Source organism: Anolis carolinensis, chromosome 3 (assembly GCF_035594765.1).
Source record: "Anolis carolinensis isolate JA03-04 chromosome 3, rAnoCar3.1.pri, whole genome shotgun sequence".
NCBI lineage: Eukaryota > Metazoa > Chordata > Lepidosauria > Squamata > Dactyloidae > Anolis > Anolis carolinensis.
The window spans coordinates 238,439,814-238,643,523 of record NC_085843.1 but is presented as its reverse complement, the minus strand read 5'-3'; the positions used below and the strand labels follow the sequence as shown (position 1 = coordinate 238,643,523).

At 39.4% G+C, this 203,710-nt stretch overlaps 4 protein-coding genes and 1 long non-coding RNA gene across 9 annotated transcripts; 2 read left to right on the top strand and 3 right to left on the bottom strand.

Moving 5' to 3' along the window:
• Positions 1-1,301: 1,301 nt before the first annotated feature.
• nme9 (NME/NM23 family member 9) lies at positions 1,302-21,339 on the bottom strand. Of its 3 annotated transcripts, none has more exons than XM_008106420.3 (8): positions 21,277-21,339; positions 16,189-16,225; positions 11,189-11,246; positions 9,990-10,093; positions 8,392-8,463; positions 3,943-4,059; positions 2,300-2,393; positions 1,302-1,823 (listed from the first exon to the last, which is right to left on the bottom strand). In XM_008106420.3, exons 2-8 carry the CDS (start codon positions 16,219-16,221, stop codon positions 1,819-1,821), a joined length of 483 nt encoding a protein of 160 aa, XP_008104627.1. In that variant the 5' UTR covers positions 16,222-16,225; positions 21,277-21,339; the 3' UTR covers positions 1,302-1,818. The 3 variants fall into 3 exon arrangements, with proteins under 3 accessions (XP_008104627.1, XP_062832532.1, XP_016847619.1); XM_062976462.1 differs by lacking the exon at positions 21,277-21,339 and adding an exon at positions 21,174-21,269; XM_016992130.2 differs by lacking the exon at positions 16,189-16,225 and having other exon boundaries at positions 21,277-21,307.
• Positions 2,309-20,488, top strand: LOC134297813 (uncharacterized). The gene is made up of 3 exons (XR_010004689.1): positions 2,309-2,445; positions 2,703-2,936; positions 20,245-20,488. It is a non-coding gene; the product is annotated as an uncharacterized LOC134297813 (long non-coding RNA).
• A 4,082-nt stretch (positions 21,340-25,421) lies between the features above and the next one.
• Positions 25,422-29,972, bottom strand: slc35g2 (solute carrier family 35 member G2). Its single transcript, XM_003218376.4, has 2 exons — positions 29,632-29,972; positions 25,422-27,798 (listed from the first exon to the last, which is right to left on the bottom strand). The coding sequence occupies exon 2, from the start codon at positions 27,778-27,780 to the stop codon at positions 26,548-26,550; it is 1,233 nt and encodes a 410-aa protein (XP_003218424.1). The 5' UTR covers positions 27,781-27,798; positions 29,632-29,972; the 3' UTR covers positions 25,422-26,547.
• Positions 29,973-33,013: 3,041 nt separating this feature from the next.
• Positions 33,014-55,655, top strand: pccb (propionyl-CoA carboxylase subunit beta). Its single transcript, XM_003218427.4, has 15 exons — positions 33,014-33,215; positions 36,508-36,627; positions 37,755-37,823; positions 38,671-38,727; positions 41,538-41,651; positions 43,147-43,257; positions 45,812-45,920; positions 46,716-46,836; positions 47,446-47,527; positions 48,679-48,802; positions 50,705-50,812; positions 52,126-52,226; positions 53,791-53,889; positions 54,041-54,134; positions 55,309-55,655. Exons 1-15 carry the CDS (start codon positions 33,042-33,044, stop codon positions 55,428-55,430), a joined length of 1,605 nt encoding a protein of 534 aa, XP_003218475.3. The 5' UTR covers positions 33,014-33,041; the 3' UTR covers positions 55,431-55,655.
• A 5,567-nt stretch (positions 55,656-61,222) lies between these two features.
• Positions 61,223-196,520, bottom strand: stag1 (STAG1 cohesin complex component). 3 transcript variants are annotated; one of them, XM_008106421.3, is made up of 34 exons: positions 196,355-196,520; positions 151,593-151,726; positions 122,257-122,359; positions 103,066-103,230; positions 101,370-101,466; positions 95,922-95,998; positions 94,506-94,710; positions 92,599-92,750; positions 89,907-89,980; positions 89,141-89,264; positions 87,796-87,894; positions 83,852-83,931; positions 81,725-81,832; positions 79,410-79,524; positions 79,006-79,123; positions 78,488-78,591; positions 78,067-78,159; positions 77,869-77,958; positions 77,494-77,697; positions 75,936-76,006; positions 75,454-75,541; positions 74,388-74,468; positions 73,830-73,922; positions 73,197-73,371; positions 71,705-71,844; positions 69,781-69,882; positions 69,496-69,644; positions 68,482-68,610; positions 67,600-67,805; positions 66,019-66,190; positions 64,998-65,108; positions 64,462-64,576; positions 63,540-63,620; positions 61,223-63,451 (listed from the first exon to the last, which is right to left on the bottom strand). In XM_008106421.3, the coding sequence occupies exons 2-34, from the start codon at positions 151,619-151,621 to the stop codon at positions 63,428-63,430; spliced, it is 3,774 nt and encodes a 1,257-aa protein (XP_008104628.2). In that variant the 5' UTR covers positions 151,622-151,726; positions 196,355-196,520; the 3' UTR covers positions 61,223-63,427. The 3 variants fall into 3 exon arrangements, with proteins under 3 accessions (XP_008104628.2, XP_062832529.1, XP_062832530.1); XM_062976459.1 differs by lacking the exon at positions 196,355-196,520 and adding an exon at positions 194,831-195,163; XM_062976460.1 differs by lacking the exons at positions 122,257-122,359; positions 196,355-196,520.
• Between the last annotated feature and the right edge of the window lie 7,190 nt (positions 196,521-203,710).

The following is a 203,710-nucleotide window of genomic DNA, read 5'->3' as shown; positions in this document are numbered from 1 at the left end:
TGTGCTGTGGGTCAGACACGCTACCAAGACACGCTGGTAGATTCCAACAGATTTTTATTGTACCAAATGCCAGAACCTTTTCTTTGGCCCACATATATAGGGGCTCCCACATACCAGAGGGTTATTGAGGTTTTATGGCCGGCCTGTTTTATGGCTGGCATCTGTTCCTTGTCAGCCGACCAGAGATGTCAAGGACTGGAGATCATTGACATCAAGTGCTGCAAATTCTTGGAAGTGCAAATTGGGATGGGAGTAGACCCTGTGTCTATATCAAGTTGACAAAGGTAAAAAGTGCAAACCAATACAAAAATGGTCACGGATACAGGATTGTTATGGGGATGAGCAATCTTTATCCAAAGGCCTGAGTGAACAGCCAGGTTTTCAATGAGAGATGTATTGAAAAACTATTGCAAAATATGCTCCTGCAGGATATTCCTCCAGCAAAGACAAAGTTTGAGTAGTTTAATAAACTTTTTCCATGTTTTTATGAGAGAACCAATTAAGAATTGACATTTATAACCCAGGAACAAGAATCGTATATACGGTACAATGCCGGCTCTTTGGCTTAGAAATGGAGATGAGCACCAACCAACCCCTAGAGTCAGACGCGATTGGACTTCATGTCAGGGGAAAACTTTTACCTTTACTTTACCCATCTCTAAGGGATCAACATTATGTACATAAATGTAAATACAGGTATTCCAAAACACCTCTGGATGCAGCATTTTGTATAAGAGATACTCGGCTTGTATCTAAACTAGCAAATGTATGCCGAATATAAATTATGATGATGATGATGACAATAATAACAATAACAAAAATGATAAATGATTAATGTCTTGATTTCTAACAATAACAAGTGCTGATACAATAATTAAAACATCAATCCACCTTTTTGGACTTCATTGGGGCAGGCCTTTGTGCAATTTGCACATCAGTTAGTTGTACTTTTCTTTTCAAGACCACTTCTTTAAGTTGGGAGCAACCTTGTTTTATGCTGCTCCAAAGAGTAAAACACAGAGCAACAGATTAAAAGACTATGACAGAGAGCAACAGATTCAAAAGTGATTCCACCTAAACATCAGGAAAAACAGGCAGAGATGTTCAATGGTGGAATATGCTGCCTTGGAGTGTGGCGGAGCCTCCTGTTTTGGAGGTTTTCAAACAGAGGCTATCTGTCAGGAGTGCTTATCGTGTTTCTCCGAAAATAAGACAGTGTCTTATATTAATTTTTGCTCCCAAAGATGCGCTAGGTCTTATTTTCAGAGGATGACTTATTTTTCCATGAAGAAGAATTCACATTTATTATTGAACAAAAAATGAACATTTATTATATACTGTACAGTAGTTGTCATCACAAACCAGCATAACCAGACAAACTGAATCCTATCAAGAATGTCTTGTTACTACCATTATTTCCATGGACAACAATCTATGGTACATACATTTATTGATCCTGCATGCTCTGGTATTATGTTTGGTGGGCGTGCTTCCAAACACAAACTTTGCTATGTCTTACTTTCGGGGGAGGCCTTATATTTAGCAATTCAGCAAAACCTATACTAGGTCTTATTTTTCGGGGATGACTTATTTTCAGGGAAACAGGGTAGATTGTGTTCTGGCATGGCTGGGGATTGCATTGAATAGCCCTGGTGGTTTCTTCCTACTCTTTAACTTTGATTCTTTATGAAAACTTCTGTTCCTTGTGGTACAGTGTTAGCTATGAGGAACATGTTATAGAAACTTCTTCTTTGTACTATTCTGTCATATTCCTCATCATCTCCAAAAGGCAGCTGGAAAGCCAGTCCCAGAAAGTGATTACTCTAGGAAGGAAAAAACAGGAGGGGAAATTAGCACAATAAGAAAGCAGCATATTTTGAAAACAACATCAAATGAACAATATTTGCTTGATAATTAGACTGAGAAAATTCTGTCTTAGCCCTTTGAATCACATCAGGCAGTCAAATAAAGAACTCTTTCCATTTCTGTGCATAAATTTGTACCCTGTGAGTGTCCTGATGTCAAGGCTCCAATTATAATAAGAGCTGCTTAAGCATATTGAAAAGGGGGAAATGAGTTTATTTTAGTAGTGGAGCCTTGCACTTTATAACCTACTCCTTTGCAGGCAAATTACTACAAAACTATCTAACACAGCAAGTCTCCGTTACCTGGATAATAAATGCAAGATGCTCTGTCTGGGATGAGTCATACAGTTCCAAATAGGAAAAATGCCTCCAAATCTTCTGCACCTGGGATTGCTGATCTCCTCAAGATAGAACCAATGAACAGAATTACAAACCTGTCTCATCTTCCTCACCATCTTCTTCCTCCTCCTCTTCCTCTTCTTCAACAGTAGCGCTTTCTTCTCCTTTAGGAAGGCCTTCGTCTTGAATCTGGCATCACAACATAAGAAAATGCTCCTAAGAGTTGCTTTAAGCAACACTGGTATATTTGTTTTTAGTAATAGTTTGGGAGTTTTTTGGGGGGGGGGGGAATAGGTATATAAGGAAAACATGAAGTTGCCTTACACTGAGTCAGACAGTATGTTTAGTTCAACATGGTCTGTATTCACTCTCAGGGTTTCAGAGAGGAATCTTTCCCAAGCTTATCCAGAAATACTGGAGACTGAATTGAAGACATTTGTATTCAAAGGATGTATTCTTGCCACTGAATTCTAATCCGTCTTCATTTTTATCTAACAGATTTCACTGCACTGAGCAGGCAGTACAACGAGGTCAATAACAATGCTTCTAAAGCAGGAGTGTCAAACTCCTTTTCACCGAGGACCACATCAGCCTTGTATGTGCTTTCAAAGGGCTGTTTGTAACTATAAGACTGTGTAAATGTAACTATGTTGCCCTGGCATTGAAAGCCTCGCGAGCCATATCAAATGACATGGCGGGATGGATTCAGCCTGCGGGCCTTGTGCTCTAAAGGTATTTGGAAGGAGAGGGGACTGGGGAGGTTTTTCCTTATTTACTTATTAATTTGTTCATTTTATTCATCTATATTACCTCTTTTCTCCCAATAATAACATTCAAGGCAGCTTTTTTGTGTGTGTCAGGAGCAACCGGAGTTGCTTCTGGAGTGAGAGAATTGGCCGTCTGCAAGGACGTTGCCCAGGAGGCGCCTGGATGTTTTGATGTTTTACCATCCTTGTGGGAGGCTTCTCTCATGTCCCCACATGGAGCTGATAGAGGGAGCTCATCCGCGCTCTCCCCGGGTGGGATTTGAACCTGGCAGCCTTCAGGTCAGCAACCCAACCTTCAAGTCACAAGGCTTTTATCCCCTAGGCCACCGGAGGCTCCTATTCAAGGCAGCTAACCACGTATTTTATTTTAAAACAATATTAAGTTAAAACTATATACAGCTATTAATAAAAGTATAAATTTAAAAGTTACTTTAATTGTGATTAAACCATTTATAAAGAAAAAAATAATGAAAAACCATATATAAATCTTATGAATTGCACCCCATAGAATTCAGTTAGTTTTTTAAAGCCTGACAGCATAAAATGTTTTCACTTCCTAACGGTAAGGCTGGATCTACACTGTCATAAAATGCAGTTTCAGAATGCAGATTAACTGCATGGAACTGGATTACATGGTAGTGTAGACTTCAATGCAGTTAACCTGCATTCTGAAACTAGGTTATATGGCAGTGTGGATCCAGTCAAAGTGAACATGAATTGAGCCATTTTGGCCTTCTTTAGGTTAGAATTCCAATGTGCCAGAGACCAGCACAATATTTGTGACCATTGCCTACAACTGTTTCTTTCTTTGCTGAAGGATCACTGTGGACTGGCAGCTAATAGCTTATGTAGTGGTACCAGTCTATGGATCAGCACTTTGAGTAGCATTGTCCTAATAAAACCGCTTCCAACTTTTATTCTACTGAATGACACTTAAAAAGGAGGGCAAAGGTGGCAAGAGATAAAATTACCACCACTCTGTCTGCTCCATGCTCCAAGACCTTTCTTTCTGCTTGCAGCTGCTCCACAATGGTTTTCTGTAACAATGGTGCATTAGCTCCCCTTACCACTGCTACTAACTCACCTCCCTGAAAGAAAATAGACATTCATAACTCATTTATTTTACAAACGTGATTTGCATTAATTAATACTCAAGATACATACATTAGTATTACTATGCCAGGGTCTGGAATTGAATATCTAATCAGCCCTCCACACTTGCAGGAGTTAGGGGCACAGGATCCCATGAAAGTGAAAAACGACAAATAAAGAACACACCTCTAGGAATTTCCAAGGCCCATTCTACACTGCCATATAAAATCTACATTATCTGCTTTGAACTGAATTATATGGCAGTGTAGAAGGGGCCCAAGTCTTCTAGTATGACTTTATAGTCAACGTTTGGAAGTTCTTTCTATAAGTACCTAGGTCCTACAGCATCACTAGAGGAAATTTATCATATAGTTATACTGGAGAACCAGAGAACATTTTGAATTAAATCCATGAATAATCAAATCTGCAAAAAGTCTACATTGCAAATGTGGAAGGACAACTGTATTGTGAACTGGCAAGATTAAATTATAAAGATAACCTACAATAGGTCATGTCTAATAGACTGTTTGCTATACAGGTCCTGTGTTGTATTTAGCTGACAACAGAGAAGAACAGAACTGGGCGGTCAAAGGGGTGGGGACACAGACAGCCTCACAGTATGGAGTGTGAAGTTGCTTAAATTGTCAATTAAAATAGCTTAATGAATTAAAGTGGCGTATTTAAGCAAGCATATTTTATTATGTATACATCTTAAAACAAGTACTTGTAAAAACTACAGATGGCATCAAAAGAGGTATCTCTCTCTTGTCATATCAGAGCAAGTATCTTTGAGAGGATGCCTGCTATGTCCCATGTGTAAGATCAAAAAACATGTGTACATGATAGCAAATTTAATTCATACATTAATTGACTATCTAAAAATTGTCATTGAAGCAGGGTGCAATTTATTATACAGGCAATTTATTATAGCTCTTTCACATGGATTAGTTATTTGCTTTTCATACTGCTCTGTGTTGTTATCTGTTCAGTAAGAAATGAAATCGTGACCATGTTGCCTTGAATTCCCTTAAACTACATAGACTGTATTTTTATCTTAGACTAGGTCAGAATTTTGAGCTCAAACTGTGGTAGATATAGTAGTGTATACATAATGGAAAGGAGATGATTCCCAGACTATTCCCATTAAATTAAATACCTAGTCTAAGATAAAAATACAAGCTCTGAAGTAACAAAATTGTATTAAATGTTTGTTCTTAAGAATGAAGACAAAAGGAATACAACATGCTTTCAATAGTAATAGAGTAATCTCAGAGTAAATTGCAAAGCTAAAATAGAGCTAGCATAGTGCTGTGGTTTGAGCACCGCTGAAACCAGGGTTTGAATCCCCGTTGAACCAAGAAAATTGAATGTGTGACCTTAAGCAAGTCACTTTCAAAGAGGGGCAAAGGCAACCCCTCTCTGAAAAAATCTTGCCAAAAAAGTATGATAGGTTTGCATTACAGTCGCAGTAAATTGGAAGCAACTTGAGGGCAGAATACAACAAAAATAATGTATATGATTCGCTCTGCTGGGCGCACATGAAAAGACTTCTAATCAATTAACAACATCACGTACTGCTTCTATAGCACTTATCAACTATTAAACAACAATTATTTAAAAAATGATTACAAAGACCTGTTCCAAAGGTTTAAGGTCTAACAGAAATTAAATATTAAAGCAGGGGTGGGCACACTTTGGACTTCTCAAATCTCGTTTGTTCTTTGATTGGAATCCCCTCCATAAATATGCCAACAAGAACGAAGTGCAAAACACTGGCTCAGAAGCATGGGTATATATAATAGTTGAAGAGCAAAATGCCTTCAAGCACATTCTTAGCTCAAGAATTAGTTTTCAGTACTGCAACTGGAGCTTGAATTCAGATTTTTTCATACATACATATACATCCACTTCTGTTTCCCCTCAGGCTTTCCTGTTTTAGCAGCACAACGTGGGAGGATGAAAGAAATTTTAAAATGTTTGCTATAGTTAAATAATCAGGAGACAGGAATCCTTACTAGAAAACCTTTACTAAAGGTAAAGCTTTTCCCCTGACATTAAGTCTAGTCGTGTCCGACTCTGGGGATTGGTGCTCATCATCTCCATTTCTAAGCTGAAGAGCCGGCGTTGTCCATAGACACCTCCAAGGTAATGTGGCTAGCATGACTGTATGGAGCGCCGTTACCTTCCTGCCAGAGCGGTACCTATTAATCTATTCATATTTGCATGTTTTTGAACTGCTAGGTTGGCAGAAGCTGGGGCTAACAGTGAGAGATCACCCTGCTGCCTGGATTCGAATCGCCAACCTTTTGGTCAGCAAGAAAAGCAGGTCAGCGGTTTAACCCTGAGCTGTGCCATCAAATTAGTTTTCAATACCACAACTGAAGCTTGAATTCAGATTCTTTCATACATACATACATCCACTTCTGTTTCCCCTCAGGCTTTCCTGTTTTAGCAGCACAACGTGGGAGGATGAAAGGCCTTTTAAAATGTTTGCTATAGTAAAATCATCAGGAGACAGGAATCCTTACTAGTCTAGTGCAAATCATCCAAAAATTCGTCAGTTGATTTCCCATCCCCCATTTAACTCCTGCCAGGCCTTACAGTACTTTTAAAAGAGTAATATTGACAGATATTAAGGAAGTGAAATATCTTGAAAAAGGGGAGGGAAGAACATAAATTATTTTCCAGGCATTTGTAAAAGGGAGGAAGGAAAGGTTCCAAACAGAGGATAGATATGAGTTTGGAGTGGAAGGCTCAGCAAGATAAACTGGACAATGACCGATGGATAAAAAAAGGAACTGGCATATTGGCTTCCCATATATAACCAGACAGCAGAGCTGCTGAACTCCAGATGGTCAAAAACTAAACAAAGGAAAATGTTAGAAAATAAAATAAAAGACATTGCATGATTATAGGAATCAACTACAGTAGATAATTGCCCGGAGCCAAGATGATTAAATTCAAGAAGCTATGCATGAAATGAGTTATTACTAGGATTCACATTGTGTTCTTGTATACATCTGGCAATGATAATCTTATAATAAGTATTTGCATACTATCCCTGTTGATGACTATTTAATGTGTGCTTGCATGCCTCTGCTTATTGATAGCCACATAACTCATATAATCTCTCTGTGTTATTAAGAATTGTAGTTTGACACATCTTGGTCTATATTCTTGTCTACAGTACATTTATATTGTATTAGTGTTTTCCTTTTTTGTTATTTGAGTTTACTGTATACAATTATGTGGGCTGTGCATATTAATTTCCCAAGCTTTTGAAGTCAGATTTGATTCTTATTTGCTAAAACCAATTTCTACCTTTATTTTTCTGTGCTATTGGTCTAAAACCATAATGCTAAAGTGCATGCTTTTTAAAAGTATATCCTTCTTGTACTTTAGGATTAGAGTTTTATTAACATTGACAACAACAATTGTGTCTTGATTCTATTGTGAGACACCCCGAGTCCTTGTGGAGAGGGGGCGGGATATAAATAAAATGTATTATTATTATTGTTGTTAATTCTCTGTTTACAAATAACGAGATTAGGAGTAAAAGAGGGGGAAGAGAGTTCAAAAACTGAGTTGGGAAGGAGAGGATACTTTTCCCCTCTACTGTTAGTCTAATATTATACTGCTAATATGCCTGACTTCTTATAAAATGCACGTGTCTTCTGCTAGATATGTTGTAATCCTTAATTTCCCAATAGGGAGTTTAAAACAAAAGGAGGGAAAGAAGAAATGGGGAAGGAGAGAGAAAATGATTTGGCAGAGTGCATCCTGTACTGTCAAAAACTGATACAATTAGAAGGCATTTGAAGACTGTAAATGGATGTAATCTGTAAATAATGGAAATTAAAAGTGGCATAATACTGTTGCAACTATGTAGTGCACATAGATCTTTAATAGGTTTTTTAAAAATTAAACCCTAGGGGTCTAGGTCAGTTAACAGTGTAAACAAACACCAGATGGCATGGCTAGAAATCAAGTATTTAGAGAGTAATTTAGCAACGCATCACACATTCAGAGTTTTCTTCCTACCCCCTACGCATTAGCCATATTATTCTACGCACATGCACACTTGCAAGCAGAATAAGGAAGATTCACAAGGCAATTTCATCACACAGAAGTAGAATTTATTTTACTCCAGTCTGGTTCTCTGATATTCCACTCTCAAACCAGCTGGAAGCATTTGGACCTAACCTCAAGGCTCTTGCACTATGTGGCACCCAGTGTTGATATGGTACTGAAGCACAGAGAACAGCTTTTTAACTGAAAGAACTTTCCTGTTTCTATAAAAAAATTAAAAAGCTTTGAAACCAACTTACAGCATAAAAGAGAAATGTAGGCTCACATTTACCACGGTATTTCTCTAGGGCATCAATTGAATCCACTTCAGCCTACACAAAAAAGTAAATAATTTACTAAAAACAAATATTCACAATTACATCGAGCAGGGTGGGGAAGACCTGTGATTTCATATCATTTCTTAAACAAGGCTCAGTAGTCCTTCCTTTTGAAGTGAAGATTGCAGCAGGGTTTTGGGCAACAGTTTAAGAGCTAGGTGAACAGCAATCTCACAGCTTGGGTCACTCTTGAGTCACCAGATCATAATGATCATTTCTGCCCTCCCTTCCCCACATGGAGAGTGCAGCTGGGGAGATTAAAAGCAAATCCTAGTTAGAGAGGTCCATCAACTCCAACACATCTATCTCCTACCTCATTTACCTCCAGAAGATTAGGGCTCTGAGGAAAGGTAAATGGGAAACTGCCACAACCCAGGTCCCTTCCACACAGCTGAATAAAATCCCACATTATCTGCTTTGAACTGGAATATATGGCAATGTGGACTCAGATAACCCAGTTCAAAGCAGATATTGTGGGATTTTCTGCCAAATAATCTTGGGTTATATGGCTGTGTGGAAGGGCCCTCAGATTGAGCTGGAACAGTCCTGTGGAGTCTCTTGCACTTACTTTAATAAATTGTGGAAAACCTGAATACTGTATATACTTAGCCCCTGTCAACACTGCCAACAAGATGGGTTTTCAGTAAATTTCTCTTCCCAATAACTTAAAGAAATTCAAATTCTATGTCTGATGGACATATATATATACTGTCAAGATTCTTTATGCTACTGTATTTTTTTTGGGGGGGGGGGGAGTCAAATTAAGTTATATACCAGCTTTTGCTTCTTCCCCAAAATACCAGTTTCGGTTATTTGGAAGCCGATGTATTCATTTCCACTCATATAATCTAGCAATGAAAATTCTTTTGGTTTTTCAAAGACTCAAGATAAATTAGTCTAGCTTTACCCAATCTGCTCAACACCTTATGCCTTAGACCAGGGCTTCTTAAACTTTTCCACTTGCGACCTTTTTGGTCACAGAGATTTTTATGTGACCTCAGGTATATCGGTGTAAAAATTAAATGTTTACTGATAATAAATCAGCATTTGCAAGGCTTATTAAACAGGGTGATTATCCTTTTTATGAAGTATCTTCTGCAGAGTCCACTGTAAAAACAGCCACTAGGTGACGTTCAGAAAACGTTTACTGTTGCCAAATTTTTAGAGACCCCAACATTGAGCTAAGGGACCCATTTGGAGTCAGTGCCCACAGTTTCAGAAGCGGTGTCTAAGGCCCCTTCTATACTGTCACATAAAATCCAGATTATTTGTTTTGAATTGTCTAATATGGCAGTGTAGACTCAGATAATCCAGTTCAAAGCAAATAAAGTGGATTATATGCTTTGATAATCTAAATTTTATGGCAGCGTAAGGGGCCTAAGACTACAGGTCCCACCATACGGGTATTTTGTACTACTGTTTCTATCAACACTCCATCATTGGCCATGGTGCCTGCAATTGATGGAGGTCAGTTATATCTGTACATTTGTACTATATTTGTATACTTGATACTATCTTACCACAGCAAAATGCAGGAGGTCATCACCAAGTTCGTTTCTTATTTTCCGGAAGAGGCTTACGACTGTTTTACATGGTCCACACCAGGCTTGGTAAACATCTACCACTGCAAGGAAGGCAAAAAGTTTCAGTAGAATTCCAGCATTTTTGGGAATTATACACAGATAATCCAGCACATAAAATTGTATAAGTTAATTAGTACTATTTCCTAATGTAACTAACAATTGCTCTACAAATCCAATTTGCTGTTAGTAGTCTGTGCTAGATACTGTGATGATCTGGAGGGGTATAGCATGAGATGCTACAAGTGAACCCCTTTCCTACCTTCCTATCATCCAGTATCATACAGGTACAAGAATATGTGGCACTGACACAGAGAAACAGTGGATCCATGTACATAAATCTGGCTCCAGGCTTTGAAGAACCAGTGGGTGCTTTCCTTCCATGAATGATTCATCTTCTTTGTCACTGTTCCCAATGCCCTTTTATTTATCCTTACCTGAACTCAACTGAGTCGGATTGAGAGCCATTAAAAATAGCTCAGCTCGTTGTTCACCTAAGTAACCCAAAGGATAGTTGCATCTATCGAATAGGAAAATGTAGGTACCGCTTATGCGGGGAGGCTAATTTAACTAATTTACAACACCATAAAAATCATCCAGCAACGTGCAAGAAAGGAATGAGGAAGTAATCCATCGAGGACTCGGTGTCACAGTGGATGATGCATCAGCAGCTCCCCCTGTGGCCGGAATCGAGCATGAAGCCTGGAAGCTGGAAAATGTTCAACTGCCTCTGTGTCTTCGTCTCTCTGTCTCTGTCTGTATGTCACATGGCATTGAATGTTTGCCATGTATATGTACATTGTGATCTGCCCTGAGTCCCCTTTGGGGTGAGAAGGGCGGAATATAAATACTGTAAACAAGTTAATTTGGATGGTTGGGGTGGGGGGGGGAGGACAACATGAATGTAAGCAGTGAGACCCTTGCTGGAATACAGGTCAGCAAATCTGTACGTAAATTAAAGAGAAATACATTGAACAGCACTAAAGTAATTCTCTTATAATTAACATTATCAAAATAAAAAATAAACAGATAAATAAATAGATAGAGATATTGCCCCACAAACGTTTGTCAGGATAAGTTGTATTTCTGATCAGCAACAGAAGTTATGGCCTGTTTTGTACTTGCAACAGAAGTCCTACCTATCAGTCCTTTGGAACTCAGCATTTCTTCCCAAAGTTCCTGATTGCTTATAAGCATCTGTATGCAAATTAAACATAAAACAATATTACCAACAAACTTTTAAATAAAGCAGAATAGCCTTTTTGAATGCAGTTGCTATCAGACAGATTTTGAGTTTATCTTAACTGAAGAATTAGTGCAATTTGACACTGCTTTTAACTGTCATGGTTCAGTGCTATGGAATCATAGGAGTTGTAGCTTTACAAAGTTTATAGCTGTTGCAGCCTGGTCAGATTCTGAGTGCTCGGAAGATGAGGAAGGGGGTGCTGGGATATATTCAGAGGTCCCAGAGGAGGATAGAAGTGGCCTGGAGAGAGTTGTTTTGGAATCTCCTGGAAGTTCTCATGAGATTGGAGAAATCGATATCAGTTCTCATGAGAATCCACCAGAAGTGCAGGCTGAGAGAAATGTGGGAGACGAATGTTTGTCCAGGTCAAGACGCTTGGAACTTTGGAGGCAGAGCGCATAACAAATACATACTCACTTTTCCTAGAGGCTTAGAGATAAGGTGAGAAAAAGCAGGTGTGTGAGGAATGATGTCATGGGAGGGACTGAGATCTTTTAAAGTTTCTGCTGGTACAATACTTTGTGAGAGAAACATTGTATTCAGGTGAACAGCTCTCGGTTCTTGGTCTTATGTTTTTGGAATTTGTGTATTCACGTTTCTAAGTTTGTTCCTGTTTCTAGTTCATGTGTGGCAGAGATTATCTGCCTTGGAATCATGCTATCATGTTTATGGATATATCAGTGACTCTTGAGACTATATTTTAAAGGATTTTGGACTCTTGGCTATCTTAGAAATAACTTTTGGAACTTTGATTCTCTTTTTATAGATTTGCCTATTTTTATATTCTCTTCTCAAAAAAAATGTTGGACCCTTCCACACAGCCACATAATCCAGAATATCAAGGCAGAAAATCCCACAATATCTGCTTTGAGCTAGATTATCTGAATCCCCACTGCCATATTGTTAGATTTTAAATTGTTAGATTTTAGCCTGTTTTTGTAAGCCGCCCCGAGTCCTAGGGGAGTGGCGGCATATAAATAAATATATTCCAGTTCAAAGTAGATATTGTGGGATTTTCTGTCTTGATATCCTGGGTTATATGGCTGTGTGTAAGGGCCCTTTTACATACTGGATTATCTGCACAGCGTGTGGTTTGTGGTGAAAAGTTGTTTCAGGGCTCTAGTGCAACAGTAACTTCCTCTGCAAAATACAGTAGAGTCTCACTTATCCAACATAAACGGGCCAGCAGAATGTTGGATAAGCGAATATGTTGGATAATAAGGAGACATTAAGGAAAAGCCTATTAAACATCAAATTAGGTTATGATTTTACAAATGAAGCACCAAAACATCATGTTAGACAACAAATTTGGCAGAAAAAGTAGTTCAATACGCAGTAATGCTATGTAGTAATTACTGTATTTAAGAATTTAGCACCAAAATATCATGATATATTGAAAACATTGACTACAAAAATGCGTTGGATAATCCAGAACGTTGGATAAGCGAGTGTTGGATAAGTGAGACTCTACTGTAGTACTGGGGCCTCCCCAAACTATAAATCCCAGGATCCCACAGCATTGATCCATGGCAGTTTGAGGGGTGTCAAACTGCATTAATTGTACAGTGTAGATGCACCTTTGGTTAGTCAGTAAAGGGACAACTCGGTTTTTTTGCATTAAAAGAACTACCAGTATGTCAAACTCATGATAGTTAAAGGTAAAGGTTTTCCCCTGACATTAAGTCTAGTCCTGTCCGACTCTGGGGGTTGGTGCTCATCTCAATTTCTGAGGCAAAGAGCCGGCATTGTCCGTAGACACCTCCAAGGTCATGTGGCCGGCATGACTGCATGGAGCACCGTTATCTTGCTGCCGGAGTGATACCTATTGATCTACTTACATTTGCATGTTTTCAAACTGCTAGGTTGGCAGAAACTGGGGCTAACAGCAGGAACACACCCTGTTCCTCAGATTCAAACCAACCTTTCAGTCAGCAAGTTCAGCAGCTCAGCAGTTTAACCCACTGTGCCACTGGGATACATAAAAAAACCAGCAAACAAATTCATTGTGCAGAGGCTTTCTTCTTATTCCGTTTCACTCTAGTTTTAGGAAAACGAAAACAGAGGGTACAAATTCTATGTTCAGCTCCTGTTTCAATTGATTAAAAATAGAGATACAAAGCCCCAGTGCAGGAGGGTAACTGTGACATCTATGACATTACAGACTCAATTACAATACCATTGTATTCTTTGCACATTGGCAAATGTTCAGAAATCAACAATTTGGCACATAGTGACTACTTTTACTTATAGGGCTACTATACTACTTTTACCTATCCAGGCCTTAGAAGGCGCAGTCCTCCTCAAACCTACCTGAGAAAAGATATTAAAAAGAGCTTTATAGACTACAGTTTTCAGAGTCTCACAGCCAGCATGGCCAATTGCTTTATTCAAGAGCTATTGTTCTGGATCATATTGCAGAGAATAGCTCTTGAGTGACAACCCCCAGAGTGTTGCACAAGAATACTATGCTTTATTTATAGTAAATAACTGAGGATCACACAATAGTCATTTCAATAAATCCAATAGGTCTACTCTGGTGTAAATAGCTGGCAGTGTTGAAATAATAATACTTCTTCTTCTGGCCACTTGATGGCAGGATTTATAGAGATTATATCCTTATGGAATCATTCTTACATAAAGAAATCACAGAAACATTCCCATGAGATTTTTATTTAAAGGTTTCTATTTGTGACGCTATGTTAATTTTTCCCAGAAAGAATATCAGACAAGTGGCCTCTTAAAAACCAGCAAATGTATTTTAGCATAAAATAGCGTAGGCTACAATTGCATGTTATGAAGTGGATTGTGAATTGATAAAGTCGATGAAGTGGGTGCCAACTTTGGTGAAAGTCTTTTACGGTTTAAAAATGCCTATTTAATCATGCCTTGTTAACTGAATATGGAGTTTCTGAAGATCAATGTCAGAAATCCATAATACAACTAAATTCAAAGTGCCTTTAAGATTGTATATGTTGTTCCTTAGATACCAGATTGCTATAGCATACTACTCTGCTTCCATTCTCTTTGCTCCATATTGGTGGATTTGACCTCTGTGAATTTCATTATTCACAGATTTCATATTGTGGATTATCTGCTTTGATATTCTGGGTTACATGGTGGCCCTGTGCTCCTAATCCCAGAGAATGGGAGGGTGGACTATAGTGTGAATCCATAGCCCTACAAAATGCAAAAAATGTAAAATTCTTGCTACCAGCAAAAAAGTGGAAAGTGATGATCACTCAAAAGAAACTCTTTGAGGCAACCCTGGCTGGATCTACACTGACCTATATCCCAGGATCTGATCCTACGAACTGGATTATATGAGATTCTTTGAACTGGATTATATGAGTCTACACTGTCAGATAATCTGGAATAAGCAGATAATCTGGGATCAGATCCTGGGATATAAAGCAATGTAGATCCAGCCCACATCTCCTTAAAACAAAACTTTCCAAACTATGTGTCATGACACATTCATTTGTTGTATGCAGTGTGAGAGTTTGTCACGTGAACTTAACAAGAAACTTCTGAGTTTATGTAAAATAAGCAAAAAAATCATTTATATTTTAAAATATAAATGAAAGGTTTTCATGAGATACATTGTATCCCCACACATTTTATTATTACTATTTATGCACAGTATGTGTCCGTATCTCTTACTAGGTAATAAAACTGAATCACTGTGTTGTGAAATGACACACCAAAAAGTGTGTCACCAACATAAATTTTTAGGAAAGCCCTGTCTTAAAATATAAGCATAAAGCATACAATTTTTGCTCATGAAGACCTAAAGTGAAAGCACGACAATTCCTAGACAATTTGAGATCTGAGATTGAACTGTGTTATATGATCCGTGCAGACCAGGCATTGGGCAAACTTTGACCCTCCAGTTGTTTTGGACTTCAACTCCCACAATTCCTAACAGCCTGTAGGCTGTTAGGAATTGTGGGATTTGAAGTCCAAAACACCTGGAGGACTGAAGTTTGCCCATGCCTGGTGTAGACTCATATAATGTAGTTTAACTGCACAGAAGTGCATTATCTGACCATATAATGCAGTTCAATCTGCATAATAATGCCAGTGTAGATGGGGCCTGAGAGCAGGAAAATACAAAGACATAAAGTACATAACAATATGGCAAACAAGGCTAGTCAATTTACTATTTTGGCACTCAGTGCAGAAAATTCCACTCATATTTCCCTTGGCAGTAAAAACACAACATTAAAGTAAACAACTAACAATGTGCTGTTTTTTGTGAAAATAAAAGTCACCTGCTTGAGATGAGCACCTCATTCCGGCGATGGAAGTGGTTGGACCAAAATGAAAGCTCACATATATTGGAACCAATATCAGTTATTGCCAGATAACAGAACTGTTGGAAAATAACATCCCAAACCAATCTAGAAGGACTGCTTTTCCCAGTCATCATATATTTTAATGGGTAGAAAGAGACTGGAATTTTTATTTAAAATGTAATGGTTAAATCTGTCTCAATTAAGCTTCCCCTTTTAGAAGCATATTTCACATTTATTTGGGGTGGGGAAAAGCCAGTTCTTATTATTATCCAGCGGAACAGTCAGCCTTTGATTCTAATTCTATATTATTCTGCCAAATAAAATACGCTGCACAGACAATTTCTTCCCAGAAGGCTGCACTGCAGAGATAATTTAAATCTGCTCTTCTATTTCATTTCTGATTCATCCAGATGAGGGGCGAAATGAATTACTGGCTGTTGCCTTGGGAGACTGGTAAATCCACTTAGAACTCCATTGCTTTTGGTTTTAGACCGACTGTCAAAATGCAACACAGTCTTGCGTCAAACCCACCTCCTCCACACAAGCAGGAAATGACAAACTCGCAGTTACATTTACAGTATTAACCTTTTATACTGACCTGCAAAGCTAATTCCTTCTTCCTGCTGGCCATTGTGCTGCCAAAAGCAAACAAAAGCCTAAAACACCATGTCATTTATATAAAACTGACACCAAATCTGTACAAATAAGTTATGTATCTTGCTACATACAGTACTAGCAATGGAAACTGCAACACAATCCCATACAGTGGTAGAGACTACCACATGAAAATCAATTAAGATACTAATTTAACTAGAAATTTGTCAAGAAAATGTAACAACTTAAATAATAAAATTTAAAAATAAATGTGAGAATTTCAGTAATAATGTCTCTCCAGAATTACTGCTTAATCAAATGAACCACAATTCTAAACAGATATTAGATTTTACTTTACCCAATTGGTTCTTTACTCAAAACCTAGTTCTCTTGGGGCCCTTCCACACAGCCAAATAATCCAGAATATCAAGTCAGATAATCTGCAGTATCTGCTTTGAATGGGATTATCTGAATCCACACTGCCATATAATCCAATTCAATATGGATTTTATAAAACTGTGGAAGAGGCCTTGGATGTTCGGTTATATGGGGTTCATCTGCAATGTAGAATTAATGCAGTTTGACACCACTATGGCCCCTTCTGCACAGCTGAATAAAATTCCACATTTTCTGCTTTGAACTGGAATATATGGCAGTGTGGACTCCGATAACCCAATTCAAAGCAAGTATTGTGGGATTTTCTGCCTTTAGATTCTGGGTTATATGACTGTATGGAAGGGCCCTTTGACTACCATGGATCAACACTCTATAATTCTGGGAATTGCAGTTTGGTGGTTGGACTGGATGGCCCATGAGGTCTCTTCCAACTCTACTATTCTATGATTCTATGATTAACAGTGAAGGCTAAAAGCCTTGTAACACTACAACTCACATGATTCCATAGCTTTAGGCCATAGCAGTTAAAGTGTTGTCAAAATGCATTAATTCTGCAGTGTAGATGCACTGATGGGGTAAAGGAATGGTAATGCTCAAGTCACAAATAGTGACGGTTATCCAGAAAGTACATTGAGGGCTCTTCCAAATAGGCCCTATATCCCAGGATCTGATCCCAGGTTTTCTGTTTATCCCAGATTATCTGGCAATGGGGACTCATATAATCCAGTTTAAAGCAGAAAACCTGGGATCATATCCTGTGATATAGGGCCTGTCGGGGGGTCATTCCACACAGCCATGTTTTTATTGTTTATTCATTCAGTCGCTTCCGACTCTTCGTGACCTCATGGACCAGCTTTGTTACAGTCATATAACCCAGCCATATAACCCAGAATAGCAAGGCAGAAAATCCCACAGTATCTGCTTTAAACTGGGATATCTAGTCCACACTGCCATATATTCCAGTTCAAAGCAGATAATGTGGGATTTTATTCAGATATGTGGAAGGGGCCTAGAAGGGCCCTGAGATGGCATTCTTGTGTTTTGTGCTGAGTATAGCCTGCAGGCATCTGCCCCAGAAAAAGGAATTGTGAACCTCTTAACACTCTCTTGCTTTGATCCACCAGGGAATCTGTAAACTAAAGGCAGTTTGTGGATAAGGACATAAGGCTATTAAAAAGGAACAAAGGGAAACTAGAAGAAGGGTTGCCAGTGGGATGAGAGAGAGATCGGATTTTCAAAGTTGATGCAGCTATTTCCTGCTTCCCAATGCTCAGAATGGAGGGGTGGAATAAAATAATACATAGGATTTTTCACCTGTAAGGTTTTTGGGGCATTTTCAAAAAGGTAAATTTAAATGTCCTCATTTCAATGTTTTTCAATCAAATTGGAAGTTTAGTTTATAATCTGTTCCAACTAAGGGCCCTTCCACACAGCCATATAACCCAAAATATCAAGGCAGAATAACCCACAATATCTGCTTTGAATTGAAATATCTGAGTCCACACGGACATATGTTCCAGTTCAAAGCAGATAATGTGGGGTTTTATTCAGCTGTGTGGAAGGGGCCTAACTTTCTCATCTCTGATTCTATGCTTATTTGCTTGGAGATAAATGTCACCATATTCTGCAGGAATTACTCTTTTATAAATGTGTTTGGAATCATAGAATCATAGAATCATAGAATAGTAGAGTTGGAAGAGACCTCATGGGCCATCCAGTCCAACCCCCTGCTAAGAAGCAGGAAATCGCATTCAAAGCACCCCCGACAGATGGCCATCCAGCCTCTGCTTAAAAGCCTCCAAAGAAGGAGCCTCCACCACGGCCCCGGGGAGAGAGTTCCACTGTCGAACAGCTCTCACAGTGAGGAAGTTCTTCCTGATGTTCAGGTGGAATCTCCTTTCCTGTAGTTTGAAGCCATTGTTCCGTGTCCTAGTCTGCAGGGCAGCAGAAAACAAGCTTGCTCCCTCTTCCCTATGACTTCCCTTCACGTATTTGTACATGGCTATCATGTCTCCTCTCAGCCTTCTCTTCTGCAGGCTAAACATGCCCAGCTCTTTAAGCCGCTCCTCATAGGGCTTGTTCTCCAGACCCTTAATCATTTTAGTCGCCCTCCTCTGGACGCTTTCCAGCTTGTCAACGTCTCCCTTCAACTGTGGTGCCCAAAATTGGACACAGTATTCCAGGTGTGGTCTGACCAAGGCAGAATAGAGGGGGAGCATAACTTCCCTGGATCTAGACGCTATTCCCCTATTGATGCAGGCCAGAATCCCATTGGCTTTTTTAGCAGCCGCATCACATTGTTGGCTCATGTTTTACTTGTTGTCCACAAGAACTCCAAGGTCTTTTTCGCACACACTGCTGTCAAGCCAGGCGTCCCCCATTCTGTATCTTTGATTTCCATTTTTTCTGCCGAAGTGAAGTATCTTGCATTTGTCCCTGTTGAACTTCATTTTGTTAGTTTTGGCCCATCTCTCTAGTCTGTCAAGATCGTTTTGAATTCTGCTCCTGTCTTCTGGAGTGTTAGCTATCCCTCCCAGTTTTGTGTCGTCTGCAAACTTGATGATCGTGCCTTCTAACCCTTCGTCTAAGTCGTTAATAAAGATGTTGAACAGAACCGGGCCCAGGACGGAGCCCTGCGGCACTCCACTTGTCACTTCTTTCCATGATGAAGACGACGCATTGGTGAGCACCCTTTGGGTTCGTTCGCTTAGCCAATTACAGATCCACCTAACCGTAGTTTTGTCTAGCCCACATTTTACTAGTTTGTTTGCCAGAAGGTCGTGGGGGACTTTGTCGAAGGCCTTACTGAAATCCAGGTACGCTACATCCACAGCATTCCCTGTATCGACCCAACTCGTAACTCTATCGAAAAAAGAGATCAGATTAGTCTGGCATGACTTGTTTTTGGTAAATCCGTGTTGACTATTAGCAATGACCGCATTTGTTTCTAAGTGTTCGCAGACCACTTCCTTAATGATCTTTTCCAGAATTTTGCCTGGTATTGATGTGAGGCTGACCGGACGGTAATTGTTTGGGTCGTTCTTTTTTCCCTTCTTGAAGATAGGGACCACATTCGCCCTCCTCCAATCTGCTGGGACTTCTCCCGTTCTCCAAGAACTCTTGAAGAATCAACAGCTTTAATTATAATTGCAGCAGCGGCTGCCTGTCATATAATGTTACGCAACAAGAGCTGCTACTTTCACAACTTTAACTTTTCTACTTTGAAAGCTGAATCTCTTGAAATATAATGGAGTTTACTCTGATGGGATAATCCATCAACTTATTTTTAAAATGATTTTTTATTGAGTCTTTTATGAACAACATAATAAGATAAAATAAAAAATATGGATTGGGAAGTGGGATAAGGGAGGGGCTAACGCTACAAAAAAAGACATCTATACATAACCCGATTATCTAAGAGGGTTTGGAAGTTAAGGATAGGGTATTCAGTAGGAGGTTTAGACTTCCAATCTTCTCCATTGTGGTTTTCTTCTTTCTTTTAGTTTCTCTTTCTCTACTGTCCCCTTATCTTTTTTTTTTTTTAAGTTACCATATAGATATTTTCCTGTTTCTTATTTTGGTTTTATTATCAACTCCATCTTTTCTTGTCTCAAGTAGCTACATAATGGTGACCAGTCCATACTTTTCCTTCCTTGTCCCCTAGTGGGCCCGGGCTGTGGAGCAGGCGGGAGAGCAAGCCAGCTGCAATTAACTGCAATGAATCACTCTGACCAGGAGGTCAGGAGTTCGAGACCCGCTCGGAGCCTATGTTTGTTTGTCTTTGTTCTATGTTAAAAAGCATTGAATGTTTGCCTATATGTGTAATGTGATCCGCCCTGAGTCCCTTTCGGGGTGAGAAGGGCGGAATATAAATGCTGTAAATAAATAAATAGAATGTTTGGATAATAGACGGGATAGTTTATCCATGCTCATAATGTCTATTAATTTGGATATCCATTCTTCTAAAGTAGGGGGTTTCTTTCATTCTCCATTTCCTCACATACACAATTCTGGCTGCTGTCATCAAGTAGCAGAATAGTTTATTTCTATCTGTATTTCTATAATTCCTAGAAGAAAGTACTCTGGTTTTAGTTCTAGTTTCATGTTGAATATTTTCTGTATTTTTTCACACCGCAGAAATTAGCTAAATACCATCCAAAGACGCAGGACAAGTGCTAGAAATGCAGAGAACTAGTGAGAACATTCCACCACATGTGGTGGAATTGTAAACATGCTGAAACATGCTGAGGGATGTCTGAGGAAAAAAAAATCCATTTACTTATTTAAAGCATTTCTGTATCACTTCCCAACTTAAGGCGATACAAAACAATAAAATATATTATTTAATACAAAGATTAAATAATAAAAAAACAAAAAAACACACATTAAATATTATTTTAAAATCTTAAATTAGTCTAAAGAGTGCATTAACAATGTAGAACAAGCATAAGCCAACTTGGCTTAAGCGGCTGAGGGGGAAAAGGAAAGGGCCTGAGGCTGTTAGGAATGATGGGAGTTGAAGTCCAAAACACCTGGAGGGAGGGCCCAAGTTGGCCCATGCCTGCTATAGAATCATGGGATTTGTAGTTTTACCTTCTTCTGTCAAAGAATGCCGATGCCTCACTAAAACCACAGCTCCTATGAGTAAAAAGTGGTGTCAAATTGCATGAGTTCTACAGTGTTGCAAAGGGGGTACCTGTTTTCCCGCGCAGAATCCCAGCAGCCGCGTCTACGGTTTCCACGGCAACGCGCCGTCCAATGGAAGGCGAGGGCTCCGTTTAGTTACGCGCGCTCTGCTCCGTGACTGATTGGATCTCAGGGCGCCTCCCTGCCTGCATTGCCAGATGGAGGAAGCAAAGAAGCAGAGAGGAAGAGCAGATTTGGCAGGCCAGCTATCAGCCCTGGGGCGAAGACCAGGTTAATATGAAACGTGCAAAGCCAATAAAAGGGGGACATTAAATATATGCTTCCAATCTTCCCCTCCTCCCCAAAAAATATTTAATCACATTTAATAGAATTAAAACCTTAGATGAGAGATGGAGGCTCCCTTTATAGCAGGCATGACCAAACTTTGGCCCTCCAAGTGTTTTGGACTTCAACTCCCACCATTCCTAACAGCCTATAGGCTGTTAGGAATGGTGGGAGTTAAAAGTCCAAAATACCTGGAGGGCCCAAGTTTGCCCATGCCTGATCTACATTGTAAAACTACAACGCCTATAATAATTCCATAGCAGTTAAAGTGGTGTCACACTGCATTAAATTTTGCAGTGTAGGCGCACCCACTGACTTACCTATCATGGGGTTTTCTTAGCAAGGTTTGTTCAGAGGAGGTTGCTTTTTGCTTCCCTCTGAAACAGAGCCCTTCCACACAGCCATATAACCCAGAATATCAAGGCAGAATGACCCACAATATCTGCTTTGAACTGAAATATCTGAGTCCACACTGCCATATATCCCAATTCAAAGCAGATAATGTGGGATTTTATTCAGCTGTATGGAAGGGGCCTGAGATAGTGTGACTTACCCATGCCACCCAGTGGGTTTCTGTGGCTGAACAGGGATTTGAACCTTGGTCTCTAGAGCCCCGGTGGCGAAGTGCGTTAAAGCACTGAGCTGGAGACCAAAAGGTCCCAGGTTCAAACCCCGTGAGCGGCGTGAGCGGCCGCTGTTAGCTCCAGCTCCTGCCAACCTAGCAGTTCGAAAACTTGCCTATGTGAGTAGATCAATAGGTACCGCTCCAGCGGGAAGGTAACGGCGCTCCATGCAATCATGTCTACGGACAACGCCAGCTCTTCAGCTTAGAAATGGTGATGAGCACCAACCCCCAGAGTCAGACATGACTGGACTTAACGTCAGGGGAAACCTTTACCTTTACTTCTAGAGCCCTACCCCAACACTGAAATCGCTAGTTCATTCCTGACTTGAAGCTCACTAGTGTAGTGTATTGCATATGGAGAGAAAAAATACACATTGCACACTAGAATAAATGTGCTATTTATGGGCCAGTAGGGAATGAGAGCCCGCTGAGCTACTGAACCTGCTGACTGAAAGGTTGCTGGTTCGAATCCAGGGAATGAGGTGAGCTCCCGTTGTTAGCCCCAGCTTATGCCAATCTGGCAGTTCGAAAACATGCAAATGTGAGTAGATCAATAGGTACCACTCCAGCAGGAAGGTAATGGCGCTCCATGCAGTCATGCCAGCCACATGACTTTGGAGGTGTCTACGGACAATGCCAGCTCTTCAGCTTAGAAATGGAGATGAGCACCAACCTCCAGAGTCGGACTTGTCTAGACTTAATGTCGGATTAAAACCTTTACCTTTACCTAGGGAATGAGAATCCAAAAGCTTTCAATAATCTACCCAGGGCTCCGTTTAAGGTATCAGTTTGTTGTGACATCCAGTGAATGGAAATTAATTTTAAAAGTTTCATCCTCAGAGTTCAGACCAAACTGCTGATAGAAAACAATTGTTTGTATCTAGTTTGACTTTGAATCTACTATGTCACAATGAATATCTAAAGTGTACGTGCCCTCTTCCAGTCTGTTTTTGTTAATGCCTTGTTATTTACACTAGGGAATATGGTAGTTTACCAAATGACTCATCCTGGCTGCTTCTAGCAAGACTCCAAAACTGAGGATCAGCTCTTTTACTATACATTTCAAGTGGAGGGAAGCTCTGCCTGATCTGAAGAAATTAAGGATAACACCAAAAACAACTCACTACTTATAATTGGGCATTTGTATACCAGTCAAGATATATAATATTATATTTTTGGCTACAATAAACAGTAAAGAAAGATGGTAGACCAGTCATTCCAGGAATTCTTCAGTAGTTTAGTTTCAGTATGGACACTCAGGCCCCTTCTACAATGCCATATAAAATCCATATTATTTGCTTTGAACTGGATTATATGGCATTATAGACTCATATAATCCAGTTAAAACAGATAGTGTGGATTATCTGCTTTGATAATTGGACAATGGTATATGGCAGTGTAGAAGGGACCTTAGTTATATCCCAACATATTGGGGAACTGAGTTCATGTGTTAAAAGAGATTATGTTGGTCCTCCTGGATTTCTTTTAACAGCTTTCTGTACCTTCAGTCCTGTTGATATTGTTTTAGAACAAATTATTAGACAGAGGTTGCTACCATGAGTTGATGGTCCAATCCTACTTTATTAAAAAGTTTTCAAAATGTAGTACCAAAAGACTGTTCCTTTTTCCAGACACACGCCTGTCTTCCTTTGCTGTTTAACACTGATTGCAGGAGCCCCCGGTGGCCAAGGGGATAAAAGCCTCGTAACTTGAAGGTTGGGTTGCTGACCTGAAAGCTGCCAGGTTCGAATCCCACCTGGGGAGAGTGCGGATGAGCTCCCTCTATCAGCTCCAACTCCATGCGGGGACATGAGAGAAGCCTCCCACAAGGATGGTAAAACATCAAAAACATCCGGGCGTCCCCTGGGCAACGTCCTTGCAGACGGCCAATTTTCTCACTCCAGAAGCAACTCCGGTTGCTCCTGACACGGAAAAAAAAAATACTGATTGCAAACTATATCTGGAGGGAGTTTACAGCTTTGGAGTGGTATGCTATGATTATGGGGAGGGCATCCAGATCTAAAATGGTGCAATTTCTTTTGGATTCCTGATTAAGTTCAGCAACAAGTTGCATGACAAGTAGATCAGTTTGTGATTGGTAGTATTAAATCCAGTGCAATGACATAGTGTGTTTTATAGGTAGAACCATGTGTCTCTCTACAAAAATCAGAACTATAGGTGAACTGTGTTATGGGACCATGGACATTGGGGCTATGTTTAGGATAGTATTTTTTAAGCTTTGGTTAATTTGTTAGTGACATGCTTTGCCACCCAATATATTTACTGAACACCATGAGGCGTGTCTCCCATTCAATCTGTTCTAATAAATGTACGGGAATGCTCTTGAAAATTATATAAAAGTATAGTTGCTTCAAAACACGTGCTGCAAGTCACACAATCACCTCAGCAAGTGCGAGTCAATAAGTGGCAGGCTAAAACCCAGAACGTCAACCAATGGCTGAGGCCGGATGAAAAACTCCCTCCTGGGCATACAGAACACTGGGCAACTTGGAAGGTGCGGAACAGACTGTGCTTTGGCACCACGAGATGCAGAGCCAACCTTAAGAAATGGGGCTACAAAGTGGAGTCCATAACATGCGAGTGTGGAAAAGAGCAAACCACAGACCACTTACTATAATGCAGTCTGTGCCCTGACACATGCACAATGGAGGACCTCACAGAGACACCAGAGGCACTCCTAAATGGCCAGCTTCTAGTCAAAGGAAATTAGGTATAATGCAAAGTTTTTGTTTGTGGTTTTCCTATACATTCTGTTCTCAATTTGCTTCTGACACAATAAATACATTCAAAACACATGTAACGTTTGGCATTAAATGTAAGTATCATATAATACCTGTTCCATTATGAGCTGTACCAGTTGACAATTTGTTTTCCAGACATATTGTAAATGTTAGCAAATTTGTTTGAAAAAGGGATTGGCAGATGGTTCTGCCTATAAAAAGCACTACTATTGTTACACTGGCTTGTCTGGAAAACTGGCAACTGGAACAGCTCATACATACATTGTCTGGGCCCATGATACCCACTGGACTAGTATATGTACCATGGGACTGCCATGCATTCGATTCTCCATGTGCATCTTCAAGAAAAACAGCTCTGGAGACCTGAGAAAGTTTCAGCTTTGGTTTTTAGCCTGCATTGAATGTGTATGTAGAGGAGTGAGGAGAGGAACTTTCCAAAGTTCAGCCGGTAAAATGTTAGATCCAATGCCATGCAAAAAAGAATAATGTTGGAAATAATATTTAATATTAAAAATATTTAAAATTTACATTCTTTATAAGTCAGACCACTACCATTTCAAGGGTGCATCTTATCTCTGTAGATGGCACTTCAACAGAATTGATATTGACTTCAGTCCACATAGGTAAGTATAAATACAGGGAGGAATGTACTTTTCAAAGAGGCATGTGGCTATTGTTTGTTTCTACTGCCTTCTGATTAGATTAGGACTTGGAATGTTTGAAAATAACTAGAAACAGCAATCATTAATATATGTATTCCTTCTGAGAGGAAAAGTAGTGAAGGTCTTGAGGTTTAAAAAGTCTGTATCAGAACTGTGCAACAGATATAAAATATGAGTATGCTTATTATTGTAAGTATACACGTTAAAATTCACTCTTATAAACTAACAGGTACTACAAACAAATAGGATGCATGGTTTCCATGAACAATCATTCTTCTCATTTAGAGTTCATGTTAATTTGCAGAGGTCCTTTCTGCAGTTACAAACTTCTACAGAGAGCCTTTAGGAAACCCACAAGTTGATGGGTCAAGTATCCATCTGTCCATTCCACAAAGCTTTGATCACAGGAGGAACTGCTACGTAGATATTCCTGGTGAGATCTGTTGGAGTCATCCATGCACCAAGCACCCTAGATAGTACAACTACAAACTTTGTAGAGACATCTAGGTCAGAGTGGATCCTCTCAGCAAAAAGTTAAAGTACTCTGCTTGTCGTAATTTCCTTCTATAGGCTGCCTTTCCATAAACCCTGCAAAAGACTACTCCAAACAGATGGACAGCAAATCTGATATAGGAACTTTCTTAGGATGATGCCTATTAAAATGCAGTAAGATAGCTCTTACACATAATCGTCTATATTGGGTATTGGCACTTACTGTACACTACATACAAATAAAATATTACTTTCATCGTTTTATATTTTAAAACAATTCTCACATATAGGTTCTAGAACAGATATTTCTGGTGTATTGAGCTGTACTGAGGCAGATTTTACCTCCTATTTTAGAACAAGAAATGGCAGTATTCTATTAACAATACCATACAAAAGACATACCTAAAATTATATTAGTTATATGTGGCAGTAAACAGAACAGAACCATTTTGCATTCATTTAATGGAAGAATCCAGGATCTCCTGATAATCATGCTTTTGCTTCCAGGAGAGTTTATACCATGCAAGGAAGAAGACACTAATGATGATGATAGCTCCTCCAATCAGATCATAAATGCTGGGGAAGATCCGCAACACAAGAAGCTGAAGGATCATGGCTATCACAATCTCCAGATGCTGCACTGTGCTGACCAAGGCTGGATGGAATTTGCTCAAAGCATAATAAACACCCAGAAAAGCCACTGTGGAACATATACAGATACCTAGAAGATAGCTCCAGCTCTCTCCATTCAGTGGAATTATTGGCTCTTGAAGGAAAAACATAGTGGAGACTCCCCATACTGTTCCAGTCCAACCAAAAGTGAAAAGTGCTGTCCACATGCTCACATCATCCTTAATGGACCTGTACACTATCATGGAGAGGGCTGTGGTTAAGCCTGCCATAACTGTCATGGTATAACCAAAGGCCTCCTTCCAAATATTTAAGAGAGAGTTTTCTTCATCAACAATATTGGGGATCATGACCAGACAAACACCAACAATGCTGCCAGCCACAGTAATGACATCGACATAAGCCATTCGTTCATCTACTAGTAAAAATGCCAAAATGGCACTGAAGACTGTAGTGGTAGCTCTCCACATAGTCGTCCCGTTGCTTGGGGGTACTATTGCAAAGGAGGTGTAAGCACAGGTAATTGATATAACATTGCACACTCCATAGAAGAATAGCCGTAGGCGGTGGCCCTTTGGTCCAAAGGGGTCCTCATGGTAGTAGCACACGACTAAGACAGAAAACACTTGTAAAACAGAACGAATGAAGATCAGTTCTAGAGATGGCACTTTGGAACGATCAGAAGCAAGTCTAGTGATTAGGGCCACGCAACCATGAGCCAAAGCAGATCCTAAAAGAATAGCCCAAGTCTTTCTGGACTGAAAAATGCTTCCATCAACAAAAGCCTGGCCTTGTCCACTCTTGTGGCTCTCTGGCTTTTGTTCTGTCTGTGATGGGATGTCAATAGTCCCAAAGAAGGACCTTCCTTTCCGCCGACCATCACTTAGCAGTCTTCTCTTTGGATTATCTTCTACAAAAGTCTCATTTTCTTCGTTAATTTCTTCGTATTCCAGTTCTCCAGGCTGTGGATAGTGAGATGTATATTTCACTGTCACTGTGTTGGGATGAATTTTCACGCGTTTCTTCACGGGGTATTGTTTGGAAGGTGAAGTATCCATTTCTATAGATAACCAGAGCTGATCAGAAAGAAAAAAATATATAAATAATTCAGCAGTGATAAAGATGTTGAGATTATAAATCTGGTCTATCAAAAATATTGGAGTACTGTAATCTTAAACTCAATCTTAATGGGTTGTTTGTATTGCTGGTAAACTGAAATTACTTTGAGAGGAATCCAAATCTGAATATCAATGACAATGACAGAAAATCAGTGGTGGTATATTATTATTCTATGCTAATACATTTGCTATTGTTAGTTATTTTAAAATGCTTGATATTTACCTCTTTTGGAACACTTGTACAGTTCTCCCTATGTTTTAAATTAAATGCAATTAAAGATCACAAAGTGCTCCTCTAATCTAATAGAATATTAAAAGATGCCTTCTTAAACAGAGTGTAACAATTTATGATGTCTACATGCCACAACCAGATTTGTTGTGTCACTGAAGATATTTCAACTAAGAATTTTAGCCCTGGAGATATGCATAAATGTACTTAAGATGGGCACAAAGCAGCATGTCTGAATATTATATAGCTCCCACTGGTGTTGCCTGAGTATGCCACACGTAAGGACATAAGAAGACCTCTTGGGATCTTTCTAAATGCATAAAATTTCATCACATCACATCAAATTTCTATCTAATTCAGTATCTGAATTAGTTATTTAATAACTAACCACATGTTGGTATTAGGTTTAAGATATTTTCCTTGGAAGTCCCACGGCTAGGGCTTGAAGATAACAGCACTTTCTCTCTGCTGTATTTCCGTAACTGTTTTTCATACCGTAATCATTATGCCCTTGATATTACATAGTAGTAACATGCAGTCCACATTGCTAATATTGATAAGTTACACATCTTAAAAGATGTGCTCTAAGAATATTTATTTCCTGTGTCACTGGTATTCTCTAATACTGCGAGTGCTTGTGCCATTGCTAATTTAACTCTATTTGCAGTGGCTGGAAATCTATAGGATTTGACATATACAAATAATTCACAGTTCTGGTTCCTCTCCATCTGTTTCTGTGCCATTAAACAAATGTACTGACAGCAACATATGGTGATTTTGGAATGTGCTGGTAGGTCGGTATGTTATTCTGGATCAATTTGAAATCGTCTTACAATCCTACACATTATGATATTGCAAATGTACAATTGCTAGCATGTTTTTTATCTTCTCCCCCTTCCCAGGCATAGCACTCCATAAGCACAGGCCTAAAATATGCAAGACCAATGACATTTGAAAGACCAATAATTATTTTGTTTTGTTATTGGGAAACATTGTAGCATTGCTTTTAATCAAAATAGTTTAGATGTCAATTTTAATATTGTTTTCTTATGCCAATATAGATTAATCTCAGTTCTTTAGCCTGTTTCTTGACCTTACTTCCACCTCCCAGACTGTACAGTCTATACATGTACGTATGTCATGAAACACATCATTTTATAATTTAAATATAGAAAACATAAAGGTCTTAGAATATAGGACAATGGGAATGCCAAATAAAAGAACACTGAAATATCGAAGAGAGAGATGCTATTGAAAGGTTTAGCATCATGGATCCTCTGCAAAGCAGAGTAAAGAAGTATTATGTCTAATATATATGGCAGACTCTTTGGGTGTACAATTGGCAAATTACTGCAGTGCTATTGAATCTGAGCCACTCAAAGTTGCTCTGTAACGTTTTCCTGGAGAATCCAGGCATGGTTTGAAGATATCACAGCTTGAAAGTCGCATGCCTCCAACAGTGTGATATGTAGCATTTTTGTGAATGGAAGCAGTTTTTGCTCAAATAGACAGTTGTGATGAATTTGTATACGCAAGAAGAAAAACAAATAAATAACACTTACCTCTCCCTTAGAAGATGTCAAATAAGTAACCCCTCAAAAATATACCAAGGCCAGGAGATGTTATAGAGAAGTCTGCTCTTCAGTGTTCAGCACTGTATCCATCCCTGTCGTTCAAATAAAACAGGCAGAAATGAGGATAGCTCCCTATGAACCCAAAGATCCCGGGAAACCAGAAATAGAGAGCAAAGTGTTGTCAGTTTAGGGTAGGTGGAGGAGAAATAACGCAGATTTTCTTTTCCTGTCCTCTTTGCTGTCAGCACATAGAGGCACTAGAGAGGAGAGGGAGGCTACAGCTAAAGCATAAAATGCAGGGAACAGACCAGAAAAATAGGGAGCATGCTCAGTAGAGCTCAAGGGCATTTGACAGCACAGCACCATCAGTACAAACTGTGGAGTGAGATAAATACTGTTCTTGCTACTGTTCCTGATGGTGAGGCATATGTTTTAAATGACACATTACTCCCTAACTGCCTTGGATTTAGCATTTAGCTTCAAGACTTGCAATGATAAAAAGCAAAATAAACAAAATAATTGATGACATGACAAATAATTTGAAAAACATGCACGATCTCAACATTTAACTTTCCCTTCTTTAGCAGTGATATTTAATTTGCTTCCTATAAGAAGAGTGAATCTTTTTATAATAATCATCACCATCACCATATGTACTCAAATTTAATGCCAAATTACATCATGAAATTTAGGCATTCGATTTGGGTAAATACAGTATTATTAAATGTATTTATATTAAATTTTTCTCTCTAAAAGATACTCAAACCAGTGAACAGTGGTAAAAAAATACTACATGCAATTTAAAATCTAAAGACTATAAGCATAAGAATAGAATTAAATCTAGTACTATTTAAAAAAGGAATAATTCGAACTGGGTTGCTGTGAGTTTTTTGGGCTGTATGGCCATGTTCCAGAAGCATTCTCTCCTGACGTTTCACCCACATTTACGGCAGGCATCCTCAGAGGTTGTGAGGTCTATTGGAAACTAGGCAAGTGGGGTTTATATATCTGTGGGTGGGAGAAAGAACTCTTGTCTGTTTGAGGCAATTGTGAATGTTGCAATTGGCTAGCTTGATTAGCATTGAATAGCTTTGCAGCTTCAAAGTCTGGCTGCTTCCTGCCTGGGGAAATCCTTTGTTGGGAGGTGTTAGCTGGCGATGATTGTTTCATGTCTGGGATTCCCCTGTTTTTCGAGTGGTGTTCTTTATTTACTGTCCTGATTTAAATTTTTAAAAAATACTGGTAGCCAGATTTTGTTCACTTTCATGGTTTCCTCCTTTCTGTTGAAATTGTCCACATGCTTGTTGATTTCAATGGCTTTTCTGTGTAGTCTGACATGGTGGTTGTTAGAGTGGTTCAGAATTTCTGTGTTGTCAAAATCTTTTTACCATCTTTTTATCATTATCACCATCATCATCATCACCACCACCACCACCACATTTACTCAAATGTAATGCCAAATTACATCATGAAAATTAGAATGTACACTAGATTCGGGTAAATACAGTATTACAGTAGAGTCTCACTTATCCAAGCTAAACGGGCCGGCAGAAGCTTGGATAAGCGAATATCTTGGATAATAAGGAGGGATTAAGGAAAAGCCTATTAAACATCAAATTAGGTTATGATTTTACAAATTAAGCACCAAAACTTCATGTTATACAACAAATTTGACAGAAAAAGTAGTTCAATACGCAGTAATGTTATGTTGTAATTACTGTATTTACGAATTTAGCACCAAAATATCACGATATATTGAGAACACTGACTACAAAAATGGCTTGGATAATCCAGCGGCTTGAATAAGTGAGGCTTGGATTAGTGAGACTCTACTGTATTACATTTATTTATATTTCACTTTTTTCTCTAAAAGAGATTCAAAGCAGTGAGCAGTAGTAAAAACAATACAACATGCAGTTTAAAATCTAATGACTATAAACATTAGAACAGAATTAAACCTAGTATTATTTAAAAATTAATAATTAGAACCATTTAAATAAGAATATTTTAGGCAATGAGTTAAAATCCCCTCTTTAAGTTGCTTCTTATTTGAAGAGTGAAATCTTTTGTCATATTTTTAGGCCATTAATTAAATGCAACATACTGTACATTACATACATAATATTATACACGGTGAATGCCATAGAACACTTAGCATTCAAAGGGTGATAGCTGAAACAGCCTAAACTATAAATAAATGTGCTGACTAGCTAATTTTGTTACTAAATTTTTGAGTAGTTTCTTTTAATCCAGTCTGCTGGGTGATACAGATCAGGCCATAGTTTCACAGGCTAAAGAAAGACAGGAATGAAGAGGAACAGAAGTGGTGATCAAGACGTTTGGAAGCCAAACCCTATGAGGAATGGCTTAGGTCAGTGCTTTCCATCACTTTAGTTTTCCAGGCGTTTTGGACTCCATCTCCCAGAGTTCTCGGCTGTTAGCCAAGCTGGCTGGGGCTTCTGGGAACTGGAATCCAAAACAGCTGGAGGACCATAGGTTGGGAATTGGTTATGTTTAACTTGGAGCAAAGAAGGCTGAGAATGGATATGATAACCATGTTTAATAATGATAATAATAATAATAATCAGCAGCAGCAGCACATTGGGTGCCATGCCAAAAGATCTCAGCCGGCATTTGGAAACAATAGACATTGACAAAATTACGATCTGTCGACTGCAAAAGGCCACCCTACTGGGATCTGCACACATCATCCGAAAATACATCACACAGTTCTAAATGCTTGGGAAGTGTTCAACTTGTGAGTTTGTGATATGAAATCCAGCATAACTATCTTGTTTGTTGTGTCATACTATGTCATTGTGTCAATAATATAATAATAATAAATCTTTATTTATATCCCACGTCTCTCCCTCACGGGACCCAAAGCGGCTTACAACATAGTAAAATCACATAAACAACAATCAAGAGTACATCAACAATAAATATAAGCATAATAAAATAAATTAAGAAAAATAACGACAATATACATTCAAAATACATTAAACATTTGAAAGGCAGAAGGGGGTTGGACTGGATGGCCCTTGGGGTCCCTTCCAACTCTGAGAAACTATCATTCAAAATGGGAAGACAAAAAGGTAGTTCTTAATTAATAAGCTCAGAAACAGAGAGCCAGTTGATAGTGAGGAGTTAAAACATTTCCGTGGGTGTGGAAAAGCAAATTAAAAGTGGATGCCTCATCACAGTAGAGCAGCGTTTCTCAACCTGGGGGTCAGGACCTCTGGGGGGGGGGTTGCGAAGGGGGTTTCATAGAGGTCACCAAAGATAATCAGAAAACAAAAGAGTGCAGCCCAAACTCTGCCAATGGGCCGTTTAGGGGCGGAACTAGAGGGGGGGGGCGTCTGCGCATGCGTTGCTTCAATCCAGTCAATCAGACCGTCATGGCGTCTATGCGGCTGCTTCTCGCCTCCTGGCGCCCGGTGTCGAGGCTTTGCCGGCCCTTCAGTACCAGCTCCTCGCTCCGCGCCCTCACGGTCCCCGAGCGCATCGAGGAGAAGCGCCGGGCGGCCATGCTGGGCGGGGGAAAGGCCCGCATAGAGGCCCAGCACCGCCGGGTGCGTGAGGGGGCCCTCCTAGGCCCTGAGGGAGGGAGGCAGGGAGGATGAGGCCCTTTGGACACTGCCTGCCTTCCTCACAAGGCAGTGAGGGAGGGCCATGGAATAGCCTTCTGTGCCTCCCACTAAACTGGAGGTTCTAGGATTCCATAACATTACCATGGCAATTAAAGCGGTGTCAAACAGCATATGGTGTGGGCAAACTTCGGCCCACCAGGTGTTTTGGACTTCAACTCCCATAATTCCTAGGCTGATAGGCTGTTAGGAATTGTGGGAGTTGAAGTCCAAAACACCTGGAGGGCCGAAGTTTGCCCATGCCTTACACACATAGCTGGATATTAATTTTATACACTTTTGATTGTGGGGCATTTCAGATTTCCAGATGATGCTCAACCTATGTGTGTGTGTGCACATACAGTAGAGTCTCACTTATCCAACACTCACTTATCCCACGTTCTGGATTATCCAACACATTTTTGTAGTCAATGTTTTCAATACATCATGATATTTTGGTGCTAAATTCGTAAATGCAGTAATTACTACATAGCATTACTGCCGATTGAACTACTTTTTCTGTCAAATTTGTTAAACACGATGTTTTGGTGCTTAGTTTGTAAAATCATAACCTAATTTGATGTGTAATTATCTAACATTCGCTTATCCAACGTTCTGCTGACCCGTTTATGTTGGATAAGTGAGACTCTACTGTACTTACATTCACACATTGCACACTTGGTAGATTCCATGATTGTGTCCAAACCTTTTTCTACACCCATTCCACACAGCTATATAAAATCCACATTGAACTGGGTTATATGGCAGTGTGGCTTCAGATAATCCAGTATCTGCCTTGATATTCCGGGTTATATGGCTGTGTGGAAGGGCCTAGGAAAAATAGCCCCTATAGACAGGTCGGTTATGGGGAAACTATCCAATGGCACAGTGGGTTAAACCACTGAGCTGCTGAACTTGCTGAACGAAAGGTCAGTGGTTTGAATCCAGAGAGCAGGGTGAGCTCCTGCTATTATCTCCAGCTTCTGCCAACCTAGCATTTCGAAAACGTAAAATTTGAGTAGAGTAATAGGTACCGCTTTGGCAGGAAGGTAATGGTACTCTATGCAGTTATGCTGGCCGCATAGCCTTGGAGGTGTCTACGACAATGCCGGCTCTTCAACTTGGAAATGGAGATAAGCACCAACCCCTAGAGTCAGACACAACTAGACTAAGGGCCCTTCCACACAGCCATATAACCCAGAATAGCAAGGCAGAAAATCCCACAATATCTGTTTTGAACTGGATTATCTGAGTCTACACTGCCCTATATTCCAGCTCTAAACAGAAAATGTGGGGTTTTATTCAGCTGCATGGAAGGGTCCTTAATGTCAGGGGAAAACCTTTACCTTTTATATCCTTCATTCTATATATTCACTTTCCCCCGCACTGTTTTGTTTTCCCATAAGTGGATAGTTTTGGGAGTATTTCAGATTTTGGGGGATCCTGGATGGGGGGGGGGTCTTCATCCTGTACTAGAAATGAATATTTTAATGATCTTCATAACCTTTCACAGGAAACCCTTATTAAGCTACTATGACTATATGTGCCTTGAATTAGTTTGTTCAGCAAATCTGCAAAAGTGTAGACATTACAAGATCTAGACTGCAATTTACTGCAATTTCTTATAGAAATTGCATTCTTTATATTGTACCACTGCTTCAGATCCAGAAACCTGGAGTAGATTTGTCCATTGGTACAGTAGAGTCTCACTTATCCAACATAAATGGGCGGGCAGAACGTTGGATAAGCGAATATGTTGGATAATAAGGAGAGATTAAGGAAAAGCCTATTAAACATCAAATTAGATTATGATTTTACAAATTAAGCACCAAAACATCATGTTATACAACAAATCTGGCAGAAAAAGTAGTTCAATACGCAGTAATGTTACATAGTAATTACTGTATTTACGAATTTCGCCCCAAAATATCACAATGTTTTGAAAACGTTGACTACAAAAATGTGTTGGATAATCCAGAACGTTGGATAAGCGAGTGTTGGATAAGTGAGACTCTACTGTACTTGAAATTATCCATGGCATGAATTCTAGTCTGAAAGATAACACTGACCAACAAAAAACAATCTTGGTGTCTTGGTTTTGAGGCCTGTTCCTGGGGTTATTTAGGACACTGATACAGAAAACAGCATTGGATAGAGCACATCAGCTATAGTTTCTTAGATATGATTATAATGATTTTCTATGGGTGAGCAGATGAAGACTGGTATATGGCATCTGTTCTGTATCTTAAAAGCTAGAGCAGATAGCAGGAAACTTGTGCCCTGTTGGAATCAGCAGGTAAAATATACCCAGGAATAGGGGTAGGATTTGAGACACCAAAATGTGTGTTGGCCAGTGTAATCATTATTTTACAAAACCAAGTAATTTAAGGATCAGATGGTAAAGTATTTTCCTTTAAGATTATTCATAAACTTGTAAGTTGGATCTATTAGATGTAGTAAAAATATATTTCTCCTTTCTCGACCTGTCAGAGAAATGTACATGAATAAACTGAGTTTTTATTGTGGATAATCTACTTGCAACTAGATTGCTGAATATGTATTATGTCCAATTGATTACAATAGGAAGATCTGAATTCCAGTCTCAACTGAGCTATGAAATTCACTGATCATGGACCTGTTACTAAGCAACCTTAGGTCAGTCTCTCAAGGCTACTGAGAGAATAAAGTGGAGAGATGAAGAGTTATGTAAACCCTCTTTGACTCTCAAGTACAAAGAAAGGATGTAAATGTAACTACTAGATTAATACATCAATCAGTTGCCGGTGCAATTAGAAATATATTCATATTACAGTGGAGATAATCCTTTCCCCCTTGATAGTCCCCTCTTCAACTAGACTTCTTTATGTGTCCGTTATTTTGCTTTTCCACATACACAGTCCTACATCTTTGAAATGAGAAATATAAAAAGAAAAAGCAATCTCAAAAAACATGATGATGACATAAGAGAACAATGTATACAATAGAAGGGCAATATAGTAAGGAAATAACAGAAATAGGGAGCAAATTAGTGGCTGTGCATACAATTTTCAATTGGAATTATTTTCAATATAGACAATTTCTAAGATTATATTATTTTGTGTTGGTAATGAAATTAGTGAGCATCTTACAATTGATGGCGCCTTAGAATCAAAGAAATACAGTATTTCTAACAATACTTAATTCTGATTCATTATAAAGAACTCAAATTTACCTTCTTAATTCTATTCATTCTTATCAGGGTAAGCTCACAGCCAGGGAGCGCGTTCTTCTCTTACTGGATCCTGACAGTTTTGTAGAGTATGACATGTTTGTGGAACACAGATGTTCAGATTTTGGGATGGAGGATGACAAAAACAAGGTACCTGATTCATTTTTATTTTACTTATAGTTTTGTGCCCTTATATTATTGAGAAACATGTTGCTGTTTCAGCTACAGAGTCTGGGATGACCACTAGTCTGCTCTAACAGAATGGACTGTTCCTGTTTTTCCATATGCATGAGCCTGTGTTACAGATAAAATTGTCAAGTTTAAGAATATATTTAATTAAACTGAGGCTCTATATCATGAGTTGAAATGATTAATTGGAAAAGATAATAATGCTTGGTAAAGGAGAAAACAGTAATAAAAAGGAAGGCAATATATATTATTGAGTGATTTATTTAGTAAAAAAAAGCTGGGTTTTCAAGACCTAAGCAGGACTGTTAATAGTGTGGTCTCTTGGACGTTTCTCACTCACTGGGTCATCATAAATTGAAGCTAACGTGATGGCAAGCAAGAGTGGCAACCACCACTTTTTTTGTCCCAGGTTATTTTTTACATAGTAAACAGAACTGAAGAAGGCTCTTGGGGAGGATATGTTTTCCTTGTTCTCTGGATGATCATATTTCTTCCTGATTTGAAAATTTCATAAGTGTATATAAAGAATTGTTGAAGGATTTAATTGGAAATGTAAAGACCTAGAGTTTTGGATTAGTAAATACAGGCAGTTCCCACGTTACGAACAAGATAGGTTCTGTAGGTTTGTTCTTAAGTTGAATTTGTATATATTGTATATATTTTAAGTGTATTTCTAGCCAAATACATATACTTTTTTTTAGTTTTGATAGCATAGGGAAGGGTTAACACCCCTGTGGTGTTTGTTCTGCTGTCTGTGCTCCTGTTTAGAAGATTTCATCTCACTTTCTGTCCCTGTGATAATTGGATTTTGAAAAATGTGGCTAGTTGTAGAAACAAGGATTGGTTATAAAGCTTTAGTGGGGACACCTTTTCCCCATGATAACTCTTTCAGAAGTGAATTTTCTTTCTGAGGGGTAAATTTCTCGCACTTCCTGTTGACTCACCACCATTCTTAACTATGAATCATTTGTAAGTTGGATGTTTGTAACTTGGGGACTGCCTGTACTTCATTGGTTTATTCTGAAAGTGATTTCATAATGTTAAAATTTTGGTATTCTTAATTGTGCATTCTTTGTTTTCTGTTGCAGTACCCTGGAGACAGTGTGGTAACTGGTCAGGGTAGAATTAATGGTAGGCTGGCATATGTCTTCAGTCAGGTATTGCTTTTTATTTATTAAATTTTCCTTCCTTATTAACACTTTCATACTTTTAATTTTTTTTGTTTTTGTTTCAGTGTGCATGCATTGTACCTGTTAATCAAGTTCTTATTTCAGTAAAATGATAATTGTCTAGCTTGTTTGCATATGTTATATTGCGTGTTGTTTCTTGGACAAAGGAATTGCGTAGGAATAGCAGTCCTTATGATATTAAATGCTTTGTGGCATTTTTCTCAGAAATAATCCTGCTATTGTACTTGCTTATAATTTAATAATGTGTATGAAAAGGTACTCAATTTTACAAAGATGCATACATTTGTTCATATCTTGACAGCTTCTTTAGATATTTTTAATGCAAGTGTGAAAAGGATCCTGTGTTGCTTATGCTTGAGAAACTTGCATTGCTGGATAAGGATGCAGATGGTGTTCCAAAGTTGTTCATGGAAGTCATGGACTGTTGAGTTGTAGTATATCTGCCTGTTTGTTTGTATGACCAGATAAAAAAGAAGAGTATTTCAGGAGATTTATCCTGTTATGCAAGTTGAAATTCCTTCTTTTGCCCAGCTACAAATGGAGGACAGGTCTCTGAGCTTTATTTCCGTCCCCATCCACATGGATAACTCTGCTCTGTAATATCCTAGTATTACTGCATAGCTGGTTTTTATTTTCTAGCCTGAAGACTTTTTAAGAATATTTAATGAATTGAGGATCACAGTATCTGTTTAATATGATCTTTTAAGATTTTTTTTCCTGTTAAGGTTAGAGTTGGTGTCTGAGCTAATGCTGAACCCAATATGTACATTTGGTGTTTTGAGTTATATCTGTCTTCAACATTACATTTTTTTAGGATTTCACTGTCTTTGGGGGCAGTTTATCTGGTGCGCATGCTCAAAAGATCTGCAAGGTGAGCCTTTTTTCCATTTGGGTACCCCGTAGAATGCAAAGACTAAGCATTTTGTCATATAGTTTAAAGTATATTTTGCTTCACAAAGATCTTTGCTGTGTGGAAATTCTCTGCATCCCATCATCTAAATACAATGTGGCTATATTTTCAAAATGATTTCATTCTATATTCCTAAATCTCGAAAAATCTCATCTTACTCAGTTCATGGGATTACTTTTTAGCTAATCAATATAGCTAGCTAATCAATGATAGGATTTTTGGTTCTGTAAATCTTAATCCTATTGTTTATCTAACTTCATTGCCACCGAATTCCCTCTTTCCAAACACACACATTTCATAATGATTTTATGTCTGTCTTGGCAGTAGCCAAGAAGTTGATACAATGAAGTACTTGCATTCATCATTACACTTTAGGTCCCAAAAGTACAGAACATATACTGGTATTATTTGGCTTTAAAGGCCCATCTACCTGGGCAACATATACTACTGCTTTTCCTGGATTTGGGAGTTCTGTATCAATACTGTGGGAGTCTGCATGGCCAGCTGTCGAGCTGTCTTGGTGACTGGAATCACTCCTTTCCCCCTCTCTTCTTTGATTGCTGTGCACTGGTCAACATCATTGGATCTGATGAGCAACATCCACTGGCTGTTTCACACTTGTTAGTTGCTGCTAAGCCGAGGAAAAGTGGGTGCCATGCTCTGTACCTGGGCTGCTTGAGCCCACAGAAAGTGGGATGCCCATTTGAACAGCTGCAGCCATTTCCAAGTAGGAAAAGTCCCAACTGTTTGCACCACTACAAAGTGTGGGTGAGCTCCAGAGTTTTGTCAAGTGTTCTTGGCAGGCTTTAGGGTGAATTTGTTTTAATGATTTTAACTGGGTTTTTTTTAATACTGTCTATATTTAATCCTGTTTTAATGTTTGTGTATTTGTATATTTTAAATGGTTATGATGGTGTGTTTATGTTCAGCTGCTTTGAGTCCCTTTCGGGAAAGATAAAGCCGGGTATAAATATAATAATTATTTTGGTAATCCTCTCCAATGAGGGGCGTTCTTCACTAATTGCTAATACCAGATGCCAGATTGGGCCCACATGGTGTCCAGATAGGGACTTCCTCAAACACAGGAGGGAGCCCTGACTACTCAGCTGCACCAAACATCGTTCACCACGGCTTGGCAGCCAACCTAAGGGTTCCCGTCGCCCATCGTCCCCAGCCACTACATGCCACCTACCTGGTCTTTGGCATTCTGACTGATGTCAGTCAGAGTGCCACCTCACAAGGAAGCTGTCCCCCCTCCTTCTTCCCGTTGGTGTGGGTGCTAGGGCTTGAATCAGCCAGAGCGCCCAAGAGAAGATAGGTGGGTGTTCTGGCTGGGACAACAGGGGGCTGCTGTTCTATGTCTCTGGCCCGCCTGAGCTAGGAGAATGTGGGATAGCAGTCAAGATAGTTGTGGCCTGTTCCAATTAGAAACCGGCCCAGCTGCCTTCACAGCCCTAAAGTTGGGATACAGCCTGAATCCTGGCTCTTGGGATTTGGGCTCTCACCTGACCTAGGTTAACCCAAAGCAAGGCTGCATTAAGGTGGCTTTGCCCAAGGTTAAAACTGTATCAGATCCATATGGCATTTAGCTTCTGCGGGGCTAATTTGAGTAAATACGGACCTAAGTGGTCAGTATAGATGAGTCTAGAATCATGTTATCATTAAATACTATTATTGCTTCTGTTGTGAAATAATGTCCCCAGGAAGTTTTACTTGTTATTTACGTTATTGTCCTTTCAGTACCAGGTAGTTCCAAAGTTTTTAACAAGATGGGTTCTGTAGGTTTATTCTTAAGTTGAATTTGTAAGTCTGAACAGATACATTTTATCAGTGTAGCTCCAGCCAAATTATGTGTGCGTGTGTGCGTGTGTGTGTGTCAAAGCTTTGGATAGCATAGGGAGGGGTTAACACCCCTGTGGTGTTTGTTTTGCTGTCTGAGCCCCTGCTCAGAAGATTTTCCCTCACTTTCTGTCCCTGTGATCACCGGATTTTGAAAAATTTGGCTTGATGTGGAAACAAGGATTAGAGATACAGCCTCAGTTCCCCATGATAACTCTTTCAGAAGTGAATTTCCCTTCCAAGAGGTAGATTTCACCCACTTCCTGTTGTCCCAACCCCCATTCTTAATTATAAGTCATTTGTAAGTCAGATATCTGTAACTCGGGGACTGCCTGTAGTTGAGTTTGATTATTTTATGTTGCTGTTGTGATTTTTGATATTCTAATTATTCTTGCTTGTGTATTTGTTTTTAAATGCCCCAAAATATAAAAATAGTATAAAAATATTCATAGTAGATAAATAAATTGGGACAAATACGACAAAGATAATGTGGTCACCTGCGTCATAGCGACTTAGCCCTCATAATGTATTGTTCACAGGGCTTTCCTTAAAAAATCCTTCTAGATTTCACTTGTTTCAAAATATGCTGACCAAATTATTCTTATTTATAAACTGCCCTGAAAGTATTATGGAATGGAAGTATAAAAGTACTTCTATAATAGTAAGTAAATAATATGGTTTACCGTTGGTTACAGGTGTGTTTCCATTTGTTACACTATACAGTTTCTGAGCAGTTTAAGACACTCAGAAGCTAATGAAAAGAGCATTAAAGAGCAGAGTTAATCAAATATGCAGGTGGAATAATAGTACTGCTGCCACATGGGACACAGTGATGGACAAGCCAATAATTTATTTGTAAAGACTGTAATAGGAAGTAGAATTCTATCTTGAAACCATTGTGACTGGGAGTAATAATAGTTTTTGTTCTTCAGATCATGGATCAGGCAGCAATGGTTGGTGCTCCTGTGATTGGACTGAATGATTCAGGAGGAGCCCGCATCCAAGAAGGAGTAGAGTCACTGGCAGGTTATGCTGATATTTTTTTGGTAATGATTCTTTCCATTAAGAAATGTAATTAAAATCAACCTAGGAGCCAGTGCAGAAATTCCGAAAAGCTAGTGACAGTGTGAGCAACTTAAGATTTCTTTTCTTGCTTTTTCCAAGTCTTAGGCCAATTACAGTTGAGAGAACAGCTGTTTTGATGTAGGAAAAACGTATCTCTGATCTCTCTTTTCACCCTTCTACACATTATGTTTTAGATACTTTTGCTGTAAATAACAGAGGGGAAACAGTCCCGAAATAAATCAGTATTTTCAGAAGCTATTTATTTTTCAAGGGTTGCCGCTTTGACACAATGATACCTACTGAAATCTCCATTCTTCTCGTGTGTAGATCTGTAGCACCAGATTAATCTGCTATGTATACTGGTATTGCATGTTAATTATCTTGTTTTAGATCTCCTTGTCCTGCAGAGAGCTTATTATTACTATATATACCTCAGCCCCAGAAAGGGGGAGTAGTTTTATGGAACCTTTTATAACAGTGGTTCTTAGCCTTTGGACATCCAGGTGGTTTGGTTTTTGGCTTTTAGAATTGTGCCATTGTCATGGAGCCAGATCCCAGGGCTGAATTTCCAAGCCCTGAATCTGACTTCATAACATAAAACAACCCTGCAAGCACCTGGCGGGAGGAGATAAAATGAGCCTGGGAACTCAGAGTTGAAAGTATAAACAATTATAATTGCTGTAGTGTGTGGGAATAGAAATCATGGTAGAAATGTGATCCCGAAGGTGGGGTTTGATGATGATATTTGCGTGTGATATTACGTTGCATCAGAAGTGATAAAATTAGATGTATGTAAACATTAGGTCATTCTCGACTTTTCCAAAGTCATGTATTCTTCAATAAAGATTGAATTTGAGAGCAGCTATCTTTGATCTGCGTTCAGACTGGTCCTTTGAAGTGAGCCTGACACCATTGGCCAGATTGTCCAGGACTTCTAGGATTTGAAGTCCAAAACATCTGGAAGATATATGGTCTTTTTTTTAAGGGTGGGTGGACAGAAGGATTTCAGTGCAAGAAGGAAGTTTGAATAAAACAATGTTTGTTTATATTAGAACTGCCAGCTGTTAATGGGCATATTAGTGCATGAGGTTTTATTTAGAGGTTGCTGCATGAATTGGATCTTCATTTTGAATATTTAATTATTGGAAAAGAATCTGTGTTGTGTCCTTATGCTTCCTTTTCTTTTTCTGTGTTTTTGGTGCACAGATTGTGAAGGTATCTGATATGACCAAAAAAAAAAAACATGCTGGGAATTTGGGATCCAGCTTACTAGCTTAGCCAAAATCATGTGCCAGATCTGTTTTTCTTTTTGTAGGAATCTACCTTTTAATATTATATTATTTTATAGGTAATTGTTGTAAAACTTAACACAGGATTTGGAAGGTGGAAAGTTTTAGAAAGATAATGGTAGTGGAAAATTGCTAGATGACGTTACAAAATGGGTCTATAAAGACTGATGTTTCTTTCCTTCTGCAGAGAAATGTTTTGTGTTCTGGAGTAGTGCCACAAATCTCTCTTATCATGGGCCCCTGTGCAGGAGGTGCTGTCTATTCTCCTGCGTTGACAGATTTCACATTTATGGTTAAGGTAAGGATATAGTATAATGCTTTGACTGCAATCCTAAATGTGTACACCTCATTGAATGTAGTAAAATCACTGTGACTCACCTTGTTTGAGATTATGTTGCTAAGATTTAAAGTAAAACCATTACTTGTATGTTTAATAGGAGAGCAATGATCAGGAGGCAGGGAAGGGTCTCTCCTTATTCTCTCTTCCTCTCCCTTCACCTGCTTATGTCATGCTAAATATTTAATTCTCATTCTTCATCATGCAAAAGTGATCTATTTTTCTGGTTGTGATCTTTTAAGCTTTTTTTCCCACTCTTTTCGTTGTGCTTTACTCTGAGATAAGTAAATATACTTTTTATTTCAGGGTGAGTTGTACTGGGGATGCTTGTTTCAGGATGTTTTTCACCTACAGTGGTCAATTTGAGAAGCAGTTATATTTCTGTTGCTTGAAAGCAAGCATGTGCAAACCACATCACAGCCCCTCCAAGCTGTGGACTGCCCTGCAATTATTGGGAAGGGGGGAATTAGTAAAAAAATGTTATAAAATGACTGCAAACGCTTCCAGATTGCCTTCAAACATGGCAGTGTAGCCTTTAATACCTTTCTAACCCCAACTGCCCCACCTGCCTCAAATTGACAAAGTGCAAATCAGGAGTGTTTTTAAAAATTCTTTCTAGTCTTATTTTTTGACTGATTTCAGCCCCAAATTAAGTGGTACACCTGTGGCAGGAGTGAAAATGGCCCCCCTACTGGAGTTCTCTGCTCTTGCTTTAAAGCAAGTGTATGGCACCTTTTGCTGCATGAAGGTTGCATTCAATCATGGTTGACCTGAAGGTTGCTGGTTTGAATCCAACTCGGGGAGATCGCGGATGAGCTCCCTCTATCAGCTCCGGCTTCCCATGCGGGGACATGAGAGAAACCTCCCACAAGGATGGTAAAAACATCCAGGCGTCCCCTGGGCAATGTCCTTGCAGACTGTCAGGACCCAGGCTACGGAGCACCAATAACCATGCGCAGAGGCCAGATTCTATTTAATATCTTTATTAAAGGAATATATAAAGTCAATAAAAACAAGTGAAGAATGAAGTTCAGAAGTAGACCTTTCAGGAAAGGTCAAATATAGTCCAGAAAAGCAATGTCCAATATGTGATATTAGAGTCCAAAGTTATAATCCAATAACCGAAACACACACTTTGCCAAGCAAAGTGTGGGGAAATGACAAGGTCCTTTAGTCCAATGGAGCTTGACAACAAGGCTGGAAAACAAACTAGATTCTTGGCAAACAAGACTTGATACGAGGCAACAAGAAGCAAGAAGCAAGAACAAGGTCCGTGGCGAGGTCCGAAGAACAAGGCAGGCTTGGAACTAGAACAAGGTCCTGGAAACAAGGAACTGGAGTTGCGTAGTCCACACACGATCTTACTCCCGAAGCTGACGAATTGACTCCGCAAGGATCTCCTTGCGGTAAAACAGCTATATAGGATCTTGTTTTCCCGCCAAGGAACACTTTCCCTGGGGAACAAGAAGTGAAACCCAAGCTGTGTCCAGATGCATGACTCCTTAAGATTTCCCAAGGGAAACAGGCTTAATCAGCTAATTGTCTGGCAGCGATTCTGGCGCTTCGGCGATTTGCCTCCCTAGCGCCTCTATCTCGATTATAATTATCCCGGCGAGAGAACGGGGGAGAATTCTGCCCAAGGCTTGTTTGGCTGACTTCTTGAGGGCAAACATCCTGCAGGTGCAGGGGCTCCAATTCTGGCTGAATCGGTGGGAAACCAAAGTTTTCCTCTTCGTCTGCCACAATAGTACTAGGAACGGGACTACATGGCCCATGAGACATCACACAGACGGCCAATTCTCTCACACCAGAAACAACTTTCAGTTTCTCAAATCGCTCCTGACACAAAAAAAAAAAAAAACCCTCTGTCAAGCAGATATTTGCTAGCAGGGTAAAAATGAAGTTAGTCTCACTGACAGACACCTGTATATACACTATTCATATTAATCTGCACATAAATACATATATGAGGTAGTTGATGGAGTATATTTAGTTTGAGGATGAGATGAGGGAGAGGCGATATAATAGCCAGGTTCAAATATCTTAAGGGCTATCATATAGAAAATGGAACAGTGTTCATTTCTGTTTCTCTACAGGATAATCCTAAAACAATGGGTTAAAATTATGTAAATGTTTTAAAGTAATTTTAGTAAACATTTCCTGATACTAGGAGATGCTTGAAAGTGGAACAGACTGCCTTGCATGTTGTTGAGTTCTCTTTATTGAAAGGCATTAAACAGAGGTTGGGTGGTTGTGTTTCAGAAGTACTTTAGCTGCCTTGTCAGACATAAAGAGATAACAATTCCAAGTGATTTTACAACAAAATGTGTGTCAGTGGGGGTGAATACCTATGCATGGTGATTTTAGTTAAATACATTGATGGTTTAAGTCAAAATGAGTTAGAAATAGAGCTCTATACTTTTCAAATTGCTATTTTGCAAACTCCTAAGGGGTGGGATATACAATATTGGAACGTTGGATCTTATACCTCATGCTTTCATTTCCCCCCCTCTAGGATACATCTTATCTGTTTATTACAGGCCCTGATGTTGTCAAATCAGTTACCAATGAAGATGTTACTCAGGAGCAACTTGGTGGTGCAAAAACACACAGTGCAGTATCAGGTGGGAAATTGCTAAAGTATATCCTTTATTGTTTCATTCTTTTTAGGAAAGCAACATGAATCAGATTGTAGTCTGTTGTCGTGTGCCTTCAATTTGTTTCCAAGTTATGGCAACCCCAGGATTTTCCTGGCAAGATTTGTTCAGATGGTAGGTTGCCTTTGCTTTCCTCTCAGTCTTAGGATGTGTGACTTGCCCAATGTCACCCAGTGAGTTTCAGTGGCCGAGTAGGGATTCGAACTTTGCTCTCTAGAGCCATAATCATATGTAGCCTGGTCATGTTAAATCAATATGATTTTTCAAGGATTGTCATTTCTGATTGGACCAAAGATTCATTTAAACGAGGAATTCTAACTCCAACAGCAGTCAGCTTGATACTCCTGGGAAAGTTATAAAGGTCACTGTGAAGGCAATGGTTCATTCCCATTGCCTTTTAAAAATACATATTTAGAGTTTAATTATCTCTGTGTATGGATAGTCCACTTATGTCTTATAGCTAATATATATTGAAAGGGAGATATTCTGTTGCTACATGTAGTGATAACCATTCCATAAATAAATACATAATTTATAAATAAATAAATAATATTCACTTACATTATATGCTGGCTGTATTATATGATAATCCAGGATTCTTGGTAAATCTTGCAAACCTTCAGTGCCATGAACAAGATGGCACTGAAGGTTTTGGTATCACTCACTTGTCAGATGCCTGTGGGCTTTCTTGGGGGTGGGGTCCTCTTAGAATTTTTAATGTACTCCTTGCAATTTATGTTTGTTTCTGGTGTTTCCTCATAGGGGTTGCACACAATGCTTTTGAGAATGATGTAGATGCTTTGCTCAATCTCCGAGAGTTTTTTAATTACTTACCTCTTAGTAATAAAGACCCAGCTCCTGTCAGAGAATGCCATGACCCTAGGTAAGTAGTGATTTTTCTTTTTTAAAACAAATTATAAATCCTCAGAGAATCAAAGTGAGTTTTGTAGTTCATCCCTTTGCAGAGTTAAGGTTTCTTAGAATTCTATCCCTGAAGAGGTCAGTCTTTTCAAATGAAAATTTCTAATCAGCTTAGTTATTCCTAGTTTGACTCAAGTTTTTTAGGGTGTTCTTTCTGATATTATAGGTACTGCAGATCTGAAGAATAAAAAATCAAAATTGTTCCTTTATAGTTGTGGAATTGTGTCATGTAGTTGGCATTCAGTTAATGGATCACAACGTTCTATTTCTCCAGCATGGTCAACTGTGAAATATGCACATATGGTATCCCTGAGCCTGTGCAGACAGCATACAGAATCTTCCAGAGCTATTAGATACATTTTGGCGGTAGCCCCGCCCATATTTTTATATTTCCTTCGTGTGTGAGAAAATGAAAGCAGCTGGCTAAAAAGAAATTGAAACTGAAAATTTGGAATATTAAACCTTAAAAAATAAAAGTAGTTCCTTCAGCTCTCCTGTAGACTGAATCCACATTAAGTTCATGCCTTACAGGAGTATTTTTTTATTTCTTTTGATTCTATTTTTTTTAAAGCAACCGCTTGGTACCTGAGTTGGATACTATTGTCCCAATGGAATCAACCAAAGCTTATGATATGGTGGATATTATACATGCGGTAAGCTTTCTGCACCAATGCATAATATATAGTACCTATACATTAACACTGACTTGTTAATATTGGCAAGACTCCTGTATGGAATTTATGTATACACAAGCACAGTTAATAAATTGCTAGGCAGTGAATCCCAGACCAACTTTCCTTATCCCAACTTCTTGAGAAGCAGCTGCTGCAATTGACGGGTCTGCTCACTTGTCATTTGGGAAGCAGTCTAGTGTGGTGGAAGAACTGTTAGGCATTCAAGGAAACCTGCAAGGGTGAGATGTGTATAAGTTCTTGCTCTTCATTATTTTTATGTTTTATTTACATAAAGTAACTTAAATATTATACACTATGTGTACGGTATATGAGTCTCTGATTGGAATTCAGCTATCATAGGCAAAATGCTGAATGGTAGGCAAGATAACTTTCTGCTCAATTGCTGCAGAATCTTGCTGGTGTGATAGCAAAAAACAGTGGTTTCTTAAAGAGAAAATGTACATTATGTGTACAGACCTTGTTTTAGAGCAGAACTGGAGCCATGGGGGTATAGTTCTGCCTCAAAATAGTGTATACTCTCTGTGGACCTTGTTCCTTTTTTGATGCACCTGCATCTATGAAATTCAGTGCAGTGAGTTTGTGGATTGGTGCCAGAGAATGAGCAGAGTTATGTGGCTTATGTTGTGCCCTTTCCTTGACTGACTAAATATAAGCCAAACATTCCTCTCTCCAATCATTTTTATGTCCAAAAATTGTCACAGCTTTGACCCAGTAACCTCACAGTATAGCATGCAGTGCTCTGCTCATGTTTCTTCCTGCCCTGATTTGCCATGTTGTCAGAGATTAAAAGAAAAGCAAATGTAGGTTGTCTTATCAAGCTGTGTATAAAATGTTCCTGAAACTAATAAAGTAGATTAAGAATAGAGCTGGAGCCTTTCTCGTAAAATGTTGAGTCTTGAAATCTATGTGGAGAGGAATGCAAGAATTGTTATAACCACCACCATGTAACCATCCTCTGCCAATGAGATTTGAGAGCAGTATATCGAAAAGGATTTTTAAACCCCGTATTTGCTGTCTTCTAATCTGAGTTGTCTAATGGAGCTGTCTCCATTGGCAGGACTACGTTTCGTCACATGCTGCATTAAAATGTTTCTGTCCAATTTGTGCAGATTGTTGATGAGAGAGAATTCTTTGAGATTATGCCTTCCTATGCCAGAAACATTGTAATTGGGTTTGCCAGAATGAATGGAAGAACCGTTGGAATAGTCGGCAATCAGCCCAAAGTAGCCTCAGGTGAGAGGGTTGTTGCAGCAGCTTGAGAACCTTTATGTCCGAGAACGGAGGTTGAAGCATTTCTTTTTCCGTTTATGAATGTGTTTTAAGATCACTGTTCAAGTAGATAAATATTTGTTTTTAAAGATTTGTTACTCTCTGAAGACTGATCTTGGATAGCCAAATATAAAGCCGAAGCAAAATAAGCCTTTAGGAGTGGAGTTGGCATTCAATACATGATGTAAATTGGGTGCAGAGATGTGGCCCTAAGGGTGCTTTATTCTTGTGCATGTTTATGAGAACTTTGACCAGGAAATTGTTTATTCCATGACAAAATAATTAGGTAAAGGTAAAGGTTTCCCCCTGACATTAAGTCCAGTCGTGACCGACTCTGGGGGTTGGTGCTCATCTCCATTTCTAAGCCGAAGAGCCGGCGTTGTTCGTAGACACCTTCAAGGTCATGTGGCCGGCATGACTGCATAGAGTGCCGTTACCTTCCCGTCGGAGCGGTACCTATTTATCTACTCACGTTTGCATGTTTTTGAACTGCTAGGTTGGCAGGAGCTGAGGCTAACAGTGGGCGCTCATTCTGCTCCCGGGATTTGAACCTGGGGCCTTTCGGTCTGCAAGTTCAGCAGCTCAGCACTTTAACACACTGTGCCACCACCAGGGGCCCAGACAAAATAATTAGTGCCTTTAAATGTAAGCATAGGCAGATGGCACAGCTTTTATATTTTGCATCCCTCAATCTCCCCATGCGATGCCTTAATGCCAGCTTCTTCCTTCCTCTCCTGTTAGTCATGCCAGACCACTTTACATTGGTAGCAATGTATTTGATTTTTTAGGCAATGTTTTATGTTGATTACAATGGCTACTTGAAGGTGCTATATTATTATATATTAAGGCTAGGGGTTGGCACATTCTTTCTCATGTTTCTTAATAGCCATGATATCAACATAAACCATTTTTTTCTAACGTGATTTACATTTTAAGTGGTGTCTCTGACAACACACAGTTGAAATTTTCTGTTCATGGCAGAAGGTAAAATTCAAGGAAAATAAATGGTTAATCATCATCGGAGTATCATCACTCTTTATTGGTTAAGTGGGATAAGATTGATGAGAATTTCAGTCCAGAAAACCCAAGGGAGCCAGATGCTCTCCATCTCTTTCTTACTTGACATAAAGCCAGAGAAGGGAAACCTGCAGTCCCAGTATTTAGAAGTCCCTGCCCTGAGCTCCAAGCACTTTTTGCAGTTGAAAGATTGGAATTCCCAGGGTATCTACCTTTCCATTTACATATTTCCCTTTACAGTACTTGTTGCTTTTTCAAATGGGACAGAATGAAACCTACTCATATGGCATATGCAGATCAGATGAGGCTTCACTTGCAGTGGGCCTTGGCACCTGGTGGAGTTTGGTTTCAGGATGCCCTGTGGATACCAAAATTTGTGGATGCTCAAGTTCTATTATATGCAGTGGCATGGTAAAATGATGTCCCTTTTATAAAACCAGAAAGTAAAGGTTTTCTTTTGGGATTTAAAATATGTATTTTCAAGTCGTGAATGGTTGAATCTGTAGGTATGGAGGGCCAACTGTTACATATCATCCTTAACTGGGAAAGGAAGAGTTGATGATGGTATCCAGAACAAGATCATTTTCCATAATGTCATAAGACTCCCCCTCACCCTGCATTCTCCAGTAAAGACTTTCGCTACCTCTGTACAAAGTGTATACGATTTAAAAGATTAAAAGTTTATTTTTAAATCAGTTTCCACAAGGCATTTTAATACATTTTAACTGTTGTTGGTGTGGTGTACTAATGTTGGAGAGAAGTGGCATATTGACTTTAAATGAAATGTTTGAGCATCATGAACAATATTGTAACAGCATTGCCTACCTTTTTGTTTTTAAAACAAATTAGGTTGTTTGGATATAAACTCTTCTGTGAAAGGAGCCCGTTTTGTTCGCTTCTGTGATGCTTTCAACATACCTCTGATAACATTTGTAGATGTGCCTGGATTCTTACCAGGTATGTTCTTTGCCATTCTCTTTTTTTTGGCAGTGATGGAAGTTAATTGAGGAGAGGATATTTAATTTGTCCTCTCCACTCTGGAATTGAAAGTTGACTAAAAGAACCACAGTTATAGGTAAGCATAAATTCCACGTGAGAAGGAGCCGTTTCTTTGCAGAGCATCCTTTCTGTTGTACTTGTAGAACATGTCACAGTACTTCCTTCTCTGATAATGTGGTTGAGCATTCATATAAAGTTCATTTCATTCTTCTTGCTCCTTAAGTAATTGTTTAGAAACTGCTTAAAACGCTGAGAGAGAGGATTAAACATTTGCCTTCCAACTTAATTACCATAGCTTACATTTTGTAATCATACAATTAATTTGCATATATGATAAATGGGGAAGTATTTTTTTTAATTGCACATGTCTGTGGAGGCTGGGCATGGAATTCTGTTTCTCCTTTATAGCCTTAGCCTCCAAGTGTGACTGAGCACCATGTTCTGATCTTTAATTCCATTAATTACAAAATAGAAGCTGTGTCTCTTCTAGTGGTGAACATCATGATCTCAATTCTATTAGCCAGTTTAACTAGGAAGAGACAATGTGACCATTGGAGACGTAATGATGACTGAGGCAGAGAGAGATTAAAATCATCTCTGACTGGAGAGGAAATTAACTTTCCTGCTATAATGCAATGAAAGAGCTAATAGGTCAGCTTCCTTTTCTTACAGAAATGACTTTTGTTGTCATGCATTCCCTCCAACTACCACAACTCACAGGAGTGACTACTTATAATGATGTAACGGGCAGATACAACAGTGAGCATCAACATTCAAAAGCAGTGATGTCTCCTTTCCCATTATGGCAGGTGTGGCCATTTGTGATCCTGCAAATGCTAGGTTACATTTTCCACCTATTCTAACCAGCATTGCTGCTGGTAAAGGGTGATGGGAATTGTACTTTTAACACATGGAGTGCCAGAAGTAGACCGTACCTTTGTTAGGCAATTGTCTACAGTGATCAATGAGTGCTCTATTTTGCAGAGCAGATTTATTGTGACATATAATTAAAATCGTAGGTGGATAGATTTTTACCATAATTTTTTTACCAAACCAAGAATTAACACATAGATGTTAATATTACAGCCTAGCTGCAGTTGGTTGACCTACATGTTGTATTTTGATGCAATCATGCAGTCCACCTGTCTTCTTGTTACTGTAATGACATCTGAGGCCTCCAACTGTGATCGTAATTAGCACTGGGGTATGGTTTCTCTTATCATGAAGATAATTACCAGAGGCACTAAAATTCTTGTTTTATTGATTTCCAGGGACAGCTCAAGAATACGGTGGGATTATACGTCACGGTGCAAAACTGCTCTTTGCTTTTGCAGAAGCCACAGTGCCAAAAATTACTATTATTACAAGGAAGGTGAAGTAAACTGTTTTTCATAGCTACTAGCTCTCCTGCATTATTGATAATGTGTAAAAGAAACATGCCCTATTTTTAACCCAACTGCCTAATCAGCACAAGTGTTTCCAAGCTTTCTGTTCTTGATTTTTCTGTCTTTGCATAATTACTCTGGGGCTCTTATTATATTCTCTGCTTCATTGCAGCTATTTGATTATCTAGATACCTCATGGGCAAAGCCTGCTCTTTAAAAATGCTGTCTTCAGTCACTAGACTTTTAAGTTTAATCTGTGTCTAAATCTCCATCTAAATCGACATTTAACAAATTGCAGACTTTGTATTATATATTTCTATTTAGAATTCTAGGAAGCAGACCAAGCCTTTTTAAAAAAATCCACATATTTAAATGTGTAACTTGTGAATGGGGGAACACAGCTCTGTAGGCCCCGAAAACTTTAGGGATCAACTGTTCTAGCTATATTTATATTATTAATGGCAATTCTTAATGTATGATACAGAAAATAGATATATTTTAAAAAGGGAGGATAGGATTTGTGAGCCAGGGGAAAATGTTTTATGATTGTGGCTTATATGGGGAGCAGTATAAGGGTTCTAGCAAGATTTAGCTTTTTGTTTAATAACTGGTTTTGCTGCTTGCCCTTAAGGAAGGATCAAACTCGGAGCAAATGTTATGTGCACATAAGAATATAACACATACACGGGAATCTTGGTTTATGGTGTGAAACAGCAATCTATATAAGGGGTCTTCTTATGTACATGAATATATTGTTTAAGGAAACTGTAGTGAGATAAAAGGCACTGTGTAAGTGTTCATCATAAGTATATTTGGAGTTTGGCAAACTCACATTATCAATATTGAATAACTTCCCAAAGAGGCTAAAGGAGAATAGTCTTCTTTCATACTATACATTATTTATGATAGAAATGCAGAGGTTGGGTACTCTAGAGCAGTGGTTCTCTCCCTTGGGGTTCTGCAAAGCATACTGTGGAGCTCCATGGTTCCCTCTTCTTCTCCCTCCTAGCTTTCCCTCCTTTCCTGCTCCTCCCCCTCCCCCCTTCCTTGTCCCCCAAAGCCTTTTTCCATGGTCTCCCTCATCTATTATTGTTCCTCCTATTAGTATTATTATTACAAAGGCTGGGTGGTCATCTGTTGGGGGTACTTTGATTGTGCTTTTACTGCATGGCAGAATAGGGTTGGGCTGGATAGCCTCTGAGGTCTTCCACTGAAATACTGTTACATTTATGTTGATTAAAATTGTTCATTTTAAATATTGTATTCTTTCTTGCCTTTTTTTGCACTACAAACAAGATATGTGCAGTCTGCATACATTTGTTCATTTTACACTCTCCATCTATCTACCACTGACGTGACCAATCTGGCAATTTTTGAAACACAATGCATCAAAAAGCTTGTCAATGTCTCATATATATACATATGTAATGTATATATAATTTAATATATAAACATTTCTTGGAGTTCCACAATAAACTTTGCTTCAAAAAGGGCTCTGTGGCTGAAAAAGTTTGAGAACCCCTTCTCCAGTTACTGTATTTCTTGTTCTAGGCTTACGGTGGAGCATATGATGTGATGAGTTCTAAGCATCTGAGAGGAGATGCAAATTATGCCTGGCCAACAGCGGAAGTAGCTGTGATGGGAGCCAAGGTAATTAGAGGCAGCATGTGCTTTGGTTCTCTGACAATCACCATTACATTGGTTGTTTTTTAATTTTGTTTCCCCTTTCACTCTTTTTGTAAGCATTTAAAACCACAGAAAGATGAATTTTAGTAAATCCACTCTTTTGTGCTCTTCCTAGGGAGCTGTTCAGATAATTTTCAGAGGAAAAGGGGCACATGCAGAGGCAGAGTATGTGGAAAAGTTTGCAAACCCTTTCCCTGCAGCAACCAGAGGTATGGTGTTTTTGAGAATTTATGCTACTGAAACCTTTTCTAATGCAATTACAGGCAGTATTAGAGTTTTTGGGAAATCCTGACTAACAGTCTTTTGAATAGTCATATTTTCTCTCTTCCTTCATCCCACTCGACACTTTTTCCATCTGTCCTTATCCACTGATGCTCACCACCTGCCATGCATTTTGGCTCAGTTCACTTTTCCCTGTTGGGTGTGAAAATATAACCATAATGGAATGATTTCCTCTATGGCAAGACAGATGTCAACAAAGGATTTCCCCCCTTCTTTTAAAGTTTGTTATTTCCCTCATTTCTGGAACACAAGGTAGTTTGTTCAATTCTTTTATCCAGGATACTTTGCTCATTTCCCTTTCAGTGTTATTTTATTTATATATTAACTTTCCCTCAGTATAGGATCCAAGGCATCTTCATTTCAAAACACCTAATTTTTAGTTTCCTGAAATGTATCTGCCAAAATTCTTCTTGTTGCTTTTTTTCTCCACTTTCCCTTTCATCATAACATCTTTTTGTTCACTTTAAGCTTTGCTGCTTATCAGTGTATTGCCTCCTCCCTTCTGTCCACTGTGCTTTCAAGAAGCATCCAGCAATATGCCCTTTCCCATTCCTGCAATATTTATGTTGTTGGGACTTCAAACTCTCTCAGCCAGCAGTCAATGGCAGGCATGCTGGGAATTGTAGCCCAGTAACATATGGGGGACCAAGTGGCTTTGTTCACTCCTGCACTATTGGCTGCCCTTGCTACATTTTACCCATTTTTCCACATGAGGCCCCCAAAGATGTACTTGAGGGAAAGGATGTTCTGGAACTGTCTTATAAAAAGCATATTCATTGCTACCCCTAGTTTTTAAGGATTTCATTTACTTTTATTCATTGACTACCCCTTCAGTGAATTTGGGATGCTGTCATGACAATTTCAGGAAGAAAATCTATCTCACTTTAGGTTTAAGCTATATAAAATATATGACTTTGTAGCACCCAATCCATGGCATCTCCTGTAACTTTTCATTTCCTTTGTGGAAACTGTCCATCAACCCTTTTACACTCATCAGCTCCTTTGAAAAGCTAATATAGGTAAGTTAGAGTTGATTCTTAGCATGGATGATGTTGCACAACAGTGAAAATAAATTACTGTGTTTCAAAATCCATTCAACAGGGTTCGTTGATGACATTATTCAACCTTCTTCTACTCGACTTCGTATTTGCCGTGATTTAGAAGTTTTAGCCAGTAAAAAACAGTCCAACCCCTGGAAGAAGCATGCCAATATTCCACTTTGAATTTGAAATTACTTTAATGAAAAGGATGAACGAAATACATCGGAAATTAAAGGACTCCAGGTGTGCCTATTGATTCAAATTGTTTGAAACACATTGAAATTTAGGTGGAGTCCAATGAGACTACAGCCCTTTGAGAGAAATCAATGCCATGTTTATATATAAATTGTAAATTGTCAAATCTTGTGAATAACTATTGAATAAACAAAATAATTCAGAAATGGAAAACCTGCATACCGTGACAGAAACCAGACCACATGGAAATAATTTACATTTCTTTCAATAAAATATATGTATGTGGGGAAGTTGTTTTTGCATGACAGGATCATGCAAACAAAAGGAGATGGACATCCTCAATATTGTTTTCATCAGAAAAAAAGCATCACAGGTGTTTAAAATCAAGGTAGACCATTCATTACAAGCCTGACTACATCAATATGGATTAGTATGTGGCTGACTACTAAAAACAGGTTGCTTACCTTTAACTATTTCTTTGAGTGATCTGTGAAATTTGCACATATAGGTCTTCTGCACACAACGTGCAGCTTTTTGAAACCTAGATCTTAGATAAGATACATTTTGGTGGTATCCCTGCCCACTCTCCCCATAGAAGATAAATGCTCTTGGGCGGAGACTGACCCTCAGTTCCCCAGTCAGTGACAGCAGCTAGGAACTAGAGGCATTGCCATAGAGGGGAGGATGAATGGGGGTGTCTGAATTTCACAGATCATCACTCGAAGAAAACTACAGGTAAGCAACCTGTTCATCATTTCTGAAATCGCAAATATGGGTGACTAGCAAGTTACTGACCTTTGGAGGTGGGGTCATGCCACACCGGAGAAAAGAACAGCTCTGCCAAATGCACTGTCCTTCTGCATCAGTGTCCAACTTGTAGTGGGAAGCAAAGGTGATTGGCGTGGACCAGTATCACCTATAGGGTTAAAGGGCATTTAGTCTGTGGGCAGGTCCTCAAAGAGGGTGGACGTGGAGTCAGGCTCCAGCGAACAAGAGGAGGTACTGGAAACTGCTTACTTTGAAACAAACTGGAACAGCAACTGCATTGTTGTCCTTGGCAGGAAGGCTTAAAATACCGCTTTTGGCAGTCAGCCTTTTACCTCCACCATGGTATTGGTTCTTGAACGGCAGCAGTGGCTTCCTATTGGTCTGTGCTGGGGGCTGTGAGCGCTGCTTCCCTCTGTAGGATGGTGAGCTGTAATGTCTAAGGGTACTGGGAGTAGCTCTGCCATCTTGGCCTCCAATGATGAACTGAGTAGGCAAGAAAGCCTACCCAGCTTTGCCTCTTCCATTGTGTGTGCTCCAGTTGGGAGTTGGTTTCAGGGTTGAAGAGGCCCAACTCATCTATAGGAAGGTCCTCGATCATCATATGGGTCGAAGTAGATTGGCCTGAGGCACAGAGCCAGGCATAACGACACAAGGCAACTGCTGCAGCTAGAAGCTTGTCAGAGGTGTCAAGTGTGCTTTGTTGACTCCTTTTGCAGACTTGCTATAAGACTTCCAGCTTGAACGCATATGCCAGGTGTTGCTCCTCTGGGGGAAGGTCAAAGTTGGGAGAGATTTCCCCCCCATAAATGGTTTTCATAAGCTCCCATATATGCCCAATAGTGCACCATGCGAGCAGAGATGAGAAAATAAGGAAAAGGGGTGGGCAAGCTGAACAAGACCTTGTAAAGAGCTTCTTTGTCAAAGGCTTTGTTAATTGAATGATGCATGTATTTTTCTAGAAGAATGACTAGTTTACCAGGCTTTTAGAAACATGCTTGTCTCAACCACATCTTGCTTTAAAAATGATTACTCATTCAATGTAATGGTAAAGACGACATTTTACACATCTTAGCTTGGATCTTGTTTAAAGTTATTATATTTTTGCCCCACTTTATTTTTCCTGCAGGAGATTCAAAGCAGCTTAACATAAAAGCATCAGCATACATTTTAAAATATACAAATATGCAAATATTAAAATTGGGTTAAATATAAACCATATTTTAAAAATCCCAGTTAAAAACCATCAGAGTTAAAAACCACAGCATCCCCTGATTGATCTTTAAAACCTTCTTTAAAAGTCTGTCTAAATAAAAAGGTTTTAGCCTGCTGCCAGGAGGACAGCAGGGAGGGGGGCATTCTGGCTTTCCTGGGTAAGGAGTTCGAGTTGAGGGGCAGCCACAAGAAGGAAGGCCTGCTTTCTTCCCATCAATTAAGCTTGAGATGGAGATGGGACCAAGAGAAGGGCCTTTCCTGAAGATTTCAGGACCCAGGCAGATTCGTATAAGGGGATGCAGTCCACCAAAGAGCCTGGACCTGAATCATCTGGGGTTTTAAAGGTCATGATCAGCATTTTGAATTGTGCCCAGAAACAGACTGGCAGGAAGTGGAGCTGCTGCAACAGGAGGGTTGTAGCCAACCCCAATTGGCAACCTGACTAGCTTTTTGGACCAGCTGAAGTTTCTGAGCACTTCAGAGTCACACCCATGTAGAGTGTGTTACAGTAATCCAGATGAGTTGTAACTTAAGGCATGAACCACCACGGCCAGATCTGGTTTCTCAAGGAATGGGCACAGTTGGCGCACAAGTTTTAATTGTGCAAAGGCCCTCCTGGCTACCTCTGACACCTGGGCCTCCAGGTTCAACGCTGAGTCCAGGAAGACCCCCAAACAATAAACCAGTGTCTTCAAGGGGAGTGTGAACCCATCCAGCACAGGCTGTATCCCTATTCCCTGATCTGGCTTCTGACTGACCAGGTGCACTTCTGTCTTATCTGGATTAAGTTTCAATTTGCCCTCATCCATTCCATTACTGATGGCAGACACTGGTTTAGAGTCAGGACAGCTTCCTTGGCATTAGGTGGAAAGTAGTAAAATTGGGTGTCATCTAAATATAGGTGGCAGTGTACTCCAAAACTCTGGATGACCTCTCCCAGTGGTTTCAGTTATCTGTGATAGTATTCAGAATATACCATGTAGAGAATCATCTTATTTTGTGCAGAGGTTTTTAATTCAATTGGGGTCTCCACTGCAGGAAACTTACCAATAGTATTTAGAGATTTAAGAGAAACTGTAAGATACAGTACCAACAACTGTACTGAGCTGAAGTATAAAAAAGCATATCCATATAGACTGTTTGAAAATATAATGGGACCCAGAAATATAAACAAAATAGTTTGATTTAGACTGGAAATGTAGTCTAGCCAGATGTGGCTAGACTACAATTCCCAACATGCCTAGGCAGCATAGCCAGTTGTGAAGAATGCAGAGAGCGCAGTGTGATTTTAGACATTCATTCTTGTACCAGGTCAGCTAAAATCAATGGCATTTAAGTTCATTATGTTTCATGGATTTCACTGGATCTACTGCAAGTACGACTAGGCATGAATTCTATTTTGTACATACAAGTAAACAGAGAAACAAAGACTGAGCCAAATGTTTCAAAGACTTCCACAAAAAGTATATGCTTTTGGCTTTGCCAGCAGTAGATAAACCTAGAGTGGCAATATATCTGGGCATGGAGTCACATGAACTCATTCAAAAAAATGATAAAGAAATAACCAGTTAACACACATAAAACAAATGCCATAAAATATAAATTGGAAAAAATCATCATGATTTATTATACCAGAGAAACCTGTTTCAAGATTCTTCTGTACTTATTAGTAAAACTACAATAAATTTCCAGTACAAACAAGAGCTATACAAACGGGTACTTATATAGGCCCAAGTATTTACAAATCCCAGGTTAGTCCATTTGCTATTGTAGCTGAGAAAATTTAGGGAGCAGCTGATTCACATTTACATGTGTGTTGGTAAAGGAACACACTAAACAGAAAAATAGGGTCAAATATGATGAGATGACACAAGAGCATGGACACATGATCACATATGGTTGAGGTCAGAAACACAATATCCAAAGGTCTGACTTAATTATTATTCCTGCATTACATATCTGCAGAGAACCATACTCATAATCTCCTTCTGCTAATTAAAATAATAGTAAATACTATTTGCTAGGAGAAACATCAAAATAATTACTTTGGACAAGATCACCTATCAACATGTATTAAATATGTGAGCAAGATATTGAGGGAAATAAGTCTGACTGATGCAGCCTAATACTATCACACCTTGTTCTAAATGGCATCTCCTAGTCAAGTAAGCACCTTGCATTCAACATATAGCCAAGCAAGAAGTTCCAAATGTCAGAAAACCATGAACTCTATTAAGATTTGACTTTTGTGTGACAAATTTATTTTATGAAACCTTATCTGTCGGTCCTTTTGGAAAGAGATTGCTTCAATGTAGGACTCAATATCCCTAATTCTAAAACCTCCTATTAAATGCTAACAGTACTGACATTTAAACTTTCTTTCAAATATTGAAAAGGAACTGAATACCTCTGGCATTCTAATGACTCATTTCATTACTCAAGTACCAAAATTTAGTCAAGTTTTTTAAAAAAAAAAATCAAATTGATGCTGTCATTGATTCTTCTTCCACTTGGGCATATGTTCATACCCAAATGAAGTTTCTGCATCCTTTTGAAAAGACTTCCGCTTGGATAGGATGAACAGAAATGAACCAAACAGAGGTTTAAAAAGCAGTTTATGTAGAACCATTGAATCAATTCGGCTTTATACACCAACATTTCCAATGAGTGTTGCACTGCTCCAAGAACCTACTAGCAAGTATAAAATATCCAATGAAACTAAAATACACAAGATATTACCAACCAGCAAAAATTCCCAACACCCAATATATGGGACCTACAAGAACTGAAGCTATTCTAAGAGAAGATAAAGGCAACATGACTGGAGAAATGGAGAAGGCAGTTTGTCTACTAAATTCATCAAAGCCAGTACTGCAATCTAGTAATATGGCAGTATGGCAAACTTTCAACCCTAAAATATGCTCTTTCTTGTACGACTGGTAAACTAGGTTGTTGGAAGACTTCCAGATGATCAGTTTGGGCAAAGCAAGGATGAACTGGAAGCCCGAGTAAAGTTTTTAGCCATTTTTCACCAAGAACATCTCTAAAATCTGTACTTTTTCTTACATTGCCAGGCAAATATATCAGTACATCACTACTTCAAGACAAAATTATGATTTTTAGTCTACCTATCAGTGTTCCAATCCTTTATTTAATGTTTAATGCTCTATCCTGAATTTTGATACTTGTGGTTTTGTAAAATTTGGATGTTTCTTTGGCAAAAATGAAGCAACAACAAAACACTAACCCCAAAGGAAAATCTCTAAAATTGAACAAGACAGTAATAAGCACTGGGCAATAGAAGTGTATCAACAAGGGAAATGAGCATCTACTGAGGCATGGAAGATTTCTGAAGACACATGTTACCAACATGAAGGCTAAGAAAAAAGCTGAATTGTATCCTGTATCCATTATCAGATTCTGTAGATAAATTTATAAATATTGTAGGCCACAGTAATAGTCCTCATATGAACTCCATACCCCCCTCTGAACTGGTACTGCTTGCATATTCCAGATGGAGAACAACAACGATGGAGAATGCTTGAAAAACATTCATGGTTAAAAAAGGAACTGAAACATTTGTTTTTATTGCACAACAAAAAATCTGCAGAGAAAGCAACAGCAAAAACCTCAATAACTGCTCCAGCCCAGAATGTTGGGCAAACAGCAATATAAGCAGGCATTATGACTAAAACCGGAGTTTTTGAGCTTCACTGCAAGAAAATATTTTAGTGGAAGACAAACAAAAAAGAAAGCACTCTTTTACAAATGCTTTTGTGGAAAAGACTCCACTGCACATGTGATTTTGAGGAGTTTATTAAAGGAAAAGTGAAGCATCAGTTTTAAATTGTACAAAAGGAAAAAACCTCATATTGTAAATGTACAATTTACAGAATTACTAGCAAAACCAATCAAGGAGACACATTAAAAAAACCTACTGGTTGCAAACTGAACTTGAAACCCATTGGAGGTAACTTGCTTGTAAACAGTTTTTGTTTTACAGAATTCTGTTATGATAAATGAAAACTCCATTTTCCATCGGAGGGGCTTTGGAGCACAAGGCTTATCTGAGGTGGACCTAAGCCAGCAGTAGTTATGCCACTCTGTCCACAAGACTAAATAAATGGCTATGGTGCCCTTTCCTGACCACTTTTTTCATGAGAACTTGTCCCGAAGCAACGACCCAGTGATTCAGCAACTCTAAAATTCCCAACAGCTACCTTGAAGGAATGACTGGATCAGTGATAAAATGCATTTGGCAATCAACAATTTGAGAACTGTACACTTTAAGAGAAAAAGTCCAAACTGGCAAATAAAAGAAACATGATCTGTTTGGGTTTTGTCTTTGTCTCCCCAAAAGGTAAGCAAGCATCATGTCCACCTTGTATTCATTAGAGGATCTTTGCAGAAAGAGACAACATTACAGTTACCTTGCAGCTGCTAAAGACACATCTCTGAAGTGGATGCACTGCATTTGAACCAATTTAGATTTGCTTTCAAGTACACTAACATTCAAACTCCCAAAAGATTATTATGGCCTTATTTTCACAGACGCTCTTATTAGCAGGAGCTGCACTCAACACCAAGAGGGAAAATCAGTCCTTCAACTACATTAGCAGCTACCTGAAAGAATCGTAACAGTGAAGCAGAAGAAAAGTCCAGATCACTGAAGACAATAAAAATCTCTTAGAACAATGAGTTAGCTTATTACTTTTTGGATTGTTCTGCCTTTTTTTTAAAAAAAGAAGAAAAAAATCATTCAATAATTACTCTTAATAATGCACAGTTAACACTGAGAATGTAGCTGTATTCCATTGTAAGCTTAAGAACGTCACCATCTAAGCACAAATTTTTATGCAGCACATACAGTAAATCTAACTGGCAAAATTAATTTACAAAAATAGCACAAAAGGGTATTTACGGCATGAAAAGTTAGACATTTCTCTATGGTACAGTCAAAACTGCTCTGAAAATGCAAGTGACTACTGTTACCGCCCCGCCCCGCCCCCTCCCTCTTCCCACCCCAAAATGTATGTATGCTTCATAGGAAAAGTTGCTGCTTTTGTACCTCAGATCTGGCAGGGCATGAAATAGGTAGTAGAAACAGCAGATAGATTACTGTAGAACCACTGGTTTATTTTACTGAGAATATTTTATTTGCTGGTATAAGTTGCTAAAAACGCACAGAACAAGTACCAATAGAAAATGTGCTGTTTGTGTGTTCCCCTAGTGCTATATAAAATGAATGTTACACAGCATCTGTTGGAAAAGTGGCTTCATGGACATCTCTCATTTTATGCCCTAATATAAATAAAAATAAATCTTCTCAGAAGTATAAAATCTGGGGTTTTTTTCTCTTCAGAATCTGACTTTTTGGCAGATATGCGCACATCTGACTTCCAACCTGTTTTGCAAGAGTGTTCCGCTCTCAAATGGTCAGAGAACATCTAGAAGCGTACCATACTGCTAGTCACAACCAGTGTGTTTAACAACACTTCTCCAGCCAGGATGGCCTGTGGATAGATAGCCTCGCTGCTGGTCAATGGCTGACAGGCATAAATTTAATAAAAATGGCTAGCTTCTAAAACATAAAAAGGCAAATGTTAAAACATTTTGAAGTTGTACAGCAGAAAAATAAAGTTAAAAAGTTTTGTTTTCAATCAATGTTTTCTGAAAACATGTGTAGAACAGTGTTTTTAAACTGTTTTAATTTAAAATCTTCTTCCCCATCCAGGAAAAGAACCTGCAATAGGACTGTCAAGGACAGGGAAACAAATGATTTGTAGGTCAGCCTTTCTGAGGTGATTGATTGACCCATATTCCTTTGTTTTCATTAAGAAGCTCCTCTTCTCTGTCATTACAAAAAGGAAATGACCTTAATCATTTGGTTAAAAAATCAAACCAAATCACATCAAAAATGTGGTTTTCATATAAGCTATCACAGTATATAGGCCTTGAGCTCTAAAGAACAGAGTTCCATGTTTGTATAATGTCTTCACCAGACTTCAGAACATCGGCATTCCAAATCCCTGAAAAGAGGATATAGGGGGGAAAGATTAACCATCAAAGAAGCATTCACTGCTCAGTGTGGCAAAAAAAATTCAAGTGAAATCTCACCGAATCATCCTCAATAATAGCCGCAGAGTCAAAGAAGTCTGGCCTCAACTCTGCTCGTTCTCGTCGGTTTCTTGAAGGTGGCTGGAAAGGAAAATGTGGCTCTCAGTAAGGAATATTTAAGCTTTATTATCAAGAAAAAAGATTTTATTCTAACCTCATCTAACAAGGATGCTTACATAACAAACTAGGAAAGTACAACAGTTTCTAATGTTCAAATCACACAAGTACTAACAGAAAAACATGTAGCTATTGAAATGCATCTTGACACAAGGTATCCATTTCAAAGCTTGGAAAGGTAACACCTCAAAATATTTATTCCAACAGTTATTTTGAGTGAATGTCCCATGAGAGCAAGTGAAAATGATGTGGCGCTCCAGATGTTACTGCAGCTTCCAGCATTTCCCAACACTGGCTAGAGCTACTGAAAATTGTAATTCAGTTATATGTGCGAGACTAAACAATTCCCACCCTTGCATTATAGCCAAACATTTTTTTCAAAACTAGCCTACTGCAGAAGTTAAACAATTACAAGAAAAGCAATCAACAATTCAGAACAGGCCAAACAGTTATTACCGGATGCAGCATACCAAAATTACAGTTTGTGACGGCATTGGCCAGTCGGTTATGTAGTACTTCTAAAGACCAGTTTTTGTTTAAAGTTGATACTCATTGCCCAGGAACGCTGATCCAATGCAAATTGAAACTCTATCACACTGTCTGCAACCTCCAGTTGCAGCCTCCTACTTAGCTTTTTAACATAAAAACACTGTGGCAAACATTAGGTAGCCAAAAGAAATTAGGGATGGGATTGTTAGGCATGGACATTATGCCAACTAAATTGCACTAAAATTATTCTTAGTTGCCTAATATCCTCAACAATCACCATTTTTATGTCAAAGCTGCATTTGTAAGATTTACTAACCAGATCAATGACCATGGTATCCTCAAACTCTTCATTCATGTCCTCTAATTGACCTCGTGAGGACATCATTACATCTTCAAAGATGGGCTCAGCATCATCCTCCATTAGACCCCGCCTTGTTGGGAAGGAGAAAAAAAAAACTAACTATAAGGTCAACAGCTTCACTCTCACTCATTTTATAATACTGGGTCAGAATCGTTGGAATGGTTCTCGATTTCTGGCAGGGAGGGTTCAGAAAATTATTTGAGAATCTGAAAAATTTTACCATATTAAATGTTCTTCAGACAGACTAACTAGGAACAAAAAAATTACAATGCAACATGAAAACATTGTTTTTCAGGGATTCCTTGAATCCTATCTATGGACTTCCTAGGAGCCACTGGGTCCCATGGTTTCAAGTCAAGGAAGTTCTTGAAAGCCAAAGACACTAAATATATTGGCTACTGTAGCCAAGTAAATTCTGTTCATTTTCTGCTGAATTATGAGTTACCAAGTATAACCCTGGCTCTTGTCAACACTGAAATCTGAACACTTACACTGCATGCCTTACACCACTTCTTCCTTTCATGTAATTCATCGCCGTCCTATCCTTTCGACTTAAGTCTTCTAATTTCTGCTGTCCCAACCAAGATATTTGCATCTGAGGACTTAAGAGTGATATCAGACATGAGATTAATAACTGTCATACTATGTTGGAGTTTCAAATTAGGTCCAAAACCCACAATTCATCTTCTTAAACATGAGTCTCCCACCCTTCCATTTCCCAGCTGGGCCAACATGGCTCCTCCTGCCCCCACAGAGGTGAAGCAGCAGGCAGGTGGCACTGCTAATAGCAGGAGACACAAGCAAGTCCTCGGGATCCCCATCAGTCTTCCTGAGTGGACCCCACTGTGGTGCAGGTGGCTTTTCTGGGTATGTGGCATGGATGCCATAGGTAAAGGGGAGGAGAATGGGAGGGGGAAGCCAGGATGAGCCTCTACGTAGGCTGCATTCCTTGTTCCCTGTTCACCTTGCCAAGGTTGGATCTGTGTGTGGAGGGAATCGTCTTTGCCAGCAAAGGGGAACGAACTAGTCAGGGAAAGGCTATGGGGCAGGTAAGGTGCCTGTTTTAACTGCCAGAGCTTAATTCTATGGTATTATGGGGGGGGGGGGGGGAGTTAGTTTGGTGAGGCTCTTTGTCTTATAAGACTAAAAACTTTATTAAATTTTGACTGACTTTATTAAATCTTAACTGGAATCAGTGAGTGGCAGCCTCTTCAGGCTGCCCAAAATCCTGCTGTATGTTGTGCAGGTTTGATCTAAATTATCCAGAAGACAGTGGGTGGGCGGTGGGGGAAAGTTATGAAGCTAGACTTAAATAATATGGAAGGGCCTTAACTGTATATTTCTGTGTGGCAGAAGTTGGATCAGACAGTTATTGGAATACCTTTGTAATATTATACTACACATCTTGGCATTTCCTTAAACATACTTTGAGAAGTCCAAGTGCATGTTGTCAGAATTTTCAATTTGGTAGTATTTTCAACACAAATCTCTTGTCAGTACATTTGTACATACTTGTGTAAAAAATCTTGTTCAGACCCAGGTTCTGACTCATGCTCCTGAATTTGCTCGCCAATTTGCCGAGTGTTCTCTCTCAACACTGTGGATGTGAGCTGTGGGGTCTGTAAAGCACTTGGAGTCTGGATGCTGTCATTTCTATTTAGCCAGGAACCTTCAAGATTCTCATCTGATATAAGGTAATAAACAATTACAATGATGTAAGTGACCGTATAATGCATTGTTCTACTGAAATAAATAAAAGCTTTAAAAACAAGGAGTCATAGTCCAACTATGTACAGTGAAACATGTTGGGAAATGTTGCTGTGGGTCATAAGCAAAAACAGTGCCTTTGAACATCACATACATATTGCTTTCATGTAGTATTGTGCTCAAGTGTATTAATTAAGTTGAACAGAGTAAGACATTTACTAAGCAAAATGCATTGCTGGATCTATGAGTATTCAGTATATTTATCTTTCTAAATATTTTACACAGCCTGCAAAATGTTGTGAAGCATAACAGAAATTATGTACAAAGTTCACTTGCCACTTTCCCACCTATTCAAACCACATGCCAGAGTGATATGGGGTGTGTATGTGAGGTTGGGGGGGGGGGGGGGGAAGGACAGTGGTAATAAAGTAATGTCTAAGTAAGACTCCTTTGGCTTGAGGTGAAGGAGGCAAATCATAGTGGATAGATCCTCAACGGAGTAGTATTGATTTTCTCTAAATATATAATTTGGAATCAAAAAGTAAAAATACCGTTTTGACTTTCAACTGTAACTGTTTTAAACCTTTGAGTTCAAGACAGGTTCTTAAGTCGCAAAGAAACCTGTGTAATTTAAAGGAAGAATGCGTCTGAGCATCTACAAGATGACTGAAAGCAAACTCAAAGTGGACAGCATAGTTGGCAGGTCTCATTCATTTCTGGAGAAAGTTCATGCCGATTCAGAAAGTACTTTAATAGCCAGTTCATGCAAGTTGTTTTTGAAACAGTAAAGAGGAGCTTACTGCAAAAGTCTATCTGTCCCTATTAAATATGGCCACCAAAATCTCTCTGCAGAGAAGCTTATGCAAGAAGCCCTTATTAAAATGGCCTTCACTGCTCTGCTGTACCTCAAGCACCTACATGGTGATGAATGCCACTTGGGCTGAAAAAGGTGAATAAGGAGGGAGGGCTGCTTTTCTTTCTCCGATTTGGGTGAGAAGGTAATGTGGTGGGAGTGTTTTTGGCTCTGGCTCTTGTCACTGCCTTCATGCTGGGTCCCTATTCTAGAATGACCTGGTGGTGGGTTTGGGGGGCTGTCATTTTGTTACAGATGAATACCCACCAGATGACTTCATTGAACAGATGGAAAGAAACCCCACAACAAAATCAATGTCATGTTTTCTCACAAGGCCATGTGAAGTTTTTAACTTTCTTCATTTCCGCTTAAATAGTAACATAATGAAATGTTAATATTTAACTGTTACTGAAGTTATTTGCTAACAAATATCAGTTCAATAAAATTTATTTAAATACTGTAGTAAAGTCACAGAAACTGCCTAGTTTTATGCTAATTCAAGTCTGGTCTACATTCCTCAAAACCATACTTACCCTCAACTCTTTTCTTGTGCAGCGGAGGCCGGCCTTTCTTATTTCTTACTGAAGATGTTTTGCTGCTGCTGCTTCCACTATTCACAGACATCCTATCATCCTCACCACCGGTAACTAATGAATTTCTATAGGAGATCAATGGCAGCCATACATCTTCTCTCCTTTCCATCATCTGTTCTGTTAGGAATTTTTCTAAGTAGGTGTGACTAGGAGAGGGGGTGAAGAGGAAGGACAAAACCATGAATAAAACAGCTTTGACCATTATATAACTTCTGACACCATCATCTATCTGGTACACATCTGGATCTATTTCAAAAGGTGCAAATATGAAGTTTTATCCATTATATAATACATCTAGCCTTTGCTGTCATTTGATGGTAGAATGTAACTATGAATGTTGAGATATGTGTGTGATATGGTAAGGAATAAAGTGATGTGGGATCAAATATATGATTTGGAATTTGAGGCTCAGATCCACCTTTGCCTTGTATTCAGTACTGAGGCAAGATGGTTGTTTTTTCAAGCTTCACTAAATGGCTTTTTGGGAAATGGGTACTTGGGACATGCCATGTTCGTATTTAGAGCAGGGATCGCATATCCTTCCAGCTGCTGATGGATTGCAATTCCTAGTAGCTCTATAGTTAGCAACGGCAGTAATGAGGAATGCGGGGGCCTGCAGCCTAACATCTGGGAAACTACATAATTACTGCCTATATTTTGGAGGATGAAACAGGGTGCTGTGGTAACACAACGAAAAACTTGGAATGCCACAATTACCTTGAGAGAGAAATCTATTTATAAAAATTATCATGACAAGTGATTGTAAAACATACAACCACTTTAGCTAAAATGCATCCTGACAACTAATGAAATATTACTTACACTGTCTTTTTGTCCTGTCGCAGGAGTTTAGAAGAAAATTCACTAAGCACTTCCAAGAAAGCCAGATTAGGAGGTGGATATTCCTGTCCTTTCTGATTTTGATATTTAAAGGCAAATTCTATGCCATCTCTGAAATAAAATGAAAAGGACACAGTCATTTACAGCCACAGAGTTACATTTGTATTTCTTAGGAGAGTATTTTTAAAATTGTGTTTCAGCTGAACTCCCCAAATGCAGAAACAAAACGTAAGGTGAACATTTTTGAAGACGCAATGCAGGAACTGGTTGTTATAACCATTGCTGACATATCAGAGTGAATATTTCCTATTTGTATTGTGATAAGCCTCAAGACTATGAGCATCCAGTCTTTGGAAGCTGAACAGGTTAGGTCTGGTTAGCATTTGGATGGGGGATTGCCAAGGAATACATTTCAGAGGAAGGCAATGGCATAATCCTTCTGAGTATTCCTTGCCTAAGAAAACCCTATGAAAGTCACTATGAAAGGTGACTTGAAAGTATTTATATATACACAACTATCTTGGTTCAACATAGAAAACATCTCATACCAAGTCAAACCAAGTCTATTAGCCTGAAAACTGGCTATTTTGGTGGCAGTTTTCAAAGGTCCTTCCAACACTTACTGAAATCCTAGAGACTGAACTGGAATTGTCTACATGAAAATCATGACTATGAGCTCTTCTAAACTAGATGGGTCTTTAATAGATGGGAATATGTATCCACAAGCAAGACATAATTTATTGCATGAGACTAATGCCCCCCGCTACTCCACAGGATCACTCTTTGCATTTAATAGCTTCTAGGTGACATATAATTCCGGAAATACAGTGATCTCTGTTATTTGCAGTTATTTCTAGTACTTATTTGCATTTTCTCACCTCATTCAACAGTACAATTTCAAGAAATACTGCAATTTTGATTTGAAAAGCTATTGTGATTCCCAATTTTAAAATGATCATATGAATAGACTGTTTTAATATATTCTTGGCTACTCACTTGTGTAAGGTGGCCACTGCCTCTCTTGTCTTGATCTGATCCAAGCCAAAAGTAAGAGCAAATCTTCGGGCCAACTCCTTAATACCACTGACATGCGCAGATGTCCTGTCCAAGTTAGGGCCTTGCTCTTGAACAAGCTCATTAAACAACTGGAGAAATAATCAAAACACAGTTGAACTGTGAACTCAGTAACCAAAACAGAACCGAATCTTTTATGATGTATTTCAGTTGCTATATATTCAGAATATAATCATTTATGTAAAATTTATCATTTAGTTTGATTACCTGCTGTAAGCTGAGAATGAGTGTTTTTGCACATTGAATTTTATCAATCTGTCTTGTTTTACTCAATGTCTCCTTAATGATATCCCCATAATCATTGTAGTACTAAAGGAAAAAGAAATACATTCATTTAGTGGTACAACCAAACCTTTAATCATGACAAATATTTTTAAAAATGTACCCCTCATTTGTAATTATTATAGTCTTTTCCTATTGGAATCATTACTAGAAAGGTTGCTGAATTTAAGAACATGACAACAATCCAGTCAGAATCTGTTGTGAATGAGTCTTCTGAGGCTGTTAGTACTAATGGTGGGATCAGGAGGGGAAGAAAGACGCCTCGGGAGGAAGGCTCATTGGAAGATTTACACAGGAAAAGGATCAGGGAAATACTTGAGGAATCCTCAGATGAGGATTCATTCGGGGATCTGGAAGGGGATCCTGAGGTGGGAATGACTGTTGAGGACCCGGTGGTGGTGGAAGAGGTTGGCATGGACTGGACATGGGCTCTGGAGGATCTTGGGGAGGAAACTGGGTCCATGGATGCTGAGGACGCAGGAGAAGTCTGGGCTCCTTCAGAAGCAGACCCCACATGGTCTGCCTGGAGGAATGAGGGTAATTCCACAGGTGTGGAAAGGGTTGGGTGTGGGCAGGGCGATTCTGGCTCTGATGAGGAACTTGGAATGCCTGATCCTAGGGCGTTGGCTGTTTGGAGCTCGGATTCTGATGAGGAGTTTGGGACACCTGATCCTAAGGCGTTGGTTTTTTGGACGCCCAAGGAAACCTAAATAAATTAGGGGCTTTTGGCCATTGTTCTTGCGTGTGGCAAGGTGTTGTTGGGCACCATTGGGTTTCTTGTACGTGACTCCGAAGACTGGCTTGGGACTTTGCAACTGATATAAGTTAATCCAGGTTATTCTACGATGGAGGGCTGGAACTGTGTGGGTTTTCTCTTGGACTGCATTGTTATTACTATTTTGCATTAGCTGCTGCTCGCCTCCGTCGTTTTGGCTCTTTGTGTTATCCCACGACGTGGACCTTGCTGTGACGACTTCACCCTTTGGACCTTGGACCGGAACTTGACTTGGCATATCTCTTCGCTCTTAAACTCGGCTTGGCATCATTCCCGTGTTCGTGGCTGAGTTCCGTTGCTGACCGCTGGCTTCACCTTCGACTCCGTGACTGTTCTCCAATCCTGACTCCGGACCGGTTTGACTTTGCTACGACGTTTCGTAGCCTTGACATCAGGCTTGGCTTTCGACTCCGCAGCGGCTTGTCGCTATTGCCTCAGCGTTTTCCAACTTTGTTTGCCTGCGCCGCTTTTGGCGAAGAACTTTAGCCCGGTTTGGGCTTTCTCTTTAGTTTTGGGCTTTTTGCTGTACTTTTGGGTTTTGGGGAGGTTTTGAGCCTTTGGGATTTCTTGCCCTTGTTTGTTTTGCCGTTTTGACTCTGCCTTGCAATTTTGAGCTGTTTTCAAGCACTTTGGTTTTAATCCGGATTATATCTCCGGATAATCCGGATTATATTCTGGTTTGCGTTTTTGAGGTTTCTTTGCTCTGAACTGTTTAATCACACTGAAGTTAAATTGTTGTGAGCTCTCTGGACTTTGTGCTGAGCTTTTTTGAGTTATTTTTGAATAAACTATATTTATCTAACTGGCTGGCATCTGACCTTTGACAGAATCATACGTGTACGTTTGTGTGAGGAAACAATGTTGTAGGATTGTACTCAATGGCAGCCTTTGTTTTAGCAAAAATATTTCTTGTAATACATGCTGTAACACATTACTTTTGTTGATTTCATACCCCCCTCTATCTCCCCCCAATATCTATAACATACTTAGATTCTCCAGCCACTAGCTATATAGGGGGTATATAGCTAAATAGGGAGTATATACCAGTAGAAAAGAGAAATTGTGGAACCCCACCTTCATATAATGTTTGAAGATATCCGCTGCTGCATGCATGTCTACAATATCATAAATTATAAGCTTGCTAAAGGCAGCCAAAAGATTCCTCCTCTTGTGCAAAGCTTCAATTTTATTAGCTTCGTCTTCTTCATCTCCTTCTAAATAGCAAAGAAAATAAAAGACTTGTTGTCTTTCAAGTAGATGCTGAATGGTCTTATTGCATGCACACCATACAAATGAGTAAAGCATGGGTAGACGTTTCAAAAAGTACAGTAGAGTCTCACTTATCCAACATAAATGGGCCGGCAGAACGTTGGATAAGCGAATATGTTGGTTAATAAGGAGAGATTATTACACATCAAATTTGGTTATGATTTTACAAATTAAGCACCAAAACATCATGTTATACAACAAATTTGACAGAAAAAGTAGTTCAATATGTAGTAATGCTATGTAGTAATTACTGTATTTACGAATTTAGCACCAAAATATCACAATATATTGAAAACATTGACTACAAAAATATTGACTGCTGCATTGGATAATCCAGAACGCTGGAAAAGCAAATGTTGGATAAGTGAGACTCTACTGTAATTTTATTCAGACTGCACCAGGTGGAAACTGCAAGAAAATGTTGCATCATTAAGTGCTCCTGGCTGATTGGAACCCTGCCCCATTCTGGAATAGTCCAATTTCTCTTTCTCCTCCCCCTCAGTTTTGTATTCATTTCCCTTCCTGTTCAAATCAGCCAGCATTTCGTGACCACTGCATACTGTATATTTAATTCCTGTTAGTTCTTTGGGGCTCCCCACTCCATGTTTTTTGCCTGAACTTTTATATTTCTACAAAACTCAACAGAGATCTCAACAGTTTTGTGTAAATGGTTCTCTGTTTGCCATACGGTATAAAGATTGAATTTTTGAAAATTAAGTTTGTTCTTAATACATATGATTCAGTTGTAATTTCCACTGGCATAGCCATTTATAAGTACCTTTAAGAATTTAAACACTACAAGTTGTGCTTTTATTGCAACTATATAATGAACACACAAATTCAACCTTCTGATTGAGCCAATGTTTAAAAAAGAACTACACCTCAAATGATGATCAGTTCACAGTTTTACAAACATGCTATTATCAGCCCAAGAGAAACATCTGTCCTCATACTACTTTTAACACTCAAGTATATTACAAGGACTACCACTTTGTCTTGAAACTACACTTACAAAACAGTGTTGTGCATTACTGTGTTTTGGAGAAAAAACAGTCATTTCTACAAGTCTACTGTACTCTCTCCAAAACAGATGAATTACTCCTATTACATTTTCCACACATCCACAAAGTAACCTAGAAATGGAATGTAGAATATAAGAAAACTGCTGAAGAAAAATATGGGGAAATTACATAGGTTGAAGAATTAATTGGGTAATTTGTGTTACAAAACACTTGTACATTTTCCCTACTATTTTTGGAATTATCTCTGAATACTTATCAGGGTAATGGATACATACCCATGCTCTGATTCTCATCATCTTGGTCAATGAAGACGTGGTCCATTACAAAGCTAAGGAGTTCAGACTGCAGGCCTGAATCTGGGTTAAAGACCAAAGGCTGAAGACCTTCCCGGCCTCCACTCATCAGCTGATGGCTAAAAATCATCAAAAGATCACAGAGCAGCATGAAAGCCTACAATACAAAATCACTGCAGTCAGTCATTGCACACACTTCTTTCTAGAAAAGCATCAGAACACAGATTCAAAATGAACCTCAAGGAAACCAGAAATTTAAATACAAATGTGGACTCAGCTATGTACAATTTACATGGTTACATTTTTGACAGAAAACAGGAGGGGAATACAGAAAATATAATCTTCAGATAGCCTTATAAGGACAAACTTTTCAAATTAAGACTTTCAATTTAGAATTAAATCAGTATTCATATTTGCAATCAACTGAATCCATATTCACTATGTGGCTATTTACATTTATTCTTCAAGAAAACCTCCGAAAATGAACATACATGTCATTAGAAGGAAAAATGACATGAATATAAAACAGGTTTTTGAAATGATTATAAACATTAATAAAAAAGCAAAGTCAGCATTCCATTTTTTAGTAAAAGAGGTATGAAAAATTTCTTTTACCTGTTCTTTGACTGGTGTGTTGACGTTCAAGAGACACTGTTGGCAGACAGCCAGAAATGATTTAACCGTTTTCCTCAACACTAACAAATCGTCCTGCAGGAAACATTATGCGTGTGTGTTTACATATTAGTCAAAATCTGATGTTAAGCAATAACAAATGTGTAATAGTAGGATTATGCATTTGCGCATGAAAGTCATAATGAGCGAAGGGATATGGGATGGTCATATGCATTTTTAATTTGATTCCAACCACTTTTGTAGAAAGACTAACCACTACTTGCCGCTCCTCTCATGCTTTCAAAGCTTTTTCATCCCTGCTTTAAAGTGGTGTCTTCCCAACTAAAATCAATCCTGTTTTTTGGATTAGTGTACACAATCTTCTTTAGCTTCAACAGAAGCAAGCAGTGTTAGATGAAACCTACCTCTACCATGTCGAGAGCATAAAACACAACTAAGCATGCATGTACATATAGACACACAAGGTCCAACACTGCAAAAAAGTATGAAAATTAAATGCATGATTCTGACTGAAAGACTTAAATCTGAAATACCCCTTACTTTTGAAGGGGATCCTTCCGTAATTTTCACTAGCTGCCATAGAATAGAATAATGGGAACACTGAAGAGCTTGAACCACTATCTGAAACAGAAAGCACATAAATAAGATACTAAAAACTAGGTTTATACAATTCTGCATATTTAAAAATTATTTTCAAAGAAAAACAGCAGCCTGCATAATATTCAAAATTTACTACTTTGCTATACTTTTGTATAAAAGCTTGTATTTTGAAGGAGAAACAGGAAAAGCTGGAGAGGGGGGCAGATTGTGGTGCTTTGCCTTTCAAAGTTGTTTAAAGGAACATTTACACTTTAAACAGAAAACAAACATACTCTAAAGTGGAACTTATCTGGCTTGTTAACCTGAACAAAGATTGCTCGGGCACATTATTATCATCATCCCAAGCAACCTCAAGGAGGCATCACAGAATTATAAGAATGCATAAGCTAGCTAGAAACACACTGATTGATTCTTTATTACAGATGTAGACAAACCAGCCTATCATAAAATCAAATAGCATCAAATAGGCAAATCAGCAAATAGCTCATATGTAGAGAAATGCCAGGAGATTGCTGTCTTCTCAAGGTACACTGGCAAAAATTATGGAAACCGCACTGGGTGAATGGAAGGGCTTTTTTGCTCAGACAAGAAATTATTTCATCTAAGTTATTTTTCAGTTTTTTACAGCCACATATTTTTAAATGAAAAATAATTTAGTAATAAATGGCTCAAAAATAGATCTTGTAACAGTACAATTTCTAGCTCTCAAATGAGGAAACATGACATAATCAAAATACAAACAAGATGATGAAAATCCACATTTGCTACACTAATTGAGTAAAAAATAAAATCTATTTTGAGATTTATTTTACTTTCTGTTTAAATATTGTAACTCAATTGACCTTATGTTTCTTTTTCTAACTGGGAAAACTGAAATTATTAAAGTTGTAATTCTATATGCACTTAGTATGAATGATGCCAATTCAATTCTGTCAAATATATATCTAAGTAAACAAGCATGAGATTGCACTGTAGTAAAATTCTAGACATAAACTGTTATTATTACCTGTTCTGGCATAGCTCCATGTTCAATCCCAGTCCTCAATAATCTGTAGCAGTTACTAAACAAATCCCATTTTGTAAGATCATGAGCACTGAAAAGCAAATTTTTAAAAAACCATTGGTGTACTAAATAAAAATGTGTTCGTTATAATAAAGCCGCTGCTATGATGAAATGGATTAATGTTTCAGTTGCATGACATCCCTTAACAATGACTTATATCACAAAAGACATGCTTCAGAGCATCTGCTTAAACTTTGTATACTTAGTTAAACATTTCCAATATATTCATTGAGCCCTAACAAAATCTCAAAACTCCTGAAACTACTCAATGTATAGTTCAGTACTTGTTAATTTATTCATACACGTGAATAGCAACAGTCCTCTGGGCAGTGTACAAAAATGTGAAATAAAAGACAGTACATAATACAACCCATTGTACAATAACATCATCTGATATGGCTAAAAAAATATGTAAATCCACATACTTGTGAAAAGATGTTAACCTCTTTAAAGTAGAAAGAACATTATATATATCATCATCATCAGCTTCTTCTCCCTGAAACCAGAAGACAGCGATAAAGGATTCAGTATTTTATACTTTAGTTAACCTGGTTAAGAAGTAACTGAGTATTCATGCATAGACACCTGAATAAAGTGAAAAATGTTTCTTTCAATAACCAATCTCCCTTGTTTTAAAGCCTCTTAATTCTCCAAAGTTCAGAACCAGCTGGTAAAAAGGGCTATATTTGTGTGATGCAAGCCCAATTTGACAAAGTTGCTCCTTCTCATTTCCAGTCAAATCTATTACTAGTACAGTAATAGATGAATCCTAGATGGAAAATTCCAAGGCACTTATATTAAATTCCATAAATCCTGACAGTAGATGCCAGAATCCATGGGAACTGCTGCTGGTTGTTTGAAAGCCTGTAGCAAGATTTTGATGCAAAGCAATATGAAATTCATCCACAAACTGAAATAAAGGATGAGCTCTAACTTGACAGTAGTTTGCAACATAAACTTTTATTTTAAGCTTCAAAATTCCTAGATGAACAATGTCTTCTTTTAAACAAAAACAGACCGCTAAATGTTGAATAGCCTCAGACTGAGCAATTACTTACAAGACCAGAGGAAAGACCAAAGAAAAGATATAAAACTTTTATGGATAATACTAAGGGTATTATCCATAAAATGAGTGACATAAATTTGTGACACAGTATGAGTGACATAAAATTTGTTCATTTAACACATATCTGATCTAAACCAGGAGCCACGTTCAGTCTCATGGCTCTTGTGAATACTGTTTATATCCTATTTTTTAAGGATAAACATAAAAATGATTGGACATAACGAAGTTTGTTGTTATCTGGCTTCAAGAAAATTCTGACTTAGCACAACCCTTTCATGGGGCTTTCTTGGCAAGATTTGTTCAGAGGAAGTTTGCCATTGCCTTCCTGAGTCTGATTTGCCAAAGGTCATCCAATGGGCTTCCCCAGCAGAACTGGGCTTCAAACCCTGGCCTTCTACAGTCCTAGTCCAGCACTCAAACCACTATACTGTAATCACTCTCAATAACAGTATTGCTTTCTATTTATCTCTTTTAAAAAAAGATCAAGAAATAACATTGTAACAGTTACATAAAAACACACTGCCTTTTACAGAAGGCAATTGTCTTTTTAAAAATTATTTCACTATACCCTCTATGGTTACCGAATTAAACTATATATGCAAAAGTCACACCAAAAATCCATTCAAATTTAATTTATTGTTCAATTTCTTTGCATCATATCACTCCACAACCCAGTGCTAACCAAACCCTAAATCATGAAAACAGAAATTGATTTTTCTCTCTTGTATTAATCTTCATGGGGTTTTTTTCTCATATTGTAACATGTTTCTATGCTTTCTTGTCTTATGATTCTACTATACAATAATACTGGAATATGAACAATCAATCAATCAGATTATGAAAGTTCTGGCACTAATGTGGGGGGGGGGGGAGAGAGAGAGAGAGAGAGAGAGAGAGAGAGAAGAGAAGATTCAAACCTCATTTAATAGATCCTCTACAGAATGGTTGAATCGATCCACAAATTCATCAATAAGCTGGCTGTGAGCGATGTCGACTCTATTTTGAATGGTATATTCTTCACTGCATAGAATGCTGTAGGTTTTACTGCAAGCTTCAAGAACATCTGTTTCTACATGCTTTTCTACAACAAATTTTATCTGTTTCAACAGTGCATCCAAATGCTGTGAAACAGAGAGGAAAATTTGTCATTTCTGAACCTAAACATTAGAGCATCACTGAAGATAAACATGAGGCAGCAATGAAACAAAAAACCAACACCAATACTTCAATGTAATTCAGTATCATTTGGGTTATTGGAGGTTAAGCAAATCAGTAATTTTAGTTTACTATACCTTCTCCATTCTTCCTGTACTGTAAATTTCCAAGTCAAAATATTGAGGGATTTGAAGAAGGTTTGCAACCTTCTCTGCATCAGCAGAATACTGGCAACAGAAACAGAAGATGAAAAAAAAATAAGAAAAACAAACATACACGATTCAAAAAAGGAATGATATAATCAGTATTAGGAAATAACATTTTTGTTGATATACCTTTGACAATAGTATGGGAAGTGCAATAATGAAGTGTTCCGTTAGTTTGTTTCGGTCATCTATCTGGGTTTTCCTTTCTTTTGCTGTTAAAACCTGTAAAAGTTAGGAGTGTATTACATCATGAAGAGTCATAGTGTCAACGCCTAATTAGTACAGCAATAGCAAATAAATAAATTTTTAAAAAATTCAGTGTGCTCTTTTCAGTAAATTTTGTATGTTTTTTTCATTATGTTCCACTATAATTCCATATCGGAACTGCAATTGTACAGCTTGGAATGTTTAACTGTAAATTACGTAATTACAAAATTATACATGAATCTGTCAAGACCTTACACTTAAAAGACTTTGCTGGTTCAAGAATAAAATAAAATATAAACATTAGTGATAAAGTTCTATGTGAAAAATAATTTTGAAAACGTACCCTTTTCCCAGTTCCCCTGCCCACTGGAGGATGTGCTTCTGCAGCTTGTCGAATTGTACATACCATCAGTTCTATAAGTGCACTTTCCTGCCGATCAGACATTGCTATAACAAGATATAGCAAGAAAAAAAACAAAGGGAATAAGAGGTATTATGTCTAAACTGTTAATACTTTAAGTACTGTACATTTAAATACTGGAATTTTAAAGATTTTTTAAGGAATTAAAGACTTTATTGGATCAAAAGGTTGGTTTCTATTAAAAAAATATCTTTCCTGACCGAAAATGACTAAAAAGGACCAAAAAAAGTGGCAAAACAAAAAAAGTGGAAAACACAGTGGAAAACATTGACTTGTTAAAAAAAAATGGTGCAATGCCCCAATGTGGCCACAAGTCCCTGACAACTGCTGACTCCTGTCTCAAAACGCAGCAGTTTAAGTGATTGTCATCTGAGCATTCTATGTATTCCTAAAATGGAAGGACCAGTCTATATAATACTGACAATATAACTGATAAGTACCTTCTTCGCCTTGAACAGGCTCTTCTAGCAGCAATTCTGTCATGCATTCCCAGTCTTTTAACAATTCTTGAGAGCTCTCCCATAAACTGTCCACCAGGTAAGCTGCATGTTCATGTAACTAGAAATAACAGAATCATTTAATATTAGGTACTGCACATAGGCATATTACTTCATATTTGCTTTTTGTCATTGTTGTGTGCCTTCAAGTCACTTCTGAAAGTGATAATTACGGGGTTTTCTCAGTAAAACACTTCAGAGGGGGTTGGCCTTTGCGTTTCTGAAACTGAGTGTGACTTGCCTAACGTAATCCAGTGAAAGACGGGCAGCACAAGATATACTATCAATAGAAAAAAAAGTTGCTAAAATTTAAGAACTTATACAAGAATTGAAAAACACAATTTTACCTCACTTTCTAGAAAGAAAAGAACAAGCATCCTAATAAGATTTCCGTTTGGACTATTCCGCCCTCTCCTCTTGGCCAGAGCTTCTTCTGCTTGAGGGTCGTGACGACTAAACAATCTACAAGAAAGAATACAGTACCTTTCAATTTAACAAGTTTTCTGGCTGAGCTTTCTAGGAGCAAATTTATTATCCCATCAGATATGATGAAACCAAAGCAAACATTTACTGGCAAGTATAGGTTCTTCTGTAGGAACCTTGCCAAAACTAGGGCTTTCTTATTTCTATTAAGCTATCTATCATCTGTGGAAGAGCATATATGAAGGAGGTTCTTTCCAGCAGGTAATTGCTAACACCACCACTACAAAAATAAGACAAGCGATAACAATGAAGGCCAGAAATAAGTATTTGGGAAATAGTGTAATAGGTCAGTATCAAGAACTGATTCAAAACACTGATGCAGAGTGGCTGTGATATTTTAATGCATATATGCTACTGTTCGTAATCTGTAGAAGAGCGTTATTAATGTCTTGGATACATTGCTATCCATTAAGGTTTGGTGCTGGACCCCTCGTGGACACCAACATCTGCTCAAGTCCCATTATATACAATGGTAAATAGTATATAACGTGACAAAATCACAAAGTTTGCTTTTTTGAATGTTTGGGGGAGAAGATTTTCAAGCAGTGGATGGTGAAATGCATTGATACAGATTCTGTGGATATGAAGGGCCGGCTGTATATTCTGCCTTTCCTCCAATGGACTCAAGGTGGCATACATAGTTCTCCTCCATATTTTATTCTGACCATAATGTTGAGGTAGGTCAGACTAGACCAATGCCATCCAACAAGTTTCATGGCTCAGCAGAAACTAGAAACTGAATCTCTCAAGTGTAGGATCTCCCACCTAACACTTTAATTGGCCTGAGACTTGGGACTGAGCTCCATATGAGTTGCTGTTTATAAAACTAAGTGTAATTACTCATGAATCTATTTACGGTACAGTAAAATTATTCCATTGTTTCCCTTTCATTCTTTTTATCCTGTTTTCAATGTACCTACTTCAGGTAGCATTAAATATGTATTTGTATGAAGTCATATCTCTATCACAACTATATCATCTGCATCATGTGGATCATTAATATCAAGCTGAGGAGAGGCATAATTTTCTATTTCAGAATCATGTGATACTCTCTTAATTTAAAAGGGTATTCATTATCTTATATCACGAAGACCTTTTCTTTGTATTTTAGAAGTTATGCAAATAAAAGAAGAAATATCATGATACAGATATAGATGATATACAGTAAGATAATCTAAATATTGGTAATCTTAAAATGTTCCATACTGGAGATGGCTTTTATGGATATTCTAATAAGATACATGCATGGAAAATTAAATCAATATTTGGTTGTGCAACCATTGGTTTATTTGACAAAGATCCAAAACAATTCTTTAGTAAATTGCTATTAAGTGAAAGGGTAATCAATATTTTGTAGGTAACTACATATTATATACACAGTTTTATAGTACAACTAGTAAAAGTACTTGCGACAATTCTTATCCACAACCACAAGCACTCTGTGAAGCAGACAATTTTTCAGATTGGGTACACAGACTGAGATAGCAATTTGCAACATCTTTGTTCCTTTATGCTAAAGCCTAAAAATCCGAAGGAACATCTGGGATATGAATATAGAATTAGTTGTATTAATTCACAAGTAAACATTAGTATAATAAGGAAGCCTAATACAGTGAATGACAGCTAAGCTAAGGCCACAATGATTGAAAATGCTTCAGAAGTTACATGGCAGATGTTTTTAGATTTATATTCCACCTTTCTCCCAAAAATGAGAGTTAAGGTAGCTCATGTTAACACTGAATAATCTGAATAAAAAAATCCAAACATGCACACAAATAAAATATTAACAAATTAAATTAAATAGGAAATTTAAAACATACGACTAGGAGCTAATTTGATGTAGACTCTAACATTTGATAGAGAGAAGAAGACTTAAGTATTCATCCATGCAACTGGGCACATAAATATTTCATTTAACTCAAAACATGCTATGGGAATCTGATGCAACCTTTTGATGATATCAGTCATATTATTAAATTATTTTTCCATCATAGCATCAAACAAAAATGCAGTTAAAGCGTTAATATTATAACTATCATTTTTAGAGGACCTTTCTTTTCAAATAATGGCTTACAAAACTGAAATGCTACGTTATCAATTTATCCACCATGCCTCTAACAATTGCCTTCTAACTTCGTCAATATTTATCTTTAAAGATATATATAGAGGATAGGCTTACTTTTTGTGAAGAAACTCTCCTGCTGCTACTGCAACAGGTCGATGTGCAGAATACACCAAATGATAAACATTCTCGCAGTCTTCATTGGACAAAGCTTCTTCACTTCCACTGAAAAAGTTTCAAAAATCCACTTGAATTGAGGCACTCAGTTTCAGTTTTACCATGAGCAGGAATAATATACCATAACTGATTGGACGTATCAATATGGATTCTTCTCTCTGATAGACTGCAAGAGGCTAGGCTTGACTGGGAGTGTCCATGGGGCAAATTAAGCATGCAGAACGAAGTTTTCCAAACCCTCATTTAGCAGAATAAACTTACATAAGTGTATCCGAGTCTTATTCAAAATTACATTACAACAATTTTTCCTACAAACATTAGATGCTGAAATATACAGAAATAACTTTCAAAAATGTCAAGAAAAAACCCTTACTATTTCATAGTATATACTCGAAAGTTCAAAATTTGGGAGGATATAAAGACTATCTGTGTATCCATGTAGACCAATAAGTTACAGAACAATCCCCATACTTGTGGGACAAAAACCTACAAAACGTTTATTATAACCTGGTAGGACTCTATTATAATTTTCATTTTTAGAATTCCATTTCACAAACATAAGGAAGCACAATCTCCAGATATTCTGGTTTTAAAAGACATTCATGCCCAATGAAGGTTTGTGGACTTCAAATATAAAGGACTAGATTCTGCTTCCTAGTTTTGCAAGGAGCCATTATTTCTGTAAGGGATTATCAGGCCTATTCTGATATGAAAAGCAGATCCACTTTCTATTAAACCCTTCTGCCATCAAACCTGCAAGTATTCAAAAGACCTAAAATGCATTCCATCACACTGGCACTGCAAGTTTCTCTGATGATGATGATGATGATAATAATAATACTTTATTTTTCTATCCTGCCACCATCTCCCCGAAGGGACTCGGGGCAGCTAACATGGGGCCAAGCCCAAAACAGAAACAAAATGTGACAAGTTAAAAACAATATAAAAAACTAAAAAACAGTATCAACACAACATTCAGATATAATAAACAATTAAAACATAAAATACAATATAATACCATAGATAAGGAACAGGTCATAAAACAAACAACACCATCAACTGATTAAATGGGGGCGTTCAAGTCAAAAAGTGTATGGTTTCAAGACCATTAATAAAGTGCCTGGACAAGTGTCGAAGCATTTCCTGAGATAGTTTGGGGTAGGGTAGGTAGGAAGGAAAATAAAGAACGAGGAAACAGTGTATCAAAGAGAGGGGTCTATCATGTCATTGGTTGTTCGAAAGCACACCTGACAAACCATGTTTTTATTTGTTTAATAAAGGCAGACAGGTTGTTGATGTTTCCTTTACATGGTAGAAATCACAGAATATAATCCATCCCCAATCTGTCAGCCATATGCAAAAAATCCTGCAGAAGAGAAAAAGTGGAGAACACAAAAATCTTCCTCCATCCTGTAATTTGCTTTTATGATTTATATTCTGCCCTGCAGATACTTTTCCTGAGTAACTAAAATAATATAATAAACCAATAATTCAACAATAAAATAAAAATAAAACCTTAACAGACTAATGCAGCAATGAAGATAATAAAAGCTATAAAGCACTACTGGATATTAAATTATAGCTTCAAAAGCTAACAAAACCTGTGCTTGCTCTTCGGTGCCTGGCAAGCTTCTGTGGGAAGACTAAACCATAAATGGAACAATACAGCCAGTCACATTTAACTTTAATTAGGACAGTACGTGTAATAGTTTGAAATAGGTTTTATGTCCTGATTTTACAAGGACAACTGTGGTTGTCAGTAGACCCAGCACTACTCCACAGTTAAACGAAATTATGGGAATGGCTGTGGAGAGGTGATAAGTTTGCATTACACAGAATCATACATATTCCATTTTGTAACCAAGTATTATTACCTTTGGGAAGAGTTAACACAAGGGTATATGATCAATATAAATAGAATTTGAAAGCCAAAAAGATACAAAGTCAGCTATAATGGAGCATTATGTGAATTAAGCATTGAGTTATCTTTCATTACATAGAAGAATTATATTGCTAGTAAAAATATTTCTGGCAAATTGAAATTGTACTACCTTAAAATATACTCACTGAAGTATTAGAGTAACTAATCGGATGGCTTCTACAGCAACATCATATTCCTTATCAAGTGTCATTGATACAATGCGATCCTGGAAAAAAAACCCCCACAGATATTTACTGATCATGGTGCCTCCCCTATGAAGTAAGTATGAAAAAACAGGTATTTCCAAAAAGAGAAAGTTGAGTCATAAAAGCAAGCTCTTTTATTACCCATAACAATGAATGACTAACAGGCAAGCATTTAAAAACAACCCCTCAGTTTTACACAATGGGGTGAACTATTTGCAGCCACCGGTTTAAAGACATTATGGTCTTGACTCCCCCCCCCCGCCCCGTCCCCCCCAAAAAAAGGCCTCTGAAAGTGATCCCTTTACTTCCCAGTTGGACAGGAAGAGAGAAGTGATTATGAGAAACACAGACATAGGCACGGAAGGAGGAGGCATGGAAACTGGAGAAAGGAACAGCAATATACACCACATTATTTGCAGGAAAACGCAAACACTTGGAACAACTTGAGATGAAAGATGAATGCAAAGGCAGGGTTTCTGCTGAACACTAAGATGACAAAAATAATGATTACAAAGGGCTTATATATATTTAAAGTGGGCAATGGAGACACTGAGGTAGTTAAAGACTTCTTATAGCTTGGCTTAGGTTTTAACTCATATGGATTTTGTAGTAAAAGATTTAAACCATAATTTGAAAAGGCAGCCATGAAGGAGCTTGATACGACTTTCAAGTACAAAGACATATAATTAAATACCAAGTTCAAAATAAACCAGACCATAATATTTCCACTTTCTGTGTATGATTGTGAATCCTTAATAATGAAGAAAACTGACAGGATGAAATTAAATTAGAGTCTATGAGTACCATGAACAGTCAAAAAGACAACGAGTAGGGTCTTAAGAGTTTCAACTCTCAGAAGAAAAGAAGATGATTAAACTAAGGCTCTTTTTACGTTGGACATGTGAGATAACATGACTCATTGGAAAAGGCTGTAAGAAAGAAGGATGGGATTTCAGATGAATTGAATCAGTTAAGAAAGGCGCAGTCATGAATATCTAAGACCTGAGCAAGGTGGCTGATAAACAGGGATCTTGGAGGTCTCTCATTCATAGGTGAACTGACTTGACAGCAAATAAGCATGAAACCCTCAACAAGAAGGCAGTTCTTGACAGGTAAAAAAATTCCCAACCTTTTTATATAGCATGAAAAGAATAGGAATTAGTCACAGGGTATATTTACTTCACCTGAGCTGTATTACGCTTTCACTTTTTCCACACACCCTTTTAAAAAAAATGCATAATGTGTCTTGGAGTGAAGAGAAGCTTAGACGTAGTAACATCCATAAAACACAGTAATACAGTACCATGACTATATGCATAATTTGTAACAACCAGTTTCCAATTTGGATGGAGTAACGACCAGCAATTTGTTTGAACTAGGAAGTCAATATTCCCAGTTATTTCCTTACAGCAGTCCTTGAAAAAAGATCACATACCTGAGACTCAAACATATTTATTCAAACAATGGCATACAATGCCAAATGTAGCTTCTTAGGGTTTGCATACTCTCTTTTCACTATTATTTGTTCTAATCAGTTTGTTAAGTTATCTAAATTACATGAACACTTTCCTGCATTTGTATCTGGATGTTAACAAATGTGGAATAGACTATATTGATTAATTAAATGTATTGCTACTCGTCATGAAGAGTCTTTCTGCAGAAATGCCAAAGAGAAATCTACAATTATGTGGAGTTAACTCTTGCATGCTGGACCAGCCATGTGATCCTCTTGTGCGTTGCCCACATATTGTAGTATGCTTCTAATTTGCAAGCCAACACACAGGGGAGGGGGATTGATCCTCTATACTTCTGCAGAATGACTCCTCATGCTTAATTCCGACAGGTGCAGTGAAGCAACCCTTAATCACGATTTCTAGCAAAGTGGAATAAGTTCTTGTTGAATGACAGAACAGAAATAGCAAAATCCTTCTTAATGATGTTATTGCTACTCAGAAGGTAACTCTTTCAATGGTGTAAGCTGTAAAGATGTTTCCCACAGAAGCCCAAAAGATGAGGCCTTAAGAACATATAACACTAGCTTTTAGATTTGATGTCAAGAAAATATAAAATCTTTGATGGATGTTAAAGTTTTGCCTATACATAAATCTTTTATATGCAGATGAGATAGAAATACCTGTCATTTTACTGTTGCCAAAATCACCACCTGTCTACTGTCTTGGGAATTCCATTATGATTGCCCATAAAGAAGAATAAATTTGATGCATTCAATTCCCTGAACCTTTGAAATTCAAGTTTCAAAGACTAAAGCAGTTCTCTGACCTAAATGATTTTAATGGTTTGTATAAAAATATACTGTAGAACTTGATAGATATGTCTGAGAAATCAGCCAACTAAGTTGAGCACATAATTCAGGAGTTAGAAATGAGAAAGAGTTTATGTCTCAGTTCTTGAGACAATAAACTGTAACACATGGTTAAACGTTTTATTTCTAAGTACTGTAATATGTTCTTAAAAGAAGGCCTATTTTACGTGTCCCTAGAATCTGACTTGAACTTCAGAGCAGAATATTCCCCACAAAAGCTCAAATGATTCTAAAGATTAAATAATGTGTTGACAACTATGAGTTCAAAAGAATATGAATTCAAGTCTTTAAAAAAAAAGAATACAAATCTTTCTCTTTAATGAACCAAAATTCTATTTCAATAGCAATAGGGCCATGAAGAGCAAAAATTTATTCAGAAAAAAAGATGTTGGGTAAATAGAAAATGTCCAAACACATATGCTAGCATGTTTACAGTAGGGGTGGGCAGCATGCAGGCTGCAAGACAATTTTATAATCCCCAAATGTGACTCCCAACTATTACAAAAAAAGTTTTTCAATGTCATTTTTTTTCTCTTTAAAAGAAAAGTTTCCAGTCCTTGTAAACCTTTTAATAAGCAGGTTCATATTCTTTTAAGCCACCTTGAAGCACAAATCTGCTTGTAAACAAAATGTGCAGCAGTCTTTTTTTAAAGGAAATAATGGCAGTCGTGAGGGCAAGAAAATATTTTTCATTACTTTTTTCATGATAGCATTCAAGGTATGTGTGGACAGTTGCTGGGTTTGGGAGAGTGAAAATAAGGTTGCAAGCTCCATACACTGTGGTTTACAGTTATTAGGGGATTATGTTCTGAAGAAAGTTATTAAATGTACATCTATTCTATTGTATTTTAATCTTTGTACTATGTATTTTAATATATGTATTTCATGGTGATATTTTAAATGTGCTGTGGCCTGCCTTGAACCGTGAAGAGAAACGAGTAACAAATAATTTTGATAACAACATACAGAAAGTCACAAGAGATGGGGCATAAAGGAAAAGTAAATTGCAAGAAAAGAGATATGTATTCAAAACATGAAAAATAAAAAAGAAACACAAAATCCTACTATGCTGCTAAGACAAAACAGCAGACACAGATCAATAAAGCTATTTATATAGCCTACAGTGCAGGTTAAGATATTTTTCCCCAAGTCTGAAATTTATAATATCAAAAGGAGTTGCATCACAAAACCCAACTGTAATTCACACATCATAGCACATTATGTCACACAAATTCCAAAAAAGGTTTTTAGAAAACTTTTTCAGCTAATTGAATTATAACGCTCAAAGCAACAAATCTAAAAACCCAAATTTATCCTACATATGTGAATGTCAAGACACCTTTATTGTAATAATACAAATAGCTTTAAGAAAGGTTAACTTTTATGCAGTTGTTAACATTATAAACTTAGGGTTGTTGTATGTCTTTCGGGCTGTGTGGCTATGTTCCAGAAGTATTCTCTCCTGACGTTACTTCTGGAACATGGCCACACAGCCCGAAAGACATACAACAACCCTGTGATCCCGGCCATGAAAGCCTTCAACAACACATTATAAACTTACCTTAAATCTATTTGTAAATAGCTCCAATTTGGGGAACAACTCTCTGTTGGTATACAAACTCTGCAAAGCTTTCAGACACTTCAATCTCACTTCACCTTGCTGAATAAAGAAAACTAGAATTAACTGAAACAGAACTAAATAAGCAAATCAAACAAAAACTTATTAAATATTCCTTTTAATCTAACAATAATATTTCTTAAGACTGATTATTCAACTGTTGGACTGTGACTGAATTCAAAGAGTACTTGTCTTATCACTTGTAATGGCTTTTATACTTTTAGAAAAAAAAGATACCCCATTTTCATGAGATTAAACTGCAGTACTGTCGTCTGTAGAAATCTGACAGGTGACACCAAGCAGAATGCTTTTGTTACAAGTATGACTCTTAATGTCACACTTGAGCCTTGATTCACCTTGCTCTAGCACACAAACTCCACAGCAGGTTTGAGTCTTTTTAGTTTATTAAAGATAGATAGTAAAATTTTCTTCAAAAAGCAAAAGTAAAGCACCAAAAGTCAGTTACAAATATAGTCTTGAGATATAAGTCCAGAGCTTACAAAGAATAAACAACATCCAAGGAGAGCATGACAAATTCCAAGAAACATGGATACATGGGCTGCAATATAATCCAAAGCACAGCAGGAAAACTGGAGCTTGCTTCTCCTGTAGCGAGAAAGTTGCTTTGACAACAGCTTTTCTCCGAACGCACCCCTTTTAACACTCTTTGCAAAACATGAAAGCATTTCTCTGCCCTCTCACCTCCCAGCGCCTGTTTGAAATTCTTACACTACGCCGTACCCTCAATTCCAAACGCTCAGCTCTATCTAAGGAGCCCATCCCATCAAGGTCAGCTTGCTTGTTATTTCGCTGAGACTCATTATTAAGCTGGGAACCTTCTATCCCCCCTTCCTCCGTTCCCATGTCAGTGTGCACATGGCTGGCTTCAGTAGTTTCAGGGTCATCAGCTCCAACCCTCCCTGTGGGAAACTGAACCTGCACTTTCTGTTCCTCATCTTCCAAAGCTACAGGCCTTTTGGGGAGATTCTGAACCTGAATCCCTCTTTCCTCATCAGAGTCAATCCTAGATTCAAGCTGAGTCACAACACTTAAGGGGTATTAAAGAAATTGCTAAATGATTTGGGGTAAGAAAAGTGAAGAGACAGAGCATATGAATAATGGTTTCTATAAATGAACCAAACAGAACCAATGTAATTAAACTGAATGGTCAAAACCAACATAGTTTGAAAATATCTGAGGAAACAACGTTTTCTTTTTAAATCAAAAGAGAACAAAACATAAGATTATGTTTCATCAAGATACTTAGACTACAGCATGTAACACTTACTCTGTCATGAAGTGTCCAACCAACATATTTTAAGTAACTATCATTCAGGAAGGCATCACTGTACATTTTCATCCATACTCCAATTTCTTCAATACAAACAGCTCTAATTTCAGCAATAGCATCACTGTGAAAACAGGGAGAAATAGTTTGCCCACTTTATTTTATGTGAGTGTAAAGGCGGTTCTCTAATATTCTGTAAAATGCTATATTTCTGTTTTTAACCATCTGAACATTCAACTATTCTTCTCCTTCAAAATAAACAATTCTTTCTCTCTTGCTACATCTATGTATAGAACCCCAAAAGAGCACTGCTCCTGCTTTCTAAAACCAATCTTTCCATAAATCCTTTTGCATAATTCTTTAGACCACATATCCCACCTGTATAATTGAAAACAATATCTTTTTTTTCTGCTTTCATTTCTCTTCCACTATTATCTCCTCATCCCCCACTTTATAAGCTTATTTGATCAAAGGTCTATTCTCTTAATCTTGTCCATTAATTGGTTTTACATACAAACTCAGGCATATATACCGGTAAAATAAAAATAGTTGGGTTTTTTTTTTTAATAAAAAGCAATTCAAGCTTATCATGGTTTCTTTAGTAAAATCTGGATATCTATACATTAATGAGCTTCAAAAAGTTTAAGATTTCTGCAGTATATGGATTTTCTAAATGTTTTTTCTAGGTATTCATAACTTTAGAGCCATCAGAAAATCTGTTAGCCACTTTGTTACTTAGAAAATAATGCCCTTTCTGCTCACTTACCGATATCGATGAACGAAAATACCCTTGAAAATTGAATTCATCATATTTTCAATTTCATCCTGATTTTCTTGCAGCTAAAACACAAATTATTTTTAAAATTCAAATATTTATATATCTGCATTTTTGTCCAAGTCTGCTAAGTTAAAAATTACCAATAGTCCAGAAAAACAATATGATATATTTTGATATTAAACTCTTCTCTTCTTGCATTGCTAGGCTGAGGGCACACTTAGCCATCTGCGGGCATGGCTCTATTGAAAGAGTCTACTCCAAAAGCGTTATGTATCCAGAGGCATTCCAAAACTCGTGGGAATTTTTGATCCTGGTCAGTCTTTATAATAATTTCCTAGCTGATCGGTATGCTATGTAGATGAGCCTCTGTCTATGTCATGTCTGTCTTTGTTATTAATTGTGATTGCATTGAATGTTTGTCTTGTATGTATTCTGTAATTCGCTCTAAGCCCCTTTGGGGAGATAGAGAAGAATATAAAGAAGAAGAAGAAGATGATGATGATGATTATCCTAGTTACTGAGGTTCTTGCTCTCAGATACCCTCTCCAAAACTAACTACAATGCATTTTTTTTGCACCAGAGTTAAGTGTTAACAATTCTGGATGGGGTTGCACTCCTTTTGAAGCCAAATCTTCACAGACCCTAGATGTCTGCATGACACTAGAGATGAGGACTGTCAGAACCTATTATAATATCATCTTGTTTGTATGGATCTCTGCCCACGAATCGGTGGAAATAAATCAACATCTGATAGTCCTGACTCAATTTGGCTCAGACAGTTGGTGAACGATATTGGAATGAACTTTGCAATAAACCAGAATCTTCAGAAATATTAAGCTTTGTGTCTCTTTGCAATCGCTTGAAATAAATAACCATTCTCCTTTTCTGAAATGAACATTTCCAAATGTCCACTTTATTGTGCAAAGATAGCATTCTTAAACTATAGATTTTCACACTGGTTCTTGTTAAATGCTCCAGAATTGTTTGAGAAGGGGCAGTCTATTTCAAAATAATATACCGTATATACTCAAATATAAGCCGAATTTTTCAGGCCCCTTTTCAGGCTGAAAAAAATCCCCCTCGGCTTATACTCGAGTGAGAGTTGTGAGAGTTGTAGTTCCAAACCTCTGGAGTGCTCAAGTTTGCCCATACATGCTCTAACCTGGATGTAGTTGTGTGAGTTAAAGTCCAAGAACCCTAGAGCACCCAAATTTCTCTTTGTGCGAGAAGGCGAGAGGCACGCGCATGGCGAGAACAGGAAGCCAGTGCAGTTGGCGCACTCGCCTCGCCCTTCTCGCGCAAAGAGAAGAGGGAGGTGAGAGCCGCGAATGCGGCAATACCAGAAAGCTAGCGCCGCTGCTGCATGCGCACCCGCAGCCTTCCCATTATTGGAGAGTGGCAGGCAGGGTTTGTGAAGGCAACAGCGCTACTCCTTTGGTTCCCTCTGGCTGGAAGAGGGAGGCGCGTGGCAAAAAGAAGAGGAGGATACTGCTGACGTGTGCGTCTTTGCCAATTCCATGGATTATTTACACCAGCGCCATAGTGCAGGCCTGGGCAAACTTGGGCCCTCCAAGGTTCTTGGACTTCAATTCACACAACTACACCCAGGAAAGAGCAGGTCTGGGCAAACTTGGGCCCTCTTTGTGTTTTGCATTCCAACTCCCACAACTCCCTTCAGGAAAGAGCAGGCATGGGTAAACTTGAGCCCTCCAGGGGCTTTGAACTTCAAATCTCACAATTACTAGCAGGCTGTTATGTCCCATCTATATATCTGACATGGTTCCATCCAGCAGAATCTCAATATCTATAGTTTGGTTACAGGCTACAGCTTTCAAGTACAGAATATACCCACAAACTTTAAATCCTCAGATTCCATAGGACAGAACCTGCTAATATTATGCAATAAGAGAAAGATTTTAAACATGTTAATTTTTGTTTGATAACTTCAGATGATGCTTTAGACATCATTTTTCAGAATTGCTCCTTTTCCCCATTACTTCCCATTTGCCTCTATATTATATAAATACTATAAATAAATAAATAATATATATCTTATGCTCAATTGTGATATGGTTAGTTTTGTTATCACTAGTAGCTGCTGCATTTCCTACCCTCGGCTTATACTCGAGTCAATAATTTTTCCCAGATTTTGTCGTAAAATTAAGTACCTCGGCTTATATTCGGGTTGGCTTATACACAAATATATACGGTAAATAATAAAGGAGCCCTGAGAGGATGCCTACAAGATCCTACTTCTCAGAGAAGAACTTTATACAGTATAATAAATACTTTTTTCAACTACAGTAGAGTCTCACTTATCCAACATAAACGGGCCGACAGAACGTTGGATAAGCGAATATGCTGGATAATAATAAGAGATTAAGGAGAAGCCTATTAAACATCAAATTAGGTTATGATTTTACAAATTAAGCAACAAAACATCATGTTATACAACAAATCTGGCAGAAAAAGTAGTTCAATACGCAGCAATGCTATGTAGTAATTACTGTATTTACGAATTTAAAACCAAAATATCATGATATATTGAAAACATTGACTACAAAAATGCGTTGGATAATCCAGAACATTGGATAAGCGAGTGTTGGATAAGTGAGACTCTACTTTACTTTCAGGAAGTAAACAATAACAGTACAAGAAATTCTACATCTCTTAGATTTACCTCTTTCCTTTTCTGGAGGAGGAGCTCCAACCGTTCATTGGCTCTTTTACCAATCATCTTATTTCTCTCAGCTTCATACTGCCTCTGTGTATTATCCTGATGAATACTCAGGTTTAAGGCAACATTCACAAGAGCAGTCATAAGCTTCATAGCTGAGGAAAATACACAATTAACGGTTGAGGAATTTTAATACTTGAATTCAAGTGAAATTCAAGTTGGTATTTGTTTTCCATGCCAAAATATAATAAAAGTAAAAATGTGTTTGTATGTATCGGTTTGCATGCAATTTCCTAGATGGCTCTCTCATCCAGAGAACCCTGTGAGTCTTGTCAACAACAGATCTGAACCAAATTTGACACACAGACCTCTCATTACCAACTTTGACAGGTGGGTTTTGGGAGGCAGTGACAGTGGAAAATGGGAGCTATAGTTAATTCAAGTGCAAAAAGCACTGTGAACTCCAATGATGGATCTGGACTAAACTCGACACACATACCCATCATGACCAACTTTAACTGCTGGCAGGGTTTTGGAGGGGACTGATGGGGGATGATGGGCATTGCAGTTCACCCACACACATGCAAAGTGCACTGTGAATCCCACCTATGAAAGAGCTGGACAAAACTTGGCAGAAATATACAAAATGACCAACTTTAAGTATTGGTGGGGGTTTTTTTGGGGGGGGGGATGACAAAGGAAGATGGGAGTTCACCAGTATGCAAATACCACATTCTCACCATGACCAACTTTAATTGCTGATGGAGGTTTTTGTTTTGTTTTTTTTGTTTTTTTGAGGGGGGGGGAGGGACAGACCTGGAATTGTGGAAATTATAGTTCACCCATATACAAAGAGCACTGTGAACCCCACCAATGAGGGAGCTGGACCAAACATGGCACACATGCCCACCATGACCAACTTTAACTGTTGGTGGGATTTTGGAGGGGACTGATTGGGGATGATGGGAGTTGCAGTTCATCCACATCCAAAGTGCACTGTGAATCCCAGCAAGTATGGATCTGGACCAAACGTAGCACACATACCCACCATGATCAACTTAAAGTACTGGTGAGATTTGGGGGCCAATGAGAATGGATGATGGGAGTTGAGGTTCACCCATATGTGAAAACTTCACACCCATCAGGACCTACTTTTACTGCTGACACAGTTTAGGGCAATGACAGATGATGAGTGAGCTGTAGTTTAACCACATCCTTATGCATTTTCAAATAGAACCATTCATAAAATAAAATAAAAATACCAATGACTACTTCTAATATTTATCCTTACACAATACCAAAACCGGCCATTGACAAGTACCTAAGCTAAAAAATAAAAACAAGTAATGAAATATTTAGCTTTTTCCGAATTCAGTTTAACTTGAGTACAGTTTTAATCTTGTGTTTAAAGAAAGGCGGGATATAAATAAAAATACTTTCAATATATTATCAAAAAAGCAATGGAGCCACCATGACCTGATGTATGCATCACGTCTTTCACTAGCATTTTGAAAGCAAACTAATACGCAGTGTGGATTTGTATGCTCCTTCCTTCCCTCCCCTCATGGGGGAGGAACCATTCAAAACTTTTATGTCTATATAGCAGCATAATATAGTTGGTTGTTATATACAAATGTAGCAAGCTGATTGGCTGCAACTAAAATTTGCCACAAATTAGGACATAAAAGGAGAATCAAATCATGGTTTGAGCACATCTGCTTGCCATTCCAGGACAAAATCAAACTATAGTCTGCTTTTAACGTAATATGAGAATTTCTAATTCTGTCCACTAAGAGCATATAGAAAGAGACGGAATAGGTGTGTGGGTCTGAAGTTTATGTTCAACAGGTATTTAAAAACTCAGTCTGAATCTCATTGAAAACCTCCAGTACTTTAGAAAATGAACCTACCAGCGAGTGTACTGGTATGCCTGAAAGCTCGGACCTGTGAATCAGACAAGCCAGTCAGGAGTGAGATCACTGTGTCCATCATATACTCATCATAAATGATGCTATATTGACACTGTCGTATTAAAACGCCTATAAATTCACAAAAATTCGACCGGAACTTTTTCCATTGAGGCCCAGGCATGGTAAGTGGGTAATCACCACTGTCCTGAGGGAAGACAAAATACACATACTACATTTAATGCATGTTTGGCTTTTAGCCATATTTTAGTTAGGTGCTTCTATGCTTTAAACTGCTATAGCAAGGAAAGAACTGATGTCGAAGATTTGTCCTCCTCGGAGTTTGGAATTCTACAATTCCCACACTGCCAATTTATGCTTATTGTCTGTTTAAGCAACACTAATGGATAGCTCTAAATGAAGTTTCGGATTCAGTATTTAGGCTCTCTAGCATTTGGTATTATTGGCTTATGTTCTAACGGTTTGGGCCCAGACTATCTGATAAACTGCATCTCCGTATATAAACCAGCCCAGGTGCTGCGGTCAGCGGCCTTCTCCGTGATCACCCTCCGTCTCTGGAACTCCCTCCCTAATGAATTAAAAACGGCCCCTTCCCTCCTCTCCTTTAAAAAAACTACTTAAAACATATCTTTTTATTATATATTACAATATTATTATTATTATTATTACTACTACTACTACTACTACTGTTATTACAACAGTAAGGTAACTATTTAGTATGGCAGAGATTCCCCTGCTTTTACTTCTAGTTATGGTAATTGAATTTAGATAGATGGGAAGAGGAACAAAGAAGAAGAATTTGCACCAATTCAACAAAAGTGTATCTGAGAAAAATCAAGCAGTGATAATAATTCAATATATTCACACTTTACACACTACATTTTAAAGAGAATTAAAAGTTTCAAATAATTTCTACAATGAACTGGTTTGCTGAATGATCAACAAATGTCAGACTAATCAAATAAAAAATGTTGCAAGCATTAGGATGCAAATCACTGTTTATCTAACAAATAATTAACTGCAGAATTCTTGATGTGTTCTTTAACTGCAAAAAATTCTCCCTGCATCCAAAAATAAGGCTTGAGAATCTCTTCTCCACCTTTAAATTTCTTTCTACTACTAAGGCAGAACTTCATCGGAGGATTGTATACATGTTAAATATCTGCCACTGAAAGAACTGGGACCCAGATCTTACTACTTGCGTAGTAATTCTGCATTAGGCTACCTGATTCTCACATCTTCAAGATCCCTTTCTTTCCTACAACTGTAAATTATTTAGCCAACCAGTGTAACTTCTTAGGTCACTAGACCATTCAACCTTAGAATGAAGACTTCTGGAGGATCTTCTTAACAATTTCCCCCAAAGCTGAAAACAGTACTGAATCTTTAACATCATACCTCATCAAATTCTTCAGTCATTTTCCTGATGATTTCTGCATTTTGCATGTTCCTAAACATTTCAATGCGTACAGTGCCTGTAATTAAATAAGTAAGCATAACTGAGTGTTTTACTGTATTTGAAAATGTTTTAACACACCTTGAAAATTCTGGAACACATATTAAAGGATATGATAGCAAATGAAAAGCATATCTGATTATTTTCCTCAAGTTACATTCAGCATTCTATATATTGTTAATACTCTAGAATAGATGGTTGGAGATTTTTACAAAGTGGACATTCCTGTGTATCTCTGGAAACTGTTTTAATGAACTGTGGCAAGACAGATCAAATCTGTATTCTATGCAACTCTCTAGAAAGGTTTGTTTTGTTTCTGTCTCCTCTTTAAAGGTAAAGTAACCTGTGTTGCAACAGAAGAAAAGGAAATGTTCTGCACCACCAATAAGGGAGTATTGTTTTATGAATATCATCATTTATTATTTCCATGCAGAATCCATATCTGAAATCTCCTCACTTTCCTTTAGCATCATTTTGAAATACCAAAAAGAAAACAAAGAACAATGCAAAGTACAATAAGAGAGATATTCTTCCTGACCATATAACCAGAAGCTGAGAACTAAAGAAAATGTATCTCAGCTAATGGATGACCCTATGATGCAAGCAATTCAGTATCAAGGCCTTTGAAACTACATGCATAAACATACTTTTGTATAGGAATACATATCCAAGTAATGTTGTTCCAGTAAAAATTTCTAAGAGGTGTTCATGCAAAACGATTTACTTATGTTTCCTAAGAGGAGTCTGGAAGGAGGAGCCATAACTTTTCATATATCAAAAGATAAGCACCACAGTATCCAATAACTTAATACACATTTGCTTCTCCCTTTGTTGCTCTAAAAAAAAAAACATAAAACATAAAAAATACTTCTATTAAGTCAAGTTACATCCCACACTGTAAACACACAAGGAAGAATGTAAAGATCAATTTCACAACTCAGGCATTGAGGTCTGCATTGTACTTTATATTTTAATCTTGTAAACAATCTCAATCTGTCCCAGTGTGTTTACATGGACATATATAGAGAGCACTGACTGGATTAACTTCAATATACCGGTAGTACAGATTTAATTAGCAGCAATAAAGTTGATGAATGGTCCTGAGAATTCTGCTTTATCGTATGAAAGCAAAACAACTAATATGTATATTGCGCTGCAAGTTTTTTGACAGACTTTTACACCTCTGCATGCTTAGAAAGCTTTGGCCACCAGAAAGTTGTGGGAATGTCTGATTTTCTACATATCTTTCTTTTACACTTCAGGGCCATAAATTGTCATAATGAACATCAGAAACAACCCACACACTAAAAAAGTCTGGTACCCACCTTTTCATAACTTGCTCATTTAATTAGCCTTCAATCAGGCACATTTCTTGGCACCTTAAATCTGTCTAATCCTCCACTGCACTGCTATATTCCCCTCTGACTAGGTGATTGCTATTTATAGCCTGGCAATCTGCCCAGTATTTTACTTTTATCCACAGCAAGACAGGTGGCTTAGAGCCAAAATAGCTATTCATACACATCAAGAAATTCTAGTTACCTTACTACATCTGGTGGAACTAAGGCGGATAAATATGAGGAACAGAACTAGAGGCAGTTTTATTGAAATGAATATACAAAAGAGTTTCACTTATCCAACATAAAAAGGCCGCCAGAATGTTGGATAAGCGAAAATGTTGGATAATAAGGAGTGATTAAGGGAAAGCTTATTAAACGTCAAATTATGATATGATTTTATAAATTCAGCACCAAAATATTATTATTATTTTATTATTTTATTTTTGTATCCAGCCTCCATCTCCCCGAGGTTCACATAGATACAAGCCCAACAACACAAGTTAAAACACAGAACACCAAAACATCATGTTTTACAACAAGTCTGCCACTTGTTTGGGAGCGTGGCTGCAATTGTGTTGTTGCTGGGCATGTTGGCCCGCTGTGTGTTGCTGCCTAGAGAGACAGCTGTGAATCCGGGTGGGAAGCAGACTGCGTTGAATACAGAATGTTGGATAAGTGAAGGTTGGATAAGTGAGACTCTACTGTAACACATATTCTTTGAGGGTCACTTCCATTATAGCTTCAAGACATGAATCAATATTTACAAGTCACTCCAGTTTTCCAAGCCCATGACATTGGGGTTCTCAAGCTCCTAAGAGCATGTGCAAGCATTTATGAATTTTTATTTACAAATTCATAATATTTTTGTTTGAGGTACATTAAAGGTACATATTTGTGTAATATAGTGTATATTATCATTTATTGTATTGTTCAATGTGTTATGATTTGTTGTTCTATTTATATTATGTTATACTGTATTGTTCTGGGCATGGCCCCATGTAAACCGCCCCGAGTCCCCGTTGGGGAGATGGTGGCGGGGTATAAATAAAGTTGATTATTATTATTATTATTATTATTATTATTATTATTATTATTATTATTATTATTATTATTATTAAAGCATTTGAGGTATCATTTATTTCCAGAACCTTACTTTCGGTTCATGTTTTATGCAAATTTTCTAATTGCTGACAAATAAAATTTGACAAATAAAGTTTCTTCTTTAATTTTATTGCCTTTTTCAAAAGTGAAAGTTCACATATGCATGCTTTTCTTATTACTACTCTTACCCCATCTAGCAATGATCTGCAAATATTGTGTGATTTCTTTCTTGATTTTATCTATTTGAAGAGCATTTTGCAAGAGGAACTGATTTAACCTTCAGGCATAGTTTGTTTGTTTTTAGTTTTGCAATTTATGTTACAGAAAGTTTAATGAGTGATCTGAAATTGTTTTGGGGTATATATAATGGTTTTTTCTACTACAGAAGCCAAAACTAATGAAATAAATGAATTTATACACACAATTGATGTCTGGCTAAATAATATGCATATCCTCTTGTCCTTGGACTGGTGAGTCTCCAGGAGTCCATCAGTTTGAACTATGAGAAAGTCCTGAAGAGGTGGCAGTTATTTTTTTGGGAATGTCTACACTGACCACTTAAGTTAAATGGACTTGGATCAGTTCCGTAGTCAAATGCCACACAGAGCTGATCCTGGGTAACATGAGGCAAGGCTACCTTAGTTTGATCCTGCTTCGCATTAACCACAGTAAGGGGATAATGCAAATTATGACCCAGAATCTGAAATATCCCCAAACTTTGAGCCCACTTGAACAGTTGGGCAGTTTCTTGAAAGGCAAATGTAAAGAAAGAAAGAAAGAAAGGATGAAAGAAAGAAAGAAAAAGTTGGGTAGATTCTTGAATGGAACCAGTTGCAATTGTTCTCACTCTAACCCCATGTTTACTCATGAATTTTAACTGGTTAACCAAATCCCCATGAGTGTCCTATGAAGTTTATCTGTCTTGAGTGTTCACTGAAGTTTATTGATGGAGCCTGATTTCTAAATTATTTTGAGTTATGGAACTACTCTTCATGATTCGCTAAAAAAAGGTTTCTAAACCCCCCCCTTCCATTTTTTTTTCTGGCTATGGCTCTGTGAGGCTGATCTAGTGTACATCACGCTGGAGCGGCCCAGTATAGTAGACCAGGGTAGATCTGCCCTTTATTTCTAAAGCATTACTTATCAAGCTTTAAATCTTAACCACAAATTATTACTATCCATTTCTGGAATTGCTGCAGCATACTTAATGTTATATCTATAAATGCATGCTAGTTTTTATTGGGAGAACAAATAAATGCAAACATATATATTGTCTTCTTTAACATTCTTCTAATGAAAACAATTCTATTACTTAAGCCTGATAAAAAATGTTTTGTTACTATTGGCACCAATGGTGGAATGAGAATCGCACACTTCTTTGGATTTTGAGGTCCCAGGAGCTAAGAATTGTTGCCTAATATATCTGTGTTTCAAAAGAGCTCTGTTTTTAAATTCACAATGAGCTTCTTAAATGAAAATTATATCAGTCATGTTACTACTAATAAAGTCTGAAGTAGGGTTGGGCTTGAATCCTGTTTCATCTGTTTCATTCATGGTTTTGTACCATTTTGTCCATTCGGACTGCATGGAATGGTACAACCCCACGGGAACAAATGAAACAGTGAAGCGAATGGCAGAGGGGAATGGTAGCCATTCCCCTCTGCTGATTTTCGTCGCTTGGCTGTAGGCCCTGGCTTGTAGGGCCTTCAGCTAAGCGCCAGACGTTTGATGCTTGTAGGCCCTACGAGCATTGAGCGCTCAATGTCTATGAGCATCAAGTGCTCGATGGCTTGTAGGCCTTGGCTGCTGGACCTACCGTCAAGTGCTCAACCATTGACCCGGCAGCCAGGGGCTACGAGTGTCAAGTGTTCAATTGCAGGCCCTGGCTGCCGGGCCTACCGTCAAGCGCTCGACGGTAGGCCCGGCTCGCAGGGCCTGGTGCTTGGCCACCAAGGACTGAATTTTTGTTTTTGTTTTTAACCTTGGATGGAAAAGCCCATTCATATAGGTGCTCATTTCTGTCAGTGGCGGACGGAAACAGAAATGGGGCCATACAAATGGAACAAACAGAAACAGTAAGCTATTTTATACAAATGCACAACCCTAGTCTGCACTTCATCTTCTTTTCACTGTTGTACCCAGTCCTCTGACATTAAATTAGCAACATTCCAAATCACCTAAACCCTTTAATTCAGATAGTAGCACCCTACCCAAGGGCTACATTTCCATCACAATTTGCTAGCTTTCCAAGCTCTTTGAGACTGTATGTAAAGACAAATTGGCCACTAAGTAGTTTTACAACAACCCTAATCTCCCTAAATAAAGCAATGTTTTCATTTCTGTATGACTTTAGCCTTAAGTGGTGATATACATTCTTATAATCCATAATCTTTATCCTCTATTATCTGAATCTATTATATGGCATAGCTCCAACTTTCCCTGTAATATCGATTTGTACTTTCTGCAGGCGCTTCTTCAAAAATTCTGTACATAAGGCCTGCAAACCATGAATAATGGAAAATTGTTCCACCACAGGCAAGTCCACCATGAGCAGTCAACCACAGGATATCTCCAAGCAATTTTTCCCCTCCATCTGAATCAAACTTCCTTCTCAAAAGGGCCAGAGGTTCTCCTTTACTACACCAGAAAGTACCATGACTATACCGGCGACACAATTTATATTTATGATGAAAGTTTCCTAACTACATGTAAAGAAAAACAACACTAATTTCCAGAAAAGTCCTTATATTAACTAAGAAACCTGTTCTGCATAACAAACCTACAAATTAAATCTTTCAAATCTTGTTTCTCGACTAGTTACTTTAATTTTCTTTGAAAAACTTTTAAGGAAATGCGTGAATATAAAATATACAATTTAATATTGTACATTCTCCCCTATAAAAAACACTGGATGGAAAGAAGTTATATAACACTCTTATTCATCTGTACCTCGGCATCCTGAACACTGGATGAAGAAATTGATTAAATCCAGAAGTGCTATGTCCCTGTCTTGTTTATACGATTCAATCCAGTCATCTACCACACACTGTAAATTAAAGAGAAATATATTAAAATACGTATTTCAGAATGTTTATAAAATGTTGGGAAGTAATATCACTTTCTAGAATGGCAGATAAATTTAGAACACTGTTTATAATTATAATGCTTTATAAACAGTACTTCTTATTCTCCATATAGCCTCATATGCATATAATGCTAAATGATGGTGTATAATAACTTACATAAGAAAAGCAGACTAGCCTCCCCATACAAGAGAGGAGGAGATGAGAGGGAATTCCTTTTTGTTTTTGAAACAAAAAAATGACTGGCACACACATAATAGTGCAAAAATACTACGTTGGCCAGTCAATTGTTGAAATGCTATTCCAGATAAACCTCAATAATAAAATTAACATTTATGTATGTATGAATCATAGAATCATAGAATAGTAGAGTTGGAAGAGACCTCATGGGCCATCCAGTCCAACCCCCCGCTAAGAAGCAGGAAATCGCATTCAAAGCACCCCCGACAGATGGCCATCCAGCCTCTGCTTAAAAGCCTCCAAAGAAGGAGCCTCCACCACAGCCCGGGGGAGAGAGTTCCACTGTCGAACAGCTCTCACAGTGAGGAAGTTCTTCCTGATGTTCAGGTGGAATCTCCTTTCCTGTAGTTTGAAGCCATTGTTCCGTGTCCTAGTCTGCAGGGCAGCAGAAAACAAGCTTGCTCCCTCCTCCTTATGACTTCCCTTCACGTATTTGTACATGGCTATCATGTCTCCTCTCAGCCTTCTCTTCTGCAGGCTAAACATGCCCAGTTCTTTAAGCCTCTCCTCATAGGGCTTGTTCTCCAGACCTTTGATCATTTTAGTTGCCCTCCTCTGGACACTTTCCAGTTTGTCAGCATCTTCCTTCAACTGCGGTGCCCAAAATTGGACACAGTATTCCAGATGTGGTCTGACCAAGGCAGAATAGAGGGGGAGCATGACTTCCCTGGATCTAGACGCTATACCCCTATTTATGCAGGCCAGAATCCCGTTGGCTTTTTCAGCAGCTGCATCATATTGTTGGCTCATGTTTAACTTGTTGTCCACGAGGACTCCAAGGTCATTTTCGCACACACTGCTGTCAAGCCAGGCGTCCCCCATTCTGTATCTTTGATTTCCATTTTTTTCTGCCAAAGTGAAGTATCTTGCATGAATACCAAAGGTGAAACTTTAGTTAACTTCAGTTTGTCATGCCATGTTTTTTGAAGCAACAATATTATCAACACTATGTTTAACCTCAAATAAAGCAATTTAAACCTTAGATTATTAAAACTTTTTAAAACTTATGTTGAGCACAAAGGAGACATAAAATAGTAGTTAATAAAAGGAGAAAGACGGCTTTCTGATCACCTCTTTTAAGCCACACATTAGGCCTAGCTATCAGATTACTTTCCTAGAAAGACTTATTACTACATATCACAGTACTGTTTCTCACCTCACAAATGTAATCCTGTATCCTGCATTTTACATCTCATTTGAGACTTAAGCAGTCTATTAAATGCTCAAAGAGATATTCCTTTTATGTAATTTCACATTAAAGAGCTAGAATGTTAACATTCAGTTAACTTAATGAAACATACAACAATCATCCATAAATTTACCTGCATAGCACTCTTGCCCATTTTCACCACTTCAAACAAAGTTACAGGGTCCCCTTCTCCATTCTGCTGTGGGTGGCCATTAGCTCTTCCTCGGCCTGTCCCTCTATTTCCAGTTTCAGAACGAAATTTTTCTGCTGGAGTCTTTCGAGGCTTCTTATTGGCAGACTGAGAAACAGAAGAGTGGGTGGAAAACTTTGATGCTTTTATATCACATTCATTATTTTTGTGCTTATACTTCTTTAATTACTGAATAAAGACCTACGAAGAATCATACATGCCAAAGAGTAAGTAAGCAAAAGAGCCAGCACATTACTAAAACTCATCTTAAAGTAGCAAAATGTAAAATACGGACTCGTTTATATATAAATGTGGTTCTGGTATATATTAATTCATAGAAATGGGGATTTGTGTCTTCACTGAGCCCTATTCATAACCTTCTAGAATAGAATAGCTTTTCGGCAACAACCTTGCTTGCCCCTTCTACTGCACACATTCCCATGAATCAAATTATTCTGCTGAGTTCTAACAGAAAAGGAACATCTGGCAAGACATGAGTAGAGTGGATGTAGGTGGTTTGCACATGTTCACAGATGACCATTCCAACTATCAAGGTTACAAGTAAGCAATCTGTTGTCTTTCCTTGTGGTTTCTGTGATTTACACAAATGGAAAACTATCCAGCAGATGGATTAGAGGTGGGATATGTCATGCCAGCAATGACGAAAGAAAGAATGACCAAAGGAAACACCAGCGAAAGCTTTAAAATTCGGCCACCACACAAGTGTAAAACTCAGGCCTATGGGTCGAATTTAGACTGCCATGTCATTTTATGTACCCCTCCAGGTGCTGGACTACAACTCCTGTATTCTTCATCATTAGACATCATGACTAAAGCTGATGGGGGGTGGGATTAAGTAATATCACTAAAAATGAGTCTGCCATCCCTGTCTACGTCTACATCTGGAAGACAGTAATACCCAGCCACAAATGGTCACCCAAACATATAAAAGTGATATAAAAGTGGAGGGCAGCATGGCATAAGTCAGGCATTAATACTCCTGCAATGAAAACAGTTGTTGTAGCTGTTCTTTCATAAAATGAGCCCCAAGAAACTGATGGAAAAAGAACCTTATCAATTCAAATGACAAAAAAGAATATGTGTAAAATCAATCTTAGAAAGGCACTGGCATCTCTTTCTTAGTGCCATCATAAGACAGAAAATACCTAGTTTTTCTGATGTGCTTGGTTCATGTGACATAAAACCCATAATATTTATGAATAAAGAGATTATTCCTTAGTATTTCTAGATTTGCCCATGGGAATTGGAAGAATGACTGACAGGCTTGGAGTCTGCAAAGCTTAAGATCAGGCATGGGCAACCTTTTTAGCTTGGGGGCCAGGGGATTGGTGTCGGGAGGGGGGGTGTTACACACGGCAGTGTGCCTGGTTCATGGCCGAACCCAGGAAGTTATGCTCATCAGCACCAGCTCCAGGCCTTCTCTGTGACCATCATATTGACTTGCCATGTTTTTGTGTTTTAAGGCTTTGCATAAGAAGAAACATGGAGGAGATTAGGGAAGTCACACATGGCTGCAGCCCCAGTCCCAGGCAGAGCCTCTTCCTGGCCTGCACCTTGGCCTCCACTGCCACTGGAATCAGTTGCTCCTCACCAGCACACTCCCCTTCTTCTGGGCCTCTGCCCTCAGTGACAAGGAGGGCAGCTGATCCTCCTCTTTCTCCTCCTCCACTGCCACCACATGGGCATGCAGGTGCCTAGGGCTCTCCTTCCCTTCCCTCCTGTTGTTCTTCTTTTCAAGAGGGAACTTGCCCTTGAGGAAGGTGGAGGTGGCAGAGAAGAAGGAAGAGGAGGTGGAAGAGGAGCCACTCTCCTCTTTACTAGGGGCGTAGTCCTGGAAGAAGGAGAACACATTGGCTCCACGTGCACCAATGAGGAGCAGCTTAATCACGTGGAAGTGGAGGCCAAGGTTCAGGCCAGGAAGAGCCTCTGTCTCTGGCTGGTGCCTCGACTTTATGTGTCTTTCCTGGTCCCCTCTCAGCAAGAAGATGTGTTGGGACAGCCATGTCCTCATGCTTATAGGAAGGTGAAAGATAGGAGGGCCTGAGAAAAGAGCCCAAAAGTCCACATCCAGGGCCCGGGCCTGGGTTTACCCATATCTGCTTTAGATGGATCTGTGAAATCATCTTAGATATTCTGGTTGTAGTATAATTTTGTCCTTATGAAAAGCCTTAGAACACAAAAACATGGCACGTTAATGTGATGGCCACAAAGGAAGCTTGAAAGATAACAGCCACAGGTCATAGATGGAGAGAGCCTCAAAATGAAAGCTAGAGGAGTCTGTAGTTGTTGTGTCCGCTGGCTGTGGACTGTGAAATAGGATCCCTCGGCATACATTGTTGACATGGGTCCATCAAGCCAGGGTTCGGAGTACCAGTCTCAGGATCATCAGGAAGTGAGAGTTGTGGTGCCAGATTGGGTTGAAGTGATCAATGAACCATCTCTGTAGGGGTCACAGACGGAGTCAAACAGTGTGATGCTACCATTGATGCCATGTAGTAAGTTTGCCGGATGATATTGAAGGACAGGAACCTCCGATGTGCTGGGCGCACACTGATGTGGAGGTATGCATCACAGAAATCAATGGTGGTGAACAAATCTCCCTCTTCTAGCAGGGGCAGGATGGTTGATACTGTCACCATTCAGAACCTGTTTGGGACCAAAAAGGTGTTTAGATCTCGTAGGTCCAGGATTGGACAAAAGCCTCCATCTTTTTGGGGGGTGGTAAAATATTTGGAGAAGGCTCTTGCATCTTCCTCTGAAGAAACTGGTTGGATGGTTCCCTTGCACAAAAGAAAGTGCATCTCATCAATTATGGCCTGAGAAGTCTGAGTGTTGTGGACGTTTTCTGTTGGGCGAAATTCTTTGAATTCTAAGGCGTAGCCTCTTTGGACAATATCCAAAACCCATGCATCTGAGGTGATGTTCACTCAGGCATCAGTGTAGTGTGCGAGGCGGTCGGCAAATAGATGCATCTCGAGATTGATGGGAGCTGTCGGACATGAGATGCTCGGTGGATTGTGGATGGGTAGCAGGTCGGGTGTTTTGATGGCAGTGGTAGGCAATGAGGAATTGGCACTATCAAATGCGGCATTTGGACTGGTTGTTGGCCAGATTCATTGCCTCTGGTTGTGATGGGGCTGGCATGGAGGTTGTACCGCCAGGGCCAGGGGCGTCTTCTGCTGTTGCCAGTACCAAGGCTGGTTAAAACATCTGTAACAGGGCTGGTGCCATCAGGTTCTTTGGTGGTGTTGAGGCTGCGATTGCATACTGCCATTTGCTGCAAATAACTTGAGGTCTTGGTTTGACTTTGTCATCAGTACCGGCATTGAAGAGACCTATGGCATCAAGGGGTAAGTCTTCGATAACTTGTTGGAAGGTCGTCGAAAAGCAAAAGACCAGGACCATGCGTGTGAACTAGGCTTGCTCAAATAATTCGATTTCCCCGTTACCCGTTATTAATTCGTTACTTTCGTTAGTTTTGAAGCAATATACGGCCTTGATTGTCCACACGTCTGGATATCGCGGTTTCGAATCGCGAGAGGCCGTTTTTTGTTATGTCGTCGTTTTTTTCGTTAGGAAAAAAAAGCTTTTGCAAATCACCCAAACTCCCACCATTCAGGCCCTTTCCTTTTGCCCCTCAGCAAAAGGGGCGTCACGGGCTCAGCCAATGGGAGGGGGCGAGGGGGAAGGAGGCCGAGGAGGAGGAAGACGGAGGGGGGAAATGGCTGCCGCCGCCTCGCCTCAGCTCAGGCCTGGTGTCTCTCTGTGAGGCGAGAAGGCGGCGGATGGAGCCGGGAATGGAGAGACCGAGAGAGACAGAGACACACAGAGATGGAGGCTGGCGCGGGGCCCGGCGGTGAGGAGGAAGAGGCCCAGGATGCGAGGGGGTGTGGGCCAGGCCCGTCCTCGGCTGCTCCCAGGGAGGGAGGGAGGGAGGACTACGACTCCCAGGGGCCCAGATTCGCACCCTCCCTCCCCCCAATACAGGTCTCCATACGACGCTACATGAACTTGAATGGATACTGTGGTTGTGTTGTCGAAAGCTTTCATGGCCGGGATCACACTGTTGTGGTATGTATTCCGGGCTCTATGGCCATGTGCCAGAAGCATTCTCTCCTGACGTTTCACCCACATCTGTGGCAGACATACTCAGAGGTTTTGACGTCTGTGCGAAGCTAGGCAAGTGGGGTTTATATATCTGTGGAAGGTCCAGGGTGGGAGAAAGAACTCTTGTCTGTGGGAGGCAAGTGTGAATGTTGCAATTGGTCACCTTGATTAGCATTGAATAGCCTTGCAGCTTCAAAGCCTGGCTGCTTCCTACCTGGGGGAATCCTTTGTTGGGAGGTATTAGCTGGCCCTGATTGTTTCCTGTCTGGAATTCCCATTTTCTGGGTGTTGTTCTTTTACTGTCCTGATTTTAGCTTTTCTGTAGCTAAAAATGCATATAAAATTGATTCTATAGGGAGGATAAATGATTGGATTTCAACTCCTACAGCTTAGCTTTCTCTGCCAATAATGGTACCATACCAAACTAAACCTCCCAAGATTCTGTAGCAGTGAGCCATCTTGGATATTGTAAGGGATTTTTTATTATTATTATTATTATTATTATTATTATTATTATTATTATTATTATTATTAGACCTTGCTCCCAGGAAGGTGCCTTCGCTGTGGCTCCCAACTTATCTATCTACCTTTCCACATATTCTCCACATTGTGTGTATGTGTATGTATATTATATATACATGAGCCCCGATGGCGAAGTGTGTTAAAGCACTGAGCTGCTGAACTTGCAGACTGAAAGGTCCCAGGTTCAAATCCCAGGAGCAGAGTGAGTGCCCGCTGTTAGCTCCAGCTTCTGCCAACCTAGCAGCTTGAAAACATGCCAATGTGAGTAGATCAATAGGTACCGCTCTGGCGGGAAGGTAATGGCACTCCATGTAGTCATGCCGGCCACATGACCTTGGAGGTGTCTGTGGACAACACTGGCTCTTGGGCTTAGAAATGGAGATGAGCACCAACCCCCAGAGTCAGACATGACTAAACTTAACGTCAAGGGATACCTTTACCTTTACCTATATATACACACACATATGCAGGGACTATATATATATACACAGTATATATCACACACACACCAATTTAACAAAGTTTCAGCCACAAAAACAAAGTTTCTGAAGTAGAACAATGACTTTCACAGTAAAGACAACCCAATTTAACAAGAAATAAGACTTTCAAACCAGGAACAGATTTCTGCAATTATTAAAAAATGGTTTATTATAAAAGCTATGAAAATTCGCCAAAAATCAGAGGATAAGGGAAACGTTCCAAATTTTGGTGAGCTATCAGTGTTAAATGTGTTCTACCACTGTACCAAGTTTGAAGAAGATCACTCAAAAAATGAGGGTGGGAGAGTCCTGTAAAGTCCTCTCCCTCTGTGCTGTTTTTGGGAATTGCGCATGCGCGTCCGCCATTAACGAATTAATTTAGAAAATAACGAATTTTCGTTAATTTCGAATTTTTTGGGGGGCAAAATTCGGAAATGACATCAGAAACGAAACGCTGGCGCCTCCTGCTTTTGAAACGAGTTTAGAATCAATTTTTTCATGGATCGCTCAAGCCTAGTGTGAACACACTGCAATAGTGTGAGCGATCATCTTGCCTGTAGTGTCATTGCTGTGTTTCGTCATCTGGATCTGGTGATGTGCTAGGGATGTGGCTTCTTGCTGGAGTGTAGCAAGTACTGCTTGGTCCTCCTCCAAGAGTTTGACGTGGAAGGGTTACAATATTTCTCAGAGCAGTTGCTGGTATGTGCCCATGAAAAAATCAGTTTGAAATTCTTGTGAGCATGGAAGCTCCAGAATAGTTTACGACTGACAGTCAACCCTCTTTCCTTCCCCGCCAGTTGACATCCAGGTTTGTTCGCCTAAAGATTACAAGGCCTTCACCACTACCAAGTTAGGGTCAGGGTGGTGTTTTAGCCAGTCATAGTGTTGTGACACAGACGCCTTAAAGAGCCACGCACACTATTTAGTCCAACAAAGGTTTATTACAAAAACAAATAGAAGCTCAGAGACACTTAGCTTCAGTGTCTCTGGCCAAAACTCAAAGAATTTACCCAAGCTGGGCTCCAAAAAGCAAACGGAAAATAATCCGGGTTAAACAGGAGGAAAAACTGGATTAAAAAGCAGTCAAAGTAACCAGCAAACAAGCAGCACTGTACACAAAGAGTTCCAACAAACAGTGCTGCACCCAAAGAGTTAACTGCAAGGAGGAGTTGCCAAAGCCAGCTGAAGTCCAAGAGTCGTCGCCGAAGAAGCTCAAAGAAACGTCGTTTCCAAGTCTGTCAAACAGAGTGGTCATCAAGTCAGTCCGCAATCCAGGAAGGGAGAAAGCCACACTCACGAGAAATCAGTTCAAGTCAAAGATCCACAGGTGACATGAACTCCAGGCTGCAGAACCTGGACCCTAAAACCCAACACGAGAACAGCGACAAATACACACGATACAATAACGTAACCGACACTTTGCCTTCTGCAAAAGTTCCTCATTTCAGAGCCTACTTTTATCTTACACATAATCATCCGATGATGAGCTGGCCTCCACCCCATCATCATCTCTTACAGCTGTCCTTGTCTTCACACTTGAATCCCTGTTTCCATCCCTCCAGTTCCTTCATCTCTTGTCAAGACTTAGACTTCCCCATGATTCAGATGTATCTCCCGTTTGCCAATCCTCATGTCCCGAAAATCCCACAAACGTGTCACTAGAGGTTGGCTCTGCACATACATCCCTTACCTCTTGTACCTTAGTCCAATCCACTGTGTCCTCCCCATCCTCATCACTCCCAGACCCATCATTCCCAGAGAAATCCATAAACGTATCATCATCTGTGGGAGCAGTAAGTATATCCTGGATCTTCTTCCCCTCCCGTTCTTCATCTGACTCCTGCTCTCAAGTAACCCTCTTTGTGTCTCTATTCCCATCCACCACATATCCTTCCTCCCTCATTCACTCCCCACCACTAGAAAACCCTTCGAATGTGTCTTTATCAGTAGGTGTCATATCCTGGATCCTTTTCCTTTGCTGTTCTTCATCTGACTCCTGCTCGCGAGTAGCCCTTTCCCCCCTTCTGGTACTCATACTACTGCTTGCAACATTATTTACAGGCTCTACTACAACACTATCTCCCCCCCCCCCCCGCAAAACCCCCCACCAGCAAAGCCACAGATTGGGATAGTTCAGTAACTACAGCAGGACGGTTTTTTGATGTTGCCAGATTCAACAGAGATCGATGAAACACAGGATGCACTTTGAGAGACGGAGGCAAGTGCAAACGGAATGCCACAGGCGAGATCTTCTTTATAATTGGATATGGCCCTAGGAAACGAGCTGTGAACTTACTGCCAGATGGACGTAAGTTTTTAGAAGACAACCAAACAAAATTTCCCTCATTTAAATCTTCCCCAGTCTGTCGTAACCTATCCGCCTGTTTCTTTTGAGAGGCCTTGGCCTCCAACAACATCTTTCTGGTCACATCATGTAAGGCTTGAAATTCAGTAGCACGATAAGTGACTTCAGATGACACTACATCTTGCGACGTAGTAAGGCTGGCCTCCTTGTAGGCACAACTGGTACCTCCGAGGCCCTAGAGAGCAATGCAGTCATCAGGACCTGCTTTGATGCCCAGGCTTGGGCTGCTCTGGCCAGGCAAGAAGCCTGGCAACCCTTTTCTGGTGTTGCCTCCGGTACTGGAAAGAATTCTTACCGGGCCTGAGCTGGAGGAGTCGGGGCTGACTGAGGCAGAACCCGCACCCACAGGATTGTGCAGGTCAATTGAGACAGAAAATAGCACTAACTAATACTATATCCATAGAATACCATACTATAAATTCTGCATTGACTTGATATTAATATTAAAACACAGTAATTAAAAGCATATTAAGACAAATAAAAATAATTTAATGTAATAGTTTTACTGTTTTGCTATATTATAAAAACAGCTTTTAAAAATTAAAATATTATTTCTTCAATTTTTTACCAGTTGCCTGAACTTCCAGTTAACTGAGAGTCTACTGCAGTTTAATAACCATCTTCAAAGTTTTAGAGAAAACTGAATCTATGATTAAAAAATTAGGCCATGCTTTGAAAAGGCCCAACCTAAGGTATTTGAAACTTTACATAATTTTGTATCTGAGAACAAACTACAGTTCTCTCAGAAAAGAAGAGAGAAAAATAATGAAAATATCTTTCAAGAAGCACTTCCCAAAACCTGGAAAAGAGAACAACAGAATTCAAATCCTTTTGAAAAATACTTCTGAGTTGACAGATTAGCAATCAGAAAGAAATAGGGGTTGATCAAATTTTCAATAGCCGAAAAGTTTGATTATCAAGGATTTTAGTAATACGTTTTCTCTAGGAATCTTTAGGTCCTCCAGCATATTATGGCAAATTTTGCTGTGAGCAAAATTTAGATTTCTCTTCTGGTACAATTCTATGGTCATCTTCTGCCAGATGTTAACCATACAATTATACTCTCAGATGAAAATTTGTTTTTTATTCATGGTTTTTCCACTTTTGAAGGAGTCCTGTGCCCCTAATCTTAGAGAGATGACTGTACTTTAAAAGTTTAATCAAGGAAAGAACCCTTAATACCTTTTGGGCAGACATCAGCAAAGAATACAAACAACTTTCTGACAAGGTACTAAAGTTTCTGTTGTCATTAACAAATATGGATTTGGTAGAGAGGTCTTTCTCTTCTTAAAAATTAAAAACGTAAATGTTGTAGTAAGTTGATTGTAGTTCCACATTGAAGATTGTACTTTTGCATCAGCTGAATCTGATTTTATAAAAGCATGTGACTCAAAATAAGCTCAAGGATCATGCTAAACATTTGTTTTGTATACAATATTTCTAGTGTGTTTTATAAATATTATTCCAAAATATATTACAGCTTTTCCATTATTAAAAAGCGGAAGTAGCAAACATAATGTATTAATGTAATACAGTTTTTATGTAATCTGTGATGAATATTTAACCCCATTTTGAGTTATTTATTAATAGTTACAACATACACATTTGAAATAGTAATTATATGAATTATAAACATTTTAATAATATTAAAGAGTATAATTTAAGGGAATTGGCTCTTAAGGGGTATACAAGTGAAAAACGATTGGAACCACTACTCAATTTAATTATTGAGCAATATTCTGTGTGCATGTGAATATGTGCATGCACCCATGCACACACAGTTGAAGGATTATCCTAATTCACAATAAAAGTCGTAAGACTGGAGGAGGGGGCCCTGGTCTGAACATGAATGTAGGTTACTAGTCCTTACTCCAAAACTAAAATTTATCATATTATTTTAACACCAGGAATTATTTCTACATTTGCAGCTATACAAAAAATTAGCATAGAATTTTAATATAAGTATATGAGTCCATCACTAGCCTTTTATTATCAAACATTTCACTATGCCTATCATCCCTTATGCTTTTGGAACAGTTTAGATTCCAAGATCAAAATACGTTACCTTTTAAATAAAAAGAATAATATATTTTAAATTTTCAGTTGGAGTATCAATTTTGACATATTTTCACTCTCTTTTTTATGCCTTTATACTTTATCCAACTCCCTCATGTCAAACCCAGAAAAGGATATTCTCCTTGAATATCATTTATCTGATGAAAGCCTCTCACAGAGTGGTGGCAGTAGAGTGTTTAGTCTACATATCTGATAGCACTTATGACTACAAACATATCCATGTGGTCTGAACGGAGTGCAATTCATTCTGTATTTTGGTATAACAAAACAAGGTAAGTTTTAAAACTATGTTCCACACATATATTTTCTTTCTTGTAATCGATCACAAAATGATTTTAATGGTACATTTAGAGAATTCATGTAAGAGCAGGTTTAAATTGCTTGTCAATTTCTAACTTTATGTGACACACACACTGGTTTTCAGCTAGTCCTACTAACAGCTAACAATAACCCCTTAAGCCCTCCTAGAATTTCTTAATATTTCCAAATATCTCTCTACCCCTCATTTCTTTGTACTCATGACTCATTCCATCTACTAGAGTTCCCTTATTGCCATTCTTTCAAAGCATTTCCCAAAGTCTTATACTTTGCTCTGTGACTTGATATTTCACTTTCAGCAGCCATATTAAAAGCTGCTGAATTCAATAAAGCATATCTGGCATTTTATGCTGTGGCCCATTCCACATTTCTCAAGAAGTTTCTGATTATTATCACTTCAGATAAGATTTGATGCAAAAAAGTTGATATCAAATTTGTTAATGATTCAGATTAAACAACCAAATATATTATTTTTTCCTTTTCAGTAACTCTGAGAAAGGAACGTTTGCACTGTAGATATGCTTATTTCAAGATAACTTACAAAGATGCTGCATTTTCTATTAGTGACTGAAAAGGAAACTTTCAGCATATAAAGCCTATTATTTCACAGCAGCTTTCAATGCTGTGTTAGATTATTCTGACTCGATGTGCACTCCAATTAAATGATTCTATCTCATAACAACTGCACAACTGTGAGGTATGGTTGTGAGGTATTCCATACCTCACAACCTCTGAGGATGCCTGCCATAGATGTGGGCGAAACGTCAGGAGAGAATACTTCTGGAACATGGCCACACAGCCCGAAAGACATACAACAACCCTGTGAACCCGGCCATGAAAGCCTTTGACAACACACTGTTATGGATTACTTCCCTTGTCAACTCTCATGCCATATTCATTAACAAAATGTTCCAGGTTCATGTTACTTAATTATTACTATAGCCAAAAGCACTATTGGCTTCCTGATGTACAAATGCACTCCTCATTAATCTATGAATTCTCCTAAAGGACAGCTGCTGAGACCTCTAAACTATATATCAAATGCCTGGCCCCTGCTTCTGGCATCCATGATTCACAAAGACACACACACACACACACACCCAGAATGAAGCTTTATATTCTGTCACTCCCAGCTGTTCACTAAACAACAGAAGTAAAGCATATCAAAACAGAATTGGGAAGAACTCCTTTCATAAAATGACAGCCAATATGAAATGGAAACTCTACTTCATAACCCAGTTGTAGGTCAGTGTTGTTTTTTTTAGAATCATAGAGTTGGAAGAGACCTTGTGGGCCATCAAGTCCAACCCCTGCCAAGAAGCAGGAAAATCACATTCAAATATGTTGAGATTTCACTGATATCTTGAAAGATATCTACTGAGGTTTGGTTCCAGACCCCTCATGGATACCAAAATCCATGGATGCTCAAGTCCCACGATATACAATGGCATATTCAAATGGCAGCCCTTTATTTGTTTAATGGTTTTAGTTTGGTTGTTTATTGGTTGTTGTTCGTCTTTCGAATTGAATGTTTACCATTTTTCCGTTGGAAACCGTCTTGAGTCGGGGAGCTAGGACGGGTTACAAAAAAAGTATTATCATCATCATCATCATCATTTTTATAAAATGACAAACTATGGATTTTTAATTGATATTTTATTGGTATGAATTATTGTAATGTGTTTTATTTTAGTGTTATGTCTATGTCTTTTAATAGTTTTATGTTTTAACTATGTTGTACCCCACCTTGTGGAGAATCGGCTAAGAAATAACAATGACAAAGATGATAATATGGGGCATGCCAATGCATAGTCGATTGAATTTGCGAATTGGTTAAATCAGGCATGGGCAAACCTTTTTGCCTTGGGGCCACATTGTGGGCTGGGCCAGTAGAGCTGGTCTGAAAGGTAGGGCGGCTGGGCATATGCTGGGTGGGACAGGCCTGGGAGGGGGGGGACTTGGGAAAGGGCAGGGCCAGGAGGGGCAGGAGAGGCCCCGGGTCACACTCAATTCGTCTTCCTGGCATTAGGACAGAGCTGCTTGCCCCATACTTATGCCAGAGCAAAATGAGACATGTGGCGACTACCCCAATCCTCCTTCCCAATCCTCCTCACTCAATCTTTGGGAAGTCCTTTCAGCATTATGCTGGAAGGACAAGACAGGCGATGGCTGAGAGCCTTCCAGAGGGAACGCTCTTGGCCACTACGTGCCTTCCCTTGGGCCATCCTCTTGGCATAAGGACGGGGACACTTGCACCGTCCTTATGGAGAGTGAGACATGTGATGGCTGAGTGCGCCTCAGATGTCTCTCAGCTACTACTGCATAAGGAGACAGGCTATTGCATCCTTATGCTGAGAGGACAGGGAAATTGAGGAGGCCTGTGGTAAACAGCCCCCGGGCCTTAGTTTGCTCATGTCTGGGTTAAATTCACAAATCCAGAGCCTGTGGATCCAGAGAACCCAATACAGAAGATAGATTTCTACTGTTTATGCTAGATCTAAACCCACAGACCCTGTCTGGGTGTTTGGCCCTTACTCGCAGCAATATTAAAATTTTTGAAATAAGGTCAGAAAAACTAGAGAATAAAAAATACTTTAAAAGCTATTAAAATAGTTAGATTGAATTTTACTTTGGAACAATAAAATACATGAATGGTACTGGGAACTGTATAAATGTGGGTTGAGGGATGCATAGAGATGGCAGGTGATGGAAACTGCAGAAGAAGGGCAACTTAATGGCTGACAGTATATTTTGGAACTCTCCCCAAAGAGACTAGGATGGTTCTATCCTTGCTCTCCTTCCATTAGCAGGCCAAACTATTTATGTGCTTTCTAATTCTTTTATAAACTAGTATTAGCCTTTTAACGCTGTGTGGCACTGTTTTTAAGGTTTGTATATATGGAACAAATGCTTTTTTTTAGTATATAATGTTTTAACTTTATAAACTGTTTAATATAAACTGTTTTAATTCTCACATTCATACATTTTAAATGTTCCCATATAGTGTTATGGTTGAGCCTTCTGGCTCCGGTACTGGGAGACGAGGTCGTAAGACTCCTCGAGAGTCAGACTCTTTTGAGGAGCGTGAAAGGAAACGGCTCCGGGACTTATTTGCAGAACCAACAGATGAAGACTCATTTGAGGGTTTTACCGAGGGAATGGAGGAAGAGATGGTTAGCTCAGAGGAGGATGACATGGAGTGGACTCGTGTGAGGGAGGATTTGGGTGTCACCGGCACTGATAGCATGGGAGGCGATTGCCGGGTTGCAGGATCAGACCCATGGACGGGCTGGAGGGATGGAGCGGGATCCGCAGCTGGGGATTCTGTGGGGCGTAGTCAAAGGTGTTTTAGCTCTGATGAGGATGATGATGATGAGGCACCTGGAATTAGGATAGCAGCTGACAGCGATGAGGAGTTATGAACTGGGATAAAATGGGGTTTAGGATCAATGGCTAATTGCGTTGGGCAAGGTAATCTGGACGAACGCTTGGGCTCTTGTTGGGGAACTTCCTGAAGACGGGTGTGATTCGTTGCTGGATACGTAAGTTACCAAGGACACTGGGCATAGACGGCGGGAGGAACTGTGTGGGGTTTTTCTGTGCAACTTGTGTTTAATCTTGATAGCTTGGACCTCCGTCGTCTTTTTGACGGACATTAATTACCTACTCTGGATTGACGTTGGACTGACTGACTGACTACGACCTTGGACTATCCCTTCTGTGGCTATCGGTGGAACTCGTGGAACTTTAGACGCTCGCACTTGGCTTTCGACCTCGGACCGGACTGGGACCCTGCTGACCGCCGTGATCCTGATTGATGTGCCTGGACCCGGATTTCGCTCATTGCACGGAGGAGTAACAGCCTGAGTTACTCATCTGTAGCTTTTTGGTAGCAGAGAGGAATCTGCTGCCAGCTTTTGATATTCATTTTGACCTTTGTTTACCAACTTTTGTTTGTTTAAACTGCCAGGCTGAAGTAAGCACTTTTGAGTTAATCCGGATTAAACTCCTGTTTAATCCGGTTTATTCCTTCGAACCGTTTTAATTCAAACGGAGCTGTTTCTGTTACTTTTCACACTGAAGACAAGTGTTTGCCTAGTCCTTTGTTTTCTACGGGCATTTTTGTGTTCTGTAACTTTAATAAACTGTGTTGTACTCTATCTGGTGGCGTTCTGTCTATGACATATAGTTTCTGTCTGTATTAAACAGATTCATCACTGACATCAATTATTGGGGGAAAGGTGGAATATAAATACAGTAGAGTCTCACTTATCCAACATGAACGGCCGGCAGAACAATGGATAAGTGAATATGTTGGATAATAAGGAGAGATTAAGGAGAAGCCTATTAAACATCAAATTAGGTTATGATTTTACAAATTAAGCACCAAAACATCATGTTATACAACAAATTTGACAGAAAAAGTAGTTCAATAGGCAAGAATGCTACGTAGTAATTACTGTATTTACAAATTGAGCGCCAAAATATCATGATGTATTGAAAACATTGACTACAAAAATGCGTTGGATAATCCAGAACATTGGATAAGCGAATGTTGGATAAGTGAGACTCTACTGTAAATAAAATAATAACACCATCATCACATAGTCTTATTCCAGATGAATACACAGCATTTTTTCAATGCAGAATTGTATGAACTAATGGAGAACACTGTAGTTTCATTTATAGTTTGGTAAACCTAAATAATATATTTTTCCTTACTGTTCATCTCAATAATTTGTTATAGATTACATTAATTAAAGCACTCCACCCATCATAAATAAGATCTACTAATGTCAATTTTATATTTATGCATCACTGAAATAGTTAAATTGACTTTAATATATTGACTACTGATACTGGATTGAAAGAAACAAGGCTATATAATGAATTACAATGCATTTCTTCCAATTATAGTACATTTAGTAGTAGTATACCACAGAATTTCTTTTTTTAAAATAAATTTTATTACATTACTATTCATTTTGTTACAAAGAAAAGAAAATCTTTACAATTCATATAATTAAACCTTTTTCTTCCCCCAGTGTTCTACCCATTATGCTCCCCATCACCAGAGTCCATTTCTTTAGAATCCAACCAGAACCTCATTTCTTCTGGTTTTGTAAAAAGATTAATTGGGGGGGGGGGGGGGGGGGGGAGCACTGCGAATGCAAAAAACAAAAAAAAAATGTAGGGAGCTGCATGTAGCTAATGGTGTAGAAAATAACATATCCACATTTTCCTAACAGGCCTATTTCTGAAGCAACTTCCTTTCCTCAAAAAATGTGGGGTCATAATAAAATAATATGGAACAGTGTGCAGACGTAGACACCTTTCTTTCTGGGTTGGAATTTAAGCCAGTGCTGAGACTTCTAACTACAGTGTTCCCTCCCTACTTCACAGTTCACTTTTCGCTCCCTCGCTGTTTTGCTGGGGTTTTTGTGGTCAAAGGCACTCTCAGAATGCCTTGGACCTTAATGCTATCCAATCAAAAGTGGTATCTATCTATCAAACTAACCAATTAAACAACATAAAGCAACTCACAGAAGACTAGGCTGAGGCAGCGCCTGCCTTTCGCACATGCACTCCTACCCCGCCCCCTCTTCCGGGAAGGCTTGACTTCACTGCAGGTTTACAGCCTTCTCTGCCAAATTTCTGCCCGCCTCACCAAGCTACAGTGCAAAATGGGCTTGGGAAGGAGAGAAAGGCCACCTAACTACTAAATATAAGCTATAAATATTAAAATAAATATAGTGTCCCTATTTTGGGGATTTTCACTTATTGCGGGTGGTACTGGAACGTAACCCTTGCGATAAGTGAGGGAACACTGTAATTTTATAGTTGGGCTCAGTCTAAGTTACACAAAGTTACTTACTTCTGGCCATGGCCAAAAGGCATTCACAGTTTATTAAATAACTATTACTAAAATACTCTTACTATTTCTGCTCAGAATGGACATAAAATAAATTTTTCATAAAAGCAATTTTTTCTAAAATTGCCGGTTAGCAAGCAGCTAATAATTCCAACAACTGCAGCTCATTTTTTTCTCACTGACTCAGAGACTAATTAGAAGAGAACCTAAGGAATCTATAATAGATTCTCCTAACATTAAGACATGAGGCATAAATCAACTTGGGAACACCACCAAGACAGGGGTTTTAAATCCAATTTCCCTCTGCATTTTTTCCTAACCATGGATGAGGGCAGAGATGGCAGAACTATTTGCATAAGAAAACAGGAAACAGAATACAACCTTGCAATAGAAACGCATGAATGAACTCCACCCCCCCCCCCACACACACTTTGGGGGGGGGGTTAAGCACATCTGGCAGGGATTTGAGTAAGTACTTTCTTAGATAAAAATCTGTACTTGCCCCAAACAAACAGGTGAGTGTAGGTACTGTGTATCTTATCGAACTTAGGACGTTCACACTGCTCACAAAACAGCTAGGATACGGCCCACGTATAATTAGCTCCACTCTCTGTGTGCTCAATCAAGGATTTGAAAGAACATGCTACATGCATACAGGTCTACATGTACGGTATTTTCAATGTGACAGTATTTCAATGAACACCCTACATACATAGACACGTAAATAGGTATTCCAAAAACCATCCTCTTCCTACATCCACTGTATGAAAGCATGCATAAACAAACAAGGCTCACAGAGAAGAATCTCCAAGTCAGAAAATGGACAGACACCATTCCTTTCTCAATTGATCCACTGGCTACCACTAATTTTCCAGTAGCCAAATAAATAAATAAATAAAATGATGGGGTACATGCATAATCTGTATTCATCATAGGAGATAAAAATTATTTTTCCTTTGGATCACTCAACCATAAATATTTCCTGAAAGATAGCATTACGAGTGCTCAGTCACTGACTGAATAATGCTTTGTTCTATCTTCAAAGTTTACTATCAAATCTGAGTACCATTTAGAAAGAGACAACAGAATGCTATGTCTTTCAGGTCAAATGGGATTGAAGCACCAAATTACAAATAACTGCATTTAGTTAAAATGGTTAAAAAAGTATTTGATGCCATGCTGTCTTAAAGTTTTATACTGAACCTCTGAGAATGTCACATTGCATTATTTTCTCTAAAAGTATAGTCAAACTATGTCAACTAATTAAAAGAAATAGCTTTCAGACTAGTGGATTTTTTCTAATATGAGTTTAGCTTCTATTTCTAAATTAGAGCAACAGGGTTGCTGGTGTTCATAGTGAATTGTGTGTTACAGAATAGACAGATGCAAGAGTTATGTTTACCTGTCTTAAACTATATTTACTTATCCAGGAACACAACCAGGCTGTCAAAATCTGTCATGGAACCCTGATGACTTTTGAGCTACTGCTAACCTAAACATCTTTTAAAGGAATATCTTTTTGCTGCTCACAAGATGATATTATTTCCTGTTTAACAAGGAGAAAGTATTGTGAGTCAGGTTTTTATAATTCAGGTTCATTACTGCAATTCACTGAGAAAACAATAGAGACTGAGTTTAGTACTGAGCACACACTGAAAATCTATGGACACAAAAGTACTTCCATCTGATTGAGTTAATGACTAAAATCGAAGAAAATGAATAGAACCCCAAAGGTACAAAGTGTAGTTGCCTGATCCATCAAGGAACACTTCAATAAATTATCCCAACTCTTGCTAAGAAATCTGAATGCCAATTTTCAAATATTCCAAATTCAATAGAAAGTGATACCCCAAAGCAATATTCATGACCTGAACTAGTGATGGGGAACAAAGGCACTGATGACAACATAGATCGACAATTAAAACAAATGAATGCAAAATATTTTGCTAGATTACCTTATTCATGTTTATTATTTCAACATCAGCATCAATTAATTCAACTAGGCTTACTACCAAGATAACCAGCATTGGTGGATTGCTCCTTGTACCATCCCAAGAACAGAATAGTTAATCACTATTTGAAACATAAAGGGCTGGCTGGCATCATACTGAAGGAAGTTCACCCTTACAGATAACTGTCATAAACCAACAATTAAGCTATTTTTTTATCATGTTTAACAAATGCCTTTAATTATGCTGGTGCTAGGAACTACTTATACAATTTACATTTTAATATAATTGTCAAATATTCCATGAAGATAGGCAGGTTTTAAAGAGAATGCTCCCATTATTTGACAGCCAAGGCTCTCCCATCCTACCATAACCCTCACCTACTGTCATATCATACTTGCTATCAACATCATGGCAACTTTGTTTTATACATATCCCACTCTTCCCCAAAGAGGCCAAGATTTACTAACAATAAAACAGAAAAAACTACACATAAGTAAAAGCATTATAGGTAAAAGGTAAAAGTAATCTACTCACAGAATTAAAAACAATCTGAAGCATATACAGAAGGCGAGAAAGAGAAACAAGACAACACACTATTGAAATCACTTTCCTTCTTAATAGTCTATTCCCAAAAGTATGTCAGAATTTTATTTACAAAGTCTTTACTTGCTAGCAGGGGGACAACCAAGAAGGAAGCAGCTTAGCCTGCATATGAAGGCACGGCACCATTGAGGTATATTTCACCTGTATAGAAACTGACACAGAAATTTCAAGCCTTTTCCCATTTGGGTAGCAAATACCCTGCCCAGCCCCATATGAAGAAAACTACCATAAAGTCATGGAGAAATAAACAATACTGAAGAAGGAAACAATGAAAACAGAATAAATAAAAGAGGTAACAGAGCAGCAGGAATGAAATTAGTAACAGGCTAGCATCTATGATACTACAAGACTAATTGACTAACTGTAAATGTGATTTATTAGAACTCTAAGAATGCTTTACTTAGCACTTCAGGGTAACAGAAAAACCAGGTCTTCCATAACAGGTTAATTAAAATAATGAAGTGAATAAAATGTTTAAACACTAATAATTCAACAATTAATAAGGCCAAAGCAAAGATGTTTTACATTGCTTACGTCTTCAGTTCACACTGAAGTAATAAGATTATATTATGCAAGTATGTACACTTACATGGTAGCAAGACAGCTCAAATGATTAGATTAGTGATACTATGAGGCAGTACTCTCAAAAATGGAAATATAAAAGCGAATCCATCTTATAAGCTATAATTTACTGCCTGCATACCAATTGCATTATATACATTACAAGCCTTAATAAAGGTTAAGAGAGAAATAATTCTTAAGATAATGAAATAGGACAGTCCTTAAACACATATTCAAAGAAAAAAGTAAGTGGCATACTGGAGGTCTGCCAGGACGACCACGTTTTCTTTTCCCCTTCAGTTCAGTTTCTTCCAGCTCACTACCAGCATCAGAATGTGCAGTAGTTTCATTTGTAGAGTCCCTGAAGAAAAATGCCAGTTAAAATAAATTAGTAACAAAATTGAGTAAACGAAAGACTGAATTAACATTTGGTAGCAACACAAACTACATTTTAAACAAACTAAGGGAACACTCCATTTATTCTTTTGTGCATGCTCTCATGTAAAGCTTCTCACTCATAAGCAGTCTACAGCGAGACAGGATAAGTAGTAAACCTGAAACACAGAAAGGAACACTAACACATTTTAATCACCCACTCCTCTTATTAAAAATGGGGTGGGGGTATCTTGCTCAATAGCTTTACAGGATGTTCATCAGAAACAAAGGAAATGTACAAATTAAAAAATTACTAGTTTTACATATCTTCCATCTTATTTTCTAACATACTGTTTCCTAGTTTTATTATGAAAATACACTGTGTCTTCATCACTTTCTCCCATATAGTCTTCAGTTTCAATAATATTAGTAGCCATTTAACTTACAAGCCTCCTAAAGTGTTATAATTGTATCGATTCAGAAGACAAGCAGGAGAAAAAAACACACAATCTTATTCAAGTGGTGTAGAACCTTCCAAATGCAGTCAGCAGCTTCAATGCAACAAAAGTGAAAATAGTGAAAGTTCTATTGTGCTGACATTGCTGTGCCAGTGCAATATTTAAGATTAGCCAGCAGAGTGGACATGCACACATACCTTTCCTCAATTTGCTTGCAAATTCAGTTTTGACAGGTCTGTTCATAGTCAACTATGCCCAATTAACCATGAATAAAATGCATTTAAACCCAGACCAAAAGGTGATTGACATTTTGCCTTATACAAATAAAAAACAGTGAACTAATAGAGGATTTGGATATTCTTCTTGTTTTCTGTGTGATTGGATTAGAAAAAGTTCTTCAAACATGCCACTACTCACCAAAACTGATCTAGATTTACAAATAGTTCAGATTTGTCCCCTAATCCACAAAAGACTTCACCAGTAGCACTTCTCTATAAGATCCTTTTCAGTATGTGCTATGTTGGTTTTGAAAAATGTATCATAATTCCCATGCTCAATCAGAAGATATACTGTAGTCCCAAAATAACACAACCAATAATATTGCCAAGTGAGATGCTATCGAAGCGGATACTGTTGTATGAAGCTAGTCTACTGTAAGATGCCATTAGAGCAGGGCTCCTCAAACTTTTAAAGCAGAGGGCCGGTCCACAATCCTTCAGACTGTTGAGGGGCTGAATTATGATTTGAAAAAACATACAAACAAATTCCTATGCACACTGCATATGTCTTATTTGTAGTGCAAAACAACAACAACAATGAAAGAACAATACAATATTTAAAAAGGAAAACAATTTTAACCAACATAAACCTATCAGGATTTCAATGGAAAGTGTGAGCCTGCTACTGGCCAATGAGATAGTCAAGTTAATTAGGATTGTTGTTGTTGTGTGCCTTCAAGTCATTTCAGACTTTGGGTGAGCCTAAGTCTAAAATTATTTATTTATTTATTTACTACATTTATATTCCACCCTTCTCACCCCGAAGGGGACTCAGAGCAGCTGTATATACATACAATATATTATATTATTAGTATAGCACAATATTAGCATTATATATTACTACTAGCTGTGCCTGGCCACACGTTACTGTGACGAAGCATGGTGGTATAGGAAATAAAATATTTAGGATTTGTTGGTAGTTAAGGAAAAGGTTTTCCCCTGACACTAAGTCTTGTCGTGTCTGACTCTGAGGGTTGGTGCTTATCTCCATTTCTAAGCCAAAGAGCCAGCATTGTCCGTACACTCCTCCAAGGTCATGTGGCATGACTGTATGGAATGGCGTTACTTTCCCGCCGGAGCAGTACCTATTGATCTACTCACATTTGCATGTTTTCGAACTTCTGGGTTTGCAGAAGCTGGGGCTAACAGTGGGGGCTCACTCCGCTCCCCCAATTCAAACCTGTGACCTTTCGGTCCAGAAGTTCAGCAGCTCAGCGCTTTAACACGGTGTGCTATCAGGGAATATTATTTCCTAAAGCTTGTGAATATGCAATATTTCTGATCTTTTTTTTGTCTGTTGGAGGCAAGTATGAATGCTGCAATTAGGCGAAATGATTAGCATGTAATGGCCTTGCAGCTTTAAAGCCTGTCTGCTTCCTCCCTGAGGGAATTTTTTGTTGGGATGTGTTAGCTGGCCCTGATTGTTTCCTGTCTGGAATTCCCTTGTTTTCAGAGTGCTGTTCTTTATTTAGTGTTCTAATTTTAGAGATTGTATTGTTCTGGTTTATTATACCACAGTAATTTTTATATATTCTGATTTTAGTGTTTTATTATTTTTAATTTAATTTTTTAATTTTACAATATTTATATCCCGCCCTTCTCACCCAACAGGGGACTCAGGGCGGCTTACAATAAAGCGCACATATAAAAACTGTACAATACACTATAAATCAGTTAAAAAATTAACTTACATAAGACATTCATAAAACGCATTATAAAATACAGATAGGCGTGTTCAAGTTTAAAAGACTGGGTCTGTCAATTGAGTTCCAGCGTACATCACAGTAATTAATGCTACTGATTATTATTCGAAAGCCTGGCCCCACAACCAAGTTTTAACCTTCCTATGGAAGGATAGGAGGGAGGGAGCCTGCCTGACTTCAATGGGGAGGGCGTTCCTTAGGCGGGGAGCCACTACTGAAAAGGCCCTGTCTGTCATCCCTGCTAGCCGCACCTGTGAGGCTGACGGAACCGCGAGCAGGGCCTCATCTGATGATCTTAAGCTTCGAGGTGGGTCGTAGCGGGAGACACGTTCGGACAGATAAGTTGGGCCGGAACAGTTTAGAGCTTTATAGGCTAAAGCCAGCACCTTGAATTGTGCTCGGTAGCAAATCGGCAGCTAGTGGAACTGGCGTAACAGAGGAGTAGTACGCTCCCTGTACGCCGCCCCAGTTATTAACCTGGCAGCATCCCGTTGGACTAATTGAAGCTTCCGAACAGTCTTCAAAGGCAGCCCCACGTAGACTGTGTTGCAGTAGTCTAAATGGGATGTAATGAGAGCATGGACCACCATGGCCAAGTCCGGCTTCCCAAGGTACGGTCACAGCTGGCGCACAAGTTTTAACTGTGCGAAGGCTCCCCTAGCCACCGCTGAGACCTGGGGCTCCAGGTTCAACGATGAGTCTAAGATCACCCCCAGACTGCGAACCTGCGCCTTCAGGGGGAGTGTGACCCCATCCAGCACTGGCTGTAACCCTATACCCTGTTCAGCCTTCCGACTGACCAGGAGGACCTCTGTCTTGTCTGGATTCAATTTCAATTTGTTGGCCCTCATCCAGTCCGACACAGCGGCCAAGCACCGGTTCAGGACCTGAACAGCCTCCTTAGTAACAGGTGGGAAGGAGTGACAAAGCTGGACATCATCTGCGTACAGATGACTCCGGAACCGCGAAACTCCTGATGATCTCTCCCAGCGGCTTCATGTAGATGTTAAACAACATGGGAGACAACACAGAGCACTGCGGGACCCCACAAGTCAATGGTTGTGGGGCCAAGCAGGCGTCCCCCAATTACACCATCTGGGACCGACCCTCCAGGAATGAGTGGTGCCACTGCAGAACAGTACTTCCAAGTCCCATTCCCGCGAGGCGTCCCAGAAGGATACCGTGATCGACGGTATCGAAGGCCGCTGAGAGGTCCAGCAGAACCAGCAGGGACACACTCCCCCTGTCCAGCTCCCGGCGAAGATCATCGACTAAGGTGACCAAGGCTGTCTCTGTACCATGCCCCGGCCTGAAGCCAGACTGTGCTGGATCTAGAAAATCAGTGTCAACCAAGAATCCCTGGCGCTGCGAAGCAACCACATGTTCCAAGACCTTGCCCAAATAGGGGAGATTGGAAATAGGCCGAAAGTTTCCGAATTGAGTGGGATCCAATGATGGCTTTTTCAACAGCGGCTTGATCACAGCCATTTTTAGGCTCGCTGGAAACTTGCCCTCCCAAAGGGAGGCATTCACCACCACCTTCACCCACTCGGCCAAACCCCCTCTGGCTTGGATGGGCAGGGGTCCAGGATGCATGTGGTCGGTCTCGCCTCTCCAAGAATCTTGTCCACATCCTCGAGCTCAACCAACTGAAACGAATCCAACAAAACTGGACAAGCAGGTGCACTTGTTACATCCTCAGAGACTGCCGTTAATATGGTGTCAAAGTCGGAACGGATCAGAGCGACTTTGTCCGCAAAGAACCGAGCAAATGCTTCACAGCGGGCTGCCGAGTTATCAGGGCTCCCACCTTGATTGGTGGGAGTTAACAACCCTCTGATGACACAGAACAGTGCTGCCGGACGGTTCGGTGCGAACGCAATGTTGGCCGCAAGGTGGACTCTCCTGGCAGCTTTGATTGCCGCGGCATATGCCCTAAGATAGGAGCCTAGCCGTGTTCGGTCTGACTCGTTTTACTCTGATCGCCACACGCACTCTAGTTCCCTCTTCTTTTGCTTCATCGCTGCCAGCTCCTCAGTGAACCAAGGAGCTGGTTTAGCTCGGTTACTTGAGAGGGGACGCTCCAGAGCGATCGTGTTTATTGCCCTAGTCATCTCTCCATTCCAGAGAGAGACCAGAGCATCAACAGGATCACCTGCCGAGGAGGCGGGAAATTCCCCAAGAGCCATCAGGAATCCATTCGGATCCATAAGCCTCCTGGGGCAGACCATTTTAGGTCCACCACCCCTGCAGAGGTTGGGGGGCGCAGTAAGTCTAAACCTGATCAGGTAATGGTCAGTCCATGGCAACGGAGCGATGGTAAGCTCCTCCACACCGCCACCTTCCTCCCATCCCTGACAGAAGACCAAGTCCAGTGTGTGTCCCGCACTGTGGGTGGGGCCTGTTACTAATTGGGACAGCCCCATGGTTGCCATGGCGGCCATGAAGTCCTGAGCCGCACCTGAGAGGTTGGTTTCGGCATGGACATTGAAGTCCCCCAGCACTATGAGCTGCTGGGACTCCAACGCCAGGCCCGAGACCACCTCAGCTAGCTCAGGCAAGGAGACTATAGTGCAGCCGGGTGGTCGGTACACTAGCAGAATCCCTAATCTGTCCTGGTCTCCCACCCTCAGATATTGGTACTGATAAAATGGAAGAGTACTCAATATTGACCATTACTGTACTTGAGTCCAACTTTAGAAAAGTAGACACTTCAACAAGGATGGAGATTAGAAAATACAACTGCCACAAGGAGGCTGACAGTGCTTGACTGGCAGTAAAAACCCAGGAGGTAGTAATTAAGTTGACCAAACTATCAACAGACAAGTCATATGAGAACTGAATCCTGGTGTAAGAACCCAAAACTTTCAAAGCATCCTTCCACAAGAGCTCCTGTAAGGAACAATTGTGGCAATTCTGTTATACATAAGATGAAGAATACACAATTTAGTGTCTAGGTTTACTGAGGAAGTGCAGGCAAACATATCTGCTCTGGAAAGGCACTGTCGAAGGATCCACATCCATTGTCATTAATAAGAGGGTAAAATTTGTGAAAAAATCAAAATGTGTGCACTTTATGAGCTTGTTCCTAACTGAAATTATTTATAGCATGTTGCCAAATACACAAGCATACAACATTCCTATGTTTGGAACCCAAAGATTACTTGTGTATCTGAAATGCAATTATTTCAGTTTAGCAGCACTTTAAACAGCCAGGACATCATCTTTATGACTCTCGAGAGGTATAATTAAGTGAAAAACTATGCTATAGAGTTCTAATAATGCACCACTGAATGACAACACCCTGGTTAAACCCACAATCCCTGTTCACAGGACTTGAGGAAGGTCTACAAGTCCCAGAATTTCTTAGAATGGAGTCACAACCCTTAAAGTTGGATTTCCATCTTTTCAGAGGATCCATTTCATAAGAGCCTGTCTTGTGACTCTCTTCAGACCAAAACTTTTCTTCCATTAACCAAATTCTAAATTCAATATCAGCACCATGCTGCATTTGTCATACCTGCTGAATTTCAACATGTTTTGTTCAGGTCCTACTAGGATTAATGATATTCACTACTGCAGTAATTCTTTCTTGTGCAACTTAGGATGTAACTTCAACAATTATAGACAGGACGATTGGGCAGACCTTCTTCCGTTTGCTGAGATGGCTTTTAACGGGGCCGTACATTCGGCCACAGGTCGTGCCCCATTCGAAATAGTATACGGACAGGAGGTGGCACCTTTCCCCAGGCTACCCGAGTGGAAGGAAGGAGAGGGCCAGACCGACAAGGAATGGCCGGCCAAAATTAAGCAAGGGTGGCAGACCGTGGTGGAGGCATTGAGGGAAACACAAAAGAAGTACAAGCTCTTTGCAGATCGTAGGCGCCGAGAGGGGGACAAATTGGGCGAAGGAGATCTGGTTTGGCTGAGCACAAAAAACCTGAAATTGGGGTTCCCATCTAAGAAATTGGCTCCACGCTATATAGGGCCGTTCAGGGTAGCGAAAAGAATAAACGAAGTGACCTATGAGCTGAGGCTACCCAAGGACCTAGGAAAGGTACACCCGGTATTCCATTGCAGCCTGTTAAAAAAGTATAAAGGAACTCTGGACAGCGGAGAACAATAGTTGTGTTTAATCTTTTCCTTCCAGGACGAAGGGGAGGAGGACGCCATGTCAGAACCCTGCTACTAGAGCCTGTATGTGGCTCTGAGTTTCAGGGTCACTGACATTGATAAGACACCTGCGTCTCAGGACTCGGAGAAGAAACGGCTGCTGGACTTGGCGGGGAATTTGCGCGGGGTTTTACTGAGCGGGAAGAGACTTTTCAAATGAGGGGGAGGGTATATAAAGGATGGTTGGCCGGAGTCTCCCATTCTTGGCTTTTCTGATGTTTATGTTTCCTGCAGTAAAGTTTCTGGTGATATCACAGAGAGTCTCGTGTGTTCATTCAGGAGCGGCTGTGGTGAGCTGACAAGTATCTATATTTATTTTTTATTTTTGAAATTTGCCAGTAGCTGCTGCATTTCCCACCCTCGTCTTATACTTGAGTCAATAGGTTTTCAAAGTTCTGTGATAAAATTAGGTGCCTCGGCTTATATTCAGGTCGGCTTATACTCGAGTATATACGGTACATCTACCAGGAAGAAAGCAGTATGGTGTAATGCAAATGGGAGAGTGCTAGTGTTTTCAGTAAACACTAGCACTTTCCCACTGGAGAAATACCCCATATAAATTGGATTGAATCGACATATGATGTTCTTGCCACATATTATATAGGAAGAGAAGGAAAGTGTAACATTATTTGGGTGATGCACTTATTGGATAAATCAAAATTTCATGCTTTTATTCTATTACCACTTATCACAAAGATTATGACCATAATTTAGGATGCTTCAGTAAATTCCATGATAATGAAGGAAGTCTTTGATCACTATTCTCCTCCTGATATCAGAGTGTTGGTGCCTTTTCAGACAGTAAGATAGGTCAATCAGATACCCGCACTTAGAGACTCCATCTCATGACATGGACTGTTGTTGTTGTTAGCGATATTTATATACCACTCTTCTCAACCCCGAAGGTTCAGTGTTGGCAACAATTTAATACTCTCGATTTTTAAAAAAGTATAGAACATCAAAGTTGACCCTCCCATAATAAAACATTAAACATCATTAAACACATCATATAGAATAACATCAGATTTCACACAAAGTCACAGACATTGTCCGTAAACAGTCCTGGGTCATTGCCCTTTCAACTTTCACTTTAAATATTCCTATGATGGGCTGAACACCTGGTTCCACAGCCAGGTCTTTAGCTGTCTCCTAAAGGTCAGGAGGTAGGGGGCTGACCTGATCTCCCTTGGGAGGGAGTTCCACAGCTGTGGGGCCACCACCGAGAAGGCCCTGTCCCTTGTCCCCATCAGCCGCACCTGTGAGGGCACCAGTCACCACTCTCATCAGAAATTATATCAATCACAAGTGTTACCACCTATAACCCAAACTATATGATTAATAAGTCCTTGACTACAAATGAAGATGATGATGATAATGACTGAAGATAAATCATGTACTGGCAGTCCCCAAGTTACAAACAAGATAGGTTCTGTAGGTTTGTTCTTAAGGTGAATTTGTTTGTAAGTTGGAAGACATACATTTTTTCAGTGTAGCTCCAGCCAAAAAAAAATATTTTAAAGCTTTGGATAGGATAGAGAAGGGTCAACACCCCTTTGGTGTTTGTTTTGCAGTGTGTGCCCCTGCTCAGAAGATTTCACCTCACTTTGTGCCCCCGTGACAATTGCATTTTGAAAAATTGGGCTTGTTGTGGAAACAAGGACTGGTGATAAAGCTTCAGTTGAGAAACATTTTCCCAATGATGACTCTATCAGGAGTGAATTTCTCTTCCAAGGGGTAGATTTCTCTCACTTCCTGTTGTTATCACTCCGTTTGCAACTATGAATTATTTGTAAGTTGGGTGTTTGTAACTTGGGGACTGCCTGTACAGCAAAGTGAAATAAATTCTTTTATTCCCTGGGAGGTCATATTTATTTCTCTCTCTAATGTGCAAGGTTTTCTTTTATTTAAAAATGCATATTTAGGTTTATATCAAAAAATCTCCATGGCAAGTTATTTTCTCTCATTTCCCCTTTCCATGAGGTTGTATTTCGTGTGTCCCTCCTCAATTTAAGTCCATCCTGAAATAGTTCTATAATCTATATCTATAAAGGTACCCTTGGGCCCCTTCTTTTAATATTTTTCCACATTGCTGAGTAAGTCTTCATGGCCAATTGTGACCAGAAGTATTTGTCAGCCAAGATAGTGCTTTTAGTAGCAGATATAACATCAAAATATGCAAGAGATGGATGCACTTTGCTGTCATATATTCTTCCTGCAGCTTCAGAAAGATACATTTGTTCTTGTAACAGATGTTTTTCTCAAAGAGAATTTTTACTTTCATCATTTGTAAGACATCATTCTTTGCTCCTTCAATTCTAAAAGAAATTGCTTTGCATTTCTTATATGTTAAAAAGAGTGCTCACTTTTTATCTTTCATACCGTGACCAGACCGTATACCAGATTATCAAATTGGGTGTTTCCATCAGTTTGATTAACATTCTTCTTAACTCCTTTGTACATGTAACTGACTGAGAAAGAAGGGATTTTGTGAAATAGAAAGAAGCTTAACAGTGTGCTCATTTGTTAGTCTGTTCTGAGAAGAATGGTGTGCAAAACCATTAATGCTAGGACTTGTCGTCTTAGAAGAATAACTGAAAAAGCATATCCTGTATTTAACCCTTTTTACATGGTTGATTACAATACTCTGGATAACTATGGATTATCAGATGTATATCAGCATATCACAGATAACAACTTTGGTAAGTGCCTGGGCATTGCTTCTATAATAGGAAATTTAGCATCAGAGGCAGAAATAACAGGGAAAGAAGAGAAAGTGGTTTTTAAATAATAAAAAGATGAGTCGCCCAACTTGTTTCAGCAAACATTTTATCCAAATCTAACAATATGCACAAGCAAAAATGAATAAATCAGGCCAGATAAGCCTAGTATAAGTAAAAAGATGCTGAACTATCTAGAGATCTCTTGGCAGCTTCTTCCAAAATGCTTCCAGAGATTATTTTTTTCACCACAGTTTGATGGCCAAACTGTTTTTTTTTAATGTGCTGGGGGGCAGTTGATACTGCAAGTTTATTTGCTGTCCCCTTTTCTCTATGTTTTTTTTTTCATACAAGCTTAACATAACATTCAGGAAGGGGCTGCTTAGCCTGCTTGTTTGTAAGAATGTATGATCCAGTTAGAATAACATCTCTAGAGTTAAATGTTGCATTGCTGACTGCAAACATGCTGCTGCAACCCTGCACCAAGAGTCTTTCTCCAGCCACCCTTCACCATCCTTCCAGTGCCAATTGAGCTAAAATGTTTTCAGGTAGAGAGAGGATAAGGAGAAAAAATGAGCTAATTTTCAGAGGTTTTTAAAACTGATATATGCCTGCATATGATGTGGATCATTTTCCATGGAAAAATATAGCATCAAATTATTAGGGACAACTTCCACCCCATGTTTTACTTTTGTTCTAGTGTTGTGGCCTACTCAAAACCGCGGGAAAAGTCATACATATGGAATCAGAGTTCCTTCCCAAAACACTTCTCAGCAATTAAAATGTCTGTCTGCCTCTGTATAGGTAGAAGGAAATTTAAAGGTAAAGGTAAAGGTTTCCTCTGACATTAAGTCTAGTCATGTCCAACTCTGGGGGTTGGTGCTCATCTCCATTTCTAAGCCGAAGAGCCGGCATTGTCCAAAGACACCTCCAAGGTCATGTGGCCAACATGCAGCACCGTCAAATTAATATCTTCTATCTATATATATAAAAGAGTGATGGCATCACGGCAATTCACAAAACAACAAAAGTACAGGCCCCCCAACCTCAAAATTTGACAACACAACCCATCATCCACGCCTCAAGGTTGATACAACAAAAAGAAAAGAAAAATAAAGTACTAATTAGAGGGAGAGCAATAATTTTTTTATCCAATTGCTGCCAGTTTAGAGGGCTAATTTCTGCCCACTTGGTTGCCTAGCAACCAAGGGACAGCCAGGTTTCAGTTAGGGGACAGGCAGATTTAGGCCTCACTTAGACTTCTTCCACAGATTATCTAATTTGCACTGGATTATATGGCAGTGTAGACTCAAGGCCCTTCCACACAGCTATATAACCCATTTATAATCTTATATTATCTGCTTTGCACTGGATTATCTTGACTCCACACTGCCATATAATCCACTTCAGTGTGCATTTTATACAGCTGTGAAGAAGGGGCCTCATATAATCCAGTTCTAAGCAGATAATTTAAGATTATCAATATACAGTAGAGTCTCACTTATCCAACGTAAACAGGCCGGCAGGATAAGTGAATATGTTGGATAATAAGAAGGGATTCAGGAAAAGCCAATTAAACATCAAATTAGGTAATCGTTATACAAATTAAGCACCAAAACATCATATTATACAACAAATTTGACAGAAAAAGTAGTTCCATGCGCAGTAATGCTATGTAGTATTTACAGTAGAGTCTCACTTATCCAACATTTGCTTATCCAACGTTCTGGATTATCCAACGCATTTTTGTAGTCAATGCTTTCAATATATCGTGATATTTTGGTGCTAAATTCATAAATACAGTAATTACTATATAGCATTACTGTGTACTGAACTACTTTTCTGACAAATTTGTTGTCTAACATGATGTTTTGGTGCTTAATTTGTAAAATCATAATTTAATTTGATGTTTAATAGGGTTATCCTTAATTCCTCATTATCCAACATATTCGCTTATCCAACGTTCTGCCGGCCCGTTTATGTTGGATAAGTTAGACTCTACTGTACTGTATTTACAAATTTACCACTAAAATATCACAATGAATTTAAAACACTGACTACAAAGACATTGATTATGCAAAGGTAGACTGCGTTGGATAATCCAGAACATTGTATAAGCGAATGTTGGATAAATGAGATTCTTCTTTAATATGAAATAATTACTAGGATAGAATAATGCAGAACAATATAATCTCTAAAACCAGGACAGTAAATAAACAGCGGAATTCCACACAGGAAACAACTCCCAGCTAACAACTCCCAACAAAGTATTCCCATCATCAAAGTCTGTTTTCTCAGGGCCACAGACAGTAGAAGCACATAAAATATCGCAAAGAACACCACTCTGAAAACAAGGGAATTCCAGACAGGAAACAATCAGGGCCAGCTAACACCTCCCAACAAAAAATTCACTCAGGGAGGAAACAGCCAGGCTTTAAAGCTGCAAGGCCATTACATCCTAATCATTTTTCCTAATTGCAGCATTCATACTTGCCTCCAACAAACAAAAAAAAAACAATCAGAAATATTGTATATTCACAACCTTTAGGAAATAATATCCCCTGATGGCGCAGCGTGTTAAAGCGCTGAGCTGCTGAACTTCTGGACCGAAAGGCCACAGGTTTGAATTGGGGGAGCGGAGAGAGCCTCCACTGTTAGCCCCAGCTTCTGCCAACCCAGAAGTTCGAAAACATGCAAATGTGAGTGCATCAATAGGTACTGCTCCGGCGGGAAGGTAACGCCGCTTCATGCAGTCATCCCACATGACCTTGGAGGAGTCTACGGACAACGCCGGCTCTTCGGCTTAGAAACTGAGATGAGCACCAACCCCCAGAGTCGGACACGACTGGACTTAATGTCAGGGGAAAACGTTTACCCTTTACCTTAACTACCACCAATTCCGCAATACTTTATTTCCCATACCACTAGACTTCGCCACAGCAACGCGTGGGCGGGCACAGCTAGTGATTCTATATAATCCCTTGCTTCTTTTCCTAACTTCTACACACCCTGTTCTATATCAGAAATATATTACAAATCTTATTTAAAGTTCTGTTCTGTGCATGTTTTACAGGTTGAGTATCCCTTATCCAGAAATCTAAAATACTAGAACTATCCATGCACGTGAGTCATAGAGGCTACAAAGGAGAATAACACCTTTCACGCAGGGCAGTAAAAAATGTGTACTCTCGGATAAACAGAAGGTAGTTTCTTTCCAGTTTCTATTAAGTTTTAGCTGAGTTTAAATGGGTCATTGTAGAGGCACAAAGAATTCCTGTAATTTTGAGCTCATCTTATTTATATGTACTGTTGTATCTATTCTTATCAGCTGATTCATCTGAATATATGGAAGCTTGCTAAACATGTGTTACTGGTTGTACCCCAGGTAAATTAAGCACCAATGTAAACATGTATCATTTGCAATCTTGGCTTCTTACCATGACTGACTAAAACAAAGTGGGGATGGGGCACAGCTCCTTGAACATGATGAGCCCTAACTATGAATCATCAAAATCGAGAAAAGGCTGTATGCCAGGCAAATTAAACACCAATGTAAATTAAGCAACAGAATAAGGGAATCAGGCCAGTAAACCTCCTTCTCAAGTATACAATACACTTACATATGCTTCACTTAATGTCTTGAATTCCTTAGATACCAAAGTAACGTTCTAGTAGAAGTGACTGAGATAGTTGGAGGAGAATTAATGCTCATACATTTGAATACGAAACACATTTTCTGCTGGAACTGTTACTTATAAATGCTTCAGCACAATCTTTCTCATGGACACAACACTTTTCTACTTTAGAGCTGACATTTAAGCTAGCTAAATAGCTAAAAGCCTTGTTTGATGGAACTGTACAATCATCTTCTGAGGCTCTGAAAATAAAATTATTCAGAAAACAAGAAGATGGCAGATCGAATAGTCTCTTCAAGGGAACACACTTCCTTTCATTACGCAAAGAAAAAAATTGTGCCTTAAGTTCAACAGTTTCTGTTTTTTGTTTTAAAAACCCTGTCTTACCTCCAAGAAATTGTAAGACAGATTAAAACAAAAAATGAAAGCAAACCGGAGCCAGCTGGGGCTTCCCCCTTCACGGAGGTAAGAGAGGGAGAGTCCCAGCCACCTCTAATGTGATGATTAAAGGAAGAAAGACAAGAAACCAATTTTTGGATCCCAAGAGGGGGGTTGTGACAATTTTGCGGCAGGACTTATTACGCAGTGAAATATGTTACGTTTTACAAAGGCTAGAGGTTTCAACTGATGCTGCAACATTGAAAAAGATTTAAAAATAAGATGTCTTCCTCAAGATCAGTCTTCTGGCATCCCTCATATGCTGCACACATACTGTGCACAGGATCCTTCTTTGACAGGAGCATCACCTGCCAAACAAAAATTGGCAATGTATACTATTGGCACTAACACAAAATTGGATCACTGGCTTTTTTGGTTCAATACTAGGCGTATTTTGAGGTAATGGGGAAAGGTTGGCTTATTTATAAAGTAAATTTATTTATAAAGCAATAGGTGCTTCTGCATTACTAATTCAATGCAGTTTTTTGTTTGCTTTTTGTTAATGTGCCTTCAAGTAATTTCTAACCCTAAAGAAAATTTATCACAAGGTTTTCTTGGCGAGAGTTGTTCAGAGGGAGCCTTCCAAACTTTGCTTTTTGGTGACATACTTTTTAGACATGTATCCTTTCGCAACATGGCAATTCAGTTTTACTAGCAAGCTGTAGGTGAGACTTGTTTCATACAATATATGGACAGGCTCTTCACCTGTAACTGTGTTTCTTCGAGTGATCCTCTATGAATTCATACATATGGGTTTACAGCACCTGCGCAGGCTCTAACGGAAAGCTTCTCAAGCTCTGATTTTCAAGTTTTGGCAGTAACCCTGCCCACCCCTTCCCAGGGCATAAAAAAACACCCTGGCCCCGCGCTTCTCCATTCCTGAGTTACCATAGCAGCTAAAAAGGAAGAGGAACAGGCAGGTTTGTATGAATTCAGGGGACCACTTGAAGAAACACAGTTACAGGTGAGCAACCTCTCCTTCTTCGTGGTCTCTGTAAATACACACATATGGAGACTAGTAAATTGAGGTATAGGTAGGCAGGACACATGTCAAGCTGACACCAGATTGTATGTTAACCAAGAGTAAGGTTTATTGGCACATAGCAATAGAAAGAGTGAGATACTGCAGAGCAAAAACACGTTTTGTCGTCAGGTGATGGCAAATAATTAGAGAAGTGCCAAACAAAGAACAATAACTCTTTCTGCGACTGCAGAAGGTACTTTTAGTTAGGAAGGGATATCTTTAAGTACAAACAAGTCATAATGAAACAGTCTGATGACCTAGTGAAACAAGACGCAACATATGGAATCGCGCAGAACATGTGAAGAACTCTGCATTGTTCATGTATAAAAAATATAATAACTGTCAATAAAGGATATGTCAAACACACAGAGAAAAAACTTGCTGATACAATCTGGAAGGGATTTTAACTCGAGTCGGGTATGGTCAGATATGGAGGTCAGGCCAGGCAGGAGGAAATGACCAATCTGCCTAAGGCATTGTCCACATGCGATCTTGAGTTCAGTCTATAATAAGACACAAAAATCAAAGGGTTGTCCCAAATTGCTGCCCTGCAAATTGAGTCTTTCTCTAGTGGAGATGTTGGGGACTGGGAAAAGACTGGGAAGACCATCTCCTGACTAGTGTGGAAGGTTGACATCACCTTCGGGAGGAAGGTAATGTCTGTGTGAAGAACTGCTTGATCCCGGTGAAAGATTAGGTAGGGCTCGTCGACCCTTAGCGCCATCAATTCAGAGGGGCAACGGAGTGACATGATAGCTATGAGGAAAGCTACCTTCCATGAGGTAGTCAAAGGTTGGCTGTTGCGGGCGGTTCAAAAGGCAGGTCAGAGATCTGGGAGAGGATGAGTCTGAGGTTTCATCTCAGTGTCGGGGGCGGACAAGAGGGTGGAGGTTGTTTTAACCTCTGATAAATGTTTTGATGAGGTGGCTGGTGAAGAGGGTTTCCTCTCTGCTGAAAAGACCAGGAAATTGTAGCTAGGTAACCCTTGATTGACAAGAGGGCGAGATCAGTATCCAATATAGGAGAAAGCCAAGTACATCTGGGACCAATGCAGTGGTCAGCGATGAGCCTCGGGATTCAAGGAAGGTGTGGAATTGTGAAATCTTGTATACATAGGCCTTTGAGATAGAGGGATTCTGGATCACTCAAAGTATGTCCTGGAGGCTGTGTGAAAAACAGTCTAGGGTTTGATCCTCCATGCTGTAAGCTGTAAGGAGGTCACATCTGGGTGGAGGATCTGTACATCTTCCATAGAGAGGAGATGCAGGAGCACCAGGAACTGATGGCAGTGGCTGCTGGAGAGACATAGAAGGGTTGGATACTAGACTTACCTCGGCCAGGCTGATGTTATTAGGATGCAGTTTGTGTGGAATGTCATGACGCACTCGCGCTCAAGAGTCTTCAGGATGAGATTGTTGGGCAGATGTAAAAGAATGTTCCCATCCATTGTAGGAGAAATGCATCCCCAAGGCATCGAGCACTGATCTTGCCCCATACTGTGGGAGGTGAGTGTTCACCCTGGAGGAGAAGAGATCTATCTGCAGCAATTCCCAATGGTCAAAGAGGTGGTGCAACTGGTCCATGTAGAGCCTCCACTCGAAGGAGATCTTGGAGGACCTGCTGAGTCTGTTGGAAAGGTCGTTTTGTGTCCCAGGCAGGTGGAGAGCCGTCGGGGAGATCCCATGTTCAATGCAACAGTTTCAAATGCGAAGAGTGAGCTCAAAGAGATTCCTGGATATAGTGCTTCCCTGTTTGTTGATGTAGTACATTGAGGTGGTTTTGTCTGTCAGTATCTGAACCGGTTTCTGCAGGATCGGTTGAGAGAAGGCATGGAGAGCTTTGAAGATCACCAGCAGTTCGAGATAATTGTTATGGTGTCTCTTTTCTTCTGTGGACCAGAAGTCTTGGTCCGTTAGGTCTTTGTAGTGTGCTCCACATCTGTAGGTGGAGGAGTCTGTGTGATGGCATCCACTGGCTGCCAAGGGACCCCTTGGTAAACGTTGTCAAATTGGTTCCACCAGATCAGTCGAACTGGGTCCACCAGATCAGCATTCGAAGTACTAGTTTCGATATGTTCACAAATTGGAAGTTGTGGTGTGAGAGAGGGTTGAAGTGGTTGATATACCATCTCTACAACGGTTGGAAATGGAGACGGGCATAAGGCATGACCACTACCGTTGATGTCATGTGCTCAAGATGGACTTACATGGCTCTGGCTCAACAGTGCCGGCCTCAACAGTGGGCAATCTCATTCTGGAGAGCATCGAACTTCTCTCGAGGAAGGAAGGCCCTTTGACTGACGGAGTCGAACATTGTCGCAATGAATTTTGCTGTCGCTGTCAGGGCGAGGTTTGATTTCCTGGTGCTGAGCAGGAGCCCTAACAATAATAGAAGGAATATGGCGTTTTAGTGATTGCTTATAAAGTATATGTTTATTTTATTGCATGTAAGTTTATGTGGCATCAAACTGTTGCCTACATATGTGAGCAACTCTGAGTCCCCTACGGGGTGAGAAGGGCAGGGTATAAATAGGGTGAAGCTCGTGTGGGATTCCAAAGTAGTTGTGACCAGTTGTCAAGATATGGAAAGAGGACAATGCGAAGCTTTCAAAGATATGCTGCCACCACTACCATGTATTTCATGAAGATACGTGGCCAGCCCAAAGGGGAGAATTGTAAGCTGCTATGTTTGCCAACATACCCTGAATGCTAGGAATTACCGGTGAGCGTGATGCACCGTAATGTGGAAGTATGCATCACGGAGGTCGATGGTTGTGAACCAATCTCCTTCCTCGAGCAGGGACAGGTAAGAGGATATTGTCACAATTCAAAACTTTTTCGATATCAGGAAAGCATTTAGTGCCTGCAGGTCTGTATTTGGCCAGAGGTCGCCATCCTTTCTGGGGATTGTAAAGTACTTGGAAAAAAGATCTTTGAGTTTTCCTCCGATGGCTCCTTTGAATAGTAAGGAGTTCACCTCTTCGAGGATGGCCTGTGAGGTGTGCATGTTGAGAACTTTCCTGTCGGGGAGAGCTCATCAAATTCTAAGACAAAGCCGTTTTTGATAATGTTGAGCACCCATGCATCTGAGATGACACTGGTGATGGTGCAACATGTGAGGCAGTTGGCAATGAGCAGTAGCTGGGGGTCTTTGGGGATTGAAGAATGAGGAGAAAGGAGCACTTGGGTTAGTGTGATGAAGACAACAGTATCTGATCGGCATTGTTGTGCGTACCATCAAATGTGGCACTTGGGTTGGCGAGTGGCTGGGTGGTTTCGTTGCTTCTAGTTCTGGTGACGATGGCAGGGTGGCTGTAACGCCAGGGCAGGAAACACCCTCTACTGGTGGCAGCAGGCGGTTGGTTGAAGTGCCTGTAGCAGTGCTAGTTTCAATGAGTTCTCTGATGCTGGTGGAGGGTTTGAGTCGGTATCCCGAACTTTGTGGCAAGGAGTTTAAAATCTTGGTTGGATTTCAACTTGTCATCAGTGGCTGAATTGAATATTCCTATGGCATCGAATGGAAGATCCTCGATGACTTGATGGGAGGCCATGGAGAGTTTGGAGGAGTGGAGACAGGCATGCAGTGGCATGAGTGATAATTTTTCCCGCTGTGTCTGCAGTGTGTTTTGCCATCTGTATCTGGTGGTGGGCCAAGGAGGTAGCTTCTTGTTGCAGCGTAGAAAGCACTGCTCAGTCTCCTCTGAGAGCTTAGCATGGAAAGGCTGTGCCTTTTTCCAAAGTAATTGCTGATATGTACCCATACAAGCACCATTCTTGTCAGCAGGGAAACTCCCAAGTAGAATTTTTGCCCAACAGTTGAACCTCTTTCCTTCCCTATCTGCCAGGGTCGAATTTTGCTTGCCCGAAGACTGGGAGGCCTTGACTACAATTGAGTTTGGATCGGGGTGGTGGGCTAGTCAACTGTGACCGTCGCTGGTGCAGTACCAGGCCTCGATCTTTTTCATGCCAGAGGTATGGAGGATGGGGTTGTTCAGGACACCTGAATAATTTCCAGTAGATATGGCAGGAAAGGGAGCTTGGATCCTCTTGAATACCGGTTCAAGAATTGGCTACCACCAATTCCTCAATACTTTATTTCCCATACCACCAGATTCCGCCACAGCAACGCGTGGCTGGGCACAGCTAGTATATATATAAATATATTATTTTCATACAATGAAGTCTGTAAAATTTTCCTTTACATTTCTTTAACTACAGTGGAATATTGTGTAGTTTCCTCTATGCCTGCTTCATGTGGTTCAACACATTTTCTTTTCTTAATTAGAAACCTAGACATTTTAGTGGTGATTACTGCAATTGAATCAACAAATTGTGCAAATTATAAAACTTATAACAGTACCTACATTTGAACAGCATCAGTACTCCACTTCTGTAGTGATCTGATTGTGCATTCCTGCCTGGCTGAAGTGAGGTTGGACTAAATGCCATTTGTCTTTCAACTCTAGCAAAGTATCGACTGCTTAGGAATCCAGTGGAGTCTTCTTCTCTGGAGGTTTTTGAATTGAGGCTGGATGGCTGTCTGTTGAGAGGACTTTGACTGTGTCTTCTTACCTGGCTGAAGGGGGTTCAACTGGATGCCCTCTGGGGGTCTCTTTGGACTTGTCCTCACTCTCCCTCCCCTCTCACTGTGGCTGATATTTGGGCATTGCCATGGGGGTGGGGAGTGTCAAGCAGTATTCAGGCCAGGCACCACAGTCAAAGACAACAAGGAGGAGGAGGATGGTGGGGCCTTGGGTTTGGGCTTGGTGCTACTTGAGTAGCCGCTGACATCGTTGCTCCCACTGCTTCCTCCTCCTCCAGGGGCTGCAAAATGCTCTATCTAAGCAGCTGACCAGGCTATTCAAGGGCAGATACTCGACCATTCTGGCTAGGCAGCCTTTGATTGTTAGGAGGGGGTGCATTTTTCACATGACATAGTTTGGAAAGCTCTGCTCTACACTATGCTCACTCCTTGTATTGTATTAGCACATTATGATGCATGCAAGTCTCACAATTCTAAAGATCTGAGATAAAACCAGATTAAAAGCTAGTACAAGAACTCTGTTTTCAGTAAAGATTCTAAAAAAACCAAGACTAAGCAACTGTCTATCACTACACGCTTTATACTGAGGTAGAAGGATACCTTCAATTTTCTACAATTATTAATCATTACATGTTTTTCTATAATCTTAACCTACATGGCTTACAATTAATGAAAGAAAGATAAAACAGCAGTTCAATTCAGTAGCACGTTATGCTTAAAGCAAATAAAAGATTCCAAATCAACCTGATTTTCAGGCAAATAATGCTTTACTACTTTCAAAAATTAATCAGTGTAATGGTCACTGACAATCTTGCTGTGTCACGCCAAAATAACTTGAGATACTTGTTCTTTTTTGTTATTTGCCTGACATTTTAAAATGTTATAGTATGATCCTAATAACTAAAAACTAGTCCCATTCTCCCTGAGGGCTTTGCAGTTGTGTTATTTAAACAGCAGTTCCACATGACAATCCACTCTTGAAACTCCTCAGACCTTACAAATCATTTTGGTAAGGTTCTCTTGTTATTCAAAGAAAAAGACTCAAATCACACTGGCCACATTTTAAGCACTCATGAAAAAGAAAAGCAGCATTTTAATCTAATCTTAGAATAAAAATCTCAATACAGGTATGCAAATACAACAGAAGAAATATATGAGAAGAACTGAGAAACTGTCATGCAAACCTTTGATTATCCACAAACAAGGGAACTTAAAAACTCAGAATGGTTAATAATTTACCATTGTAACACTGATTAAAGAAATAAACGACTATTTTTTCCAATGATTACTTACTAGAATAGAGTAGGATATGGATATTGGATTTTAATTTTAATTTTGATGCTGACATTAGTCGAGCTTTGATTTTACATGCTCCCATGAGGGTATACAAACCCACAACTCATGTTCACCATCACAGTAGGTTACCCTTCCGTGCCACTGAATAATTGGAAGGTTAGTTGTACCTTTCACTGTTGTTCTTCCTACTGTTTCTTGTAGTTCTTTATAGCAAAACAATCCCATTTTCTTCAAACATATTTCTGGGAGACGCCATGGGTTCTAGATTTACATTACATTTCCTCTGAAGGACATTATATAACAGGTGATAGTGATGCCAAATATAGTCACATCTACCTGTCAAATAGGTAACTCTTCCTCCCTATCAAGGTTCCAACGTTAAGTTGTATGGTCCTTATGGTACATCAATTATGTGGATTCACTGAATTATGATGATTCATACAGGTGCGGGTGATTTAAACATACTTAAACATACTTAGCAAATGTAAACGTTCTATACACCATGTCATTATTGCTAAGAACCAGCAGTGTTGCACAGATGTTAGAATATGATATTGCTACACTTTGATTTATTTATACTGCTTTGCTGCTGAAGGGTCCACAGTCTTGATAACAACATTGGGATATTACACTAGTATAAGTGCCTATTGGCATCAGCAGAATTATATGATTATTATATCACCAGTATCTCATTTAACTTGGAACTACAAGCCAAAAAACCTATCATTTTAAACAAAATTTAACCTACTTATAATGCAGCCCAAAATTGCTGATGATATGTCTCCATAAATAGGCTTCCTGGCTAAAATGCAGGAAAATTGAAAGATACCATAGTTTCTTATTTGATATCCCAATTCTGTTCAATAAACTCTGTGCATGTTTTACTGTACATCAGAATCAAATTAACAAAGAACACAACTGAACTCTTGCATAAGGTTTTCTGATGAAGCTTTGTTCCCTTTATAGCAAAGTATACACCTTAGTAATTTAATTTCTTTTTGGTAGAAAAGTAATATGTTTTGTCAAAACACATCTGACATAGCAGCTTATATCCAAGTGCCCAAGGAAAAACAATGAATATTGTATTCCATAAGATGGAACTTCGCATTCAATTCTAGATAAGGTTAGAGGACCAAAGGATAGGAATTGTAAACTTGCAAGATTTAAATACAAGTTTCAATGGAGAAAATGATCATTTTCTTACTTCTTATTAATAAAAAAATTTAGTGATGTAAAATTATCTTTTCTCTGTTGTATACTGACACCAAAATCAAGAGTGCTTGATAAATTGGCTTTAAATCTTCAAGAATTTTTTTTAAAAATTCTAAAACATGAGAAATATGCTTATAATTAATGAAAAATTCCGAAACCAGTAGTACATTAACATTTTAATGAGGTGGCTTATATATATGATATGGCATAAAAGTGACGTCAAAAGCTCCAATATTTCAAATTCCCAAATTCGTCTATGATATTGCATTTCCAAGTGCTGTGAATTTATAGTAGCAACTTTAACACACTTTATTTCACAGACAATAATTTCCATCACTTGTATGTATTTTGGCTCATATACTACATATGGTAAGAAACAGTATCAACAGTGGTAGAGTACATGATTAGCTGTTCTAATTTGAGGAATATGTTTTGATTCAGCAAGTTCCGCTCATTACACTAAAACTCGTTTTAGTGAAGAAAAGTGGCATTGACTCTTCAACATACACATATGCAAATTGACAATAATATGACTTTGGGAGATAACATCCAGGTTAATCAACTACAGGACAGAATACACCCCTTATAATTTTACTCTATAACCTATTTATTTTTATGATATGCTTGTAGTCCAAATGTTGTAGGCACCTGTCTGATCTTGGAAGCTAAGAAAAGCCAGCTCTTTGACAGGAGACTGCCAATGAATACCAGATGCTGTAGGCTATTTTTCAGAGGAAGGAACCGGCAAAAACCACTTCTGAGTGTCCCTTGCCTAAGGAAGCCCTATGAAATTCATGAGGTTGCCACATGTCAATAGCTGATTTGAAGATATATACACACACTCAGTAAATAATAATCATCCAGTTTCAATTTATGTTGGGAAAATTGCAAATAGATGGGAATGTATTTTGATGTAGCATGGTTTTCTGATTTTGGAATTCATACACTTACATGTAAGAGGACACAATGGCTGCTGCACCATAGTTCCACTGCAAAGATGACCATGAAAACACATACTTTGATACATATAACATGAAGTCTTAAAGTATGAAAAGTCAATTTTTCCCAAATCATGAAAAATAGGCAGTCTCATTTGTATTATCCTTTTTTCAGATCTGAAATCAAGCATTGTACATAATAGAAAACCATAATTAAGAGGAACAACCAGACTGCCACTGATCCTAAGGTTGGTCCTATCTAGAGTAGAGTTTATTTCTTTTAGAATGTATATCCAATATTTTAACTGGTGATCTTAAGGTAATTTAAAATAATTTAACAAACTCAGCAAAACAAAACAAAGGGCAAGTAATTTGCCAAAACCACACTACAGTGACTGGGTTTCAAAAGCTTGAGAAGTTTTAATCTAGTACTGAAGTGAAGCCCATGTCAACACCAATCTGACTTGTAAAGGAAGGGAACTCCACTGAAGTTACCACAGCAAGGATCTCCACATTATGGACAGGTTGCTTACCTGTAACCATGTTTCTTCGAGTGTACTCTGTGAATTCACACTAATGGAGAAGCTGTGCCTGCGCAGGTTCCGACAGAAACTCTTCCAAGCTGAAGTTCAAATTTTGGCGGTAACCACGCCCCCCTTCCCAAGGGGCATATAAGGCAGCCCCGGGAGCCCGCTCTCCAGTTCCTACGCCGCCAAGGCAACGAGAAAGGGAGAGGTTTGCCAGAGGGGAAGGAAGGGCGGGTTTGTGTGAATTCACAGAGTACACTCGAAGAAACATGGTTACAGGTAAGCAACCTGTCCTTTTTCTTCGTGTACTCTGTGAATGCACACTAATGGAGACTGACACGCTAAGGTCCCGGATGGTGGGACAAGGCAAACTCGAAAACCAGTGAATGTCCAAACATAAGTTTATTAGGACACATTGAGATAACAGTCCCAAGAGACCAGTGCAATAAGTTGTCCGAAAGGACCAGTGCAATGTCAGCATGAGCATAGTATAAGAAAACGGGACATATTAGGAAATACTGAATAAACGTAATAGAAACACAGAAATTGAGTACAGTGCATATGAATGCTCTCCCAAGGGAAGAGGGGAAAACATCACATAACTTGACACACCCATCAGGGTCAATAAAGTGTTACAGAGCAACTGCCCAACACAATCAGGGAAAAACATGTCCCCAGAGGTATAGGTATGGGGAGAAAAACTGGCCCCATAACTTGAAGGAGAGGTATAGAGAGTCACCTGCGGGTGAGTATAGGGAGAAGAAGGCCGTTTGAGAGTCAGGATAGGCAAGATGAGAGTACTGATCTTGCGAAGGCCGAGTCTTTTAGGGCTTTGTTGTCTAGCCTGTAGTGAGAGACAAACGTAAGTGGGTTCGACCAGATTGCCGCTTTACAAATGGAGTCGAGCGGGATACCCCTGAGGAAGGCGGTCGAAGCCGAGAGGCCCCTCGTTGATCTCGGACGGATGGATGGAAGGGGAGGGCGTTTGGCCAGCTCGTAAGCCAACTCAATGGCCTGAGCAATCCAATGGGACAACCTTTGGGAGGAGATGGGATTACCCAACTTGTCCAGGGCATAGGCGACAAAGAGTCTCTGAGTCTTACGGATGCCCCTGGTACGGTCCTTGTAGAAGAGGAGCGCCCTGCGAACGTCGAGAAGGTGCAGTTTTCGCTTGAGAGGAGAGGAGGGATTAGAGAAGAAAGCTGGTAGAACAATGTCTTGATTGAGGTGGAAAGCTGACACCACCTTAGGGAGAAAGGTAATGTCCGGGCGAAGGACAGCACGGTCGTGGTGGAAACGTAGATATGGCTCATCGACCCTGAGAGCAGCAAGCTCGGATGGCCGTCGTGCCAAAGTGATTGCCACTAGAAAGGCTGGTTTCCACGAAAGCAAGCGGAGATCAGTTGAGGCCAGTGGTTCGAAGGGAGCAGATGTGAGTTGAGAGAGTACAAGTTCGAGGTTCCAGCCCGGCGTAGGCGGTAGCGACGGTGGGCAGATGTTGTTGTAGCCTCGGAGAAATGTTTTGATCAGGTGGTGAGAGAAGAGAGACGGCTGACCATGGCGTTGAAAAGACCAGGAAAGGGCTGCGAGGTAAGCCTTAATAGAAGCGAGAGAGAGTTTTCTCTCGACAAGAGTCATAAGGAAATCGAGGACCACCGATACCGAGATTGGAAAGGAGTCGATATTACGGGATCGAAGGAAGGCGTGAAAGCGAGAAAGTTTGTAGGTATAAGCTTTGGTTGTAGCCGGCTTATGGGCTGCCCGAAGAACATCCTGGAGGTTTTGTGGAAGGGAGGTTAGGTAAGAATCTTCTACGCAGTGAGATGAAGAGAAGGAAGGTCCGGGTGAAGAATTTGACCGTCCTCTTTCGAGAGAAGGTGCGGCGAGGGAGGCAGAGGGCGAAACGCTCCTCTGGAGAGACGAAGAAGGGCTGGATACCACGGCTGGCAGGGCCAGGCCGGAGCTATGAGAATCGCTGTGACCGAGATCGAGAGGAGTCTTTCGAGGACTTTCGGTATGAGGGGAATAGGGGGAAAAAGATAAAGCATCTCCGCTGACCAGTCCAGCAGAAAGGCGTCCCCTAGGCAGCCGGGAAAGGAGTTCGGGGGAAGCCTCGCTCCGTAGCGGGGTAGTTGAGCGTTCTGGGGGGAGGCAAAAAGGTCCAGAGTAGGTCGCCCCCAGTCGAGGAACAGATTGTGGAGGATCTCGGGATCGAGCTTCCACTCGTGGGAGGAGGATGTCATCCTGCTGAGGGCATCTGCCAAGTCGTTTTGGGCACCCGGAAGGTGAATCGCGGAGACCTGGACGTCGTGGGCTATGCACCAAAGCCAGAGGCGGGAGGAGAGGTGCATCAACTTTCTCGAACCTGTACCGCCCTGTTTGTTGATGTAGAATACTGCTACCAGATTGTCCGATTGAATGAGGATGGATTTGTGGCAGATGAGGCGGGAGAAAGCTTTCAGGGCTTTGAGGATGGCGAGAAGCTCGAGAAAGTTTATGTGGTTGGTCTTCTCGGATGGGGACCAAAGATCTTGGACCGTCAGGCCGTTCATGTGGGCTCCCCAAGCGTAGGTGGAGGAGTCCGTGGTTATGGTTATTGAAGGTAGGGTTGGATGAAATGGAAGACCCCTGCATACGTTCCGGTGAGACGTCCACCATGAGAGGGATTGGCGAACGCTTGACGGTATCGACAGGTACTTTGAGTTTTGGTGATAGAGCGGCTTGAAGGTGTCTATAAACCACCTTTGTAGAACCCGGAGACGCAGCCTGGCGAAGGGGGTCGTGAGAACCGTGGAGGCCATGTGGCCTAAGAGGACTTGAACGGCACGGGCTCGGACCCTCCGGGCGGATCGACATAGGGCGATCTGGTGGCGGAGAGCTAGGAATCTGTCGAGCGGTAACGAGACAGTCTGTGTGACGGAGTCGAAGAGAGCTCCGATGAATCGAATTTTGGTCGACGGGGAGAGATTTGACTTCTCGGCATTGAGTTGAAGGCCGAGAGAGTTTAGGAGACGCAGCGTGAAGGAGACGTGGCTTTCGAGAAGTACAGGGTCGGGCCCGACCAGAAGCCAGTCGTCCAGATAAGGAAAGACCGTGATGCCATGCAGCCTGAGGTGGGCCGCTACGGCGGTGACAACTTTGGTAAAGACCCTTGGAGCCGTGACTAGGCCGAAGGGTAAAACGGTAAATTGGTAGGTTTGGTCGAGGACTTTGAAACAGAGGAAACGTCTGTGAGCCTCCCGTATCGCTACGTGGAAGGAAGCGTCTCGTAAGTCTATGGAGGCAAAGTAGTCTCCCAGCTGCAGCATCGGGAGAATAGAGGCAATAGAGACCATTCTGAATTTGGAAGGGCGAATGAAGATATTGAGGGCCCTTAGGTCCCCCTCTTCGGGACCGTAAAGTACCTGGAGAAGAAACTTTGTGGGTCCAGTTCGGGAGGAGAGGGACGGATGGCCCCTTTGGCCAGGAGGGCATCGATTTCGGCCAGTATTTCTGGAGAAGGAGTTGAAGAGAGAATGTGACCTGTAGGTGGGAGCTCTGTGAACTCTAAGGCGTAGCCCTCTTGGACAATGCGAAGAACCCAAGCATCTGAAGTGATGAACTCCCATTGATTGTAAAAGGGGGCCAGGCGGTCGGCGAAGGCACAGGAGCGTCGAGGCAGCGTGGGTTCGACATCGGTAGCGGACGAGGAGCTTTGGCAAAAAGGGATGGCGTCAGGTACGCTGGTGAGCCTGTGGAGGAGCGGGAGTGGTTCGACCCCGTTGCTTTTGCGGATGAGGCCCCCGACGGGGTTGGTGATGGCTTTGATTGCTCGAGCCCGAGGGGCGCTTGAAAGATTGGTGCCGGAAGGATTGCGGCGGGAAGCGACGGAAGCGATGAGGGAACCAGCGGGTACGCTGTGGCTGCGGTTGGTCGCCACATTTGGACGCAAGAATTTTAAAGTCATGATTGGACTTGAGTTTGTCATCGGTACCGGAATTAAATAGTCCAAGTGCATCAAAGGGGAGGTCCTCAATGACCTGTCTGGAGGATGAGGAGAGACCTGACGACCTCAGCCAGGCGTGGCGACGGATGGCGATCGCGTGGGCAATCATCTTGCCCGCCGTGTCCCCGGTATGTTTCGCCATCTGGATTTGGTGGTGGGCGAGCGAGTAAGCCTCCTGTTGGAGGGTGGTAAGAACGGAGCGGTCTTCGTCCGACAGTTTAGCGAAGAAGGGTTGTGCCTTCTCCCAGATAATCTGCTGGTAGGCACCCATGCAGGCTCCATAGTTTGCCATCCGGCAAAGTAAAAGGGCTCCGGAGTAAAGCTTTCGACCCACAGCGTCGAAGCGCTTCCCTTCTCTGTCGGCCGGAGTGTTCGACTGACGACCTGAGGATTGGGAGGCCTTGACGACCAGGGAGTTGGGGTCGGGGTGGTGTTTCAGCCACTCCAAGGTATCGTCGTCGGTACGGTACCAAGTCTCGATCCTCTTCGAGGTCGGGGGTATGGAGGAAGGGGTTTTCCAGGAGGCCTGGATAACGTCCAAGAGATAAGGCAGGAAAGGGAGTAGCGTGGCCAGCGGAGCTTGGGCCTGCACCCTTTTGAAAACTGGATCAGACACTGCTTTGGAAGTCTGCTTGATCTCCAAACCCAGGGCGTCAGCCATTCTGACCATTTGATCAGAGAAAGCACGAATATTGTCAGTAGGAGAAGGCGGGTCCGCCTCATACACATCGTGAGGAGGAGAGAGGTCGAGTCCGAGAGAGACTACCGAAGCCGAGAGGACAGAGTCTGGGCGGTCAATGTCAACATCTTCCTCCTCAGCCCCTTGGGGGGACTGAGGGGGAGAAGAAAGCACAGTCTCGGGGGGAGGCATGGCCTCACGGGAAGAGACGGCCGGGAGCCGAGGGTCTTTAGAGGCTGAGGCCTGGGCTGCTCGAGCCAGGCGAGCCGTTTGTCTGCCACGCTCCGGTGTCGAGGTGGGAGGGAAGAGCTGTTGGCGCGATGAGTGAAGCGGTGCAAGAGGCTCCGGCACTGGCACCCTGACCACCGTTTGGGTAGAGTGGTGGGGTGAGTCCTGCAGCTCCCCGTCAGACAGGGGGTGCAAAGGAGATTGAGAAACATCTCTAGGCCTCTGGGCTGGCACAATCGGAGAAGACCTTCTCGAGGAGGTTGCCGAGGAGGACGGCGGGTCCCTCCTTGAGGAAGCCGAAGAAGAGGAGCGCTGAGGCAGCCGTTTTTTTTGTCGGCGGTTGCTTGGATGCAACCCTCAAGGATTTGCCTGGTGTTGGAGGAACCACAGCTGAGTCAGATTGCGCTCGACGAGACTCCTCGTGAGCCCTCTTAAAGGCTATTTTGATAGCAGAGGAGGACGGAGGGGAGCCGATACGAGAGCGGATCGAGGTCACCGAAGCCAGAGAGCTCGACGTCGAGGAAGGCCCCTCCTTTCCGGAGCGGGTCGACACGGTAGCCGTCGTCACAGTACACGGTGGCTTGACCGGTTTAGCGGCCCTGGAGGTCCTAGACGCCCTGGACGAGACCGAGGAGGCTTTAGCTGTCGGAGCCTTAGCTGTTGGCGCCGACATTGCTCTCAGAGCTGAAGACGACGACGTACCCGACGTCAACGGAGTCGGTTCTGGCGTGAGAGATCTTTCGTAGAGCGCCGCTCTGAGCCTAGCGGCTCTGTTCTTTCTGGCCTGAGCCGTGAGAGCTAGGCAGAAGCGGCAGGTACCGACCACATGAGCCTCGCCAAGACAGAAGAGACACTTGGCGTGGCCGTCGGAATCAGGAATTTTAGCAGCGCACTGCGTGCAGCGTTTGAAACGAGTAGTAGACATGCGAAGAGTCCGAAGTGAACCTTGCGGCGGAAAAAAAGGAACTGGAGAGCGGGCGCCCGGGGCTGCCTTATATGCCCCTTGGGAAGGGGGGCGTGGTTACCGCCAAAATTTGAACTTCAGCTTGGAAGAGTTTCCGTCGGAACCTGCACAGGCGCAGCTTCTCCATTAGTGTGCATTCACAGAGTACACGAAGAAAAAATATTGTTTCCAATGGTGGGATACAGAGGTGGGCTTCCTTAGCAAATCTCCATGGTCAGGCAGTTATATACAGGGAAAGATGGAAATAGTGCAACTAACTTAAATCCTACTTATTTCAATTGGTTTACTGTAGAAAGATCTAACACACAAATTTTTATATTATCCAAAAGAATAGTCTTGCCCTCAAAATAATTTGCTACATTGATTACATATGTGAGGAATAAAAGCACACACAAAATTGTATTTTTAGGAAATTTACTCACTGTAACACCGGTAGTTCTGAAGTAATCATTTTGTAGTCCACTATGAACTGTTAATAGAACCCAAGGAGTATCTTGTAACGGTATCTTTGATAGCCAATGTAGTTATTATTTTCAAAGCAATCTCCAAATCCAACCTACAAATAAAACAAAACCTAGTTAAAATGACAATTCAATAATGAAACAGATCAAATGCAAGAAAAACATTTTAAAAACAATTTTTTTACATCATGTTTTGATGTACAAAAGGAAGTATTTCACAATATCCTAGCCATATTTGTCTAAAGACAAATATGGTTTAAAAACTGTAGTTCACTAGTACAATTCTGATACAGTACCATATTTAGAACTGCCTTTCTCAAATGCTCAGGACACCTTGAGAAGTAAAACATGATATGCATACGTTGTGAGTCAGCACTGACTGTATCAATGAAAAATACATAATCAAGTTGAACCGCCATTACACAGATGTTTTTACACTGAATAAAAAAGCTACATTTTTGTAAAGTTAAAGCTTTCAATATAAAAGAGCATAATTAGACTTGAAATTTAAAATTTAAGTAAAGTTTTGTTCTATTTTTAAAGTAAAGTTATGTTCTTTAAAAAATATCAGGAAATGCTCAGGTGCCAAGGATAATGACTACCCTTCAGTTATTGCTATCTCAAAGTCAAAAATTATAAATGAGGACTTGCAAGCTTAATTTTTACAGCTCTTTATTTTATGTAAATTAAGGTGAATGTTGCCACTTGTTTAGGAAGTGAAGGATCTACAGTTTGGTTCTAATATGGAAGTTACATTTCAGATTACAGATAGTTCGCAAGTTACAAACATGATAGGTTATGTAGGTTTGTTCTTCAGTTAAATTTTTTGTAAGTCTGAACAGGTACATTTTTAGCTGTAGCTCCAGCCACACATACACTCACACACACACTCACACATATTGGATAGCATAAGGAAAGGTTAATATCCCTGTGGTGTTTGTTTTACTGTCTATGCCTGTTCAGAAGATTTCACCCTACTTTCTGTCCCTGTGATAATTGGGCTTTGAAAAATGTGGCTTGTTGTGCAAACAAGGATTTGTGGTAAAGCTTTAGTTGAGACACCTTTTCCCCATGATAACTCTTTCAGGGGTGAATTTCCCTTCTAAAGAGAAGATTTCCCTCACTTCCTGTTATTTCACCCCCATTCTTAACTATGAGTCATTTGGAAGTCGGATGTTTGTAACTCGGGAGATTGCCTGTATTCAAGTCTACTGCCAGGTTAGATTTTTGCAGTGTGGTTAAGTGAATCCCCTAGCAACAAGTAGCTGATATGCTCTGAAACAAAAGGAGTCAAGGAAAGAATGGAAGACACCACATGAGCTTATGGAAGAAAGGTGAAGAAGACCAGCACCAAAGAAGTAAGGAAATGGAAGACAGACTGGAATGAAGGAATAAGAAATATAAAGAAATCTGAAAGAAATAATAACTGGTTCCAAATTTTCATAAAGGGAATACCTAAAACCTTAGCATGATCATAAAAATTAACCATCTCTCACAAACACAGTTGGATATACGATTTTTAAATTTTTTTTGCATATTCTTTGTTCCTCACAAATAGTGTAATAATTAAAGCTTTGCTTATTTGACAATAAATTATTTACCTCCCTCTGTTTTGTGCGTGTGTATGTCAGGAGCAACTGTTTAAAAACATCTTTAAGGCTGAACTAAACATCAGGCTTGCAGTTTCTTATTCACCTGAGGCAAGTAGTGAATCTGAAATATATGTCCAGCTATAATTACCCAGTGACATATATACCTGAGATAACATAGAAACAAGGTGTCAACCTTCAGAGCTGAATGTCTGGGGTGATGAAATCTCTGCTGCTGCCCTCTTATTGTCTTCTAGATGGAACATTAACACAGTGTAAAAGCTTTACACACTTAACTTATTTTAGCTTGTTTAGAATTATATAAGAGAGATAAATCTGAACCCACTATTTATTTTTTGCATTTATATTCCATCTCTTCCTTGATGATGGGTCTCAAAACAATACAGATTAAAAACTATGTAAAAGGTTGCTTAAAAGCGATCTAAACTGTATAAAGTTAAAGCAATTAAAATTCATTGAAGGATGATATACAAACCACAAAACAAGGCAGTATAAAAAAGCTAATCTCTGACAGCTTTTAAAGGTCTGACTGCATAAGAATATTTTGAGCAAGAAATGGGTCATCTAAGCCTTCATATAGAGAGAGTTCCAAAGTCTGGGAGCAGCCACCAAGAAAGCCTTCTCCCTTGTTCCCACCAAACAAGATCCAGAAGCTAGTGAAAAGAGAGAAAGACCTATCCTGAAAATATTAGAACTCTAATGGATTCACAAAAGGATATACAGAGCCAGCATGGTGTAGTGGTTTGAACACTGGACTATGACTCAGGATATCAGGGTTCAAATCTTCACCTAGCTATGGAATTCCATTGAGAGACCTTGGAAAAAGAAACAAAGAGATGGAGTGCTATGCCCAGTGACATGCTTGAGAGCAAAGTTCTTGGTGCCATGTTTAACTCAACTCATCTCCAAGCATATCAGAAAGTTCCAGGACCCTCCAGAATAGGATGAGCTGTTTCATAGTAGGCTGCTGAAAAAGGAGGTGAGATTCTGTTATCCTCAGGTGAAGATATTTTTCCTGAATAAGATCAGAACACAGAGAAAATATTTCTATCTAATATTCAGAGAGCCCTCCATCACTGTCCTGCATTTCATTGTCCAAACCACTCTGGGTAGCATGGGGGGATAATACCTACTGGGCGAATGGATTAGGACCTGTTAGGATCATAACTTAATGGGGATCATAACTAATTGGGCAGCAGCATTTCAGAAGTGTTCCTTTAGTTTATTGAGTAATGGATGATCACTGGGCATATAATATCTTGTTTCTATTCGATGCTTTCAGCAGACAAAGATTCAAGTGGACTTCTTTTAAAATAAAATGGTTTTACTCATAACTTCATTTCTTGTCAGATTAAGCTTTAAAATGTTTCAGTTTGTATCTTTAACTTATAATCTTTAACAGTCTCTTCAAAAACCATATTTCTTTGTACAGCTGTCTTTAATAACAATCTACTTCTAAGGAAACACAAGCCTCAACTGATTTCTAACTTCTAACATTGGCTTCTGTACTCAAACAGACTCAAGCCTCAAATGTCATCCTTTTTAAAACTGAACATTCTAAACAGTCACTGAACCAGTCACATGGTCTGCAACCCCTCCCACTGCTTTAAGTAGAGCTACGGAAACTGAAAACCAAATAAAACATACACTTCAGGAAATTTAACAACACATTACAAACAGACAAACATCAGACAGAGGAGGCTTGAAAAGGTTGCTATCTCCAACAATACTAAGGGGAGGAGGAAAGAACTTTACCTTCCAATAACTCTTTTTCACAAATGCAATATTTAAGATAACCTTTTCCCTCCAACATTCCTCCAATAAATGAAAGTACTTCAAAAATAAAAATTACATTTAAAATAGAATAGTTTTGTACAACCTTATTTTTCTAGAAGGTAAACTGGTGAAAACAGTTATTTTCCCTCTCCTTAAGACAGCAACAACAGCAGGACTGAAACCAACTCCACTTTGATAGCAACTCCACACAAAACCCTAACATGGCAGCTCCAAATGTCACCAATCCTGAGTCCATCATCCTTGCAAGAGTTTGTCAGCCAAAATGAAGAAACATGAGGAGATTCAGCCACTACAGACTATGCTATAGTCATAACCAAATAGAAGATTTTTTTTAAATGTATATCGTCTGTAATGTATTTTACTTCCTCTGTCCTTTCTTGTAGGTATGTGGAGCAAGGTATATACTGGTAATAACACAATTCAGGAACTAATCACTGAGATGCAAACTCATAAAAATGTAGCCAAACTCTTGATACTGATTACCTTGCTATCCTATCATGTGACTTTAAGAGGATTTAACTTGACATAAACAAGAGCAGTTCTTCACACAACTGCAAAGATAAAGATCAAGAATTCTGTAAACAAAGAAAAGCTGAATAAAAATGCAATAGCAATATCCAGAAAGTTAAGGCTTTATTTTTATAGGAAATGTACAGCTTATGAACATCTTGGCAGCCTCCCCATAATTCTACTCTTCATTGATGAGCAACCACATACACTGACCGCAGGACTGTACATAATTGGTTTATCTGCTAGTTATAGTACTGAAAAACAGCTCTTCAGGAAATAATTTCATCAGAAGGTTTGTATTCCTGCCTTAACCTGAACCTTTAACCACAGAAGGAAGAGGAATATGTTTAGTACATTTAAATTTAAAAAACCATTATCTTGTGCACTTTGAAGAAAAAGTACAGTCTATGCATATCTCACAGCTGCCCTTAGTCTAGTTAAGAGGTGGGCAAAACTGCAGGAGGATTAATGCCATTTCTCGCTCCCACACTCTTTCCAGAGGTTGCACCTAGATTCTGGGTTGCAAAAGAAATATGTAACCCTGAATCTAGTTTATACAACAAATAAAACCTATTGTTCCAGGACGAGGTATAACAATGTATACATCAGAACATTATATACATCAAAGTGTTGAACTCTGTACAGTTCTGAATTTAGTGACCCCAAATAATGTGAAAAAAAATGAAATAAACTGTGTGAGATGCCTACTATGCACCAAATCAGAGGACATCAAAGGCAACCAAAACTCTTTGGACAGCTGTTCAAGAATAGTTAATACAAGTAGAGAAGAGTTCTGTTCACAAGAGGATATCTACACTAGGGACTTCAAGTACACTGACAGAAAGCTCTGCAGGCCTAGATCTAGTGATGATTTTGTTTCCTTCATGGTAGATGGTTGATCTGAGGCCACACTTGTCAAGTCAGAATCTGCTGGGTCTAAAGCACCTTTCATCCATCAGACCTATCTTCCATACTAGCCTGGAGCTGACATAAGACATCTCCCAGCCCCCACCTGCAATTGAAAAAGTAGGGGTTGCCCTCCATCCCAGTTGCATGCACAAGCAAGGATTGGAAAATCAAAGGTTAGCCAGCCACTGATTTACTTTCTCTTTCAACCCCACTGAAGATTGAACTAGAAGACTTGTACGAGGTCAGCAAAGAATAGCACTGATTCAAAATTAATCCTAAACAAATTAAGCCAAATAGTAATTAAATCACTAACAGAAAAATTAAACTGATATATACGTAATGCATAGTATATGCCATTTCAAATTCTAATGGGATGGAGGGGATTCTGTATTCATTCTATATTTAAGCATAAATAATTAAATAATTCCACTAAATTATAACTTAGCAGTAATTTGTATCACAATACATGTTCCAAAAGATTCCAGTTCTTTCCTAGCTTCTGTGTTTCTTCCTTCCTCATCAGGCATATTAACGTGCATTAACAGCCAGATCATATATACACAACACTGCCTGTGACCTACTAGCAAGTTGCTATAGCAACCACTGCTTTCTGCAATACATGTTATGCATTTTAAGTACGTACCATCAGAGTGAGTATAACATGCCTGTCATTAGAAAGCATAATTCATAAGAGTTTAAAATGAGAGGTTCACAAAAAGGAAATATCTGGTATGTAGAAATCATCTTGTGGCCTTGACACCTGACATAAATATGAGTATTAAGTTCTAAGCTAAGAATAAAGATAAAACATATTAACTCCAAGATTAGTTTAGATTATAAAGATCCACATTATCAGGAAGAAAAATACAAAAGGAAAGACTCAAGAAATGAGGGGAAAACGGACTGGACTACTCTCTGGAGGTACATATTACCTTGTGTATCAATGTTGAAAGATAATTTGTGATAGCATGAGCAGCATACAAGCACTGACTACCTTCACAAGTGTTATTAATCCATATTTTAGCATTCAGTCATGAGCAGTAATGAGTTTGCACAAAGCTCCAGGGCTTATACATGCCTACATCCTCCTATGAAGTCAGCAGGAGGAATAAATCAAGCTTTCAGCAGATTCCTGGATTGTAATAACATGAGAACTAGGAATTATGGTTTGAAATAAATTTTAGTTTGATAAACAAATTGTAAGTCCCAAGTTTGAAATTGCTTGTTAATAATCAACAACGTACAATATATTTAATTTTCTACTGCAATCCCTATGTTACACTTATTAGCCAGAAAACTCCTGAAATGAAACTGATTTTGCTTTCCTCAGAGGAAAAGCTACAAACAAATAAACAAAGAACAAGTAAATGACTCTATCTTAAGCACAGAAAACTTTCAACTTTATCACAGCACATATGCCACCATTAACATTTACCAAAAACACTGATTGGTAGGCATCTCAACAGCACTTGGAATTCTTGATTTGTTTGTTTATTTACCCTATTTATACCCCGTCTTTCTCTACCCTGAAGGGGTGGCTTACATATGGCAATTATTCAATGCCTTAAACACATACAAACATTAAGCTTAAAATAAATTGAATTAAAATTAATACATATTAAACATTTTAAAACATTACATTCAATATTGAAATCACACCATCCAGAAATCATAGCCTAAGGCCGTTCCATAGTCATTGCACATATTCCAAACATATTACTGCAGTGCGCTATTCTCTGAAAGCCTGATCCCAGAGCCAGATTTTGTTTTCCTTCTGAAGGCTAGGAGGGAGGGGGCTGATCTAATGTCACTAAGGAGGGAGTTCCACAGACGAGGGGCCACCACTGAGAAGGCCGTCTCTCATCTCTACCAGTCACGCCTGCGAAGAAGGCAGGACCGAGAATAGAGCCTCCCCAGATGATCTTAATCTCTGAGGTGGTTCATAAGGGAAAATACATTCAGACAGGTAAGCTAGGCCAGAATCGTTTAGGGTTTTGTAGGCTAAAGTCAGCACTTTCAATTGTGCTCGGTAGCAGACTGGCAGCCAATGGAGCTGGCGCAACAGGGGAGTTGTGTGCTCCCTATATATACCACACTCCGGTGAGCGACCTGGCTGCTCCCCGTTGGACCAACTGAAGCTTCCAAACAGTCTTCAAAGGCTCCCCACATAGAGCGTTTTGCAGTAATCTGTACAGGATGTAACAAGAGCATGGACCACTGTGGCTAAGTCTGACTTCCCAAGATACAGACGCAATTGGCACACAAGTTTTGGTTGTGCAAAAGCTTCCCTGGGGCTCCAGGCTCAGCAATGAGTCCAGGAGAACTCACAAGCTGCGAACCTGCGTCTTCAGGGGGAATGTAACCCCATCCAACACAGGATGTGACCCTTTACCCTATTCGGCCTTGCGGCTGACAAAGAGGACCTCTGTCTTGTCTGGATTCAGTGTTAATTTGATCGCTCTCATCCAGGCCATCACAACTGCCAAACACCAGTTCAGGACCTGAACAGCCTCCTTAGTAGCAGGTGGAAAGAAGTGATATAGTTGAACGTCATCTGCATACAGATAATATCGAACTCCAAAACTCTGAATGATCTCTCCCAGCGGCTTCATGTAGATGTTTAAACAACATGGGAGAAAGTACTGAATCCTGCAGGACCCCACAGGACAATGGCTGTGGGGCCAAATATGTGTCCCAACAACACCTTCTGGGTATGGTTCTCCAGGAAGGACCAGAGCCACTGTAGAACATTACCTCCAAGACCCATTCCCATAAGGCGTCCCAGAAGGATACATATGGAGCCCCATGCTGAGTAGCCTTACAAATTAAATAGACAGAAAAGAGGTACTGAATGCTATCTTGTGTAGAAAAGATAAAGACTATAGTATATCATAAAAGATTATAAGGAATTGAGAGCAGAGGCAGTTTTTTAAACACAAAGCTCAACACAAAGGCCTGAAATGTTGATGCCAGAAACGATATGGCAAAAAGGCACAGGGAACACACAATAGAGATCTGCACTATAATACTGGTATTAGCCAAATAACATTAAATACACCTGTAGGATATTCAAGTAATCTAGAAAAGATAGAAATGTTACCAATCCTGAGGCACAGAATACAGATTCAGAAATCAAAATCAAAGAACAACATTACTTTGAGTATTTTAAGGTAAAACATTTACAGGTTACTGACAATTTCATACTAAAGTCAGGGGGGTTCAAAACCAAATAAGATGAAACTAAAACACACTGAGGGACAGACCTTCTGTAATATCTATAGCGAGCACATCAAGTCATCTCATCAAAATATGCCCAATCTATTGTGCAAATCTATGACTTGCTCCATTGGGTGCTGATTTGTTTCAAGGCGCAATTCAAAGTGCTTGTTATGATCGATAACCTCTAAAACCCTCAGGGCAGATTTTCCTATTAGTCCCACCACCGGCACAGACATTTGGTGAGAACAAGGGCAAAAGCCATAACGGGCACTTGTGAGTAAGGGCTCCCGCCACAGGGAGTCTAGGATTCTGTCTTTGCCATTCTTCTTCCACCAATAAATACATTCTAGCTCACAAAGGCTTTTAGGAATCAACTGTAACTGAGTGTTTCAAATGGTGTGCTGTCTTGATGATATTTACTTTCCATCTTTTACTGGGTTTTAAATGGTTTTAATTTTGCCGATTACATTATGTAACAAAATCTGAAAACATTTCTGTTCCTGGTTTGAAAGTGTTATTTTTTGTTGCATTGTGTGGTACTTACTTTGAAAATAGTGGTTATAAATGACCAATGGAACGGTCATTTATAAAAGATGTGTAATTGACCTATGGAACGGCCCCGGGCTACGCCTATGAATCACGTGATTTTAACTTGTTGTATGGATTTAAATGCTTTAATTGTTTTATGACATGGTTATTTTTATTGTACTATGTTTTTAAATGCATTGCCTATGTTGTGAAGCCGCCTTGAGTCCCCTCCGGGGTTGAGAAAGGCGGAATAAGAGAGCCATAAATAAATAAATACTTCAGAAACTTCATTTTTGTGGCTGCCACAAACTTTGTTGAATTGGTTGAGACTATGATATTCACTGAAAAACTATAGCAAAATGGGCTGCAGGATGTCCTTGCTTTTATGGTAGAACCAATTAGGAAATGACCATTATAACCCAAGAACAAATATACTGTTACACAATTATTTAACTGTAACACTGATTATTTACTGATGTTTTCTATGCATTTTAATCTGTATTTATTTTAAATTAAATTAAATTCCCAATGTTGGGAAAAGGAAACATATAAATGAAATAACAACAGCAACAACAGAAAGGAAGATTTTTTTTTTTTTTTAGTTTTAAAATCAAAAACTATCTGGTGCTTGGATACAGTGAGAAGCACTTCAATCTTTAAAATTCTGATAAAATAATGACGTGTTATTCTTTAGTTAAAATTTCTGTCTTGCTTTTACACAAGAAAACGGATGAATTCTTCAATATATGGTAACAGCAGCCAAGATGCTCTATACATAATAATGGAAAGGACCAGAAGTGCCAACAAGGGTGTTGAAAATTCTTATTACATACAAGACAGCAGAGAATTTTAAAGGTGAATGGAGTTTAATGATGGAATTTATGAAACGTAAATAAGGGCCAGAGTCAATTCTAATCTTTTCATAAATAATTAGCTTTATCTATATGTAAATTTATTCTAGTATGATTAAGATCAAGATTCAGATGATTAGTCTCTTACACACTTCTAAAATAAAAGCCAGGCTTTATTGCATTTATAAAGTCTGGTAGAGCTATGACAATGACAATATTTTTAAGTTAACATTTTTCAGCTATATGACTATTGGGTGAGATCAGATATATCTAGGTGAGGAAGACAGAAAAGTACAGTTAGCCACTGGCAACTCAAGGGACAATTTACTAAGGAGTATATGTAGCCAGATTATTTTAGGTGAATCATCCACTCATTTTGCCTTTTGGCAACATCTTCCCTCCTATCTTTGTCCCACAATGACCATGGTTACTACTGAGCTTGTCGCCTCATTATTATCCTCACAAGTATGATTCACACACACAATTTGTCTATAAAGGTCTGATTTTATTTATCTTATTTATTTGCTTTATTTTTATCTCAGCTTTCTCCTGATGGTGGCTAACAATATATATAAAACAATGCAAATTCCTTTCAATATAGATATAAAACTTTAAAAAACCAATTAAACCACTGCTATCATTAAAACCATTAAAATATTAAAATGCATTAAAACCCTACATCAACCACAAAATCCCAATAATACCATCCCAAGAAGCCCACCCCTCATCAGTCCATAAATATGTGATGATAGAGGAATGTTTTCATCTGCGTAAAAAGGCAAGTAGGGATGGTGTCATCCTGGCCTCTCTAGGAAGGGAGTTTCAGAGCAGCTTTCTCCCTTGTTTCTACCAAAAAGGTTTGAAGGTGGTGGGACTTAGGCCCCATCTACACTGCCATATAAAATCCAGATTATCTGCTTTGAACCTGATTATTGAAATATATCACCAAATCATAAGCTGGGGCTGGGGTTTGTGAACTGAGAATCTGCAAAGAATCTCATTCAAGATGTACTGAAGAGCAACATGCAGAGTACACATCTTTCAAATATACAGTGGGATGGGCTCCCTTGAGTGACAGTATTCCAGCAGCCCTATTCTTTCAGCCGCTCAGCAGGAAACAGAGGTAGATTTTGTTGTCGAAGGCTTTCCTGGCCGGGATCACAGGGTTGTTGTATGTTTCCGGGCTGTATGGCCATGTTCCAGAAGTATTCTCTCCTGACGTTTCGCCCACATCTATGGCAGGCAGATAGTTGAAGGAAGGCAGTGGCGCTGTCCCTTCTCTCCTGTACACTTATAGGCTCAAGTGACAGTCAACTCCTTCTTCTAAAATACGTATAACATACATCAATTGGTTCACATTGGCAGTCTTCCATTCAAATGTTAACTAGGATTGACCCCACTTAGTTGCCAAGGTCAGATGGGATTTGGTGCCTTTAAGACATTCAGATCTGCACAGGTAATTATGGATTTGTCAATTTTTATAATTTCTTCAGCTCTGCAGGTGAACTATAGTTGGAAGAGAGATCACTTATTGGATAGCCATCCTAATGCAGCCATGGGGAGATGTGGTCTGTGAGACAGCCTGGACCTAAGGCATATAGGGCTTTATAGGTCCTATCAGCACTTTGGAAATAAGACTGCAGGTCAATATAGCCACTGAAGCAGGGAAGGAGATATACGACCCCTGTAACCAGCCACAGTAAACACTCTAGATTTGTCTTTGTATCAATTAAAATTTCTGAACACTCTTTGAAGATATAATCAATTAATATTCTGATTTTAAAAATTAAAATCTAGTGAACTACTGGATAAAGAAGATATCTAAGCTCACTTTAGAAGTGGAACCAATAAATGATATTGCACACAACATAGCCACATAAGACATTTTAATATACAGAACTGAATTGAAACCTCCATCATTTAAACATCATCAAATTTCTGTCATACATCCATTTAGTAGGTCTCTCCCTTTGATATAAATCTTTGAAATTAAATCTAACACAGATGAGACATAAGTAAAGCACTGTAATCAGAAGAACAAAATTAAAAAAGAACTACAGTAGAGTCTCACTTATCCAAGCTATCCAAGCTAAACGGGCCAGCAGAAACTTGGATAAGCGAATATCTTGGATAATAAGGAGGGATTAAGGAAAAGCCTATTAAACATCAAATTAGGTTATGATTTTACAAATTAAGCACCAAAACTTCATATTATACAACAAATTTGACAGGAAAAGTAGTTCAATACACAGTAATGTTATGTTGTAATTACTGTATTTACGAATTTAGCACCAAAATATCACGATATATTGAAAACATTGACTACAAAAATGGCTTGGATTATCCAGAGGCTTGGATAAGCGAGGCTTGGATAAGTGAGACTCTACTGTACCATTAAAGCCACGAATATTATCATCATCATTTTAAATTCTAATTCAGTTTTCCAATGCTTACATACCCAATACTTATGCACCTAAATTGGCAACAGTAAAGTATAAGAAGAAATATCAACAGATGCAAGTACTCTACATTTTGCAGATTAAAAAAAAAACATTAGAAAACTCCTAAGCAGGGAAAAAATCCTAAAACAAACCATCAAGGACATAGCATAAGCATGCTCAGTGCCAATTCGAAGTAACCTATCACTGTCAGGAAATTGAAAAACATGAGGGAATAGGAATGTGTAAGAAAAAAGAGGTAGGAAAAGTGACATATAGAAATGCTCATGTCTATCTATCCAATTCTTTGTCATATAGAACATGTACATTCAATTTATTTGGGCAACTTTCTTCCTGACAAAGGACATGTATTTTGTTTTAGAGCCAAATTTCTTCCCTCTAGTGTGGATACAACAAATATAACAATAGCAAAACAAAAAGGAAGGAAGAAAAAAACAAAAAAAAACAGAATATATTCCTGGTTCAGACACAGATCTTTATAATAATCCGACTATTCAAAAAAAAATCTAACCATAGAATCATAGAATCGTAGAGTTGGAAGAGACCTCACGGGCCATCCAGTCCAACCCCCTGCAACAAGCAGGAAAATCTCATTCAAAGCACCACTTACAGAATAGCAGTAAGATCTTCAGCTTGTTGAAAAATGGTCAGAGTCATTCCCCCCCCCCCCCAAACCTGTAGTATAAGCCTCTTTATTCCAACATGAGTGTACAGCTTGTGGCTTTTTCTCTCAAACTTCAAATACAAGCAAGCTATGTCAAAATGGAACTACCTAAGCATAAAATACATAGTATCAAGGGAGGCAACATTCAAGCTAAAAACAAGTGCAATAACTGATATTTGTGTGTGTGTGTGTCCCAATGAGGATAACTACAAAAATACAAAAACAAATGTACACACATGCCCTTTCGTATATAAGACAGAAGGGAGGAAAGCAGAATACATAGATCACCAAAGCAAACACTGTGCAAAGGGAGGGGGGTTATCAACCACAGCCAGTAGAGCTCCTTCCTCAAATGCAAATCACCCCCACTGGTAGGCAACTGCAGAGATAAAGAGCTATAACGCTCTTCCGCAGCAGGATTGCCATCACCATATGTGGAACACAGAAGCAAGGAAAGGAGGGAATTTCTAAACAATTCCCAGAGAAAGGGAGACTGTGATGTATGATACCTTCTTCTGCAGTCTGTCTTCCCAACATTGGATTGAGGGACAACTTACAATAGATATTAGTGGAAGGAGCATTAAAGAATTATAAAGTGAATGGCAATTATAAGAATTGGGTATGTAATATTTAAGAAAAAACAATTCTTTTAAAATTAATCATTTATATTTTTTTAAAAGTCTGACTATTACAGTTTTTCACAGAAGGTCAGAATTATGGCAATTAAAGTGAAATCAAAGTTTTATAATTTTGCGGTCTGCAAGAGAACTGGGTTTTTCTCCTTGACCATAATTTGTGCTGCTTCCTTGATATGAGCCACACAGCCACTCATTTTTTCATGGTGGGCATATTTGGCAAAACATCAAAAAATAAATAATGTTAGCTCTCCTCCAAGTTGGCATTGTCCCAAAGGAAAGAATGGATAATCAGAAGCATACACTGTCGGGTTCCATTTCTTGGAAAATGCATGGAGTACTCTCCATCAGCAAATGCAGGACTTCCCAGGAGAGACGAAAGAGCATGTACGCTGTGATGAGCTGTTAACTACGTATGAGTACATTGGGCCTATCTACTGAAAACTATTTTATGCGAGTCCTGAGCAGAGAACATCTGTTTTACTGTGACTATAAATCTATAGGCAAGGTTTTAATAAACTGTACAGCACTGATTATGTTCAAAGTGGACACATATCTTATGAATAGCTTCCAGAAATCAGTTGCACTTTCTCTTTCTATTTGTGACACCTCAGGGCAGCGTGAGCACTGGGAATCAGACACAAAGGCCAATAAACAATCTAATATCTTTATTAAGGAAATAAAGGAGACAACTAAAATTAGGCAGAGTATATAGTCCAGCAGTAGACCTTTCAGGAAAGGTCAAATATAGTCCAGTAATATGAAAGTAGATGTCCAGTATTAGAGTTCAAAGTTTAAAATCCAATAACCAAAACACACTCAAACCTTAGGCTGTTTGAGTGGGGATTAAGGCAGGAGCTGTCAAGAGTTCCAGGGCTCGAATCTGAGGCTAGGATGCAAGGCAAGGCAAAGTTAGTCGTGGTAAAGCTGAATCGCTGTCCAGGCTTGACAGGGAGACAAGACGCAACGCCGGTCTACTCGAGAGTAGTGCGCTGCAGAACTAGAGTCGATGTGAATTCCTCAACTGACACGTTGAACACCGCGAAATCTATTTGGTGCCCAGAACTTTTATGGGACTTTGCTCTCTTCCTCAGCCAGGTGTCCGAACTCTTTCCCAAGGGAAAATGACCAAAGACAACAACTTTGCCAGATGCAGTCCTCCCTTAAAACTCTCAAGGGAACCAGCTTAATTAACGCTTGCTTTCTCCACTAAACGAGCGCTCCTTCTCGAAATCTGCTTTTCCGCACGCGAAGCCTCCCAAAACAATCGACAGTCAAAACTAACATTCTCTGGAGAACCGGGCTGAGAGCCAAGGCCCTTTTTATGAACTGTGGGCTAGAACTGTCAACAGGGGACATCTGGAAAGGAACGGAATCAAGCGGAAATGGCAGAAACCCCATCTCTTCTTCGGTCTGCTCCGTAATGGCGATGGGGTCATGACTCGGGGGTCTCCGAGACACTACACTATTATCCTTTAAGAATGCATTTTGAGTGATCAGAGACCTGAAAAAGTTGTCTTTAGAGACTTGAAATGTATTTGAATTAAACCATGCGGCATTTAACTAGATTCTAGTAAGGAACCCTATAAATTAACCATGGACTGAGTGGAGAGACTTCCTAAAAGAAGCATTCAATTATAGGGTTTAATCCTAAGGAGCACTTTTTTGTGTAGAGAGTACCATGGACAAAGTTTAGTTGAAGGCCTGAATTCAAATCATTTCAAACACTTTCTACATGGTGGTCAACAGATAGCAATACCAATGTAAAAATGTCTTCCATATAGTTTTGTACATACACTGAATAGTTAAAGTAGTGTCAACAATGTGTAATGTTAAAAACTTTACAGAATAAGCTGCCTTCAAACTATAGTCCCTTTCAAATCCCAGGAGACTAGATGAAACATGCCAGGTTCTAGGCAGAGAACACGTTCCTGAGACAGAAGGTGCCTGTTCTGAATAGTTTCATGATCTCTGAGAACCATGTCTTGTGGGGACAAGGGGAGGAAGAACCACAACTACAGAGAGGCTCACTTTTCAGATTTCCCTCAAGACTCTAGAAATCAGGACTCTACAGGCTAGAAAAAAAGTATACGTCAGCCAGGGAGGTGGCAGAACATAATTATGCCTCACTACTTTGAAGAGAATTTTTTTTTATTTTAGGGGAGGGGGGAATTTAGAGGTTTACTGGCCTATGTAATACAGATCCATAAGGTGTATCGATGGTGGATAGATAAAGAAAACAATTAGGATCTATATAGTCCACTTGAGAAAATCTAGATTTACTCAGATTGCCCTTGATTCTGAAAAATGTGTCTCTTTATTCTCAAAACAGGGATATTGCTACTATGGGAGGCATTCTGGACAATGATCCTTAATTTCAAATCATAAAAACTTTGGCTATCAAGTTGTTCTTTTAGATTTCCATATGTCAGCTTTCTATCAATGACTGAAACTGAATTAAGGCCAGCGTAATGGTTCAATGTTCCATCTAATTCATACAATACTGGATTATTTGAGGGGACCAAATTTCTCAAATTATGGGATATATGCATTATGCATCCCATATCAACAGATTCCTTGAAGTGTGTACCCCTACTTACATCTGGAAGCTCCAGTCCACCACATTAGACAATCTGATTTCTGGTAATAGCCGTGAATGCAATACCTTAGGCCAGGGGTCCCCAAACTAAGGCCCAGGGGCCGGATGTGGCCCTCCAGGCTCATTTACCTGGCCCCCGCCCTCAGTTTTATAATATAATATTTTATATCAGTTTTTATAATATAATATATTGTATATACATATAATATTGATAAAAATATTATAATTTTATACAATATAATACTAATAATACCATATAATATTAATTATGTTATATATTACATATACAGTAATATTACAGTATAGTGGTATAGTTCAATATAGTAATATATAATGCTAATATTGTGCTATGCTAATAATATAATATATTGTATGTACATACAGCTGCTCTGAGTCCCCTTCGCGGTGAGAAGGGTGGGGTATAAATGTAGCAAATAAATAAATAAATAATTTTAGACTTAGGCTCGCCCAAAGTCTGAAATGACTTGAAGGTACACAACAACAACAATCATAATTAACTTGACTATCTCATTGGCCAGTAGCAGGCCCACACTTTCCATTGAAATCTTGATAGGTTTATGTTGGTTAAAATTGTTTTCATTTTTAAATATTGTATTGTTCTTTAATTGTTATTGTTGTATTGCACTACAACTAAGACATATGAAGTGTGCATAGGAATTTGTTCGTATTTTTTTTCAAATGATAATTCGGCCCCTCAACAGTCTGAAGGATTGTGGACCGGCCCTCTGCTTTAAAAGTTTGAGGACCCCTGCCTTAGGCTATGTAGTATTGGAAAACTAGCAAAACTACCCTGTAGATCTAATTATTTGTGATCAGGGTCTGATATTTGAGCATTAACTCATCAAATCCAACAGGTGGGCATAACACATTATATCTGCTTTTAACAATGCTTTTGGCATATCGTATAAGCTTTTCCACTCTCTCTTGAGACTGGGAAATCAATCCTATGATAGATCTCAGGTGAATCAATTTGCTGTTGGAGCATACATGGCTTGCTTTTTTCTTTTCTGGAAACTTACCAGGACATCACAAAGGATTACTTTTAAAACACATCCATATCTAAATAATTTTTATTGACAAAAAATAGTAAACATGAAGATTCTTATGATCTCCCAATGGGGGATCGCAACAGGATATCTTCCAGGTGTAATAGAAATAACAGAAGAGTGTAGTGTATCATTATAGAGCCATTTATCTGGCATGAAAATACTCTTAAGAAGCTAGCCCAAAGGGATGAGCTCATAATTGCTTAAGATTATTGCCTTAAGTAAACCTAAGGAAACAATGATGTTCTGAATATATAGAAATGTGCAGATAATTATGGATCATGTCTATATTTGAGTCAATACAGCTGTATTGCAAGTTTCACTGTTGCAGATTTGATGAATCACAGATTTTGATTATTCATGGATTTTATTAATATGTTCTCTACAGTAATCCCTAGGTCCTCCAGTATGAACCTGTGATCAACTTCTGCAAGAATTGGGCTTGAGGACCTAGAGATTCCTAGACATACTAGTTCTCTAGGCATTTGTAGGTCTACTAGTATGACTCTATAGCAGTAGTTCTCAACCTGTGGGTCCCCAGATGTTTTGGTCTTCAACTCCCAGAAATCCTAACAGCTGGTAAACTGGCTGGGATTTCTGGGAGCTGTAGGCCAAAACACCTGGTCACCCACTGGTTGAGAACCACGGTTCTACAGTAATGTTTCAGCAGATGCTGATCACAGGGTTGTGCTGGAGGTCCTAGAAATTCCAAGAGGTGTTCTCTCAGGTTAAAATATAGTGGATTTTTATCTGCAGTTTTTCCAGTTTTGCAGGGGTCCTGCATCCCTAACCCCAGAAAGTGTATAGAGGTGACTGTATAGCTTTTATAAACATAATAACAACAATAACCTCATATATCCTCCTAGCTTCTTCCTGAACAAAAGGCATCTTTACTGCTGCAGGCCCTCAAAACATTGTGTTATTCCACCCCATATTTCCTAGAGGGCGTGATAAAATTGATTTTTTTTTCAAAACAATTTAAAAATTGGGCAAGGGACACACTGACCCCCAAAGAGGTCAATGAAACCCCCCCCCAAAAAAAATTTGGTTAGTTGTCCATGCCTGTCTCAAACAAAGGAATAATAGAGGCGCGTCTTACAAAAATCTTATTTCAAACATCCTACCTTGTGACTCATCACTAGCTTTGGGGAGAGATTGAATAGCAAGAATAGCTACAGCCTTGTTAAGAAAAGAAATCAAACACGAGTATCCTTTATCCTAAATTCTTGGGACCAGGAGTACTTTGTATTTTGGAGTATTTGCATGTACATAATGAAATATCATGGAGATTGACCCGAATCTGAACCCAAAACTCATTTATGTTTCCTATGCACCTTATACTCATAGCCTGAAGGCAATTTTATACACAATGTTTTAAATAATTTTCTGCTTGAAACAAAGTTTGTGTACTCTGACCCATCAGCGAGCAAGGCTATCACTATTTCAGCCAACTATGTGAACAATTTTGAACTTTGGAGCATTTCAGATTTCCAGATAAAGAATTGTGAACCTGTAATTCATATAAAGAAATCTGTCTTGGCTTGAGGCAAATTAGACCACCAAGCCTCATTCTTGACACAAGGGATATACTGTATATACTCGAGTATAAGTCTAGTTTTTCAACCCTTTTTTAGGACTGAAAAAGCCCCCCTTGGCTTATACTAGAGTGAGGGTCCTGGTCGGCTTATACTCGAGTATATATGGTACATTTATTATTTTTCATTTTTTGATATTATTACATTTATTATTTTACTCTATTATTATTGTTACTATTACATTTATTTTACTGTTTTTATTATTAATAATATATTTATTATTTCACTCTGATATTATTATTACATTTCATATTGTACTCTATTTATTATTAAAAGGATACATAAGGGCATTTACATTGAAGATGAGAATAATGATCTAATCAGAGTTGGACAGACTTATTTTAAATTAGAGTTTTATGTAAATATTCAAAAACATTTATCCTACTGATGCCTCAATTAATGTAATTGTATTGGTATCTATATTTATTTCTGAAATTTACTGCTCTCGGTTTATACTTGAGTCGATTTTTCCCAGTTTTCTTGTGGCAAAATTAGGTGCCTCGGCTTATTTTCGGGTCGGCTTATACTCGAGTATATACGGTAATTGGTAAAGACATTAATTCCAGATCACTATCTTCATTATTAGGTCAAAGAACCACTAGTGCTCTGTAGTCTGGAGACCTATCCCCTGCATTTCACTAATATAAATTAGATTTTGGTGAAAACCTTTATGTAGTTAGAATATTGTCACAGTTCCAACCTTAACTATATGCATTTTAGCATGCTGAGCAAAGATTCTGCAATTTCAGCCATTTTCCCAAGCATAGGGAGGGGCGAGCGGAAAGGAAAAACAGATGTAGTTATTACATCTCTTCTATGGTTTTGTTATTTGCCATCCATCAATATTTCCATCATATTACTACGTTTATCCTCAGTGCAAGATAAACCTCACTAAAAACTAGAGACAATTCTAAGGCAGAAAAGAAAAACACTGCAGCAACCATCAATTACCTGGCCTAAATTCATAAAAAGGGCAACACATTAAAAATCTAGCTTTAAATGTTGAGGAAAACAGCCACCTTGAGTAAAGCTTAGGATGCCTAATACACCTGAGTAGCTTTAGCACCTTATAAAAGTCCATTTCATAAGCCAGACTGTTCAAGTGCTTTTTTCTGTTGTAGTGAGAATAGCGGTATCTGCAGCCACTCCATCCCCCGCCTACAATCTGTACAATTTAATCAGCAACTGCAGAGAAAGTTGGAAAATATGAGTAGCTTCTGCTTGTGGAGAGGCCTGTATTTTTAACCAATAAGGCAGGGTTATCCACCTCCCTTGTTGCTTGGTACTGCCACTTCCTACTTCCTACTTGGTACTGCCACTTCCATTAATGTAAAACATTAATGAAAGTGGCAAGTGGGGCCATAATAAGTGAAAAATTAGCAACAATACTGGTGGATAAAAAATCATAAGGCAACCGCCTGAACAGATCATCAGAACTTCTTGGACATCTTCTAAAAAGGATATCTGCCTAAGGTAATTTCGCCCCTTTTCCCACACCTGTAAAGGTTTTGGAAGTTCAGATGCACTTTCTACATTCAGCCATGGTACTCAATAAAAGTGAAAAATCCATTATAATTTAAAAGGACAAAAAAAATGACAAGAGAAAAGATTTAAAAATATATCATGAAGTCAGGAGAATTGAGAAGGAGAATAAGAGAAACCATAGAGGTGAAGCAAATACATATGACCTGAGCTAAGATAAGACAATGACCTAGGACAGGCCTGCACAATCTGCATGCATGCATGCATGCATGCATACACACACACACACACACACACACACACACACACACCAGCTATTTGGGCCTCCAAATCCCAGAAGCCCTAGCCAGCTTGTCCAATGGTAATTAATTCTGGGAGCAGAAGTCCAAAACAGGTTGTACAGATCTGATTTAGGAGAATAGCTAAGTGCCCAAAATAAGAATTGTTTGATGATGTGACACATACAGGCTTGCATGGCAATGGCAATTACCCAATTTATTGATAGTTCCCTCTCTGCAGTTTGGGAAAGACTGTATTGTATCTACAACAGACATTTATTTGTATGTGCAATGAATTTACTTCTGGTTTCTGACCTGCAAGTCGCACATTTAAACCTATTTCAAAGAATGTACCCTGTAGCTGCAATTTACAGAATACTGCAAGGGTCATATTTATGTGCTTTAAGATTAAATTATCCAATTTTAAGCCATTTATATTTGAAATACAAATAAACAATCGAGAGGTTTCAAGAAATCATGCTATGTAAGTGATACATTTATTATAATCCATTTGGAGGAAGGGAAATGCCCCCTCCACAGCCAAAAAACTCCACACACCCTTAACTCAAACATTTGCTTAAATATATGAATTATCAAGATTTGGCTAAGAGCAGCAAAAACGGATTAATAACATTTTTCATTGCAGGTTTACAATGAAAAAATAGACCCTAAGAGAAAGGGAGAAGTCAAACCAGGACAGCTAAGGAAAACCAAAGAGCAGAAAACATGGCTTCTTTCATTGCAAGAGTTACAATTTACAGCCTGTCAAACACTATCATCCTGAGCATTCAAACGACAGCTAGCATCCTCAACGTATATCATTCATTCATATATCAATGCCAGTATCAGTAGCATTGCTTAAACACGCCCCCTTCCCTTCTGATTGGCCATTATGCCCTCCCTCTTTTCAGCAACAGGATAGGAATACGAATAAGAGCAGGCAGTCTAGGGTGCTTGGCACCCTTTGTGCTCGGCAGGGTCAAAGGGAAGTGGTAATATACATAGGCAATAGGAGGCAGCCTGAATGGAAATCAATTTCATTTTTCTTATCAAGCAGGAAGGTGAAGAAGGTATCTTTTTCTTGTTGCTTGGCTGTTGCTAGATGGGAGCAGGAACAGACAAGGCTCCTTGCATCTTTCTTTCCATGGAGGGGGGGGCGGGTGAGAGACATAACACTGAAATAAAAGCAGAGGCCCTCTGCCCACTTGTGTACTGTTGGAGGTAGCAGGCAGAGAATTAGTCTACTACGCTATTTATCTATGGATGTTAGCTACATGGAATTAAATTGGGATATTGAAATTTTTCTTTCGATGCACTAGTGCTGCCAAAAAGGAAAACCTTTTAAAATAAAAAAAATGTCTTGATCCTCCACTTATTAAATTAGAGAAAAGCATAAACTATCTCAACTAACTGAATGATACCTGTGAGGCAGAATGGACCTTCCAACTATCTTAGGGATATTTCAAATACAACGGGTGAGAAGAGAATACATGCAAAGCATCCATAATTTTCTAGGAACATAAGCTAAAACAAAGTGAACTGAGAAGAGGATAATCAGATGTTTTGTTTTTGCTTAAACAGGTCTCCTTAATTGCAAATATTACAACAGTTCTCTGAAATGTGAAAGATCAAGAGTGACAACACAGATAACGAAAACTTGTCTATTCATATAAATGAAACAATGCCACTTCAACTAGGGATCAACTCCCATACTAAATGCAAATGTATGTAACTAGCTGTGCCCGGCCACGCATTGCTGTGGCAAAGTGGTGGTGGTATTGGTTAAAAATTGTTGTGTAATTTTTATTTGACGTTATTTGTATTTTTAAATTATTTTTATTGTAGATTATCTTTTTATTATATTTTATTATTTTCTTGTATTATTTTTAGTTATTTTCTGTTATTATAGTATTTCATTGTATTAATTTTTTACTGTTTTTAATTATTTTTAGTGTTTTTTATTATTTTTTATTGGGTTGCTAGGAGACCAAGTTGGAGGAGCTTAGCCTTCTAACGGGCAGCAATTGGATAAAAGCAATTATTCCTCTCCCTGTAATTAGGACTTTATTTTTCTTTTCTTTTTGTTGTATCAACCTAGAGCCGTAAATGATGGGTTGTGTTGTCAAATTTCGAGGTTGGGGGGCCTGTAGTTTTGTTGATTTGTCCGCTGCCCTGATGCCATCACTCTTTTATATATATAGACTAGCTGTGCCCAGCCACGCGTTGCTGTGGCGAAGTCTGGTGTTATGGGAAATAAAAGTATTGAGGAATTGGTGGTAGTTAAGGTAAAGGTTTTGCTCTGACATTAAGTTCAGTCGTGTCCGACTCTGAGGGTTGGTGGTTATCTCTATTTGTAAGCTGAAGAGCCTGCGTTGTCCGTAGACTCCTCCAAGGTGATGTAGGATGACTGCATAGAGCACCGTTACCTTTCCGCTGGAGCGGTACGTATTCATCTACTTGCATTTGAATGTTTTTGAAGTTTAGGGTTGGGAGAAGCTGGGGCTAACGGTGGGGACTCTGTCCGTTCCTTGAATCCAAACCTGCGGCTTTTCAGTCCAGAAGTTTAGCAGCTCAGCGCTTTAACACGCTGCACCATCAGGGGATATTATTTCCTAAAGGTTGTGAATATACAAAATTTTTGATTGTTTTTGTCTGTTGGAGGCAAGTATGAATGCTGGAATGAGGAAAAATGATTAGCATGTAATGGCCTTGTAGCTTTAAAGCCTGGCTGTTTCCTCCCTGAGTGAATTTTTTGTTGGGAGGTGTTAGCTGGCCCTGATTGTTTCCCGTGTGGAATTCCCTTGTTTTCAGAGAGGTGTTGTTTGCGATATTTTATGTGCTTCTACTGTCTGTGGTCCTGAGAAAACAGAGGATTTGGCAGACTTTGATGATGGGAATCCTTTGTTGGGAGGTGTTAGCTGGCCCTGATTGTTTTCTGTCTGGAATTCCCTTGTTTTCAGAGTGGTGTTGTTTGTGATATTTTATGTGCTTCTAGTGTCTGTGGGCGTTAGAAAATAGAGGAATTGCTAGACTTTGATGATGGGAATACTTTGTTGGGAGGTGTTAGATGGCCCTGATTGTTTCTTGTCTGGAATTCCCTTGTTTTCAGAGTCGTGTTGTTTGTGATATTTTATGTGCTTCTAGTGTCTGTGGGCATCAGAAAAGAGGATTTGCCAGACTTTGATGATGGGAATACTTTGTTGGGAGGTGTTAGCTGGCCCTGATTGTTTCCTGTCTGGAATTCCCTTGTTTTCAGAGTGGTGTTGTTTGTGATATTTTATGTGCTTCTAGTGTCTGTGGGCATCAGAGAACAGAGGATTTGGCAGACTTTGATAATGGGAATACTTTGTTGGGAGGTGTTAGCTGGCCCTGATTGTTTCCTGTCTGGAATTCCCTTGTTTTCAGAGAGGTGATGTTTATGATATTTTATGTGCTTCTAGTGTCTGTGGGCGTCAGAAAACAGAGGATTTGGCAGACTTTGGTGATGGGTATATTTTGTTGGGAGGTGTTAGCTGGCCCTGATTGTTTCCTGTGTAGAATTTCCCTGTTTTCAGAGTGTTGTTCTTTATTGAGTGTTCTGATTTTAGAGATTATATTGTTGTGTGTTATTGTACCACAGTAATTATTTCATCTAACAGTAGAATCTCAGTTATCCAACATTTGGTAATCCAATGTTCTGTATTATCCAACGTAGTGTGCGTTTTAGTAGTCATTTTTTTTGTAGTCAGTGTTTTAAATTGTGATACTTTTTCTGTCAAATTTGTTGTATAACATGATGTTTTGGTGGCTAATTTGTATAACGATTACCTAATTTGATGTTTAATTGGGTTTTACTGAATGTGTTCTTATTATCCAAGAGATTCAGTTATGCAATGTTGTGCAGGGATGTTTATGTTGGATAAGTGAGATTCTACTGTATATTTATAATTTTGTAAGGAAGGCGTTTGCGTCATCCCCGGGCACTGGAAAAGGGTAAATAAATAAGAGAAGAGGAGAAGAAGGTGCTCTGTACCTGCTCAGGGGCCAGGTGGGAGGCGTGGTGGGGTAAGGTCTGCCCTTCTCCTTTGCCCCTCCATCCCGGCCCTCCCTCTCCTACCGAAGGCGGCGCCGGTGTGGTGGTGGGTTGGCAGGCCTGGTAGGCCAGGGAAGAGCGGGCTCCGGTGGAGGCGCAGGCCCGGGGCGTAGCGGCTTCCTCCCCGCCTCGCGCTTCCCGGTGCCGGCCTCCATGTTCTTCCCGCGGAGGAGGATAGGAGGAGGCCTGAGCAGCGGCGAGGAGGAGGAGGGGGAGAACGGGGCCGGGAAGGCGGGCGATGGGGCGCTCATCCGCCGCTGCAGGGCCGAGAGGAAGGAAAAGGGGTGGGAAAGGAACCTCCACACACACAGAGAGGCAGGACTCGCTTTCCCAAGCGCCTCAAGCGGAGGTAACATTGTTGGCGCGAAACACCGGGAAGGTACTGAGGGAGGGGGAAAGTAGCCTTTTTTGTTTCCCAGGCGAGATGTGAGGCCAGGGGCGAGCCAGCATAGGCCCTCCGGGTGTTTTGGAGTGGAACTCCCAATTCGAGGATGGGTAGCTCAGCCTCGTGAGGCGGAGATGTGCCTTCTCCTGGCGAGTCCCTGGCTTCGGCGGTGGAGGCGGCGATAGAGGGGGAGGGAGGGGGGACGGTTTTGTGTGTGCACGCGCACGCGGGGGAAGAGTTGGGAGCATTGTGTTTGTGCGCATGCGCACATCGCCTGTTGTGTTTTTTTGGTGTTGTGATTGTGTTTTTTGTTTGTTTGTGTTGTATCTTACTGGAGGCGGGGATGATGGATTGCGTTGCCAATTTTCGAGTTTGGGGGGGCTGTAGATTTGTTGTTTTGTCCATCGCCGTGATGCCATCACTCTTTTATATATATAGATAATGCCATGATTGTTCTGTAATAATAATAATTATGATTTTATTTCTTACCTGCCTCTTCTCGTGGCTCGAGGCAGGATACAGAACAATTAAAACACATAAACATTGTAAAAAAAAACCACAAATACAAATATTAATATATATTTCTATAAAAGATACACATTAAATGTATTTCTATAAAATAAACTGTTTACAAGCAGTTTACAGGTAATAGAGAAGCAGTTAAAAGAGAGAATACATGGCATGGTCCTTGTTTAAATATTCAATTCCAGAGTGTTTTTCTGCCCTCTTCTTTTTTAGTAACATCTGCAAGGATAAAAATGCACCTATAACAGGGACCTAAATCTTGTAAAGGCATTAGATCCTATCTGACTGTGGAAACTAAGCAGAGCCAACCCCTAGTTAATACGTGGACAGGCCACTGCCAATGAACACCAGGTGCTGTAGGTCAGAGCTTCTTAAGCTTTTTCTACTTTTTTATGCAATATAAAGGACAGGAGGAGGGAGGGAGATAGACACATGAGAAAGGGGAGGGGAGAGAACAAAAAGACATGTGCTGGAGAGAGAGGGGAGGGGGGGGAGAGGAGGGCAAGCACAAAGGAGAAGTGCACATGAGGGGGAGAGAAGGGAAAGCAGAGAGATATGCACAAGGAAGGGAGGGAGGGAGAGAGAGAGAGAGAGAGAGAGAGAGAGAGAGAGAGAGAGAGAGAGAGAGAGAGAGAAAGAGAGAGAAGAGGAGCATGCAGAAGAAAGGAAGCTGAGAAAACCATTCATGGAGTCACCATATGTTGACAGCTGACTTGATGGAACATATATACAATTTCCAAGAGGGAAGAGCAACTTGGGGACTAGCTTGGATGAAGGGTTAACCATTACCTTCTTCAATCAGAATTACAATTTTCTTATCAAAATGCATCAGGAGACAGTTACATGTATTTGCATGTAGTGCAGTTCAATTAAATGGCCCTTTCAGTAGGGCAAATTCCCTGGTTGTGCTTTTATAGGAAATCTATATCCTCTACAAACCATGTCCAGTCTATCTGTGTGTATGCACAGCATTTGCGGGGGTGGGGTAGGGGGGATTCTAAGATAATAATTTTGTGTATTAGAATAATGATTATGTCTTGTGTATACTTTTGTGTGTAATATTCCTATTTAGGCAGCATATATGTGGCAGAATTTTAGAAGAATTTTTTCAGAGGAGATCTTGTAATTTCTTCATTGTCTTGGGCCAGAAAACCACTGGTTCAAAATAATGTGTTGTTGTAATAGTATGTTTGTTTACTTATCATACTGCACGGTAGCCATTTTGTTCCTTCTCCCATGATAACAATTTTAGGAATGACAAATTATACATTCAAAAAAATTATAATATGCCTATGGACTCCAAAGGTTCAAATACCTCTGTTTTGATCTTTCAGAAAATATAAGCCCAAAATTTTCGTAGAATCATACTGATTCTAAATATTGGGATGAATCAGAGCACCTCTATGCAGTGTTTAGAGAGTTGGACTGGGATTTTGAAAATTCAATTCAACCTTCTGCTGCCATCACACTTTACTGTTAAGAATAAATTACAGAGGATATATATGCATGCACACATGTTCAATGAAGTATGCAATGGTTTTAAAGATACATGCATCTAAGCCTTTTGACCTGTGCAGTAAGCTACATCTTCATGGTTGCTTAATGTCCCGGAATAGGAAGAATACATTGCCCAACATTTGCATTTTGCTTTTAAAAGTAATGCTATGTTATTTTATGTAATTCAATGAAACATTTATTTGGCAGAATCCAACAACTGGGTAACAACTTACCACAACATTCCCTTCCCCAAAGCTTATGGTGAGTCTTCCAAATAAATAGCTAAAAAGCTACAGGATGGGTTCAAACAAATGGATCAATGCCTTAATATCACAATATTAAAGCCTAATTTTGTCTGCCTGAAATCTAATTTTTGGTGTTGCATTTATTTGCACCATGGCTTCTAAGCAGGTAACCTACTTGTTATATTTTATGTTTCTACGGCAACAAATACAGTAACAACAATGTTTTAAAATAAAGATTTCACTTTATTGCCATATGAAAACACGTAACTCCAAGAAAGCTTAGATCATAATAAAACTTGCAAATCTTTAAGATACCACAAGACACTTTGTTATTGTTTTTTTCTGAAATAGGCCAACATGGGTATCCCCTTACAGAACCCGTTAAATAAAATTTACAATCATAATGCTGGGGCTGGTAAAACAGGCAAGACTTTATACATCTTAAATGCAAGTAGATACTCTCATATGCAAATCATGCTTCAATTCTTTGGCCATGGTAACTAGGAGAAAACATACCTCATGTAGTGAAGAATCTCAAACACACTGTGGGCTAATCCCACAATACAGGACAAACCACAAGGGAAAATGCTGTGCAACAGAAACAGAAACAGAAAAATAGAAGTATTTGCTGGAATAAAAGGGATTTTTTGGCTTTGATTTCAGTATTTGTACGCAACAAAAGCATGTGTATCATAGACCAATATATAAATACCCTAAATTCAGACATTGTTAGAACACCTATTATATAACCATGACAGACCACACTGAAATATGTAACATTACACCCTGAATCCGAAGCACAACATCGTATAATTAAAGTTCACTAATATTTGTCCTCTTTTTTCACATTAGGAAAAACTTCCTGACAATAAGAGCTGTTCAATAGTGGAATATACTTACTCAGAGTATGGTGGAGTTCCCTTCTCTGGAGGTTTTTAAGCAGAAGCTGGATGGCTATCTGTTTCAAGTGCTTTGACTGTGTGTTCCTGTATGGCAGAGGGTGGGGCTGGATGGCTGTGGGGTCTCTTCCAACTATAATTCTATGATTCATTCAAATTTGATCATTGTACTACATCTATAGTTCACTGTTATTGTTGTGTCTTCAAGCCGTTTCTGCACAGGGTTTGCATGGCAAGATTTGTTCTTTGCTTTCTCTAAGTTGCTCAATGTCAAGCAGAGAAAGTCTGACCAGGCCACTTCAAAATACAAGACAGTACATGGTGAGTAAAATTTTATAATCAGGATCGTCCTATCCCAAACATTATCCTTGGCTGAATTAGAAAATATTATACTTGTACAAGACAGACAAGACAGAATATGAAACACTGGCTTACATTTATCCGTACAAAGATAGCTTGTACTGAACTGATTGATAAAAACTCCATTAACTAATATGATTTCTTAGAATTAAAACAGCTAATTTCCCTCTGAATTCAGGTCAAATACTACAAGGCTGAATTGAGTCAGACTCTCAAACACTGACTACTAACAAAACCAGAGAAGTGAAAAGTGATTGCTTCAATCAAGATGTACTAGAATTCTATCTTATACTTTGTGATGAACAAGTAGTAGAAATAGTGGAGCTAGATTTTTGCATAGAAAAGAGACAAAAGGACTTTATATGGATAAAGGAAATTATGGATAATATCAAACCCTATTGAAATGAAGGACTTCTGGCCAAAGTATACCATAGAGTCATGCATAACACAGATAATGCCTAGAGGTGATTTATTCTGTCAGACACGGATAAAATGAATTCACAGATACTAGCCACATGGATAGCACCAAACCAGAAGAGTGACCCTGAGGTTATGGCAGATAGCTCAAAAAGGTATTAAATCAATTTGCAAAAGTAATGAAACAGATAAATGTCATCCCACCTACTATTAGTATTATAATGTATGCATTATGGTGCAATTTATGTTAAGACATGCAGATTACTAACAACTGTTCTGGTTTCTACAGCACTGGAAAAGTGTAGGTACTATATAAAACAATGATCAGGGATTTAGAGCACTTTCCTTAAAATTGAGACTACAGCACCAGAGGCTTAATATCATAGAAACAAGAGTAAAAAAGCACATTTGAAACAAAGACCAAAATATTACAATATGTTTCTACAAATTAAATATGTAATTTTTCTTAAAGCTTGGGACCAGAGGTTTTAAATTAATTTTTTTCCTAATTTTGGAATACCTGTGTTTCCATATAGGTACAGGATATCTTGATGATGGTACTCAGGTATTATTGCTAGATTTGAGTATTTTGGATTTTGAAATTCTGGATAAGAAATGCTCAGTCTGAACTCCTCACAATATTATAGAAAAGTATGTTTTTAAGCAAGGATTTGAATAATCATATCTCTTATGCTGATAAATTAGAAACACAGTTATGTAATCAATCAGGACTGTTAATAATACTATGAGAAGGAATGAAAGGAAGAAAAATAAAGACAATATATATTAGTACAAATAAATAATTTAATGTTACTACAAATAATGAAGCTATAGACATGACACCAAATTGGGCACCTGACAGGCTTTCTGGCTTTCATTAGACTACTAAGGCCCATTAACCAAAACAGTGGTTCCCAACCTTTGGGCCTCCAGGTTTTTTGGACTTCAACTCCCAGAAATCCTAGCCAGTTTACTAGCTATTAGGAACTATGGGGGCTGAAGTCCAAAACACCTGGAGGCCCAAAGGTTGGGAATCACTGAACTAAAACCAGAAGCAGAAGACACACACTAATCTATATATATAAAAGGATAATGAAATTTAGGCCTAGGACAAAACAACAAAACTACACATCCCAGAAACACTAAACTTGGCAGCACAACCCCTCATCCATGCCTCTACATTCATACATTAAACAGCTCCAGCTACTCCAGAAACCGGCCAGGCTTTGAGAGTGCAAGGCTAGTCACTGCTATTCCACCTGGCCAACAAAGGATTCCCATAAGCCACAGCAACGCGTGGCCGGGCAAAGCTAGTTCTATACAAAAATCTACTCAAAGCTTCTGCGCCCATCACATTTACTTTTCAGTGGGTACCCTGTTTCCCTGAAAATAAGACATCCCCGGAAAATAAGACCTAGTGGAGGTTTTGCTGAATTGCTAAATATAAGGCCTCCCCTGAAAGTAAGACCTAGCCAAGTTTTTGTTTGGAAGCTGGTAAATATACATACCATAGAGCAGGGGTCCCCAAACTAATGCCTGGGGGCCGGATGCGGCCCTCCAAGGTCATTTACCTGGCCCCCGCCCTCAGTTTTATAATATAATAATTTTATATCAGTTTTAATAATATAATATATTGTATATACATATAATATTGATAATATTATGTTATACAATATAATACTAATAATAATACCATATAATAATATTAATTATATGTTATATATTACATATTATATAATAGTATAGTGGTATAGTTCAATATATTAATATATAATGCTAATATTGTACTATGCTAATAATATAATGTATTGTATGTACATACAGCTGCTCTGAGTCCCCTTCTGGGTGAGAAGGGTGGGATATAAATGTAGTAAATAAATGCAGTAAATAAATAATTAATTTTAGACTTAGGCTCGGCCAAAGTCTGAAATGACTTGAAGGCACACAACAACAACAATCTTAATTAACTTGACTATCTCATTGGCCAGTAGCAGACCCACACTTTCCATTGAAATCCTGATAGGTTTATGTTGGTTAAAATTGTTTTCATTTTTAAATATTGTATTGTTCTTTCATTGTTGTTGTTGCACTACAAATAAGACATGTGCAGTATGCATAGGAATTAGTTCCTATTTTTTTTTCAAATGATAATTCGGCCCCTCAACAGTCTGAAAGATAGTGGACCGGCCCTCTGCTTCAAAAGTTTGAGGACCCCTGCCATAGAGTGTTGTACATGGAAATAATGGTAATAACAAGAGATTCTTGATAGGATTCACAGTTTGGTTATGCTGGTTTGTGATGACAACTACTGTACAGTATATAATGTTCATTTTTTGTTCAACAATAAATGTGAATTCTTCTTCATGGAAAAATAAGACATCCCCTGAAAATAAGACCTAGCGCAGCTTTGGGAGCAAAAATTAATATAAGACACTGTCTTATTTTCGGGGAAACACGGTAGGAGTGATTTTGTTATTACTCCTAAATCATGACAGTCAGAAATCTTTACTAATCTACTTCAATCAATGAGAGAACCATCAGCTTTTGGGTGTCCATAGTTATCTCCGTCAGTCATAGCACCACCACTTCTGGCACTTTGAAAAGTCTGTTTAAAAAATGGTGGCAGCAGTAGCTTTGTCATGGGCTCCAGCACTTCTTTCAGGTTTTCTCAGCATGGATGAAAATCTGAGACTACAAGTAAAATAAGTCTGGGCTGGGAAACCATTGAGGAAGCAACCCTCTGCACTCTTTGTAGCAACTTCCAAGCCACAGCAGAGAGCACAAGGGGGCGGGGGGCTTCTCCTTCTCCTGCAGCCACTACTGTTCTTCAATGCATCCAGCAAGCTCATTCCTGAAGCGCACTGGGCTGTACAGTTTCTCTTCATTCCAGTGGGCAAAGCAGAAGCAGCACAGTTTGAATTCCAAGGGAACTCGAATTAAGGATTATGCAATCATTAAGAGGAGGGGAAACTATGCAACTGAACATTCTCTGGGCCAGCTTTGGCAATGAGCCTGCTGGGCACATGCAGGAACAGAAATAGAGGCAGCAGGTCAAACATGTTATGGCCAGCTCAGATAGCAAGGATGAGGAGTTGCTAAAAGAGCCAGCTGAGAAGATGGAGGCTAGCAGCTCCCAATAACCTCAGTGCTGAGACCTCATGCTGTGGACAATGTTACTATCTGCTTGAGTCCAACGGCTGTTTGCCTTTGAACTTGGACATGACTCCGCTGCTTCCCAGTTTGTTATCAAAGGACTTCTGACTTTGATTTCTGGAATTCTCAATCTTTGCATTGGCATCTTGGTTTGTTTGTACTTCATGTTTCTGACTTTGGAACAGACTATATATTCTGCTGTTTTCCAAGAACTCTTGTATCTGGCATTTCTCTCACTGGACCATTTACACTGGCTGGTTAAGCACTTCAGTGTGTTTGTTTGGACCTAGGCCTTAATTAGTCTAATGGAAGGAGAAGAATACACCCAAACACACACACCACTCTCTCTGCAACAGATGGAAAACCATAAAAGGGATGCTGCATAAAGATCAGAGGGGAGTCTATGCTTCCTTCAGGAATTCATCAGAAGTGATGGTTGAAAAAAACAGTGATGGTAACAAAGCAGATTTGGGGCATTCTTCACTTTCCTCCTTCATCTTCTCAACAGAGACATGAGAGTCAGCAGTGAACACCTGAGGCAGCTTCTGCTGAATTTTTCCAATAAACTTCCAGTACAGATGTGCCAAAGGCAACAGACAAAAGATAAGAAATCAGTCACCTCTCCAGAGAAGTTGGGGACAAAGAGGAGGTGGAGACTAACAGGCCATCTTGAACAACTGAAGGCAGGTGGATGGGAAAGAGTCTGTCTGGGGAGAGATTACTGTAAAATAAGCACCCAGCCTTTCTGTCTCCCCACCAAGGGAATCCAAGGAACCCATGCACAGTCCCAAAACTTTACCCTTGAATTATCCATGTGATATATTAAAAACCATAATTTTGACCCCCAAACCTGCCCTGGACCTATACATGAGGTTGACATATACACAAGTATATGTGGTATCAATTCAACTCTAACGAGAATCCTATGGGGTATAAGGATAGTCAAAGAAGGAGATAGTTCTTACAGCAAGAAGTTTAGATGGAATCACTTATGTTTTCTTTCTAATGAAGAGAATTTTTAAAAGAAAAACTACCCATAGATTTGGCCAAAAGCTGAAAAAAAACATTTCTTTAAAATAACCATGTCAACTACTATTGATTTCTAATACCTATTTTTATACCTGATAAAAATGCATTCTCTATATTTTACAGCTGCTTGTAATCACTTGATCTTAAGTTTTTATGCTGTAATTGGAAGCAAACAATTTATTATTTAACATAACATGTACTACTGTTGCTTGACAAGCTAAAACACGTATAACTGTTTTACTGCTCCACAAAAGACTCTCAGAAGGGTCGGTCTCAGAACTGGGAAATTTAGACAGACTACACACAATGCCTCAGAGTGATTGTTCAGGGATGACTTCAGATATGAAATTAGTTCCATTCAACCAATATTATAATCCCTCTCTTTTACATCGGATTAAGTGTGTATTAGCCACCTAAAATCTAGTTTAGTGCTCCCATTCCTCCACACTGCTGCCTATTTATGTCCTATGCAGCAAAATTTATAGCACCCAAGGCAGGCGTTATAGATACACTTATTCACTACTAATGATCAACTCTTTTAATTTCTCATGCTGTCTCAATATGGCAGATGCTTCATCTTTCCTCAAAAATACTGATCTTCACAACTAATTGATGTTTGAAGACTTCATTTATTATAAAATGAATAAACAATAGAAGTTTTGTAAGTAAAAATATAAATGTGGATCATAACAATACTATAATGAGTACTAAAAATGAACATGTATTATTTGACTCCTTGCTTGAATGTTAACCCCCAAATTGTTAAGAGCTGAAACTGTTTCTGCGCATGTTGAACTATATGTTGAACTGCAACATTAAATATAATGAGTTTTTCTTGATCTCTAGATTATTCTCTGGTCCTGAGAACAACAAAGAGAAGCAGGAACTTCAGGTCAGCAGAGAGAAATTGAATAGTCTTTTCATCTGCTATTAAATCTCCAGACAGATGGTTGTACTCTTTTGGAATCACTACTGCAGTTTACTCTGCTAGAAACCACTTAGAAATCTTTGCAATTTAAAAGTAATGTTCTTCGATCAGAACTTTTCCACTGGGCTCTTTAATACTGAACAATTTAGTCACAGATTGTGAGGTGAGGTGGAGAACAAGAGGCATCTAGATGGCAAATCGCATTTTGGGGGGGGGGGGGGAGAGAGAGAGAGAGAGAGAGAGAGAGAGAGAGAGAGATTTGGCTAGCTAGCTGCTGGATGCCATCTGTGCTTTATCAGTGGGATTCCTAACCCTTTTAAAGAGGGGTTTAATGTATTTTATTTGATACTGTACTGACTAAAAAACACTGGCTTAAACATATTAAGAATATAGATTAGCAAAAATAAAGAGGTAACAATATGAACAAGGGAAAAAGAACATGTAGACCAATACGATAGAATAGTTACTGGAATCTTGTTCTGAAAACTAACCAGAAATGTCATATTAGGGTTAAAATAATATCCATCCCATATCTAAACTAAAAAGGAGAGAGATTAATATTTTTAAGCGTATGAAATAAGCCAGTGGTTCCCAAACCTTTTCAGTCATGGAACCCTTCTGAAGACATTTTTTCCCACAGAACCCTAACTCTGTTCCTGATTTGTATTAAGCATTGTGAACCCCAAAAGTCTTTCTTCTTTTATGTTGCCTGAGTACTTTGTATAACACAGTACATTTGGAAATAAACAGAAAACATTTTAAATATAACCACGAACATGAGATTGCCCTGAACCGAATGAAGGGACTAGCAGTACACTAGTATTTATAAGACAAAGAACCTTCTGGATGTTGCTAGAAAACCCAAGAGCATTTAGCATGTGTGCAAGTAACTTTCTTGGAACTTCCATGTACTTTCTCTAGAGAAATCATGTGGGTTTGAGGTGTCGGGCTGTGATGACATGACTTGCTTATTCGGAGAAAATCTGCACTACCCCTTCCATCAGAGACAATCAAACATTTCACCATGTAGCTTTATTTTAAAATTCATTTTCAATTTGATTTTTAAGATTTTTCATGGAACTCCTATGATACTTTTGCAGAACGGTATGGTTCCACTGAAGAGTTTGGGAACCACTGAAATACACAGTCTTTTTTATTGTTCACATGCTTTTTTAATTCAGAAAGTTGTTTTTTTTAGCAAAATAAGATTCTAGATTCTGACCTTTCAATTTCTGATAAGTATGAATACTCTACTTTGCAAGGCCTTAAGTCTGCAATGTCCACTGCGATTTGTCATATCCTGCATTTGACTGTGTCACTTGCTTGAGTAGAATAAAATATGAGCCTTTCCACGGATGGTTTCCTACTAGTAGAGTTACTACTTGGGGGGTGGGGGGAGGAGAGAGACCAAAGGAGGTCATCTCTTTGGTGGGAGCTACACAACAATGGCCATGCTGTTTGAGAGAAGCAATGAGGACTACCTGTAGATTAAGTATACTACCTGTTTTTTTTTTCATTGCTTCTGCCTACCAAATATGTTTTCAAATGAAGGGGGAAAGATTAAAGGAATTAGGAGAAAGCAACCAGGGTTGTAGCATGCCGAGGTGAACATAAAAGGGGAAACAGTTGGATTAACATAAATGAGGGAGGTTAGCTGTCCTCTAGTTCAAACTTTCTTGATTGCTTTGGCAAGAGTCCCTAGGGCTGAAAATGCTCTGCTGGATATGAAGCCAATATACAGGAAAATGGCAGCTATGCAGACTTGATTTTGGATGTACAGGTTGATCTGGCCCGAGTAATAGAAATCTGGCTGGATACTGCTGAGAGTGTCAATCTGTCAGCTCTACCCATCTGTATTCTCTATGCTGCAGCAGATGAGAACCAGGGATTAGAGCTGAAGTGGTTTATTGTGTTTCCAACCATCTGATCAGGTGCCCTATCCCGCAGTTTGCTGATTTTAAGTGTAAAGGTGACTAAATCAGAGTAGCAATTCTGCTGGTATATTGGCTTTCCACACTGCTCAATACTCTCCCTGCATGAGCTGGCCTTGAAAGTGGCGCTGGAGTCTCTCAGCTTTTTGTATTCAATATTGTGGTGACTTCCTAAAAAATCCAAGTCTTGGTTTATTTCAAATGGTATCACTTAGGATTTTACTTGTGTGCTGAATGAGATGATGATGATCTTAGAATGGAAAACCTTTCTACAGTTCCACTGACAAATTGCTATCTAGTGAAGTTTAAACTCACTGGGGCTTGAAGCCTCTGGAGGAGGGGAAGGCTATACTTTAAAAAAAAATCACAAGTCTATCGCTTCTGAAGCAGAAAAAAACCATACAAAATAAAGAAAATACATGAAGACGGTCAGTGAGAGAGGGGCCATCTTAGTCATCATGGATGCAAGATTCCTTTACAGTAGTAGCGCAGAATGATGCCCTACTATACTTTGTATAAAATGGAAACAAAACGTTCTTCTAGTTTTCTTACTCCCCTTGTTGAAACAATAATTGATTCAAATTTGATTTTTACTGGTAAACTAAAAAAAACTACTGCTATGTTATATATGCCTGTCCTTGAAAAATGTTTAGAAACTTCAACTGCCATCATTCTACTGGCTGCACAGAATACATTTCCTTGGTATAGATCCATCACTTACTGGATATCCTCACAGGGGTATCTGCTGAAGATAAAGAACATGGCCTTTTGTGATTCATCCTAGATGCTAAAACTCTTATGTTAGACTGGTCTTCTCCTTGTTATTCCCTCGAAGTGATAGGCAAAGACTTCTTTACTCATACAGTTCTGGGGAAATTAACTATTTTTAATACACTCTAATTGTGTGCTGTACTGATGTCTTGCCTTTTTAGTTTGGTCTATTTACACTGTCATTATTGTTACAAAAATTTTAATTACATCTTAATGATAATCTTTGGGTTTCACCTATATCATATGTACTTACTTTATTTTGTAAGCTATCTTGACACCTAGTTGGAAGGAAAAGAGCAAGATATAAAGTCGCTGCTTCTCCATTATTAAAACAAGAAGACTGATACCATTTATCAGAGCAAAAGATTAAAATTTCTTAAGATGCTGGAAATATTTCTCCACTTGTGAACTGTACTTATTCTCAATAAAAATTTAGAAGACAGAAAAAGATTTACCCTCTCCATTTTGTAAGATTTACCCATACAATTAGGTCTCTCTGTAATATATTCTTTTTTTCTGTGAGGCAGTAGCCTTTTGACTCTAGAACAATTGAAAAGCTATTCAGTCACAGCTAAAATGTCAGCTCCTCTCCATTAACCCTTTATCACCTTAACAAAGTGTTACAATCCAATCTAGATAGCTAGAATAGTCAGAACTAATTTCCTATTTGCTTATGAGTTTTTGCCCAGACATGTACAGAATGTGCAAAATATTCTGGATTTTATTATATCTAGAATCATAGAATCATAGAATAGTAGAGTGGGAAGAGACCTCATGTATCCTAATCATGTTTCACACCTATGTTAAACATTGTGAATAACTATCCACTTAGTATCTCAGAAACAAAGAATAAATCTGTTAGTTGGGTCATATCTTTGAATTCCATTCAAAAGTTAATGTTTTATGCAGAGAGATCTGTAAAGCCCAACTATATATCAGAACTCTCCAGTAAGATGGATTTCATTCTTCCCAAACCAAGATGCTCACCTCTAAAAAAATGAAATGAGTAAATAAATGAACATAATGTTTCCTAAGTAGTAAAATGTTACTTGCTTATAACGACAGTCCCTGAGTAACAAACATCCAACTTACAAATGACTCATAGTTAAGAACAAGGGTGAGACAACAGGAAGTGAGAGAAATCTACACCTCAGAAGGGAAATTCACTCCTGAAAGTTTTCACGGGGAAAGGTGTCTCCTGTAGAGTTTAATAATCAATCCTTGTTTCCATAACAAGTCAATTTTTTTTTTCAAAATCCAATTATCAGAGGGACAGAGAGGTGAACTCTTTTGAACAGGGACAGACAGCAAAACAAATTCCAGAAAAGTGTTCACTCTTCCCTATGAGATCCAAAGCTAAAAGATATATATTTTTGGCTGGAGTGACACTTTAAAAATGAACCTCTTCCAATTTACATACGTATTCAACTTAAGAACAAACCCTAAAAAACCTATCTTGTTCGTAACTTGGGGACTGTCCGTATTATATTACAGCCAGCTTTTACTTACGATAACTTTGGTGTTGTTTTATTGATACTAGAAAAGTATAATTTGTCAACATCCTGTTTTTATAATGTGCACCTTTCAACCACCTTCTTGTAAAGTCCCTCAAAAAGGCCAAATCAATGTTTCCTGAACTGATTTTTTTTAAAGCCCCACGCATCATGAAACTAGGTATCATCTTTAAATCAGTTTTTATTGGCTGCCTCCAAGTTCTCTCACTTGCAGGTTATATCAGGGTCAAACGTCTCACATGCTTCTTCCATTTGACCCAGTATGCTATCCTGCTCAATAGTTCAAGACTACACAAGTGACATTTTACTATACTGGAGGTCATTTGGAGAAAATAGTAGCAGCAGAACGTGTGGCTTGTCTTGAGATTTGGGGAGATAAAATTGATCCCCAGGCATTGAAATGAGAGAAGTAGGGGAAGGGAAAAACAAATTCTACCAAAAATTGTTCACAACCTCACAGCACAAAGAAAGGTTGTGATAATTGTTTTGTGCTATCCGTGAAGCAAAATTCAATAGCAGCTGCCATTAAGCATACCACACATTCCACAGCTTCCACAGCTTGAACGTAAGCTAGTCAGTCTCACTGAAAAACAAACTTTCTTTTGGAAAGAGTTACAAATTCTACTTATAAATGCAGTATTTATTGCTCACTATCTCTAGTTTGAGAACCGGTGTGTTACAGTGGTTTGAGTGTTGGGTTACAGTACTGGAGATCAGCATACAAATCCCTGTTCAGCCATAGAAACCCACTAGGTGACCTTGAGCAAGTCATACTCTCTCAGATTCAGATGGAAACAAAAGCAATTTTCCCTCAATAAACAAATATTGACAAGAAAATTACATGAAGGCTTTAGCTTAAGGTTGCCATAAGTCGGAAATAACACAATAACAATCATTGTCTCAACTGAACTAAATAAACTAGAATCAGGACATTATCTGAAGCTAGTTTTTAATGAGCTGGCTTTGCATTTCGACTAACCTACTCCTTAACCCTGTCTCTGCTTCTTTTGGTTTACTGATGTAGCTTAGCCCTCTATTAAACATTCTAAGGGCAGTAGAGAAGGAAGACAGTAATCTAGTGTCAATGTGAGTTTGTTAACTTTCTAGCACTTCACAGAAAAAGCTGAAGACTTACTTTTAGCATTTTGACTTATAAACCGAAGGAAGTATAAGATGGAAGTTAAAATGTCCATCAAAATTTCTGGGGATTAGTCAGGTTGGTCTGATGCAGAAAAATAAAGCCAAGGAGTCCAGTGATGTCTTGAAGATGAATTTATTATAACATGTGCTACAATATGTATATCACAATACATTAATTCCTACAAGAATTGCTGTTGTTTTTGTTGTATCTACAATGCACAAGCACAACATCCACTGCACAGCTTTTTTGTAATCACTAGCCAGTTGTAAATATAAAACAAATGTTGATTCAATCTTACACAAACTGATTGAATGCAGACGATTTTAAATATGAGTTTTCTAAAAATGATTTTGTAATTTCAAAGTGAGACAAAATACAGCATCAAGGTAACACCAGGAACTAATCAGTACTTCCAGGATAATAAGGTACACAGCACCTTTGACCCCCCAGGTACTAGATGCTCCATTATCCTAGGTAAAAATGGCCATCACCATCCAAACATTTTGGGGGTAAAAATATGAGCAGCTCTCTCATCTTATAAAATCTCAGCTCTCTCATCTTATAACTCTTTGTTCCCAACAAATTTTGAGACCACAGAATTTGGAACCAGGTTGTCTGAAGCTCACCTGCACCCGAACCAAATTTGCTTTGGTCTTAAAATCAGTCCAAAGGTATCTGCTCAGGTATGGCAAAAAAGAGATCGAATAGCAACAATGTCATTTATGTGGTGGCGCCATATTTGTGGGCATCTACTTCAATTTCCTCTTTAGATATTTTTAACCAGACTCATATGATTCACATGTTTTTATGCTGGCCACTTAAGGTGCTACCAATGGTTTGGTTAGAAACTGTGTGTGTGTGTGTGTATAGATAGATAGATAGATAGATAGATAGATAGATAGATAGATAGCATTAGCCACATTCTGGTAACTTTTTCCTGAAAGGCAGGGTAGAAATGTTTTAAAGTAAGCAAAAAAATAACAGTGTGGGACTATACATGACAAGTTATGCATAAGTTATGTATAAGTTATTTATAAATCCCACTTAGCCTAATAATATTCTCAAGAAATTCTGTAATCTGCAAGCTCTGTGGCCCTAATATAGGACCTCCAGTTCCTGAGTAACTATATCAATATTAACCATATTTTACAACAATAAATAATCTGTCATCCCGAAGTGACTGCCCAAGTGCACTACAGAATTTCAAAGTGAAATTTATAATTTAAATCAGTTTGAAAAATTCACACCGCTTCATAAAGCTACTAACCTGACATGACACATTTGTTTTAATAATCCAACAACATAAGAGGAAATGTATCAACTATTCCTTGAAATATTGCCACACAACAAACTTTTCCAAATTGCTGGCCGATTAATAATATTTAACATTTGGAAGACTGTCTCCTTGCCGAGTCTTATCTCTGTTAGGCAGCACATTGGAAATACAGTAGAGTCTCACGTATCCAACACTCGCTTATCCAACGTTCTGGATTATCCAACGCATTTTTGTAGTCAATGTTTTCAATATATCGTGATATTTTGGTGCTAAATTCGTAAATAGAGTAATTACTACATAGCATTACTGTGTATTGAACTACTTTTTTTTTTGTAAAATTTGTTGTATAACATGATGTTTTGGTGCTTAATTTTTAAAATCATAACCTAATTTGATGTTTAATAGTCTTTTCCTTAATCCCTCCTTATTATCCAACATATTCGCTTATCCAACATTCTGCTGGCCCGTTTATGTTGGATAAGTGAGACTCTACTGTACAACCAAAAAAAGTTCAAATAAAGTGTGGGCAGTGTTTTTTTTTAGCCCACAAGCTATGGAACACTGTTCAAATGTTATCTACAACACAGTAGCAGATATTACTGTGTAATTTTGAATTAATAAGCTTACAGATCTAAAGAAGATAGACATTCTTCTGAGTTAAGATTGAACGAAAATATATTGTTGAAAACAAGCTTCTTCAGGTTGCCTTCGATTTCACCAGCTCCTGAGACCCTGACTCCTACATAATGCAAAATAATACTGAGAAATGCAAACCATCCTGCAAGCTAATAAAAGATACTGAACTTTTTTTTCCTTCTAGCATGCCTTGAATTATGTACTACTTGCCAGATATCCTGTAATCACAGGTGTCTTTTTCTAAGATAACTTCTCTAGTACAAGAGGATTGAAGTACAGTGAGTTCTGCTACAGGGCAAATCAAAGCAAGTGGAAAGGTGGAAGGTACAGTAGAGTCTCACTTATCCAACACTCGCTTATCCAACGTTCTGGATTATCCAACGCATTTTTGTAGACAATGTTTTCAATATATCGTGATATTTTGGTGCTAAATTCGTATATACAGTAATTACAACATAGTATTACTGCGTATTGAACTACTTTTTCTGTCAAATTTGTTGTTTAACATGATGTTTTGATGCTTAATTTGTAAAATCATAACTTAATTTGATGTTTAATAGGCTTTTCCTTAATCTCTCCTTGTTATCCAACATATTCGCTTATCCAACGTTCTGCCGGCCTGTTTATGTTGGATAAGTGAGACTTTACTGTAATATTCCTCTTTTTTATTTTGAAGTAAAATAACACTTCCTCTGTGCGAACAGGACCGGATTCTATTCAAGAGCCAAAAGGCCCATCTTAAGGCAGTTTGACACCACTAACTACCACGGAATGGTATGGAATAATAGTTTTCCAAGATCTTTGGTTTTCTCTGCCAAAGAGTGCTGGCAACACAATCAAACCACAAATCCTAGGATTCCATAGCAATTACCCATGGCAGTTAAACAGATGTTAAACTGCATTAATTCTATAATGTAGATTTACCCTACCAGGGGGCATAACAAAACATGCAAAAAAATGGGTTGCAATCCACATGCTTAAAGAGGCCAAAGGATTCATTTTTTAAAAAAGCTCTGAAACAAACTAACACAGCTACCTCCTCTGTGTGAACAGGACATGATTCCGTTGAAGTCCAAGGGCACATCTACAATGTTGAGTGTAATTTTGACATGGGAACTGTAGTTTCAAAAGTTTTTTAGCCTCCTCTGCCAAAGAGTGCTGGCACATCACTAAATCTGCAAATTCCACAGCCCTGAGCCATGGCAGTTTAAGTGGTGTCAAACTGTGTTAATTATACAGAAATGCACTCCTAGATCAGATCATGGGGGTTGTGGTTTGGTGACGTACCAGCAGTCATTGTCAGAGAAGCCCTTGTCAGAGAAGCCGTCTGGGGGGTGGTGCTCACCTCCATTTCTAAGCCGAAAAGTCGGCGTTGTCCGTAGACGCCTGCTAGGTCATGTGGTCAGCATGACTGCATGGAGCATCGTTACCTTCCCACCAAAGCGGTACTTAATGATCTACTCACATTTGCATGTTTTCAAGCTGCTAGGCTGATAGAAGGTGTGGCTAACAGCGGGAGCTCATACCGATCCCCGGATTCGAACTGTCGACTTTTGAGTCAGCAAGTTTAGCAGCTCAGCGGTTTAATCCGCTGCAGCACCGGGGACTCCATAATAATAATAATAATTTATTTATAACCCGCCCTATCACCCAGAGGCAAAAATAACAAAATGGCAAACACTCAATGCCGAAAATAAACAAATAACAAATCAGAACAGTCTCAATATAAAATTATAAATCTAACCTAAAAATAACTATGAATTAAACTTAAATAAATAATAAAATAATGATACATTATTTCTACCCCGCCACCATCTCCCAAAAGGGACTTGCGACAGCTTACAAAGCACTCATAATATAAAAATACATACGGTGCAATAAATACAGATACATCAATATCAAAGAAAAACATTATTTACATAATCAATACATAAAACAATACCACAATAAAATCCATCAACCCCAAAATATGAATAACAACTAACCTGTCATATAAAGTGTTTTCAGTGAAAAAAACAATGGGCCTACAATTTAAAACTTTTGGCCTCTATACCTATTGGAAAGCTTGGTTAAAGAGCCACGTTTTTAGGTTGGACTGAAAACATTAGAGGGTGGGGAGTAGCCTAATTTCCATAAACATAACAACACATCACCCATATTTACCACATAATAAACTCTTAAATATTAGACTAAAAAGGCATTAGAAGCTATAAACACCTATGAAATTCATGAGGTCATCAACAAGTCGACAGCAATCCATTGCCAGTTAAAAGTGGTGCTGAGCAGTATTCGTTCTCCATTGTAGCTGGTCTTGGGACACTGGGGCAAAACTTCGGGCAGCTATCAAGTTGGTCAAATATCCCAGCCAGGGAGCAAGATCCCAGGCGCCACTCTCAATTTCTCTCTAAAACTGCCAAAACAAGACATCTTCCACGTTCAATAGAAGCCTCCTTCCAGGCCAGGCATGGGCAACTTGGGCCCTCCCAAGTTTTGGACTTCAACTCCCACAACTCCTAATAGTCTCGGGCCCTTTCCTTTTCTCCTTCAGCCACTTAATACACGTTTGTGTTTATTTGCTATTAATTGCTGTATTTCAATATTAATGTCAAGTCTATACAGAATTTATGGTATGATATAGAATGAAGCAATATTATATTCGTTAGTTCTACTGTATTTTTAATAATAATGCTCCAGCAACTACAAACTGCATTTATGTGGGATCTACCAGTCCCCATGGATGCTAATATGGCAGTGTACTAAATTTACAAAACTAAAACACTCGAACTTTATTTTTGGACCTTCCAATGTGCACATTGGAAGTTTCTGGCTGTTGGAGCATTATTATTAAAAATAGATCTAACTAATACAATATTACTTCATTCCATATCATACCATAAACTCTATATAGACTTGATATTAATACTGAAATACTGAAATTAAAAGCAAGTAAACACGAACTTAAAGTAACGGTTTTAATGTATTAAGCGGCTGAGGGGGGAAAGGAAGGGACCTGAAGCTGTTAGAACTTGTGAGAGTTGAAGTCCAAAATACCTGGAGGGCCCAAGTTGGCCCATGACTGGGGTTGCTAAATCTTGCCTTGTTACGAATTGTGGGCGTTGGAGTCCAAAACACCTGGAGGGCCCAAGTTGGCCCATGCCTGCTCCAGGCCGTTCTGTGAGGAATCTCCTCCTCTTTCCAAGCCGTAAACACAGGTTCCCGCTTCCCTTGAATCGGCCTCCCGCTTTCCACACTCTCCCGCCAAGAGGAGAAGAACCCAAGCAGACATTTCCAACCCACTCTTTCCTTCTCCGGTTCCCGCCAATGGCCCCTGGAAGGAGGGAGGGAAAGAGGGAGGCGAGGGCCCGCTCCCGAAGAAGGAAGGCAGGCAGGCGGGCGGGCGGGAAAACACACACAAGCCACGCACACGACGCAAGAGGGCGAGCTTGGGGCCCAGTGCAGGCCGCCGCCCTTCCATTGTCACGCGAAAGGCAGGCCCGGCGGGGCGAGAGAGAGAAGAGGCCCGGGAGGAGCCGAGAACTAGCTGTTTCCTTTTTCCCTCCTTCCCTCCGAGGCCCGAAGGAGAGAGGAGAGAAAGGGAGCCATGAAGCGGGCCTCCTCCTCCTCCGCCTCGCTGCCCCCGCCCCTCGCGCCTCCATCTTGGATTCCGGCCTCCAGGCCCCCTCACTCCCTCCCTCCTCCCTCCCGCCTCCGCTGACGGGGAGGAATTGTTTTATTTTGTACCTCGGCGGGGCCGGCGCCCCCGGGCCTTCCGACGAGGGAGAGCGAGGGGTCCAAGCGGGCCGGGGCCTCCACAACGCGCGGTGGTGCCGGGGGGCCGCACCTCAGCGGAGCCGCAATCCTAAACCGCCATCTGGCGGCGTTTCCGACCCGCCAATGGCGCAGCCGCCGCCGCCGCCGCCAGCCGGACCCCGCGCGCCCCCTGCCGGCCAAGGGTGGCACTGCGCCTGTGCGCCCCACCCGCCCACCAAAACAGCTTTTCGCGCGGAAATGTCTGCACATGCGCAGTGCGGTGTTTTGGGGGGGTTCTCCCTCCCCCCGCTGTAGCCCTCTTCTTGCGCGCGCAGCCCCTCCATTCCGTCTCTCTCCTCCCCACCTTAGGCGGAAGTAGTAGACGTGACACTTCCGCTCCTGGCCTCCCCTTCGCCATTTTTAGTCGACGCCCATCCTAGGCTTGTGTAAGAGCCGCGCTGCCAATGCGGAAACCCAACACCAGGGGGCGCTGAACCCCTGAATGTGCTGCGTCCTCGCCGTTTACCATTGATTGCTGGCCATCTGAAGTACGCGGGATATAAAAGGCTTTAATTAAATCATACGGGGATTTTTAGACGAATTTTTATTTAATTTTAACAGTTTAGATCAGCCATGGGCAAACTTTGGCCCTCACTATTGGACGATTGGATTAATAACCTGTTAGAATGGTGGCACAGTGTGTTAAAGCGTTGACCTGCTGAACTTGCGGACCAAAATGTCCCAGTTTCAAATCACGGGAATGGAATGAGCGCCCGCTGTTAGCCCCAGCTTCTGCCAACCTAGCAGTTCGAAAACATGCAAATGTTACCTTCTGGCGGGAAGGTAACAGCGCTTGATTTAGTCATGCCAGCCATATGACCTTGGAGGTGTCTGCGGACAACGCTGGCTCTTAGAAATGGAGATGAGCACCAACCCCCAGAGTCGGTCACGACTGGACTTAAAGTCGGGGGAAAACCTTTACCTAGGATCATAACAGGAGCCCTCAGTTACCTGCTTTGAACTGGATTATGTGACAGTGTAGACTCGTATAATCTAGTTCAAAGCTGCTGATCTTGTTGATCGAAAGGTTTGTGGTTCAAATCTGGGGAGTGGGGTGAGCTCCCACTGTTAGCCTCAGCTTCTGCCAACCTAGCAGTTGGAAAACATGCAAATGTGAGTAGATCAATAGGTACCGCTCCAGCAAGAAGGTAACGGCGCTCCATGCTGTCATGCCGGCCACATGCCTTGGAGGTGTCTACAGACAATGCCGGCTCTTTGGCTTAGAAATGGAGATGAGCACCACACCCCAGAGTCAGACACGATTAGACTTAATGTCAAGGGGAAAGCTTTACCTTTAGCTAGGATCATAACCTATGGGGGATTGCAACCTGTTAGGACAGATGATGCTGTCAAGATATAAGGTAAAGGTAAAGGTTTTCCCCTGACACTAAGTCCAGCCGTGTCCGACTCGGGGTTGGTGCTCATCTCCATTTCCAGGCCGAAGAGCCGGCGTTGTCTGTAAACACCTCCAAGGTCATGTGGCTAGCATGGAGCACCGTTACCTTCCTGCCGGAGCGGTACCTATTGATCTACTCACATTTGCATGCTTTCGAACTGCTAGGTTGGCAGAAGCTGGAGCTAACAGTGGGAACTCACCCTGCTCCCCGGATTCGAACCACCAACCTTTTGGTCAGCAAGTTCAGCAGCTCAGCAGTTTAACCCACTGCGCCACCAGGAGCTCCAAATTTGGAGGCTGTCAAGGTGATGCATGCCATGTGCCAGCAAATATGGGAAACACAAAAATGGCCATCAGACTGGAAAAAATCAATTTATATTCCCCTACCAAAAAGGGAAGTGCTAAAGAATGCTCAAACTTCCATACAGTGGCATGTATTTCCCATGCCAGTAAGGTAATGCTCAAGATCCTGCAAGGTAGACTCCAGCAATACATGGAGCAAGAGTTGCCAGATGTAAAAGCTGGGTTTAGAAAAGGCAGAGGAATGAGAGACCAAATTGCCAATATTCGCTGGATAATGGAGGAAGGTAGGGAGTTTCAGATAAACATCTATTTCTGTTTTATTGACTATTCTAAAGCCTTCGACTGTGTGGATCATAATAAACTATGGCATGTTCTTGGTGGTATGGGGATAACAAGCCACCTTGTCTGTCTCCTGAGGAATCTGTATAAAGACCAAGTAGCCACAGTAAGAACAGACCACAGAACAACAGACTGGTTCGAGATTAGGAAAGGAGTATGGCAGGGCTGCATAATTTCACCCTACCTATTCAACTTGTATGCAGAACACATCATGCGACATGTGAGGCTTGATGAATCCAAGGTTAAAATTACTCGAAGAAATATTAGCAACCTTAGATACGCAGATGATACCACTTTGATGGCTGCAAGCAAGGAAGAGCTGAGGAGTCTTATTACTAAGGTGAAAGAAGAAAGTGCAAAAGCTGGACTGCAGTTAAATATCAAAAAGCAAGATTATGGCAACCAGGCTGATTGATAACTGGCAAATAGAGGGAGAAAACGTGGAGGCAGTGCAGACTTTATATTTCTAGGTGTGAAGATCACTGCAGATACGGACTGCAGCCAGGAAATCAGAAAACGTTTACTTCTTGGGAGGAGAACAATGGCCAACCTCAATAAAGTAGTGAAGAGCAGAGACATCACACTGGCAACGAAGGTCCATATAGTTAAGACAATGGTATTCCCCATAGGAACCTATGGATGCGAGAGCTGAGCCATAAGGAAGGCTGAGAGAAGGAAGATAGATGCTTTTGAACTGTGGTGTTGGAGGAAAATCCTGAGAGTGCCCTGGACCGCAAGAAGATCCAACCAGTCCATCCTCCAGGAAATAATGCCCAGCTGCTCACTGGTGGGAAGGATATTAGAGGCAAAGATTAAATACTTTGGCCACATAATGAGAAAGCAGGAAAGCTTGGAGAAAATAATGATGCTGGAGAGAATAGAAGGAAAAAGGAAGAGAGGCCGACCAAGGGCAAGATGGATGAATGTTATTCCTTGAAGTGACTGGCTTGATCTTGAAAGATTTCAGGGTGGCGATGGCCAATAGGGAGCTCTGGCATGGGCTGGTCCGTGAGGTCACAAAGAAGCGACTGAACAAATAACAACAACAAAAACTGGAATTTTAGATAGATTTTAATGTAATTTTAACAGTTTAAATCAGGCATGGGCAAACATCGGCCCTCCATATTGGACTATTCGATTATAATCTGTTAGGATCCTAACCTATTTGGTAGCAGAGTTTCCTTTAGTTTTATTGGGTAATGGATGATCAATGGATCCACAAATACCTTGATTCTATTCCACGCTCTCAGTCGAGAAAGATTCAAGTAGGCTTCTTTAAAGTAACATGTTTGTTTTATGCACAACTTCATGTATTTAAAGATACAGGTACATTTCTTGTCAGGTTAAACTTTAAAACATTTCAGTTTGTATCTTTAACTTATAGTCTTTATCAGTCTCTTCAAAACTATATTGCTTTATACAGCTCTATTTTATAACAGTCTACTTCCGTGGAACTCAAGCCTCAACTGACTTTTAACTTCCTACACTGGTGTCTGTACTCAAACAGACTCAAGCCTCAACTGTTATTCCTCAACTGTCATCCTTTTAAACTGCATTCTAAACCGTCACTGAACCAGTCACATGGTCTGCAGCCCCTCCCAGTGCCTCAAATGCTTAGAGCTACAAAAACTGCAAACCATAGAAAACATACACTTTAGGAAATAAACAACACATTATAAACAGACACAACATTAGATGGAGGAGGCCTGAGAAGGTTGCTATCTCCAACACTCCAGGTATTTTGGACTTCAGCTCCCACAATTTCTAACAGCCTGGGCAAACTTTGGCTGTTAGGAGTTGTGGGAGTTGAAATTCAAAACACCTGGAGGGACAAAGTTTGCCCATGCCTGGTTTAGATGGATGATGCTATGAAGCATTCATGTAGCTCTTATGGTTTGTATCAGTGATAGTTTCATGTTACATTGTATATTTTAAATAACATGAGCTGCCTTGGGTCCACCGGGAGAAAGGCAGTATAGAAATTCCCGAAATAAATAATAAAGTAAATAAATAAAGTAGCAGGCGGGCTTTTTGTGTAATACAAAAATACAAGCACAGAACCACTGTTTACTTTGTAGACATGTCAACGCTTCTTGTGTTTATTTTAAATAATAAATTATTTTTGTTTGTTGTTTGAATTTATGGTTTACAGTATGTTATTTACTTCTAAGGCCACACTGTTCCCAAAGCTATACATAGTATTTTTAAAAATTCCACTATCCATTCCATTATAACGAATTCATAACACCGGACTAAATATCAAGCTGTTATAATTATTTCCTGCTTTTTCCTAGACTGAGGCTCACGGCTGCTATAAAAAGTTAAAATCGGTGGCAGCTAAAAACAATTACCCAAAATTAAATTATCAGTGACATTCAAAGCTATTAAAATAATTATTTAAAAGAAAAACATAAACACAGTCATTTCACTGGAAGAGTCATTCCTCAAAAAATACTAACAATGTAAGCTCCACAGAAGATTTGAAAACAGGTTTCTTAGGACCCTTCTACATAGCCATAGAACCCAGAATATCAAGACAGATAATCCACAATATCTGCTTTGAACTGGGTTATCTGAGTCCACACTGCTATTGTAAGACAATTACCTTCAAAGGGTCCTGGCTCAGGAGGGAAATCAGGCAGAAAAACTCAGTCTCTTGAGAGATGCAAAAATCAAAGTTTATTTTCACCACAGCTGTGAGAAGGCGAACAGCCGTACACCCCCAAAAGTTTGTACTTGCAAATGGCTGCTGCAACATGTGCGTAGCAAACAAAGAATATATACCTTTGGCTTATCTAAAATTGATCAATGGCTGTGGCGCCACAGAAGTTGGGTCACTATTATAAGGACATGAATACCTCCTGTTGGAAATGCAAGCAGCACGAAGGAACCTTTTTCCACATGTGGTGGTCTTTTGAAAAGGTGAAAAAAATTGGAAAACTATTCATGAAAATATCCAGAAAATTTTAAAAATCAATTGTCAAATCAAACCAGAACACTTCCTTTTAGGAATTACAGAATTGAAGCTAAAAGAAAATGAGGAACTATTGTTCAACAACATGACAACGGCAGCAAGGATTACATATGCAAAGTATTGGAGACAGGAGGAAATACAGGACGTAATATCAGTGGCTAACCAAGTTAATGGAAATAAAAAATATGAACAGACTAACATACATAATAACTAAACATCAAGGAGTGCCAAAGAGAAGTACAGACTGGAAACTACTACTAGACTATGTGCGGAAAGAAAAGAACACAATATTAATATAAAGACAATGATTGAAGTTTTATTTTTATATTATTGACCTACAATAAGTGATAATATGAAATGGCAATTTGTTAACCTTGACAGGATATAAAAGCACTTGTAATTGAAAAAAAGATCCTGGGATATCTATCCAATCATAGAGAAGCAGACTTACAAATGGAAGAAAACTAATCCAGGGGGATTAGTACCAGTTTGCTCCCTTGGAGCAAACTGGTACAGGTTTGGATGGAAGTTAGACAAAACCCTTTTTTTCTCTCTCTCCTTTTTTGCTTCCTTCCCCTCAATTTCCTACTTTCCTATAATTATAATGTTCCCCCACTTTTATTGTTATTCTTTGAAATCTTAAATAAAAATCTAAAAATAAATAAATAAAATTGACCAATGGCTGAGGGTCTTCCTTACCTTCCACACCCATTTGGCATAAGTGATACCTGTGACCTCACTTGTTGATTTCAAGCTAACTTTTGGTCTTGGAACTTTCTGGAGAAAGGCACCAGCGCACAGGAAGAGAGAGGCATATGCAGAGGCAAAGCTACAAAGACAATAGTTTATTATTTTCTGGCTTATGGTCCCTTCACTATATTATCCAGTTCAATATGGATTTTATACAGCTTTGTGGAAAGGGCCTCATATAGAGAGATGGCATCTTTCAGAAAACCTGGACTTAAAACTATATATTTAAATAAGAGAATTAAAATAAATTCCAAAACCCACCAAATCTAAAAACTACTCTAACCAGCGAGAGAAGGAGCAGTACGCATAATTAAATCTTACAATAAATACAGATGAAACTTAATAAAATTGATAAAACAATGTCTACAATTTATCTATATACAAAATGTGCATTTATTTATTTATTTGGATACCATTTTGTATCGGTCTTCCTGTCTAAAGAAGTTAAGGCTGTTAACAATCTCAATAATAAAAGGCAATCTTTAAAAAAAAAACAAGTCAGTGGCAAATAATAACCACATCAACCAACAATAGCATCAAGAACTAACAGTTTTTACTGGGTTACAAAAGCCTGCCAAGGTAGGTATGTTTTAAATAACTCCTAAATAAAAAGGTGGAGATGAAAATCAGGAGGCAGAGAACTGTACCTTTATGGGGGAAAGAGTTCAAATAACCGAGAGCGGTCACCAAGGAAACCCTAATTCACATCTTAGGTGCTTGTCATACTAGAAGGTTATTTGTTTCTGGCTGTTCCATTTGAAAGCCACTTCTGTCCTCAGAAAGGCAGCAAAATGGCAAGGCACTTTCACACCATCATTATATTTGTACTTCAGTAGCATTAGCGTGTTTGCTTTCTCTCACTTGAAATAATGACAATATGTTTATTAGTCTAGATATGTATTAGGTCCATCTGTTTGCTTTAGATTGAGTTTTGTTAGTGTCACAAATACACAGTTTGTGTTCTTTATTTGTAGAAGAGGGGAAACTGAATAATCTCCACACTTGAGACTATAGCTCTGAATAAGATACCAGTGACACCAGATTTGGGTTTCAACACCATGCATGTCACTTTTATTCAGCATTTAAAAGCATACATTGTCTTGGCACCAAGTAGTCATATACACACACATTCACTCACACTCTCATACTCACCTAAGCCCCTCACAAAAGAGCGATCAATCCCTTTGTAGAAGCAATGGGACGCCAATGTAGCGCTTCATCCAATGACAAAACCATATCAGAAGAGATCCTTCTTTTATACCATTTAGGAGCAAGTCAAGTCTCTGGATTCTTTGTTTCATGGCAATAAACATAATGTTTCTTTTCATATAATCTCACAGTTCCTTTCATGTTCTTAGCTCTGGTACGCCTGGCCGCACATGTGTCGGGGAGGTTCTTTTTGTTGTTCTTCAACTCAGTTCATGTTCAATCCATCATGATAAAGCAACCTCCTGAGTGCTACACTCCTTTTGGTTGTATCAGTCCTTGATGTTCCTCATTTATGGTGAAGTTTAATTCATGGTTC

Bases quoted from the DNA above. Each gene is read 5' to 3' on its own strand.
- nme9 (XM_008106420.3), bottom strand. From the start codon at position 16,221: ATGGCCAGCAGGAAGAAGGAATTAGCTTTGCAG. The intron at 11,247-16,188 runs GTCAGTATAAAA...ATTTGCATACAG, and splicing joins AGAAGGAATTAGCTTTGCAG to ATGCTTATAAGCAATCAGGA. The intron at 8,464-9,989 runs GTAAGATAGTAT...TTTTTTGTGTAG, and splicing joins ACCTCCTGCATTTTGCTGTG to GCTGAAGTGGATTCAATTGA.
- slc35g2 (XM_003218376.4), bottom strand. From the start codon at position 27,780: ATGGATACTTCACCTTCCAAACAATACCCCGTGAAGAAACGCGTGAAA.
- pccb (XM_003218427.4), top strand. From the start codon at position 33,042: ATGGCGTCTATGCGGCTGCTTCTCGCCTCCTGGCGCCCGGTGTCGAGG. The intron at 45,921-46,715 runs GTGGGAAATTGC...GTTTCCTCATAG, and splicing joins AACACACAGTGCAGTATCAG to GGGTTGCACACAATGCTTTT. The intron at 54,135-55,308 runs GTATGGTGTTTT...TCCATTCAACAG, and splicing joins TTTCCCTGCAGCAACCAGAG to GGTTCGTTGATGACATTATT.
- stag1 (XM_008106421.3), bottom strand. From the start codon at position 151,621: ATGATTACTTCAGAACTACCGGTGTTACA. The intron at 68,611-69,495 runs GTGAGTAGCCAA...ATTTTATTTCAG, and splicing joins GCAGTGGCCACCTTACACAA to AGATGGCATAGAATTTGCCT. The intron at 66,191-67,599 runs GTAAGTATGGTT...ACCTTATATCAG, and splicing joins GCACAAGAAAAGAGTTGAGG to ATGAGAATCTTGAAGGTTCC.